This window comes from Ruditapes philippinarum, unplaced genomic scaffold (assembly GCF_026571515.1).
Source record: "Ruditapes philippinarum isolate M1 unplaced genomic scaffold, ASM2657151v2 ctg1548_1_1_1_1, whole genome shotgun sequence".
Taxonomy (NCBI): Eukaryota; Metazoa; Mollusca; class Bivalvia; order Venerida; family Veneridae; genus Ruditapes; species Ruditapes philippinarum.
The window spans coordinates 1-271,243 of NW_026859508.1; the positions used below are offsets into that span (position 1 = coordinate 1).

At 32.6% G+C, this 271,243-nt stretch overlaps 10 protein-coding genes and 2 long non-coding RNA genes across 17 annotated transcripts; 9 read left to right on the forward strand and 3 right to left on the reverse strand.

The window, feature by feature from the left end:
- Positions 1-6,275: 6,275 nt before the first annotated feature.
- Positions 6,276-48,899, reverse strand: LOC132756742 (trifunctional purine biosynthetic protein adenosine-3-like). The gene is made up of 22 exons (XM_060747874.1): positions 47,724-48,899; positions 35,749-35,893; positions 34,639-34,761; positions 32,752-32,899; positions 32,078-32,189; positions 30,971-31,039; positions 27,729-27,854; positions 26,774-26,861; positions 26,155-26,240; positions 25,325-25,493; positions 22,769-22,985; positions 21,386-21,490; positions 21,086-21,200; positions 19,557-19,755; positions 18,202-18,450; positions 15,959-16,161; positions 14,866-15,019; positions 14,479-14,589; positions 13,172-13,308; positions 12,524-12,641; positions 8,138-8,277; positions 6,276-6,957 (listed from the first exon to the last, which is right to left on the reverse strand). The coding sequence occupies exons 2-22, from the start codon at positions 35,891-35,893 to the stop codon at positions 6,772-6,774; spliced, it is 3,000 nt and encodes a 999-aa protein (XP_060603857.1). The 5' UTR covers positions 47,724-48,899; the 3' UTR covers positions 6,276-6,771.
- LOC132756740 (uncharacterized) lies at positions 42,696-48,905 on the forward strand. Its single transcript, XM_060747872.1, has 5 exons — positions 42,696-42,934; positions 43,923-44,068; positions 45,079-45,186; positions 46,093-46,196; positions 47,226-48,905. The coding sequence occupies exons 1-5, from the start codon at positions 42,791-42,793 to the stop codon at positions 47,396-47,398; spliced, it is 675 nt and encodes a 224-aa protein (XP_060603855.1). The 5' UTR covers positions 42,696-42,790; the 3' UTR covers positions 47,399-48,905.
- A 16,336-nt stretch (positions 48,906-65,241) lies between these two features.
- LOC132756745 (plasminogen-like) lies at positions 65,242-70,494 on the forward strand. Its single transcript, XM_060747882.1, has 8 exons — positions 65,242-65,250; positions 66,136-66,544; positions 67,798-68,004; positions 68,202-68,280; positions 68,769-68,944; positions 69,384-69,647; positions 70,221-70,352; positions 70,484-70,494. Exons 1-8 carry the CDS (start codon positions 65,242-65,244, stop codon positions 70,492-70,494), a joined length of 1,287 nt encoding a protein of 428 aa, XP_060603865.1.
- A 2,450-nt stretch (positions 70,495-72,944) lies between these two features.
- On the forward strand, positions 72,945-75,039 carry LOC132756746 (complement component C9-like). The gene is made up of 4 exons (XM_060747883.1): positions 72,945-72,981; positions 73,200-73,382; positions 74,186-74,358; positions 74,899-75,039. Exons 1-4 carry the CDS (start codon positions 72,945-72,947, stop codon positions 75,037-75,039), a joined length of 534 nt encoding a protein of 177 aa, XP_060603866.1.
- Positions 75,040-75,478: 439 nt separating this feature from the next.
- LOC132756750 (uncharacterized) lies at positions 75,479-77,726 on the forward strand. Its single transcript, XR_009629370.1, has 3 exons — positions 75,479-75,611; positions 76,232-76,378; positions 77,598-77,726. It is a non-coding gene; the product is annotated as an uncharacterized LOC132756750 (long non-coding RNA).
- Positions 77,727-78,403: 677 nt separating this feature from the next.
- On the forward strand, positions 78,404-85,662 carry LOC132756751 (G-protein coupled receptor GRL101-like). Its single transcript, XM_060747888.1, has 8 exons — positions 78,404-78,515; positions 78,708-79,274; positions 79,962-81,009; positions 81,702-82,231; positions 82,662-82,789; positions 83,397-83,445; positions 83,906-84,135; positions 84,982-85,662. Exons 1-8 carry the CDS (start codon positions 78,455-78,457, stop codon positions 85,105-85,107), a joined length of 2,739 nt encoding a protein of 912 aa, XP_060603871.1. The 5' UTR covers positions 78,404-78,454; the 3' UTR covers positions 85,108-85,662.
- A 729-nt stretch (positions 85,663-86,391) lies between these two features.
- LOC132756747 (potassium voltage-gated channel protein Shaw-like) lies at positions 86,392-92,868 on the forward strand. Its single transcript, XM_060747884.1, has 4 exons — positions 86,392-86,681; positions 86,998-87,172; positions 91,512-91,629; positions 92,855-92,868. The coding sequence occupies exons 1-4, from the start codon at positions 86,392-86,394 to the stop codon at positions 92,866-92,868; spliced, it is 597 nt and encodes a 198-aa protein (XP_060603867.1).
- A 4,602-nt stretch (positions 92,869-97,470) lies between these two features.
- Positions 97,471-104,266, forward strand: LOC132756752 (potassium voltage-gated channel subfamily F member 1-like). The gene is given in 5 exon segments (XM_060747889.1): positions 97,471-98,161; positions 99,829-100,003; positions 101,525-101,668; positions 103,137-103,652; positions 103,654-104,266. Coding segments are annotated over 5 exon segments (1,698 nt in total). The 5' UTR covers positions 97,471-97,874; the 3' UTR covers positions 104,230-104,266.
- Positions 104,267-116,459: 12,193 nt separating this feature from the next.
- LOC132756748 (DNA fragmentation factor subunit beta-like) lies at positions 116,460-125,150 on the reverse strand. The gene is made up of 5 exons (XM_060747885.1): positions 125,144-125,150; positions 121,862-122,056; positions 121,118-121,197; positions 119,911-120,185; positions 116,460-118,292 (listed from the first exon to the last, which is right to left on the reverse strand). The coding sequence occupies exons 1-5, from the start codon at positions 125,148-125,150 to the stop codon at positions 118,097-118,099; spliced, it is 753 nt and encodes a 250-aa protein (XP_060603868.1). The 3' UTR covers positions 116,460-118,096.
- A 17,563-nt stretch (positions 125,151-142,713) lies between these two features.
- On the forward strand, positions 142,714-194,512 carry LOC132756743 (centrosomal protein of 104 kDa-like). 6 transcript variants are annotated; one of them, XM_060747875.1, is made up of 29 exons: positions 142,714-142,832; positions 145,369-145,398; positions 152,595-152,707; positions 154,627-154,718; positions 155,691-155,772; positions 156,191-156,398; positions 156,818-156,876; positions 157,459-157,568; positions 158,303-158,358; positions 158,916-159,071; positions 159,881-159,908; positions 160,570-160,678; positions 162,367-162,438; positions 168,193-168,282; positions 169,682-169,823; positions 170,119-170,283; positions 171,028-171,089; positions 171,820-171,892; positions 172,481-172,546; positions 172,803-172,930; positions 174,234-174,328; positions 179,818-179,957; positions 180,928-181,023; positions 187,259-187,306; positions 187,654-187,730; positions 188,756-188,864; positions 191,305-191,443; positions 191,617-191,757; positions 192,384-194,512. In XM_060747875.1, exons 3-29 carry the CDS (start codon positions 152,595-152,597, stop codon positions 192,449-192,451), a joined length of 2,724 nt encoding a protein of 907 aa, XP_060603858.1. In that variant the 5' UTR covers positions 142,714-142,832; positions 145,369-145,398; the 3' UTR covers positions 192,452-194,512. The 6 variants fall into 6 exon arrangements, with proteins under 6 accessions (XP_060603858.1, XP_060603859.1, XP_060603863.1 ...); XM_060747876.1 differs by having other exon boundaries at positions 168,196-168,282; XM_060747880.1 differs by lacking the exon at positions 168,193-168,282.
- Positions 194,513-208,013: 13,501 nt separating this feature from the next.
- LOC132756749 (uncharacterized) lies at positions 208,014-245,161 on the reverse strand. The gene is made up of 4 exons (XM_060747887.1): positions 244,751-245,161; positions 242,890-243,229; positions 242,417-242,461; positions 208,014-210,871 (listed from the first exon to the last, which is right to left on the reverse strand). The coding sequence occupies exons 1-4, from the start codon at positions 245,159-245,161 to the stop codon at positions 208,254-208,256; spliced, it is 3,414 nt and encodes a 1,137-aa protein (XP_060603870.1). The 3' UTR covers positions 208,014-208,253.
- LOC132756744 (uncharacterized) lies at positions 234,586-238,308 on the forward strand. Its single transcript, XR_009629369.1, has 3 exons — positions 234,586-235,176; positions 235,575-235,848; positions 236,994-238,308. It is a non-coding gene; the product is annotated as an uncharacterized LOC132756744 (long non-coding RNA).
- Positions 245,162-271,243: the final 26,082 nt, after the last annotated feature.

Genomic DNA, 271,243 nt, shown 5'->3' on the forward strand with positions numbered 1-271,243 from the left:
TGAGGATGAAGTCTGTATTTGAAAATATCGACCACAAAACATAATAAAATAAGTTTGTTTATATCACAGTAATGTGTTAAGTTTCCATGCTTAGTAAGGAAATTATGTTTATACAACCGTGTCATATTATTACGATGTGGGATTTTTAAAGTAAATCCTATAAGGAATGAAGAAGTTGGAGTGAAAAAAATACCAGTTTCTCGAAAAAAATCTAAGTTCAAGGGGGACATAATTCTGGAAATAGTCTTGCTAGAGTATTTAACCTTCTCAAAAATGTCGAGTGATAATAAGAAACATATATATGAAGTTTGAAGTAGATACATTAGGAAATAAAGAAGTTATTTAAAAAGACAACATTTTTCCCCTAAAAAATCTAAGTTCAAGGGAGGTAATATTAATATTTTTTTGTGCTAGAGTTATAAACCTTGTCACATATGATGTGGTTGATGACCAGGAACTTATATTTAAAGTTTGAAGTAAACACCTTAAGAAATAAAGAACATATAGTGAAAAAGCTGAAAAATTTAAATCAGAAATCTTGAAATTCAGGCTATTTGTTGCCATAGCAACCAGAATTTTCAACATAGGAAGAAAATAAAAAGATGTGCATAATCTCCAGACTGCCATCTACCCATATTTCAAGTTTCATAAAAATATTTTCAGTACTTTTTTAGTTATCACTGGATCCAGTTTATGTGTTAAATTTGCCATATTTTCAGACTATTTGTTGCCATAGCAACCAGAATTTTCAACATAGGAAGAAAAAAAAAAGACGTGCATAATCTCCATACTGCCATCTATCCATATATCAAGTTTCATAAAAATATTTTCAGTACTTTTTGCGTTATCGCGGGATCCAGTTTTGTGGACGGACGGACTGACGGACTGACAGACAGACAGACAGACGGACAGACAGACAGACGGACAGACGGACGGAGGGTAAACCTAAAGTCCCCTCCGGTTAAACCGGTAGGGGACTAATAAACCAGTATTGTTGTTACAGTAACCCAAATTATTTTACTAACCAGTATTGTTTTAATAAACCAGTATTGTTATTTACAGTAACCAGTATTGTTTAAATAAACCAGTATTGTTGTTACAGTAACCAGTTTTATTTTAGTAACCAGTATTGTTTAAATAAACCAGTATTGTTATTACAGTAACCAGTTTTATTTTAGTAACCAGTATTGTTTAAATAAACCAGTATTGTTGTTACAGTAACCAGGTTTATTTTAGTAACCAGTATTGTTTAAATAAACCAGTATTGTTGTTACAGTAACCAGGTTTATTTTAGTAACCAGTATTGTTTAAATAAACCAGTATTGTTGTTACAGTAACCAGTATTGTTTAAATAAACCAGTATTGTTATTACAGTAACCAGTATTATAATAGTAACAAGTTGTATCACTTTGTTAACCAGTTTTGTTATTGTAGTATTTATTGTTACTATTACAGTAACCAGTATTGTTATTACAGTCACCAGTATTGTTACAACAGTCAGTATTATAATCAAAGTAACCAGTGTTGTTATTAAAGCCACCAATGGCAAAGACCAATTACTTGTTGTTGTTGTTTTTCTTAACATAATTATAAAGATTCATTATGGAAAGGCAAAGAGAAGTTTTCAAACATATAGAATGTATCTGCTTTTTATTTCATACAAAAATATAACTTATCAATAATATAATGAAACTAAACTAAATTTACTTATTTATCTTTAACAAAACTCTTAGAATAAAAGTAAACAACCAGAAAAGAAAGAGACAACAATATTGTTTAATTATCAACATTTAAACAAATTCATTTGGAAATATGTCAATTTCAATCTTAGAATGGTCGAAATTTGTTTCATCCATCCTTGTAACAAAAAAATATTGGTGGAAGTGTAAATCTGAAATAATATCTTTTCCTTAGCACACTCACAGCTTAAAGGCAATTGTTCCAAAACAATAAAAAATGTTTATACAGTTTATATTCACCCTTAACATTCTTTCTTTGCTACATGGAATTATCCTTCTTCTAATATGGAAAATATTATTTACATTTTGGAATATTTTCAAAAGGTTTATTTTTGATAACGTTATTCATAACTTCAATTTGGAAATTATCAAATAAATTATATTTTGGAATTATCAAGCCATATCAGAACTTGATTTCAAAATATCTAAATATAAATTTAGAAATGTCTGGGAAAATTTAAGTAAAAATAAGTTAACATTTTCTCATAATTACTTTCAATTTTAAAATTTACTTCACATGAATGATAAATAACTCACTAGGCCCTGTGAAATGTGTGTAATTATCTGTCTGAATGTATCTGTAACTTTCAATCTATAAAAAGAGTGGGGCAGTCTTTTTATATATTTAGGTAGATTTATTTTTTACCCTAAACATTTTCAAATATCATGTGTTAGACAATCACCATTATAACGACCAGTTTATTGAAATATATAGTCAATTAAAGTGAATTTGACAATGAAAAAAATGGGCATAATGTCACTTTAAAATTGAGCAGAAAATAAAATAGTTTCAGTGCTGAATTCACAGCTACAATGCATGTAAGCTGACTGGGTATTTTACCGACTGACAATATAGGCATATAATTAACATGAGTAGCATTCAGAGAATCAGATCTGTTTAATATAGAAATATTTTGACTATCTATATGATATGAATCATCCAAAATAAACAATGCAAAAAATAACAATGTACATGTAGCACTTACTAACCAACTTGAAAGAAAATATTTGTTCACATAATTAATCTATGGCACAATGTAACTACAGTTCGAATTGAATTATTGTAGTTTATGGCCACATGGTAAACATTTGAAGAAAAAAGAAACAATCATGTTTCAAGTGCATAAATGAGATCAGCTAATTATCAAATCATGATTATTGCAAACAAAAAGAAAAGAAAATCTAATTACATTATGGCAAAATATTGATAAACAAATGTTGGTTTTTATATATGAAATAGTGAGTATTAAATCACAAGAAGCATTTTATTGTTTTCATAACTGATAAATGACTTTGGACTACTTTTTTCTAAATAAAGGGAATAAAGTGACTAAGATGAAAGAAAGGCGGATTTTTTTTTATTAATCTACGACATTAAAAATACATCTATGTTAAAGGGCAGTTTAACCCTAGTCAACATAATCGGTTATGTAACTTTGATAATGAACAGTGTGTATTAAGGAAAACAATTCCAAGTATAAATGACTTGACCAAACATGAGACTTTGTAAAACAATGTTTGTTTTTTGAGACAGCTCCTCTTTGTACACCTTCCATACAAAATCACTATAACTGTACACTAATTGCCAAAATTCAAAAAGATAGCTCAGCTTTATGGCTAATATGTATCTTTTTGAAAACTGTAACAAGACACACACCAAATTAAAAGCTTTGAAAGAAAAAATAGAATTTTTGAGGCCAAAGGGTCTTTAATTTTTTTCAATTATACTTATCACCACAGGTCAAACATGGGAACAAAAATTAAAACTAGAAATGTGTCATCATGCCACGGATGCCCCCGCATGCAGCCAAAATTTCAAATGTTATAATATCTAGTTCCAAATTTGTTTGCACAAATTATTTTTTTCATTCTATGTTCAAAGCCCTTAAAACTTTTAACACAAACCATTTTTATACAATGTTCAAGGCACTGAAATTATTCAGTCTTAACCTTTTGAAAATAGCATATTGCATATTTGTAGCCAAAATAAAGTATGAGTGCTGAAACTGAAAGTTCCCAATTTTTCCAACATTCAGGAAAGATACCTTTGTCCAAAGTCATTGAACCACGACCAAATTCCAACTTAAACTGCTTATTCCTAAGATGTATCTATATTATTTTCAAAGTGAAAGGGACATAACTCTGCCAAAAAAATCATCGAACCATGACCAAATTCCAACTTGACCTGCCCATTCCTTTGACATATCCATATGTCAAATTTGAGTTGAATATGTAACACTGTTGGGTTGATAATGAACAGAAACTGTAAATTTCATATCATTTTCAAAGTGAAAGGGGCATTACTCTGCCAAAAATCATTGAACCATGACCAAATTTAAACTTGACCTGCGCATTCCTTTGACGTATCCATATGTCAAGTTTGAGTTGAATGTGTTGTACCATTGGGGAGTTAATTAACGGAAACTTAAAATTTCATATTATTTTCAAAGTAAAAGGGGCATAACTCTGCCAAAATCATCGAACCATGACCAAATTTGAACTTGACCTGTATTTTCTCATGACATATCCATATGTCAAGTTTGAGTTGAATGTTTTGTACCGTTGGGGAGATAATGAACGGAAACTGAAAATTTCATATTATTTTCAAAGTAAAAGGGGCATAACTCTGCCAAATATCATCGAACCATGACCAAATTCGACCTTGACCTGTATTTTTTCATGACATATCCATATGTCAAGTTTGAGTTGAATGTGTTGTACCATTGGGGAGTTAATGAACGGAAACTGAAAATTTCATATTATTTTCAAAGTAAAAGGGGCATAACTCTGCCAAAAATCATCGAACCATGACCAAATTCGACCTTGACCTGTATTTTCACATGACATAACCATATGTCAAGTTTGAGTTGATTGTGTTGTACCATTGGGGAGATAATGAACGGAAACTGAAAATTTCATATTATTTTCAAAGTGAAAGGGGCATAACTCTGCCAAAAATCATTGAACCATGACCAAATTAAAACTTGACCTGCGCATTCCTTTGACGTATCCATATGTTAAGTTTGAGTTGTATGTGTTGTACCATTAGGGAGTTAATGAACGGAAACTGAAAATTTCATATTATTTTCAAAGTAAAAGGGACATAACTCTGCCAAAAATCATCGAACCATGACCAAATTTGAACTTGACCTGTATTTTCTCATGACATATCCATATGTCAAGTTTGAGTTGAATGTGTTGTACCGTTGGGGAGATAATGAACGGAAACTGAAAATTTCATATTATTTTCAAAATAAAAGGGGCATAACTCTGCCAAAAATCATCGAACCATGACCAATTTCGAACTTGACCTGTATTTTCTCATGACATAACTATATGTCAAATTTGAGTTCAATATGTGCAACGGTTATTAAGATAATGAACAGAAACTGATGATGACGGAAGGACGGAATGACAGAATTACGGAATGACGGAACAGGGTAACACTATATGCCCTTGCCATTATATGGCGGGGGCATAAAAATAAAATGAACACATGTAAAATAACAACCTCTGGGTAATCTCATTAATAAACATACAAAAAAAACCCTAAAGTTTAATATAATAAACTACCACTATTATTACAAACGAGTATTATTAAAACTATAACTATTATTACAAATGAGTATTCTTTTAACAACAACAAAAAATCTTGTACAAAAATAGTCATGGTGATTTGTAAATGTTGAGATCATTAAACAATATATTCATGAACACAATCTGGATTTTAAAGTCAAGTAAAACAGATTAAATTTCATAAAGGTTCATATTATGCTTGCCTCCACACGAGTTACATAAGTCTTCATTAAAACAAATAAAAGACTACTACTCCTTTCGTTTAATTTCTTTTTTATAAAGTTCCATAAAAAATGTACAAATTTCAACAATAAAAGGTGAAACATAACATGCAGAATATGACAGAATTTACTATATTTTTGTGACAGAATTTACTATATTTATCATTAATTTCTAATCTTGTTACTTACAAAGTGAAACCTCCACATATTTAGAAAAGACAGATGATTTCAAATAAAACGGAGAGTCTTCCAGACTTAAATGGCTCCATAAGTACACATGAAAGATGTTTACCAGTCCTTTTAGGGCAATTCCTAAGTTGCCTTTTTTTCGGGAGTGGGGGGTGGTGCCTGCATCTGAGTAGAACCACCGACGTTTCGTAAGCTAGCTTGATAGCTTCTTCACATGAATGAATTAAAAGTCCTTGTCAGGATTTGAACCTACAGCGGAGAGGGGCAAGTGGCTTGAAGTTTTAAGTTGAAACAGGTGTAAAGTTTTATTTGAGTCAATGTAGTTTAATTCTTAGAATATAGGAAAGTTTTCACATAATGATGATGTAAGTTATCTGGATAGCTTTCTCAAATGAAAGAAGCAAAAGTCCCTGGCAGGTTTTGAACACACAGCCCTGACAGTCAATTGGTTAGAAGTCTATGATTTTATCCACTTGGCAGCCCCAAAACTGCCTACAAAATTGCACAAATCTGGGTCAAAACTGCTTTAAGGCACTCTTTCTATATGTGACAGCAGTATCAAAAGACATTTTAATGTTGAAAAAAAAATCTGCATGAAATATTTCAGTTTCAAAAAAACATGTATATTACGCAATGTATATATATAAGTGACATCAAAATGAAATATTTTCATTTTAAACCAAACACATTATTTACAGAAATAATCATTTGATGCTATGAATAAAGTTATTGCAAATCATATGAAATATACATTATGTAAACACAACCATTTAGCACCAAACCAACAAGTCAATTTTGTCATATTTAAACTACATTTAGCAATAGGTCTACAACTTTGTTAGTCCATACAGAATTAATTAAAAAAATTCATTTAAAATTTTAAAATTATTCTCAGCACAACAAATGGAAACTGTTGGCTAACTTTTAACTAAAGCATATCTTATTTTCAAAACTCTTTAAGAGAAACTAAGATAACAAAAAAAGCATCAATGATATAATAAAATTAGCACATTTTTCACACAGTACTGTCACATGCTAACATACAATCAATAGCACCATTCAATACGGCCATCAGGTTTGAGTTTAACTTGCTCACTGGCCACCATTTCCAGTGCTTTAGGGTAGGCTTTGTGCTCCTTCAGCTTGATACGCTCACTCAATGTGTCCTCCGTGTCGTCATGGTAAACCGGCACAGACTCCTGGACCAGGATCGCACCTGCATCAACTTCTTCCTGGTAACAAAGATTAAATAATGAAAAACACAATTTAATTTATAACAAAACTGGTTAATATACAAAATTTGAGCCACGTCATGACAAAGCCAACATAGTGCGTTTGCGACCAGCATGGATCCAGACCAGCCCGCGCATCCGCACAGTCTGACCAGGATCCATGATGTTCGCTATCAGTTTCTCTACTTGTAATAGGGTTGGTAAGGGAACAGCATGGATCCTGATCAGACTGTGCGGATGCACAAGCTGGTCTGGATCCATGCTGGTCGCAAACGCACTATGTTGGTTTTGCCATGACGCTGCTCAAATAATGAAAATCACATTTCAATTTATTACAAAACTGGTTAATACAAATATAGAATGTTATATTTAATTATATACATCTCTATCTTGGTAACAAGAAAAGGCAATGTTTAGGGCTGTTTTAAATAAATAAGCAAAATGCCAGTGTAAAGGCCATTTTTTTTCCAGGATAGTATCATAAAAAAACAAATATATACTAGACATTTTAAAGACTTTACACAAATTTACCTTAACATATCTTTGCTGCTTATCTATAATTTCAAGAGTGTAGCATTTTCTATATAGGTGATCTTGAATTTTGATACTTTTTTGTTGGGTTTTATGTCACACCAACACAGTTTAGATCCAGCTTTACTGGTTGTGGAAGATATCAGGTGCCTTTCCGTACATTTTTTCAGGCACTAACAGGCACCAGAGTAGAACCAATGGCATAAATTTTGATACTGAAATTTCTTCTACTAACATACTAACAATGGACAAAAAACTTTTACCAGAATTAAGAATATTGTGAGTTTTCCTAGCTAATTAGGTTCTGCAAACAAAATTTTTAAAGTCACCACTTCGAAAATAAATGCAAGAAGTTGACTAATCTATTTTGAGTGGCAGTGAACTGTGAAGTTTTTATGGTAAATTTTGTTTACACCAAGGAAATAGTTAGGCAAAAAAAACAACCCCACATTTGCACAGTTCCAGGAAACACCCATTTTAGACTTACTTGAATTAAATTGCTTTGAAGTGACACTGACAATGTAAAAGGTTTTAAGGCAAATTCTCAGAAAGAAGACATCCTAAATTCAAATGAGAGCAAATATATTTTACCAAATTAGCAGCAGTGTAACATGAAAGAAATACTTGGTTAATTTAAAGGTACACTTACAGCTACAAAGTGAACAGAGCAGCCAGAGATTCGAACTCCAGACTTCAACACTTGCCAATGAGCATCATGGCCTTTAAAGGACGGCAGCAAAGATGGGTGTACATTCAGCATCTTACCTGACCATTTCTTCACAAAACCACCTGTAAATATAATGTGTATAAATGTGATAAAAATTTATTTACCCTGGGAAATATTCCTTCAAAGTCCCCAGAATGTGAACAAGTTTTTTTTTCATTATCATTGAATATCATTATATCATAATCTGAATAAATACGATAAACTGTAATAAGTTAATAAGCATGGGAAATATTCCTTCAATGTCCCCAGAATGTGAACTTGTGAAAAAAAAAAAAATATATGTATATAAAGTAGGAGTAGATCATTACGTCACTTTAGTACAGTAAGGGGTTAACTCTTTATGTAATATTTATAAGAGTTAACCCATTACTGCACTAAGGTGATGATTAAATTGCTGGAATATCAGAACAAAACAAGAGTAATATCACAATTCTTATCATCACCAAAGAATAATTCCAAACTTAAAGGCTCATAAGGCCTAAAACTGTTTTGGTTTTTTTTAATTTATTATTTTTGGTGTCCTGTTTCAGTTTCAAAAATGTTATACATTGGCTGTTTTGTTTGGCCATCTTTTGCATTTTAGCAATACACACATTTATAGTGATTTAGTAGTTTTGTTGGGAAGTAAAAATACCTCTTGGTTTACAATTTGCTACCTTTATCAAAAAATTCTTTCATATTTATTCAGTTCCTATTTCTTCATGTGATAGGCATCTTACATGTTCTAAATCCATTACTACAACATTAACAAAACAAACTTGTTTGCCATTTATACAGAAAGAACAATTTAATATAAATTTCAAATTTCGGTGGGATAATGTACCTTTAAAATAGTGTTTTTCCCAGGCCTACATTTTACAGCCAAATAAAGGCTGTTTCCCCTAGCCCAAACATAAATATATTTTCCCCTGAAATGCCATGCCCACATTGTACACAAGAACCACAACCTAAAAGCAGCTGGCTTCTGCTAGTTGATAAATTTTATTGATTTAATTAAACAGACAGAAAGCTGTCCCTATAGATAGCCTCTGCTATGTACCATGCATGTTACATTGAATTTAAATTGAAAATTTTATCAAATCAGTAGGTAAATTCCACGCTCTGTTGTTGAAATTTCATTTCAGGTTTTCCCCCTTTTCTGATTTATGTGCTTTATTTTTCCCCTATCAGACAGCCACAGGTTGTTTCGAGAATGGAAAAAAAGAATCACTGACAAAAGTTTATTATACAAATTCTGTGTGGTAATGGTATGCAAATAACGGCATGAAATTGTCTGTACATAATAGCTGCAACAGAACATGTGTTTTAGTTTTATTACATGATGTAAACAAGTCTGGCCATGTTACAACACTCTATAAAAAGGAACTGTCTGACTTCATGAATACTAAAATCACCACTGATATAAAGCAGAGTTACATCACATATATCGGAAGAAATTTATTACGTGATCTCATGAATATTCATAGAAAATAAAAAACTGAAACACTTATCTGCTGAAACCATGAAACCAGTGAGAAAAAAATGTTATTGGGAGTATTAAAGGAACTCAACTGAGGTCCAAAAGCCTAGAAACAAAATTTTGAATTTCTTTTACAGTTCAGCTGGGGAACTTAAAACAGAAAGGTATGCAAAAAGATATAAAAGAAAATATACAAAGAAATATATTGAAAATCAGATTTTTGTGATATTCTTAGCCCGATTTAAGTAAAAAGAGCTACAACGCTTTTCACACATAAATTTCTTTTTCTGGAAAATGGAGGGAGCTAATGATCTGAAATTGTCTACATAAGTGTTTGGTCTAAACCTACATCAAATGGAACATTAATCTCGAACTAGAAATGTGTCCATAGGACACGGGTGCCCCCACCGCGCCACTGTTCTGTCAATCTTTTTACTAAGTCAAGGGAAATAACTCTACAAATACTGGATAAATCCACAAGTGAAACCCCAGGTGCAAATCTAAATATGCTGAGCAACCTACCCATAAGGTTTAAAGACTATGTCAAATCCTTTTTGAGTAACTTGCAACACAAGTTGAAAATTGCAAAAATTTTCTAAGTGAAGGGCAATAACTCTAAAAATACTAAATAAATCCAGACGAAAATACCTGGTGCATAACTGCACATGCTGATCAATATTCATGTAAAGTTACATGACTCTAGATAGGTCAAATACTTTTTGAGTTACGTGCGACACATGTTGAAAATTGCAAAATTTTACTAAGTCAAGGGTAATAACTCTGAAATACTAAAAATATCCACACGAAAATACCCAGGTGCACAACTACACATGCTGATCAACATTCCTGTAAAGTTACATGACTCTAGGTCAAATTTTTTTTTGAGTTACATGGGACACAAGTTGAAAATTGCAAAATTTTACTAAGTCAAGGGCAATAACTCTGAAAATACTAAAAATATCCAGACGAAAATACCCAGGTGCACAACAACACATGCTGATCAACATTCCTATAAAGTTTCATGACTCTAGGTCAAATACTTTTTGGGTTACATGCGACATAAGTTGAAAATTGCAAAATTTTACTAAGTCAAGGGCAATAACTCTGAAAATACTAAAAATATCCAGACGAAAATACCCAGGTGCACAACTTCACATGCTGATCAACATTCCTGTAAAGTTTCATGACTCTAGATAGGTCAAATACTTTTTGAGTTACATGCGACACAAGTTGAAAATTGCAAAATTTTACTAAGTCAAGGGCAATAACTCTGAAAATACTAAAAATATCCCAACAAAAATACCCAGGTGCACAACTACACATGCTGATCAACATTCCTGTAAAGTTTCATGACTCTAGGTCAAATACTTTTTGAGTTACATGCGACACAAGTTGAAAATTGCAAATTTTTACTTAGTCAAGGGCAATAACTCTGAAAATACTAAAAATATCCAGACAAAAATACCCAGGTGCACAACTACACATGCTGATCAACATTCCTGTAAAGTTTCATGACTCTAGGTCAAATACTTTTTGAGTTACTTGCGACACAAAAGTGAACAGACAGACGGACGGAAGGACGGACGGAAGGACGGACAAGGGTAAATCTAAATGCCCGCCACTAACGTGGGGGCACAAAAATATTTCCAGTCAAACCTCAGTGGAGTCCCTTTAAGATTCCATAGCAACATTTTATCTTCCAGAAAATCCAGTGTCTTAAGAAATCTTCCGACCTTTTAAATATGGTTGACATACACAAAGCAATGGGTTATTAACAATTAACACAGAAAACATAAATTTTAAAGTTTTTCTCCAATTACCCTCTGTATACTAGTGGGGACAATAGCTACATGTACACTCGACACTGTTACCGCCTACATTTTATAATATTGATTCTAAAATCCCACAAAATGATACTGGACAGTTCCTCATTCAATGCTAAGACCATTAATTAAATTAAAGATATACTATGCTCATCCTTGAGTAAAATATTTTAATCGCAGAAATTTATATGAAATTCTTACTGAATATGTCTATTTCGAATAAAAGAATGAATAAACTATGCATTGGAAAATGCATTCCCTATTATGGGTCAAGTAAAGTTTGTCTATTCTTAAAAAAACTGCCAGTTTTTTTAAATGACACTATATATTCAAATTGTGACCACTTATTCTCTGTAGAGTTTTAAACATAACATATCTACTTTCTGTTAAGTCAAAACATTTTTACTTTTTATTTACAAAAAGACTGTGTAGCAATTATCAATATTTTCTAATATCAAATTTGAGCATAGTATATCTTCAAACAGGAGGTCAGTTAAATCACAACATCAAAGATCAATGGAATATTTGTACATACATGTACTATAACTATTGCAGGATATCTGTCAAAAACGTCTCAGAATTTATAACAAGAGTTTTGATGATAGAATCTGTAACACCTAATTACCAGACTTTTGATGACAGAATATCTTCTAATATTTAATTACCAAAGAGTATTTATGAGAAAATGTGTCAAAATTTCTAATTACCAAAGAGTATTTATGAGAAAATGTGTCAAAATATCTATTTACCAAGAGTATTTATGAGAGAATGTTTCTAATTAAAAACATCTATAATTACCAAAGAGCAATATGAGAAAATATTTCTAAACATGTACATGAAATTCTAAAGATCTAATTACCAAAGTATAATATCTATGAGAGAATATTTCTAAATATCTGTTCACCAAAGTTTATTTGTGAGAAAATATTTTTCCACATCTTCCGTAATTACCAGAGTATTTATGAGAGGATATTTCTAAACATCTAAAAACCAAAAAATGAAGAGTATTTTTAAACATATAATTACCTGAGAGTATTCGCATGAAGCCAGCTAGACAAATTATCTCTACTCCAGCAGCTATCAGACTATGATGTAAAGCTTCATCAAAATCTTCTCTACTTCCATAATTCTTATGACTTATCACCTGTTATAATGTGAACATAGATTATAGCATTTATTTTGTGAATTGTTAATGTGGTTGGATGGGGGTGGGCAAGAATGATCGAGTGGTTTGGATCAGTGGCTTCAAACCACTTTTCCATCACTGCTGTGGTTTCAAATCCTGGCTAGGAGTTTGAATTTTTTCATATGAGGAAGCTATTCAGCTAGCTTATAGATAAGCTGGTAGTTCTACTCAGAAGCTATGGGTCATATTCTTAACTTGTAACTGAAGTTCAGTAAGCATGTTGACTACCTTGTTTAAAGGCATAAAAGACTGCAAAGTAACAACACAGTTTTTAACTTATTTTAACTTATTAAAAGAGGTAAAATAATAAGATAATTTTTGACAATAATTTCCAATTTCCTTTTCAACAACTGCTATAATTTTATTCTAAAGAATACATAACTGGAATAAAGGACAGCATATGCATGCATATTTGACAACTTTCTCTGAAAAGAACAATCTTAATTGCACACAGTTAGATCTATTCAGACATGTCATCATTTACAAACCTTTGTAGCAATGCCAGCTTTTTCTGCTCTGTTCAGACCTTGAGCATCTGGTTTGTTAGAGATAACAAGAACTATTTCTGCTGCACTGAAGTTAGAGGGATCCCGAGTGAAGTCAATCAATGCCTGCAGATTAGTACCTACAAAACAGAGAGCCCTGATGTTTATTCAAAACACAATAAATCCTTGATAATGGTAATAGCAACTGGGAAGAAACTGCCATAAGACATGTTATTCTTTGTTTTGTTTGGTTTTTACTGTGCACCAAAACAATTTAGGTCAAATGGCGTCGAAACAGGAGAGTTGATTTTGGCTAACTTAGGGTGTTATATCAACACCAGTGGTTAAAACCATCAAACATGCTTGAGTTATGAGATGCAATAGACGCCAATTATTCAAACCCATTTAGTGGCCTTTTACAATCAAGCAGAGATAAATGATGGCTGCAATTCTGATGCCTCAACCCTTAAAGACAACACCTCAGCCACAAGGGGGATATATGCTTTAAGAGTAAAACTGCCAATAAAAACACTTGCTTTACAAAGCAGTCACTGAAAATACTTCCCTCATGAAAACTGTACACAATCCTTGCAACTATTAAATTATCAGTGAAATAAATGTTTGTCTTGCAAAGACTGCCAGCCAGTCACAATAAATTAATCATGCACCTGAAATGTCTCAATTAAGTTGAATTCAGAGGTGATAAAACCAGTATACAAGACGAATAGAGGCAGTAAGTTAAAGTACATGCTATATTAGTAAACTAACATTATATTTAAAGACTACCTATCAATTCAAATAAATTTTTTTCGAAGTGGACAGTTTCCCTTAAAGCCATATATAATTGGTATACAGACTACATCCTAAATGTCATTTCACAAACTTGGATTTTTATGAATGCCAGAGCTTCATGCCTTGGATAGCTACTTCTTTTTTTGATCTCAAAGACATGTGTTAAGATGAAAGCAAAAACCTTTATTAGTTCATGATATGATGTTTGTACAAGAAGCAGCTGAAGGGAAAACTTTATTCTCTGGGTGAGAAGAGTAGCGCAACCAAATAGGGAAAGGGGGCAATCTAACTGTAAACATAACAAAAGAGAGCAATAGAATTCATTCTGTAACAATAGAGTAAGGGACCATTGGCCCTCTATAAAAAAAACAACAGAAATTAACAAAAGAAATGGCTCCATATAACATTTCTTACCAGGCATTTGTGACAATATTTTTAGAATAGCCACTATTCTTAGAATAAATGTAGTTAATCTTAAATAAAGAGATCAAATTAAAGGAGATTGTTTAACTACATACCAGATCCAGAGATAAGCACACCAACTCTTTTCTTCCTGCTCACACCAGGCACATGTCTCCAGCACTGTATTAGAGCCGTCTGTAACTTCTCTATGATCACTCTACGCTCTCCTATACATGACATTGTACAGAGAGGATAAATTTAATACTAAATATATTGAACAAGTTGAATAAAATCTTATTATGCGAGCCTCTGGAAATAAATAAAACTTTAAACTGTAATAAAATTATCCAACATACTACGCTAAAGATTTTGCATAACAATAACAAATTAACCAAAAAAAAATTTTTAAACAAAAAGCAGACAAGACAAAAATATGACTTTAAAAATGAAGGTGCTGCAAGAAAAAGTAAGGATGGAAAAATTTTTAGTATAAACTGGCAAACCTGTTTGTTTCTCTACAGAGCCAATCACTGCAGCTGTTTCACCACCGGTAGAGAGCTGTTCTACAATCTGATTGGCTAGTGAATGGTCGACTATAAGTACTGCACCAATACCACAGTTAAATGTCTTTGCCATCTCAGATTCTGGTATATTTCCCTGTAACAATCATATATATAAAACTTTTATACACAACCATACATACATACATGTATAGTATGGACATATACATGTAAACGTCTGAAATCACAATCATGGATAGACAAATATTTGAAAAATACAGATTTATTTTCTTTACCTATTCCTCTAGCATTCAATTTGTTTTGGCCAATCAGTGTGGCTGTTCTTAATCCTCCAAATCACACATAGCCTATTTAAACTTAACAAATTCACACATATTTTTACTAAAAACATTTACCGCTCTGTTACAAGTACTGTTACTAATTTTTCAGTAGTAATTCAACAAAGAAACTTTACGATAAATTATTGACCTATCAAAATAATATATTTGACCACTTAAAGCGACTCCGCTGAGGTTTAAAAGCCTAAGAACATAAAATTTGAATTTTCGTACATAAATGAGCTGGGACACTTTAAACTGAAATATATGCAAAGATGGTCAAGAAATATACTTTGAAATAAATTGAAAATCGTATTTTTATGCTTTTCTTAGCTCGATTTGTGTGAAAATAGTTGGGACACCTATCATTTTTGGTCATATTTTTACAATTTGAGTTTCATATTTTTACAATTTGAATAACTATTCTGGAAAAACAAAGTGCGCAAATGATCTGAAAATTTGCACAAAGATTTGTGGTCTAAACCTACATCAAATGTTACATTTATCTGGAAAAATATTTCAAGTTCCACCATTTCAAAAAACCTCAGTGGAGTCCCTTTAAACTGTAATATGGACAAGCAATACAGTATTCTGATTAAAAAATGAAGTTTAAAAACCAAATTAACTTTAAATGATCCTAAATATGTATATGATAGTCGAGCTTCAATCTCTATCAAAGTTGAAGGATTTGCTTTCCTAAGTCATTAAATAAATGGGTAAATTTGTGTATAAAATTAATTTCTCCTTCCACAACTTACCTTTTCTGCCAGCCAGCCAAAGACTGGGGGCATGCTCCATTTACTGGCATCCAACCTGACCCTGTGACCGTCTGGGAGGATTCTTGGAATATTCTCCACTAACCCTCCTCCAGTAATGTGAGCGAAAGCTTTCACGTCCCCGGTCTTCATCAATGGGAGAACACCATCAACATAAATTCTGGTTGGGGTTAAAAGGTCATCTCCTGCAATAATATATATTGTTATGATTATACCTACTCGAAAAAGATACATTTTAATACTTATTATCCTGCTGGCAGCAATTGAATCTACACTTTTATCAGTGCAGACCAAGACCAGCCAGCAAAGATGTGCCATCTGATCATGGTTTGCACTGTTTGCTATTCTATCAGCTCTCATTTTGAAATTTTTCCTGCTTACAATAAATGAACCGTGTCACGACAAAACCAACATAATGGGTTTGTGACCAGCATGGATCCAGACCAGCCTGCGCATCTGCGCAGATCCTGATCAGACTGTGCAGATGCGCAGGCTGGTCTTCATTCATGCTGGTCGCAAACCAATTATGTTGGTTTTGTCGTGACGCGGCTCAAATGGTTTTGGCCAGATCAAAAGACAAGCAAGTTCATTTCAGATATATAGCATGGTAAGGGTCACTATAAAAGCTATAAAGATCATAACTGGCCAATACCTTCAGTAGAGACCATTGACCAGCGTGTACTAAGGTGCCATATAACCTTACAAGATGTTGCTTGTAGCTAATTTTAGTTCTCTTATAATAAAAATTTCTTGACCTAAAAATGCAAAGTTTCATACAGGACCTAAACCTAGTATATTATACAAGTAGGAAGGTGGGAGGACTCAATACATAAGAACATGCTGGTTTATGACAGATACACTGTTTAACAGGTATTAAACTAAACAAAATTTTTAATTATGGTAGAAACTGAAATAATGGATTATGATGCTCTTTTTCATTTAAGCTGAAAAAAGAATACATTACTTAAATACTCATAATTATAATTGAATCAAAAACATAACAAATAGGCGTGTCACATTTATAATGTACCAAAAATGCTAAGAGTCTAAACAACAACGTAATAACCGTGTTAAATGTTTAACTAACCCTACTAATACAAGAACCGGTTGAACCGGGTGATGCTCCCCGAGAAGGTTCTGGACACAGGAAAGTATAAAAAAAATGAACAACGGGCAATAACTCCAAAATTAGACCAGGCTTTGTTTAGGTTCTTTAAGCATTGCAGTTCTATCCAATTATATCTAGCTACCTACAAAGTTTCATGTTGATATCTCTAATAGTTTTAAAGTAATGTCCAGGACAAAAGTCAAAAAGTAAAAATAAACAAAGGGCAATTACTTCAAAATAAGGCAAGGCAGAGTAATGATCCTTAAGCACTGCACTTCCACCACATGAGACCTATCTATCTACAAAGTTTCATGTTGATATCTCTTATAATTTAGAGTAATGTCCCAGACAAAGTTGAAAAGTGTCAAATGAACAAAGGGCAATAACTCCAAAAGTAGGCAAGACAGTGTTACAGTTCTTGTGCACTGCAAACTTACTCAATGAGATCTATCTACTACAAAGTTTCATGTTGATATCTCTTATACATTAAAGAGTTATGTCCCGGACAAAGTTCAAAGTGTAAAAATAAACAAAGGGGAATAATTCAAAAATTAGGCAAGGCAGAGTTACGGTTCTTGTGCACTGCACACCTACTCAATAAGATCTATCTACCTACAAAGTTTCATGTTGATACCTCTTGTTGTTTCAAAGTTATGTCCCGGACAAGAAAAGGGGACGGACGGAAAGACGGACGGACGGACGGACAAGGCGGCGACTATATGCTCTCCAGAAATTTTTTCGGGGAGCATAAAAATCCTTAGATTTCCAACATTAACTTTGTTTCTTTATGACAAGATATGCCATTTTGTTCGTATTTTGTTGTACTCAAAATGATTACAATACATAAACTATTTTCCAATAGGGTCATACTGTATTTGATCAGATTGGAAAAAATACATTGTTTGGTACAACCAAAATACAAACAAAAAACTAAGATAATATTAAGAACCAATTAAATAAAAATTCGCCCCATTTGTCAAATACTAACTTCGACAACCGGTAATGAAATTTTCTAACTGGATTTTAGCTAAAAACCGACCATGCCCCTTTAAACGGATAAAAATGACATCTCTAATAACTAACTTTAGCAGTATTTACAAATTTTAAAGTAACTCACCTAGACTGTTTCCAGTTTTGAATGGCGAAGGTTTATCATATCTCAGCTCCAACTTCTCTACAAGTTTTCTAACTAAACTAAACCCGTTACTATGGAGACCACTGGATCCCAGTCCAATCACGGCATCACCTTCACGTATGTTCTGAACACGGGGAAGTATCTTGTTACGCTCTACGGCACCGACAGCAAACCCGGCTATATCATAGTCACCTTGCTGGTACATACCAGGCATCTCAGCTGTTTCTCCACCTGAATAATAGGTTGTGTTTGTTTGTTTGGTTTTATGGTGCACAAGCACAATATAGTTTATATGATACCAGAACAGGAATTTCAAGTACGATTTTCGCTAACCTCGGATGTTACAAACTTTAAAGCAACACCAGGAGTCAAAACCAACTCACATGCTGGAGCTTACAGATGCAGAGACTTCATTTATTTTAACCCATTTGAGCCGCGCCACGACAAAACCAACGTAATGCGTTTGCAACCAGCATGGATCCTGACCAGCCTGTACATCTGCGCAGTCTGATCAGAATCAATGCTGTTCGCTATCAGTTTCTCTACTTGTAATAATGTTTGTAAGCAAACAGCATGGATCCTGATCAGACTGATCATTACCTTTGTTCTGTCATGACGCGGCTCATTTAGTCTCCTCTTACGATCACTCAGGGATAAATGGGGGCTGCAAATCTTTTGCTTCAACCATTACAGGCAATCCCTCAGCCACACGGGTTTAGTTTATAAGTAAAATGATGCATAAAATTATAGAAAAATGATGCATAAAGTTATGAATGCTTGTTTGTTATTGAGGATTTAAGCGCTTATTTAAAAACATGTTTTAGTCATATCTCAGCAGGTGATTCACCTAACAAACTTTCCTGGATTGTAACACACAATTTCCAGTTTCTCCACAAGTGACAGACTACCAATCCTACATGGTGTCTGAATCAATTTTGAGACACAAATGACCTTTAGACTTGATTTCTACACTGAAAATTGTATAACATACTTCTACTAAATGTATGAAATTTCAAAGTTTAATATGTTTTCTATACAGTTTCTGGTAAATAACAAAGTATGTTTATGATAATATTCTATTGATTAAAAATGTCTTTGAAAAGTAAAATAATGCATGAAATGTCTTTGAAAAGTAAAAGAATGCATAACATTATGTCAATTTGTTTTGTTTTTCTGGATTTTAGCACCTATTTTAACAAATGTTTTTAGTCATAGCTTTTCAGTGGGTCCACCTAACCGGATTAAATTATGAATAGCCAAGTACGTGTTTCCTCAAATAACTTGCACCAAATACAGAGGACACATATATGAGACAGAAGAGAAATGAGTACACATACCGACAAGAGCACATCCAGCCTGTTTACATCCCTCTGTGATACCTTCTATAACATCCCTTGCCACATTTACCTTCAACCGCCCTGTGGCGTAATAATCCAGGAAATAGAGAGGTTCTGCTCCGTGGGCAAGTATGTCATTAACACACATAGCTACCAGGTCAATTCCAATAGATTTATGATGCTCAATGGCCTGAGCAATCTAAAATATAACAGAAATGTTTACTGTTTAAACACGTTTCATCATTTATACAAAGAAAAATTCAGATTCCTTATTCCCCTTATTCTCTACCTTTCCTCTTATTTGTAAAAGGGGTTTTAATAACTGACTACAAAAAGTTAGGGAGGACTACATGGCCCAGTGGTTAATTAGTAGCTTGCTGAACTCAAACCACTAACCATTGTGGGTTCGAATCCTGCTATGGACTTTATGGATTCGTTCATGTGAGAAAGCTATCCAGCTGGCTGACGGAAAGTCAGTGGTTCTACTTAGATAATCTGCCAGTGACATAATGCAAGGAGAGGCAGCTGGGGTCTTCCTCCACCACATAAGCTGGAAAGTTGCCATATGAGTTATATATAAACTTAAAGCCATATGTTAATGGACTTTGAAAATATTTGTCGAAAAAGGGGTATAATTCTGTCAAAATGCTTGATAGAGTTACCTGCTCCTGTCTACAGGTTGGGGTCATGATGGTGAACACATGTGCAAAGTTTCAAAGCCATATGTCAATGGACTTTGAAAATATTTGAGGTATTACAAAAACTTTAACATAAGTGGTTACGCCAACGCCAACACAGACGCTCGGGTGACTACAATAGCTCTACTTATTCTTATCTAATAGTCAAGCTAAAATATATGAAGAATAAGCAGCCTGTTCAAACTTTATGGCTGTGCCAGGAGACCTGGCTCTATCCTAGTTGTACAGCTCTGTTGCTGTAATATTTCTAGCATTGAGAGGATTTAATGCTATTTTTAGTAACATGATAGAAAAGCAGGCAGTAAAACACACATTTTTCATGCCTCTTCTTGTCGCAAAGATATCTTAATATGAAAGCTTCTTCAAATTACTTAACATATTGGTTTATTTTGGTCCAGGGGAGATAAATTGAGAATCTTTTCAAGTCATTTTGCCAGTTCCACATTTATTAATTTAAATGCTCTCTAAGGCAACAAAATGGAATCTGCACATTGAATGGGGACTTCTGGCGCATTTTAGGTGCACATTTTAAAATACAAGTCTTCTACATATTTCACAAATTTCAAACTTAATATATGAAAGCCATGGGTTTTAAATTCAGGTTGATGTCTTAAGAAAACAGTTTCTGATGTTTTTTCACATACTCAATTTAAAAATTTCATTTTTCTACAATTTCCAAGAATTTCCCTGATTTAATAGGGGAAAAAACACCACAGGCCAAGGTGTCTGAGGCACCTTTTCCCTATCACCCCCCCCCCCCCAACCCTATCGGAGCTGTGCTTGCAACTTCTCATATCAAGTTTTACCTAAAACTTAACATCTGATACTTGCCTTAAGTTTGGTTCCCACACCATCTGTGCCAGACACCAGTATAGGATCTTGAAAGCCTGCAGCCTTGAGGTCAAACAGGGCACCAAATGATCCAAGGGCTGCCATACAACCAGATCTAAATATTTATAATACATGTATTTCATATCATGTGGATTGATAGCAATGATCAAAAGAATTAAGGATTCACCATCTTTTCTTTACATTTGGCTATCTTATAATTTTGATTTCATTCTATAACCTTTTTTTTATGTACACAAACAATTATTTGTTTGTTTTTAAGCTGATTTTAACAATATATACCTTGTAGATGAGGCAGCTAGAGGTTTTATAGCTTGTACAAGATTGTTACCAGCAGCAATGTCTACACCTGCATCCTTATAACTTAATGGCGGTGTATGTAATGACCTGAAAATATTACAAATTTTACATCAATTACAGTATACATATCTCAAGGTCACATTTACAAATCTCAAGGTCATATTTCTAAAAGTTCATCATAATTATTTTGGGAGCCACTCATCCTACAAAAATGACTGCTAAATTCCATTAGTCCTGCATGTTACGCTACTCTTTCTGCATTTCATGCCCGATTTTAAGTTTAACTGTGCCCACTTAAATTTATAACTTAGCCAATATTTTGGGGTATGTATAAAACTTACACTGTATAAATCATTGATGGGAGTATTAATTAGATGCACCAGTCAGAAGTTTATTTAGTATGTGTTTTATACATAACCTAAAATACCGGCTTGATTTCTGTTATCCTTCATAAAATGTTAACATATCAAATATGTTAATACCATAGCATCATAGTTTTGCCACTTTCAGCAGATTATACTGGTATATACAAGCAGACAGCTGGAATTTTCAATCTTTCTTACAAATAATTATATAATAATAATAATTCACAGACAGACATAAAGGTTTATTATCTATATAATGTAAGGGTGTTTTATCACGACCTGGTAGCCAGGTAAAAATCCCATGTTGAACATGTTATTGTCTACGTGGACCCTTGTTCTTTCAAGCATATTGAATATGGACAGCTTAAGGCATGGGAAACAGAAAAATTGGAAATAAGTATATCATAAATACTTTTGTGATTGAGCTACATTTCACACAGACTCTAAAATAACAAGTTTTAAGCATACAGTATATGGCAGAAGATGACCTAGTGCACAATTCTAACATCAAAAGAACCTGGTTAACCTCTGAGTGCTCGCCTGACTGTTATAATACTGACAAAACAAACATCAATGCTTTAAAGATACATTATGCTCAAATTTAATATTTGAAAATATTGAAAATTACTTTACTGTCTATTTGTAAATAATTTATAAAATCAACATATATCGACTTCACACACAGAGTACATTGAATGTATGTTACGGTTTGAAGTCGACACACTATAGGAGGCCACAATATGAATATATAGTGTTGTTAAACTCACATTTTTTGAAAGAAAGGACAAACTTAACTTGACCAATAATAGGGACTGCAGCTTCCAATACATAGTATATACATCCTTTAACTCAAATTAGACATATTCAGTAACAAGTTTATAGACTTCCATAAATTTCTGTGAGAAAATTTATTTTACTCAAAGATGGGCAAAGTATATCTTTAAACAGAGCTCACATCAATGACCAGAGGGTAGTCAAAATACTAAAAGCAGCATCTCACCTACTAACAACCCTAAATCCTATATCTTTCCTATGATACACTCCATCAAACTTGATCATTTCAGCTCCTTTCTGTGCCACTGATGCCGCTGTTTCAAAGTTCGACTCCATCGCCATCAGGGCAAGTACACGACCCCCACTCGTTACCAGCAAATCATCTTTCATACTAGTACCAGCATGGAATACAGTTATACCAAGATTTTCTGCTTCTTCTATTCCTGGAATAGGTAGTAAAAGGCAGAAAAATTAAAAATTAAACTCTGAATAGGACCTTTAGACCTCTTTTTTTCCCCATTTCTTTATCACACTTATGTTACTTATTCAATTTAATGAGCTGTGATGTTACAAACAACAAACAAATATTCAAGATAACTTTACCTATTCTTAAAAGGTTAAAATTACATCAAATTAATTTTACAAACTTTAGCATGCTTTCTATAACATGCCTTCTATAACACATTTATACAGTTACAAATATATATATATAGGTACTTACAATTCTAATTTGTTTGTTTTAGTCTAGACCAGATAATCATCTCAAGCAATTTCTGGCCCTTTCAAAGTTTGAATAATGATAGCATGCTGCACCAGTTTTAAGCAAATCCAATCTAACAACTGTACCATTGACCACACTCTATCCTGAATATCTAATTGAGTTTTGTACATTGATATCGAAATCCTATATATTACTTCAACTTCCTGGTAGTTTTTGGTGGTTCCTAGGTCACACAAACACTGAAAAGGTCATATGAATACTTTCCAGCTTTACAGGTGGAAGAAGACCTCAGGTGCCCTTCCTGGCATTATTTCAGGCATGAACAGGCACCTTAGTAGAACCACCAATTTTCCGTAGGCTTGCTAGATAGCTTCCTCACATGAAAGAATCTTAAATCGCGGACAGGTTTTAAACACACAGCACTGGGGGAAGGGGGCAGGGGGGCTACTGGTTGAAGCCAACAACTTAAAAACTTGGCCATGTATGCGCTGTTTACTAACCGCTATTGGTGTCATTCGAGTAAACATGGTTTTCCTTTACATTAACAATGAAAACTTTCAAATTCTATGCAAAAAAATCTATTAATATATAAATTTAGCCAGTATGAGTAAAGGAAACTAGAAATGTGTCATCATGCCACGGATGCCCCCGCATGCAGCCAAAATTTCAGATGGTGCATTAATTTTTTTTTTTTCATTTTAAGTTCAAAGCCCTTAAAACTTTTCAATGTTAACACAAACCATTTCCATACAACGTTCAAGGCACTGAAATTATTCAGTCTTAACCTTTAGAAAAAGCATATTGCATATTTGTAGCCAAAATAATGGCTAAAAGAATGAGTGCTGAAACTGAAAGTTCAAAATTTTTCCAACATTCAGGAAAGATAAGTTTGTCTAAAATCATTGAACCATGACCAAATTCAAACTTAAACTGCTTATTCCTAAGATGTATCTATATTATTTTCAAAGTGAAAGGGACATAACTCTGCCAAAAATCCATCAAACCATGACCAAATTCCAACTTGACCTGCCCATTCCTTTGACATATCCATATGTCAAATTAAAATTTAATATGTAACACTGTTAGGTAGATAATGAACAGAAACTGTAAATTTCATATTATTTTCAAAGTGAAAGGGGCATTACTCTGCCAAAAATCATTGAACCATGACCAAATTTGAACTTGACCTGGGCATTCCATTGACGCATCCATATGTCACGTTTGAGTTAAATGTGTTGTACCTTGAGGGAGATAATGAACGGAAACTGAAAATTTCATATTATTTTCAAAGTAAAAGGGGCATAACTCTGCCAAAAATCATCGAACCACGACCAAATTTGAACTTGACCTGCGCATTCCTTTGACGCATCAATATGTCACGTTTGAGTTGAATGTGTTGTACCTTGAGGGAGATAATGAACGGAAACTGAAAATTTAATATTATTTTCAAAGTGAAAGGGGCATAACTCTGCCAAAAATCATCAACCATGACCAAATTTGAACTTGACCTGTATTTTCTCATGACATATCCATATGTCAAGTTTGAGTTGATTGTGTTGTACCGTTGGGGAGATAATGAACGGAAACTGAAAATTTCATATTATTTTCAAAGTAAAAGGGGCATAACTCTGCCAAAAATCATCGAACCATAACCAAATTCGAACTTGACCTGTATTTTCTCATAACATATCCATATGTCAAGTTTGAGTTGAATGTGTCCAAACCGTTCTTGAGATAATGAACGGAAACTGAAATTTCATATAATTTTCAAAGTAAAAGGAGCATAACTCTGCCAAAAATCATCGAACCATGACCAAATTCGAACTTGACCTGTATTTTCTCATGACATATCCATATGTCAAATTTGAGTTGAATGTGCCCAACCTTTCTTAAGATAATGAACGGAAAACTGATGATGACGGAATGACAGAATGACGGAAGGACGGAAGGATGGAAGGACGGAAGGACGGAATGACGGAACAGGGTAACACTATATGCCCCGGCCATTACATGGCGGGGGCATAAAAAAGTTTGTCTAAAATTCTTGTTCAGACATCTTACCTGTGATAGTACATCCCTTCTTATATGAACCTGGGTACCCACCACTGACCAGTACGACACCCAGTACTTTCTTACTGAGATCATACTCGGGTACATTATCACTGAGGGTACCTTTAACACAGGCCTCACATGTTGTATACAAGTCTGTCTTCATCAATGGAAGAATGGACTGAAAGATATTCAGAATTGTTAATGGATACTTTTCAAAGTTCACAAATTGATATCTTAAACAGATAATCTTGAAAATTAAGAGAATTTCTGAGTGTGTGTGTGTTTTTTGGGGTTTTTTTTGGAAGTAGGCGGACAAATAGTAAACATCGTATTTTATTATTTCAATCATTCAATTATGTTAGCTCACTACTTTTTTATCTTAGGGGAGACATACAACTATATTAAACCTAACATGTATATAGCCCGTATTAGCCGGATTTCACATGGCATCATCAATTCTGATCCGCTAACATTACCAAATGGCCCTTATCCACATAACAAGTTATGGGTTTTAGATGGTAGATGTCTCAGTTTGTTCCGTATAATAAAAAATATATATCATATCCCACCAATGAATATTACGTCCCATAATGAGTTATAGAACAAAATGTTAACGCTTGATGAGATAATGTTAGTCATGTCAGGCTAACATCTGGGTTAACAACACTTGTCTCGGGTGAACATTTCGCCCTTTCACCCTCATAAGTGGGATGATATTAATATAGATCTAATATCAAATCATTTGCTTTACATTTCTGGGCTGACAGAACCACGCCATGAAGTCTATGTACAGTGAAATAACCCCTTATCACTCTTCCATAAACTAAAATAGTATTAACCTGTGTCTCTGGATCTCCAAACCTACAATTGTACTCTAGAACTTTTGGACCATCGTCTGTCATCATCAGTCCAGCATACAACACACCTGTAACATGAAAATACATGTATTAAACCCTTAAGGTTGCTAAAATTTTGTCTCCGTTATAAAATAATAGTGTATAATAAGCTTATAAACACACTTCTGAATCTGTTTCTGGGACCAACCAGTACTAAGCAACCAGTTTTATGGTTACTTGACCAAAGATACAACAGCATGCCTGCAACATGGCTGGAACACATACAACCAGAAATCTGTAAGTTACTAGAGTCGCGACTTGCCCTCCTTTGTGAGAATTTGGAATATTCCTGTATAAAGCGACATATCTCTGTAAAACCGTAAGAGTTATGAAAATTGTACCTGTCATGTTAGATAATTAGAGAACAAGTGTGTAAAGGTCCGTACCATTCTCTTCAGGTTTTTGGAGATACCAATTTTACTTTCATGCAAAAAGATTTAAACAAAGTGTGATGCTGACATAAATGTGTGTACAATAGCTCTAGATATTCTTTTAATAATCAAGATAGAAAGTGTCATGGTTACTTTTCAGCAGGTGACAAGGTGTCAAACAAAACACCTACCAACATATGGTATACCCTCTTCTCTAAGACCATCAATAGTTTTCTGCATAATATCTTCCCTTATTCTCTTCAAGTCTGAGAATCCAACCTGTAAAATCCAACAAATTTGTTTATTCACCCTGACACCACAATATTTATATAATGGACTAGTCCTCCTTTTGAATTTGGAACTGTTCATTATAAGCTGAAGTGGATACATCTACAGACAAAACTTAGCAGCCAAATGTATAAATCATATTAAGACTTCTGGCATAGACATACCATTATCCTTGCTTAAAATCTGTGCAAGCAGGTTAACATTAACCAAGAACATGCATATCACAAGCATATGCTGCCAGTTTTGAATCTCTGGATACTATGTTATCAACATTCATTGTATTGCATGCCATACAATCAGCATATTACATGCCATATAATCAGTGTATTGCATGCCAAATAATGAATGTATAGCATTTTATATAAATAGCATCTTGCATGCCATATAATCAGCATCTTGCATGCCATATAATCAGCATATTGCATGCCATATAATCAGTGTATTGCATGCAATCAGCATATTGCATGTCATATAATGAGTGTATTGCATGCCATACAATCAGAGTCATTCATGTCATATAATCAGTGTATAGCATGTCATATAATCATTGTATAGCATGCCATATAATCAGCATATTGTGAATGATTGGCACAGTTAGTTCATTATCAAAAGATAACAGTTAATTGACAAAGCAATAGACATGTAAAGCATGATAAGAAACTAATTTACATGTTGCAACCACAAAGTAATGGAATTACTAAATAAGTCATAACTCTATTTCATTAGAACAAGGATAATATATATGTAGCCCTTATGCATATATGTAGCATAAGAACCCTTCAGTACAATATTTTGTTCTGTAATACTGATACTACTTTTAAGTTTGTTGTTGTGTATATTTTTTTGTGTATGAGTTACCTTTGGATAAGGGCATACAGCCCCCATTCCACCTGTGTTTGGCCCCTCATCTCTGTCTAGGAGACGTTTGTGGTCCTGTGCTGCTGGCATCAAAGACACTGTTGTGCCATCACTAAATGCCAGAATCTGTTATGAACAATAAAATGAGCTGCGCTATGACAAAACCAACATAGTGAGTTTGTGACCAGCATGAATCCAGACCAGCCTGAACATCCGAGCAGTCTGATCAGGATCCATGCTGTTCGCTATCAGTTTCTCTACTTGTTATAGAGTATGTAAGCGAACAGCATGGATCCTGATCAGACTGCGCGGCTGGTCTGGATCCATGCTGGTCGCAAACCCATTATGTTGGTTTTGTCATGGCGCGGCTCAAATATAGAAGTAAAAAGCATTATCGGCCAAGATCATGCTGGAATTCTTAGAACAAACTTTCATTTCTAGAACTTTACATTCATTTATATATACATGTATTTTGGGGATATGATATATCAAGATGAAATGCTGTTGTCAGCCAAGAATACAGAGCTAGAACAAACTATAAGTATGGACCAGCTGACTTAACTATACAGGGGACAAAGATTGTATTCTTTCTGATCCGAAATTTTAATGGCTGTACTATACTTTCAATTCTGATATTGTAAAGGACAAAATATTTATAAAAACTGCTCAAGTCAAGTATATATTTTATGATGCAGACATAACTAAGATCACATATAAATAAAGAGCTAATAACATGGAAATAAACTTTACAGAATGTAAAGAACTGTCGGAGGACAGTAACGCTCGACCATTCGAAAATTTGTCACAAGGGTGTTTCATTGAGTATAATAATGCTTACCTATATGAATACATAAAATTGTCCGAAAAGGTACAAACCCTTCAAGTTTCAATACATTCCCTTCAGTAGTTATGGAGATACAAGCTTACACACAAAAACTTAACCAAGAATTTATGAATCGAAAAAGGGGCATAATTATGCGAAAAAGTAAATCAGAGTTATGGGACTTGTGCCAATCATCTTAGATAATCACAGAGAGCAAGTGTGTGAAGTTTCAATCCATTCCTTTCAGTATTTATGGAGATACCAGCTTACATACAAAAACTTAACCAGTGTCTATTCTAGGACGCGCGATTGCGCGATTCACGCTAATATTTCAAAGATTGCGCACAATTCAAAATCATGTGAGTGAAAATCGCGCATCTAAAAAAAGTTAATAAAATCGTAAAAAATTCTGGAAATAAAGTGATCCCTAGCAAGCATAATTCCATTTCGCATTTTATTTGGTTGTTTTGTTTACATTTACACCGGAAACTGAAGGGAGGTAACTGTAAGCTAATTATAATAATTTAGTACTGTATGGTACTGGTTACGTGAGTTGACGGAAATTAACGGAATGTTTTGTACCTACCGGAACTAGTGTGCTAGGTCTGACAGTTGGGCGCCATTTTAGTGTAGTAAATAATCAAGAAATCCTAGCTTGGCTACGATCTAGACGTAAAAGATAGGTCGATTGTTTGTATTGTCAATCCCTTGATAATCAATCGCGACAGTTCTATAATAATTTGTTTTCGTTCATAAATAAAGGGAGGTCAACTTCAGCTGCCTTAAATGAATATTTTCGTTTTAAATATTTCATCGGTTGAACGCCTCAGTGTAAACTTAATGCAGACGATTTAACAGTAGCAGTTTATATTGGCACCCCTTGATTTTGAAAATCGCCCCCTTTTTTGAAATAGAGGGGGGAAAATCACCCCTATTTTTGAATTCCTAGAATAGACACTGCTTAACCAAGAATTTCTAAGTCGAAAAAAGGGGCATAATTATGAAAAAAAGCAAATCAGAGTTATGGGATTTGTGCCAATCATCTTAGATAATCACAGAGAACAAGTGTGTGAAGTTTCAATCCATTCCCTTCAGTAGTTATGGAGATACCAGCTTACATACAAAAACTTAACCACAGGGACGCCGACGCCGACAAATGGGTGACTGCATTAGCTCGATTATTCTTAAAAATAAAATAATGTGTTAAATGAATTTATTCTCCATCTGGGCCAAGTATCATCAAACTAACTTTTGAGTAAAAGGCAGGATCCATATTTTTTCTGACTGACATAATGACAATCCATATTTTTTCTGACTGACATAATGACAATCCATATTTTTTCTGACTGACATAATGACGATCCATATTTTTTCTGACTGACATAATGACGATCCATATTTTTTCTGACTGACATAATAACGATCCATATTTTTTCTAACTGACTTAATGACAGGCAGTGATGAGCACAATCTCTATTCTTAAAGTTCTTCTATTCACATACCAAGAATCATCAGCCTAGCTTTATGTTTGTACTTTGTAAGTTAGGATCCAATTTCTTTGGACACACAGGATGACAGACAAATAGACCGGTGAAAAACTTTAAATGATATGCATAATCTTCATATGGACTTCTATACACAATATCATCATATGAGCCGCATCATGACAAAACCAACATAATGGGTTTGCGACCAGCATGGATCCAGACCAGCCTGCGCATCTGCGCAGTCTGATCAGGATCCATGCTGTTCGCTTACAAACCCTATAACAAGTAAAGAAACTGATAGTGAACAGTATGGATCCTGATCATAATGAGCGGATGCGCAGGCTGGTCTGGATCCATGCTGGTGGCAAACCCATTATGTTGGTTTTGTCATGACGCGGCTCAATTATGGTCTTCTATACACAAACTAAGTATCATCAATCTAGCACATTTTGAGTTTTAACTGACTTCAAATTTCTTCAGACAGATGCAATAAGAGACAGTTGGATGGAAATACCTGAAATATCTTCCTGTAAAACCTATAGGGGAATAATTACCATATTCAGACATAATTTTAACACAAACATAATAACCAGAGAACAGACAACGACTGTCTATATAGGCTTTCTGTCACCAACTCCATGTAACAGTACCAGACACCTATCATTTAAGTACTGTGAATTCACTTTATTTTGTGGGCATTAAATCTTATGGTTTTGACAGTAAGAACATTTTCATGGGTTCTTAAATTCACAGACAGTTTTGTTGTTTCTTTTTCTCAAAACGTAAAACATAAATAACAGGATGCAAAATAATCTTACAGCAGTTGAAATCAAATTTTGTTGGATCTTAAACTTTTGGATTGACCCTTCCACTAAAACCATGAATATTTAATCTAATTCCCGCAAAACATAATGATTTTGCAGTATACTTACAGAGACTTCTTCACCTTGTAACAACTCCTCAACAACAACTGTGTCACCGGCTCCACCAAATTTCTTCTCCTAAAATAACAAAAAAGTTTTCTTTATACTTCTGCTTTATTGTACTGAAATTAGTTACAGGAAAGGTAGGGAGTGAAATACAAGGGGCATAGTTTAATACAAATGGCAACAGCAGTGTCTTTTTATAAATTAGTCATATCTGTGAAAAATGATTAGTAGAGTCCTTCAAAATATTCAACATGGACCTGTACACTTTTTACTAGCCTCAGACTCTATTCGGGAAAAGCATTTTTGAACTGTTCGTTGGATACACCGTTTATACACTGGTAAAAGAGTGCTTCTGACTGCACTACGGGCGACCAGAAGGCAAGATTTTAGGTATGAATTTAACCAAATTTTAAAAGAGAGAGACCGAACTCTAGGCGGGCTGCAGCAAAACCTCAATCTAACGGTTAAAACTGAGTTGTTGCCACTAATTCAAATATGCCCCTTTGGATACAGATCTAAAAACATAGTTTTATCTTTTCAGATAGCTATCAGATTGGGTGATCATGTAAAATTTGTATACGGTTGAATGAGTCACTTTGTTAGATGTGTTTATGAAATTGTTATACTTTTCAATAATTTCAATTGTTTGAATAATAAACCTATACCATGTTCCAGGCAAATATTTGCCAATTGCAATGAGATATACCTTTCCATTGTACCTGTAAACACTTTTCCCCTGTTATGCTTGCAGATATGTTTCTATGTGGCAATATTTTGATGAAATTTCAAGGAAATAAGAAGGGCATATGAAGCCATACCATTTCTAAGAATGTTGAGGGATAAAAAAAAACAAAAAGTTTTCATAAAGTGAAACCAGAATGTTTCAAGGAAAAACGTAGGACAAACGGAAGCAAAATGTTTCCGGAGGAGAAGGAGTGGGTATTACATCAGCATTAAACAATATCTTATTTAAGCGACTTACTATCCCACAAAAATCACGAATTGCTTTTTGATTAACGGTATCTGACTAAAATGTTTTAATAAGTAAACAGGAAGAAAACACATTGATTGAAAATTATCACTCCTTCAGGGTTAATAACGCTAATGTACCTGTAAACATTCTCTAACAGCTTGGCATGCCTCTTTCTTATTGGTTGCAATGACAACGCCCTTCCCACCAGCCAACCCGGATGCTTTCACAACCAAAGCCGGAAAGTCTGCGCTGTAATATCAAATATATTGTACCATAATTATATACAAACATAACTAAAGTAACTAATATGAGAGGAACACAACAAGTTTAAACAATTTAACTATTTCATGAAAAGCCTACTAGTGTCAGGTATGCAAACATCTTACCAAGTCTTTTTATAAGTTACACATTATTGGATTGACAAGCAATTAAAGACACACATCTATAATAAGTCTTTGCCATATTATTTCAATTGCTTCAATAAGAAAAGTTCTGCCATTCTATTTCTCATAAACTCACTTCAATATATTCTACCTAACAATTTATTTAAATGTTGCATCAAGTTGGATAAACAGGCGCATGCTGACCAACAACAGGTCAAAGATATAGACCAAGATCTGCCAACATATCTGTGCTGTATTTTACATGGTCTGCACTTTACACTATTCAGCCAGTACATATTTAGAATTTTTCTCTTGAATGATGAATATTTTCATCCAAACTGAAAGACTGACAAGTCCATTAAAGATATTTATCGTGGTAAGGGGTAAGACATCTTTCAAACATAACCCCCCACCCAGCCCATAAATACCTCTCTATATAGTTTATAGCATCTTCTGTATTTGTGAAACAGGAAAATCTAGCTGTAGGGATATTGTGCCTTTTCATGAAGTTCTTTGAAAACTCTTTACTTGACTCTATCTGAGATGCTTTTTGGCTTGGTCCAAAACACATTATACCTTGAGAAAAGATAAGGAATACAGTTTGTTTAAAGGTATCAAATAATATCAAAATATTGAAGTCCTTCCAGTTGAGCCGTCATCGATAGAGACAATATCAATGTATCCTTGATAATTTTCTGTTGATCAATAATCAATATGCATTTGAAAATCAAAAATTTTGATTAATTATTTAAATGTCCATAAATTATAAAAATTCACCCAAAACATATACAAAAGCAGGTGGCCATGTCAAGGACTAAGCTGTTGGTACAAAATGGACACACTTCATTGCAGTGGTGATAAAAAATGCTCATAAAAAAAACATGCAAAGGACATTTATAAACAGGACACAACATATTTGTATGACCAGAACATGTATTTTACTAAAAACTTTAAACAGGTATGAATGTGAATTTTATACAAGAAATTAGGAATATTCATCAATATACTGATGTATCACCGATATTGGTCATCCGATATTGATGTATTGGCAATATGCTTTGCACTGAATCAATGACAGCTCTACCATATAGAGTAATAAATAAGTACACGTTGCTTACTAGTTATACAACAGTAAAGGCATTAAACAACATATTTCATAAAAGAAACTAATGTACATAGCTAACTATAATGACCAATTGACACATGTTTATATACAACCACATGGGAAGAAAATTTGAGCCGCACTGTTCACTTACAAACCCTATTACAAGTAGAGAAACTGATAGCGAACAGCATGGATCCTGATCAGACTGTGGGGATGCGCTGGCCGGTCTGGATTCATGCTCAGTCACAAACACACTATGTTGGTTTTGTTATGGCGCTGCATTTATTTCGTATGATCAAAAACAATGTTGCTGATGTAACAGCGATGTTACTATGTTTAGATCTTGTGCCTAATTTATACACGAGATTATTATAATGTAATATTCGGTGTACAAGTATTTTGATCTATAATTTGTTTTTGAACCTCATGATTTTCATAAAGACAGATCACACAATGTACATCACACATAAAACTCCCTCATGTAAAACACAAGTTTCAAATCTAAAATATTCTTATAATACCATTATATTGTAAAAGTACTACACTCAGATTACAAATAAAATAATAATTCCATGAGCTGATATTCATGCAAATTTCATGCAAAGAATTAATCGGAATACTTCCATCTATTACTAAATCACACCATCTAAGATTGTTAGTACAAACAACGCCAAAAAAATCATTGAAAATGTTATTCTCTGATTGTATCATTCTTTAAAACTTGGTGGCATTAATGATAATCTTCTCTTGAAATTGGTGAAGATTATAGAGCTAAGGTGACATTTTCAACCTACTCATCTATTATCTCATGCCCTGCTAACATATAAAGGGAAAAAACATGTTCCTAAAGACACTTCCTTGTCTCTGACAAAATGGACTATATAATGTTTTTTTTTCTTCTGGCCTAACAAAATATGGAAACCCTTTGCAGTACATATTATGAAATATATAATAATTATATATTCAACAGTATTAACATACACATATCTCGACAGGTACTCTAAATTCTTTCATGTGAGGAAGCTAGACAGCTAGCTTACGGAAAATCGGTGGTTCTACTCGGGTGCCTGAAATAATGCACGGAAGGGCACCCGAGATAATCCTCCACCAGTAAAGCTTGAACACCGCCAAATGATCTATACTGTGTCGGTGTGACATAAAACCCAATCAAACAAACAAACATTCTATATGACTGTATAATATACTATACCTTCATCAGTAAGATGATCAGAGATCCCAGCAGCTAGCGGGTCCTCCGGGCCAACAACTACCATAGATACTTCATTGTCTTTACACCACTTACTTACTTCATCAAAGTCCTTCACATTTATCTCTGCCAGAAAATAATAGTTGTTTAATTATACATAAACGTTATAATGAAAATAACTTAAAGAGATAAATGGCTGGCTTTTTTTTTTCCAGGACTTTGGGAACATGACACATACCCATGGAATTGGGAATTTTTCAGTGGTGTTTTGTTAAAAATTAGGGAAAAAATACACAACTGAAATTTTGCAATGATTAAATGAATGCAAAGAATCACTGTTTAGGATGGCATCTTCAAATATTTAAGTACTATAACAGTGAAGAGGCCCTAATTAGAAAAAAATATAGAATTTGTTGTTCAATATTTTTAATTTTTTAACTTTCAATTAGGACATTTTTCCTGTGAATTGGGAAAATAATATACTAATATACTATTTTAAATGGGAATATATGACTGAATAATTTCATATTTTGTGCTACTTTTCTTCCGATACCAAGCATCTAAAATGCAATAAAACCATTATTAAAGCATTACAAAATTTATGTTTCAACGTTCTTGAGAAAAATTTATTTGTTTCTGAGACATAATGTGCCTTTAAGATACATTTAATTTTCTGTTTTAAATTCATTACATCTACAAGGCAATATGTGAGTAACCAGAAAATTCACAAACTGTTGACAACAACAGTTAACAACTGTCCATCCTAGCTGTGATTCTGTAGAATGTGATAATTATACTGTACTTATATTATACTATTAATCGGCAAAGTGGGGGTCTACAGTGTTCAATAAAACAGGACATTTACAGAGGTCGGGCAGTGTGCTCAACTTATTAAATACTGGACACAGTAAAGGAAGACAAAACTATGTAAAAAGTAGGACAGCTCTCCATAATTATATAACTTTGTATAGTCAAGGTAATTATAGCTCTGAAATTATTATGGAAAAAAAAACTATCACTAGTAATTATATTTTTACATATTTCTATAATTATAACAAAAGCTATAAATATATTGCATAATTGCAAACAAAAACTAAGTGATTAAATACTCACCAACATTATCAATTTTTCCACATTTTGCGGTTCCAGCATTTCCTGGGGCAACATAAACTGCCTTGACCTCTGATGACTGTGCAAGTTTCCATGATAGCGCATGTTCACGGCCACCTCCACCCACCACAAGAACTTTTAAAGACATCTTATGAAAAAACAAAACAAATTTAATTGTAACAAGTGCAGTTTAGTTTTTTAGTCATAGCCGAGTATGATGATATATGCAAGATAAGTTTGATATTGTCACATTAAAGATCCTGTTACACAAATTTTTTATGGTTTTATATCATAAATTTAATTGTCAAATGAAGATTAATCAATATTGTAAGTTCCAAAAACAATTATTTGTAAAGTTATTACCGCATTTACATTTTATGTTAATAAAGGGAGGTAATTAGAAAAAATTTCTATAAAGTCTAAGTCAAATTTTTCAATAAGAAATAAATGCATTTATTTCAATGATTACATATTATGTGGACACATATTTGCAGTACATATTTTACATATTCTTCAATGTTTGAAAATTGTTTTAGAAGCATAATTATATACATATATAAAATTTCACTTAGTGTGGTAACCTTAATTACAGCACATACAAGATCTTTAAGTACAGTACCAGTATATGATATTACTTAAACATTGCTAGCTAATTATATTCGTAAAGAAACCCTCCCTTTATATATGCACACATATTTGAAGTACATTACAACACTGTTCATTAATTCAATGAGGAAAAAATATTTAAGTGCCCAAGCAGTACAAGTGGTAGAGTTTGAGAGCTTTATCCTGCTACTGTCTTTAGTATATTATCAATTAAATAAAGCCTGGTCGGATAAATTTATCTATCTCCAGTCGATCCAGTAGAACAGATCCTCAGGCCTAAACCAGGAGTATAATTATATAAGCTGGGCCATGACAAAACCAACGTAATGCGTTTGCCATCAGCATGGATCAAGACAAGCCTGCGCATCCACGCAGTCTGATCAGGATCCATGCTGTTCGCCATCAGTTTCTCTACTTTTAATAGGATTTTAAAGCGAACAGCATAGATCCTGATCAGATTGCGCGGATGCACAGGCTGGTCTGGATCCATGCTGGTTGCAAACGCATTACGTTGGTTTTGTCATGATGCGCCTCAACTATATAATTTTCATTCCATTTTCTTTAGTTTATTTTATTTAAGACTTTTCCCCTGAAAATTATACATCAGGGTCTAATCCGGGAGATTGCAATCTCCGGGATTTTTTATCCTGAAAATTATGCATCAGGGTCTAATCCCGGAGACTGCAATCTCCTGGAATTATAAGACCCATATGTTTATCACTGTTTATATTTTATACAGTAATTTTTCTATTACAGAGCTCCAAATAATTTATTTGGCCAAGGGAATTTTGCCCCTTAAAATTAAGAGTGAGGAATAAAATGCACTTTCTGAAAAATGTTATGTGTAAAATCAGAGACACAGATGTTATCAGTGGTAAAATTAATATAAAGAATTTTTCGTTTTGTCTAATAAATCACATTGCCTTCATATAATAGCATACGTAACCTCAGCTTAATTTGAGTATACGTCGAGTTCAGATCTTTGGCCGAAATATATATCAAATATAGATGTGTACTATAACCAGGGATTTAGGAAATATCTAAGCAATTAAATGTCATTTATTTGTACTATATTGTCTTCAGTAGTTATGAAAATAACATCATTGAAGTACATGTATATGTATTGGATGTAAGGAGAAATTGCATGTGTACACTGTTTTAAGTAGTTCAAAAGTTTTTACTATTAGAAAAACAAAACATAGCCAGGTGTCTCTATTATAGTCAAGATGGACTTTATTTCCTTATTAAATATGCTTTTTTTCTTTGTTACTTTTTTTCTTTTCATCTTAACATGAGATATGATCAAGGAAAATATGCTTAAATATGATCTGTATGACGATAATGCCAACAGAACAGCTTGAATGATTTAATGTAACAATAACTTAATGTATTTACATGTAAAATGTAGTATCTTGCGGTCATTTAGGTCCCTTAAAAATATTTCTTTAAAGCATATTACAGTACGCTCACCGCGGGTTTTGCTTTTTCCGCGATACCACCGCGGACGATTTTTTTTTATCGCGGACAAACGCGGGGGTTCGTCCGCGATGAGAAGCCTAATTTCCCCGCGATCCCCGGTGTTCAGTTGTTTCCACCGCGGACAAAATTCTGACGACCGTTCTTCATTTATCGATAAAATCAGTCACCCGTTTCCCGCGGTGGAACGCCATGGTCAGTTGGTCAGTATAAATTAACCTCCAAAAATAATAGACGTTTTATTATTTTTAACGTCATCTTTTTTACACAATGACTTGAAAAATTGACCACAATTGTCGCCTTAAATGTTATTATACGTTAAATTATTTGAACGGAATTTGAAATAAAAATAATTACAGCTGTACCTGTTTTTGTTGTTGTTTTTGATATTTTTGTTATAAACGTCCACAAAACTATTTGTCCACATACCAATATTTTTACAACTGAAATCGTCATTTATAACTGTCATCTTTACTTGTTCATTCCTTGTGGTTCTATAAGTATTATTGCTGTTAAACTATATGGGAGCCATAATTATGAAACTTAGTAAAAAAAGGACATTTGTGCTGTTTTCTCAATGATGACTGACGCTACAGTACATGTCCTGTAAGAGGTCGATGAGTGTGAATACAAGTTTAACAAAATTCTGCAAAAAATATCTATAAAAAAATAAAAAAGAACAAGCAAACAAACTACTAAAACAAAAATGAAAATAAACTTCAACAGTTGATACAAACTTCAAAACATACACACCTGTAATTAGATAAATCAAGAATATCATTTAATGTATATTTTGGTGAAATAAACGCTTTCTTTTAATGTTCCAAATAAAATATAAGACTTTATGATCAACATGCAAATAAACAGAAACAGTAGAACGCATCTAACAATTGAAAGAGACGTCCTGGAATATTGCCTGAATAAAATTGTTGAGGGTCACGTTTTCAAAGTTTTTAAATAAGAAACAAAAGCTGGCATATAAATTGTTGTAGTATCTTTTTCATAAATGTCATATGCCGAATTTTTCATTATTTGACTTCAAGTTTCTCACTACCATGAAGTTGCGACGACAATGATTTATCTTGATGTCGAAGACATATTATACATTACCCAACATGAACAAGAAAAACACTGCATTTGTACATGTACTTTTATTACAACAAAAAAGAAAGAAAACAAACACATTTTACATATAGTTACATGTATATGTACAGTACATGTTACAGTACATGTACGTACATACATGTATACTGATGTTTAAATACAGTAATTAATTTTTAAAATTTAAGGTTTCCACCGCGTTGACCGGTGTTTGACCGCCGCGTTCCTCCGCAATTTACCACTGCGTTCCGCGGGGGAAACGGTTTCAGCCACCGATTAATGTCCGCGGTGGTGAAAATTTTCCGTCCGCGGGGTCACGCGGACAATATCTGAGCAAATTTTCGTCCGCGGTAAACCTCATCCGCGGGGTCACGCGGGTTTTGAAAAAGCCGCGCTGAGCGTACTGTATGTCAATGAAGAAAATAATTATTGCTTCAACAGTTTTTTTGCTCAGCTCTACTCTTTCAATTTTCAATTGGAATATTTAAGTTATTTCATAACAAAGTTAAATGCCTCCAACATATATATAGCAATTTGGTATAAACAAACTCACCGTAACTTGTCATCTAAAGTCAGTGAAAATAAAAGACTGGGACATGATGTGTATTATAATTATGGCTATACATCGCTCCCTTTGTATATTTATCTATGTTTTATATGTATAGATGATACTACGTATAATAAAGAATATGTGTCATTGTTTTCAAAAGTATGCAATATATTTCTATACTCAATTAAATAAGACAGTAAAAATAAATTCCTTTAGTGATATAGTTTGTAAATATTCTCTTTTACGGTCAAATGAACAAAAGTTGTGTATAGTTTGTGACCATAGACGTGTTCAATGGTTCGCTCATAGGGCCAAAACTATTCTACACAATTTGAAATGAGTATAAGATGAATGAATGTTACTAACATATAAATAATAAACTGACTTAAAACTACAAGGTAAAATATAAAAATGAATTTCATATGGTCACATCGCTTCCATTGTGCAACATACGCCAAGTTGCAGGCAAGACATAATTTTGCATATAAATGTAAAACAAATGAAATAAATGTTCAGTTTTCATTAATTTTTTGCAGGAAATGTGAGTGTAATAAATTGGACATTTTCTTATCATTAATTTGGTTTTTACGAGGTTTATAACCATTATAACATTGATTATTCAAAGCATAACTCTATCTTAAATAAAAGAGAAATTTCCAATCATATTTTTGCATTGTGTATATCCCTCCGAGGCTCTGTAGAAAAGCTGAACATTTTGTTTTCTAAGTTTAAAAAGTATCATCCTTAATAGAATCGCAAAGGAATCTTAAGATATTCAAACCATAACTCCTTAATAACTTTCGTTATTCGGATTCAGACTGAAACAATGATATAATCATCTCCAAAATGTTTTAGATACCCAAGTATTATAATTCAGTTGATTATATGTGCTTACTCCCTCTCTCATAACCTTTGATTGTATACATATTATCAAAATAGGTAACACAAATTCGAATTAAGTAATATCCTAAGCATACCTATAGAATCAAATCAATTAGTAGCTACGAAATTCAATATGTTGACATATTCACGCCGAAATTATTGATTTCATTTTTGAAATTTTTTTTTTTCGAAACTGTTCTTTTTATATGCCTGTGCGTATTGTCATATCGGTAGGTATACCACTGAATAAATCAGACTGACTGGGATTCTTCTTATAAAACTATATCAAAATAATGTCTGTCTAAACAAACCTAGTATTAGGTCAACTCCTATGATGATTACCTGCCACATTAATTTCATCAATAATTTCAGAACACCATCCTTTGTAAATATTCTTAGTATACTTGTATATATCTCACTTCCTCCTACTTTCATTTTCAACACACAATGACGTTGTTGACAGCAGTTTTTTTTAAGTTTTCCATTCAATAAAGGTTAAATATATTGTATTTTTAACAGATTAATTTGAAAACATCTCCTTTTGAAATATCAAACAATAAAACGCACAAGTTTTAACATTCAAGCATACCGAAACTGACAGTGACAGTGAAGCAAGAATTCTGAAACTGGTGCTTATTTTGGATTTTCTTTAAGTATTTTTAGCTGTTACACACCCTATCTGGAGCTCTGGACCCAGTCACTCATTAATATAAACTTTAATAGCGAGCTCAACGAGGTGCTGGCCCGAAGGGCCTGCTTGCAAAGCGAGCTTTACGGTTACGAGAGTACTTGCTAAATAGTGATGGTTTGAAAACTTTCGTAGGATATACTGAAATGACACATCGCAACGTTTGGAATTACAAGATAACAACAAAAAAAGAGGAATTCTGATTGAAAACGAATGCGTAGACTCAGGTGTCCTCCTGCGCACTTTCAAAGGAACCATAATAGGACAGGGAACCAGAATAAATGGAAACAGCGTATGAAATACCGAATGACAGTTTTAAAATAGAAAATGTAAAATAAAAACTATTATTTTATACAATTTCACGGCTTGCTTTGAGGCTTTGCCTGTTTCATAGCGAGCTCGACGAGCTGGCCCAAAGGGCCTGCTCGCAAAGCGAGCTTTACGGTAACGCGAGTACCTGCTAAGTGATGGTTTTGAAAACTTTCGTCTAAAGTAACGAATTTGACACATCGCAACCTTTCGACTTGAAAGATAACGATAAAAACTGAGGAATTCTGACTGAAAACGGATGTGTAGACTGGTCACCCGCGCACGTCTATGGGAACCATAATTGGACAGGGAACCAGAATAACGGAAGCTGTGTATAAAAAATGAAAATCGAAGACGCCATTTTGTTTGAAAATCTGATAAATAAAAACAATTTTTTGTCAAATTTTGTTGTGAAAACTATCTAGAATGAAAGAAAATGGTCTAACTAAGAAAATGGATCCGAACACCAATATCTTTTATTCAGTCATTAACGCTGTACAGACGTTTAAAGTATTGTTTACGTGACGTCACAATGTAGCGCCAAACAGCACGTGAAAAACAAACAAATCAAGTACGCTATTTTAATGTCGCAAACGTTTTAAGTTTTACATTTATTTCACTTGTAATAATCTTTATTTCGCTTGAAAAATTATAGAGTGAAATAAAATAAACAAAGTTTTATACTCGTTATTCACTGGAACATAGTTATAGTACATCCCAGTTACTCATTTCACGACAGGGGCGGAGCCATATTTAACACAGTACGTGTGACTTCACACGCACTCGTTACTGCATTTGAAATAAAAATGAGCGATTATTTCATACTATTTCACGTAAAAAGTACATCAAGCTCGCTTTGAGGCTTTGCCTTTTTCATATTATTAGTTACAAAAACAGAATGAGCCTGCAGGTTTAGGCCTTCACTGGGCGTTTGCTGATCTTAAATTCAACTCTTAAATCCCAATATGGAATTGAGTGGATACAAATGACTGGTGTAACAGTATTATGCTGTATAAAACAGTTTCACAGGCGGAAGTGATCTGTGCTGCACGTGAAACATAAAATGTTGAATTATTTCAACAACCAATATCTTATTTACTTCAGCTTTAAATTAATCATAACAGAAGGGCAATTAAAAAAACAAATTTCCTTAAAATAGTTCGCGAAGACTCTTAAAATCATGTCATACCTTTAACAATTACCTGCCTTGTTTTTTTACAATGCACAATTCACGTGCAGCAAACACCGTAATATTTACACTACGTGAGTTTGGTTCTTTGTAAATCTCACAACGTGCTTATTTAACGCACCAATTTCATATTTTTGGCCAATCAAAACGTTTAATTCTGTCTGACGTCATCTAACAACAAAGAAGCGTCAAAATGGCGGCTAATTGTTTTTCTTGAGCAGGTGTTTGCAATTAGAAAAGAAACATGCCGAAAAAGAAAGGAAAGGGGAAAAAGGGCAAGAAAGGGAAGAAGAAATCGGGGAAGAAGTCATCAGCAGATTCTACACCAGGTCCAGTGGATCCCATGGCTCCGTCATATGTTCCTCCACCTCCCAAACCGGGAGAACAAGTGCGTTGTAAAACTTGTTGTTTATTGTTCTTTCATCATTCAATTTATCATTATTTCCTTTGAGCTGTCGTCTAAAATTGGCATCAATATATTGTTGTGCCCCCATCCCTATATATAGCAGATTTCATATCATAAGGTCACTCCTAATACATTTATACATTATATACATTAAAGTACATATAAAGATGATTGGTGTAGTAGGATATACTGACATATATTTAATTAACAAAATAATAATGAAAAGCAACTATGTATGTGGTGAATATTATTTTAAAATAGATGCGTAAAAAAGTGTAACAACAGAAATCATTTGTTCAAACTGCGCCTAGTGCAAGCCTTTTTACTTGGAGCTAGAAATTTTACACTCATTGCTTATAAATCTGTTAATGGCAGGTTCTAGGATCTGATGCGAGAGTATGTCAGATGCATGCACTCAGTCAAACTGAAATATATTCTGTATTAAAATATATCACCAGCTTTTTTCATTGTAATACAAAAAATTAGATGTTTAGAGTATGCTCTGCAAATAACATGGTCCAGGTCAAAGTTGACATATTAAAATCATAGGTGTATATATATCTTAAGAAGAATTAGTAGGACTATTCTCATTTCCATACAGGGTGTCTAAGCATCTGAGGGGTGCAAAGGGTGTTGAACCCTTCCAAATTATATGACAAGAAATTTGGACTGTTTAATCAAGTACTTTCCAAAAATGGTCCATTAGTTTTTATATTTTGCATACATGATTTTTATAGCATAAAAAATATTTTTGGTTTTGCTTTGAAAAAATGATAACATAAACTTAAAATGTCAATTCAAAATAAAAAATTTTGCAATGGATAAATGTTTTTTCAGTACATTTGTCACTACAAGCAAGTTTAAAAATACTCAAATAATTTTTTGACTTAAAAGTTTTGTTAATTTTTCAGTTCATCAAGTTAACATGATAACAATTTGCTAGATATTTGACTGATTGTTTGTCTTTCAGTTAGTCAAACTCCTGACTTCACATCCGGTTGATGAGAAAGAAATACATGGTGTGAAAGTATCAACAAGAATATTGGACAATTTGACACCCCAGGAAATCCGAGATCTGAGAGTTGTATTTGAGCTGTTTGATATTAATAATGATGGGTATGTGTCATTCAAATCAATGAGTTCAATTTCATTTCGGTTTGATGTATAACCAAATACATGGATACATTGGTTATAATGTTACGGAAGGCATCATGATTCTATGTCTGCAGGCTTTTCATTTTTATCTGAGGCAACAGATGCTCCAAGGAAAACAACCCATTTTGCCAATGGTCAATGGTGATACATTTAATTTAATACATGTATGCAGAATGAAAATACAATTGATTTTAGCAGCATTTGATCTGATGGTTTGGATCGCCAATTTGTTAATAATGAAAACCCTGTGTCTGTTATTTTATTGTGGATATTTAACACATGTTCTTGTGGAAGAATGTTGGTGAGAGTCACAGGCAATTACTCTATTATTACTACATGGCAAGTTACAAGTATAGTAGTAAGTAAAGGGAAGTAACACAATAGCCAGAATAATGTTTAACTGAATGTCATCTTTTCTTGATTGTGATTTACGGTTTATATTCTGTACATACTACATGTATATTATAAATAATGTAGTATATATTGTACTTATAATGTAGTATTGTAAAAAATATAAACCATGGGTAACACTATATATGTAATGTAATATGACCAGACTATGTATGAAATATAAATTGTGGGTCACCGAAGATGATCAAGTATATTTCCATATTTAAGTACATTTGAAATATTACTTTTATCAATTTGTCGGGTGGAATAATTGCATCATTTGTTTCATAGCAAATATCTTTAAAAATTGAAGAGTCATAAAATTCTAAACTATATTTATTACTATACATTAAAGTGTCCTTAATAAAGTGGCATATGAACTGCAATGAAGTTGATATACTAATGAAGTTGATATACTAAACTTTTTTATTCTTTTATTGTAACACATTACAACTGGGTTTTTTTTAAAGAAAAAGTACAATAATGTCCATAGACTTTTGTATATTTTATATTACCTTCATTATTATATTATCATAAATGAACTCAAAGTGCATTAATCTTATTCTTTTACTACTTGCCAGATTTTTGGCTCCGCCAGAATTAAGACGTGCAATGAAATCTCTCGGATTTAAGGTGTCCAGAGAAGAGGCCAAACAGCTAGCTACTGATGGCAGTCTGAAAGGTGTTGGGTAAGTTCTGCTTTACAGGGCTGTATATTGGTCTATATGTTTGTGTAGGTCAATTTCCATGGGGTTTAGGAGCATGTACCCCAAGAATTTGTTTTTGCCCTTGATTGTAAGTGATAGTTATAAGTAGTATGCCACCGCTGTTTAATACCTATATAATGATATTCCGCCGGCTATTATATAAAACTATCATTTAATCATTTTTCATTTTAAGATATGTTTTGAATTAACTTTCAAGTGCCAGTTCTCTGGTATAATATATTCAAAGAATCTAAAGCTTTATTCTCTTATGTTACTAAATTAAGTATGTGTATGACAATCCCAAAAACCTGTAATAAATATGATTGTCATTGCTAGTGTCTGGTTGCCAACAGTAGTATGTTACGTTAGTTTATTTAGTTTAAATTTGAAGAAGAATCATTGTAAGAAAAAACTTTAACTGGACATGTATTTCGTTTTCATGAATTTTACTTATATCAATCACTCATGGCACTTCCGGACTTCATGAATTTTTAGTCTAATAAAATCCAGTCATGTCAACAGTATATTAGTATCAGAGGTACTTGACATACTAATTCTTTATATATTCTGGCTCTGAGTCTGAAAATAATAAAGTTTTGCAAAAGGTGATGACACATCCCCAAAAAAACATCACTCAAGTAAATCAAATTTTAAAAAAGAAACCAGCAAACTTGAAATATTTTTTGTGAAGTCTTTATATCAGTGTTTCAGAAATGACAGTATGAAAAAACTGTATTAATGACAGTTTCTTTATTTTAAGTTTTTCATTAAGTCAACAATGACTTTAATGTTTTAAAAAATATTGAATAGTATTACTGAGATAGTTTGGAACAATAATTTAAGGCAATGGTTTTCAATTATACACTGTTTTGGATGCTTTTATTTCAGAATGTTAGATTTCAATGAATATTTAGAGACTGTGATAGACAGACAAGGTGATTCACGAGACATGTATGATGAAATATTAAAGGGATTCTCAATGTTTGATCATAGTATGTAAACAGTAACATATCTATTTCATTATTTAAATATCATGTGTTATTTTACCCATTCCATTTTAAATATCTTTAATGGGCTGGTCCATTTTTCAATCTGGACACAACCATTCATCATTTTTAGGGGAAATTTCAAAATATGTACTAACTGAATAGCAGACTGGGAAGTCTATGATCGAGTAGGCCACTGGTCACATGTGTAGAATCCAGCAAGCTGAGGGTTAATTATGTTGTAACATTTAATGATAAAGAGGTCTGAATATAATTGACATAATGATACTAGTATTATCATTCGGCTAAGTGGTTAAAATAAAAAAATCAACTAACCATTAATGCTGTGGGTTGATATCTCATGGGGATTCCTTCAGCTATCAAGCTAACTGATGAAGGTAGGTTGCCCCTCATACCAAAAGAAATACATGGATACATGGCAAGCCAATAAAAATCAAACTTAAAAGTATGTATGTGATGTCACTTAGAATCATAGCCCCCCCCCCCCACACACACACACACACCTTCCCTCCAAAAAAAATGAATACATAAAAAATAAAAATAATATAAATGCATGATAGACTTAGTTGTTAACATTAAGCTTTAGATGGCAAAAAATGCTACATGATCTTGGTCTGCATTGTTTGCTAGAACTGAGTCACCACATATTTTGAAGCTTTCCTTGGAAAATTTTTTTACTGGTTTTTGTCCAGATTTAAAGGTGGATTCAGCAGTTATTATGCCTATAGATACCCACGAGTTTGCGGACAGATTAAGAGCAAGTTATAAATGTAAAAACTCAATAATTAGTAAGCTTAAAATGTGGCTCATGCCTATTGAATGCTAACTAGTTATAAATGTAAAGATGGATTTGGCTATAAAATCATTTAAAAAAAACAAAATAATGTTGAATATTTGAAGTGCATCATTTTGCCATGCATACTTGAATTAACACTGGAATATATAAATAAAAAATAAAAACATGTCCATGTATTCTAAAACTTGATATACTGGAGTTTTTATTTTTCTTTTTAGCAAAGAAAGGGTCCATAACATTGGGGGATTTACAGAAGTCATGTGAAGAAGCCGGGATACGATTTACAGAACGAGAGCTGGAGGAAATGATGGAGGAGGCCGATATAAACGGAGATGGACACGTTGACCAATCTGAATTCATTCGAATAATGTTACAAACTAATCTGTTTTAGACAAAAAAAAAACAAGCATAGAAAGGAGTATTATGAAAAAGTGATAATTTCTGGCTTAATGTGTGATAGATAAAGATTTTTTATTCCTTTTATAATAGAATATATTTTAATGTAAAATTAAAAAATTAAATCAATTTGTTTAGTCAGGAAAGGGAAAAAGATATCAATGTATGTACAATGAGTAGAAAAATTATATGTTATGATAAAATAATGTACATTTGTATTGTTTATTTAAATTCATGTATGTTTTCTTTGGTAAAATCTATTGAATTGATAAAATGTCACTTAATTTCAAATTGGTAAGAAGAAAATAAGTTTCACTTACATTTTGTTTTAATTATCCTTGAAAAAATGTAAAAAGCAGAATTTCAATGAAATGTTGTTTGGTATTAGAACTTTTGTTGACAATGTTGGCATATTGTTATAAGATAAAGTGTTGAATATTTGGTATTTTGAAGATTTCATATTGATGAAAGAAAAGCAGAATGTTTGCCAAACTGCGTAAATGTTATATATAGATAATAAATATACACATGTATATATAATCTAGTTTAAAAGGACAAGAGATTTTACGTACAATAATAGGCTTTTATGAAATATTTTTTATTAATTTTATGGTAATTAAATTGAAAAGTGATTAATCATTACCTTGCATAATGTTAATTTCTGAAACAAATGTAATAAAAGTCTTTTTTTATCCTGTCAGTAACTTAAAGTCTTCTATGAAAGTTTTGTATTAAGTTTGTTGTAATGTTGAAATTGACATTGCAAAGACTTTGCAAAACAGTTTGGATTCCAGGGTCAAACTGCACATCTATGGTATCTGACTAAACTTTATACTGTTTACTATCTTCAAAAGCTCTGAAAGTTACGACAGACTGTTTCTATAAGATAGACAAGTCAGTGTTAAAAATACCCTAGTTTAGTCATAGATTATTTGAGCTGCGTCATGACAAAACCAACATAATGGGTTTGCGACCAGCATGGATCCATCCCAGCCTGCGCATCCGCGCAGTCTGATCAGGATCCATGCTGTTCGCTATCAGTTTCTCTACTTTTTAGAGTTTGAAAGCGAACAGCATGGATCCTGATCAGACTGCTTGGATGCGCAGGCTGGTCTGGATGTATGCTGGTCGCAAACCCATTATGTTGGTTTTGTCATGACCAGCTCATTTATTAACTGCATTAACTTGTACATGTTGTAAAGTGCCTTACTGTACAAAAATGAACATTTTATTTACAATTTTATAAGTAAGTACTTAATCAGTTAATGTTTGGGTTAATGTTTGAAAGCTGTGTTTGTTTTATGTTATAAGCTGCAATCTAAAAACTATTGTTCTTGTAGATATGTTTGTTACATTTTTTACCTATATCACTGTAATAAGACCCTTTATTTTGATATTGAAATGTTGTTTAATTTAGTTGTTTCTTTTTTTATCAGTTATAGTTTCTAGGATTTTTACTCTGTTCATATATGTCTACTGAGAAATAAATGTATAAAAGGATATTCACACCGATTTTGTATTCTTTGAAACTTTCTTGAAAGTTGGTGTTGGTAGTTTTCACTCCTGGTCACGACAGTAAGCCACATTGAATTCATCAGAGTTTAGTTCTGCCAAAGCATTGTTCCTGGGCAGACTGTCAAGCAGTTTACCAGTACTACTTGCCTTCACTTTCACAAGGAACATGTATCTTCTGTTCATACCATAGCAGAGGTACATGGATTTTCATGACCAATCACCACAAAAGTGACCTGCACTGTCCGGAAATCGAACCCGGAGCGCCCGATTCAAAGTCCAACGCTCTATCTATTGCGCTAACCGGATGGACAATAACATACTTTGTCCCAGCTTCATCGATGTATTGGAATGATTTTATTCTGCCGAACATTTTACATGATACGTGGCTTCCTTATGAAATCGCAAATTTGTAACTTCGTTTGAGAATGAATAAAATTCTCAAACACGTATATAAAGAACGCTAAAGCCATCGTCATGGAGCACTAGTGATCGGTCTTCGCATTAAATACAAATACAAAACAACCAATTATGTGAAAGCTTAAGATTACCCAATCATGCAGTCATTAAATTTCCCTACGGTATAAGAACTTAAACAATAGTGTCTGTAATATTGAAGCATCGTACTTAAGCAAGATCGTTTGTAAATCTACTAAAGTAAAACAGTCCGAGGTCAAATTCTTAGAAAACCGAGAAACCAGGTTATTATAGATTGGTATACTTGAGTATTTGGTATTGGTAGTTTACCCTCCTAATCAAGATAGTAACACACATTAATTGAATTTACCAGACTGATTGCAGTCAGTACATCCACAGAATCTTTCCTGGCCAGGCTGTCAAGCAGTGCTAGTTGTCATCACTTTAGCAAGACAATATTACTTTAGTACATGCCAGAGCAGAGGAACAGTGCAAAGGACCGTAGAAAAGAATTTCATGATCAATCACAACAAAAAATGTATCCAGAATCGAAGCCAGGTTGCCCGACTTACAGTCCAACGCTCTAACTATTGAGCTGGCCGCACGATTAGACTGGTACGAGGGTTGTCCAAAAAATTCGTGCACTGCAGTTATTGTCGTGTGAGTTATTGATAGAAAAACATTAATTATATATCACTTGAAGGGGAGATATATCTTAAATAAGAAAACAAAAGAAAAAAACATGTAACCGACATGTCCTGGAAACGAATCGTCATACAGTTACCTTGGTAACGTAATACCGGCGCACGACAAAAATTGGGTTAGTTCATTGCTTTGATACATCACGGTATTCTTTAAACACTACATATTAACGTTAAAATTCAGGGAAAAGTGTGTGTGCGTATTCCTAAAGTTTCTAGAAAATATGGAGTCATTTGCTTTATTGTAACAGTCGTAAACAGACATTTCTGTGTGGTCGTCAATACTGTAATTACGTGAAAAAGTCAGTCGCTAAACGTCCGAAATACGGACGATCATTAAATTTGGTGCAGATATTGGTAAAACACCAATATATACCTACAAAGAACTTAAAAGGGCAAGCAGGACAAGTTCAGTGTCACGAAGGCTGATTTTTAAATGGCACAAACGGTCTTTGGAAGAGAAAGAGAGTCGGTAGACGATGACAACCGGTCAGGAAGACGTCCGTCCGTAATGCCGGCGCATGTGACGAGGGTTATCCAACATATTCCTGCACTGGTGGAATACGCTATATGTACGTTGCATAAAAACAATAAAAACTACACAATACTTTGCATCAATCATTCCTCTATTGACAGTAAAACAAATTATAACATAAATAGCAAATACCACTTTACAAGCAACAAACAATTTATACAATTACAGTAATGAACTAACCCAATTTTTTGTCGTGCGCCGGTATTACGTTACTAAGGTAACTCAATGACCATTCTTTTATACGACACGCCGGTTACTCGACTTTTTCTTTTGTTTTCTTATTTGAGACAGATTCCTCTTTCAAGTGATATATAATTTGTTTGTTTTTATTAATAAATCTCTCGACAATAACTGCAGTGCACGATTTTTTTGGACAACCCTCGTATATTAGGGCAACAGTTACTATTTGTATGGTTCCATCCACCATTTCAGACACAATCACCACGGACCCCATTCACGTCACAAGTCTTGTGAGAAGCAAGTTCGGACAGGACCAAACTGTGTTATAACAGGATTGGCTAGTGTATCATAAATTGCTATTATGTACCAATATATGAAAATTAACTACTAAGTTCAACCATGGCATTTGTGTTTCATGTACCTACATGTATATGACTCTTGTACCATTTGCCCTGTCACAACACACTTAACAGTTGAACACTTTTTTTTATCTTTTTTCATGATTGAAATGATTTTTTGTAAAGTGTAATTTTCTATTCCCTCAGTCTATGCGAACAATATGGGATAAACGTACATACACTTAAAATTTACTGTCAATCCGACAGCATGCAGCGGTCCAATAAAAATACTTGCGAGCCATATATTTAATCATAATATCATAGTCATAATGCTTTCTTTTAGAAATTTTCATCTAAATTTCATATAGATAGTAAAATCTTGAGTCTAAAAATCGGGAGTAAGTAGATCTCCTCAATTGACTAAAGTCATTGCTCTGTCCATTTTTCACTAAGTACGTAGATGTTAACCTTTTGATTGAAAAAAGTGTGATTGCGAATCAAATTCAAGAATGATATGATATGAGCCGCGTCACGACAAAACCAACATAATGCGTTTGCGACCAGCATGGATCCAGACCAGCCTGCGCATCCGCGCAGTCTGATCAGGATCCATGCTGTTCGCTTATACCAACCCAATACAAGTAGAGAAATTGATAGCGAATAGGCTGGTCTGGATCCATGCTAGTCGCAAACGCACTATGTTGGTTTTGTCGCGACGCGGCTCATATTCTATTAATTAGCTGAGGCGTAAAAACTACAAAGAAGTGCCAAGAGACACCACATGTGCCTAATTAATGTATATGTATATAAAGTAAGAGTAAAGGCACTTCTCAAATACCGATGCAAATCGGCTTCATAACATCTTTATGATAGTTGTTTCGCAGTTTTCAGTGAGTACTCGTTAAAATTTTTAAAAAAGTATTAGTGTTTTTTAAAAATACATGAAATTAAAAAAAATAAAATATTTCATTTTTTTTTTTTTTTTTGGTAATGTAATAACAATTTTATAAACACGTCGCAAAAGCTTTACGTATTAATAAACTGCATTTTTAACATTTTATCATCGCAAAAGTATGTTGTTTGTTATCATTATTTTAAATTGTGTTTCAAGATCTAATTAAAAAATGCTCAAAAATGGAATATTTGTATGTGCTTGTATATTCTTGATAAAAAAAATGTACATGTATATAAACGTCATTTTTTCTGAACAAGACAAAATGTTGGAAGGTTAGAAGAGCGATTGTTTTGAATGAACTGATCATATATATATTCCAGACAGGAATTCTTGTAAGGATGGCGAGCTCGCTTGCGATGTCCATGATACTATTGGCTGTTGTCGCAGAAAACGCAATGGGTTTGAACATATTTTTTGATATAATATAAAGTCATTTAGTTTATTATTCATAATTTCCAGATTAAAGATTTATCAAATTCATAAGTATACATTTTTTAAGCAAATATTATGTCTTTAATCATCTCATAACTTGCTACATTTATAGAGGCTGTATTTTCGTAATTCATGAGAAATAATTATGAAATGAAATAATTGTGATCGTCACAATGTCTAATGTAAATGACTAAAATATTGTTAATTTTTATTTTCATCGCAATTCATACACACTTGACAAGTTATATCGAAATTTAAAGCTAGTTATTCAAGAGGTATTAAGAAATTTAGATATGTTCTGTTCTGTTCCTAATGACAAACATAAGCCGGTGCTAGGGGGCATGCGAGATCCTACACAATACATTATCTTTCATGCACAGACTTAATAAAATCGAGTCTGCAATTTTCATGTAATGTTGTTGATTTCATTGTATCCGAGGAGTCACATCTTTCCCAGATTTTTTATACTTTAAGATATTATACTGTACCATGACTTTTGTTTCGCTGATTAGATCAATATATCACCCGTTCTTATAGAAATTCAAGACACCGAAGTTTTCTCGGCACCATTTGTCTTACCCATGTCAAACGAGGGATGTGCTGACGACGAAACACAATCATGGGAAACCGGATATATAAATCTTACAACATCTTCCCCCTTTAGCGAAACATTTTATTTACAATATTGTTCTGAACATAGTCGAGGGCACAGTAATCGGTCAACGGAAGAAACAAATATCTTAGGACCATTCAGCCAATATACGCTTCAGCTCAATTTTTGTTACAAATCAGATGGGATTTTTCAAGGAATAAATACAACTTGGCCGCATGGATCATATGGTGTTTTGGGGACTGACAAAGGATGTCCGACAGGTAAATTTAAATTCTCAATATATTTCTTTTTTAATTTGCTAAACATTCATTTTTGAAATATACGCTTTATTTTATAATAAACATTTTGTTTTACTAGATTTATTTAAAAGGTATGTTTTTATTTCATAAGTAGTAATCATAATGAATTTTATTCCCGATTTCAAATACAATCAAGTAATTTTATTGGGTCAGCCGAAACTATATGCCCCTTACCTTTGTTAAATTTATTTTAATTTCGTAACAGCTCACATGCGGATGCCTTTTACAAATCTCACTACATATAAAACACGTATATTACTTTTCACACAAATACAGGTTTTGATGGTATCGAAATGAAATTGTGTTTACCACCTCTTTTACACTTCAACGCTGATGGATATCTACCTTACTTCAAAATAGAAGAAGATAAAACATTTTCAGGCCTGTATTCCTTCTTTTTAACATTTATACTCTTATTAAATCAATTCCGTTATAAGTGTTGGAATTTAAATTCTAAGTATAACTGTACACTTAAAGGTTTATTTAAGAAATAGATCTTGATTTTGAGTGATCAAATGTGTCGGGTTTGCAAATACGGTGGGAGGAAATAAGAACGTGTGAAATATAACACGCTTCCGGCCTTCTTCAAAAAGTCTCCTATAGTGTTAGAATTTATGATAGGAATACATGATAATAATATAAACCAGATAAATAACTATTATCTTATGTAATTGTTATGACATTAACGCGCGTGCTTGTGAACTACCCTTTTTCCTAAGGAAACCGACTTACAAGGCCATTTTTTAAAAAAAATATCTCATATGAATTTGAGCTAATTTTGTCCGTAATTCGTTACCATTACTTTTTATAGCATTACATATGATATATTGCCGGCGAATACAGGAGGAGATGTTGCCTAGCAAAACAACCTATGATCACGTGCCTCAGCCATTTCTTGTTTTACAAGTCAGTTCCCTTACTATATAGTATATTGCTAAAATTAACCAAGAGACTGATATATAAAATAATGATATGATAAATTAGATTTTTCAGCGATGTTTTTTCCTGTTCTTATATACGCTTATTCTATTGTTATTTCATGGACTTTCAGTCTTTATTTCATCGCATTAGATTAGTATGCAAAAATGTTTTTTTAAAAAAAACTATTCATACATCATTGCAATGCATTTTCAGATTTTAGATCGTATTATGTGGTACTATGCCAATTTATTTTAGACCATTTTTGGTCAAGAGAATGCCTTTTCTTTTCAATATTTATTATGTTTTAGATTTATACATATATTTCCGACTTGAAAACGTATTTTCTTTTGTTATTCTTACTACGTTTAGGATCCCGATCATTCGGAATGCCCGCACATAAATGGGTTTGACGTGACAAGGGAATCATTTCCAATAGAAATACACGGAACTATTACAAACTTGAACACATCATTTATGTTCAACTACTGCCGCTTTACACCGATAAACAAAAGTATATCGAACATTAATAGTAAGTGTATTGTAAATGTGTCATACATTTTTGAAAATTAAATTGACTAAAACTACTTGCCTGTCACCACTGTAGGTTCAAGCCGCAAAGCTTCTTCGGATTCTTTCACGCGAGAAAGTTATCCAACTAGCTTACGGGACGTCTTTGGTTCCATCAAGGTGCCCGTTTGTCCCTGAAATAATGCAGTTTGACACCAGAGGTCTTCCTCCACCAGTAGAGCCGGCAACTGGCCATATGACTATACTGTGCTGCCTGACCCTCCCCCAACACACACATTTTATCAATTATTTTGTTACTACGTGAGTTACTAAATGTCTTTAAAAGTGTTACATTGTTTCTACTGAGCATTTAATACTGTTTATTAAGCGAGTGGGATTTTTGCATATTTGTAATCTCAGAGAAAGATATAGACCCTATTATACTTATTAGTCTGAGATTTTCATATTGACACTTTGATCTCATTGCTCTGGAGGGATCTGTCGTCTTCAAGATTATTAAATAATAACATTCCTAACATTGTGCACAATGATACTCCTGTTTTGCAAAAACATTTTAATACAAGTTTCATCATTCATTGTTAATCAAAAATGTTAAGTTCCAAATTCATTATTTTTTCAGCTTCTGTCAATTTCCCGTGCGAAGGGCATTCTTTTGTGGACATCAACATGCATAGACCAACATGTGCTCAATATTTATCACGTGAGTAGCTTTATCTAAAAATAGATATCCACTTTATACGATGTTCAGTTGGACATTCGTGATTTTTTTTTATTTCGACCTTATCCGCAATGGCCGCAATGCACTATGGTACGATGGTGAATACGCCATGATACGATGATACGATTGTCCAAATGGAATACCATAACTTTATTACTGTTAGAAACAATTATAAAAATTAAACTGACTTCATTTTGTTCCAATGATGCATATGATTTTATTCATTTATTTTTCTTTATTTTATTGTATAAAAATATGGTTCAAGCTTTTTAATAAATAAAGATAACTTTTAGTAAAATTTTATTTTAATGTATCTGGAAATGGTATTTTATAAACGTTAAAAAGATGGACGTAATAAGAAACAAAGAGAGACCATTGTATATGTAAATATTTCAGATATATGCTGTTGAATGCGATATCTTATAAAAACAAAGAAAAAAGTGTTACATCATTTTCTCTAACCAACTTTGTTATTTATTTTTATATTCATCAAATGCGTTTGATTTGTTTTCCTTCTTGCATTTTAGGTTATTATTTAATATCTTCATTTAAAAGATTCATTTTCTAATATAATATCGAATACATGTAATCAAAATTTAGCCATTTTTTGAAGATTGTCTTTGAATGTATTGTGTTTTCTCCCACTTTCTAGATTCCTCATTGAGAACTTGTCACTATCGGGAATCCTGGTTATTGCTAGATGCACGAGAAAGTTTACTGGTCTCAGCTTTACTATTTCAAACATACATTCGCACGGGTGAATCTGAACCTTACCAAGGTAGATCTTTAAATATCATAAACTTATCTTCCTAAATCTGTTTCATCCACCAAGAACACAAGCGCATCTAAAGTAAGGCCATCAATAACACTTGCGTATATAAACTAAGCCCACCGATTTTACTAGTGCATGACACTGCATGTAAATACAGCTCAACCATATAACTAGCGAATGTAAAGTATACCCACTCATAAAGCTAGCCAATATAAAATTAGCCATGAAAAATTTCTGGTTTTCAGTAAAAAAGAAAGATTGTAATATTGTAAATTCGTTATAAAGATTGCTGACATGTTTTATGGCCACATTGCCAGTCAAAAATCGTAATAAATATTTCAGATCAGAGGTCCAACAAACGTTTTGACCAAGTTTGTCATTTATTGTGTACATTGCATTTAAATCTACTGTGCCCATTTCATATATAGTTTGCGTATGCTGTGTATAAAGTAAACCATACGTACATTCTTCTTCACTGAGTTTGTAATTTCAATAAGCTATGGTTAAAAAGGTATACACACTACTTAAATACTCATTAGTTTGCTTTTGATAAGTTTAATAATAATCTTATGGTTATAAAATTTCTTTTGCTTATTATTATGATTATCGATAAATGTCTCATCAATTTGAATATTGCTGTAAGGAAAAGACCAAAATTTATCACTGAATTTTCTTTAAAAGAGGCAAATGTGTCCAGAATTCTTGTTGGCCATACGAAGTGGAGCTTTCTGAACAATGGCGCCTATAAATGCAGACACACGACCATAAAGTCAGTGACGGAAGTACTCTGGTTTGTTTCCATAGCAAACACTATGTTCACATGTGCAAGGTATAGAGCTTTGTCAATCATTACTTTAGCTGGGATTTATAATATGTGTCTCGAAGTTTGATTGGCTTCCATGTCTACAAAATCACCCTGTATATTCTTTAAAAATGTTTTTCCTCTTACAGAAACCTGATTTCTATTCATCGTAAATATCTGTTTGTATAGCGAATCTGGAGAACAACTTTGGTCAATCAATTGGCAATATCATTTGTCAATTTCATAACTGATGCTAAAAATATTTTAATTAAAATTTTCTTATCCGAAACGCAGTCTGAGGGTTCTAAGTATATGTTAGTGTTCATCCCTGCTGTTCTACAGAAATAAGAAACTTTGACTGGAGCGATAGCGACTGGAAAATGTTTCTTATTTCTCATATTTCTGTAGAACAGTTTCGGACGAATATTAACATACTTAGTATTAAGCTTTATTTGGCCTCATTATTATTCACTTTATTACGTCAGTATGCGGTTCTATGAAGTACTCATAGAAGTCGACTATGAACGGTATTCGATATAGTATCAGCTTTTGTTCTTCTATGAAGAACACAATTTTTAAGAAATACAACGTTTTCATTGGATGACAAATAAAGTTTGACACTAAAAACATTTTCATATAATTTTCTTCTGAAAGTTATAAAGCAGTATATATGTTGTAACAAACGTGATAATCACTGTTTCTGGTTTGGAACACAACAAAGGACATGTTCATTGATGTAGCGCTGAAAAGACAGTTAAACGTCTGAAAATAAAATCTCATTCTAGATCCTAATATCAAAAATGATATAAAGTTTCATTTTATTTATTTATTATAACGATATTAGATCTATTTCTTATCATAAAAAGTGAAATGTTTCATTTTTCTTTTTCATATCGTTTCATGTTTGAGTTCACTATTGGTATTTTTTGATAGTTGGTTACTATAGTATGTCTAGATCTACTTGATTTCTAAAGATTATTTGATATATTTCTAGGCCTGTATTCGGCAGATATATGACGTTAGTAATGACGTCATCGGAACGGATTCATGACGTTGGTGTACTGAAAGATACTTTAATTTCGATTTTAACGAACAAAATTAATAAAGGTATATTCATTTACACATTCTAACCGTTATTTTGTTGCAAGTGACCGGCGAATTATGAAAACGCCTACATTGAAAAAAGGATTTTATATCCTGTAAAAAAATCTTGTAAAAAGAACATATCTTTTTTTCTTGTTTCTTCTTTTACGTGGATACTCAATGGTATAACTTTACATTAAAATCGTAATTAATTTATCCTAAAAACTACAAAAAACTTCTTATGCAAGCTATATAGCTAATTGTCTATCATCATTTAATTATTTCAATGACAACAAAAACTCATTGGTAACTTCCATCACCAGTCGTGGTGTATAAATGTATTAGATTTCAAGTTTCCAAGAGAAACGAAAACTAAAGCCAACCAGAGTTCTTGTTAATAAGTAATAGAAAGATCATCAAAACACGAGGCTATCTGATTTGTACGAGGGGGGCTAGCCCCCCCCCCCCTTCCCGAGTATTTATCAGATTGCCGAGTGTTTTGATGTTCTTTCTCTTTTGTATCATAGTCAACCATGAAAACAACACCCCTGTTTTCGCAATATGAAACCCCGGAAAAAAGTAACCAATGAACGAACATCTGAATATATTTCTGTCGCTTTCCCCCTTTCTCTGTCGTCACAAAAAGTAAACCCCAGCAAAAATGAACCAATCAATGGGCATGCTCTGGAGTGCTGGTAACTAATACCTGCACTCCACTTAACGCACTGTGCATGTATATGTATACGATTTAACTAGGACATATTTTCAACAGAAAGGACCCCAAACTATGATACAAAAAGTGTTGATTAATTTGTTGTTAATTAAATAAAGACGCCCCTCTGCTGTGGAACCCTTAGTTACAGAACTAATGCAAACATGTTTCTGGAATGATTAGATTATTTTTAGCTGAATTTGGTTATTTTAACATATGAAATATATAAAAGAAAACTTTTTTTTGCGCAATTTCTTCAATATTTTTCGAGGGGATTCAACTCAACTTCCACATACCCATTATTATCAAGTGGCCATAGGCATGTCAACCTCATATTAAGGAGTTTGTTGTGTTTCCCACATGAAAATGTTGAGATAAAAAGACTTAATACATGTATGTTCAGCTTTTCCTATATTCCTCATTTGATGTACAAATGCTTTAGGACCATGTTTTTTTTAATAATAAGTTATCAATATTGGTGAAAGTCTAAATTTGTGACAATGTCCTTGTCACTTGTAATTAAAAAAAACAAAACCAAAAAAAAAAACCAACACAAAAACATGGGATTTAATTTTAAATATATTCATGTAAGAAAAAAGCATCGATGTTGCATTTACAGGTATTACTGGCAAGGCATGTCGTCAAGAACTCGGAATGCAAAATTATGACATTGAAAATAGTCAACTTTCTGCCTCTTCTTGGATCAATGGCTCATTGCCTACAGAAGCCCGACCCTATCACTCGGGATGGTGTGCTGGATCTGATGATCAGGACCCATACATTGAGGTTTGTCAAAGCATTGTTTAAAATGGCTTTTGAAATTGAGACTTTTTAGCATTAATTTACCTTTTGTAAAGACGTACCTAAGATAATTAGATACTGATGGTTTTTTAAATGTATTGGCAATATCCAAGTTATAAGTTATTGTTATCCGTGCAGATCTCGAGTATTCATCTGTTAAAACTTTGCCCTGTGTATGGCCAATGCGATTAGGCTTTGCCGCCAGCATGAAGCCGGACTCATTGTTACTGTTGACTGACCAACTTCAAACTTTCATGTAGACAACATCTAAATTAGACAAGTCTTTTTAACAAATTCTTCAGGTTAAAGCTGCCTACAGATGAAACAAAAATTATTATAAGAGAAAATATATACTAAGATTTTAAGAATAATATTAAAAAAAGATTCAAATGATAGTAATATGTGTGATGTACGACTGACTTTGCAGGATTTATTACCATATTTCTACTACACGAATAACGCAGTAAGGTTTTTGTGTGTTTTTGACTTCTTTTTGGTAATTTACGTGGATTGTTAGTGCCGTTTGCAAGGTATCATTTACTTACTTTGATTCACAATATTTTACATGAAAATTAGCATGAATCTGGATGTATGCTGCTTTAAAGATTAAAATATCTATTAACTAAGTAATAGTAAAAACTGCTGAAACAAATATTTCCTACTACAGAAGTAATAATGTCTCATTTTTTCGATACATATGTACTAAACATTGTATGTTACATTGTACTTTACGTACATTATATAAATATCACTTACTAAGTTTGTGAGTAACAGTAAATTTTACGAGAGATGATCTTTTTGCTCTTACTCACAAACCTATGTGTTATTTATTTTATAACCCCAAACTAATACTTTTTTGGGACACTGTTTCGATAGGTTTTTTATTTTTTCAGATTTTTACGGTCACCGTGAAAAAATAGCCACATTGTACGCTTGAATTAACAGTAAGAATAACTTCTATATATTGAAAATTAACATTACAAAAATAGTAAGGGGTAAGGTTTAGGGTTTCACATATACATGTACTTGTAAATCAAATATTATTTCAGGTTGACTTACTTGATATAATGATTATTGATGGGGTTACAGTCTACAATTGGTACGAGGAATCGGACGAGATTCAAAACCACACATTTATCAGAACAACGCATGTTCGCGGTATTAGTGGTCTATATTTAGAATATGGCAGAAGTCTAGAATCCATGGAAAGATACAATAGATATGTAAGTTGTTTTTTTCATTAATAATTAATTACATAACGGATACGAAAGAATTGTATATTATTGACTTTGTTGTGTTTCTCATATATGAAATATACAGATTATATTACGAAGGAATTGTTGGTAATGAATTGCAAGTAAATTTATCATCAAACATTTTTGTGTGTAAATCTGAAGAATTTCATAACGTTAATTTGACCTGTACACTATACTTGTTGTCAGTTTATGTATAATATTTATTGATTTTCGTTTAACATTAAATTAAATAATTTTGCAATATGATAAATTCGTTATTAACGTTGTATCGAGGATTTTTGACAATATATGGCCGTGTATTTCCGCTAGCTTTCCCTATAATCCTTGCCTAGCGACTTGGGTTATATAGACCGTCCATACTGGCCCATATAATAAACAAGTTTGCGACTACATGACTAAGTGACAAATATAGCGTCTTTATTAATTTTTTTAATGTATAACTAACTACATAACAGATATATTAACTACATAACAGATATATTTGTTAGTAAGCAAGAAGGTCAAGTACTATATTCATTTTTTGCCTTCAATTCGGAATTTATGGTTTTTATGTGTAGCAGATGCTGACACTAAGATTAAGATCTATTTTGTGCATTTTTAATAACATTCTTTTCCCTTTCAAGAAATATATACATGTAATAGTCAAATAAATACCCTATTATATTTCTGCTGACGTTTTTTTAATGTTAGTTTATCTTTGTTTGTACATGTAATTGAGCAGCAAAGTATATTCATAAACATAGCACTATAAGAAGATTTATCTTAATTATAGAATAAAACTGGACCAATACTGAGAATATTACCATGCCGCGTGACACAATGAAGTGACACAATCTTTCATTAAACCATTTTTTTCTAGGAGTTCCGACATGACAGCTCGCTTCCAGCATATGAGCCACAAACCTTCATTTTGAATGATCCGATTGAAGCTCGATATCTACGAATTTACCCGAAACCCCCAATAGGAAGTGACGTCACATGTCTAAGGTTTGAATTACTAGGATGCCGTAACCGAAGTAAGTATCAGTTCGAGTGCAATCAAGTTGTCATACTTATTAATATATAATTTGAAAGAGTGTTATTGTTCTTATAGTTAGAGTTAATGAACGTTCAGAAGGTAAAGACGTATCATTTAGCATTGCCCATGAAGCTGTATTCATTTGTTCACGTGTCATTCATATATTTGACATGTAAAAATACTTTTTATATAATTCATAATATATAAAATTATACAAAACATATTTTTATCCGTTAAATATATTAACCAAAAGTTAAATAACATTAAAAAATTATAAATAATTCTCATAATATTTTAAGACTACATTTTGATTGATAAAGCTACTCACAGCATGGGAAGGGATATTTTTTAATTCGAAACGTTGCAACCAAAAGTTGTCTCCCCTTCACGTGGTCATCTTTATGAACTTAAGGTATTCTTTCAGAATATGCATGCATTTCTTGACGATAAATATTCTTAAAAATATCGCGGGCATTAATTTAACATAAAATATTCCTTAAAACATTGTGGTCATTTTTATTAATATAAGATATCCTTCAGATGTTGTTGGCACTTTATCTACACAGTCGAAAGTAGATATGAACCTTGATGTCAAGTTTGATGTGGCGTCGTTTGACGTAAGAGTTGCCGGACCTTTGGCAAGCATAGGCTATCCCCACACGTACCCCTATAATGTGTTCTATATTTGGAATATAACGTTTCAGAACAGCGTGCCTTTATTACAATTTACAGATATATCCCTACGAACATATGAGGTAATGGATGTAATGTAAAAGCCTACATCCGTCACTTACTCTTGAAAATTCTAAATAACATATCTTTGAATATTTTACTTGGAAAACATTTGATGTTTATCCTAGGTAATTCTTACCATACTATTACACGTATAGATGGACAATAAGGCTTTTTTTAAACATTTCATTTTTTTCTAGAAGTTTTGGATATTTGACAAATTGAATATATTTAAACAATTACTTACGAAATCTATGAACTTATGTATATAGTTATGTACTTTGATGCAGCTCTTGTGTCCTTCAGGAAACGAATGATTTACCTAACATGGAATGTAGAGACACCATCATCGTAACTGGCTTTGAAATCGAAAACCCATTCGTCTTTTACAAACGATACTTTGCGGATTATTCTAAGCTGTACTTCCCTTACCAGTATGGGTCAAGGCAACGCGAATTTCTAACCAGTGATTTCAACGGAAAAATGCCCGCTTATTTTTCAATGCGTTCAAGAGGTGAACCCTTGTATCTAGCTCTCTTGTCGTGTTCTGCTCCGTTTATTAAACAACCAGGAAGAGGATTCCGAGTTCATGTTATTGAATCAGGTCTGATTTTTTGTTAGTTTTATGAATATTTATTTCCTAAGTACTCAAATTGACAGTTTATTTTGAGTGCAATATAGACAAGTGGTATAATAAATCAATGAAATCTTTTCTACACGCATTGACGTTGACTTTGAAGTAAAATCAGTAAATTTTTTTAAAATGACTGTATGCTCATTTATTGTTTTGTTGTTAAGATAGATAGACTATTTTAATAAAGTTTGACCAATAATTGAAAAATATAAAAAAATGCCTAAAATATGAAAAGACTGCCTCCACTCCTTTTATAATAAATCATGTGTTGTCGATACATTATGAAGGAAATTTAAAGAATTTCCGGGTGACACGTGGATTATTAAATAGTCATTAGTTGTTGAGTATGAAATTGGAAATAAATATGGCAAAATGTAAACTTATTTTGAATTTTTCCTGCATTCTCAGCATCTACACTTGGACGGGCATAATGTCACTTTACAGACGCTCTTGGGATAACTTCTTTGTTGATTAGATACGGTCATTGCCAAAGTAATTCACTATAAATGGAATACCTCGCCTACTTATAATAAATATTTTAATTGTCTTTTATCTGTCCCATACTATATTGTATAGTACATTAACATTGAATTAATTACGGTTTGTACGACAAATGTTTTCTTTGTGACTCGATCTTGTGCTTAATACTGCGTATACAGATAAAAAAAAAATCCTTAATCTTTCTTTTTAACTTCAAAATAGCCACCCTGAATGTTTGATAGTTTCAACATATATACAAAACCAAAATAAAGTGCACGTTATTTTCAGAATTTCCAAACTGTTTTTCAATCGACACGGCAGCAACATCTAGTTATTGTTATGAACAAGTCATGCTTATAATAACACCAACATTTCTTGGAAGAGATGACGTCGACTTTCAGAAAATCAAATATACCATTGCTCCTTCTGACACCGCTCTTCTGGTGACTTTTGAGATGGTAGACTTTGATATCAGCTGTTATTCAGGTATGACTTCTAAGTGTTTCACAGTCCTTGTGAAGCTAAAATGAGCCGCGTCATGACAAAACCAACATAATGGGTTTGCGACCAGCATGGATCCAGACCAGCTTCCGTGCAGTCTGATCAGGATACATGCTGTTCTCTACTTGTTATAGGGTTTGTAAGCGAACAGCTTGGATCCTGATCAGACTGCGCGGATGCGCAGGCTGGTCTGGATCCATGCTACTCGCAAACTCATTATGTTGGTTTTGTCGTGACGCGGGTCAAATGTAAATTACCTCATACACACACTAATATACCTTAAAGGAAGTTTGTGAGTTTTAAAGTAGTAATAAATTCCTTACAATGTACTCGTATCTTAATGATCCGCTTTATGGTCTATTTGCAACTGAGATGTGGTGTTGTTACTTAGAATTATAACATATTATTGAATAAAGGGGACCCTTAAATTGTGGAGAACATCTGTTGTCTTGATGCCCTGTCTTTATTTCGAGACTTTTGAGACTTACATATATGTATTATACAGTTTATATTGTTCTTTTGCTTTCGAAAATAAGAAACGCTCTGTGAAAATAATATATAAAGTTGATTTATTGATTAATGAAATCAAAAATTTTACACGTATTTGTTAAACCATCTATACATGTAGATCTACAATGTATTATAAAATTATTGTTGTTTTTGTTCCTTCTTTCTCTAGGATCTTCTTTTTCCATTGCAAGTTTTGCGGAACCTCAACGCTACTGTAATCTTAATGTTACACACGGGAAGCTTTTTTACTTTGCACAGGGTCTATCCATTATTTATTCAAAATATATCCTCCCTACATCTGAAAAGCAAACCTTTCCTGAAGGTTTTCACATTAAATACAACACAATCTCGAGAAATAAGACATTTCCATACGTCATAGAATCACAGGATGGAAAAGGTAAACTATTTTGTATACTTGAAACTAGTCAAAAAAGAGATACGTATGATTCTTTATCCATATATGATAAGTTATTCCTATTTGATCTCATTTTGTGCAGTCTCGTTTTTTCTTCTTAAACATACACTGAACTTATACAAGCGGCAAAGGCGAATCAGCGGAGAAAAAGGTAAAATGACCAGTTTCAGTAAGGATATCATGTTCTTATTATTTTGATATTATCACAGTTCAATTAAAATTTAATAAGTGTCAATATGTAATTCATTATGTACATCTTTTCAAGGGCAAATTAAAACTAAAAAGTCTGATTTTACCATTTTAAACAATGTTTTGATAAAACTCAATGTATGTGTTAGAAGAAGTACATCATCCCAAATGATAAGGTCGGACTTCTGTCCGCAATGAGCCATTAATCTCCAAGAGAAGACAGAAAGTTGACTATTTTGAATGTCATTTTGCATTCCGAGTTCTTGACGACATGCCTTTCCAGCGATACCTGTAAATGCACCATCAATTGTTTAAAAATTCAAATTGAAATCCAGTGGTAGATCTTCAGTGGTATTATATAAAAATGACAAATGACAATAAAGTTGCACAAACTAGGCTCTGCATCAAAATAAGAATAATAAAATCCGGAAGAATTGCTCCAGAGCACTTAAACATCCGATGAGAAATGTGATAGAAGTTGTATACAGAAGTTTTTTTATATTGTATAAAAAGATAGGTATTTGTGAGTTAAACTGAAGCACTTGTGAAATGTAGAAAGAAATGTTATATTTATACTTTTACATATTTCCTTTGTTAAAATAACAGAAACAAAATAAGTAAAAAATAAACAATTCAGAAAACTCAGACAATATTGGCTTGTACTCTTGATGACAATAGTTCTGCGAGAGATTGTCTGACATCATTTTTCAAATAGAGGAGGAGTCTCGCAAATTAGGACGTCCTCCAGACGACATCAGCCAATGTGACAGATTGTCTGACATAATTTTTGAAATAGAGGAGGAGTCTCGCAAAATAGGACGTCCTCAAGACGACATCTGTCAATATGACAGATTGTCTGACATATTTTTTGAAATAGAGGAGGAGTCTCGCAAAATAGGTCGCCCTCCAGACAACATCAGCCAATGTGCCAGATTGACTGACATATATTTTGAAATAGAGAACGATTCTCTCAAAATAGGACGTCCTTCAGGCAACATCAGCCCATGTGACAGATTGTCTGAAATCATTTTTGAAATAGAGGAGGAGTCTCGTAAAATAGGACGTCCTCCAAACGACATCAGCCAATGTAATGAGTAGATTTTTTTTTCGCTGATTAATAATACTAATCATAATAATATGAAACTGCTTTGCGTTTTATTTATTAAATAAGATAAGCTAGTGTAGTATTACTTTGACTAATATATGTTTATCGTTCTTAATGTTTTAGATGAAATTAACACTTTTACATTAAATTAATACTTAACTTTTCTTTAATAAATAAATCGTCAGTTTTTCTTTTCTCTACAAAAGTTGAAACCTGATATATTTAATCAAGAAAACGGCACAATTGGTGACTGAATTAATCAGTGTGTTTTTGTTGTCATTATATGATGATACCCAATTAGCTAGCTTTAATAGTTTTTTATATCCACATTTTGTAATTTTCATGATAAAATAATCACGGTTTTGATGTAACATTATACCAGTATATACAACAACTCTTGGTCATGTGAAGGAAGAAAGAGGACAAAAAGATGTTAATTAAAATGATTGTTTAAAAAAAATTATTTTACCGGACATAAACCCTTTTATATGATAAATTCTTTTCACTGTGGGCGTTTGGATAAAACGTCGGTTCTTTAATAATCCGAAAAATCAGTTTGTTGTTCAAAAACGGTTAAAGTTGGGGCAATAATGTTATTGTCAACGTCTAGTGATACCATTTAGCTGCAATTTGATATATAAGTGGCGGCGTGGCGAAGTGGTTAACATGTCAGACTAGTAATTACTGACCGTGTGGGTTCAAACCCTGTCAGGGGCAAGCCGTTGTTTCCTTGAGCAAGAAACTTTACATTCATTGCTAAGTACTGGTTGGTTCCAGGAACGGATTCGAGAGTGTTTCAATAAGCTTATAGCTTCCAACACAATCGAACTAAAATAAATTTGTATAAACTAATTTGATATATAACTTTATATGATTTACATAAGAATGACTGCAATTTTGACTTATACTGGACAAGTGACATTCGGCCGATTTGGCGTGTTCAACCCCTTGTCTATATCTTATGTATACAGTACAGTATTTTTTTCTAGAATTTACATTTAACACCATAGTGCCGAGTCCCTGTGGGTTTAACAATGCAGTGCCTTAACGACAAACTCATAATAGAACTGCATTTATCTTTATCAGTATCGGCGAAAATAAAACGATATTGGTATTTGTCTAAAATGGAGCAATGAACTTAAATTTACAACATCAGTTTACTTGTATTAGTTTATAAGATACATTTTTTCACGATAATTGGTTAATTTGTTTGTCTAAATTTTACCTGTTTACAGTATGCAACGATGAAATCAACAAGTGCCTTTCGTTTCAAAGGATTTACAAAAAGTCTTGGATGGATGCCGCTGAGATATGCAGAAGTCAAGGAACCTCTCTCGTCACCATAAAGTCTGTGAAAGAGTTTAACTTTTTGCATCATCTTCTTCTTGCCCTGTTTAGAAAGAGGGTATACTTTGAAGGCCACAAAAGTTTGCTTTATATAGGTATTTAAATGACAAAATTTTAACTGATAGTTTCAGAAATATGAAACATAATCTTTCATAGATTTAAGTAAAACTATCATGTTTATCATGTTGACATTTTTCCGCGTTTAACCTGTGATGTTTTTTTGAATTTGTAATCAACACTGATTGTTCATATTGCAAATGTCTTAAAACATTCTTTCTTAAACTTTATCCAGGTTTGAGCCGGTACATTGACACATCTGGAATAAGCCATGAGCACTGGATTGATGGAACTCCCTTGACATTTACTGCTTGGTTTGTAAAACTAAACCTAGAAGGCTCGAAATAATTTCATTGGCATCTCATATATTTGTACAGAGTTATCTTTGAGCCTTTAAAATTTTTATTCATGTATGATTATAACTGTCATAATGACTGTCATAATTTTAAAATGTTAGATTTTCTCTCTCTCTTGCAAGTTTAAGTAAATTTTATTCTTTACCCAATATGTATTACCGAAGGATTTTTATATCAATGCGAATACTTATAGCCACACGGGCGGACAAAATGAATGGCACAACTTGAGAAACAACATTAAGAATTACTCTGAGCAAGCAAGTCTCTGGAAGACATGATCCATTACTTATAAAAAAATCTTACTCGTGCTCATACAGCAAATCGAACAGTAATTTTGAATTTAATGTAATTGAAAAGATGACAAATAAACTAACTACTTTAAACTAACCATTTTGCACATCATTTTTAATTATATAAATACGTGAACACTTTTGAATCCATTGAAGGAATTCAAATCAACCTTCTGAAACCATGATTAAACAGTGCACAAAAATGGTACTACCTGTCAATGAGCAAAATAAAACAAACATTTGGGAGACAACTACCTGCACAGAAAAATCTGGAGCCTATATGGAGTTAGTGTGTGAGCAGAAAACTAAGCAATATACACAAAACAATACGGGTAAGAAATCTAATTTAATAGCTGGTTGATTCAGACGGTAAATTAGGACTGAATGTGAATGAAATAAACTTTTCACCGCAATCGTCAGCAGTGGAATTATATGTTTATTATTCAGAAACTATGAAAGAGATAATGAGAATGCGTTTAAATATTTGTTTGTTTTATAGATTTTAAAAAGCATAAAATCGGCTATTTTCCCCTATTTTGCCCATGTTATAACGGGACCAAAGCCATGTGTTAACATAGTCACGCGCGCTTTTTATAGCCCGGTTTTACTTATGCGCAATACATACAGGGTTCAGTAAACAAACATAAAAAATTGACGAGGCCTCAAGCAGACTCGTTTTGATGAGCATTTTAATGATTCAAAATTTACTTTTATGCAATATCTGAATGATTTGTAAATGCTTATAAACAGAACTGTTAATCTGGTTTGCAGAATTTGATACAGGCTGTTACAGTGGAACGGCATCAAAATACAAAGGAAATCAATCAATATCAAGAAGTGGATTGAGGTGTCAAAGATGGGATAGCCAAATTCCTAACGAACATGAGTTCCTAAACCGTAGGAAATTTCCTGACAAAAGGATTTCTGACGCCGCAAACTATTGTCGTTCGCCAGATAAAGACGTGAAGCCGTGGTGTTTTGTAAACGATTCTATGATAGCGTGGGATTATTGTCCTTTGGAGCGATGCCAGACTGGTTTGTACAGAAAGAAAAGTTGCAATGTTCCATTAAAAGGTCTTGAATACAAAAACAAGCAGATTTCAAAATGTATAGGTGGCACGATAGCTCAGTTGGTTAGACCACTGATTATCACTCCACTCCTGAGTTCCCTGGTTCGATCCTTGATTATACCCTTGGGATTTTCCAGAGACACTTTCAGTGTTTCCCACCTACCAAGAGGTGTACTGGTAGGATATTCAGATTATCCTCGCATGTATCAGTGCTATACACTGGGCATGTAAAGGAACCTTCCTTAATGTATACAATTTATACCTGCTTAGAGTAATCGTAATCAATTCTAAAGCAGTATGATGGAGATGTGTGCTAAAACGTCTGGGGGCAGTTTGTTTTGTTGTATTGTTGTTTTGTTGTATTTAACTCTTATAGACAGAGTACGTCTGTTATTACCTATTTGTTTCAATTCATACACACAAGAAATATCATGTTTGTTGTACGAAAATATACTTTTGCATCATCTTGATAAACAAAGATTGAATATAAATGATTCACTGCATATTCTTGTTTTATTCTCTCTTGCTACATTTACAGAAAGTACTGATTTAGCCAAGGATGATACGACATTGTTCAAGTGTTCTAGTGGTGAATGGATGTCATTTAAAGTTCGATGTAACGGTGCTCCCGAATGTCTCGATGTCTCGGATGAAGACAATTGCACAACACGTACGTTCCTTGCGTATTTTTGGTCTTCTTTCAATGCTATTGAAAGTGAAGGGTGGTGTATTGTGTCAACTATTGCAATAATATGTACTATATATCTTTTATACTTGATATACATGATAACTTACTTTCAGTACGTCTATGATCTAAGAAGCACATTGAAATCATATGAAATACCATTTTCATAATTACATTTTACAAGATTTAGGCTTGAAAGTTCTTTCCCTTTTTCACTTAATTAAAAATATGAATACATGTGTACAATTATGCTATCCTTTAAACGGATATTTTTCAAAACATCAAATGCATGCGTAGCCTTATAATACTAGTTATATTGTTTGTATCAATTTCACAAAGCTCTCTTACCTCAGCATGTTTAACATCTTTTTCTTTTCCTTTTTGTTTCTTCCTCCTTTTACTGTAAAAAAAAATTGGGTATACCCAGCAAGGGAGAAACCACGCATTGAGCCTTAGAAAATGTTCATTCTATAAAAAACTTTTAAAGTCATTACTTTAAATAACATAAAAGGGCGTCCTCTCACCGCTGTGGGCTCAAATCACGACAAGATCTTTGGATTCTTTAATGTCAGGAAGTAACGAGCTAGTTTACGGAACGTCGGTTGTTCTACATAGGTGCCCTTTCATGCCTGAAATAATGCACGAAAGGGTACCTGAGGTCTTCGTCCACCTGTAATGCTGGAACGTCTCAAAATGAACTATACCACGGCGGTGCGACGTAAAACCCAATCAAATAAAAAATCAAATCAAAGAACACAAAAATAAAGAACGAATATTGCATGTGTTTTTTCAGCTGTAAGTACATGCGAAGATGACTTTTTCACCTGTCAGGATGGTCGGTGCATACATATAAGTTTCCTCTGCGATTTTGTCCAAGATTGCTACGATGGCTCAGATGAGTTTTGTGGTAAGAACAAATAATGACATTATTATTATGTTTTGCCTATTGTTGCAAAATAGAGATATACTTAATCTGAAAATGATATGTTCAGTGCTTTGCCGTAATATATATATGTGACATTTTTAAAACATAACTTTCAGTACATGGCCATGAAATTCGAAATTTGATTGATCATTGCACCCCCGTATTTTTTAAATTAGAAGGTATTTTGAAATCAGAGAATCCGTATATTGATGCAAAGCACATTGTTAAGAACTGTTTCTTTTAAGCATAAATTTAGATTTATTGCCCTTAATAGTTTTCATACTTTATTTTTTATTCTGGAAATAAGGCTATCGCCTCAGTCAGTACGTCATCTATCGGTGAATATCACATCATATTGAATGACCATACATCGTCGACTTTGAATCACTCGCGCGTATAAAATATTTTGCCTTTTGTTTTTTACGACATTAAAATATTATTAGTTTACTGTTAAACGTTACACCTGCAATGATGAATTACTTTCGTTTGCGCTACGTTTGCTTAGTCATTGGTCTGGCGTCATCTTGTTTAAGTGTGTCTTTTTCCAACGATTCTTTAATGATCAAAGCCATTTTTATATAAAAAAACAGATATTATTGACCAGTAAGCCATCGAATATGACGTGATATTTACCGGCAGAAAATCAGATGTCATCTGCCTGTGAATATCACTTTATATTCAATGGCTCACTAGTCAATAATTGAATAGTAATTGCTTTAGTCATTGGCTCCAGAGATGCGTCATCAGTCCATACCTTATATGGAATGGACGAATTTAAGCAAACCGAGTGTTCAAGTTTCACCTTTTAATTATTATTTTCAATATTTCCCATTTCCTTCCAAATTTTTCAAATTATTTATTGTTATGTATAATTTCTTGCTACAGCATAACTCAAATAAGTCAGAAAGTATCATCTCGTAACATCATATGTGGATAAATAATGTTAGAGTTATATGTGGATAAATAATGTTAGAGTTATTAATATTTTATTGCTTTTATATTTTTATCCTGAGAACAACTGTTTTATTCGTGTTAAATACAGATTTACTAAATACATAGTGCTTAATTCAAATTCAATTTGTTCTTCATCACACAATATTACTTCCCAGTTTAAGTCATTCCATGCTTTTATAAAACTTTTTTACGTGTATCAATGCAAAGCAGCAAGTGGGACTAGTTGTATTTTAACCAAAACATTAGTTGTTTCAAGGAGGACAATCTACTTTCTTTACATATTCAATAGTTTTGCATGTTGTCTTATCAGATATTAGGTTTTGAAAAATTACATGACTATTATAATAACATCGAATACACCGAAGATCATGTTATATTGTATAATTCAAAATAATTAATAGTACTGAGAATCATGTCGGATCAAATGTTAACATAACTTTTCTTCTACAGAACATCCAAATTGCGATTATGAAACCGAGTTCACTTGTAACAACGGTCAATGTGTACCGATTCATCAAAGGTGTGATTCTTACAAACAATGCCTGGATTCAAGCGACGAAGCGTTTTGTGGTATTATTTTTATACTTTTATAATGATAAACATATACGAGAGACACCATATATTTGACAGAAGATACATGTATGTATAACCGACGATTCCATTATTATCAATCCGACAAACATTATCAAATATCAGTTATGAATGCTTTATTTTGTACATTTATGCTTATCAGATGTTTGTTAGTTCTTATAGACATTTTGTTCAAGTTATTAATGCTGACCATTATTTTGTCCATGCTATAAAAATATTAAAATAATCTTCAGAAAATTCTTCAAAATAAGGAAGCCCTCAATTAGTTCTTATTAAGCGTTTAAGGTTACAGTCAGTTTTGCCACTTGAAAAAATGTTAATTGATTGATTTATTAAATGAACATTTCTATGCTTTCATGCAGATTTTTGCAACAATGATGTGGCGTTCCAGTGTGGAGATACGTCGTGTTTATCTGAACGACTGGTTTGTGACGGACATGTGGATTGTGTGGACGGTGCAGATGAAAGAAATTGCAGTCAAATCTATAAAACGTGTGATGATATATGGAGAGATGGTTTAACGAAGGATGGAATTTATACTATAGGTTGGTTCTTGGTTTAAACATTATAACAGTTTAGGTAAGACATTGCCTTATGGATGAGGTGTTGCCCAAACGTTGAGCGTCTCAGAATTGCAGCCATCGTTTAACGTTGCGTGATCGCATGAGGGGACTAAATGGGTTCGATTTTTTTGTCTATGCATCTTTTAGCACCAGCAGGTGAGATGGTTTTGCCTCTTGGTATTGCTTAAAGTTTGTAACACCAGATATCAGACAGAATCATGTTTCCTGTTTACCTAAATTGCGTTGGTGCTCGTCAAAAATACCATAAACATAAAAGGTTAATCAAAGTTAACTTTTACAACGCTAAATACAATGTACCTTAAATGGACTTGTCTTTTTAAACATAGACGAATCATTTTACAGCTTCTAGTGGTACGGTATAAAAGCATACAAGTGTACAAAATTGAATTGTATATATATTTATATATATGACATTTCTTGTTATAAAAAGTTAGTCATATACTCTGTGTTATTAAGTTAGTCTACTCAGGCGGAACAATGAAAGGTTACGTATCTGTGACGTACCCGAGCACTTGTTTAGGAATTTCACAATAGTAATGGTCTCAATTCTTGTTGCAGCTTTCTTTTAATTGCCAATGTATATTTCCAAAATATATGAAGAAAAAAAAAGTTTTTTTCAAGCGCATATAATTTTTTTTGCTTCACATATTATTGTATAAATATAACCTTTTTTTTAGTATAATTTGTTTTTTGTTTTTGTTTTTTTTTTTCGTTTATTTTATTTATAATATTTACTTTATCCACGCATTTATATCTTGTTTCAGGCGAAGGATTTAAAGTACGTTGTACCTTCAACAGAACAACTGGTTTTATAACTATGAAATTTCTCACCAGTGACTGGAGGAGGTACAGCAATACAAACACATTCTCGGTTGATCCGCCAAGTAATTCTGTGATCAACGATGCTACCCAACACGGTTATATCTGCTCGCAAAAGGTAAATACCTTAATTTCTTCGTATGTTAATATACATACAGAATTTATTTAAGTTCGATTTTATAGGAAGCTGTTAGTGAAAAAGGAGTGTAAATTTTCTTGCTCAAGGAGTGTAAAGTTTCTTGTTTAGCTTTCCCCTGACAGGGTTTGAATCCATGCGGCAAGCGAGCGATCCTTAGAATTCTAAGCCGATCCGTTAACCATTTGACCATATATCCGCCACTTTTATTTATTGATTGACATCTTAAATTCTAATTTCTTTATTGGTTATTTAATACCTAGCAATTACAGTATATCGTTTGTTATATAACACAGTTATAACAGCGCTTTTGATTGGATAACCGTGAACTATATCATAATGTTTATCTTTATCTATGTTCCTTTATCTATGAAACAGAAAATTGTCTTATTAAATTCTCTGATGTGTTATATAATAGAAATATTGTTGAAGACAATAGCATTGATAATAAATAGAATTTATGTGTTTACCAATGTGTATATTATGAGTGATTTAATAAGCATTTTACCTTTTTTATTTAAGTACTTTGAACGTTTTAAAAGGGGAAAGGAACGAGTTATGGCATTTGACAATGAGTTTTCGAATGAAACAATTACTTCAAGTGGAGAGAGAATAAGATATCTAAACATCTTTAGACGGCAAGAGTTGTTTTGTATTATTTAAATTTACCCCCCATCCTCCCCAACCCTCTAGTTCTCTTCGCCAACACCCCTTTTCGTTTGTAGGCCTATTAATTAACCCTTTCTTTAATTTCATTGTCGGTTTCTATTATGTATTATCATAATAGTGTCCTGTTCGTATTTGGGAACTGCTGGACCCTGTCTTGCTAGGTCGTTTGGGGGTTGCGGTCATTGCACGCCGCCCTTCCTTGTTGATCTTCTTTATTTGTACAATTGAAGCATGTTTTTATTTTCTAAAACAATGAATTATATACATATAATTAAAAATGTTTTGCAACAATTGTGATGGGTTATAAACCCTTTCAAGACACCAAGTTTTATCAAATAAATACATTAAAAGGGCTAATACCTATCATATTGTTTATTGACGAAATCGTAAATTTAAAAATTGTAGACAAAAGCCTTCTTCCCCTCTATATTCTAGGGCTAATTCGGGTAATTTAGTGTTTAGGTACGATGCATCGGCAGGATCGTTAGGCCTTATCACAGTCGGTGTACCAGAATCGTTTAACGAAGAACATAGATTAGTTATAGATGGTGCTGAATGTATCAAAGGTAAGAGTAGTAGCAATGATATTGATGGTAGTATACATGTATGTATACTTGTATCTAACGTGTCTCAGTATCTTCTTATTATGTGATGTAAGATGAAACACAACAACCATTTTTGTATTACTTACTCGCTTTAGCTGGTACTGATACTTACTGGGAAAATACTTCAATAAGCATAAGGTTGTTTCCAGTTTATTTCTTTTTTCGGTTGATTGTAGATGTCATGTATAATGTGATGTTGTCTATGACGAATAAATTATGTTTAAACCAAAGACAAAATGTTGTATGCAAGTTCGCAAAATAAAAGAAATGCTTCATTAAGATTCAAACCTTATATTATCAACTTGAAGCTAAGTCATATCTCCATATCCCAGAGGCTAGTGAGGCAAGTGTTACACACAAACCATGTATACCGTTTTGCCATACTTCAAAATCCGTATGATTTACTTTAGAATTCGATATTTACCGACAAGAGGTCATTGAATATTCAAATGCCCCACGTCAATATTGCCAAACAATATAATCTTATGATTTTAAAGTCAAAACAATATGTTTGTATAGGAAGTTGCATTTAACATATAGTAACAAAACGTAAAACATATGCAAATGATTCTCTTTTTTAGCTTTAAAGAATTGGGACAAAACAGTGTTCTGCCAAAAGGGAATTAAATCGAAATTGCAGAAAAAGTGGTGTTTAGAAACATCAAACAATTATTTATATGACCATTATATACAGAATTCATGCCTTTATCTTCATAATACCGGTTGCGGTAAGAATTTTCATTATAATATTTATATGTAAAATTCATTTAAACTGAAGAAAATTATTTTTTTTTAAATTTATCAGAAGAATAGTCATTATTTCCTGAGTTAGCTGATTTCAAACAACATATGAATAGTATAAGGTATGCTAACAAATGTATAAAATGTGAAAACAAAGATCAACGAGAAGGGCGGCACTAACTAAAGGAACCCTCGATAAATTAACAGCACTTGGGACTACCGCAAGGTGCCCAACAGAGCACCAAGAAAACACTGGAGAGGGAATTTAAGACTTTTGCTATAAAACTTAAATATTACTCAATTATAATGTTTTGTTTATTTCAAATATAGAGGATATTTGTTTGTAATGCATGTAAAATTGAAATATAATTTCACTGAGTGAACACCAGATGCAATATTTTCACGAGTGGCGTAGCCACGAGTGAAAATATAATAGCTGGTGTTCACGAATGAAATATATTTCAATCTTATATGTAAAACAAATAAATTTTCTTTTTATTTTATGCTTTTAAGTGATTTTAAGTATTTTTTTACTGATTTTGCCGCGAAACGTCGCGCATTCTCCTTTGTGACGTCATTATATCATGACGTCACATCATAAGTTTTGAAATATAGTTCTGTTAAATTTCTCTAATTTTGTTAGATTTTTAACATGATGTATGATGACATAGACTTTCTTTTCCTAAATAAGCATATTTACGTATGACGGCATTCATTTCTGCCTGTTATTCCATTTGGTTATGATTTTCTTTTCATCCGCATTCAGATAATTATAGTCCGGCTACAGTGAAAATTATATTTTATAAATTTCACTAGTGGTTTATCAGAATATAATCATCTGATATATTGTAATACAACACTGGAAAGCATGAAATAAAGCATGATAAACAAGTATACAAAAAAAAACCGTGAAATTCCTTTAAACATGCAACTTGTTTATGTAACAGTTCAGTAGTTTTGCATTTTGAGACTGCGGGTGTCAACCTCTAGTACTATGGGCCGTTTTTGAACAATTTCATTTTCAGTGTTTTGGTAAACTGCATCCAACCAACTGATAAAAAAATCTGTACAAAATAACACTTTGCTTACTTGTTTGTGGATACGTGTGCGTGTGCATTCGCTTGTGTTTGTGCTGTTGTTTAAATATGTGTAGAGGGCGCGAACACATTCATATTCAGTGTAGTTTAATATATACTTTATTTCTAGAAAGAAACCCATGGACCGAAAACATATTTTGTCAGCAGGGAAGACCTTGTGATAAAAGACTTCACTGTATCTATGATAAGGATGATAATGGACAATTATTAGGCTGTAGATCGTATGACCATTTGCAAAACTGTGGTAACGTCTCAAATAATACGATTTATCTTTAAATTAATAGTCTACCTATTACATTTTGTATATAATTTTAACAAATAAAGCTTTAATTGAAATGGTATTAAACGAAACATGCAATGTTCTTATAAAAAGCATACAAAATATTTGATTAAACAGCTTTAATTATCATAGCATTTCTCCCAGTATTCTAACGTAAAAATTTATAACTGTATATTGTCAAGCTATGAACGAAAAGCTGGGCTTTAATTATTATCTTGACTTTAAGAAGCAAACATTTTAATTCATACTAATGTAAAAATATATTCAACACAAATATCACTATTTTTCATACACTAGGTATTAAAAGCGGGATAAATAAACAAATTTGCTACTTTGCTTATGATTCTCATTGAATTGACGGTATGTACCATTGGTCTCAGGCCTTGAACTTCAAGTCCAACTTATTGCAAATGACCATTACAGCATACTTGTTTAGTTTCAGTGTCCGCTATGTCCTGAACGCATGGTGATTACATCATATCACACTACGTTATGAGCGATATATGCCTAGTTTAACTGAATTAGATAGTTGTATAATCTATATTTTTATATTCGACGACGTCTACCATTTAAGGTCTTATAATGTTATTAAATTGTGTAATGACATCAGAAAGTAACTTTTCCTTACAGAAGACATTGCGTGCCCTGTTCATCATTTCAAATGTCCAAAAAGCTATTGTATACCCATGAAGTATGTATGCAATGGTAAGAGCGACTGTCCGGATGGTCAAGACGAACATTTTTGTGGTAAATATAAACATCAATAAAACTATGGTCTGTATTTAGAATTGCTGACGTACAAGCAGAAATATGTTGAAAAATTGAAGTATATACTTTCAGATTGAATATGTTTCTTGTACTTGTTTCATTTGTACTGCAGATCCCTTTCATTTCATTTTCTTTACACTGCTTTTCAATGTTACATTTTGTATTTTGTAGATTGTATTAACCCGGACAAAAGTGAAGTAACGATATTGTTCCCTGGACCAAATATTATATCTAAACAAAGATCAAAGGTGTTGCAAGAGGTGGCATCTAAGCTTAGAGGCACGTTGTTCACTAGAAGTTCCTCTACAAAAATATTGAAAATGATGAAAACTGAGGACTCAGGGGTTTATCCTTTCCATTTTGTTGGCGCTAATGCTTTATCCAAAAGTGAGCACACGGACAAACTAGAGACGGGCCATCTTATCAACTATACTGATGAGTTTGACATTAGAAAACGGAAAATGGAAATATTGTTTGACAATAAGGATGAAAGGTCAAGCAAGGGACTTATATGGCTAACAGATAGTCTATATGTTACTGAGGCCGAACGAGACATATTTCATAACAATCTTGGTACAAATGCTTCAAGATCGATTAAAAAATATAGAGTTATAATTAACGCACGTCCATATAAAGAGATAGATATTCCACGTCAATCGCCTGTTACAGAAATTATGCTAAGGGACAAGGATATTCTAGGAACATTGGGTTCCAGATTGTTTCCTTCCATATGCAAAGGTAAACATCTCAGTAAATACATCTCCCTTCCCTTCATATACTATTGTATTTAAAACATATGATAATATGTTAACCTGGTAATACAACAAATAAACCGTGCTTTGATCTTCAACAATCCATTCTAAGAGCAAGCTTGTAAGACACAAAACTGCCTGTAAAGGTTATTTGTTTTTATTTTCATCAGGAAATTGGTTAAATACACAAAAGGCAGTGCTTTGACTTGCATTATGAATTATATTCCAGTGCTTTTAAGTTTATTGCAAATAATTTCAGTCAATTTTGCACTTTAAATTATAAATATTTGATAGTCATATGTCATTAACTTGTTTTTGTCGTTTAAACTACAGCGAGATCATTTAGCGTTTCCGATATGTGCATGTTGATGTATCTACAAAATCATGTTGGTTGGTACGACTCATGTATGACGGTCTTAGCACAACTCATAACAGTGTGCTTTGCAATCAGATAAACTTGTTATCCTTTTGAAAACAAACAAAAGACAATGTGAATTTGTTAAATGCTTGACAATTTTACATGACAATATTTTTGCAATACTTTATTATAAGGCATACTGTGCAAAGAGTTCACAATTTGAATAACATGATCATAATGAAATTAGTGACTATATAACATTTAGGGTATGACATTCCGATTTCTTTTATTATTATCTATTTGATTAATATCTAGGTAATCCAGTGGAATGTGAAGGAAGATATCGTTGTAGATTAAGTCTGGTTTGCATTCCTTTGTCACAGCTATGTGATAAGATAAAACATTGTCCATTCGGTGATGACGAAGAGATGTGTGACTTCGTTTGTCCTCGGCAATGTGTGTGCCAGCCGTTAATTGTCAACTGTTCAAACTTGCTTGACCGAAATGATACAATTAATATATCATCATCGACGCGAGTGTTAGACGTAAGCAATAGTGAAGAACTTGGTAGAGCTATTGTCTCAGATGAAGGAAGTTCACACCATGTACCCTTACTGATAAAGTTAAATGTATCAAATTGCGGAATTCAACATCTGTCAAAATATTCTTTCACTTTTCTAAGAAACTTGTTAACATTAGATATCAGTTTCAATAAGTTGAATGTTTTAGTTAGAGACACTTTTGTATTTCTAAAGCATCTTCAAGTTTTGAAAATGAATGGAAATGTGTTACTGTCTGCAATAGAGCCTGGGACATTCAATGGCATTTCAAATATTTCAATAGCAGTCAATGAAGCTAAAATCAAAGTTATAAACAAACACACTTTCGATGGCATAAACATAAATCATTTAGATTTATCCAATAATAACATTGAATCTATAGAAGACGATGCATTCGAAGGACTTAGTTGTAGATCAATTGATATAAGAAATAATCCAATAAAGGTGTTTGGTAAGAATATATTCTATGGGATAGAAGGGCTGACAAATTTGATAACACCACAGTACAAGTTTTGTTGTCTCAAACCAGTTTATCTTCTAGAAGATAGCTGTTTTCCTTATAAGGATGAATTCTCCTCGTGTCAGCATCTGATGAGGAACTCGACCCTTCAAACATTGTTATGGGTGATTGGACTTCTCGCACTGTTAGGGAATATTTTGTCCATTTGTTATAGACTTTATTTTGACAGCCAAAGACTTAAACTTGGTTACGGTGTATTCGTTACGAATTTGGCATTGGCAGATCTTTTAATGGGAATATACATGCTAATAATTGCTATCGCAGATCAAATTTACATGGACAGGTATTTATATATATTTTTTTGTTTTATTCACTTTTATTTGAAACAATTATTTACTAGGATCTATTTCTCATTAACCAAATGTCTTGTTTCTCACCGAAGATTACAACATGTCGTTACTAAGTTAAGACCGCAGCAGTTACATGTTTCCGGAAATTTGACTCAGCCAAACCAAAAGACACATTTTTTTTGTGAAAAGGAATGTATATTTTTGTAATAAAAAGTAACTGAAATGCCAAAAAAGAATGTTAAAGGTAAAGAATATTAATCATAACATAATGATTTTTCATTGTATCATACTTAATCAAATTAAAAGACTAGTCAGGCTAGGCTAAGATCAATGATTGCTATATTAGAAAATAAGTTTGATTTCCTGTAAAATGTACCGGGAAGAACTGAATATAAGAAGATCTACCATTGGCCATTTTGAATTACAAACTGGAATCTGGGAATCGCATTGACTATTATAAAAAAGAAAACAATGTTAAGGATGGTTCTTGCCATTTTAAAATTAAACTTAAAGGATAGTTCTTAAATAAAATCAAAACGATAATTCTTGCCATATGTTCTTGTCATTTGCATCGAAGACCTGTATATGCAAATTAACCAGTTTTACTTTTGCCGAGTATTATGTTTAAAGAGGCTTCTTGTTTTTCATAATTAGCAAACATATAAAGTTTTCTTTATCATTCCAGATATATTGAAGCGGACGAATATTGGCGTAACAGCGTGTGGTGTAAAATTGCCGGGTTTCTGTCGACAACATCATCAGAGGCTAGCGTCCTTCTCATTTGTCTTATCACACTAGACCGATTACTTGTGATCAAATTTCCATTCGGACAGTTACGATTTAAACCCAAATCGGCTTTATATGCTGTAATGGTTTCTTGGATAGTCTCAATAATAGTTGCGATAGTCCCTATATTGCATACTGATTATTTCAAAGGTCGCTTCTATAGTACCTCCGGCGTTTGTCTTGCTTTACCTTTGACGAATGACAGACCTCCAGGGTGGCTTTACTCCATGTTCATTTTTGTCGGGTTTAATATGGTAACCTTTACACTGATTGCCGCTGGACAGGTACTTATTTACTTTGAAGTGAAGCAGCAATCCAAGAGGCGATTGAAAATGCGTACATCACGTGCTAATGATCTGAAAATTGCAAGGAATCTCCTACTTATAGTTACAACTGATTTTATCTGCTGGTTCCCAATTGGTGTGATGGGTAAGTTGGTTCCTTTTATGTTACAATGCTTTAAATGGTGAGAATTTAATAGCGCTTCAGTCGGTGTAACGGGCATGGGAATTGTTGCATGAACCATAACTGATTCCATTAACTTAAGTGTTGAGGGTTGATTACCGCAAAACCAGTGCAATATATAGGGCATGACAGTTTATGCAATTCTTTGATCTTTCGTGTCATGCATTTTTATTTAGATAAGTGATCTAATTTTGACGTGAAGAATAACAATTACATGTATCAATTTTCATACAAGTCCCCACTTTTGTACCTATTTCGCAACATAACTTATTGACAAAAGAAATATATCTTTGTTTTAAAAACAACAAAGAAATACATGATCCTTTTTCTAATTGAAAATCTTTTTGTATTGACTAGCATTCGTTTTCTATTTTATACCTCTTTCTATTTACAGGAGTCCTTGCTACGATGGGTCACGTGATTCCTGGGGATATGTATGCCTGGACCGCTGTTCTGATTTTACCAGTAAACTCCGCTCTTAATCCATTCATGTATACGTTCTCTGCAATCTTTGGAAAGAAGGTATAAATTTGAGAGTTGAAATATTTTAAATTGACTCTTGTTAATCATTGTTTTGAAAATAAAGATTTCTCGTCTTACATTTTATACATAAATATTCACGAAGAGCTCTTTTTAATGTTGTGATGGAAGAATTATCAAATAAAAAATCTGTTAGAAACAACGGCAGAATAAATGACAGTTATCAAGGTATTCTATTTCAATAAATACCGTACAATTATTAATAGTATTGGTTAACAAAAACTTGTTTAAGCTTATCTAAACAATGATTAAGCAGTAAACTTAATGCATATGTGACAAACTGAACATACCAACATAAGAAGTAAGAAGTATAGCGTGGTCTATCTATCTTTTGTTACAGGCATCTCCGTCGTGAAGATGTACATATAATTTTTGTGCCAATTAAATGTTAAAAAGGATAACGCAAACATATTATTGTTCTGTATTCCATATCTGAAACTTTTGAGCATACTTATTATTCATTTCTTTTGCCATTTCATATGGCGAAAACATTGCAAAATTTGCAATTATAAACAGCGCCAACATATAAAGTGAACATGGCAAATGTGTTAACTAAATAAATGATGATTTTTGTGTTCGTGTTTTTTAGAAATTCCTTCCGAACATTGACGAACAGACAAGGAAAGAGTTATTAAAAGGTTTGAATACAAACACTTCTAAGCTATTTTTAGTAAAGAAAATTTATATTTGTGTCAAAACGTTGTTTTTTTTTTTCATCCAAAAGAGTCGAAGCTTTTTAGACATGGTCAACAGCACAAAGTAACAATTTGTACTTCTATGATTTATATGAGTGCTTCTATTTGAATAGTCAAATGTTTTTTATTGGCAAAAGGAAAGTTCTCGCAAGTTATAACGTCATTATTTCAGGGAAAATGCGAAATGGATCTCGTATTGTCGTACCTTCGCGCCCATATGAGGATAGCATTATAATTGCCCGGTACAAGACATCATTTTTGATCCACAAAATATTCATGATTCAATATTTCTTCGTGTTATTTCAAAGAAATTCAAGTCAAGATGCAAAAGAACCTTAAGTTAACGTCGTTCTTCATTAATATTTGTCAACTAACAAATACGCTGGCAATTATTTTCTTTCAGATGTTGGGCCTGCTGTACTGAACATTCTGCCATATTATTCCGGGAAACAAAGTGACGGTGCAGTGATAACGCTACGGGAATTATTGGATACTCAACATCTTACATTTCTTGATTGTGCTTTTATTGTACGCCATCTTTCCAACTATCTTACCATTCTTCATGGAGACGGTCTCGTGCTACAGCCAATCAATGAAGACAATATTTTGGTCCATGTGAATAATTTCAAGCAGGTAGTTTCATATAAAAATCTCAATTGCTATAATACCTGTAAAAAAGAAGAAAATAAACACAAAAAATTCTTTGTTCCGGAATTATCGCTTCAATAATTTGCCAATTTTTATTCTTCTAAAGTTATTCTTATTTACGTTTTCTGGTTATTAATTGTCCAATTTGGTAGTTGCATACAAATAACTTGAACATATTTATTGTCTTTTCGTTGGCTTCTTACGTCATTGATTACATAACGAAATAACAATTGCAGTATTTAGGCGTGCAGCAACAATGACTAGTGTATGCTTTCAGTATCTTCACTAACATACAGCCTATCTGGACCAGTATAACTTCTGCACACCCATACAGTCTGACCATTTGCACACACATACATTCTACCTGGACCAGTATAACTTCTGCACACCCATACATTATGTCCATCTGCACACCAATACAGTCTGACTGGACTAGTGTAACGTTTACAAACATATACAGTCTGATATGGCCTGTATAAAGTCTACACATACCCGGACTAGTCGCAAGTCTACACACCCGTCTCACCGTCGCTCCTCAATTTTTTTACTTTGATATCACTACTACTTGTATTAAACAACATATATTTCCTAATTTAACAACGACAAGTCTACTGCACATACAAATTCTGCAATGAATAGATGACGAATCAGATGAAGATTCGAGAAAGATTATCTTGAATTTATTTATTTATTTATTTATTCATCATTTTTATTTATTTATTAATTAATTTATTTTTCCCTTTATTCGTTTTTTTTACTTTATTTATTTATTTTCTTTATTCTTTCTTTACTTTATTTATTTATTTATTAATTCATTTATTTATTTGCCAGATTCGGAAACACGTGCAGGTGTCTGTAACGCCAGTTTTGTCATCAAAGAAGGTTGACCAAGAAGAAGATGTGTATAAACTGGGACTAATAACGCAGAAATTGTTGCAGAATGTCGGGAAATGCTGAGATATCCTATATTTATATCAAAACAATGAGATATCAAATGTTTGTTATGTTGCACAAAAGTGCGTGTAATTGGTTACATTGGTTTTGAATTCAAACTCATTTCGAAGACGATGATCCATCAACAAACTTTTTATATTTTTTAATTTTTAAGCATTAGTTCTAGATAAATGTTTTCCGAGAAATGGACACTACTCGGAATAGAATATGGTCAGTGTTTTCATAAACCAATCGGTCGCAGATGCATTGATTAAAACATTAAAAACTTTAATTTTTGTTTTATTGATCGTAAATGTGTTGTATCGATGTGTTGCTTTGAAAAAAAAATACTTGCACTGTTAAAGTTTTTTTATACTTTTCTTCGTCAACTTTTTTAAAAGGCAGATCCAAAATATTTAGGATAGTAGATTTGGCGTTTAAAATAAAACTATTCGACAAAGGCAAATGTGAAAAAAAATATTTGAGCACTGTCTTGCAATTTGTTGTTTTAATGACATAATATGTCAACGTCATATATGACGTCAAAGTCATACCGGAAGATTAAAATTGTAATTTTGTTAAAGCTGTTGTGGTTCTAAGCATTAAGTTGTGTTTTTTTTGTAAATTGTGTTTGGAATGATATTACATTAATTGAGCGTTTGATTAATGATATAGTTTATTAAATGAGTCGTGTGTAATAGTATCATTTATATATATTGTAGCGAAAATATGTTCTAAAGAATCTATGACGTATTGTATTGTAGCTTCACTAGTTATTGTAACCATTTCTGTAAAATAAACAGTGAGTCTTATTCTCAAATGAGTTCAGTATTTCGTCTATGCCGCCATCCATATTTCAAGACTATTTTTTCTCCTTCTAGCTGTATACCGCCATCAATTATATTATGAAAATTGAATTCTCCATTCATCTGATCTTGATTTAAGAGATGATATCAAACTCAATTATTAAATTTTTATATCAATTAGTATTGCATTGTACATGCAATTATTTGCCGGTAGTCATAGACTATTAGTACACGGATAAACACAAGACATAGCAGCAAGTTCAGTTCCTCCCATGGGATATATTATAATGATTCAGAACATTAATATTCCATTGATATTTTATTGCCTCCAGTGGCAAACAAAAGCATCGGCATTTAAGCCACAATTAGGCCCTTTAAATATGTACGTATCCAAATAAATAAATCATAATAAAATCCGTAAGCTTTTAAGCAATAGATGGAGTCGATAAATGGAAGAGATTATACTCTTCTCCATATCTAATTGTATTAATACGGAATTAAGATGGATAGAGTAAAGTTGAATGTGTCCGGGACGTATTTCGAATTTGATAAAAAATTATTAAAGGAAGGAAAAAGTCCAAAGTTAACTAGAATATGTAGCGAGTCACGAAAGGAGGGTATACCGATGGAAGCAACAGTGGACTGCTCGCCATTTGTATTTGGTTCGATCCTGGCATACCTTCAAATGGGAGAGCTTCATATTCCGCCGGGAGTTTGTCCCGGTGCATTTCGCCGGGAAATGGAATTCTGGGAGTTGGATTATGACTGTCTCCATTCATGCTGCGTGTTCAGGTAATTTTATAACGAAAAGTATGGATATAAAATCATACATTACACAGCACGTATTCTACTCATAGTCTCCTAAATTATGTACGAAAGACATTCTAAGTATTTTTAATTTAAAGAGAATAAACACGGTGCCAGTGTATAACATTAGAAATAAATGTATAACTGATGTTTTACAATGTAACTAAATTTCTCCAGTAAATCTTCAGTACAACAACAATACATTATCAAAGTAAAAATAATTAATAGTATTAATTATTGATATCTACTATTTAAACAATTAAATACTTTTAATATTCTTTGCAAAAATATACATGTCTAGATATCAATCATTCCTGGACGAAGAAAAGACGAGAGAGGAATTTTTTCGTAAAGCTCATCCTGCGAAAACAATGGTGGCACCAATATCCACGCTTCCTGTTTCCGGTTATGCGTCAAGATGTAAATCAAAACTATGGGGAATCATTGACAACAACGAGAACTCTATACCAGCAAAGGTTGTTTTTATATACTACTTACTTTTTATTTATTTTTGTTATTTTGTAAGTACGTGCCAACAATTGTATTCCATTTTGCTGATGTAGGGCTTTCACCTTGTTAGACAATTTAAAAAAAAACTCCGCATGCATGTATACATTATTGGATAGATCCCCATGACTCGGGCTCAATGTAAAAACAATTATATGCAAAGATGGTCCCGGTTATTCTATTTGTTTTATTTTCAAAACATAACTGTCAAATGACATCACACTAGCACGTGGAGAAGCTTGACACAAGCAATGGTCAGTATGAAATAGAGATAACGAAACTCAGAATTACCAATTTAGACGTATACTTTTATGCAAGAATTAAGTTAATGCACCTTTCTTCTTGCATTACCATCTGTACAAGCCCTCGGCCGTATTTAATCCTTCGCCTTTTGTCCTCGTGTTTCTGCAGAGGTTCATGCACGAAAAAGGTACACTAATTCATTTGAGACGTCTTCGGTACATATGCCCATGAAAACTCGCATTTGACTGTTATAGCAAAGTTGTGGTTTGGAAAATGTTGTAGATAACATCGCGACAAAAACATTATCACGCCCGGCAAACTGTCGCTCCACTTCAAAAGTGTGGTGTACGGTAAAACGAGCGAACGGCATTTCCAAGATAGAGCGGAAGACCGATTAAAACGGATAATTGTAAGTGTTGTTTAATTTTATGTCTTGTTATTCATTTAAATTGTATTTTTTCGAAAAACGGAAACTGTAGTTCCGTGTAAGATTGATTTAGGCTTTCAATGATCTAAGCTGTTACAAATAGCCCCGGAGAACATTTCTCCCTGACGAAGAGAACGACGATTTGTAGAATATTGAACTTCCCAACCATTAAAATGCCATACCCTTCGGATTTCTTTAAAAAGTGTATTACGAATATATCAACCCGTAATAAGAACTTGTCCTTCGTGCATTATAAATTACTCCTGAATGATTTCTTAAATTTGTAAATCGATATTTTTCGAAAGTAGTGGAGCCAAAGGGCAAGAGATGGAGCGAAAGGTTCGATGTTGAGCGCAAGGCGATATCAATTTGGCATATTGGGAGGAGGTGGTCATGAATTTTTATATATAAAAGCTTTAGAAGTTAAAATCGACATTTTGTTAGTTTATTCAGAGTATCTGTGAACAAAACGAACGTAATAAAAAAGCAGTTCTCAGTCGGTGTACGGACTAAAATAATTAATAATTGAAAGGCCTAGTTATAGTAGAAATAAATTATTATCTTATCATATTTCTCCGGCTTCACATTTTAGTATGTCTATTTTAACTTTGAAAGATTTTATTTATAGAAATTCGTAGACTATGCTCTTTACACCAACTTAATGTCGCCTTGCGCCCAACAACCGACCTTTCGCTCCATCTCTTGCCCTTTGGCTCCACTACTTTCGAAAACTTTTAAAAAGCCACCAAGAGTAGTTTATTTTGCACGAAAGACTAGCTCTTGTTACGAGTTTATATTTTTGTAAAACACTTTTTCAAAAAATCCCAAGTGTAGAGCGTTTTCATGGTTTGAATTTGACATTTAACAAATCGTCGTTCTCTTCGTCAAGGGGAACAGTTCTCTCAGGCTTGATATAACTTTGTTTTTGTAACAGCTTAGATCATTGGAAGCCTAAATCAATCATACACGGAACTACATTTTCCGTTTTTCGAAAAAATGCAACTTAAATGAATTACAAGACAAAAACATAAACAACATTGACAATTATCCGTTTAAATCGGCCTCCATAAAAAATTCATAATTAATTTCGTTTAAATGGAATAAAGTTGTAAATGTGTCATAAACCAACCACTTCCCATTATCTATTTGTTTTATTTTTCTCCTTTTTGATTTTTTTTCCTTTATCTTATTTGAAGTGATTTAATATTGTAGTGAACATTAAGAAAGTACTACAAGAAAATTTGAACATTGTTGAAGGACAATAATGTTTTTGTTTAATTATTTTTTTTTAAATAAAAAATGTTTTTGTGTTGGTTTTTAAAAATTTTTAACCCTTTTTAAAGTCAAAGCATGTAAGTCTGTATGGGGTAACCCCGAAAATTTAAAGCAAATTAGTCAGACTTTTTCTCCCCTTTTTGACAGAAGGTTTAAAAAATTAAACCTACCCCTTCCCCCTTTTTACAAATTTTTTACTAAAAGAATTAACAGTTTAAATTTTTACAGTACGTAAGTGCTGTGTTGTGTTGGGAAAATGTTTATGGGTTTTTAAAAATGCATGGAAAAGTTAGCACAATTTAAATGTAGGGGAAAATTCAGTGCTATTAAAATTCCCATGTAAAATTCAGTGTGCGTCATATTCCTAAAAAAATTCGTTTTGTTTTTTTTGTTTTTTGTTTAAAAATTTCCCCAGTACATTCTGTAATTTAATATAACTTTTTTTTATATTAAAAATTCAGTATTTTGCAAATCAATCCATCTCTGAATATCTAATCTGAAAAAGTTTTAAAAATGTAGTTACTATCCTATATTTTCCAAAAATATTGACCTGGCACTTCATTTAAATTTTCCCAAAAATCAGGGGGTAAAATAAATTGCCCTTTCTAAATTGAAATTTGTTAAAAAATTTTTGTGTTTGAAAAAATTTGGTTAAAATTCTAAGTAAAATTGGGGGTTTTATTTTTTTTTCTATTCTGTTTTTAGCTTTACTTCATAAAAATCCGACGTTGGGGGTTGTATCAAAATTTGTTTTTGCCTAAATACCCAATTTAAAGCGTTGTTTTGTGTTGTTTTTGGGAATCAACCCGGTGTTAAAGGGGTAAAAAATTCCCTTTTTGTTTTGTTTTTTTTTAGCTTTTACCTGAGCTTGCTTAGAGAGAGCTTTTAGGATCGTTGAACGTCCGTCGTCCGTCGTCTGTAGTAGTCCATATTTGTTCGTTAACACTCTAAATAGTGGTCATATTTTGCCTCAATCATCATGAAACTTTGTCAGGATGCTTGTCAAGGTAATTGCTCGGATGAATTCGAACATGGGTTACCTCAGATGAACAACAAGGTCATAGGAGCTAAAAATAGAAATATCTTGTTAACACTCTAGTGGCTTCTGTATTGATTCAATTATCCTGGAAATTGCTCTGAAAGTTTGTTTTGATAATTGCTTGTTCTAGTTTGAAAATGCATCACATAGGATCAAAAACTAGTTCACAAAACCAAATATAAAAAAAAACATTGTGAACACACTAGTCCTCAAATTTTTGACTCAATTGCCATCAAATTTATTCAGAATGCGTGTCAAAATAATTGCTTAGATGACTTAAAACATGGGTCATTTCAATGAAAAACTAGGTCACAGGAGCTAAAAATAGAAAAAAAATCTTGTTAACTCTCTAGTGGCTACTGTTGTTATCCAAATATTCTGTAAATACGTCTACAAGTTTGTTTTTATGATTTCTAGATCAAGTTCGAATATGGGTTACCTAGGGTCAAAAACTAGGTCACACCGCCCAAATATGGAAAAAACATTGTTAACACTCTAATAGTCACATTTTTGACTCAGTTGTCATCAAACTTATTCAGGACGATTGTCAAGTTAATTGCTCAGATAACTTAGAACATGGGTCATTTTAAATGAAAAACTAGGTCACAGGAACTAATTTTTTTAACTTGCTCTGGTGGCTACTAGCTGTTGTTATCCAAATATCCTGAAAAATGGTGGCAAGTTTGTTTTGATGACTTTTAGGTCAAGTTCAAATATGGGTTACCTGGGGTTAAAAACTAGGTCACACTGACCAAATGTGGAAAAACATTGTTAACACTCAAGTGGTCACATTTTATTACTCAATTGTCATTAAACTTCGTCAGGATGCTTGTCTAAGTAATTGCACGGATGAGTTCAATGGGTTGGTGAGCGATATAGGGCCATTTTGCCCTGTTGTTTTTTATTTCCTCTATAAGTTCGATTCACTGATCCGATGGTAGCACTGCTTGTATACCAATTTCAGTTGGACTTTCCTCAAAATAATCAACAATTTGTTTAACTTCCATGAACAGCGATATTTTGAAATTTCGTCTCAAGCATATCTGATCGCATGGTTAAAAAAGCTTTCTAAGGAAATCCGAAGCACAATGAAGGCGAAACAAATACGGTGGCAATCAGATCTACATACAAGAAATACCTTAATTGAATAAATGACGTTTAAAAAATATAAATAAGTTTTTTGTTGTTGTTGTTGTTTTTGTTGTTTTTTTAAACTGGTGTCATGCTTTTTTCAATCAACATGTGCACACACAAATTGTTGTTGTTGATGTTGTTTGTTTTTAAATTTAAAAGCATCTTTTTATTGTCTCGACTTACTGAACAGGTGCGGGACATTATTGGCCAACCAATCTGTACGGAAAAAGGATCGTGGTTAATAGCTGCTGGTGATTGGGACTTTGACTACTTTGATTATGACAACTATGATTGGGATAAGCCTAAGGGTAATCTAGCCTTCAACGAGAGCAATACAAAGAAAAACGAAAATTTTAAATTGTGTGGGGAAAAATTTTACAAAGAGGAGAAGAAAAACAAAATAAAAACCCATTCACTTTCCCGAATTCTCTTTAAACCAATTTTTCAATATTTTGGACATTGCGAAAAAGTTGTTTTCGGTGTTTTGTTGGTTTTTGTTTTGGTTTTTTTTGTTAAAAAATTTTTAGAGCCTGGCTTTAAATTTTCACCTACTTTTATTTATAATCGTGTCTGTTGAAAGAAAATATCTATACGAACCATCGCCCTCGGTGATTTTATTGAATTTTGCACAGGTGTTTCGAGCTTTAAGGCTCTTTCGTGTAGTGAAAAATGTCCGTGCTAGCAAAGTGCTCGATTCTCTTTAAAAAGTGCGTCAAAAAATGACGCTTTTGATCATTTATTTTTTTGGGGTTTTTCTTTGTTTTTTTTGGGGGTTTAAGTGTTGTAAAAGTTGGGTTGGGGTTGTTTGGGTGGGTTGGTGTTGTGGATTGGAAATGCTATTTTCGCTGTGTGAAATTTGGGGGTTTTTTATCCTCTCATTACTTTTGCCGATGTTTGTCAACAATTTCTTAACTCTGTATCAATACTCGTGTGTCAACGAGTCAATAGAGAGAAAAAGGGACATGAAAGAAAGAAAAAGCAAAACGGAAGAATGGAAATGCAGTGAAATTGTTGATCTTGACGACCTTAAAACGTCTAACTATTCAGAAACTGACCTACCGCCCTCTTACAGATCACCGCGAAATAATTCGCTTGCGGACGTAAAAAAGTAATGGTTTAATGTAAAATTTGTAGAATTATTTTCGCTGAATTTTCTTAATTTGAGGCGTATTGTGGTAGTTATTATTTATAACCTCAGACTTAATACGGATTGAACGTAGTTCTATCACGTGGTTTTAAATGTAAGCGAACGCGATAAAATACTCTGATGAGAACTTGTTAAAGGGTGATTACGAAATGCCATTATCCCTTCATATTATTTTATATCAATATTCAAATTAGATGATGAAATATAGTTTTTACAAAAAAACTTAGTCCTTTTGTTTTATTTACCCTGCGAAAGAGTGTCAACTTTGTTCTGCAAGACTAGTATATAAGTTTGTTAGTAACAGTAAAAAATATCATCACGAGGAAAATACTTTTTACCCGAGGCGTTGAGATACTGTTTCTTTATGTTTTTTATTTATTTTTCAGATTTATTACTGTAAAAAAGTACTGTACTAATGTAACTTAAACTTTATTTAACTTGAATGTTAACTTGAATAACTCCCATTGGCCTATGGGAATATGGGGTTGTAACATAAAACATATGCAACCGTTCTGACATTTTTATACAACTTATAAACAGTAGAACAAGTAAAATGGTTTCCTGCGGTGAATATTTTAATGATATAAAGATATTTCATTTAACTATTTTCAGCATTATTGGGAAATAAACGTTTGTATCAGAGGAATATAGTTGACAATTGAATAAACGATCAATATAGAAGAAGGTCTTTGGAAACTGGTGACCGTTGAAGACCTGAGAAGATCGAACATAAAACGATTATTTCTTTTTAAGAAAATGATTAAATAGGTCTACCATTTTATGAATAATTCCAAGCAAACAATAAATAAAGTAAACACACAAGTTTACACAGAAAATATCTCTATTTATTATGGCAGATGCCATTACGAATATTTTAGTTTTGTAGATTTTCAGTATAAACAATTTATTGTTTGTAAAATTTTAGATAGATATTAAAGAAACATTGATAACTTTCAAACACATCATTCAAGTTTTTCCAACTTAAACGGTAAAGTAATTATAGAAAATTAGAAAAATCACGTAATAGTTTTTTGTTCTTAATTAGGTGTAATGCGAACTAATTCCCTTCAGGTAAATCCGTAACGTACCGGCAAACGGTATTTAGCTAGGTTTTCGAAAAGGTCAATTAACCAATCATGTACGGTTTACAGATCACATGCTCCTCCATGTACCGAAAACAGGTCACATGCTCCTCCATGCCTCAAAAGTTAAACACGTACCAATACCCTGCGGTCTCCAGACCGCATGGAATTTTTGTTTTTCACATTGTCTTATTGTCAACGAAGGAATTGTAACATAGAATATATCTTGAACATATAACGCAAAGAAGAGTAACATAAATTGGAAAAAATATTATTCTGCTAATTTTAAAAATGTTGTTACCATTTAACATGTCGCCCATTAGGATATTTTCTAACAAATTTTTATTATATAGGTATTTTAGAATTATCTTTTTTCTGTCAAAATTAAAAAAAAATGTAAACTACAGATGCAGATATATTTAACTTTATATTCCTTAATCAGAATTCGGAACAAAGTATAGACCTTTTTAAATTGTGAAATATTACTGGGTGTTGAAATTTGAAATTGACTGAAATTATAGTTTACGATCAGAGAAATATATTAATGGTTATGTAGCTTTCCAATTCAACAAAATAAAAGCTTTCTTGAAAACAAATATGATTCCTTTTTATTCAGCGCAATTAAAAATAGTAATAAAAATGTGTATTTGTTTAACATTGTATAACATTTAAAGTTTGTATTAAATCTACATGATCTGTTGGTTTGGTGTATTTGTTCACTCTAATACTCTTTAAGTGTCCCGACCAATAAATCATTTTGAAATAACTATATAATTAGTGTATGCTTTGAACGATTAAAGGCCTATTAAGACTCAGAAATGCTTCTCAAAAACTTTTTATTTTCGGCAACTAAAGTTACCTATTTGCCATACAATTGAACTATCTTTTGCTTTTATTTGTATGTAAGTCAAACTACCACTTTGTTTACATTTTGCTACCTTAACGAAACATAACTTCACATTCAGCGCTACTTTCCTCAACTGTTCAGCATCTAACATGTTCTAAATCCATTATTAAAACAATACTTAACAAACGTTTGATATTTCTAAAGAATTAACTAAATATTGATTTTAATACAATTCACAATGGTATCATAATGTTAGGCTTTGTGTTAATATTGACACATTTTTAATGGACGATGTAACGTAATTGTCATATTAAATGTTTACCCACGCGGGGCTTGAACTCAATATTATAGAACAAATGTTTGGTTTTGTAAGAACGATATTGTTGTAATTTTTGTTTCATTTCATTTACGATATGAGAAGTGATCGATTGATTTGTGATGTTTTGATGAACCGGTTGTACCGTGATTTCTAGTAATCAAGACAGCTAAACGTCTATGGTGAGGTATTTAGAAGTCAATTGTTGCGATAGTAAACAAGTCCCTTTAAAATGATTTATTTCATGCTTTCCAGTGTTTTATTGTAATATATCAGATGATAATATTCTGATAAACCACTAGTGAAATTTATAAAATATAATTTTCACTGTAGCCGGACTATATCCGAATGCGGATGAAAAGAAAATCATAACTAAATAGAATAACAGTCAGAAATAAATGCCGTCATACGTAAATTGTGCTTCTTTAGGAAAAGAACGTCGATGTTACCATACATCATGTTAAAAATGTAACAAAATTAGAGAAATTTAACAGAACTATATTTCAAAATTGATGATGTGACGTCATGATGTGATGACGTCACAAAGGAGAATGCGCGACGTTACGCGGCAAAATCAGTAAAAAATACTTAAAATCACTTAAAAAGCATGAAATAAAAAGAAAATTTATTTGTTTTACATATAAGATAGAAATATATTTCATTCGTGAACACCAGCTATTATATTTTCACTCGTGGCTACGCCACTCGTGAAAATATTGCATCTGGTGTTCACTTAGTGAAATTATATTTCAATCTTACATGCAAAACAAACAAATATCCTCTATATACTTTCTTTGTAGTAAACTTACAATTTTACTTTTATCACATACTCGTGCCGCATTAGCAACACCGTAAAAATGTATACAAATGTGTTGTTTTTTCTCTCTCCCTTATTTCCACTGTGTTACTAAATTATATAAGACGGACTAAAAAGTCATGTAATATTGAATACTTGACCATCACCTTTAAATTGAAGATTTTTACAGAATATGTTCATGTCTGCCATTAAAAAATTAGCACACAATCTTTCTAAAATCTACAAAGCGGTTAAAAATGATAGTCCCCCCTTCAGACAAAGCCTTTGAGGTCATTCTAACATTATAGGGACCGACAAATTAAGCCTAGTAAGTTGATAACATTTCGGTTCTTGAATGCATGAAAATAATATAAAACTATTCATTATATAACATTAACCATTTCCCTCATATAGACGTGTTTTGACGGCTTTTAGTCCTCCCCCTTTTTTGAGGCCTCAAACAGTGAAAAAATGCCCTATTTAGGTCCGAAACACTGTTTTTTGTTTGAGAAATGTTGATGAAAAAAGTGACCACTTTTTCGGCTCCGCCCACCATCAAAATGGTACATCAGGGTGTTGCCAGAAGGGAATGTACCCCCTTCTGTTTGTGGGGTTTGAAGGCGGGGGGGGGGGGTGATAGTCCCCCTCATCGCCAAGAAAATTTTGGACATGTGCCTGGCTAAAAATGGCCTGAGGTCAATCTTAGGGTAACTAGTAACCGACACTGAAAAGCCTTTTACTCTATCTCAATTCATTGAGAAATTGCAGCACTTTGAAATCAGTTTTGATGGGAAAAAACAATGCAAAAATAGTGTTTTTGGCAATTTTTAAAAGTCCCCCGTTGCCATGGTAACAGGAAATTTAAGATTGAGCATGTTGTTACAGAGTTAATTTACGATTGAACATACTGTTACAGGGGCTATGGTCCAGTCAACATTTGTGCTAAGTTTCATCAGTATTGAAGCATTTTTCATAGTTTCATAGCAGTTTGAACTTGTAACAGGAGGGTTTTTAATGAAAACGGCCATTTTTCACAATATGCTCATGGGGTAAAATGTTAAGAAAAACATTTCATGTAAAACATTTAAACATTAAAAAAATACTTTCAGCACACACCAAGTTGATCTGTCATGACGAAAAATCTTCATAAAATCTAAAAATGCGTTAAAAATGTTAATTTCCACCCCAGACAATGACTTTAGTTTTGATGAACCGCTGATGACTTTTTGAAAATTTATATAATTTTAAAAGTCCCATTGTTTCTTACATACGTAAATAAGTAAAGAAGAAAGTGATTTATGCATAATATTGAATGATATTTAGTCTTGTTTTCTTGTAAGTCGGATCTGTTCCTTTACTGTTTCACAGATATGATATAAAGTGATACATGATATGATATGATGTGACATGATCTGCTATATGATGCGATGTGATATGATGTAATATATAAAATGATGTGATATGATTTATGATATGATATATAATATATGATATGATATGATATGATATGTTATGATGATAATTTTTGATCACGTGTTTTAGAAATTTTAAAACTCGCGTGCTTAATACGTCGCACTTTCAGATCAAATCGAATCTGTGATAATTTGTACTTATTTGTTCCTGATTTCTTTGTTTAGTATGGCTTTCCTTTTCATATGAATATGTTCTTGAAAACTTTATAAATCACGGTGACCTTCTGAATTTTCAAAATAGTAACGTGTTTATTATGTTTCTTTTCCATAGACATGATGTCATACAATGTATATTAATTAATATGGATATAATATTTGCTTGTCGTAATGTACGGAATCGATACATTTTTCCATTTAAAATATTTTCCTTTTTTTACATTTTAATTGGTTTATAAATTGAATAATGCGTGGCGATTATCGATCATACCTTGGTCACAGATATACAATTACAGATTATTTAATTGAAATATTGAAGTCTATAATAAAACATTGTCATGTTCCTTTTGAATTCCATTTCAATAGAGTAATCTTTCATGTCATCCATATCAAAGGATTCTGTTACGGTTCTAGATTCAGACAAATACATCGTATGCAATATTAGTTCAAGTGGATTTATATAATTTAGAACTTGATCGGCGGTGTTTTGCTGGTGAGGCAGAATTAATGTTAACGGATCTAAAGTTATCACGGGCTTTGTTAGTAATGGGTGTAACAAATACAAAAGTTTGAAAGGAAATTAAACAAAAGCAGATTTCAATAGAAACGAGATCTTTCAAATGGGACTTAATTTCATTTCTAGGATATAGATAAATATGGCGAGTAAAATGTGTTTTGTTTTGTTTGTAAATTATAAATGAAATGGGTTAAAATAAAGAAGAAAAACTTCCTTAAAAATGACTAGGGTAAAAATAAATGTTTCTGGGACACATTTTGAATTTGACCGGAATATTGTGAATGAGAAAACATGCCGGCGACTGAGAAAGTTATGTGACCAATGTCCCGTCGACAAACCAGTAGAATTAACAGTTGATCGGTCGGCAATTGCATTCGGTGCCATACTTTCGTACTATCAGACTGGCGAATTGCATATTCCGCCGGGAATATGTCCCGGTGCTTTTCGTCGGGAGATGGAATTTTGGGATCTGGACTCTGATGCACTGCACGAGTGTTGCTTGTACAGGTATAACACCACGTTACGTTTATACAGATTTTATTTTAGTTCGATTGTATAGGAAGCTAGAAGCTTATGGACACACTTTCGAATCTGTTCCTGGAACCAACCAGTACTGAGCAATAAGTGTAAAGTTTCTTGCTCAAGGAAACAACCCTGCACTTGTCCCTGACGGGTTTGAACCCATGCGCCTAGCGACCATTAGATTATTAGTCCGACGCGTTAACCTATCGGCCATGACGCTACTCTTACGCCTCTTTTTTATACTCGTATGTTCAAGTTGATATTTTAACCATTGAATTTTAATTTAAACAAAATTTTAACATTTTTTTTAAATTTAAAACACAACTGTGAGTTTAATAATATCAATATACTGTACAAGACCATCAAAATGTTTTCTTTTTTTTTCATTTGTTTAACAATACCGTTCATTTAAATACTAAACTGCATTTGTTTCATTTTTTCACAATTTCGAATTTTTCAATTTCGTTTAGAATCTAGAAAAAGTAAATTATATAAAAACTCAAATTATTGAATTATTTTATAATAAAATGACACAAATATAAAGTAAGTAAGTAATCTATTTATTTATTCATTAAGGTGACCTGTGTAAACATATCTTACAAATCAAATTATGTACGGTAAAATTTAATCATTTTTACAAGGCCCATTTGTTATATTCATACACACCTCTACTGTGCAGATCTCTTTTTCCGTGGTCAGGAAGCCGATTAATTATAGTTTTAAACATTCAGTGTACACGTTTGTAAACTAAAAAAAATAACTATCACGATAGAAAATAGTACTTAATTGTTTTTCATATTAAAAATGAAGAGAAAATGACTGTGTAACACATTTTAATATTTTATAAGAGGAACAGATAATAATTCACGAAAGTTCAACTAAAGTATGAAATAATAAGAAAAGATTGTTCACGCTTTTGTCTTTCTTTGAGTTTAGGATAGTATTTATTAGTAAGCATTTACAAAATTAACTTGGTCAAGAACGGCGCAGCCATTCGACCAATTTAATTAACTTAAAGTAAATCCGTACTAATAGACACACACTAATGAAGTATTTCACATCATTTTTTTTGTATAAAACTGTCGACTGTTTACTAGACTGATTAAAATTAGCCGTTTAACAAAGCAAATGTGTTAAGAATTATTTCTAAGACAGTGGATCATGTTGAGTGCATTGAAAAACACAGGTATTCAACATACATATCTAAATTTTGTTACGGGAGGGCTTTTATCCGCCTTGTTAAAATTTCAAGGGAGGACTTTTGTCCACCCAGTCATTTTCATAGGAGGGCTTTTGTCCGCCCTGTCATTTTCACGAGAGGGCTTTTGTCCGCCTCGTCATTTTTTGAACAGGGGGACTTTTTGTCGGGGGGGGGGGGTGAGCTTTATCCGTTTCCCAATCTAACGTGGCAACCGCAAGTTGTTGCTACGATTGACATCAGGAATTTGAAACTGAAATAGACCGTTTTCGCTGGCCACATAAAACATTTGGCCATGTATAACTTATATGTTACATTGATTTATGTATTTTTATACTTTTTTTTATACTTTTGAAAAATAAAAAATAAATATATATTTTGTATCATAATTTGACGATTTATATCCAATATAAATCTGATAAACAGCAAAAAAATGTTGAATGGAATATTTTAGATATCAAGCATTCCTTGACGACGAGGAAACCCGCCGGCGATTCTTGAACAAGGCTCTTCAACCGACGCCGGCGACATCGCCTGTAATCCAGTCAGCGGTAATCGGTAGCTTAATGACGTACAGATCAAAATTGTGGAAAGTAATAGATAATAACGAAAATTCTATAGCTGCGAAGGTAAACAAATTTTACCAGATTAAATCAGTTTCCAGATAACCAATTTAATTTCATTAGATTTCACATTTAAAGGCAATGTTAAATCTGCAAAATTTGTTTTTTTATTTTTAAGCAAAGAATATTTAAAAATGAATAATGGTTTAAAGAATCATAGATGTTCGTTACCTGATGAAATTGGTGATCAATGTGAAATAATTTAACATAAAGGTAGCAAAATGTAAACAAACTAGTATTTTGACTTCATACAATATACTCATTCACTGTAACTTATTGCCAAGAAACAACAGATTAAAAAGATGTAAGTAATTGACCAGTGAGTTTTTTGATATTATAAAAGTGCACCAACGCTTTTAAAAAAATAAAAGTTAAAGCTTTTCTGAGACTAATGGACCTTTAAATAAATATCATTGCAATAAACTTTACGGGAGTTATCTCCATAAGACTTTAATTACACGAGTGATACAAAATATATGTCTATAAAATCACACGTGAGGTATTGTTTTGATTGTTTATTAAAGGGTCTCCACTGAGGTTTTTGACATGACAGGACTGGGATAATTTTTCCATTTGATGTAGATCTTAATGAATTACATGTGTGCAAAAGATTGGGGCCGTTTCATCAACGTGTCGTAGCACGTTGATAAAACGTCCCCACAATGTTTTCCCACAATAATTATACTTATTGTGAGAAAATTGCCAAAACTTAAAAGCGTTGCAACGTTTTTCACTCATATTGGGCTAAGGATAGCATAAAAAGGCGGATTTTCAATTTATTTCTGAGAATATTTCTTACTTATCTTTTGCATATCTTTCTGTTTTAAAAGTGAACCATTTGATCTATGTAAGAAATTAAAATTTCATGTTGTGAGAATTTTAGACCTCAGTGGAGTTCCTTTAATTTCCTGTTAATAATCCGGTTGTTTCATCTCGGCTCAATTCAACCATCGCTGCCATAATCTCCATTGCATGGAGTAATATTCACATTATCACGTTCCGCATCACAGTATTACAAATACAGAAATTGAATGTAAACTTTCTTTTTATATAATTAATTAAAATGGCAAAACTTTTATGTCCCGGTTAATTAAAGGCCCATTATAACTCAGAAATGCTTTTATTTTGATTTTTCAAAAGTTTTTAATTTTGGTATCCAAAAAGTAACTCATTGGCAAATTACTGGAACTATCTTTTTCATCTGTTGCTTTAGTTACAGGTAATTTGTATGAAAGTCAAAATATTACTTTGTTTGCATTTTGCTAATTTTATAACAAATTATTTCACATTTATTGCTACTTTTTCAGGTAGTATATCTCTAAAACCATGTTTTTAAACATTATGAAGTTTATGTTTTTAACTTAGTCCTTTCAAAAGAAGTAAACATTCATTTGTTTCTTAGGCATAATGTGCCTTTAAGCTTCGTCAGTTTTATAAATTTGATGAGTCTTATCAGTGGGCGGTACTTATATATATATATTTCTTTCTTGTAAAGTATCCATTTAATTTGAAGTTGTTTTTGTCCAGGTTTATTTTGTGCTTGTATTTGGGATGGTGTTGCTGTCAATTCTCGTACTGGCTTTCAGTACGGTTCCATCTTTGAGACGTGGGGTCTCCAAATGTGAGCTTCTGGAGTACATAGAAAACGCCAAACGTGAATACTATGACAAGGTACGTGCTGTAAAAACCAAAATTAATTAAATTATAGATCTGTCGGGATAAAACAAGGAGAAATATTAACGGTTTATTCTTTCATGTTAATTAAGTGTAGAATCTTCTAACATTCCCGAAGGTGTCGTGCTCTTATTCAAGTGTGGAAATTCACTGCCTCGATAATGAGAAGTTTACGCATCAAAGATATAATGAAGTATAGCTTTCTTTTTGCGTGTAATAAATGTAAGGACTACTAGTATAAACAATGTGTCATTCTTTTGACACGTTAGATGGCATTGAAGAATGATAGATAATTTAATCAATAGAGTATATTGATGTTTCCTGTCAATCCAAAGAATTCTTTGTCACATATTCCTGATTTAATGTCCCTAAAGATAATAAATGAATTATTACTGACAACAAAGTTTATACAAATCAATTTGAAATTTTATTTTGAATGGTGTAAAGCTATAAGAATATTTATATCTCAGAAATGTATTCCTTATGTAAGTTGGGTTTAGATGATTGGTTTTTACGCCAAGATTTTAACAAATCATTGTTTATAATATCTTGGCGGTTTTCTCAATTTGCCAATAATTACCAATTTCTCTGCAAGTGGTCGACCGACTAGCAACTATTATAACCCCACATGATTCGTGAACTAATGGTGCCTGGTAAATGACCTTAAGACTCAATGTCCGGTTGAAACGGAAATGTTCTGCCTTATCTGAGGATCGGACCAACGGCCCTTGCATTACAAATCAAATACTCTTCCGACTGATCTAAGTGGGCGGTTTCCTTTATACATGTATCAGAATTATAATAGGCTGTTTTTATATAGATAAGGACAAATAAATTGGATATATATAAATTTCCGGATCAATCGTGTAGACACTTTTTTTCAGGAATTATCTATTTACCATTTGTGTCCTTGTTTATCTGGAAACAGCTATTAAGGATAATGTCTATATGTGAACACTGCTGTAACCTACAATTTTTGCGCATCGTATCTTGCTACTAAAATGTTTATCATTCACGGAAATATGTGGAATTCAAATGTAACTTTGATAAAACTAGATTTCGGACGCGGCAAGATTTTAGACAGTCTATATACATGTACCTTGTATATTAGTATACCAATTCACGGAAGAAAGTAGTGATATACATGTACTATTCTTATTAGATATTTCATAATTAGATTTTCATTCAAATAGGGTGTAGAAGGTGTGGACAAGTTCACGATATAGGTCTTAATCACATACATTTGTATATATATGAAACACTATTTTATTATCATCAACTGTTGTTAATATGATTATTACGAACATTTACTATCTTAGTTTGTAGAATGAATTTGTTTGGCAAAATCCGTATTTAAAACATACTGTGTCTCCTTTATAGCTGGTGGATAGGTGTCCAAAGTTACAATCGACTGATGTATAAACATTGGAACTTAATTGTAAAGTACATTTTCTTCATTAAACAGGTGAATGAAAAATTAGGATACCCCGACTGTTCATCGTCAACTGGAGCCTGGCCATCAGGGAGCAGTTGGTATGATGATGAGATAGACTTTTCCCAATATGATTGGGACTATTACGAATATCTATGGCAGCAGTACGAGGATTACTATGCTGATAATAACGAGACAACAACCATGGCGTCTTCAACATCATCAACCACAGCGTCTTCTATACATTCAAAGCGAGAGACAAAGCCCCCTAAGAAGCCTCAATCCGTTCTTAGAACAATCAATATCCCTGACCTTTCTGTACCGAAATTTCCTTTCTTAGTGCTCGAAGTTATCATTAATACGTTCTTTACAATCGATCTTGCCCTGCGTCTGGTATCGTGCCCATCTTTGAAACGCTACTTAACCTCTATTATCAATGTGTTGGACGCGTTTGCTCTTATTGTCGTGCTACGTACATTTGTTAATCGTCTCTATCGAGAAAGAGTATCGTTATACGGAATCCATTTGGCTAAATCTGCTTGATTTTGCCCAAGTATTCCGAGCACTGCGTCTCTTCAGAGTCGTGAAAAATGTTCGGGCAAGCAAGGTCCTGGCATACTCTTTGACCCAAGATTTGCGAGACATGACATTGTTGGTCATGTTGCTATTTGTCGGAATATCAACGTTCTCTTGTCTCATATACTTTGCAGAATCGCGTGCGACTATTCCATCAATTCCAAGCGCTTGGTATTGGGCAATCGTCACAATGACCACGGTCGGTTACGGTGACATCTCGCCCCTGACGGGATTTGGGCGCGTGATCGCGTCTGTCTGCGCAATATGCGGCGTTCTACTCTTAGCGATTACTCTCCCAATGTTTGTCAACAACTTTCTCACCCTGTACCAGTACTCTTGTGTCAATGACTCAATTGAGAAGAGGAAAAAGTTGAAAAATGAGCAAGTAGATAAAGGCAAAGCGCCTGTAGATGACGACGTTGTCGTCCATGACTTGGACGCAGACAGTCCTCCCCCCGCGTACGAAGCTCCGTTAGAACGTGCAAACAATCCTGATAATGTAAAGAAAGAAAATACTGTATTTCTTGTTAAAGAAGCTGTTGTCACATAGATTTAAACTACATGTAGTTTTTATTTGTTTGGGTCGAAAATTTCTAATATTGTTTCATTCTTTATAGATATACATGCTTACAGTAAGCTCCATGATTATTTACATCTGTGTTTAGCGTCGAAATAATGAGTTACAAACCCTAATTTAGAATAATTTGGTTTTCTTCAGGCCGTTAACATATAATTTCACCGTGGCCGAGTGGTTTGCACGCTCGCCTATGAAACGAGATGTCTCGAGTTCAAATCCCAGTAGAGGCAACTCATTTTTTTAAAGTCAAATAAACATTGAATTGACTATAAGTGTTGCAATTAGTCTTATAGCCAATTTACTACAGTTAAACACTGGAAAGCATTGGTGGCACTATACAAAAACAAATTGGTTTATAATCTCACAACCTTCACCTTTATGACATTCTGAGACCCAAACAAATTCAGCGCCTTCTGTGCTTTGTTTGTTCTACTACGTTACGGATCCGCAGGCTGGTCTGGATCCATGCTGAATGACGGAACAAATAGAGGACGTCAGCATGACAAAGATGTTTAGCTCTCGTTACGTATATCCTATTTTTATTAGTAAATTCTTTTGGAATTAATGATTAACAAAAGTCTGCTGAGAAACCTAAACTGGGATCAATGTCTGAGTGAGTTCAATTACAAGTGTAATTATGTTTTGTTTGTATTTACTATTTTTATATAAAATGAATATCCATCTTGTTGCTTTTTCATTAAATGTTCATTATTTTTAAAGCAGTTTATGCAAATTTTAAAGAAATTTTTGAAAATGTTTTTTAAAGTTAAATATAATTGTAAAGTGAACAAAGATATTAATTTAAACATTGCAAACGTCGCTTACAGGCGACGTAAATTGCCGAAAAGGGGTTAAAATATGGAAAAATAACCCTTAGTATTAGTTTTGCGTTAGTAACGCAATAGAAATATGGTGATGAGTACAGCAAAATCATTCATAAATCGAATAGAACACATTTTACTTTTCTGAAAAAGTTAGCAAATTATTTTTAATTATATTAATGTTTTTGTTGAATTGTTTCGGCTCATTTGGAGGCGGTACAAGTCAACCCGGTCCTAAGTCAACCCGGCCTCAGGTGAATCCGGCCCCAAATTAGTCAATTCAATCTGATATCTGATCAACCCGGCCCTATTTTTATTATTATATATTTGCCACGAATTTTTCTTCATTAACTTACCGACATATTTATTATAGCCTAATTATGTTTTCAATAACTTTATTATATGGTTCATAATCTTCATTTGGTAAAGTTTTATTTTTTTGTAAATGTGAAACATTTTTTGAAAATCTTTTTTAATGTGTGTAATATAATTATATATCATTTAAAGACAAAAGGGGAAATGAAAGAAGCAAAATATCGTCTAAAACATAATTTAATTTAATAAAAAATTCTCTGAAAATCAATTTCGGGGCCAGATTGACCGATTTTGGGACCGGGTTAACCTATTTTGGGAACGGATTAACCGGTTTTGGGGCCGCATTGACCAAATAAGAATAATGATGTGGGCCGGATTGACTAATTTTAAGGCCGGGTTGACTAATTTTGGGGCCGGGTTGACTTGAGGCCGGGTTTACTTGGGGCCAGGTTGACTGTAATTCATTTAGAGGTATGCCGCTTTAAATGCAAAATCACTTGTAACCATTTTTTAAAACATCCGGAAGAATGCAAAACATAGAAGGGTAAACGAGTTGTGTTATTTGTCTAGTTCTAGTTGTGGCTATATAATGTCAGATTAACGCAGTAATTGTATCTCATCGCAAAAATAATCGCAAATGTATAACCTTGTCCAAACTCCGAGAGAACTTGCACTAATCTCACTACACAAATGTAGCTGATTGGGCTTTACTAGTCCAACAAGGTGTCCGCTATTCTGCTGAATAAAATTCAAAGTTGATCTTATTTAACGCATTGCTTACACGTTTATTTCATGCAATTCGGTTTGAAGTTGGATCGATGTTGTCAGAAATTACTTTAAAATATTTGTAATATTGGGATTGGCTTGTTATTTGAAATACTAATTTGTATGATTAACGTTTTGTTTCATGACTTCATTCAAGTAATGACATTGTTTACATTTAATTTTGTATTTTATGCACAGTTATATTTTCTGCAATAAATAATTTTATAAGTATTGATACACTGGCTCTGAATAACGTTTTTCAAGTGTTCTACAATAAGTCTATACTAGATAGATAGTACCACGTACAGAATCCCAAAATTATTTTCATCTTTCCATGTCAGATGTACTGCGCAATAGACTTGTTCCGGAATTAAGAATATTTTGTTGTTTTTCCGCATCTAATCCAGGGGAATAAATACTTCTACAGTTACAGCTTCGAAAATAAGCGCAATAATTTACTTAAGCCTGCGTCACATTACAAACGGTAACCGTTCGAGATGGAGGGTGAATAAACAGTAAAGGCAATATCATTATTGATTGTCATTGTGAACCTGATAGCATATATGAGCCGCGTCATGACAAAATCAACATAGTGCGTTTGCGTCCAGCATGGATCCAGACCAGCCTGCGCATCCGCGCAGTCTGATCAGGATCCATGCTGTCCGCTATCAGTTTCTCTACTTGTAATAGAGTTGGTAAGCGAACAGCATGGATCCTGATCAGACTGCGCGGATGCGCAGGCTGGTCTGGATCCATGCTGGTCGCAAATGCAATATGTTGGTTTTGTCGTGACGCGGCTCATTTCATTGTTTTCTCGGCTCGAAAGGTGTTTAGTCAGACTGACATTAAGTTTATATAACAACTTTCCTGCTTAACCGGTTGATAAAGAACTCTGGATCCCCTCCATGCATTATTTCCGGTACGTAAAGGGCACGCCTTCTTCGCATTAAATGGTTCAATGTGTTTGTCGAGACTCGAACACAAAGTGGTGATGGCCAAGTTTTCAAATTCACCGACTAAACTTTGTCATGAAAGCACCAATAACCCCTCCATGCATTATTTCGGGCACGTAAACGGCACCCCTTCTTCACATTAAATGGTTCAATGTCTTTATCGGGATTCGAACCCAAAGTTGTGATGGCCAAGTTTTCAAATTCACCAACTTAACTTTGTCACGGAGGCATCACTAACCTGTTTCAGCACGAATTATAACTCTTCTTTTACAAATGATTATTATATTTCCCTTTAATATCTAAAATGGGTAAACATAAATTCTTTTCGGAAACAACAACACTCATTATTCCTATTAATGTTTATTATATAAAAAGATATAAAATCAGTGTATAATAGCACATTTTGTTTAACAAACATGTAAATCAAATTAATAAAGAGTACAAAAGACCGATTTGAACACATGATAGTATAATAATGCAGTTATGTATCATAGTAATAAATTGAAACAATTCATTTGAACAGGTATACAATCAATGCCAAGCACATATGAGGCGTGTCACGTCAAAACCAACATAGTGGGTTTGCGACCAGCATGGATCCATGCTGTTCGCTGTCAGTTTCGGTACTTGTAATAGGGTTTGTAAGCGAACAGCATGGATCCTGATCAGACTGTGCAGGCTGGTCTGGATCCATGCTGGTCGCAAACCCACTATGTTGGTTTTGTCCTGACATGGCTCATATGTACATTTCTTCTTCATATAAAATCACATTTCTGTAGAAAGTAAAAATATGTTTTGTAATGTTGAAATAATGGATAACATCATAATAACCTGAAAAAAGTGCTGAATGTGAAAATAAATATGATAAATATAGCAAAATATAAACAAAAAGATTGGATTGTGAGATTTAATGGTATCCCTTGCAATAAGCTTGTTGAGAACTTGCAGTAACACTGAAAAAACCTCGCATCTCTTATATACAAGTGGTTTTGTTGTTAAAGCATACAGAAAGTGTTGTGATAGTTTAGTAGCATCTATATAATCACAGTGTTTGAACTCGCAATATTACAATTCTCAATATACCATTTTTGCTCCATAAGTCTGAAATTTCCATTTTCAATAGCTGATCTGACATGTATTTGTAATGCTCTTTTAATCTATGTTTCTTCATTCAAGGCAGATGTAAAATTCAATATCTGCCAATATAAATTAATTGGGGCAGTCACGGCACAAAAATCAATAATGAATGGCAGAAACAACTGAATATATTATTTGACAGCACATTAAAAACAGTAATAATGCCCTTGTCACCCATAAATGCCACCAACATTACTGTATCAGTCAAGCTTTAAGTTGAGAGTACATTGTAATGCTACAAAACCTTAGGGAAATTTTCCCAATCGAGATAATGCATTCAGTAATAGGCAAACATTTATGCAAGATATTCTAATAAATTTGTGTCCTTTTATCCTCACTGACAAAGGAAATATTAAAATAATGCACAAATATACGCTAAAATCATAGAGCAAAAAATCAAATTCAATAAAACTATTACATTAAATGTATATTGTGCTCATCCTTTTTTCTTCAACTTTTTTTATGGGAAATATTTCTTTAAAAAAGGAATTAAAATACTAGTATTTTTGTAAGTTTAAAAAATGGACATTAATATGAAAAAAGTTTTCTTGAAATTCACACCAATTTTTTTGAATGTGTCCTATTATAATATACAAGTAAAAATAAGTTTGAAAGTGATCTTTAAGAAATTACATTCCAGAGGATGGTCAACCTATCTGAATAAGCATCTTCGTAACATGGATGAAAATATTTCACATGATAAATCATAGTGATAAAGAAGCTCTTTAAATTATACTTATTCAAGACAATACAAGTTTCTACACATAAAGATGGACGGAAGTTAACAGTTATTGTAACAAGTCAGTTTTAACATGATCATCACAAAATACAGCACTTTTCATAAAAGGCTAATTGACAGAAACATTTCACAGACATTAAATATCAAAAGATTTGTTAAAAATAGGGGAAAATATCACTGAGAAATATCAACAGAAACAGACCTAAAGTTAATTTTTGAAGGAGGTTTGATTTAATTTTTATATCTCTATATGTCACACAGAGTATGAAAAATGAGCAGCCAGGACTCAAACCCAGTATCCTCTTTCCTGAAGCTAAACCCACTGAGTCTGGTACATCCAGTCACTTACAGTGAACAATGGTATATACAATACAGTAATATAATGTTAGCAAAGTAGTATGCCCTGCTTCAACTCTGTGGAATATACTCAAAACTCTAAAATTTTATGAATTAAATTTTTTTTTTATATTTTGGACAATAAATGTTTGCAATTTATCTAAATAAAATGAATATTTAGCAGAAATTTAAACAGAAATTCATGACTTTTTAACGTCACCAATTACTCAGACATGTTGCTATTGCAAAATAATTTCATTTTACAGTAAACTCTATTATTCATTAACAGATAATTGAATAAATGGATCAATATTTTGAAATTAATAAACTTCTATATTCTTAGAAAAAAATATCAACAACTGCTATAAATAAATATATAAATATATATAACAATGTTCATATATTTAATAACATATTTCAAAACAGTAAGTTACATATATAACAAAGTTTCAAGTGATATAAACTGAAAATGGTCAGAAAATACAAACACTATATTTGTAAGACCTGGAAAATTCAAGTAGTTAAAATAAAGAACACATGATATGATGTACATGTGTATGTAACATTTACAGTTGCTCCAGATCTTTGACAAAATTAAAAACATGGACTTGCTTATGAAGTGTAGGGAAAATATATTTTTAGCACCAGTAACCTTGACCCAATTAAAATGAAACATGACCTAAAAGTGTAGAAACTCATGAAAAACTAACACTATGATAAATTAAGATAACCCTAGCATCTCAGGTTATATAATATGTTATAATCATATATATCACCTTATAGTCATTTATATTATTACTCATAAAGATTCCCCCTGACAGGTTATATGGCCATATAAAAATAATAATAATGTTTTTTTTGTATAATTATATAACCAGAGTCCCAAGGCAAGGGTTATATTGCCAACAACCATTTTCATATGGCCATAGAACCTGTCAGGAATTTTATGATGAATTTATAAAACAGCAAACTTGATTTCTTAATAAATTTACAGCAGCCAAGTATAATATTATTAAACTATATAAATGTCACAATTATCCAATGAAAAGCAACATAACAAATGTGCAGTATTATAAATGGCCATATAATCCGACAAAAAACCAGCTATAACTCATAATGTACAGGTGTTAAGAGAAATGGCTAAATATTTTTTAACAACCTCTTCAGAGCAACCAATTTTCAGAGACAAATAAGTAGTTGCTAAGAGGAGTTGCTCTATGGAGTTTAAATTCTTTTGTGAAATTTCCTTTTGGGAAGTGTTGTAAAGAGGTCATTGCCCCACAGAGGGCTTCAATGTAAAAGTATGATGGATTGGCAAAATGAAGAAGAGACAAACTAACAACTGTATGCTTCATGTAAAAATTACACAGCACATAAAAAAGACCCTATATTAAATAGAAAGTAAAAGAGACATGGCTCTGCCTGGAATGTTTGAAAATATAAATACAAAATATGGTCATGAAATATATATATAGAGAGAGAGACAATTTTATAAATGCACTGTTTTAAAGTGATATGTAACCGGAAATTCAATACATAAAAAAGCTTCAAAAAATAAACTTTTAACAAATGTATAACAAGCACTCTCAAAAAAAAAATATCTTTCTTTAACAACACTCAAAATATTTGTAATCAGTAATTTATCAAAGAAGTAATTAAATATAACAAAATAAATTAGCTTCAAAAGTAAGCTCAACAGATTAACTAATATGCATCACAATTATTTCTTATTGTGTTTCTTTCATGTGAATTTACCAGATTTTCCCAAATTCAAATTACATGGAATTATGTATCCCATTGACCTTTTCGAAAACCTAGCTAAACACCATTCTCTGGTATGTTACTGATTAAGCTCTGGGGAATTACACCAAATGAAATACATAACACAGTTACATGATATTTCTATTTTTCTATCATTATTTTACTGTTAAAGGTGAAAAAAGTTGATGAGTTTGAAAAATATCAATGTTTCTTTTAATATATATCTTTTGCAAATTTTTCAAAAAATAAATTGTTTATTATGAAAATCAATTAAATTAAAACAGTCATAGTGGCATCTTTCATAATAAATAAAGATATTTTCTGCCTGAACTTGTGTATTTAGTTCATTACTTGTATGAAATTATTCATACAATGATATTTAATTATTTTCTTACAAAGAAATAACTGCTTAATTTCAGTTCAATTTAAAAAAATGACAAAAACATAGAGTTCACTTTTACACTCCATTAGGGTGAATTCCCCAGAGCTATGTACAGAAAGTACCGGAAAACAGTGTTTAGCTAGGTTTTTGAATTTGTGAATTCAGCAATATGAGTTAAATTTACGCTCACAATTTGTTGAATTTTGTTGTTCTTGCCACATGTTGTATAATAGGAAGGCATAAGTCTAATTAATACATCATTGCATCAAAGTAATCAAACATTTCTGTATATTCATAAACAAGAGGGCCATGATGGCCCTGAGGTCGCTCACCTGTATATAGGCCCCCCCACCCGGGCCAATTTTTACCCAAGGGCTTTTATTTGTTTATTTGAACAGACTTGGTAGACACCCATAAGAAGATGTTACATGCTAAACATCTAAGTTCTAGCTCATTGGGTTTTTTAAAAGAAGATTTTTAAAGTTTTTACTATACACATATAGTTAAAAACAATGACACCCCTGGGGCAGGGCCAGTTTTTGACCCCCGGGCCTTTATTTGAACAAACTTTGTTAGATATTTACTTAAAGATGTTTTCATGCTTAATATCTAAACTCTAGCTATTTGGGTTTTTTTACAAAGAAGATTTTTAAGTTTTTGCTATACACAGATAAGGAAAATCAATGACCCCCGGGCAGGGCCAGTTTTGACCCCAGGACTTTTATTTGATCATACTTGGTAGACACCCATTAGAACATGTTTTCATGCTAAATATCTTAGCTCTAGCTTATTGAGTTCTTTAAAAGAAGATTTTTTAAGTTTTTACTATATGCATATAGGGAAAATCAATGACCCCCTGGGGCGGGGCCAATTTTGACCCCAGGGCTTTTATTTGAACAAACTTGGTAGACACTCATTAGAAGATGTTTCATGCTAAATATCTTAGCTCTAGCTCTTTGGGTTCTTTCAAAGAAGATTTTTAAGTTTTTGCTTTACACAGATAAGAAAAATCAATGACCCCCCGGGCGGGGCCAGTTTTGACCCCCAGGACTTTTATTTGAACATACTTGGTAGACACCCATTAGAACACCCTTTGTTTCATGCTAAATATCTTAGCTCTAGCTTTATTGAGTTCTTTTAAAAGAAGATTTTTTAAGTTTTTACTATATGCATATAGGGAAAATTCAATGACCCCCTGGGGCGGGGCCAATTTTGACCCCAGGGCTTTTATTTGAACAAACTGGTAGACACTCATTAGAAGATGTTTCATGCTAAATATCTTAGCTCTAGCTCTTTGGGTTCTTTAAAAGAAGATTTTTTAATTTTTACTATATGCATTATAGGGAAAAATCTATGACCCCCTGGGGCGGGGTCAATTTTGACCCCAGGGCTTTTATTTGAACAAACTTGGTAGACATTCACTAGAAGATGTTTCATGCAAAATATCTAAGCTCTAGCTCTTATGGTTCTTTAAAAGAAGATTTTTTAAGTTTTTACTATATGCATATAGGGAAAATCAATGACCCCCCGGAGCGGGGCCCATTTTGACCCCTGGGTTTTAATTTGAACAAACTTGGTAGACACTCACTAGAAGATGTTTCATGCTTAATATCTTACCTCTAGCTCTTTGGGTTCTTTAAAAGAAGATTTTTAAGTTTTTACTATATGCATATAGGGAAAATCAATGGCCCCCTGGGGCGGGGCCAATTTTGACCCCAGGGCTTTTATTTTAACAAACTTGGTAGACATTCACTAGAAAATATTTCATGCTTAATATCTTAGCTATAGCTCTTACGGTTCTTTTAAAGAAGATTTTTTAAGTTTTTACTATATGCATATAGGGAAAATCAATGACCCCCCGGGGCGGGGCCAATTTTCACCCCAGGGCTTTTATTTGAACGAATTTGGTAGACACTCACTAGAAGATGTTTCATGCCAAATATCTAAGCTCTAGCTCTTAGGGTTGTTTAAAAGAAGATATTTAAAGATTTTTCTTTCGGTTGCCATGGCAACCAGAGTTCTGCATGGAATTAAGTTCTTTGAACAATTTTTAAAGGTGACCACCAAAGGAACATTCCTGTGAAGTTTGGATGAAATTGGCTCAGTGGTTTATGAGGAGATGTCATTTAAAGCAAAAGTTTACGGACGGACGCCGGACGGACGCCGGACGAAAAGCGATTACAAAAGCTCACCCTGTCACTTTGTGACAGGTGAGCTAAAAAACCAAAAACATTGCGTATTATGGACATAAAAAATTTATACAATAATAACATAAATATAAACAAGATTGCATTTGTAAACAAGAGGGCCATGATGGCCCTGTGTCTCTCACCAGAAACAACTGTTTTTCAGTGTTATTTTTCAAAGAACTTGCTGAAAGACCAGTCCAGCTCAACTTTTACTTGCCCTTCTAATTTAAATTATTGAAATATTTTGCCCTAATATTTTGGAGGCTTTGTTAGAAATATCTATGTTGCAAGTGTGTTCCCATGAGACTATGTAGAATAAAATAATGCAGAATAAACAGGTCTAGGATTTCATGATATTTACGGACAGTCTGTAAATTTTTGGACGAGCCATAATTTTACAGATTTTTGCATCTGTAAATTTACAGACATTAAGTAAGAAAAAAGAAGAAGCTGCATTAAAATTCAAAACCACAGGTTAAAATTAATAAGGTTACATACTATATGATTAAATGTAACAGTATGGTGAGATTCATGCGTCACGGAAAACACACAGCTATAATATTACCGCATCAAATGCAAAAGTACTGTGTCAAAAACGCAGAAAACGCTCTCTAGAGAAAACACTGCATGAAGTGATGTAATTAAGTGAATATGAATGAAACCAAATAAAGCTTGATACTAAGTTCTTATATATCTTGTATAATGTGCTTAAGTTATTTCATAAGAGGTCATGACCTCAATAATTTCATCAGCAAACAGCAGGTCATTCACATGTATGAAAGAAATTCCAGCAAGAGTTGTTTCCCTTTCATTAAACTATAATTTGAAGAAATGCCATGGTCTGGGGTATCTTAGCTTTAGCAATCCCTAAAAGGGGCCAATCAAATAAATATGAGCAATTTTTATAAGAGATACTATAAGAATGCTAATAACAAAGTTTGGTGATCATCCATCAATAAGTTTTCTGTAGAAAAAAGCTGTCTAAAGGTTTATATCATTTTTAGCTCCCTTGACCCCTAAAAGGGGGCCTATCAAATTAATATGAGCAAATTTGATAAAAGACTACCTAAGAATGCTACAGACAAAGTTTGGTGATCATCCATCAATTGGTTCTGTAGAAGATGTCTAAATGATTTTCTATTTTTAGGTCTAGAGACCCCTAAAAGGAACCAATCAAATTAATATGAGCAAATTTGATAAAAGACTACCCAAGAATGCTACAGACAAAGTTTGGTGATCATCCATCATATAGTTCTTTAGATATAGATGTTTAAAGTAATTTCTAATTTTAGCTTTAGCAAAAAGGGCCAATCAAATTGATATGAGCAAACTTGATAAAAGACTACCCAAAAATGATACAGACAAAGTTTGGTGATCATCCATCCATTAGTTCTGTAGAAGAAGATGTCTAAAGGTTTTTTTCTATTTTTAGCCCTAGAGACCCCTAAAAGGGGCCATTCAAATTAATATGAGCAAACTTGATAAAAGACTATCCAAGAACGCTACAGACAAAGTTTCGTGAACATCCATCAATTAGTTCTGTAGAAAAATATGTCTAAAGGTTTTTTTCTATTTTTAGCCATAGAGACCCCTAAAAGGGCCAATCAAATCAATATGAGCAAACTTGATAAAAGACTATCCAAGAATGCTACTGTTATACAGACAAAGTTTGGTGATCATCCATCTATTAGTTCTGTATAAGAAGATGTTTAATGGTTTTTCTATTTTTAGCTCTGTTGACCCCTAAAAGGGGCCAATTGAAATGGCATGAGCAAATTCAAGTGTGACTGTCACAAGGATGCTACAGACCAAATTTGAAGTAAATCTGTCCAGCGGTTTCAGAGAAGAAGATGATTGTTGACGCATGACGACGGACGCCGGAGTATCCCCCTTTGATACTAATAGCTCACCCTGAGCCTTCGGCTATGGTGAGCTAAAAATGCCATGCCACTGCATAAATACAACACTAAATAGTAATGTAGGAACACAATAGTACCTTCAGACAATAAGATTTTTAATGTTTTACTTTAAAACATAGTGACTGAAAATCAATGATCCCCAGGGGCGGGGCCAATTTTGACCCCAGGGCTTTAATTTGAATAATCTTACTAGAGGTTCACTACACAATATTTAATGCAAAATGTCTAACCTCTAGCCTTTGTCAATTAGAGAAGATGTTTTTTTAAAGTTTTTACTATATACATGTAAGGAAAACCTATGACCCCCGGGGCGGGGCTAGTTTTGACACTAGATGCAAAATACCCCAGGGCTTTAAATTTGAATAACCTTACTAGAGGTTCACTACACAATATTTAATGCAAAATGTCTTAACTCTAGCCTTTGTCAATTAGAGAAGATGATTTTTTAAAGTTTTTACTATATACATGTACATGTAAGGAAAACCTATGACCCCCGGGGCGGGGCTAGTTTTGACACTAGAGGCAAAATTTGAACATTTGGTAGAGTACCTATAGATGATATCATATACCAAATATCAAAGCTCTAAGCCTTGTACCTTTAGACAATAACATTTTTTTATTTTTTACTATATGTACTTATTGAAAATCAATGAACCCCGGGGCGGGGCCAATTTTGACCCCAGGGCTTTAATTTGTGCAATCTTCCTAAAGGTTCACTACACAATCTTTCATGCAAAATATCTAACATCTAGCCTTTGTGAATTTAGAGAAGATGATTTTTTATGACATCGCTTTAATCAAGATATTATTCAAGTTTTCTTAGATCTTTTTATTATCGTTTCGGATCTTTCATTGAGCATGTGATTTGTTTCCAACATGTAAAATCGGTAAAGCTATGTTCATGTCGCTAACATAATGGGTTTTTTTTATTTGTTGTATTAAAACGGCCCCATTTCTCTCTTTTTTGTTTGATGTTTGACTAAAGGGTTTGCAAAGGAATTCTGCATAGGCTTAAAAATTCCCCCCCACTCGTTTAGCTGTTACGTCTAAACAAGTAGGTAATATAGAATTTTCACACACGATATTGCGTTCACCAAAAATATTATTTCAAACATCAGATCTAAACTGAAAATATCAAAACGTGCTCATTTTACAAAAAGACGTTTCTTAAGCCAGTTTGAATAATGTTCAATAAGCTGTTCAGCCATGTTCAGATTTCTTTTCAAATAGTCCATATCCCTAGTGTACTGATTCACAAGACTTTGCTGGTTTTTACTATATACATATAAGGAAAACCTATGACCCCCGGGGTGGGGCTGATTTTGACACTTGAGGCAAAATTTGAACAACTTTGGTAGAATACCTATAGATAATAACACATACCAAATATCAAACCTCTAAGCCTAGTACCTTCAGACAAGAGGGTATTTTAATTTTTACTATATGTACATACAGTGAAAATCAATGACCCCTGGGGCCGGGCCGATTTGGACCCCAGGGCTATAATTTGAACAATCTTGGTAGAGGTCTACCAGACAATGCCTTATGCAAAATATCTAAGCTCTAGGCCTTTTGGGTCTTTACAAGAAGATTTTTTAAGTTTATTCTTATAATTCCTTTTGGTTGCCATGGCAACCAGATTTCTGCATGGAATGAAATTCTTTGAACAACTTTGGAAGCCCTTCATCCAAGGATCAATCCTGCCAAGTTTGGTTGAAATTGGACTAGTGGTTTTTCACAAGAAGATTTTTTAAGTTCACTATATAATCTATAGAACACACAAACACACAGGTGAATCGCTACATGCCACCGCATCGCAGATGCTGCGGTGGCATAAAAACCTTCTTAAATATGAAAATGATATACAAAAAGAATAACATTATGATGGCCGAACAGAAAGCCTTTGTGAGAAAGACAAATTAAATAGCAAGTAGAAATTACATCCTGTGACAACTATAATTCCTTTTTCTGTTATTAAACTTTAAGATTGAAATTTTCTTTGAAAGTGACGGCCATTAAAGTGGATTAGACAACAATGGTTAAATTTACCATATTTTAAGTACTGATAAAAACAATAGTGTCAATGTATTGTGAATCCCTGTCTACAATACAGGCTGTGTGTTCACTAAGAAAAAGATCAGGATAAAAAGATCCTGATTGTATTTTCATTGTTATATAAAACTCTCAAATTGATTTTATCTTGCTAGAATTGAATGGAACATAAAAATTATTCAAAATGTAAACAAAATGCAAAGAAGCAAACCTATTTTGAGATAAAAATCAATGAATAACAGAACAAATACAAAAATAATTGGATCAATTTTAGGATCAAGATAAATATTTTAATTTACGACGATACAATGGAGAATACATGTATTTGAGTTTTGGTTTAATCTTAGTAAACACAGGGCCAGGTGATTTATACTCTTAAGTCATCTATCTCTTTTAAATAAATAATAATCTATACCGCAGAATAGGGCAGTATAGAACATGAAATACTATTATCCATGCCCAAACCGATCATCAGCTAATGAGGAAATCTTGTACACTGCAAGTCTGAGTTCTCGCAGCCTTTTTATGGCAGCCAATTTGCACGAGCTTCAGGTTATTCTTCGTAAACAATAATTTATACACGTACTCCCAGTTGATCTGCTCGTGTTTCTTTCTGGTCTTTGCTGCCTCGATTAATGTCGGTAAAATTTCTCTAGATTTCTCTATACTGAAATTAAGATCAAAATATCAAAACAGTTTTTAGTTAAACAATCTCACATGATTTTGTAAAGAAAGCATATCAAAACCATATATTTTAGTTGGAATAAATTAAGAATTTAAGTCACACATAAAAAGTCAAAGACATATGTCAAATTTTCTAGCTTTGGTTTGAACATATTTATTTTTTTACTAAGTTACAACCCCATACAACATACTGGAAATTAATACAATATCATAATAAACTGGATTGCACTAAAAGCTTATTGCAATGCTCTCTTTCTAGCTTTACCTAAGGTGCACTTTCTTACATTATTTAAGACACAAGCTGGCACCTAGGTAGAACCACCAACCTTCTGTTTGCTATGCTAGCTGGATAATTTATTTCTCACAAGAATACTATTCAAGTTCTTGTTGAGATTTGAACCCACAGAGGTAATGGGCTAGTGATCTGAAGTCAGTTACCTTAACCATTCAGCCATGGTCATGAATGAAAGTACTGGCTAGTGGCTAACATAACAAGGTCATGGTGAACCAACATTGATATGAAATCCATTGCGTTTGAGCATACTATATAGAACAAGGCAATGTCACAACCAAATATTTTAGTTCAGATTTTAAAGGTTCTTTAATGTGAGGCTATTTAAAAGCAAGTGATCACCAAAGTTGGGCAAACTTTTACCCAATGCTGTTAATTAAACAAACTTATTGATGTCATTAATGGGGGTATTATTTTAAGATGAACAACCATGAACATTTAAAATTTCAGCCGTGTCACAACAAAACCAACATAGTGGGTTTGCGACCAGCATGGATCCAGACCATCCGCGCAGTCTGGTCAGGATCCATGCTGTTCGCAGTCAGTTTCTCCACTTGTAATAGAGTTGGTAAGCGAACAGCATGGATCCTGATCAGACTGCGCGGATGGTCTGGATCCATGCTGGTCACAAACCCACTATGTTGGTTTTGTCAAGACGTGGCTCATTAATGATGGTTGAGCTTATAAGTGCACCTTTATTGATTTGCATAAGCTTACTTCCTAAGACAAGAGTAGCACATAGCTAGTTTAGTAACATTCCTATCATGAAAATGAAAAATGACTCTTATTTCACTTTAAATGGTCTTTATTTTGGGTATGTGATAAATAGAATATTAAATTCGTGTAAGTTCATTACTGAATTTATTGCACTCGTTGAATAAAATAATATTATGCTCGCCAGAGGCTCGCACAATATAATTTTATTCAACTCGTGCAATAAATTCAGTATTAAACTTACACTCATTCAATATCCTCTATGTATTTACAGTCACACCAACACCATGAGAAGTTGAGAACTTTCCATCTCCAATGGTTAAGAAAGAAGACTCAATGTGACCCTTGACATCATTCCTCGTATCTCAGCAAACAACCTGACAGAATGGCAATCCGTAAACTAGCGGAAAAACTTTCTTACAAGAAAGAATTCATTACCAATATTAGTAGAATTTAAACTAACAATCATAACAAGCAATGATCAGAAGACAATAAGTAATATTCACCACTCAGCCACAAAATCTCCTAGTGATGGTAAAAACTTTACCTCTGGGAAGTTAAAAATCAAAATACATTAGCAGATATATCTACTTACACATGATCTAAATTCCACAACCCAAACAGTTGCCGATAACCTCTCGAAGCATAAGGATTTATTGTATGAAAACTATCACATCTCTCGCTATCAAATGGTCCTTCACACTGAAACCAGCCTTTCTTGTCACACAGACGGTCATTAGGTTTGGCGGTACGATCAAAATATGCTCCATGGAAATCGTTCTTCTTCAAAGTTGCATTAAGCTGGTCTACTAAATCAGACAGTGTCTCCTTAGCACCAACATCATTATCTTTTTCTATCTGTTCCTTAGCCTTAAATATCATATATACTTCAAGTTTATATTTTGTTACTGAGATACTGAAAACAATACATTATTCATCGTTCATTATGATAAAAAATATCTCAAGAAATGGAGAAGAGTGTCCCGTGAAGTAGATTTTACTTTAAATCTCAATCTAGTATACTGATATAATATATAAATTGTTCCAGAATACTGATTTTTCTCTGTATATAAAGTTAATTTGATAGTATATATTTAAAGTTAATTATATTGTATATATTAAATTTAATTCGATATTTTCTTTATAAAGTACATGTAAAATAATAATAGGACAATAAAGTATTAAAACTGAATAGAATAACATTGTATGTCCAAAAAAGAAAAATAAATAAAGAAATTTTTAAAGAAATGAATCTCAATGATTTTGCAATTTTCAAAATTATCTCGATTACGGTATAACCGAGAAGCAAAGTCTTAATCTTAAAATGGCAATAAAATAGAACAACTAACCTCTTAGTCAAGTTATTTTTTAAACATTATTAAATATGTTCAAACAATCTCTTTACCATTGCTAACCATGGTAAAGTAACTATAACTCTCAATTCGGTAAACAAGTTAAAAAATTTAACAATATAAGTATTTTCCCCTAAAATGCTAAGTGCACTTTTTTCGCAATTAACATGATTTAAAAACAGCTAACTTATATCAGCTAGTTGATAAATTTAACTGAATGAAAGACAGAAAACTGTCCCTGCTATGAACCATGCATGTTAAACTGAACTGAAATTGAAAATTTGATACAATGTGTGGGTAAATTCCATTCTCAGTTTTTAGAATATGATTTCTGGGTTTTCCCTTTTTCTAATTTTTTGTGCTATATTTTCCTACTTCAGAACGCCACAGGTTGTTTTGAAAATTCCAAAAAGGATGACTGTAAATATGAAAAGAGCAATGTTTTTTTACCGAGTTAAAGTAACTCCTGATTCTGGTCTGAGCATTGTGTCTCATCACCTCCTGTTTTGTTTTATACTTCTTGTTTAAACCTGAAAGTTTAAAGTATTTTGTTAACTAAAATTTCCAACTATAAGAATATTGAGTAACTTTTTGTTTTGATTAATTTAATTAGAGAAGAGATACAACATTTTTTCATTCATAAGAAAACTAAAGCATCTGAAAGAACTTTTTTTGTTTGGTGCTGTTTTATGTTGTATCAACACAGTAGAGGTCATATGGCAACTTTCTAGCTTTATAAGTGGAGAAAGACCCATGGTACATCTGCATCTCTGTGTATTATTTCAAACCGAAAAGGGCATCTGAGTAGAACCACCAATGTTTCGTAAGCTAGATGGATAGCTTCCTCAATGAATGCTTCCAAGTCCCTGGTGGGATTCAAAACTCACTGCATTGAGATTCAAGTTGTTGGAAGTCATTGATATTAACCACTTGGTTGTTTATGCCCAAACAAGAGTAAAGATATAAAACTGTACATATCTTTAAACCTAGGTTCTATGAATTAATTCTTCACATCAGTTCATTTGGAAGAATAAGTGGCTATTTATAGGATTGAGAAACTTTGTACTGTGACTAACATCCCGAAAATAATATAACTCACACTCAATTGGAAAAAGTTGCCCAATTTAAACATTTTCATGATGATGATAAATAAACATTAAATATGTCATGCATGTAAGAAACATCAATTTCTACCTTCAAACCAATCTTCATTCTCGTATCTATATTCCGAGTCTGGGTCGGTCTCTAACAACTCCAGGTACTGTGATATGATATGAACTTTCTCCGGCGAACCTTCGTCAGTCAGCATGTCTCGTATCTGATCAGCTATCTGGTTCTTCTTAGTTACATTATACAGTTTACTTAGTGCATTGTGAATCAAGGCTCCGGCTGTAATGGGTTAAATGCATGCCTTAGAATGATTACCTCAATTAAATACTTTATTTCCTGCCATTATCAACAAAGTGATATATTCATGACCATGATCAACATGCTATTATCTCTTATTACTGTTTCACACAGCAGATAAATACCAGCCATTTTATTTTACAGAAAAGACACAACTAGTGTCATTAACTTCTTCACAGGTAAATAACCCCACCTGAGCAAAAAATTGTTTTTATCGTAAAAATACATTAACATAAGAATTATTATAATGCATCATTGTTTGGTGCTTTCACAGGTTTATCTTTTGTTGTACTAAAACAAAACTTAGCATGTGCCCGAAATCTGCAGGAGCCACATTATTGTTACCAGAACCACATGACACACTTGAGACATTACATTAACCTTTTTAGCTTACCTTACTGTTAAATGTTAGTGTATGCCTTACTAAATTTGAACACCATATTCCATATATTTAAGCAATAGCATAAGTTGTGTAAGATAACTTCAATCATACCACAGGAACTTGAAATTCTATCAAATAACCAATATTAATTATAATATCCAAATATACCCCCTATATACTATAACAAGAGCTGTCGGTAGGACAGCATGCTCGACTATTCTAAGTGCTTGATAGTAAAAGAGCTTTGATACTGTTAAATTTTTTAAGTTCACAAAAGGGCTAAATTTTTTTTTATAAATTCATGTTATAGGCCTTAGAGAGGGTCTAATTATACAGTATTGGCTTGACTATTCGGAAGGAAATGTCACTTAGGGTGTTTTATTGAGTATAATAATATTAATTACCTATGAATACATAAATTTGACAGAAAAGGTACAAAGGCTTGTTATTAAGATGTTTTATCAAGTAAATCACTGCTTTATTATCATGAATGCATAAAATTGTCCCAAAAAAGGCACAAACCCTTCAGTAGTTGTTGATATAACAGCTTACAAGCAAAACTTTACCAAGAATTTCTAAGTTGAAAGAAGGGGAGAAAAATCCGCCTAAATGCAAGATAGAATTATGGATCTTTGTCAGTGACCTACAATTATGACCCTAAATCATATGTGAAGTTTTAAATAAATATCTTTAAAAGTTATTGAGATATGTAAAACTTGCATGTAAACATTAACCAAGAGACTAAGTAGAAAAGGGGATATGAATCAGCCTTAATGCAAGATAGAGTTATGGAACTTGGTCAATGACATACAATTATGACCTTCCAATTATGAACCTAAGTGCATGTGTAAAGTTTCAAGTAAATATCTTTGAAAACCTTTAACCAAATTTCTAAGTTTCAAAGGGGCAAATAATTCTGCAAATATTGCAGGCAGAGTAATGCAATTTTGCAAACTGATGAACATTGTTACTATAAAAAAGTATTTTAAATTTCAATTGAATATCTCAAGCAATAATTGAGATATTTGACTTTACAAAAAAACTTTAACCAAAATTCTAAGTTCCAAAGGGGCATAATTTTGTCAATATTGTAGACAGAGTTATCCAACTTGTCAATCTGATGTACCTTGTTACTATAAATAAGTATTGTAAGTTTCAATTGAATATCTCAAGCAATAATAGAGATATTTGACTTTACAAAAAACTTTAACCAAAATTTCTAAGTTAAAAAGGGGCATAATTCTGTCAATATTGTAGGCAGAGTTATCCAACTTGTCAATCTGATGTACCTTGTTACTATAAATAAGTATTGTAAGTTTAAATTGAATATCTCAAGCAATAATTGAGATATTTGACTTTACAAAAAACTTTAACCAAAATTTTCTAAGTTAAAAAGGGGCATAATTCTGTCAATATTGTAGGCAGAGTTATCCAACTTGTCAATCTTATGTACCTTGTTACTATAAATAAGTATTGTAAGTTTCAATTGAATATCTCAAGTAATAATTGAGATATTTGACTTTACAAAAAACTTTAACCAACGCAGACGCCGACGCGGACGCTGACGCCGACGCCGGGGCGACTACAATAGCTCTCATATTCTTCGAATAGTCGAGCTAAAAAAACACAAGGAATGAAACGCCTTTTCCCCACCCGAACATAATTTACGCCGAACAAATCAACAAAACAACGGATCAAATTATTCTATCTGGCCATTTCGATAAACAATACATTAATGCATCAAATACCACCGATAACTTTTTAAAATCGCGTAGCTGTGTAGGAATGATTCAACATTTTCTGATTATTTCCTGCGATCTGAGTTTGTCGCCGACTCCATTCTGTGACCTCACTGGATTTTGAATCGAGGAGAATAATATTTATTAAAATTATTTTTAATAAGGCTAAAAAAATAACAGGTATGTATAAAACTTTTATACAAATTATTCTATGTAAATAGATTTAAACATCTACATGTAAAACTTTTTTAACAAATTACTTTTATAAATACATTTGAAAGGGAAACCCCAAACAAGAACGGTAAATCTTTGAAATAGTACTTTCGTTTTTAAAAAAAAATTGAGTACTCTATTTGATATGGCCCATCAAATAAATTCAGCCCTGTCGTAAGAAATAAATCAGTCATTTGTTCTAGTTTGACAGTATTTTACTTGCAAACTTGTTATTTTTGGAACTTGTTAAAAATAATATTAATAAATATTATTCTCCTCGAATCAACATCCAGTGACGTCACGAAATGGAGTCGGCGACAAACTCAGATCGTGGGAAATAATCAGAAAATGTTGAATTATTCATATATAGCTACGAAATTAAAAAAGTTATCGGTGGTATTTGATGCATTTATGTATTGTTTATCGAAATGGCCAGATAGATTATTTTGATCCGTTGTTTTGTTCGGCGTAAATTATGTTCGGGTGGGGAAAAGGCGTTTCATTCCTTGTGTTTTTTTATAATATATAGGGGGTATATTTTGCATATTATCGTTAATAGTGATAGAATTTCAAGTTCCTGTGATCATATCCTATTTGTAACAGGTTTTGTTCATGCACAAATCATTTTGTTCATGATTTGTTTTGTCTTTTCTTGTAAATTTGTCTTGTTATATGTTTTACGTATTTGGTCTTGTATTGTCTTTCCAAAGTGTTCTAAGATATCAGTATTTTTACCTCCCATTCTCTCTTTCTACACCGCACAGTTTGAGCTGGTACATTCTTAAAGGATGCTTATCTATCCAATGTGCGTCAATCTTTGTACCCCTGTCATTCCTTTATTTATTGCGAATTTAACAGATGTTCTATAGTTTTTTATGATTGTTTAATATTGATTTGCTACTTTGCCATTGCCTGAGTCGTGGTAAGCCCTTGCCTCCCCAATCATGTAATGCAGTATCTTTCAAGTTTGTGGTTCTGAAATTTGGCTTGAATTAAGGGCGGGCGCCGAGTTTAATTAAGAATTCCGAGCCCCGCTATCAGCGTGTATTTGTCGCGCGACCTGCCAAGCGAAGTCGATATATTACACGTTGAAATTAGGTCGCGGGCACAAATGTTAATTGTGGGTGGCTAATTAGGTGTTTTCGCTACGGGGCGCGCCTTTTTTTCTTATCTCTCCTCGCCATGGGGCAAAGTTTTTTTTCTACTTCGCGCCTGCGCCCTCACTTAATTGCGTGTTTTGGCCGACCTGTGTTTTAATTTGTTATGTTTTTCGATTTTCGTTTTGCGGGGTCGGCGGTTATTTAACTTATGGCCCAATCTCGCAAATATTTTAACTGTATTTTGAATTATAGAATCTTACTGTTATACTTTATGTCTGCTATATCATCGATAAAAATCTTTAAATTAAAGGCTGGTCATAAATAAACTAAATTCCACTCTCATTTTCAAAGGGCTTTTAATGTCTTCCTCGGCTTCTCAATCCTTTTTAAAGTTCCCTAAAAGTTTTTGCTGTCACACACCTTCTCTCCCTATCGCATCTTGCACTTGTTGACGATTCAATTGATTAATGACGAACTTGTTAGATTCTTGGTAATGTGTTCCTAAGATTTTATTTTGTAACCAAGCATGAAATTTCCCCCGATTTTTTCCGATACATAATTCCCCCGAAAGGTTTGCTTATTTTCTTTTCATGCTTAATTTTAGACCAAATACTTACAATTAGCATCGAATTTTTATGGGTCCTTTTGAGCAGTATTAAACATAAAAAACGATTTTTTTGGCGTGATATATTAGGAAAGTAATGTGTCAGTTATTACTTGCCCTGCTTGTGTAATCGTTCCCCGATTGAAGCAGTACTGTGTGAGGTGATGACGTAAGATTAAGTGTCCCAGTTCTGTCCCGATTGATTGTTCGGATAATTGTAGTGAAGTTTAGATTGGAGGATGAGGGGTGCCTGTGTAGATTTTAACTTACTGAATTCTATCTAATCATTGTGTTCGTCAAGGGCAGTATACTTGTACTATAATTCCGTGTGGAACAAATTTATTAATAAAAGAAAATAGCTAATTTGTAAGTTAGTTATTGTTCTTATTGAATCATGTTAAAATTATTTTTTTTAGCTGGGTTACTATACGAGGGTCACGCGACTAGTCTATGTGTTTTAAAATGTTCGCGATAAGGAAAACTTTCATTGTTACTTTTCGATGTTCAATGTTATGATATTTGTGTGTATTTGGACTTAACTACTTATGTTCAGTGTAAAGCTGTGCATCTAACGTTGTTTAGCCGATGTAATAGAATGTTCGTCAGAATATTGTGTTAGGCTTTTAAAATTTTGATGCCCCCGACACTTTTATGTCTTTTATAAAAGCACAATTGCTCGGGATTGTTTATAATAATTTTTGATGAAAGGTTTTTATTGTTTTGAAAATTCACATGGTAGTTTCGCTCTGATTTTGGTGAAACTGCAGATTTTTGTGCGAAACTGGTCTAGTGGAGTTTGGATATGATGTATGCATTAAATTATTTTCTTTTTTTCTATTTTTATAAGTATTTCCATAATACAGAGCTTTTCCAAATGTTTTGTTTTTATTTTTTAGTAATGATTACTAAAATGCTTGTTATGATCTTTCATTAAGGTCAGGTGGGTGTAGAAATGTGGGGTTATTCAGTTCGACTTAAAGAATATGTTTATGGTTTGATTAGTGTTAACTTCATTGGGTAAACATTTGAACTTTCTTTTTTTCTATATTTTTACTGTTGATAGAATCGTTTTTACATGATATTTTCACGGATGCTGTTATAATATTAATGGTTAAAATATGGAAAATGTTATTTTATTTTGTTGAAATTCTTTTTTATTTAATTATATATATTGAGCCATGTAAGTTTCATTATTTTTGAATTAACAAGGTAATTTTGTAAGGGAATCCCTTTTTTCCATTTCCTCTCCTGCGAGCATTGTATGCCATCTTTAATGACAAGTCCAGCGCTGTTTTACGTATTTTTGGATGGACTCTGTGCTATAATATGTCACTCAGCTCGTTTTTAATGAGAAGAAATTATAAATGGCAAAATGTATTTCATCTTACAATGTATTCACGTATGACTGACACAGTATTGCAATACAACAATTTGTTGCAGAAAAAGAAAGAAAAAAAAAGAACATAATTAATACATGTTTTTTTTTTTAAGTGGTCAATACATGACATTATTCGCTACTTAAATATTGTAATAAACTCAGCAACAAGTGTTGATCGCTCATCTGCAATGGGCATGACTATCGAACACATCTAGTTAGTGGATCCCGAAAGATAAAACACAGAAAGGCACCTTAATAGCAAAGTAATGGAAACAAAAATGCATACTTGATTATTTTTCTTGGTCAACTAGATTCTATCCAATGAGGGAACATAACTAAGTTGAAAAGGGGGCATAACTCCTAAAAGTTTGCTTTTAGGATAATGCTTGTCTTGATCATCTTTCTTGACAGATATGCAAGGTTTCAAGTTTTATATATTGAAACTTTTAGATTTTTGAATCATGAACTTAATAAGCAATTTTAATAAATTGTTGTTAAAAAGGGCCATCTGACTAATATAGCTTTTGTACCCTTTGGTATGCATCTTTAATGATAAAGCACAGTATTCAAAGTTTTCAATGCTGATTATGAATACTTCAGATTTTCACAATCCACATAACACGGTCAGCCGATTATTGCTCACTTTTTTTTCGAACGAGAGCTAGAATTGGTGCCAGTAAACTCATGCATTTTAAAATTTCTTTTGATGCTTTTTGGCTGCTATCATGCACATTCAACATGTATTTGACTTGCTTGGGGTGAACCAATATGTTCTGTTCTGGCTTTGGATTAGGAAAAGACCAGGCATCAGTCTTCAAAGTGTTGTTAAATTTTCTTTGCTATATCATTTAATTATGGATTCTTTTCTCTTAAGTTATGACCACTTCTTCTAGTATAAGTAAACAATCACCTCATCGACTGAAGATCTTTACAACTTTGGCCGCCGCTTCCATTGCGGTGAGAGTATGTTTATCCATATTTAATAAGAGTTTTTGTGTTACTGGTAACATTTGTATTATTCAAAGTGATATGTTTAACGCTGTATAATATTAATGTAGTATGTTCCTTGATGAATACTTGACCAAAAGATTTCAAGACAACTAGCGACAGAATTTGGGAAGCAATGTAATAGGTTAGTTTACTGTGGATTATCAGTTTTGTTGACAATGTGTTGATTACATGAACTACCACAGCAGTTTTTTATGGTTTGTCATTTTCTTTTGCAATTTAGTTAGGTAAATTTTGTTAGTCACTCAACATATCTTCAAATCCTGTCGTAGTGTATGGACCGTGAGTGCTCCGGGTTCAGTTCGAGGATGGAGGTATTTTGATTGCCTTTGTCTGTTTATGCTGTCCCGCTGTTTTGTCGAATTCCTAACCTGACAACAGTTGGATATGGGGAATCTATGTCCTATGCGACATTGCTAGTTATTTCGAGAAATTCTTTAATATAAATTAAATGCAAGTCACGTATTAAGCCCGTTACCAGAACCAGCTTGGGCACGTGGTTCCATCGGTTTACTCGGTTATACACGGGTTGACTGGTCGGTATTGAGCTCCATCGTGCCTTGGGGTAGTTGAGTCAGTTAGCTCGAATGTAGCAGCGAGTATGTACAAAAAAAGCGGATTTTCTCGGTCAAGCAAGGGTTGAACCTTTTGCATATGACATCGTTGTTGTACGGTTCAGTACCGGTCTGTACGGTTATGGTTTGATTTAAGACAATTTTACTCGATTTATCGACTTTATGGGTTAACATAGGCCCGCACTTTTTTGTTCGATGTTATATGATCAATTATCACACTTCGTGTGATGTTTTGTATTTAAATTGCTTTAATGGTTGTTATGGAGGGTGTTGGTGTTTATCTCAGGCTAGGTGAAATTTTTCTGTGTAACTTTATCTCAGTTTAAGTTTTTATGTTCATTTTTCTCTTTCTGCTGTTACAGAATTCGATAGGTTGATAGTGTTGGGCTAATGTGGTTATAAGTATAGCAGAATAATGGTTTATTATGTTAGGTGTTATCAGGACGTAGTTATCGGATGTGGACTGATTACTGTGAAACATTACTTAAACTTACTTATAATCATTTGTTTTTAACATAAGTTCTTTTTTCATGTTAGCAGTTTTGCTTTTGAAATTCGTTTTAGATTAACATCAATAATCAAATAATAAAATAATGCCTGAATTAATAAATTAAAATATGTAAATTAGTTCAAAGATCTCAATGCAGTCTTTACTACTACAGATGTGTGTTAGGGAATGGTTTACGGTTGTTTTTATTTTTATATTTACTTATAACTATGAAGAATCAGTTGTATAGAAATTGATGTTAATGTTTTTTACATGTTTACTTGATTCAAAGAGATTTTATATTTATGCGAAACTAGTTCTATGTGCAAAAGGTTAAATGATTAATTTTAGGGCCTTGCTTTCATTGTTGGTGGGTTAGAGGAATGGATAAGTATATAAATAAATTTGTGTATAGATTGAACACGTAATCTTTACTTTGCTTCAAGTTTATCATCTTTAATTGCCCGTTCTTATAACTGGATGGTAAAATGAGAATGTGTATTTGCTTATCGTAATTATTGGGATTTTTGTTCTCAGGGTGTCGCGCCAACTCCGAGCTCCTACCTCAGGCTGGTTTCAATGGTCGTATTACAAATGTAACAAGCCGCTCTTGGCGCGTATGTTTTTGTTTTAACTCTTTTGTTGGAATGCTTGAAACAGATATTGTATTACACGTACATATTTCCGCTTCGTTCCCCGTATATTTGCTTGAACTATTTTGTAAACCAAAGTTTTAGCGACTTGCAACTCGAAGCGAGGCAGATTTTTATTGAAAATTGTGTGGATACGACGCAGTTCAATATTTGATTATCGTTTTTTCTTCCAATCTTTATATGATTTGTTTCCAGGATTCACTAATTCCGAATTAATTTTTTGCATTCATTTATAAATTTTTTATTAAAGAATGTTTTTTTTCTAAATAATGATTTTACTAATGATCGACGCAGTGAAAATAATTCGATACGAGCAGTTGTATTTTTTGCAGTTCTTTTAACGGGATAGTTTGGCATATTTTCTATTTTATGGAATATCACTTGCGCTAGATTAAACAGTCATTTTTCGGATGTTGACGCATGTTCTGTTTTATATTTGAATCATGTCATATCATTACATTTAATTTGAAAGTTTACATTTGCGGGAAGTACTTTTCAGTTAAACTGAACATGTTGCCTTTATTGATCATAATATCTGAAATATTTTTTATTTTTCCTGTATGTTTCATATTATCCCAATTTTTTTGCATAAAAAATGTAGAGAAATCTATTAACTTAAATTTTTTGGTAGTACGCTTAAGTTAACTGTGTCTGCATGTTTTGGTTGATTGGACTGCTTTTTTGTGGTTCTTTTCAAATTTTCACATTAACACATTAGCTTTTATTAGGGCGAGGACCTAGGTGCGCTCTGTGCATTATTTCAGCAACATGTTGTACCTGCAGAGCCCGACATTTGAACTAGCTTGAATAGGTTTTCCACAAAGAATAAAAAGTCCCTGGTGGTTTTTCGAATTCATAGCGTTTCGTTCAAGTGATTGATTTCGAATCAGTAAAAACCTGTTCTGATTCTGTTTTTTAACAAAATTGTGTTACGTCAGCGGTCAGTAAGCAGCTTTTTTATTACTTCTGAGTGAAAGTTTTAGATATTAATTTTGTAATTATAAAGAGATAAATTTTAAATTCTTATTTCGGTTTAATAGCAGAGATTTAATGTAAACAGGGGGTTATCCTCGTGAGTTTTCTGAAACTTTTGTTTTTAGTTTTTAGGCAATTTCCATTATATAATCACACTTTAGTATGAAGGTATGTTAAGATGTATGTCTTACGTCTGTGAAAATTCGATACGTATCAGACATTTTCTGTTCAATATTGTGAAAACCTTTAATAATTCTCAATATGTTGAGATTCATGTCTGCCTATATGTATCAATTTTATCGTGCTAGCGTAAATCCCTTAACGGACACTTTTTACAATATTTGTAGTTGTTATATTGTAACGTCGATTTTGAAAGTTGCTTGATGGAGAATGATACTCAGTGCAAGCTATAAAAGGGACATTTTTTAAAATTTTTCCGTAATTTCCTCATCGGCGATTAAAGAACGCAGGGGGTAAGTTCCGCGGGCTGACTAAATGACTAAACGGAACATAACCTATTGCAAATATTTGTGCTTACATTTTTATATTATTTTAAAAATTTTTTGTTCAGTTTCAATATAGTCATCTGTCCTCGTGATATTAGAATGAATACATACAATTGGCACGTAAAAGACAAGTAATACGGAATTGACGGAAATTATTGCTCTTACAGTAACAGGTATGCATGCATTTGCGCATTCCCGATAGCGAGGACTTTCAATTTGTATTTTGTGTTTCTTCTTTTTTTTAAGAAAATGTAATTCTGTCTTACAGGGTCCTGGACGGTTACCTGGAATATTGAATTTTGTATCAAATGTAATCTCCTTTCGTACGTGAACAAGTTTTTAGATGCTAAAAGGCAACAGCTAGCACACGTTGTTTAGGGGTAGATCACGTGTTTCAAGTATATTGCATTTGATACGCGTTTCGGGAATTTGTAGATGATTATGTTAGTTACTAATGCGACGAAATGCAGCCTTCATTAGAATTGTTTTACATTTCATTTTTATGCCAATGAGTGACCTCTACTTTTGCTTAGTTGTAAACGAATGTTTTGTAGGACGTTTTGGCATACCTAGACATATTTAAAATGTTTACAATAATCAGCCTGCAATTGAAAAATACACTGCGTCGTATATTTTTATTTTCGTGCGTCGTTCATTTCGTATCTTTTTCTGGAAAAATCTCTTTTAAATGAGTTTGAAATGCATGGATTGTTTTGACACGTTTATGGTTGAGCTTGAAACGAGTATTATTGATTTAAGGGAAACATAGATAAGCTATTGAACTTGCGTGTGATCACATTTTCATAATTTGCTCGCGCGAGTTGCAGTTCGCTATAACTTTTGTTTACAAATATTGTGAGGCACTTACCGAACGAAGGGAATGTGTAGCCGTGTGTATATATATCTTGTTTTACAGTTTATTTTTTTCATTTCAACGAGTTTAAACCCAAATATTTTTCGCCCAGATGGCGGCGTTTTGTTTATTTTGTTAGGTCAGCCGTTTTGATTCCCAGCCATGGACACTGTGGGCCGCTTTGTCGTCCGCCTAATCCAATTCCTTGTCAGAATTAGTCGTCCTGTTCAGTTAACGTTTGCTGTTATATACTACTTAATAATATTCGTAATTTTTGATGTGTTGCCGTTCCGTAAGGTCCCGTTTTCTCGGTACGGGGGGGGGGGGTGGGGGGAGGATGGGGGCCGGTTTGGCATGGGAAGCGCCCATGGCGTATTCTTCGACTTAAAAGTGTAGTCTTTTGTTATTCACATATTTTAATTGTTTTCATATTGATTTTATGAATTAAGGTATTTGATCTTTTCTATTTTCTGAAAGAAGGTATGAATTTACACTTCATTCCTTCCGCGAATTGAATGCTCCTTCTAGAACGCGTTAGTAATAAAGGTCAAAATTACGTGTTTTGGAGCAACGCGATCACTGACCCTAAACCTGTTACCCGCATATCGTATTCAGATTAAATTTGTTTTCGGTTTTGTTTAAACTTGCTGAAAAGCCATGTAGAATTGATTATATTAAATGTCAAGTGTCATTAGATTGTCCTCGATGTATTGATATAAAGTAGGCCACACCTTATTGAATAATTTACTTATCATTTCATTTCTCTTATCCCCGGCGAGTTTTACTTTTACAATTGATTGACTGATTATGTTCTTTTCCCCCGCGATAAAATTTTAAATTTTATTTTTTTTTACGATACTGTTGTTATGTGCAATTGTTTTCTGGCAATTCGAAGGCCATCAAAAATATTTGTTATCAGTTGATTTTATTTTCTTTTGGTAAAAGTATGTCAAGGTTAATTGATTTTTAGAGTGTTATACCATTTTCTTGACTTACTGAAGTGTTACGATGTTTTGGCTTTATAATATTTCGGACTAATTCCGATCATATTGCGCTGGGTGTTAAGGGATTATTAGATTCTATTTACTATGGTCCATTTACTACCTTTTTATGACATTCCATGATTTGTATTGTGACAAACTTTCTTTTTATTGGATATCAGTGTTAACGTGTTTTAGATCTAATGATATTATTTGGATCCATCGTCCGTGTGTATACTTTTAATCAGTTCTATTCATACTGGCTTTTGTGTACATTTCCAAATTATTAAGCAATATGATTAACCACTTATCTGTTATATCGAATGGCTCTTGACGTGGATATATTTAAATATTGCCGACCCCCGACAAAATGGTGTATTTCGTGGGAATTTACGAATTCTTTCCAGGATTTTGGAGCTGATATATCGTGGGAGAGGAAATCAGGGGATGTAAAAGCCGTTCAACAGCAAGGGTGGGGATGCTTCGATGGTATTTGATTAATAATTCTTTTAACAATAGCAAGTTTTACGCGGTGCATTCTGTTTGCAAAAGCGAATGCAAAAGTTATTTTTTAAATGAATATGAAATAAATAGAGTGTCATTTCAAACGTTACAAAGGAGGTGTGACTTTAGTTTGTAAGATTATTGTAGATGCAATGTTATTTATTAGTCTTGACCCTTACTTGATTAATTATTTTAGAATGACTTGTTTTTCCTCACTTTTTTTCACCATTCCTTTAATTCCGTCCCTCTTCATTGCTTGTTCTTCACTGCTGAAACGGGTGATTAGTCTTTGTCACTAGTAGAAAAGGGCACATACTAGATATTTGAGCAGTCCGACAAGAATGCGCATTACTTAACGAAATCGGCAATAGTATACCAGAAGTCCCGTTAAAGTCTGATTCAGGTAGTCTGGTGGTGCTTTATTATTTTGCATTTTGGTGATTACAATTAACCTTGATCTTAATGGGCTTTCTTTCATGATGCAATATGGTTTTTAAATATATAGATAACGTTTTTACAGAAGGTCCGCTGCTAAAAAGAATTGAAAATGTTGGATATGTTCAGTTTAATTAGTCCTATTTTCATGACGACAGCTTAGTTTCAAACTTTTGATGTAAATATTATGCCTAAAATAGGCTAAAGGATAAAACTTGGAAATATAAGCATTTTGTTTTTCAGTTTCATTTAGATTCAATACAGTAAGTACGTTTATGATTCAAATGTATGCATTTTTGTATCAGTTTCGTTTAGGTTTATACAGTAAGTACGTCTATGGTTCAAATGAATGCATTTTGTATCAATTTCGTTTAAGTTAATATAGTAAGTACATCTATGATTCAAATGAAATGCATTTTTGTATCAGTTTTCGTTTAGGTTTGTTTTAACAGAATTTATTTTAGTTCGATTGTGTAGGAAGCTATTAGCTTATAACACACTTTCGAATCCGTTCCTGGAACCAACCAGTACTGAGCAATGATTGTGTAAAGTTTCTTGCTCAAGGAAACAACGACTTGCCCCTGTCAGGGTTTGAACCATGCCGGACTTGCAATCATAAGATTACTAGTCCGAAGCGTTTACCACTCGGCCATGCCCGCCACGTTTAGGATTATAACAGTAAGTACGTCTATGATTCAATTGAATGCATTTCTGTATCAGTTTTCGTTTAGGTTTAACAGTAGATAGTTTATGAATTCAAATGTATTGCATTTTGTATCAGTTTTCGTTTAGGTTATACAGTAAGTACGTTTATGATTCAATGTATGCATTGTTGTATCAGTTTCGTTTAGGTCAATACAGTATGTACGTTTATGATTCAAATGTATGCATTTTGTATCAGTTTCGTTAGGTTTAATACCAGTATAGAACGTTTATGATTTAAATGTTTGCATTTTGTTTCAGTTTCGTATAGGTTAATACAGTTAGTGTCTATAATTCATCATTATGCATGCATATGTATGTTATGGTTGTCTTCTAATATCACTAAGTTTCAAAATATAGTTTTTAACCCCTTTAGATTGTAAAATGGTTGCCACATGAATATAGAGGTCAACTATTAGCGTGAATCATTTGTGAGAATCATCAAATACATAGATAAATTTGCCAAAGGAAGAAAAAAATATATATGGACAAGATGTTGATCCATTTTCCATTCTATTATATAATATACTAAATTATACTATAGAGAGACTGAATTTTGATTTAATTGTCGACACAATCTGACGTCACAATCGCAAAAAATACATATGTACTTTGTATGTTATTTCGGCGCTCTCAACTGTGTAGCGTGTCTATAATAGTTGTGGCTAAATACGTTGGTCTTGCCTTTGTCACGTCGGTCGATGAGGTAGACTTTGAGAGTAAAAAAGTAAATAAAAAGACGGTAGGCTGTCACATTTTGATTTTGCGTTGGACCCCGATATTTAAGGTTTCCAGTTTTTTTATATAGTCCATTTAATGTTTTTCATGAACACAAAATAACTGTTCCTTCTTTTATTTACATTCCTCTTTTCTAAAAAAACAACAACAAAATTAACGGAATCCCTAAAGAACGCCCAAAACGACAAATTTGAAAATGATGCAGGCTCGGTTTGATTGAGCCTGTTTGTGGACGGTACTGGAAAATGCACGATACCGTCCGCGCCCCTAGTACCGGCTTAAGCAGCATTCAACATTTAAACATGAAATGGTGAAATTTGTAGAAATCCGCAGATGTGTTCATACAGCGGTTATCATGGCCCGGACATATCTTTGTGGTGCATCCAGCGCTTCTATAATGACATTCTTTCTATAGTCCGAACTTTATTCATGCTTATCACTTGCATTTGTCCTTCATTAAATACTAATTCAAATATCTTTTTTATAGGACTTATGGGAATGGTGCAACAGTTTAGTAAAGATTTTCCAAAGTTGGTAAGAAATATATGATTTACTTTTTTGGTTTAGTGTATGTTGCCATTAACTTCCTAAAGCCAAGTGTAATTAGAAACAATAGCAATAACATGATTGATTCAGTAATTTTATTTTCTTCTCATACAAATGCATTAGATTATAAGTTGAATATTGTCCAGTGCAAGTCGGTAATTCAAACACTGTCTTAGATTTTCCTTATATAAACAAAGTAGGTTGTGAGCAATCGACGTTCTTTTATTCCTTCCATGTGCATATCTATAATGCCCACATTCTCTGTCAAAATCTTTGGTGAAGGCGTATTTTGAGACAATGTTGCCCTTGTTAGTTAAATACAATGAAGAAATAGATATTGTCTTTGAGTTCGTTGTGGTATAAAATTAACAGTACATGTTTTGTCAGTCAGAATAATATATACCGTGGTACATGTATATAACGCCACAACACTTTTAGAATTAAAATTTTCTCCCTAAATATTAGTTAATTAAAACTGAAATTACGCCGAATTTACGATTTTTCATCACAGGCTAACATTAAGACACAATATTATTATAGCATTACAAGTGTAAGTACTGACGGCTGTTAGATTCGTTCGTTCAAGTTAATCGTTCATTATTTTCACTTTTTTAGAGAGCTTCTAAATCAGTCAATATAAAAATGAGAAAATAAGAATCCCTAAAAAAAGCCCAAGAAAGCAAAATTGAAAATGTTGCATGCTCGGGTTTGATTGAGCATTTTCATAGACGGTACTGTCAAGTGCAAACTACCGTCCACGTCCCCCTAGGACCGGCTTGAGCAGAATTCAACATTTGAACATGAAATTGTAAAATTTTGAATTTAGAAAACGTCTGCAGATGTGTTCATACGGCGGTTATCATGGAACCTGAAGTGCCATTCCATGAAAAGCGGCGTATGGTCCCCAAGTAATAGAAAGCGTGTGCCTTTAAACGAAAAAAGCAATGGGCTGAACTAAACAAAATGGAATTTTGAAAGGGGATCAAAGATTATGAATCCTGCATTTCAAAGATAAGGCATCAAAAGACAAATTAAAAAGCAAGAACATATCCTACGGATGACTCAACATTATTCAAGTAGGAATATTGGAACCACCCAATTAGAAAAATGCGAAAAGTAAAAACTTAAAAGTACCACAAACACAACTATGTCGTGCTGATCGGATTATAAATCTGATTGAATGGTACGGAGGCGACTTTTTTAAGTCCCCGTTAGTGTCGTAATAGAGAAGTAAACCCTGTCTGCTACGTACACTATTTATTATTTTTTGAAGTGCCAATTAGCATTTCATAATAGTTCATTAAATAATATTGATAGTGTATGTAGGGGAATCCATATTTTGGAAAATAAGCTTGAATATGGTTCAGTTTGTACAAAGAAATAATCATGATGCCATCTATTCTGAACTTATATCAGACATAAAGCTATATATGAAATAAGTATATATTATTGAGCGCTTTAATCTAGAAAAACGCGAAGTGAACTCAAATTCTAACACCAACATGTACGCAGTCGGTAAGGCGACTTTTTTTTATAAATACATGTACTTGATTGATATGGAAAAATACATGTATATAAACATTATAACATTATATCAATTGAACACTTCAGTAATCATGTACAGTTGAGTTCACACTAAACTTCCCACCCTTGTGCACTTCTAGTGCACTAGAGCTGAACTAGAAGTGCACACCGTGTGCACTTCTAGTGCACTAGACCATACGACCAGGCTGGCCAGGGAAGGTGACACCTAAATGGTTTATTGGATAATTGCATATCAAGTGACAGGGCATCCATTGTTAAGCTGCTGTAAAAAAAAAAAATTTGGGAATATATGGCCTATTCATGAATATAAATAAGTAAATTTTTAAAAATCAGCAGTTTTAACATTTAAGGTGATATCATGTTAAAGCTTAAAATTATTTTTTTTAATTGATTGTAATCATATTTTTCTTAACCAGTATTTAACTGTAGGTGTAAAATAATACCCCTTAAAATTAAATTTATAGAATTAATAAAGTTAAATTTAAATATGCTCCATAATGGACAATTAAATAAATGTTTTAATGGCCATGTATTTCAATTTTTCTAGTGTACAAATTGGAAAATCAATGCGATAATTCTGGCCCAAATAATTTAGTTTGTAACAACGTAAACTTTTTTTCCATAAGCTCAAATAAATCAAGGAAAAGTTTTATATTTAAGCTTAAGTGTTATTTTATAATATATAACTTAAGACAGTTTCCTTGTGTACAATATTCAAAGAGAATATTAATACATTGATGCTAAAACAATCAATATACTGTGAAAATTTAGTATTCAACTGTGTAATGCTTGCATATGTTTTAAAAGATATAAATAATTAAAATATTATCCATAAAATAAATAAATTTGATAACTTTATTCATGATTTCAATATTAAAAATAATATGTATAAAAGGAATACTTATATTGAAGAGGAAAATCACAAGTCATGCTGTGTATTGGTATTTTCTGAGAGGAACTAACAGTTTTCATTATACCACTCTCCTGCTGATAAGAGGGCCTCAGGGTAAATGACAGTCGAAAGATTAACAGTCGATTTTGCAGATTATAAGTTTGCATTGAAATTCCCTGGTTTTCTCAAAATGCATGTTAGACATAAGCCTTGATTTTAAAACAATCCATACACTGTGATAGTATTTTTTTCAACCTTGAAATGTTTGCATACTTTTTAAAGATATAAACAATTAAAAGTTTTCCATGAAATAATTAAATTGATAACTTTATTCAAGATTTCTGTATTAAAAAAATTTAATGTATAAAGGAATGCTTTTATACAAGAAAAAAGTCTCAAGTCATGCTGTGTATTGGTATTTTTCTGAGAGCGACTGTTTTCATTATACTGGTCTCCTGCGGTCGTCTCCTGCTGACAACAGGGCCTCAGGGTAAATAACAAAAATGCAGATGTATGCAATAGTTATTTAAAATTTCCTGTTTTTTTCTTCCAAAATACATCTAAGACATAGATAAATGACTATAATTTTTGTTATAATAACCATAAGTGTGAAAAATAATCTTAATGGCATAAACGTGTGTTAGATGTTATTGTCATTATTGTCTTTGAAGTGGAATTTTCTAATCTTGTCATAAAAAACTGGTTTAAAATCAATATCAGTGTTAACCATTCTAGAAAGACCTCATATCAATATTTATTGCAATTCTACAAATAATAAATCTGCAGCATCTTTTAGTTTTTGAACTGGAAAATGTTAATTTTTTCTATTATAGATTTGACAAATTTGCCTAAGTGTCAGTTTTAACACATTTATAGAAGATAATATATTTTAAAGAAAATATTTAAATACATGATTATAAAACTTTTGCAACTCCCTTTTCACATTAATGCAGATCTGTTTTTTTTTTTTTTTTTTTTTTTTTTTTTTTAATAAAATATCACACATGGGCAGAAAACAGTTCCAGAAGATTAAAGTGTCAAAAGTCATGCTGTGTATTGGTGTTTTAATATAGTACCCTGCTGATAAGAGAGCCCCTCAGGGTAAATAACAAAAGGCAGATGAATAAATATAATTATTTTTGCATTTTATAATAAACTTTTTTCAGAATAATATATATTTTTTATATAAATCTTAGGTAAATCTCAGTTTCAGAAGGTAAGAGAGATTATAAATGAAATAAAAGTGACAAAATCTAGGCCAATTATAAACATATTAATTCTTTAATGTATTAAAGCTATTTATGCTTGAAATCATTACCTTTAACTTAAGCAACCATAAGTTAAAATCAAAAATAACTTATTGGTATAATTTGCTCCCCCCACCAAAAAAAAAAACAACAAAAAAAGAACAAAACAAAAATGACTGAATTTTGTTTAATTAGCATTTCAATGTTTCATATTTCATTATCAGATTATAATAAAATAGAATCAAATTAAATATCAATTAATTTTGTTTATTTGCGCACTTATCAACATTAAAGTATAATAGGAGGATATTTTTTGTTTGGTCGTATTGGAATTTTTCACGAAATGATAAATGCACTGATTTTCGAGCCCCCGGTACGCGATGTTGAAATATGGTGGCATTTTTATCGATGTTGAGTGAAAATATTATACCCTATTTACGAAACGAAAATAACCTTTTTATTTATTTCATTATCAACGAAAATTGGTAACGTCCTTGCTTTGCTACAACTGCTTGTACAGCGCGCTAGTAATTTATTACGTAACACGCGGGTTTGCGCCTCATTGTGGCGTTGTAAAATCTCTTTTAACGTTGATACAGCGTTATTGTTAAAGTATTGATTTTCGATTTTATTTTCTTTAGTTTAGACCCTTTTCTATGTTGCTAGTAGTTTTTCAAACAATCAGAAAAGTTGCTGTGTGTATTTAGTCAGATTTTTCAAAACCAAAGGCGCCGAAGAAGTCCCCTATAAATATTGGTTTTGACTCCGCACTTTCATATTTATATTTCATATTTATTTTAAATTGAATATATTTGAACTGATATAGACCGATTTTATGTGTAATTAATATTATTTATATGTATATTTTTACATTAGTTTTAGTCTAAGTATTTAATGATTTGAAATTATTGTTCTATATTTTTCGCCTATTTTACAAAATACCAATTTTCAATTCAGTTTTTTGAAAACTATTTAAGTATCTATTTTATCTGTTTTTTTGTAAATCAATTGCTATTCTTTGAATAAAAGGTATGCTTATACATTTTAGGTCTGTGCAACTACAAAGTGCCTTATTGAAGTGCTGTAGTGCACTATGTGCACTTGAAGTGCACTGTGTGCCTCTAGTGCATTTGTGCACTTTGTGTAACCTTTAGTGTGAACTCAACTGTAATAGCGAGCTCGACGAGCTGGCCCGAAGGGCCTGCTCGCAAAGCGAGCTTTACGGTAACGCGAGTACCTGCTAAGTGATGGTTTTGAAAACTTTCGTCCGAAGTACCGAATTGGACACATCGCAACTTTTCGAATTTAAAGATAAAGATAAAAACTGAGGAATTCTGACTGAAAACGGATGTGTAGACTGGTCACCCGCGCATGTCTATGGGAACAATAATTGGACAGGGAACCAGAATAACGGAAGCTGTGTATAAAATATCGAATGACAGTTTTAAAGCGGAAAACAGTTAGTTCTGTCCCACATTTTAAGAAAATTATTTCTGCTAGAATTAAGGATCAGTTTATTCAAGATTGGCAATCTTCTATTCATGAATCCAGTAAATGTCTGAATTATAGAATTTTTAAAACTCAATTTGGTTTTGAAAAATACTTTAACATTTTACCATCGGATTTAGCAATAGCGTTTTTCAAATTTAGATGTATGAACCACAAAATGCCAATTGAAACAGGTAGATTTTTTAATTTGGATAGAAGTCTAAGAGTGTGCTGTTTATGTTCTGATAATTTGTTAGGTGATGAATTTCATTATTTATTTCACTGTTCCTATTTTCAACACCTGAGAAAGACATATTTAGACAATTCATTTTTTCATAGACCTAACATTATTAATTTTTCAAATTTAATGAATAGTGAAAGCAAAAATGTTTTATTCAATCTAGCAATATTCTGTAAGAAAATAATCTTTGTGCTTAATAATACATATTGATATTTTTTTTTTCATTTTGATCTCATTCTCCGATTCTAAATTGTTAAGTATAAATATGTTATATTTTTATTCTATTTTTTATTCTATTTTGTTCTCTTTTTTTATGTACATAATTATGTTTATAACATTGCCATTTCAATTATGTATCACTTTACTTTGTTTTGTCTTAATTTGGTCAAAATTTAAAACTTTGATCTTGTATAAAATAAACTCAATAAGTTCTTACGTAAAATAAACTGTTCACTAGAAAATGTAATAAGATCTGAATGCAAGAAGTATTGTGAAACAGAACTAAAATATCTGAAAAATTTAACTAGTATGGAACGGAGAATTATTTTTAAAAAATTACATCATTTGTTTCTAACATTATATGTGCAAACAGACTTTTTCTTATTCTGTATTTGATTTCGTGCAACAATGTTAAATTTGTTTTATCAGTTTTTAGGTTACTGCAGTAAACTGATAATCAATGCCTTTAATTTTATATGACCATCTACATGATATCAGTTTGTTTTTACACATCGTTACATAAAACATTTCTTACAGTAGTAGTAGTGTTTGATATGAATCACGAGACAGTATGGAAATTTGGTAGCTGTTTTAGGCTTCTGAAGTAACGGTTAGTTAAAAATAAAGTTCTCGATTTTTCTCGCGAGACGGGCACTACAAAAATGTACACAAACTTTCTGGTTGTCAAGATAATCAATTCCAAATGAATGAAATGAAATAGTCGTATCTTTTGACAAATTGTTTAAAGGTATAAGAACTTGATACATTTAACTTAGTGTAAACTTGCCTATTATTATTTATTATATTGAGTAACTGACTTCCAGACAAAATGTAGAAATAGATTTTTCGCTTTTCATGCTTATGGTTTACCCCACCCACCTATCAGTCACTGAATATAAACTCAAAATAATACACACACATGTCTAAACGAGAGAAAAATGTGCAGCTTGACCGGACTCTAACTGCAATCTACCGACAGCTATCAGGCCGCTTTCACATCATCTCCCCAAAATAATGAACAGTTTTGAATCTAGCTTTAGGTCTTCAGCGTACCCGTTTATATACTGTGACATGAAGTGAAAGCTGAAGACAACCCCGTAGGGAAAGTCCACCAATAATCGTGCCTGGAATCTGACACGCTTGTATTCATTCATCGAACATGCCTTAAAGTAAAGTGAAGCATTACATGTACCTTGATAAAACTATTTATAATTTATTGATAAGCCAAGGATGGACAAATAAAATTTTTAGTACAAACATAAACTACCTAAAAGTTTCTAAGGTGAAAAATTCAGCTTTTGGACGCCATATTGCCAAAATGTTTGATCATGTGATTACGAGATTGACCTTTACAAAACAAATTGTGCTTCCAACATTTTTATAAATTACTTTTTTTAAAGATATTGAAAAAGGTGATTTACTGACTTGTATTCAATTTAAGTACTAAAAAAATAATGAAAATAATTAAAAACATTATCTTGCATTATAGATATCGAAATCATGTCAACAAAGATGTTCTAAATATAGTACACGACTCTACTCTAATAGGTTCTGGCGAATGACGTCATACAAGGTCTCGCCGTGCACCTAGCTAAATTATTTCAGTCATGGCATTATCGCAAAATGCACAAGCATTAATTGAGGCAAGGGTATTTGCAAGTGATAAATTAGGTTAAATCAACTTATGTTATTCTGTTTAGGTTTCGTAATGGGTCTTATCCAAAACATAAATGCCGCATCAGATGAAAAACAAAAAAAAAGCGGCTTATAAAGTTTTGGAAAGCAAGAACTATTTTGAATCATGACATATACCCCCACCATATTGAAATTTGTCCCGAATTTCACAGAGTTACAGAGCAATGTGAATTAAACTCTGAGCGCTGTACTGTCATGGCCCCAACGTGGTTGTCAAATGTCACAGGGTGGGAAAAAATGTGCACCCTTTGAGACGTTGAACCCGGGACATTTAGAATACCGTACCACAGCTCTACCGACTGAGTTATACGGATAATTCCACCTTTTCCCCCCAAATAGTGTACAGTTCTGAACCATTACATACAGAATCACCTTGTATATTGAAACACAATCCATCATAATTTATGAGTTCAGAGACCCAGTGTTACTTACACATAATTATGTCTCAATTAATATGTCAATTTGTTGTATTTCAACCTCTAGATGTTTATTTATATCCAAATCACTATTCTAAGCCACAGGAAGTCATAAAGCCAGGTTTTAAAAAGGCGGGTTTTATGTACCAACATTTTCATGTTTGAAATGAACATTACTTTAAGCCACAAGCTCAGGTAACAAAAATTAAAAAAAAATATTATCCATTCTGAATAGCAGACCCTGACTTCAGCTATCGTAAACAGTCTTTCAGGTGCGATTTAGAGAAATGCACTTTTTTTTTAACAGTCAATGGAATATTTAGAAATTACTCATGGTAGTTCTATTTATAAATCTCCCTTTTCTGGTAAACTGCTCGTTAAGATGTGGATAGTTGGCAAATCAAGCCACTAATTAAACTTAAGTCAATTAAAAGAAGACACATACAAAATGTTGTAACATTAGTATGATTCTTGCAGCTTTAGCCATTAGTATAAGTATTACTGTTGGAGTGTAGTTCATTGACTTCATTACTGTAATTAAAAAAACTACTGTGTATAATTATATAATCGGACAAATTAATAGGTGGTTACAGCACTTAAACAAGTCAAACAAAAAGGCAAACCAAACCCTTGGTTTTCTACATTATGATATAAAAGTAATCTCAGAGGCATAATGGAAGGCCATGGTGCATAAAACCCTTGTTTAACCACAACTAAAAGATGCGTCCCCGTCCTCCATTAGTCAAACCCAAATTGATCATGCAGATAGAATCTTCCCAATTTCATAGAAAAGTTCTGAATATTGGGTCAAATTTGACTTTGGACACACATCTGACATTGACCTGATCTTCATTATAATAATTGCAGGCTGACTCTATGGTATACATAGACTCTTTGATGTACAAAATCACCAACGATAAAGGCATTATCCCATCATGACATTTGATCAAACAATGAAACTCCTGATCCTAAGAATTTGATTATAAATCAAGTTCGCATATATTATAAAAAATATAAGTATGTCAGAGAAATTTTAGCCACGATCACCAGTCCATAAAGAACTATCATGTGCCGTAAATATTTTCTTTTAGTAATCAAATTCTTTGTAAAATGCTCAATGTCTATCAAACCATATATATAAAATGATAACTGCATTATTTTGCTTTCTTCCAGAGTCCAGAAGAGAAGATTATAGCAGTGACAGTAAGTACATATCATTTTTGTTAGTATGTATATGGTTTACATTTGTATGGGAGAATTTTCACTAGTCGCTCGTAATTACTAGTAGAATTTAAGAGAATTCTATACAGGACGAGTAGAAAAATGTTGCCTGCACATTTGATTTTAGAAGCTACTTGGCCTGCAGGACAAGTGACTCTGAAAATAATTTACAATGCTTGCTAGTATGGCTTACATTTGTAAGGCAGAGTTTTCACTCTTATTTACTATTCAAAATTGTCCTTGAAGGAAACGTTGTCATTGACAACAGTTTCAAGAACACTGAATATGAGGAGTAGTTTTATTTTCATGTTTACCTCCTGTAATCCACATTCATTATTTTAACTCTCGGAGTGAAATAATATTTAACTACTTAGAAATGATATTGGCTTATAATCAAAATACTGATCTTTTGTACTCCGGTCTATCTATATATGTTTATTATCTGCTGCTCTAGGGTCTCCTTACCTATTCTCTTTTTCAACTGCCATCTGCCAATCATAGACTTTTGATTTGTGTGTCTACTTTTACAAAGTCTTTTTTAAAAAATGTATTATAAAATTATAAAAGAAGAAATTTCTACCTACTAACATACCCTTTTCTTATAATCTTTTTTGAAATGGAGAACATAAACAGAAGAACTTATTCCAGCTTAAGCTTGATTAGTATGAAAGAGTGTTGATTATTTAAACAATTTACTAGAAGGTTGTCTGTCAGAGTTCTTGCCCTTTAAAGATTTTTATCCAGACTACTTCTCATATACCAGTATTAAATGCAATTTGAATGGAATTTCTCCAGATTGATTGGCAGCTCCAGTACTTGTGCATATCATACAGGTTTTTTGGTTGAATGATTTTTATGCTCCCCGAAAAATTTTGGGGGGGAGCATATAGTCGCCGCCTTGTCTGTCCGTCCTTCCGTCCGTCTGTCCGCTTTTCTTGTCTGGGACATAACTTTGAAACAACAAGAGGTATCAACATGAAACTTTGTAGGTAGATAGATCTCATTGAGTATGTGTGCAGTGCACAAGAACAATAACTGTGCCTTGCCTAATTTTTGAATTATTCCCCTTTGTTTATTTTACACTTTAAACTTTGTCAGGGACATAACTCTAAAACTATAAGAGGTATCAACATGAAACTTTGTAGGTAGATAGATCTCATTAAGTAGGTGTGCAGTGCACAAGAACCGTAACTCTGCCTTGCCTATTTTTTGAATTATCCCCCTTTGTTTATTTTACACTTTGTAGGTAGATAGGTCTCATTGGGTAGAAGTGCAGTGCTAAAGAATCATAACTCTGCCTTGCCTTATTTTGAAGTTATTGCCCTTTGCTTACTTTTACTTTTTGACTTTTGTCCGGTACATAACTCTTAAACTATTAGAGATATCAACATGAAACTTTGTAAGTAGATAATTATCATTGGATAGAACTGCAATGCTTAAAGAACCTAAAAAAAGCCTTGTCTAATTTTGGAGTTATTGCTCTTTGTTCATTTTTACACTTTGAATTTTACCCGGGACATAAATCTGAAACTATAAGAGATATCATCAGGAAAGTTCATAGATAGATAGATCTCATTGAATAGAAGTGAGTGCAAAAAAACATTACTCCGCCCTGCCTAATTTTGGAGTTTTGCCCTTTGTTCACTTTTTTTATACTTTCCTGTGTCCAAAACCTTCTCGGGGAGCATCACCTGGTTCAACCAGTTCTTGTTAGCTTAGTTATGGCCCTTGAAAAAAAAGTGTTTTATGATTTTTGTGTTGCCTGCCATACAGTAGCTGATACATGCTTCTTGGTAAAGTTATTGATGATAAGCATAACACATTGATTACTATTATGAATGGTAATGCACCGTGAAGCTATAAAGTAAAAGTTAGTTTGTAATGTACCCAGGGGAAAAAGATAGGAAAACTTCACATTTGCTGAGTTCCTGATAACATCTATTACTGATCATAAACAATGATGGTGCATGGGCATTTTAACAAATCCATTTGGAATACTTACAAACTGTAAGTTGTAAGTATAACTGTCAACGAAACAGCAAAGGTATGTTTTGCATATTCTGATAACAGAGTCAGTGTCCACATTTAAATAAAAAAACATTTTTTAACTTAAAGGGACACTGAGGTTTAAAAGCCTAAAAACATAACATTTGAATTTCTTACATAAATGAGCTGGGCCACTTAAAACGGACAGATATGCATAGATAGTAAAGAAATATACTTTGAAATAAATTAAAAATCGTATGTATACTATATGCTTTTCTTAGCCCGATTTGAGTGAAAAGTGTTTTTTTAGCTCACCTGTCACAAAGTGACAGGGTGAGCTTTTGTGATCGCTTTTCGTCCGGCGTCCGTCCGTCCGTCCGTAAACTTTTGCTTTAAATGACATCTCCTCATAAACCACTGAGCCAATTTCATCCAAACTTCACAGGAATGTTCCTTTGGTGGTCACCTTTAAAAATTGTTCAAAGAATTTAATTCCATGCAGAACTCTGGTTGCCATGGCAACCGAAAGAAAAATCTTTAAATATCTTCTTTTAAACAACCCTAAGAGCTAGCGCTTAGATATTTGGCATGAAACATCTTCTAGTGAGTGTCTACCAAGTGTGTTCAAATAAAAGCCCTGGGGTCAAAATTGGCCCCGCCCCAGGGGGTCATTGATTTTCCCTATATGCATATAGTAAAAACTTAAAAAATCTTCTTTTAAAGAACCCAAAGAGCTAGAGCTAAGATATTTGGCATGAAACATCTTCTAGTGAGTGTCTACCAAGTTTGTTCAAATAAAAGCCCTGGGGTCAAAATTGGTCACGCCCCAGGGGGTCATAGATTTTCCCTATATGCATATAGTAAAAACTTAAAAAATCTTCTTTTAAAGAACATAAAGAGCTAGAGCTAAGATATTTGGCATTAAACATCTTCTAGTGAGTGTCTACCGAGTTTGTTCAAATAAAAGCCCTGGGGTCAAAATTGGCCCCGCCCCAGGGGGTCATTGATTTTTCCTATATGCATATAGTAAAAACTTAAAAAAATCTTCTCTTAAAGAACCCAAAGAGCTAGAGCTAAGATATTTGGCATTAAACATCTTCTAGTGAGTGTCTACCAAGTTTGTTCAAATAAAAGCCCTGGGGTCAAAATTGGCCCTGCCCCAGGGGGTCATTGATTTTCCCTATATGCATATAGTAAAAACTTTAAAAAAAACTTCTTTTAAAGAACCCAAAGAGCTAGAGCTAAGATATTTAGCATGAAGCATGTTCTAATGGGTGTCTACCAAATTTGTTCAAATAAAAGCCCTGGGGTCAAAATTGGCCCCGCCCCGGGGGTCATTGATTTTCCTTATATGTGTATGGCAAAAACTTAAAAATCTTTTTTGAAAAAACCCATATAGCTAGAGTTTAGATATTAAGCATGAAACATCTTCTAATCAGTGTCTACAAAGTTTGTTCAAATAAAAGCCCCGGGGTCAAAATTGGCCCTGCCCCGGGGGTCATAAAATGATTTTCCTTTTTTGTGTATAGCAAAAACTTAAAAATCTTCTTTGAAAAAACCCATATAGCTAGAGTTTAGATATTAAGCATGAAACATCTTTTAGTAAATTTCTACAAAGTTTGTTCAAATAAAAGCCCGGGGGTCAAAACTGGCCCTGCCCCAGGGGTGTCATTGTTTTTAACTATATGTGTATAGTAAAAACTTAAAAAATCTTCTTTTAAAAAACCCAATGAGCTAGAACTTAGATGTTTAGCATGAAACATCTTCTTATGGGTGTCTACCAAGTCTGTTCAAATAAACAAATAAAAGCCCTTGGGTAAAAATTGGCCCGGGGGGGGGGGGGGGCTATATACAGGTGAGCGACCTCAGGGCCATTATGACGTGGCCCTCTTGTTTACAATTTGAATAATTATTCTTGAAAAACAAAGAGCGCAAATGATCGGAAATTTTGCAGAAAGATTAGTGGTCTAAACCTACATCAAATTGTACATTGATCTGGAAAACATATGTTCAGTCCCATCATGTCAAAAATTAAAAAAAACTCAGTGGAGTCCCTTAAAAATTTTGAAAAGAAATACTAGTTAAAGTATTTTTTTTTTAATATGAAGTGTGATTTATAAGATCAATTTTCATTATTGGCCTCTCAACTCATGTAGTGGTAAACTTCGAACTTGAAACATGAGCATGGCCGACTTTAAGTTTTCATACATTATATAAATATACCCATGTTAAGTAGAAAAATTAATCAATTTATCATAATTTATTGCTGACATTAATTATTGATATATAGCAGTATATTGATTGGTTTTTAATTCCAATTAGATTAAAGCACCTTGATAACAGTTCATCACACTATAACCTAAACACCGTAACAATGTGTGGGAAAATATTCTCAGGCTTTTAAAATAACTTTAGCATAATACTTTTACCTTTGATTTTTGGACAAACTAATATTCTGTTTTTTTTGTGTGTTTTTTTATTTATTTTTTTTGTGAATGTTAATATGTGTCTCCAGTCATTTAAATGTCAAAGTCAGATTCTTTGAATTGTGGCTGACTTTATATCAGATATTGTGTCATATTTCCAATAGAACTGTGTGTTTTTATCCAAATTTTTCTAAAGAAAAATTCTTGTTTAGATAGTGGTGCTTATGATTGAAAGCAGATATTTTTTTTCTTCCATAGCAGGGTAAAGGAGGGAAAGGGGGGGGGGCATTTACAGGCTGCTGCATATTCCCCACAAAAACTTCTTTCAATCATGCATGATTCTTTAAATCAAGTTTTTCTTTTCTCGCCCACACCCCTTTATGCAAAAATATTCATGTGTTGTTTGGGAAGGATCTACCTGTGATAAAAAAGTCTGCAAAGGTTGTTATTATAATTAAGCTGTTTACATTTTCTCACTTTCAACCACCTAACATATTTAAATTCCCTACATTAAAATTTGAATATTAATCACTTTTAACCGAGTGAAAATAAAATTCTCAATCCTATGCGTATAGGGTATGTTCCTTAAACAATACCCAGAAAATCATAAATGCATGTTAAATCATATTAAAATGTGTATTAAATTTTCCTGAGTACTTTACTGTACAATTGTATCACTTTATTTGCCACCAGTGTCTTTAAAAGTTGATCAAACATGCAATTTCAAGATCAGGAAGTCACATTTTATGAAGTAGAAAGTTTAATCATCAAATATTATTGTTAAATCAATATAATAGAAGGAAAACAGAACTAAAAGCTTGCTCTGTTGAATTTGTAAAGTAGTTGTTTTTTTTAAAGAAAGTTTAAGGTTTAGTATATTTATGAAATTTGGAAGGTCACAGTTTTCTTCTGGGAAAAAGGTAATTTATGATTTAATTACATGCTATTTTTAGTTTTGAAGTATTAAATTTATCATGTCTTCAACATTGTTAATAGTTGATATTAAGATAAGAAAAAAATAATACTAAAAAAAAATAACAAAAAAATGAAACAATAAAAGTGTTAATTGTGCAGTGGTTACAAACCAAAAACACTGTCAAACAGCAAATAATTATGTAGTTTGAGCACTCTGAAATAATAACCCTGCTTAATTTGTAGTGTAAACAACTTTAACCTGCACTGTAAGGGCTAAAAATGAGGCCACTTCTTCCAGGAAACTCACTAAAAGTATGCAGTGTTCCCTTAAAAATCAATTATACATCAAGTTTTTTGCTTCCCTCTTTTTTCAAAAATAATATTGTGTTAAAATACTTATATTCTTCCAAAAATTAAAGGGTATTGTAGGGTTCCTTAAGTCCAAAACTTGTGAGCAAAATACCTGGTGTACCTTAATTGTCAATACACACAGTCATGTAGGCTTGATAAACAATTCCTATTCAAAGAATGGCATGAAGACAACAAAATTTCACAATTTTCTTCTGTTGTTGTTTTCTAATATATTATATATATTTTTTTTATTTCACATGTTAAAAAAAGAATATTCCATGAGTAGATTTTCATGCATGCTTCTTTTGATAAAAAATTCTGTTAATAAAGGCTTTGTCAAAAATACAAACTGATCTATGGTCCTTTTCATTGTACAAGTTGAGAAGTGGTGAATTATTAATGAGGGCCTAATGTCATTTTAGCAATGGAGTCATACACCGGTAAAATATATTACTATAAAGGTGTCTGTGCATACAAGACTAGACTTTTGTATGTTATGAGGCAGTAGTTATGGACAGAAATTATTTTCTGTTTCCACTTCATAATAATGACAGATTTTTCAGAAAGTCTACGAGAACGAAATTGGTACGGAAATTTATATGAAATTACTGGATTATAAGTTTGTGCTTGGTAATTTTGTGTGTAAAATATGTTTCAAGTTTAGGATTAGCATACTATTAATCAAAAATATTATATGACTGGTTTTATTTTGACAACAATTTATTTCTAATATGGCTAATGCTGTGGAGGATAAGGTTATAAAATCATATATTCTGTAAATTAAGATATAGAGGATATTCAAGTTTTTCTATAAATACATGATTTATTTTCATCGAGTGGTATGAAAATAAATATTTCATGAGTGGCGTTAGCCATGAGTGAAATATGGTAATTTTCATGCCACAAGATGAAAATAAATCATGTATTTATAAAAGATAGTAACTTGAATTTTCTGTTTATTATATACATTTTTCTCCTTTTTGACATTAAAATTTGAAAGACTTTCCCTGAAATTTTGTGTATTGGCAGAATTTAAAAGAAAGTAGTTCGGCAACAAACCAGTGAAAATACGGAAAATATGTTTCACTGCAGTGAAAAATAAATTTTTTACAGTGAAAATACTGCAAATGAAAATACACATTTTATTTCATCAATATTTCTCAATATTTCATTTATAAGTATAAAATAAATAAATTTATGGATAGCTAAAAGGCTTATGATTCTTATATTTAAGTTTTATAGGCTTAAAAAGAAAATTTTTAATGAGTTATGGCGAAAGGATGGTTTGAGATTCTACTTCACATTGTCTTGGATTTTGTTTTGAAACAGGCGGAGACTATATTTTGATAACAATAAAGCCTTGAGAAAACAGGCTTAGAAAATTTAGTATTACACCTTTCCTACTCATATCATATATTATTTGACATACAGGAGGTGAAATTCAGGAGCATGTTTGGAAATACATGTATTGCTAACATTTTGTTTCTTTATATATTTCAGATGCCACATAAAATTCCTTTTAAAGTGATCCATGCTTCAGGTCAGGACGAGAATTTTAGGGCAGCTGAACTTAATCACCATAATCCACTGACCAAAGGATGGCAGTCTGCAAAGTATGTACATATTCTAGTAATAGTAAGTTAGTAATAGAAAGAGTATCAAAACATAATTTAAGTTAATAAATTAGTTGTTAATCGTGGTTCAGATTAACAGAATGTTTTGACTTTTTTCCCATTTTAACAGTATAGTGACAGCTTAGATGTTTCCGTAAGTACACTATAGGACTAAGTCACAGCTCAGTTTTTACCACAAGCCTTGTTATGAGGGAAAATTGAAAAAAGACATGTAGTTTTCCTTAAAGCTTAAAATCTATAAATATCCATGAAAGAATTAAAGAGAGATTATAAAATAAATTTGTTCTCTTTAATTAATAAAAACTTTGGCTGAGTGGTTAAGGCCACAGTGACTTGAACATTTGGTATGTCATTTCTAATGGTTCAAAGCCTTTCATGGACATTAAAAAAAGATTTATTGAAAATTAATGAAGAAGCTGTCAAGCTTGCTTATAGAAAGCTATTGGTACTACTTTCATGACCTTGAATATAATGAACAAATGGTCCCCTTAGGTCTTCTGATCAAGTAAAGTTTTAAAGTTGCCAATTATAATCTAACATTGTTGAACTGTTACTGAAAATCACCCAAGGAATGAGGTAACAAATTTTAAACTAAGCACTAATGGTAAATGTCTGCCACATTGTGTAGGCATGACAGTACACAATTAGAGTTATATACATAATGATGTTACCTAGGTATAATAAATTATTTTGCATTTAAAGTTTTTGCAGCAGCAGTATATGTATTACAATATTTTATTTTTTTTAAAATTTTTTAAGCAAGTTTTTTTTATTAAGGATTTGACCTAACCATTCTTGTGGGTTAAAACCAAGAGATAACCTACTTACCTATTTTTTAGGCTATAAGCCCTTCATAATCAGATGTAAAGCCATTAGCTAATATATTCAAACCATAAGGAGGTCTATCTATCTTAATGTTCCCACTCCTCAGCTCAAAAGTACATTAAAATTCTTATTCTTATTCTAGATTTACTGGTTCACTTTCAGCAAAAGATATAATTAATCTTAAATAGAATAATTATATCAATTTCTATATCAATTTAAAAAAAAATAGAATTTTTCAATATAATTAGGGACATTTTGCATTATAAATGATAATGAATGTTTATTGAATTTCCAATTTGATTTGAAATGCTAAATTTAGTTCCATTAGACGAATGAATTAGACAAGTCATTTACAAATCAATAGTTTGACATCAGCTTGTATATATACCTATATATCTATGTTATGTCCTAACAATACTTTCGAGGCATTTGCCCCATTGAATAGAAAGTAAACAGCCATATTAATAATGAATGCCAGACTCATTATCATATCTACATATCTGATAGATCAAAAGTACACTTATATTTAGAATGATATATTACATTGTTTAGTCAAGCAGTGCATTTAACTAATGGAATAGTACAAGATGGAATTGCATAAAATTATAATTTTTTTCTCTTCACCCAATAAACGTTGTTTTCCTTTAATTTTATGCTTGAGTCATCAAGGCCATTTTGTGACTGTTAATTAGTTATGCTTTTTTAGAGGGCATTTTATAAGAAACTTAAATAAACTCATAGAAAGCATTTTATGAGAGGCTTTTATAATCTCATAGGTTAAAGAGCATTTTATAAGAGGCCTTCATAATGTTATAGATAGGGCACTTTATAAGAGGTTGAAATACACTCATAGAAACCAGCATTTTATGATTGATTTACAAAATCTCAGGAAGATCAGTTTATAAGAGGCAAGCATAATCTCATAGATTGAACATTTTGTTGAGACTTACATATAAGACACTTACATTCAAACACTAAATACCTGTTCACCAAATCATCACAACTAAACACTTTTTTAAGGCATTTATTTCTATGAAAATGTGTCTCCTAACAGATGTGATATTTGTTTTCAGATATTGTTTATATCCACAAGATCTTGTTATACAACTAGAGAAGAGAGCAAGACTCAGGAAAATACAGGTTCTCTCACATCAGTATGACATAGGTATGTATGCAGTATCATTTCCTATTAGCTCTCCTATAATAATTTGCAGCCCCTAACAGGAGAAAAGTTAATTTTTTATTTAGATGTAAGTAAATAGTGCATTTTACAGCCAATTTAGGGCGAATTTGGCCTGATTCCCCTCTCAGAAAAGTAAATATTTTTTCCCTTCCTTCTGTAAAATTTTCCCTCCAAAAATAATTTGTTTTCTTTTTGAAATCCACTTATCATGAGTGATTCAGAGCAAGGCATCGTAGTTAAAAAAGATAATAATGCTATTGCATTCCCCTTGCTTCCCTCCGCCACACATTTTTCCCCTCTCTATGAGCCTTCCCACAATATCCAGTAAGGTAAAACAAGTCACCTGTAAATTCTCATAAAGTACAATAACTCTTACAGCATATAAGCTGTTTAGCTGTCCTGAAACATTTCTTCAGCAGCTTTTACTTACAATATTAGTTAAAACATTCAGATTTTTTACTGGTCCATTTTGGTCATATTCCAAATATCTAAAAGTTTTGTTTCTTTCTTTAAGTTGAAAAGGAAAATTCATAATTCAAGGAACAAAAAATAAAATTTATAAGTAAAATTATTGTCATTAATTGATAACATTTAAATGCACTGTGTCATAAAAAATTGAAACCTTGCATTCTAGATTGTAATATGTGCCGCGTCATGACAAAACCAACATAATGGGTTTCTGACCAGCATAGGTCCAGACCAGCCTGCGCAGCAGCGCATTCTGATCAGGATCTATGCTGTTTGCTATTAGTTTCTCTACTTTTTATAGAGTTTGTAAGCGAACTGCATGGATCCTGATCAGATTGCGCGGATGCGCAGGCTGGTCTTGATTCATGCTGGTCGCAAACGCACTTTGTTGGTTTTGTCATGGAGAGGCTCATATTATGTTTAATATGAGGTACAATATTTTCCATGTTTAAGTTGTTGTATATTGTTGTATATTGTATATTTCAGCTACAAGGATAGAGATATTTGTTGGTGATGTTCCTGAAGATTTACCATGTGTTCTTGACAATGCTAGATATACCAGACTAGGGTAAGGACAATAAAGTCTTCGGCAAGAAAGAAAAAATCTTGTTAATTATTTGGCATATTTGATTTGCAAAGAACATAATGATTAGCAATTTGTTCTTGATTTCTGATGACTATTATGCAATTAAAATACCTTTATTTACCTGAAGAAGTCTTGAATGGTTTGCAGGTTATTTTTTATAATATTGGTATCTAAGGTAGAGGTATTTATAAACCTGATGAGCTCAGTACATGTATCTCTTAGATTTTGGCCGTAAGATTTAATTTGGTTTGAATAAATGACAACGTACTTTAGGGCTTGACAAATCCACTCATTCACTGATTAATCTGTCGGAATAGTAGAAATATTATCATTTAAAATTTAGTAATACACTCATATTGTATTGCTCTGCTCCTATGATTTCTGTTTTCTTTTTTGTCAGCTACGTGTCACTGTCAGACAATGAGAAGACGGGTTTCAAGGCTCGGGAGCTCAAGTCCGTACACGTGGATGCCGTAGGACTGTTTTTAAAGTTGAATATACATAAAAATCATATCAACAAACATAACTTGTATAATCAAGTGGGTGTTGTGGCTATCAATGTGATTGGAGAAGAGATAAGAAAAGGGCAAGAACTTGTGGATGATTTGGTATATAGTTTGTTATAGTTTCAACTTTACATATATTTTAAAGGCACATTATGCTTCAGAAACGAATTATTTTATCATTCTTAAGAAAGGGCATTTATAATGTTTAAATAATGGTTTTTAAAGCATGTTAGAGGCTTATTACCTGAAGAAAGTAACCCTGAATGTGAAATTATTTGTCATAAAATTAGTAAAATGAAAAGTAAGTTGTATTTTGTCTTCTATACAAAATACTAAAACATTGTGACTGTCTTAATCCCCCTAAAGCAAGAGAAGCAAAATATGACTATGGTAATTGGCCAATATGTAACGTTTTTGAAACTATAATCTTTACACAAATATAAAAGCTGTTGACAAATTCAAATGAAAGCATTTCCGAGGCATATAATCTGTGAAATTATTGAATTATTTTCTTTGTTTAGGACATTTATGAACAGAAACAGAAGTTGTTTGGAGATGTGGGTACAGATGGATTGGGCAGGTGAGTTGAAATTATGTTAATCATTTTTAAATCACATTAATTACGTTGCATTAAAGATATATGAAACAAAGTCAAGAATTTTTTAACTTTTATGATGTTAATGGAAGCTAGATGGTTGCAATTTTCAGTCGAAATTTCTTTCATGTCATAAGTTACAACCATTGTTCTATAAAGTTAGTGCAATTGGTTGGTAATACACATGACTGTTTTTATCTTGTAATAAATGCCCCCTCATGGTTCTCTCCAAAACAATTCTAGAATGTTTTAACAGCTTGTAAATTGTGCATAGAAATTAAAAATTTAAAATAAACATTGAAACACGTGAATTTCTACTGCATTTATGTTACTGAATTATTATTAATATTCCAAAGGCTTTGTTCATTATGCTTACATTTGTATTTATTTTCAATCAGTTATCTGAAAACGTTTTATTTATCCTTTACAAGGGTTTTTTTCAACATGTTTGAATAACAGATGTGGTGAATACAGAGAAATACTATAATGTATCATCAGTCATCAAGACATTTCTTTACTGAAAATGGTGTTTGTATTATATTAATGATGGTTTGCTTTAAATTTCAGGCCAGATTATATTTCACCATTAGATGATCTAGCATTTGATATGTACCAGGACCCTGAGATTGGTCAAATCATCAGAAAACTTGATAAGAAAAAACAAGAGGCTGTGTTACGTAAGTTGTCTGAGATTAATCTGTAACAAGTGAACTTGCACGTAAATCTGCATATATCTTAAGTAATAAAATGTGATATTAGCAATTTCTGATGTATATTAATAGTAAAACAAGTGGCTGTGATATGTTCATTCCTAAATGTTCCTTAAAAAGGGGAGGACCATAGATAATGTTGGTGTAACATTTGGTCCAACACTTTTGCATGTACATAATATTTATGCTTAAGATAATGATGTTAGATTGTGTAATTTTATCATGTACAAAATATACCATAAAATATTATAAAATTAAAGATAACAACTAGCCTTTATTAACCTATAAGGTATCTGCTGTATCATAGGTTGGTAATCCATGTATTTGTTAACACCTAGCTCGCTTATAGCAACTTATTCTCTACGCTTGCAGACAGTGCAGACCAAGATCAGGCGGCACATTTGATTGGTCTGATCATGGTCTGCACTGTTAACTATTTCATCACTACCTATTTTGAACATGGCCCTAAAAATTATGATTGGTTTTGTCCAGATTGAAAAATGTGCAAGTCCATTTTAACATATTTAACAATTGGTTAGGGTTAATAGAATGATGTATAAGTTTGTTATTCACTGACCAGATCAAATGATTCTGACTTTGCTGTTAGAAGAAAACATACTTTTACTTTTCCCCAGCATTTTCATTAGCAGGTATCAAAAGGATATAAAATGACTACAATTTTATATTTGTTCCAATTACAGAGGAAAGATATGAATATGCTAAAAAATTGAAAGCTACCATAGTGGAACTTCAAAAGGTATAGTTTATGTTTTAACTTATATATACATATTCTTAGTATGATTTTAAGATACTTATTTTAGCTCCATTTTTTTGAAAGTTTATAGCTCCTCCTATCCACTCGTGAGTTAAACTTATGGAACTAACCAATGCTATTGAAAAAATGTTTTCATGATTGTCATCAATAGTAGTGCCAGAAACTATGATCCTTTGATTGTTGACAACTTGACCACTAAGTCAACAATGTCTCTTTATTTAGGTGAGGAAACAATAATTTTTACATTTTTTTCTGTATTACATTTATATATATTGACAACGTTATGTTTTATTTTGACGCCATAAGGCTGTAGTTAGGATAGGGTAGGGTAGGTGAACATCTTCATTGAATTCTAATTCTTCCCTTAACAATAATTAGGCAGCTGAAGAAATTTACATTTACATATATAAAAAAAATATAGAAACAAGGTTGACAGAATTACAAAAATAAATTTTATATCATGTTATTCTGATTTTATACTGGTAGTGATGCTAGTAATTATGAAACATTGTTATATGAATGGTATAATAATTATACAGGCAGGTGAGAAGCTAGGGAAATATGAGGTAGAGAAAAGACAAGCTGTAGAAAATGAGGACTATGACAAGGCTAAACTGAAGAAAGTTCAGATGGATGAATATAGGCTACAAGTATATACAGATCTCAAAATAAATGATTTACTTGAAGCTACTGGGGTGAGTATTGTTAATTTCATAGGAATATATCTTCTTTACTTCAAGTGGTAATAACTTGTTCTTTTCATGATATCTGATTATTAAACTACAGCAATTGAATTTCTAAATCAATCAATCAATCAATCAATGCTCCCATGTACTTGCTGTGGATTGAAATAATGGTCAGAAATGCATTTAAGGTCCTCAACCAGTTGACAAGTCACGATATCCAAGGCAGAGTGGTTTAGATTGACAATTTCATATCGCTCACTCCTTGATTTAAAGGTCATATGGCGTTTTTGTAACTTCACTATTTTAAGAAAAACCTCAGGTCTTCCTAGTGTATTATTTCAGACACAAAAAGGCATATTAGTAGAACCGTCAATGTTCAGAAAGCTAGCTGGATAGCTTCCTCACATGAAAAAATCCAAAGACTTTGGTGGATCCAAACCCACAGCAGTGAGCGGCAAGTGATTTGAAGTCAAAGACCTTAACTACTTGGACAGGGACACCCCTAATTCTAATTTTTTATTTATAAGTTTAAATACATTATACATCTTGTAAATATGAAAAAAAAGAAAAACAATTATTAATTAGAAATGTTTGAGATTTCTTTTACATTGAAGAATATTACAGTAAACACCCTTTATAACGTTATAGCTTATGCTATTGCAGCAGCCTGACTGTTGTTGTCAAATATATTGTCTCTTGGATACAATGATATTAACTGGACATAACAATATAAATTGGGCAGTTCACTGAATATCATTATAAGCTTGTACTGTACTTTATAACAATATGTTGTAAGTTGCTTTATCACTTTTTTTCAGTCGAGACACCCTAAGAAAATAACACTTGGTAAGTGAATAAAATTGTTGTAGAAATAGTATTCTAGTTTACATTAATGATTATGTTACAATAATTATCTAATTTAGCTTTCATACAATAAGACATCTGTTTGCAATTTATTTCTTTTGGCAAATTGACATATTTTCATAATGTGCTTTTTGTCCAGAGATAGTACTATAATTGTATGTTTAATAACATTTTTATCCTGAAATTTTCATATGATTAATCAGCATTTTATGAAGTTACATGAAGAAATATAAATTACTACCAGTACAGAGTCAAAGAACATATTTTGTCTTACCAACTTGCAATAGTATTACAACCTAACAATCCTGCAATTATTTTATAAATGTTTTTATTTTTCACATATATTCTTCTTTTGCATACTATATGATTATGGACATATTTGTAAAGTTTATATGACAATCAATGCCCTTTTTAAAACAAAATGAAAATACTTTGAAGGTTTATTGCTGTGTCCGAGCAGTGTAACAGCATAATGTGTAAAGAGTTGTGTGAAAAAAAACAATTTGTTAGTTTTTATGACTACTGATTTTTTGGTTGGGAAACTACCCGCCTATATGACTGAAATACGTTAAATACAAAAAGGCGTTAAAAGAATGAAACAAACAAACAATTTTATTTTTATTTTATTTTTTTGCTTCCTCAGAACCTACAAGGGGACCTACCCCACCACGATTACTTGAGCTACCTCAAAGGAGTCCCAGTCCACCACCCAGGACCCCTTACGATGAACGTGTTATTCCAGCAATGAAAAGGTATCTTTCTAAATTAGACAGCAAACAATAGAGTTTAGCATCTTGTCAGAGGGTGTGTTAAGATTGTTCAGATTGTTTCAAAGCATAAATCATGTTTTGTGTTACCATTTGAAATCTTTATTTTAATTCTTGAAAAAAGTAGTTTTTATTTCTTATCTACAGAAGAGTTGAGTTATTATTTAATTTATGCTGTGTTTTGAAAGTTTATACTTTGAGTGTTATGTAATTTAAGTTTTAGTGCATTAGAAAGTCGCTGCATTGCAAATTTTGAGAATATAACTTTATATTATACATATACGAGTATAGTTGGTAACAATAGGCATGAAAGTTTTTGAAGAAGACTTAATGTAACTTATTGATTAAGAAAAACTTAGACAGGGAATCAGCAATTTAGTGAGTTATTGCCTGTTAATGTAATGGCTACTCTCAGATATTTCAACATAAAGTGACATTATGCAAATGAAAGTGTAAATGGCCAATGAACAGGTAAAAATCCAAACTAAACATGTTGCCATAATTGTGTTCAATTTTATATTTTACTACGAAAAAAAATATCAATAATCCATTTGACCAATGGAAGAATTCTATAATTAGAGTTCAGAATGTATCAATAATCTCAATTCTTAAAAAGAGTGAGGTGGTCTTTATATAACTTGGGTCATTTATATAATGTATCATAAACAATTTTTCTCAAGTAGGTTATCCACTATTGTTCAATCACCATTATAATAGTCAATCTTTTCAAATATATTACTAATTCAACTCAACTTGTCAGGGAAAAAATGAGCATAATAATGTCACTTTAACACTTATGAAGCTTAATTTTTATAATGGACTTTCTTTGCTTTGAATTTGGAACAGTCAATTATTATGATAGGGATTTCAACTTAAAAAAAAAAGAAAGGAAAATGTAACAAATAATAGGATAAAGGTATAGTCACACTAGCTCATCTTAATCTATACAGGTGGACAAACCTGCTTATTATGCTGTAATTGCTTAAAGATTTAACCCCTTAACCTGCTGATGATTTACCCTTTTTTAAATTTGGAACAGTCCATTTGAAGTTTTAGGGATTTTCAGTATCAAAATACAAAAATTAAGCTATCAAAAGTATAGAGCCAGACAAGGCCACACTGCATAGAAGTGCAGAATGGTCTGACAATATTGGTAGAGGTGGCTAGTCATTTCCATTTCCAGTGGGATTAGAATTAATTAAAATTTTGTGATTGAAAAAAAAATGGGAATTTGGTGATTGAAAAAGAAATCTTCAAAAACTTTCAAGTATTATAACTGCCTTGGAATGATAGTGCAAAATTTTGTATGATGCAAAAGAATGTAGAATGCTAACATAATGAAAAAAAAAGAGGGAAAGCATGGCCTGTAGAATTAACACAAAGAGCTTCCGATGGAATGATATTTTCAGAGCAGTAATTTGCAGACTTTATATGTACAGTAGATATGTTATATTTATCTTAGGCTACCTTTTTGCCAACATGGCTTTAATATAAGATGTGTAACTGTTAGAGTAAAAAATAGACACTCGTCCATCATTTTAACTTTCTGCTGGAAAAAAATGTACATGTATTTGTAGTTTCAGATTTTTATTTGTTTTAGGGATTTGAAATTTGTTAGAAGTTGTAATATTGTTCTGTTGCTTGACTGTATATTGCTGTTACTCTTATGTTAGCCATAGAGCCCAGTCACCATCAAGTCCAAGAGTTAGAACACCATATGATGAACGACCTTTACCTATACATAAGTGAGTAATCACAGTAATGATTGGTGTGCATGTGTGTTATTGCTATTTATAGCCTGTGATTGGTTGGGCTATTTATAGACTGTCTATAATTGGTTGGGCTATTTATAGCCTGTCTGTGATTGGTTGGGCTATTTATAGACTGTCTGTGATTGGTTGGGCTATTTATAGACAATCTATAATTGGTTGGGCTATTTATAGCTATTTATAGCCTGGATGTGATTGGCTAATTGATATAATACATTGTGTAATGAAGAACTGAGAGTCACTGTGTTTGATGTTTTTTCTCTCTCACAAATATTAACCATGAAATGTAACAAATCACCTGTATACTAACAATATCTGGAAAGGGCTGTCAGTGAAACTACAATGTTAGTGTTGAAGCAAACTTTCCTATTGACTTATCTATGTAACAGTTATAACAGCAATTATAGCACAAAAGTAATAATAAATACTAAGTCTGAGATTAATCAAAACAGAAAAATCTTAATAATTATTTGAAATATCTAGAAATATAAGTTAATATTAATGATGATAATAAATAAGAAAAACATTCATATATTTTATATATGATTCAAAAAATGCAGAAACCATTTCACAGAATTATTATTTTTTAAATTTTGTATTGATATTTTAAGGAGAAGTTCTGTTATTATATTGTTTATTCATTAAATTCATTCAGTTACAACTTAAATACTATAAAAACTTGAAATGTTTGATTAAAAAAAGTTACCTCTATGACAGCCCTGCTTTTTTTCTACTTACATTATCACATGTATTTTGTATATCTTGGAGATTCAGTGCTGTTCTGAACCAATTTTTCCGAGGAATTTCAATTTTCCGAGGAATTCCATTTTCCAAGGAATTTCCATTTTCTGAGGAATTTCCATTTTTCTCACTGTTAATCACTTACACCACAGGAGTTTGAAATTCTAACAGGGATCTTTCAAATAATACATAACAAAAAAAATGGAAATGGTGCTTATTTTTTATTTATTTTTTTGCTGTATTTTTATAGAATTTCAAACTTTTGTTTTTACTTACATTAAATGTTTGTTATGTAACTGTTTATAATCTTTGTTGATTTTTATTAATGTTTATTATATACATTCATTTTTGTTGCACCTGTAAATATTTTGCAACATTATAACTGCATGTACATGTATCACGTACACAAATACGACCTTACTGTAAAGAAAATCTGTATAGTATACAAGTATAATCCGGTAAGACATGGCTGAAGTAATGTCAATATGTTGGTTTATAAAAATATTTGAGCCGCGTCATGACAAAACCAACATAGTACGTTTGCGACCAGCATGGATCCAGACCAGCCTGCGCTTCCACACAGTCTGATCAGGATCCATGCTGTTTGCTATCAGTTTCTCTACTTGTAATAGAGTTGGTAAGCGAACAGCATGGATCCTGATCAGACTGCACGGATGCGCAGGCTGGTCTGGATCCATGCTGGTAGCAAACCCATTATGTTGGTTTTGCCGTGACGTGGCTCAAATTTTATTTCTTCTTCCATATTTACAAACAATATTACAATATATAAATTGCATTCAGGATTGAGTAGAAAGCTTAAAGCTTATATGAAACTCTCTCAAATGTCAATATGTTATGGTTGAATATAATGTATAGTTTAAATTATAATTATATGTTACTTAAGGTTCATTATAAGAATATCTTGCTCTTTAACTTGTACTTGGCTTTCATGAATTTTCCTAGAGTAATTCACAGCCGTTGTTTAAGTAAAATATACATGTAGATACTAATAAGAAATTTAAGCATTCTCATTTGATGAAAAAAGTTGGGTAAAGACTTACATAACACTCCTTATTGTGTGATCCAGGCCAAGCCAAGTTTTCTAAGATTTAAGGATCAGGATCAAATTTTAAAATCAAATTATTCTCCATTGTTCATCCTCTTTGAATTAATATTTAATATTAACTTGATAGAATTGGACTTAAAATAGCACGTTTTTTTGAAATTTTGAAATTTATTGTTATTGAACAAGTTATGGGCACTTTACTGTTTATCCAAATATTGATCCTGATCCTGAAATTGATCCTTATTTCGATTTGATTATTTTTTTATTTGTTTTGTTATTTGGTGATATCTGATCCGAAATAGGTTCGTTTCTGTGCAAATCAACAAATTTTTACATTTTGTTTATGTACCATTTAATTCCAGGAAATTAAAATCAATTTTAGGTTTATAAAACATTGAAAATAAAATCAGGATCACTTGATCCTGATTCTGATGTTTTGTTAGTGAACACTGAGGGCCTTATCAGGGTAAAATCAAATCAAATTAAATACAAATTTATGCTGAAAATTCAATAATGTTTTATTTTTTATATAATTATACATGTAGTATTTATTTAAATATGTATTTTGCATCATATACTTTTCATGCTAGATAAACTTTAAAAAATGTAGTTTTGTATTTGATTATAACCATCATTTTCTGTTTGTTTTGAGATATTGTCATTGAGTTAATGTTAAAATTTGATATTTGAACATGTCTATATCATTCTCTCATGGATATTTATCAATAAGTTAACCTAAATTAAAAATCAAATTCAATGTAAAAAAGTCAAAGATTTTTATATTTTCACAATGGATTAGAACTCATGTTTTATTTAAATGTATGCAAAGTCTAAAAGATTCTTGATAATTTAATTGATTGTTGTAACTTTTGCAAAGAAAATCTTGTTTTCAGATTTAATTTTGTCCAGCTAGTCAAATATTACACAGTATTTTCATTGCTTTGCCATTAATTTCACAGTTTCATTTTTAATGCATTTCAATCATGTACATGACTTTCCACTCACTGTTTTTGTACATGTCAAATGTTGACTTAAAACACATTATAGACATGTATACTGACCATTTTAAAGGGACTCCACTGAGTTTTTTTTGACATAACTGGACTGGAAATATTTCTTTCGAGATTCTATTTGATTTTGGACAAGATCAAAAACTTGTGTGAAAAATATCAGATCATTCGGTCCAGTATAATTATTCTTATTGTGAAAAATTGTCCAAAACGTTGCAAAACTTTTTACTCAAATAGGGTTAAGATAAATGCAAAAATATGAATTTTGATTTATTTCTGAGAATATTTCCTATATTATTATCTTTTGCATATTTTTTTGTTTTAAATGCCCTAGCTAATTTTCATAAGAAATTCATATTTTATGTTTTTTGACCTCTGAGTGGAGTTCCTTTAATAGACTTGTTTAAATATAAACCAGTGACTGATCATTTTTAGCTCGACTATTCGAAGAATATGAGAGCTATTGTAGTCGCCCCGGCGTCGGTGTCGGCGTCAGCGTCCGCGTCGGCGTCTGCGTTGGTTAAAGTTTTTTGTAAAGTCAAATATCTCAATTATTACTTGAGATATTCAATTCAAACTTACAATACTTATTTATAGTAACAAGGTACATCAGATTGACAAGTTGGATAACTCTGCCTACAATATTGACAGAATTATGCCCCTTTTTAACTTAGAAATTTTGGTTAAAGTTTTTTGTAAAGTCAAATATCTCAATTATTGCTTGAGATATTCAATTGAAACTTACAATACTTATTTATAGTAACAAGGTACATCAGATTGACAAGTTGGATAACTCTGCCTACAATATTGACAGAATTATGCCCCTTTGGAACTTAGAAATTTTGGTTAAAGTTTTTTGTAAAGTCAAATATCTCAATTATTGCTTGAGATATTCAATTGAAACTTACAATACTTTATTTATAGTAACAAGGTACATCAGATTGACAAGTTGGATAACTCTGTCTACAATATTGACAGAATTATGCCCCTTTTTAACTTAGAAATTTTGGTTAAAGTTTTTTTATAAAGTCAAATATCTCAATTATTGCTTGAGATATTCAATTGAAACTTACAATACTTATTTATAGTAACAAGGTACATCAGATTGACAAGTTGGATAACTCTGCCTACAATATTGACAGAATTATGCCCCTTTGGAACTTAGAAATTTTGGTTAAAGTTTTTTTATAAAGTCAAATATCTCAATTATTGCTTGAGATATTCAATTGAAATTTAAAATACTTTTTTATAGTAACAATGTACATCAGTTTGCAAAATTGCATAATTATTTGCCCCTTTGAAAGTTAGAAATTTTGGTTAAAGGTTAAAGGTCTTCAAAGATATTTACTTGAAACTTTACACATGCACTTAGGGTCATAATTGGAGGGTCATAATTGTATGTCACTGACCAAGTTCCATAACTCTATCTTGCATTAAGGCTGATTCATATTCCCTTTTCTACTTAGTCTCTTGGTTAATGTTTACATGCAAGTTTTACATATCTCAATAACTATTAAAGATATTTATTTAAAACTTCACATATGCATTTAGGGTCATAATTGTAGGTCACTGACAAAGATCCATAATTCTATCTTGCATTTAGGCTAATTTTTCTCCCCTTTTTCAACTTAGAAATTCATGGTAAAGTTTTGCTTGTAAGCTGTTATCGTCAATAACTACTGAAGGGTTTGTGCCTTTATGGGACAATTTTTATGCATTCATAATAATAAAGCAGTGATTTACTTGATAAAACATCTTAATAACAAGCCTTTGTACCTTTTCTGTCAAATTTATGTATTCATAGGTTATTAGTATTATTATACTCAATAAAACACCCTTGTGACATTACCTTCCGAATAGTCAAGCCAATACTGTATAATTGGCCTATAACATGAATTTATAAAAAAAAAATTGGCCCTTTAGTGAACTTAAAAAATTTAACATTATGAAGGCTCTTTAAATTTACTATCAAGCACTTAGAATAGTCGAGCATGCTGTCCTACTGACAGCTCTTGTTTTAGTTTAATGTCTGTAATATTAGGAAAATGCTATTATGGCTCAATTAATATTAGGAAGTTTTAAACTTGAGTATTTAAAAATACCTAGGAGCTATCAACACAACATTTGGTTATAGTTTTATGATTTTTCACTGAAGTTATTTACTTGAAATTTCACACATGTTCTTTGTTCATACATGTAATTGTAAGTCAATGACCAAGACCCATAACTCTAACATTATAGCTTCTTTTGGCTTTTAAGTGTGAACATAAAAATTTTCAGTCTTTCTCTGGTATTACTATCAAGCACTGAGAATAGTTGAGTAAACGGTTTATCTGAGCAGCTGTGTTAAGAATATAGATTTATGTATGAATACGTATAACTTTTCATAGCACATATCATATTTATGTATCTGAATGAGAAATCAGTGTGTGAATCTCTCAAGTATTAAGTATTGTCCAAGTGCATACCACATATAATTAGTAATAAAGAAGTCTAAAATGACTGTTATATGGCCAGATATGAATATTTGTTTCAACCATTTTTATGTGGCCATATAACCTGTCAATAATCTTTTGTTTGATTATATTGCAAACAACCATTTATATATGGCCATATAACCTGCCAAGAATCTTAGTTACAAATATATTGCAACCATATATATATATATATACAGCAATATATCCTGTCAAGAACCGTTGTTATGAATTTATCATGAAAAACTGTCAATGCCTTATCCACTGTGCAACTTATGCAAATATATCACCATCCACTTTAAACTTGAAAGAAACACATACTGATGCTTTTCACCATGTTGACCATTATCAACCATAAAGCGGCTTTCTAATTCATACTATCATATCTATGTATGTTTGTATATATCATCCATATATCTCATATCATTATCTTCACAAGCAGTAAAGAAGGTGCACCGAATGACAGTAATCTCAACTTATCCCCGAAAACCCCATACGACGAGCGACCCCTTCCTGTTGCAAGAGCAAAGTAAGTCGCTCCCATTACCTGTGTGTTTTTGATATTCCCCGTTTTGTTTTTTTAAACCCCCCAATCCTTGTTGAAGAAGACAAATATTTAAATTCTGTCATTGTTTTACGATATATTTATGTGTGATTTGTGAATGAAGTAACTCCTTGTGTTTGTCAAATTGTTTATTCAGTTATCTGTTAACAAAATGTGATACAATATTTTTCTTCTTTTTTTTTCTTAAAAAAATTAACATCAAATATTTCCCTTTCATACAACATTACATAAACATACAAGTATTTTTTTAGTTTTAAATTTGGAACTTTCAGTATAATTTGCCAACCAAATCGACTTATTTGTCTTCTTCACTTTTCAGTTATTTTGATGTGATTTTGAGTTAAATTAATGAAACTGCTGGTTTATTTGATGTAACTTTGAGTTTGTTTTGCAACATTGAGTTCCTTTCTAAAATTTGGTTTATTTAATGTAACTTTGAGTTCCTTACATGTGAATTAAAGTTATATGCATGTAACATTTGGTTTATTTGTTGTAGCATTGAGTTAATTAGATCCAATATTTGGTTAATTTGATATAAATTTGAGTTAAATTGAATAAAGCACATATTATTTACCCATCATTAAATCACCAACAGATGTCATTTTCACCATTATAATAAGTGGAAAATTAAATATTATTTCTAGATAGCTATGCATGCAATTTTATGAGCATCGTTATTATATTTACTTTAACATTTGCTTAAATTATCATAGACTGCATGCCTTTTTTAAACAAGATTATTTCAAGCATTTGCATGATATCATAGAACTAGCATGTTGCTTTCTTACTCCAGCTTTTTGTGTATTTTATTTTCTTTGCGTCCATTAAACATTGCTTATTTTAAATAATTTTACTAGTATCCTTTACATGTTGTTTTTGCATTTATGTACCTGTTCACAAAATTCCTGTTTAACATGCATTTCCTATTTATTATGTCTTACACAAAATGAGTATTATATAAATTTTATTACTATATCAATCAAGACTTACATGGGAGACAAATTTCAAAATTAAAAAGTAACTGTAATCAAGTATTTTATTGCTTAGGATTTCTTTTCTAGCTTGGAAAAAAATGATTCGATGATAAATTCATCTCTGGAAAAATTGATTAAATAAATTGTATTGTTCAAGAAAAAAGTACCCCATAGCAAATATTAACCTTTCTGTAAATTTTCCTTATTCCTTTGGTATTAATTATACACAATGGTTGAACATGTTTTGCTAAAAAAAATTTAACCAGAAATGACAGAAAATGTGCTCAATAATTATATTGAGTTTTTCTCATAAAAAAAGATTAACTGCATCTCCACTTTAAGGTGTAACATTACTTCAATTAAGGTATATTTCTATGTTATTATTTTAGACCATCAGTTGTACCGGACGAGGATCCGGTAGAGCCACCACCGGACTCAGCTGGTGGGGGTATAACCGGTGAACCGGAACCACTGTCGGAGAAGGATATGAGAGAAGCGTCTGCTGCTGTTGACGTCTTTGGAGAACCTCTGGTCTGTATTTCTCTATTCATCATACTCATTGTTAGGTTTGAGCCTCTAAATTCGATGGTTGCAGCAGATAAAAGCTTTTAAAGAAGATACAGTTTTACCAAAAGATATCTGTGTGTATTCAATTGTTTGATATTAAACTTTATTAAGGGGTAGCCTGCTGATAGGAACTGATTTTACCCATGTGACCTGTGCAGAAGAAGATTAGCCGACACATCTTTGCTATATGATCATGATCTGCACTGTTTGAGTTAACTTTATTGTTTTATGCCTTAAATAATGTTCTGTTAATCTACAGGTATCCAAAGCTTATTCAAAGACCTGGTCGTACAGAGAAGATGCATTACTGGCTGTATATAAACAGATGCAAGAGTTATCGACGGGAAATAAAGACGATGCTCGTACCATGCTTAGAGCCTCTCTATTCCTTATCAAGAAAGCAATAACTGACAAAGTCTATGCTGTAAGTGATTAATGTTTATGATCATTAATGTAGTTAATTATTAATAGAGCTGTCATCGATAGAAATTATATTGATGTATCATTGATATTTTTCTGTCAATCAATAATCGATACACATTTGAAATAATCAATTATTTTGATAAAGTTTTTAAATCAGTTTTCTTCATGCGATTTTGTTATAACAAATTATATTTTGTCATAATATCTTGTTATTTAACCTTTCTTCAATTTGATTCGGTGTCATATAGCTTCAGATAATAAATTAAGCTTGTTCTCCTAGTTGAACAGTGGCCATGGTTGTACTGGGTGCCTGCTTGTACTAGAAATAATACTCAGAGTAGCACTCCACCAGAATAGCTGGAAAGTTGTAGCATGACGTTTACAGATTCTGTGTGACTTCAAACCAAATGAGAAGCTGTGGCCTTAAGTGGTTAAGGTGTGTGCCTCTCAACCCAGGGTTCATAGGTTCGGGCCCTAATTGACCATGCTTCTTCATATGACACCAATACTGGTTGGTTCCAGGAAGCGGACTTAAAAGTCATTAATATAAGTTGCAAGATTTTGTTTCGCAATCTAGCACATGTAGCATAGATAATAAATGTGTTTAAAGTAATCAAACCAAAGGAAGAAAATGCAAATGAGAATATAAAATACATATGTTACATTTTAGCATTGTAATACATATGTCTTGTGAAAAAATCATGTACAGAAAGTGTTATTAAATCTGATGTGTTTATGATTACAGGTGTTCAAAGCTGGTTTAATGCTGCTGAAAATGATACTCACTGAATTTATAAACAAACACAAGTAAGTGATGTCATTATTATACACTGGAGTATAAACTGTAATGAATGTAATGTACTGTCATATATCCGCACTATATTAATGTGAATAGTAAATTTTAAATCTCTTTATCATATGATATTGTTAGTGTTCACAAGATTAAGTCCTCATTCAACTAAAAATAGACTCATTTCTTTTTAGTCATTTCTGTGTTTAGATATTGCTTAGCAAATTTAGTTCTTTTATTTTAGAAATTTTGCAATATTGAAATATCACTTTGTCATCTGAGTCACCTTGACCTTCAAGGTCAGAGAAAGTGATACAGAATCATTATAAATAAAGTATTTCGTATTAAGTTTACTATAACTTAGCTTTTCATTTTCATGTAGCTTTTCATTGAGACTACAAAGTACCAAATATAAACTTATACAAGAAACAATTTTGAGCTGGCTGCTGTGTACTGAAGAACTTGTTTTATTTGTATCAGATTAATTTTTGCTAATATTTTAGAATCAATTTCTTCACTAATTCATAGTTATTGTGAGTCCAAAATTGAGAATATCTTAATTTATTCAGCAACACTTTGAATTTTGGTTATAATGATGATGACCTAAAATAATGAATTATTATAATCTAATAAGGAAAAATATATTGTTTGGGGAAAAAGAACATGAAATTTGAACATTTTGAATTAAAAGCATTCCACGTTTTGATGTACATTATTGTTATGAATTCAAATATTTTTGAATTTTAGACTTGTTAAAGCTGACACTATGACCACAGTTGAGAGAACTCTTCCAAGTTTACTACATAAAAGTGGAGATACTGTGAGTATTTTGATTAACAACATTTTGTCCTTTATAGATATGTGTGTATTTCAGACTAAACTTGATGCCAGGTGTTGTGAATTTGTGTTTAAATTAAGGATTAGAATGTAAGTTTTAGAGAGGCATGTGTGGCTTTGTAATGTTAAGTTGATAAAAAAATTTGATTTGTTTTCCACTGTTTTGAATTATTTATATGTGAAGAAGTTGTCATAGACTTGTAGTAAAACATCTGTAAAAAAATCTTCAGAAATACAATTGTGATACATTTGTGGTATTTAACTGTAATATGAAAAATGTTCAACAAATTTTTGCAGTTTGATAAGTATGTAAAATGAAAAAAATAAAATGTTGACTACTCATTATTGTTATAAAGCAATATGATTATATTATATTATGTTATCATCTTTATATACATTGTTATCACTCTCTCCCTGTGTCTTGACCGTTCTTTGTGTGGGATGATCATTTGTGAAAATTCACTGCTTAAAGTATAGACATGTTAATCCTCAATGTCTAGGCTTGCAAACATTATGCACAGCTTTTTTGTCAGTGTTTATATTTACTGAAGGCAAATTTTTCCCTTTGTAGGCTGTGAGAAATAGAGATGATGCAAAAAACTTTATTTATGAAATGGCGGAGTTTCCTACAGTGAAGGTAATTTCTTCAGTTTTTATTTACAATGGGACAGTAAATTAAACACATTTAAAGATTTTATATTTGATTCTTTCAGTACTGGATTCAATTGTCATGTTGACAAAAAATAAACTTTCCTTCACAATCCGATAGTGAATTTAGTATATTAAATGTTTTTTAAATTTCTTTCTAACTGATTGATATGTAACCAAATTTAAAAAAAATCTTTGTGTTTTTTTTGGTCCTAATTGCAAAACAAACATCTATTTCATTTAAGCCTACAATGGTAGTTCCTCATGAGTGTGTGAAGGCATGGAAAGGTAACCCTGCACCTAGACTGGCTCAAAGTAGAGCCGAGATAGTGGAGGCACTGTATGAACAACTTGGCATTAAAGACTCAAGAAGGTTATTATTATGGTGGCTGTTTTGTGCCATTCATGTTTTTGCCCTGTGACCCCGTCAAGCGAAAAGTCGAGAATAAACAAGTTAAAATGGCAGGGTCGCGGAGCGAAAACAAGCTAATTAGCGGTTTAATAAAAAAGTTTGCCCCACAGGGTTCATTATATCATTGCCGGAACTGTTTGCATGCAAGCTGGGATAGTGACTTCCCTGTGCAAAAAGGCCGTCAAATCTGTGCACAGGTGGCGGCATGGCTGACTGGTCCCCACCTCAGACTAGTAATTTAACAATCGCTAGGTGCAAAGGTTCAAACGCAATCACGGGCAAGTCATTGTTTCCTTGAATAAGAAACTTTACACTTGTTGCTCAGTACTGGTTGGCTCCAGGAACAAATTCGAAAGTACGTTTTATAAGCTTATAGCTTCCTACACAATCAAACTAAAGTAAATTCTTGATGAAGGTCTTGAAAGCTCGAAACCATTAGATCCTTGAATAAACCATTTACAATCCATCCTGATGTTTGACATGTGTTCTCTCCTCTTGATTTACTTGATAAAGTAAATTCTGTATAAAACAAATCTGTGCAGGGTGAACAGGCCATATGATTTCAGCTATTTTAATAACTTAGATTACAATAGGCATTTCCAAATACAAAACAGGATACCAGTTTGCCTGCTTATCTCAGTAGAGTTAACATCACATTAGTAATCCAGTGGTCCCAGGTTCAATCCTTGGATGAGGCAATGTTCATCCTTGACAACTGATCGCAGCAGGTGTCCTTTGCCAAGTGGTTAAGATCGTTGACTTCAAACCACATGCCCCTCACTGCTGTGGGTTCGAATCCCGACTTTGGATTCTTTCATGTAAGGAAGCTATCCAGCTAGCTTACAGAACGTCAGTGGTTCTACTCAGGTGCCAGTTTGTGCCTGAAATAATTCACAGAAGGGCACCTGAGGTCTTCCTCCACCAGTAAAACTTGAACGTCGCTAATGTCACCTATACAGTGTCGGTGTGATGTATATCCCAATTAAACAAACAAACAAACTAATCTCAGACATTGATTCTTACTGTCATTTGTCATTCACAGCAGATTTAGAAATTATGTGTGATAATTAGTCTGTTGCAGATAATGGTAATTACCAGAAAGATATCTAGGAAAGCCATTAGGGTGGACAAACTGCCAAGATATGACCAAAAGTCTGTTGAAATTGGTATTAAAACAAATCAAACAAAAAAAAACAACCTAATAACGGTCACAGTGTTGATGTGACTTAAATATTACAATCAAATTAACCTGTTATTATTTCAGTGGTCTGACGACGGACAACATAATGAATTTCTGTGTGGTTGCGTTACAGCATACGTCTGCAGATGTAAGACTTGTGGCTGAGAGAATAGTTAAAGGTAGATTTTAGTTATTTTTTATCAAAAGGTACATAAATAAATATATAAATGATGCATGCATCTAGGCCATATTAATTAATTAAAAAGATTCAAAAAAGAAATTTTCAAACATAGATTTTATATAGTAATTAAATAGTTGGTCCTGGATATTTTTATCACAATAGAATTTGTATCATTGGCAATCCCTGGTTAAATTGATGGAAAAAGATGAACAAAAATGTAACAGAGATCAATGCACACACATTTTTAACATGTGTTTATTTATAGTTCCAATTTAAAACCTCTGTAGAAAACTAGACGAAGTATAGAAATAACTTGCAGTTCAAACAAATGAAAATTATACATGAATTATATTTTTTTATATTGATTTATTTAAAGCATAAATTACATTTTTATATTGATTTATTTATAGCATTTTACAATGAAATAGGTCAACCAATTACATTTTTTTGTATAGATTTATTTATAGCGTAAATTACATTTTTATGCCCCCGGGCATATAGTAATTGAACTGTCCGTCCGCACTACCGAATAGGAATAGGGGGCCATCTAACTGTAAACAGAACAAAAGAGAACAATAGAATTCATTCCGTAACAATAGAGTAAGGGGCCATTGGCCCTCTATTAAACAATAGAAAACAAAAGAAACGGCCCCTTATTCCATTTCGGCCGTCCGTCCGTCTGTCCGTACGAGGTTAACCTAGAACGGCAAGTTGGATTTTTCTTAAGTTCTACCTTTACGTATGGCTTCTAAGTTTACACACTTACAAATCAATACAAAATACAAAGAACATGATCTGGGCAAGTTTCATAACTCTGGCTTTCATATTTACCAAGTTATTGCCATTTTCAGCACTTAGAAAATGAATAGTGGTTAACCTAAAACGGCAAGTTGGAAATATCTTAAGTTCTATCTATACTAATGGCTTTATAATTTCCTCACTTCTTATCAATACAAAGCACATGATATTGCCAATTTATATAACTGTGTCATCCATATTTCCCAATTATTTCCCTTTTTTCACTTTGAAAATAGGGCCTTGTCTGGTTAACCTATTTTGGCAAGTTGGATTTATCTTAAATTTCTCCTAATTGCTTAAAATTTTTACTGATATCTTTCATATTTAGTAGGTGGATACCTTTGATGGTCCTCTAATTATACCCCCACCACAAAATGTGGGGGGGGCTATAATGGATTCGCTTTGTCGCGTCGGTCAGTCCGTCCGTCGGTCGGTTGGTCCGTCTCCATTTTCGTGTCCGCTCTATAACTCCTATACCAATTGAAGGATTTTCTTCAAACTTGGCTCAAATGTTCACCTCAACAAGGGGATGTGCAGATCCCATATTGCCCATGTGTCAGTTCAAGGTCAAGGTCACAATTGAAGGTCAAATATCAAATACTATCAAATATTACACAGTATGTCATGTCCGCTCTGTAAGTCCTACACTACTTGAAAGATTTTCTTCAAACTTGGCTCAAATGTTCACCTCAACCAGGGGATGTGCAGAACCCATGTCGCCCATGTGTCAGCTCAAGGTCAAGGTCACAATTGAAGGTCAAATATCAAACAATTAAATATTACACAGTATGTCGTGTCCGCTCTGTAAGTCCTACACTACTTGAAAGATTTTCTTCAAACTTGGCTCAAATGTTCACCTCAACAAGGGGATGTGCAGAACCCATGTTGCCCATGTGCCAGCTCAAGGTCAAGGTCAGAATTGAAGGTCAAATATCAAATACTATCAAATATTACACAGTATGTCGTGTCCGCTCTGTAAGTCCTACACTAATTGAAAGATTTTCTTCAAACTTTGCTCAAATATTCACCTCAACAAGGGGATGTGCAGAATCCATGTTGCCCATGTGTCAGCTCAAGGTCAAGGTCACAATTGAAGGTCAAATATCAAACAATCTAGTATTACACAGTATGTCATGTCCGCTCTGTAAGTCCTACACTAATTGAAAGATTTTCTTCAATCTTGGCTCAAATGTTCATCTCAACCAGGGGATGTGCAGAACTTATGTCACTCTTTTGCTGGCTTAAGGTCAAGGTCACACTTTAAGGTCAAAAATTGACTTAGAAAATATTCTTAAATTTTAACATTTATTTGAATATTTCTAAATCTAGAAAAGGTATTTGCTTGAAACTTAAAATATTTTTGAAGGGTCACAATTCCGATATGCTGTTCGTCAAGTTTCATAACTCTGTATTGCATTTTACCAAAGTTATGCCCCTTTTAAGTCTTCAAATTTACATACAATCAAATATTAGACAATATGTTGTGTCCGCTCTATAAATCCTATACTAATGGAAGAAATTCTTCAACTGTTACTCAAATTTCACCTCAACAAGGTTATGTGCAGAATCCATGTTACCTTTGTGCCGGCTAAAGGTCAAAGTCACACTTGAAAGTCAAAAATTGACTTAGAAAATGTTCTTAAATTTTAACATGTACTTGAATAATTCTGAAACTAGCGCAGGCATTTGCTTGTAACTTAAAAGATATATGAGGTGTGGCAAATAAGATACGCAGGTCAAGTTTCATTACTCTGTATTGCATTTTGACAAAGTTATGCCCCTTTTAAGTCTTCAAATTTACATACAACCAATACTAGACAATATATTGTGTCTACTCTATAAATTCTATACTAATGGAAGGATTTTCTTCAAACTTTACTCAAATGTTCAACCAAACTGGGTAATGTGCAAAACCCATCTTACCCTTGTGCCAGATTAAGGTCAAGGCCACACTTAAAGGTCAAAAATTGACTTATAAATAAAATGTTTAATACATTGGGAAAATGAAAGGTTATTTGTACCTGTTTCGAACATGATTTGATAATATATATTTATACTATTACCTGAACAATTAGTCTTTTTTTCACCAGAGATAATTTCTTTTTATGTATTTGTGCCACATAAGTTATTTCCTTAACCACCTTTCCAAGTGGTCTTCTGTCAAGGACATTGGTGGGGGTATGAATCGCATTCAGCGATAGTTCTAGTTTTTTTTTTGGAGTAAGTGGTCTCTAGGGTCAAGGTCACTGGTTTAAAAAATAAATATAAACCTTTTTGCTCATACAGCCTTTATTTTTAGCTCACCTGTCACAAAGTGACAGGGTGAGCTTTTGTGATCGCTTTTCGTCCGTCCGTCGTCCGTCCGTCCGTCGTCCATCCGTAAACTTTTACTTTAAATGACATCTCCTCATAAACCACTAAGCCAATTTCATCCAAACTTCACAGGAATGTTCCTTTGGTGGTCACCTTTAAAAATTGTTCAAAGAATTTAATTCCATGCAGAACTCTGGTTGCCATGGCAACCGAAAGAAAAAACTTTAAATATCTTCTTTTAAAAAACCATAAGAGCTAGAGCTTAGATATTTGGCATGAAACATCTTCTAGTGAGTGTCTACCAAGTTTGTTCAATTAAAAGCCCTGGGGTCAAAATTGGCCCCACCCCGGGGGGTCATTGATTTTCCCTATATGCATATAGTAAAAACTTAAAAAATCTTCTTTTAAAGAACCCAAAGAGCTAGAGCTAAGATATTTAGCATGAAACATGTTCTAATGGGTGTCTACCAAGTTTGTTCAAATAAAAGCCCTGGGGTCAAAATTGGCCCCGCCCAGGGGGGTCATTGATTTTCCCTATATGCATATAGTAAAAACTTTAAATATCTTCTTTTAAAGAACTCAAAGAGCTATGGCTAAGATATTGAGCATCAAACATGTTCTAATAGGTGTCTACCAAGTTTGTTCAAATAAAAGCCCTGGGGTCAAAATTGGCCCTGCCCCGGGGGGTCATTGATTTTCCCTATATGCATATAGTAAAAACTTAAAAAATCTTCTTTTAAAGAACCAAAAGAGTTAGAGCTAAGATATTTAGCATGAAACATGTTCTAATAAGTGTCTACCAAGATTGTTCAAATAAAAGCCCTGGGGTCAAAATTGGCCCCGCCCCGGGGGTCATTGATTTTCCTTATATGTGTATAGCAAAAACTTAAAAAATCTTCTTTGAAAAAAACCCAAATAGCTAGAGTTAAGATATTAAGCATGAAACATCTTTTAGTGAGTGTCTACAAAGTTTGTTCAAATAAAAGCCCTGGGGTCAAAATTGGCCCCGACCCGGGGGTCATTGATTTTCTTTATATGTGTATAGCAAAAACTTAAAATCTTCTTTGAAAAAACCCAAATAGCTAGAGTTTAGATATTAAGCATGAAACATCTTCTCGTAAGTGTCTACAAAGTTTGTTCAAATAAAAGCCCTGGGGTAAAAACTGGCCCTGCCCCAGGGGTGTCATTGTTTTTAACTATATGCATATAGTAAAAACTTAAAAAAAAAATCTTCTTTTAAAAAGCCCAATGAGCTAGAGCTTAGATGTTTATAATGAAACATCTTCTTATGGGTGTCTACCAAGTTTGTGCAAATACAAGCCCTTGGGTTAAATTGGTCCTGCAACGTTTGGGGGGGGGGCCTATATACAGGTGAGCGACCTCAGGGCCATCATGGCCCTCTTGTTTAGTTGATGTCTTAGTTTAATACAAACACCTCCTTCTTTGGGTGTAGTATGGGGTCATTTGGGTCAAGGTCAATGTTACCAATGTCAAGGTCACCAATGTTAAAAATAGATTTTTACATTTTTACAGGTGTATTGACCTTATTCTATAGACAGATGTTATTTATTATTGATAGAAACATAAACTTTGATGGAGTAAGTGGTCTGTTGTGTCAAGGTCACCAGTGCTAAAAATAGATTTTTACACATTTGCTCATACAGCCTTTATTAAGTGACAGCTATATTTTATATTTGGTAGGAAGATAACTTGCATGGTATTCATCCTTTTGATTGGGGTAGGGATCAGTGGGTCAAGGTCACTTGTGCTTAAAATAGATTTTTACACTTTTGCCCATACAGCTTTTATTAATGGACAGTTGTATTTCATATTTGGTAGGAAGATAACTTGCATGGTATTCTTCCTTTGGATGGAGTAAGGGGTCAGTTGGGTCAAGGTCACAAGTGCTAAAAATAGATTTTTACACTTTTGCCTATACAGCCTTTATTTATTGACAGATGTATTTCATATTTGGTAGGAAGATAACTTACATGGTATTCTTCTTTTGGATAGAGTTAGGGGTCAGTTTGGTCAAGGTCACCAGTGCTCAAAATAGATTTTTACACTTTTGCCCATACAGCCTTTATTTAATGACAGATGTATTTCATATTTGGTAGGAAGGTAACTTGCATGAAGTTGAATATTTTTCAACTTCACAAGTCAGAGCAATGACTTGGCAACTTATATTTTTCACAATTACAAAATGCCATGACTTTGTCAAGCTATAAAACGTGTTTACAATTTTTTGGCGTTTTTTCTGTCCATAACTGTGTGAATGGGTAAACATTTTTTGAAGTATTGCTACTGACAAGAATCTGAGCGGGGGCATTTATGTTTAACAAACACGTTCTTGTTTTAATATTGATTTATTTATAGCATTATACAAGGAAGCAGGTCAACCGGTGAAGGATTATCTCCCTGTAGATGACGAGAAAACACGCAAGAATACAATGTGGAGATTGTTATTTGAATATTTTGACCAGATTGATGGAAAACCAAGCAAATCTGATATTAAGGTAATTATGCTAAGGAAATATTTACAAAAACATTTTCTTGCTTAACTTATAAGTCAGCATTGGGACTTTTCAAGTTATGTAGGTATACCGATGATTAATTGCATTAAATCAGATATCTGAGCAAGATTGGGATGGGTTTGGATTCTGTGTGGAACCCACTCAGTTTCTTTAGGCCAGCTGTATACCTAGTATAAGAATTCAATATCCTTTCTAGTTAATGAAGTTTCTCTTTTCAAGTGAAATAAATAAAAGTCCTGAAAAGTAAGTATTTTCAGATTTCTCGGTTTATTTTAACTTAACCTTAAGTCTTATGGTGACTACTGAATCTACTTCTGTGACCAATGCAGACCAAATCAGGTGACATGTCCTTACCATCTGAACATGGTCTGCACTGTTTGCTGTTCAGGGAGTATTTATTTGCAATTTTCCCAAAAAAATGATCAGTTTTGTCCACAACTAAAATTAATAGAAAAGTCCATTTTAAATATTTTAGCTTAAAAATGAGTTGAGTCTTTGGACTGTTTTGAGTGGCAGCTTATTATGATATTATGTTTCAATAGTAATTTTGTTTATTATATTCAGCAGAGTTTTCTTCCAGGATTTTTGAAACATGACTCATACACATGGAGTTGGGAAGTTTAGTGATGTTTTGTTAAATATTGGGAAAAAATTCATGACTTAAATTTTGCAGTGATTAAATAAATGCAAAGAATCACTGTCTAGAATGGCATCTTCAAACAGTTAAGCACCATAACAGTGAAAAAGCCCTTATTTGCAAACATTTAGAATTTGCTATTCAGTATTTCTAATTTGTAACTTTCAATTGGGAATTTTTTCCTGTCGATTGGGCAAATGATATACTATCTATTTTCAATTGGGAATATGCCCGAATATGGGCAATAAAATGAGCCAAAAAAATGGTCCCAGTATTATAATGTTTTATTTTATATTGTAATATTTTATATTATAGAGACAAAAGGCAGAGGAAGAGAGTAAGAAACAACAAGAGATAGAAGGTTTACAACGACAATTACAACAACTTAAAGATATGGCTTCAGGAAAAGCAGTATGTAACATTATACAGTTATATACTTATGTTATTAGTTATAAAGATTCCTGACTGGTTATATCGTCCTATATAATTGATTGTTTGCAGATGTAACCGAGCCACAAGGGGAAGGTTATACGAGGGAACTGTCGAAAGTTTTGTCCAATGGTCTATAAAAAATGAACAAAATGCAAATTTCAAATTATTTCTTTTTATTTCCTTCAAAATAATCTCCATTGTGAGAAATGCATAACTTCAACCTTTTAAGCCAATTCCGAAAAGCATTTTCATAGTCTTTTTTAGGGATACGTTTTAGACACTGATAAACAGCGGAAGCTACTGCATTAAGACTGCCATATTTCCTTCCAGACAGCATCCTTTTCAATTTTGGAAACAGGAAAAAGTCTGCAGGAGCCAGGTCTGGTGAATAGGGTGGATGGGGAAGAACTGTCACTTTTTTGGTTTTCAAAAAATCCTTTACAACACTAGATGTATGCGCTGGGGCATTGTCGTGTAATAAGTGAACACCTCTTAATCCTGTCCTTGGTCGATGTTTTTCAAAGTACTTATTTAACTTTTTCAGAATTTTTCGTTTGTATAATGTTCCTGTTACTGTGCGCCCCTTAGGTACAGAGACTTGAATAATAGGACCATTGATGTCGAAAAATACAGCCAACATTACTTTCTTAACACTAATCGTTCTTTTAGCAATTACTGGTCTACGAGCGTGTCGTGTGGCCCATATCTTATTATCTATTTTCCTGTGTGGTTCAAAAAAATGAACCCACGTTTCGTCACCAGTAACTATGTTCACAAAACGCTTTCGCTCAAATTTAGGGTATAACTAAAATAGTTTTTTAGCCATCTTAACACGTTGTGTCAATTGGTCCTTGGTAAGAATATGGGGTATCTATCGAGCAACTTTGCGTGAAAGTCCAAGGTTCTTCTTTAAAATCCTACGAGCAGATGCTTCTGAAATACCAGTCATCTGAGCTATCTCGGGAGACGTATATCTGGCATCTGACTTCAAAATATTACTAATCTTCGAGATGTTTTTCGGGGTCACTGCTGTGCGTCTCCTGCCAGATCTAGATGCATCTTGAATAGAGTCAAATCCACTATTAAATTTCGCAATCCAGTTTCTAACCAGCCTATACGATACTTCATTATCCCCATAAACTTGGCATATTTCATTAAAGATAGATTTTGGTTCAATTTTAAGTTCATTGCGAGCTTTGATATAGGTGCGAATTTCATCACTTTTCAACGAACGTTTACCAACCATTTTAAACACTAGTATGAATGACTACTCATTTAAGATCCCAATTTTATGTAAGTTATTCTTGTCGCACATCAATGATTTTGATATCATTGTGTAGATAAAGAACTAAACCGTGTAAAGATAAATACTGCACGATTATTCCATGAGTGTTCGGCTTTTTATTGTCTAATGGACAAAACTTTTGACAGTTCCCTCGTATTGCGAACAATTGTTTATATATGGCCATATAACCTGTAGGGAATTTTCATTATGATTTTATAATACAGCAAACTTTCTTCTTTACTTTGTTCTTTACAGACAATATGCAATTGTTTTGACATAATGAAAGCAGCCATGTATATAAGACTATATGAACGTCGTGATTATTCAATGAAAAATGACATTACAAACGTGCAGTATTATAATGTGCTTTATATAGAGTTTATCAGACTTACAAAAAGTAACATATCATTCCAGGTTAGGAAAAGCTTATTTTTATGCCCCCACAGAGTGGGAGCATATAGCGTTGCACTTGTCCGTCCGAGTGTCAGTCCGTCCGTCAGTCCGTCCGTACGTCCCGAAATCTTGTGAACGCAACTCCTCTTAAACCGGATGGCAGATTTTGCTTAAACTTACAGGGATGAACAACCTTAATGTGTAGATGGTAGTAAAGGAAGGAATTTTCGCTGCGACCAAATTTAACAGAATTATGGCCCTTTGTTGATTTTTTCACTATATACTATGTAGAAATTTTGTGAACGCAACTCCTCTTAAACCGCATGGCAGATTTTGCTTAAACTTACAGGGATGAACAACCTTAAGGTGAAGATGGTAGTAAAGGAAGGAATTTTCGCTGCGACCAAATTTAACAGAATTATGGCCCTTTGTTGATTTTTTCACTATATACTATGTAGAAATTTTGTGAACGCAACTCCTCTTAAACCGCATGGCAGATTTTGCTTAAACTTACAGGGATGAACAACCTTAAGGTGAAGATGGTAGTAAAGGAAGGAATTTTCGCTGCGACCGAACTTTACAGAATTATTGCCCTTTGTTGATTTTTTCACTATATACTATATAGAAATTTTGTGAATGCAACTCCTCTTAAACCGGATGGCAGATTTTGCTTAAACTTCCAAGGATGAACAACCTTTATGTGTAGATGGCAGTAAAGGAAGGAATTTTCGCTGCAACCAAATTTAACAGAATTATGGCCCTTTGTTGTTTTTTTCATTATATACTATGTAGAAATTTTGTGAACGCAACTCCTCTTAAACCGGATGGCAGATTTTGCTTAAACTTCCAGGGATTAACAACCTTAATGTGTAGATGGTAGTAAAGGTAGGAATTTTTGCTGCGACCAAATTTATCAGAATTATGGCCCTTTGTTGATTTTTAGTTTTCAACTTGTGGCACATGTAGTCCAAAAAAAATTTGACCTAGAGTCATAAGATTGACAGAACAGTGGTGTGTGGGGGCATCCGTGTCCTATGGACACATTTCTAGTTTGTTATAGAAACATATGTGTATAATCATTATTTTGTATACCACTGGCTAGAATAATTTATATCTCTATCTTTTGAAAGAATATTACATCACGCATGCTAAAACAAACGGGTATGTATGTCTTTAACGGCCTACACATCTTTTTGTGGACTAGTGTCGCAAATGCAAATCAGCGAATCAGAACTGCACCTTTATAAATGGTTTACAATCTTAAATAATGCAGATTATTCTTAGTGTTAGTTTAAACATATTTTTTTAAGCTCGATTGCAAAACAAGTTCTTGCAACTTATATAAATCACTTTGGAGTCTGCATCCTAGAACCAACCAGGACTGGTGTCATATGAAGAAACATGGTCCTGACCCAAGTATGGCTCAAACCAATGATCCCTGGGTTGTTAGGTAGACATCTTAACCACTAGGCCACCACCCCCTTTCTTAGTGTTGTGTTTGGTTATAAGTCAATAATATTAAAATGTGTAAAGCTATAAATTATGTAATGAAATATTTTCAAAAAATTATTAGCAGTAAAATTATGTTGCCTCTATAATCTTACAGTGGATTCTTGAAAGAGATTTTTGGTTATACAAATATAGCATAATTGTGTGCTAATAGCATTAAACTATATACATGTCCATGAAGAAAGGTCACCAATAGTTTGCAAAATATGTAAAAACTTTTTATGCAAGCATAAAAATGCCTCCCCCGAAAGGGTGGAATATTATAATTGCACCGTCTGTCTGTGTGTCTTCACTTGTACAACATTAGTGTCCAGACTGTAACTTTTTATTAGCTCACCTGAGCACAAAGTGCTCAAGAGTGAGCTTTTGTCATCACTCTGCGTCCGTCGTGCGTCCGTGAGTCCTTCAAAAAATGGCATCAAACTTTTCAAATAACATCTCCTCCTAGACCACATGGCCAATTGCAATCAAACTTTACAGAAATGATCCTTAGGTGGACCCCTTTCAAAACTGTTCAAAAATTTAAATTCCTTAAAAAACTCTGGTTGCCATGGCAACCAATAGGAAAAACTTAAAAAATCTTCTTTTAAAAAATCCTAAGAGCTAGAGTTTAGATATTTTGCATGAAACATCTTCTAATGAGTGTCTATCAAGTTTGTTCAAATCAAAGCCCTGGGGTCAAAATTGGCCCCGCCCCAGGGGGTCATTGATTTTCCCTATATGCATATAGTAAAAACTTAAAAAATCTTCTTTTAAAGAACCCAAAGAGCTAGAGCTAAGATATTAAGCATGAAACATCTTCTAATGAGTGTCTACCAAGTTTGTTCAAATAAAAGCCCTAAGGTCAAAATTGGCCCCGCCCCAGGGGGTCATTGATTTTCCCTATATGCATATAGTAAAAACTTAAAAAATCTTCTTTGAAAAACCCAAATAGCTGGAGTTTAGATATTAAGCATGAAACATCTTCTAGTGAGTGTCTACAAAGTTTGTTCAAATAAAAGCCCTGGGGTCAAAATTGGCCCCGCCCCGGGGGTCATTGATTTTCCTTATGTGACAGTGTATAGCAAAAACTTAAAAATCTTCTTTGAAAAAACCCAGATAGCTAGAGTTTAGAAAAAGCATGAAACATCTTCTAGTGAGTGTCTACCAAGTTTGTTCAAATAAAAGCCCTAGGGTCAAAATTGGCCCCGCCCCAGGGGGTCATTGATTTTCCCTTTATGCATAATTATAGTAAAAACTTAAAAAATCTTCTTTTAAAGAACCCAAAGAGCTAGAGCTAAAATATATAGCATGAAACATCTTCTTATGAGTGTCTACCAAGTTTGTTCAAATCAAAGCCCTGGGGTCAAAATTGGCCCCGCCCCAGGGGGTCATTGATTTTCCCTATATGCATAAAGTAAAAACTTAAAAAATCTTCTTTTAAAGAACCCAAAGAGCTAGAGCTAAAATATATAGCATGAAACATCTTCTAATGAGTGTCTACCAAGTTTGTTCAAATCAAAGCCCTGGGGTCAAAATTGGCCCCAACCCCAGGGGGTCATTGATTTTCCCTATATGCATATAGTAAAAACTTAAAAAATCTTCTTTTAAAGAACTCAAAGAGCTAGAGCTAAGATATTTAGCATGAAGCATGTTCTAATGGGTGTCTACCAAGTTTGTTCAAATAAAAGCCCTGGGGTCAAAATTGGCCCCGCCCCGGGGGTCATTGATTTTCCTTATATGTGTATAGTAAAAACTTAAAAAATCTTCTTTTTAAAAACCCAATGAGCTTGAGCTTAGATGTTTAGCATGAAACATATTCTTATTGGTGTCTACCAAGTTTGTTCAAATAAAAGCCCCTGGATTAAAAATGGCCCTGACAAGGGGGGGGGAGGGGGGGGGGGGAGTTGATAGATCATTGTTTTTCATTATGTGTAGTAAAAACTTAACATTGTGAAACATCTTCTAAACGGTGTCTTCTAAGTTTGTTCAAATAAAAGCCCTGGGGTTTAAACTGGCCCCGCTCTGGGTGCCTTTATACAGATGAGCGACCTCAGGGCCATCATGGCCCTCTTGTTTAGTTCAATACAGTAAACTTCACTTATAGCGAACACGGTTATAGCGAACTTCCGGTTATAAGGAACAATTTATTTTGGCCCAAATTTTGCCCTTCTTTATCTAATATAGAAATATACGGTTATAGCGAACATGGTTATAAGGAATTATCGCTTATAAGGAACTCATTTCTTAGTCCCAATTTAGTTAAAAGTACAGAAAATTACACTTTAATAACGAACTCCAAAATATCGGCTATCCGTAGATAGATCCCGCATTTTCAACTTTCGTTTTGTTTTCATTGGCACTGGCCGAATGTACCGTTTATTGTTGTATGTACTTCAAGACATCATATTAAAATGAATTTGTATAGCAGTACGTAATAGCATAATCTATTGAAAACTACAAAGTAGGCTTGATTTAAATGAAAAGAAATCTAATCTATATTTTTCATTAGTAAAAGTTACCCTTAAAATATAATAGAAGATATTCAATATGAAAGGAAGAAAATCGAAAATCTTGTTTATTCTTAATCATGGAAAGAAAACGAAAAGTACTGAGTATCTGATATTTTATGAGAAATTGAGAAAGGGAGTAAAATTAAAACTGAAATAGCAAAGGATTTTCAAATTCCAAAAAGTAGGCTCTCGGGTATTGTGTTTAAAATAGAAATAAATGACTAATTTTTCTTTATCAAATGCTTTCCAAAATGGCGGACATTGGTAAACAATCAGTTGGTTATATGTAAATCTGTTCGCTGTAAAACTCCTGATACAAGGAACTAATTCGCTATATGCTTACAAGGAACTCGGGATATAAGGAACAGATTTTGAATGTCCCGATGAGTTCGTTATAAGTGGAGTTTACTGTACATAAATTTAGTATATAATCTACACTCTTTGATTTAAACAATTAATATGTCCCATTATTGGCATGCCTTTCTCTTACAGTATACATCTATATGTCTGATTTTGTAATTTTGTCATATTGCAGCCTGTTGATGAAAATGTACTAAAAGCTGACGCTAAAAAAGGTCTTAAGGTATGAGTAGTTATACCTTTGTATTTAAAAAAAAGACTTGTTTTGATAAAAAAAGAACAAAAGGAATTCAACTTTTAACTTTTAGATCATTGATATAATGATAAGAATTAATCTTGATTAAATTTAAGTAAGTTTTCAAAAGTATGTAATATGTAGGTGTTAACTTTAATTTGGAACATAAGCATTTTTTTCCACATTTATTTTATACGTAGCTTCTGATAATAAAATTACATATGCCTATTGTTTAAAAATGGTTACTTTGTATAGAGGAAGAAATAGTGTATGTTTATTTGTTCAAAATTGTATGACAAATTAATGAATTAGTGTTAATATGATAATTTTTACAGAAAGGAGGGAAAGCAGCTCCTAAGACAAAACCTAAGCCCGACCCTGATGATGATACATCAGTTTATAACATGGACAAGTATGTAGCTTTTTTAAATATATGTGATTTCTCTTAATCTTCTGATCACCTGTTACTGTCACATGCTACTAGACTTATAGCAGCATGCCTTCAGATTGATGCTAATTTTTATGAAAATTTTGAAAATGTATTTAAAAATGTATTTGAAAGTAAAATATTGTGTAGTGAACTAAGAAAGTTATCTAAACATACATTGCAAATGACACTTACAATCCATGTAAATTAGCCAGAAAAGGTCAAAATATACTAAAAATACCCTTACTGTGTAGTCTCGCAGTAGATATATGGTGATAAATACTGTAAAATCATTCATTATTGGCACATAACTTGTAAATTATTACTTGAATATTGAATCTTAGTCTAAGAAAAGCTAGACATGTTAACCACTCAGCCATGCCACCAAAGTCTTGATATATGGCCATAGAAAATTAATCTTTAGACTCTCATCCAGGTTTCAAGAAATAATTCGGGCGGATGGGTGGAATTTATAATTTATAATTTATTTTATCCATCACTTTTAAGACCTGAAAAAACAGAAATGTATGAATAAACAAAAGTGTTTAAATCTGCAATGGCAAAATTTTTCAAATATATTGATGAACGTCGCATCATTTCCACCCAGATTTTGATCAAAACTAAACCCAAACCAATCACAAACAGTTTTCTTGTTTACTGCATCATATATTTCACATATGACGAACATTTTGACAATTTTACTGATCGAAAACGAACGTATTTAAAATCTTGATCACTAGACGCTGTAAACCTCAGTCTGATTTTTATGCGTTCGTCCCGCGAATATTCGACCACGATTTTCGGACGAATTTTCGTCCACAGACATCTGCGAAATGAACAATTTTTTTTTATGAAAATAAATTATTTTGGAGGGGAAAGATTTTGATACGGGCGGGCGAGGATGAGAGTCTAAAAATTAATTTTCTGTGGCCTAAACAAACATTAATGATTGGGAAAAAAAACATACACACACAAAATAGGGATGATTGCATGAACTGTTTATATTTCAGTATATGTATATTTTGTGGAGAGAAGAATTCTAGTTTCACAGAGGAAGGTTTAGATCTGCATTACTGGAAAAATTGTCCAATGTTGAAACGTTGTGCCAATTGCAAACAGGTATTTAATAGTTTTCCATTACTATGTAATTATATTACCAATTCAAAACCGGAAATATATGTTTTGTTAACAGTTCAAGTATTTTCAATGTTTAAAAAGTATCCTAGTTTCTTATGGCATTGTACAAATGTTATTAGAAAATATTGTGTATCACCAATATAAGTGTATTTGTGGCTGTCAGAAGCGTAAATTTTTTCAATCAGAAAACCAATTTTTTTTGTGTCGCCTTAAAAAGGCGACATATAGGGTTTACTTTTGTCAGTGGTGTTGGCTTCAGCGGTGTAGGCCTCCCCTTTTGCTTGTCTGGAGCATAAGTCAGTCATTATAAGTTGGATTGACTTCAAACTTGGTATGCATGCTTCTTATAATGACTCGAAGTGCAATGCTTAAGAACCGGTACTCTGCACTTCTTAATTTTTGAGTTATTGCCCTTAATTAATTTTCATTAGGGATGGCAACGAATACCAAAATCAATACTCGAGTACTCGGTCATTTTTCCGATCGAGTACTCGGTTACTCGGATGATTTCCAATGATATTTAAAGTTTTATCACACAATATCAGCACCGTCTGCATGCTACTTTCGTTTTCAATTTTAATTCATAGAATTCGTAACTATAAATAGGACTGCAAGAAATACATATATAAATATAAATATAAGAAATGTCAATGACAGCATTTATTATATACATTGTACCCTAGAATACAGGAGGAACTTGAAGCGGATAGAAAAGTCCGTATTATGTTAGTGACAAATACGGTACCATATATGGAAGTGCCGGACTATTTTTGACGTTGGTTCCTATCTTAGCTGTGTATAAACGTAGCATTTGGAAACGGAAACCAAAATTATAAAAGGCAAAAACTCGGTCATAGATTGATTTCTTGACAGCTACATTTAATTTTCTGAAATTTCTTGTAGAAGTGTAGTATAATGAAAATCATTTATAATTCAAACGAAAAGGTATATAATAAAAGGACAATTATGTTGTAGTAGCTTTCTGAACCTATGCATTTTTCTACTCGCAATGTAGGAAAATCGATATTTCGCTCGACCTTCGGTCTCGCGAGATATCAATTTTTTCCACCGCTGCTCGTGGCAAAATACAAAGCTTCAACATAATATTCCGTATATATTTACGTTTTTATAATAAACAAGTTTCGGCTACAAACTGTCTAATATTTAAAGGTTATTAAATATCATAAGAGGCCGAATGACGTAAACGACACAGGACTGTGTTCAATCCCATACGCGTGACAAACTGCTTATCGCCTCGTAAAATTTAAGATCTCATTTCCACACCTCTGAAAGGATGTTTTGATTGCATTTAACAAGTATTTATTCAGATACGTGTACATTTCCGAATTTCTGAACTTATCGTTCTAAATCGCATAAAAAAAGTAGAAAATAAATATTTTTTCCGAGTAATCGAATATCAATTTTGTTAACCGATATTCGGACGTTCGATCGAGTACTCGGTTAACCGGTTACTTGTTGCCATCCCTAATTTTCATACTTTATTTTTGTCCGGGCCATTTCTCCTAAAGTATAAAAGCTATGGACTTGAAACTTCATAGGATGATAGATCTCATTAAAAAGAAGTGCAGTGTACAAGAACCGGTACTCTGCATTAAAAAAATTTCTTATTTTTTGAGTTATTGCCCTTTGTTAATTTTCATACTTTATTTTTGTCCGGGCCATTTCTCCTAAAGTATAAAAGTTATGGACATGAAACTTCATAGGATGATAGATCTCAGTAAGAAGAAGTGCAATGCACAAGAACCAGTACTCTGCATTTCATATTTTTTGAGTTATTGCCCTTTGTTAATTTTCATACTTTATTTTTGTCCAGGTCATTTCCCCTAAAGTATAAAAGCTATGGTCTTTGAACTTCATAGGATGATAGATCTCATTAAGAATAAGTGCAGTGTTCAAAAACCGGTACTTTGCACTTCTTAATTTTTGAGTTATTGCCCTTTGTTAATTTTCATATTTCATTTTTGTCCTGGCCATTTCTCCTAAACTATATTGTTCACAAGGCGACACATCCGGCTACTCGCGGAGTTCTAGTAACTATTAAGGGTATGGTTCAGAACTTTTAATTAAGTATATTTATTGTGTCCTTATTTTGTTGAATGTAAATGCGTTTTTACTTTATATACTATTTTATATATGACTAATAGTTAGGCTGAGTAGAGAGAGAGAGAGAGCTCGAAAGGTTTTGCTATGGATGAGTAGTATAAATATGTTTCTTCAAGTACATTTTGAAATGAGTGCAACTTATATTGACCCTTAAACCAGCTGAATTTGTGTAATGGATTTGACCAGCTTTTGAATTTGGAACAGTCCATTCCATTTTTAAGGGATTTCAGTATTAAAATACAAAAAGTGGGCTACCAACATTTTTTTTCTCAATTTTTGACATAATAACTAATTTCAGGTTGTGGAAATTGCCAGCTACACCGATCATTTGCTGACAGAATGTGAGGCAAAATCTAACTACGCCAAGTGTAACCGATGTACTGAAGCCATAACTAAACCTGAACACGAGCAGCATGTGGCCGAGAAAGCTTGTAACGGTACGAGCAATCTATTTTTCTCGTAATGTGATTGATTAAAGGCCTCAGAAATGCAATTATTGTATATAGTAGAAATAAAAAAAAAAATTCTTTTAAAAAACCCTAAGAGCTAGAGCTGAGATATTTAGCATCAAACATCTTCTAATGGGTATCTATGTTTTGTTATTTTACAGCTGCAAAATCAGGGATGAACCATTGTCCATTATGTCATCAAAACCACATTTCAGGGGAGGATGGCTGGAAGAACCATCTTATGGCTAAAGATGGCTGTAAGCAAAATCCTAGACGTCTGTTGGCACTAAATAAACCACAAGGTAATTTTACTTTCAGATTTCTTCTAATGCAGAAAAAGGATATATATAGCTTTAGCCGATGCAAACATAAAGTGACGGTATCCTCATGTTTTTGGTGGCAATGGGAGTAAAGTTAGAGATATACATGTATTACAAAACATTGACTTCTTTAATCATGTTTGACCAAAAATGGATAATAAGAAATGTTTAGAATAAAATATAAAAAGACTTCCAACTCTTTTTATCAGCTGAGTATAACAGATGCAGCCAACATGTCCAAAGCCTATTTGCAGAAATTTCCTGTATGTCATGTTGGTTAATGAATATTCATTAAAAGTAGAATATATGTTTTGAAGCAAATATGGTAAAATGTAAACTTATTTTGACTCTTACTTGTGCTGTGAACAGGATGCATGATGCCACTTTTATATATGTAGGGTGGGATGAACATATTTTTAACTCCTATTTTAAAAAATCTCATACCTGTACTTACCTTAAAAAAGTATGAAATTTGATTTTATGACTAAAATGGCTAATGGGTGCTAGATGGAAGTAATGATAAGTGCAACCTTCCAGGATTATGTATGTATGGCAAATGATCTTTATTTAAATTAGACATGAAGTATCATTATTTTATTTTTTTTCAGGGAAAGCTGGTGGAGCCACAACAAGGGGGAAGCCTGCACCGAAGGGATTAAAGAAGACACCAAGATAAAGGCACACACACATATGATGCTTGTGATGTCAAACAATAAATATTTCAATACACATGCCAGCCATTTATTAGAGTTTACATGTATTCTCTAGTAGAAAAATATTAGCAGTGATATAGTCATTTAAGTGCTAAAATAATGAGTTTTTGTCCTGCAAAATAGTTCAACAGTTATATATCTTAAAGTCATGGACCACACATAGATTTTTCAATGTCTGATTGGATATTTAATTTATGATAAGATTTAAAACAGACCAATGATATAGGTTGTTTTAGATTAAGGTTTTTACGTTAGTCTCATCTTAAAATCTAATACTGGTATATCAGTATGTTATTGGTTGATTCCTATTTGAAAAGTTTAATTAGACCAATAACAAAGCTTCGCTTATTAAGTTATTTGTTTATAGGATATATATCATTTACTATAACACAACTTGTGATTGGCCACAATCTCCAAGATGATAGAAACATTTTCAATTATACTGTCTGATACTTCCTTGGTCACTGTTACTGGAATTTTGATTGAAATTAACCAATCACAATACTGCTTTTTGTGAATGGTTCCCTAAAATCTTTGGAGAAGATATTCTTCCCAATTTATATTTTTAATAACTGTTACTACCCACTTTGTTATCAAACTTTGATGACTTTATGTTCTGAGCGACCATCACACTTATTATATTTCAGGAATTGTTGTCAATTTCATTTGGTTTTAATAAATGTAACAAAACCGAAGGTGTACATTTCATACACTAGATTAAGATTTTTGTGTTCAGTGTTCAAATAATGTTTTGTTTTCAGCAACATTGTGTTAATGTCCAAGTGTTCTTATGTCAGATAGGGCTTTATCTACTATATTATCATCAATTGCTTTAGACTTTGTATCGAACCCGAGCATGTATGTTGATAAAAAGAAATTGTTATTCCTTTAAAAAAAATAAAAACAATTAAAAAAATTGTTAATTTAACATCCCATTATCAAAATTGCAATGTTTGTTTAGGCAGCCACTATCCATTTTAGATTCTCAAATTATCAGGCTTACAATTTGGTCATGTTAACTAAAAGTACATTTTCTTGCTTTGAAAAATTGTACATTTTGATAAGTTTTAATTATTTGTTTATTTATTTTTTTTGAGAGTTCGATTTGTCTTATAATAAATACATGTAGATGAATTGTATGAAACTGCTTACCAGTGACATATTACATTGTTAATTATTCTCTATTTTTATACACCCGTTTGAAAAACGGGACGTATTATGGGAACGCCCCTGGCGGGCGGTCGGGCGGGCGGCGTCCAATTTTGTCCGGAGCATATCTCCTACATGTATGGAGGGATTTTAATGAAACTTCATAGGAATGTTCACCACTATGAGGAGCAGTGTCGCGCACATGAACCAGGTCTCTAGGTCAAAGGTCAAGGTCACACTTAGAGGTCATTGAAAAATGCTTGTCCGGAGCAAAACTTCCACATGTATAGAGGGATTTCAATATAACTTGGCACAAATGTTCACCATTGTGAGGGGGAGTGTCGCGTGCAAGATTCAGGTCCTTGCGGCCAAGGTCAAGGTCACACATAGAGGTCAAAGTTCAGATAAAAATATGAAGATGTGTATATGGACCATTTAGTCATCATTTATTGAGGGATTGTAACACAAATGGTCATTATCAAGACTATGGCTGTGATACATATTATTTAGGTCAATATATACAAGGTCAAGGTCACTAAAGATGATGAAATATCCAGATTTTGTAAATAGAATTTAATCAAAGGGCAACAACAAAGTTATTACTTTGTTCATAAATGACTTACACAATTACTCCCCTTGATCTACTTTCACTTTCAATTCTAAAAATAGAATTTAATCAAAGGGCATAAAATAATCCTCTTTCTTGGACTTGAGTATGTTCTAAAGAATGTAACATTTATTAACACATGTTTCATTCATTGGTCAAGATTCTTAACTGTGATAACTATGGTGTTCTGTAGACTTGGTATTTGTTCATAAAGATCATACAGTAATTACCTTATCAAATGTAAATACTTTCTAATAGAAATTTAATTACGAGGGTTGTCCCAAAAGTCCGTGACAAATTTTATAGCCGGTTCAATTTTAACGCCAATAGAAAAAAATGCACACATATAACCGTTAAGTTTATTATTTAACATTACAACAAATAATTTACAAAAAATTTACCCTAGTTACTTAGAAATTTTCAGTATTAACGACAGTTGCCGACGCACGTCAAATAATTTACATTTTGTTATGAATATGCTGAAATTAATTACGTATATTTCAAATATCTGATGATGTGTCTGCACAATGTCACGTTGACTTCCTCTGCTGCTATGTTTAAATCATCTCTGAAAATTTTAGTTAAATAACTTAAAAAAAGAAAAAGATACGAATAAATAAAAATATCTATAGGAAAGTTAAAGTGACGACGTTCGAAGAATTTGCGGCGCAGTGAACATGTCACTCAGGTTTCATGACTATTTAACGATTAACGATTTTCAACAAATATACCAAATATAACAGTTTAGCAACATATTCTGAGCATTTGTGTACGAAAGGCATGATCGGAACCAGAGTTTTGCGCTACCATAAGCGAAAATAAGGAAAACACGGATAGGAAGACCGATCTTCGTCGCCTATTTCCTACAACTAAAACAGGAGTAACGAGACCGGAAGTTCGCATATAGCAAAAATTAATGTATGCCATCCAAACATTCAACAGACATTAACAACCACATGATTTAAATCAGAAATTGACGATTTATGGGTACCATTATTGCGTTGAAAGCCATTGAGAGTACATGTTTTTGAGAAAGGCGCCTTATATTGATTTAACGCCGTCTTTGACGTTGGACGTGCGCCGCGATTCAGTTAGTTGCCATGGTGTTTATGGCTTATTTTTGTTGTTTGTTGATATTTATCTATGGAAATTTGTGAAAATGTTTAAATTAAATGGGTTTATAATATATTAAAATATCAAATTCGTACCTGTTTTATTTAGCTTTTAATCAATCTTGTCACAGAATATTGGGACAACCCTCGTATATTTTAATTTTCAAGTAAATATCAGTTCAGCTCATTCAAAGATTAAGAATTGTAATGAAATGTATTTCCCTAGAATAAAATCTTAAATCAGAATTTTTTAGTTATTAAATTACAATTACATGTACTTTTTATCTTCCCTACTGATTTGTTTTAAGGTTCATTTAACAACACAGTGCCAAGGATAAAAACTTGCTTGCTAGATAACACTTATCCATAATGCCCCTATCTCCATCTAAAGCTTTCGTAAACGGGCGTATTTTGTGACTATGGCACCCTTGTTTGTTTGGTTATTACAAAAACCGAAGAAAATTTGCACAAAAGTCTGTGATAATGAATGTTGTGAGTGAAAATCTTGAATTTTATTCTTTCGTATATCAATTTTTCATACATATCAATACATATGCACATATCTTAGTCTATTTGTGTAGTTTGTATGCTAATATATGTGTATTCGAAAGAATTGTATGTTATCAATAATCAAGCTGATTACTGTGTAAAAAAATTTCAATGGACTTACCAGTGAGATATCAACATCTATTTGTACAAATATATTATGTGTCAAATGTATGTTGCTATTTTGTATCACATTGGTTGCTGTAAAAGCACACATTTTTGTCAAAGGTTTAAATTTTGCTATTTTTTTTGCAAATAATTTCAGATTTTCACAATAAAAAAAAACTTTTGCAAAATATCTACAATATAAATTTAATCAAACTTATTGTAATAATTGTAGAATGTTTAATTTTGCCAATTTGTCCGAAATATTGATTTCACGAAATTTTGGTCTTACGAAAATCTATGTTTTTACAATAGGCTATATGATAAATATTGTGTTAATTAAAAGTTATGTGTTTAATGAAAAATAGAGGGAAATAGCTTTGATAGATTGAACATAACTTTATAGTAAGAAGACTATTTGATTAAAGCAGTACCATGTTATAATTTGAATGAAGCTTAATACACTTTATGTTACTTTGATAAAAAACAAAAAACATGTTTTAAAAAAGAAATGACAGACTTTTTGAAGAGTTGATATTAATAATTTTAGTATTTTTCACGGACAAACCTCATTTTCATAGAAAAATCAGGTCTAATGACATAAATGATCCCAATTGGACTCTTGTCCTTCGGTTTAAAATGCAGGCAACTAAAATATAAAATAAAATACAAGGTCACTATGACTTCCTTTTAACATAAAATGTTAACAGTTCTTCCTTGCCATTTCTTATTTTTTGTTAAATTTTGTGTATGTTATTTGTGATATATTATTTATTGGACTATTTATTTTATTACAATAGAGAACATATTATTATAATTATTATCATTATTTAAACTAGAGGACCACAATATTAGAATGATAATGAAGAATAATAACTTAATGTAACAGATGGGGCCCTATTTTTATTGAATTTACAGTGCATCTTAAAATGATTTTGATAAAGGAGAGATTTTTGGGAGTCCATGGGCTGAGTGGTTAAGTTGAAATAATTTGACTTCAAACCACTTGCCACTCATCACTGTAGACTCGAATCCTGACACAGACTATGGATTCTTCCATGTGAAGAAGCTGTTCAGTTAGCTTACAGAACATCAATATTTGGTGGTTCTACTTACAATAGGTACTTGAATGCACAAAAGGGAACCTGAGGTCTTCCTCTACCAATAAAGCTGTTAAATTGGTCACTTTAGTTTCTGAAAAGTACTTGTTATCTTAACTATGAACATGCTGAATTTCTGTAATGTAAGTGTTTGCTATGCCATTCTTTTTGAATCAGTTTAATATCATTCAAAGTTAAAGCGATTTTAGGAATTAGAATACAAAAATTGAGCAACAAGTATATAGAGCTTGGTCAGACTACAGGAAAGTGTTGACTGTTGACAAATGCTAGTTTCAGTTCCAGCAGATTGAATACTGTTTTATCAACATTTCTGGATGCATGGAATTTTTTTATTATTTTGAAATCTGATTCATGTTCAACAACTTTGAGGGTACTCAATGTTTTATGATATTATTCAACTAAAGGCACAATATGACTCAGAAATAAATTTTTACTTGTTTAGAAATGGCTAATATGAAATTTATAATGGATAGATAACTGTTTTAGAGCATGTTAGATGCTTTTTACTGAAGAAAATTAGCGCTAGATGTGAAATAATTTGTCATAAATGTAGCAAAATGTAAACAAAAAAGTAGTATTTTGACTTTCATACAAAAACTAAATCACTACAACTTTACTAATTACCAAAAAACCAACAGAAGATATAGAATATTCAGGTAATTGGCCAGTAAGTTACTTTTCAGAAATAATGATACATGTAGTATAATCATAAACAAAAGCTTCTGAGAAATGAAATTAAAAGCATTCCTGAGGCATAATGGGCCTTTAAATGTTAAAATTTGTTAAGAGAAATTTGTTTTTGTTTTGTAGTTATTGTTAATGATATAACAAATGAGAAATAAAAAAAAATGATCAAAATTGTATATGATTCCTATATTTTTCAAAAACAAGTGTATATGAATAATTTGAATATGTACTACTTTATCATAATAGCAAAAATGTTAAATATTTGTTATATTCTAGTGAAGTTATTAAATTATATAGGTTATACTATATTTTAAAGCAATTAGCTCACAGATGTTTACTTCTTGAAAATTATACCATAGTTCTAAAATATCTCACACATTATATTTATTAATGATGTTTTTTAAGAGATAAAATTTTAAAATATGAGGCCAATTTTTTTTTTGACTGGCTGTATAAATACACATTTGCACTATTGTAGCTAACTTAAAATTGAAGTCACCTAGAATGATAGTGACACCATTCTTTCTGGAAGCCTGTAATCATTTTACAACGTTTCCTAGAGGTAAAGTGACCTATCTAGTTGAAAATATGATGTGTATTAGACCATCTTTTTTAAATAAATAGTCAAAATCAAGAGGTATTCTTGTAAAATATTTTGATATATCTATATGAGCAAGCTGCTTTAATCAGGTATTATTATCCTTATAGAATATTGTTTTATCATACATCACACTGTAGAGAAACATTGCTTGTAAATATTTGATCATATAGACTGTCCCAATGGGGCATTATTTTAATAAATTTACAACATAAAAAACTGTTAATTTGTATATTTATCGCCCAAAATATTATATTTAGAGTATCAGTGTGAATGAAGAGCAATTAAAGGTTTTTTATTGCATTCAAAGTAAATATTAACAGAAAGACTCTTTGTAACAACAGCATAGATGGTAGAGTTGAAATGTATTTGTTTGAACTCTTTCTAAAAGTGTTCAAAAGAGATCATCGTCGCTCGTCGCAGATTCTGAACTGTACTGACGAAGTTAAATAATTTAATCTGGCACTTCTTGCATCATTATTGTAGAAGAAAATGGTAAAGCCACGAGTGAACTTTTGGTGTTCACGAGGTGAAATATATTTCGGTCATGCACTAAACTAAAAAAATGTTCTTTTTATTATCTGCAAAGAAACGATTAAACAGACGTTCTAACCTAATGCTAAATTAAAAGCACGCAAAATAATAATACGATGTGACGTCATTTACGACGTCACGTCATTAAGTTGGTTTCCAGTACTGTGCACGATGGTATTTCACTGAAACAACGTAAGGGGCTTAAATTCAAAACAGTGAAATTATCAAAGTGGTAATTTCAATGTTTCAAACAGTGAAAATATCAGTCTTATATTTCACTGATATATTAATATCAACCACCGAAAAGCATGAAATAACTTTTTATCCCCCCCCCCCCGAAGGGTGGAATATTAAAATCGAAATCGAACGTCTGTCCGTCCGGCAGTCCGTCCCGCTTTATAAACATAGACAGTGGTTGTCGTGTCCGCTCTGAAACTTCAGTATGCATGAAAGGATTTTATTTTTTCTTTCATATATGAAATAATCATCTATATAGATGTATGGTGTGTCGTGAACAAGACTCTGGTTTTTACCACTAAGGTCACTGTGGATGTTCAAACTGTCATTTTTATGTTATATGAATATAGAAGGTGGTGGTCCTGTCTGGTCTGAAACTACAGTATGCGTGAAATGATTATAAGTTTTCTTTTAAACATTAAATAACCATAGATGTATGGTGTGTCGCAAACAAGACTAGGGTTTCTACGACTAAAGTCAAGGTCACTCTGGGGGTTCAAACTTTGTCATTTTAGATTTTTATGTTATATAAATATAGAAGGTGTTGACGAGGTTTAGCAGGTTGAGTGGGGAACACAAACGGTAAATATAAGTTTAGTTTTGAACAGTTAGAAGATGTTATCAACGTAGTAGAAGAACGGAATATATATTATAGGAAAAGCAGACACAAATACTGCAGGCTGGGACACAGTCAGGTATTGTCAGCAATCCAGTTGCAAGTGATAAAGATGATGAAGCGAATATCACCAGAGCTTAGAATAAGGCACTTAAATGGAAGAAAGAGAAACAAGGCGGCACATTTCCCGCTTATATTTACTATATCGATAATTTAATAATAATATAGATCTATATTTTCGGAGGAAAACTTCGATCACTTACATATGTGCTAATGAATCAGCGAGTAAAATGTTTTTTAGATAATCAGGGTGTTGTTGCAATAGTCACTTAAGGTTCCATGAACAAAGAATTACAAAGGATTTCATTCGATATTTTTCAATTATGTCTATGTAACTCTCTTTTTTAAATAGACTGGATACCTCGTTCCCTTAATAAATAAGTAGATTATCTGTCAAAATAATAATGATGATTGGGCTATATAAATAAAAAGTTTTAGTTTAAACAATATTTATTTATAAACCACACATTTACATAATAAATTACATAAAATAAAATTTACGGATTGAGTAGGAAGCTTGAAAAGCTTTTTTGAAAACTCTCTCCGTAATCAGTATTTAACAAATTTCAAAAAATGGTAACAAAATATAAATATCTAAACTAAACTATACATATCATATCGACTTGTTCTTGCTTTCTTACTATACATACTATGTTTATGTCAAGTATTCATGAACTAATTTTAAGATACATTGCTGTTAGATTAGAGGTATAAGCACGAGTATGAATTCATTTTTAAAGGGATATATTGCTTAGTTTAGTGATTGGTTAATTAAACTAATATGTTGAGAAATTTAATTATTAAAACATGTACATTGGAGGAGAAAGTAATAATAGAAGAGAAGAAGAGATAAGGAACAAGAGAAAGAAAGTCACTTTACTACTATGGAGTTGGAGGACCTTTTTTCTTTTCAAACGAATATTATTATGTATCAAATCTTTTTGTTTTTTGTATGTATTTATGTATATGTGATATAATTGTTTCGTTTTGAGCACCGGTAAGTGAATTATCGCCGTATAGTAAATTATTCAATGTAACAGTTGTGATTTGACTTAAATTGTTTATAAGGATAGTGCGGTCATCTTGATACATGGGGCAGCGGAGGAAATAGTGTTCTGTATTTTCTATTTCACCACATATACAAAAAGGGCTATCTATTATGTTTTTTGAAAACAGATGTTCTTTCAGAGAGCTGCAATGTGTTCTTAATCGTGTATGTAAAAAGTTTTGCTTTGATTGAAAAATGATTTGGTAGAATGAGTATAGACTGGTTCGCTTCAGATCATAATTATAAGTCGTCGAGATTTTAACTTTAACTTTATTCAAGTTTTGGCATCCTAGTTCTATAGATGTAGATGCTTTTACAGTTAGTTGGACTGAAGAATTTGGATTGTTTGTTCCTTCTTTTTAATCTTGTTCACGGGGGGGGGGGGGGGGGGGGGGGGGGGGGGGGGTGAATAAAATATGATCTGAGATCGTGCGGAGGATATCTTCATTGTACATGTTATATGAAAATCACCACCGTTTTGGCTGTTATTCTACGAAAATGATCATTTATTAATATAATTAAAGAATGTTTTATGTTATCTACAGAGTCTAAATATTTTATAAAATGTAAGAATAGTTATGGTGATTTTGGAAAATATCGATTTAAATTTCGGAGAGTTAAATTTCAGGGGGAGTAAATCTCATTGAATTAGAAATTTAGTTAGATTGAGTAATTTCCCTTGTTTGTAACGTGCTATATTCATTTAGTTTACCGTGCATATTTCATATTTCCTCTCGATTAATATATGCTATAAATAACTTACTAGAGTAGCATTATATATTATGCTCGCTGGAGCGGAATTTTCTTTGACCCTGTTAAATATTATATTTGCTCACTGGAACAATTTTCTTTAATATTTTGCTCACTGGAGCTGTAAGAAAAAAAGCTCACTGTAGTTTATTTAACAGTATTTTGTTCACGTGCATTGACGTTGTGTTAAAATCGATCTGCTTTTTGGAGCTGTATTTTATTGAAATATTCAGTTTAATATTTACATATTTTTGAAGGAGTTCTAGGTAATTTAACATATTTTACACTGTTTATACAAGTATTATATTAAATCATATTGAAGACGTTTGCATCCATGTTTTTATCGTATGAATAAGATCTATTATAATGTTTGGATTTTCATTCGATACATAATATTTGTAAACTAGAAATTGATTGTATACGATAGAACACGAAGTTTCCTTAATGCATTATACAGTTTTGTTAGGAAACAGATGTACATTATTACTCGCAAATGAAAGTTTTATTTTGTTATTTGATCTTTGACCCCTATCTGTGACCTTGACCGTTGCCACATACACCTGGCTTTTGGCGCGAAACTCGGCCTTACTATTGAGAATATTTGTGTCCGAGTCATTAAAATCACATCATGCATATAAAAATTATGCTCCGGAGTTAAACCAAAGTATGACCTTGACCTTTGAGTGCGAAACACCACCTTATCATGATGAACATTCGTACCAAATTATTTTGTATTCCTTCAACCTAGACGGACTGAATCACGGACGCAAATACACCAAACTGTACAGCAAAAGTGACGACGCAAGCGGGTTCGACAAAAACAAAATGAACAATCATGACCCAGTTTCATTGAGTGTGTACATGGAAGATAAAGAAAAAGTGCAACCTCCCTCATGCCCCTGGTACATAGCCAAACCTTATCTTTTCAAAGTGCTGACCAGGCAATTAACTCTGGCAAATTTTAAAGCACACTACTGTTATTAAATAAATAATTGTATCAATAAATCATGCCCTGGTAAAGGGTACTACAAATCAAACATGCAATTTAAGGTTAACCTCGTACAAAGGAACCTACCAACAGAAAGATGAATGGACGAACAGTTCATTACGAAACACCCAGGGACATAAATGTATGGATAATAGTCACATGCATTGGTATAAAATACAAATAACATTATTGCCACATTGAGTAATTGATTTATTATATAGATAATATCTTAAGACAATCACTATACAATGATACTAAAGCAAATGTTTGTGGTACATTATAATTATGACGATGATGATAATAAAATACAGCAGATATTTGATATTTTTTGTCGAGGAAAAGATCAACAAAAGTTTTATATTTAATTTCCAACCTGAGTCAACGACTCTAGAGGAAATTACCCTCGCTCAGCAAACAATGCAAATGTTAACTGCTTTGTATTGTACATATATTTACTACTGTGAACAATACAAATTAGCTTTTTGTACAATACTATCCAAGAATCATTCTTGTTTCCAGTCTCATCTAAAACTTCCTAGTGGTTTGGCAAACGTTGCTTTAATTCAATGTGATGGTCCAGGTTGACAGGTGTGGAGGTTGTTCTTTTTATTATGAAGATAAAACAACTTATTAATATGGTCCTCTCAATGTTTGTTCTTATTAAGCTCAATAATAATCTGCCCATGCTTTAGGGTCAAAGTCAAGATAGGGTGTTCTATCTAACTTTGACTCATTTTTTTGTTATGTGGTAAAATTAACTAGCTTATATATAACAAAAAAGAGGCACACAAAATGATCATTCATTATAGTTTCGTTAAATGTGTCAATTGGGTTATGAAAACATATTGTAGAGGATGAAAGTTTAAAATCGGACGATCATAGGCACGTTTGCAATCTAGTCATGGTTTCCTGTATTTTATTTTAAACTGTTTACTTTCTATTGATAAGTTAAATGCATTTTACAATTAAACGTTTCAGGAAAGAAAAACATCATATAAATAACTATACATTGCATATGGTCATTATAGAAGCCATTCTTTTTATTATTCACACACACTTTCATGGTAAAAACTGTAAAGTTAATAACATTGACAAAAACAAATATTAAAATAAATCATGTACACAAATATAAAACTGATATAAATCATGTACACAACAAGAGAGCCATGATGGCCCTGAGGTCGCTCACCTGTATATAGGCCTCCCCCCTCCCCCTGGCAGGGCCAATTTTAACCCAAGGGCTTTTATTTGAACAAACTTGGTAGACACCCATAAGAAGATGTTTCATGCTAAACATCTAAGCTCTAGCTCATTGGGGTTTTTCAAAGAAGATTTTTTAAGTTTTTACTATACACATATAGTTAAAAAATTACACCCCTGGGGCGGAGCCAGTTTTGACCCCAGGGCTTTTATTTGAACAAACTTAGTAGACACTTACTAGAAGATGTTTCATGCTTAATATCTAAACACTAGCTATTCAGGTTTTTTTCACAGAAGATTTTTAAAGTTTTTGCTATACACATACATGTGTAAGGAAAATCAATTTTGACCGCAGGGCTTTTATTTGAACAAACTTTGTAGACACCTATTAGAACATGTTTCATGCTAAATATCTTAGCTCTAGCTCTTTGAGTTCTTTAAAAGAAGATTTTTTCAGTTTTTACTATATGCATATAGGGAAAATCAATGACCCCCTTGGGCGGGGCCAATTTTGACCCTATGGCTTTTATTTGAATAAACTTGGTAGACACTCACTAGAAAATGTTCATGCCAAATATCTAAGCTCTAGCTCTAAGAGTTTTTTAAAAGAAGATATTTAAAGTTTTTTCTTTTGGTTGCCATGGCAACCAGAGTTCTGCATGGAATTAAATTCTTCGAACAGTTTTTAAAGGTGACCACCAAAGGAACATTCCTGTGAAGTTTGGATGAAATTGGCTTAGTGGTTTATGAGGAGATGTCATTTAAAGTAACAGTTTACGGACGGACGACGGACGGACGACGGACGGACGCCGGACGAAAAGCGATCACAAAAGTTCACTGTGTCACTTTGTGACAGGTGAGCTAATAAAAAGGTTTATAGTAAATATTTTAGAACACACTTATCTAATAGTAAGTTATGTACACAAATACGAATCCTATATAAAATCTAGCACACAAATACAAATCTTCTAGAAAATCATGTACATAAAACAAATATTATATAATGTAGTAAATCATGTACACAAATACAAATCTTATAGTAAGTTATGTACACAAATACAAATCATACATACAATCAAGCACACAAATACAAATATTCTAGTTTATCATGTACACAAAACAAATATTATATAATGTAGTTAATAATGTACACTAATAGAAATCTTGTAGACATTATGTACACAAATTCAAGTCTTACATTAAACTATGCCCACAAATTCAAAACTTGTAATAAATCATGTACTAAATTCAGATCTTATACAGTATTAAACGTTAAACATTTCAATGACATTATGTTAGTAAGAAATCATGTTTTTCAAATTCATTTTTCATTTCCATTTATTTTAGTTTTTGTTAAGATTTATGCAGAAGACTAAATCCATGCTTATTAATTTAAGGCCACCTAAAATGCCTCCTGAGATTTTTTTAAATGTACGTTTTGTTTAGAAGATAATGTTGTTCAAAGAGCAACAACAAATAAAATTGCAAACAATAAATAACTCTATTCTTGTGAGATAAAAATGTGATTTCATAGTGAAATGTTTTAGCGCTAGTCTATATACACGTTTTCATATATTATAGCAATTTATTAGAAGACAAAGGCATGTGCAATCACATGAGCATAACTTTTTGATAGGCCTAGTAGACACTTAAGACTACAACCCTCGGTCCTGCAGCAACATTAAAATGAAAAAAATATTTAAAGCAGCTCATACAAAACATATAACAGTACTTTTGTAATTTCTAATAGGAATATAATTTGATAAGCTGTCATTTAGTTCACGTCATAAATCTATATAATAAACTTCAACACATGGATGAAAATAAATCTGATATTTAACACTTTGTCTACTTTGAAACAAAGCTGTGTCATTAAAAAAAACATATATGTTTATATATAATCATGACACTGAAATATTTTACTTTTACAATTGAAAAGGACTAACAATAATTGCCCCAATGAAAAGATAATGCAAAAATTATCATTTATCTCATATTATTATATTGTTATTATTATAGTGTTATACTCCATCTGGACATTCGTGTTAATAAAATTGTTTAAAGTGTCATCGTGTTACCGGAGCGTAAGAAGCGCCGAACGGACAATGACTGGAGTCACTTAACTTACTAAAATGAACAATTATCAGTTAGAAAATATATTGCGAGGATATCCAGTGACAGTGTGTGCGGCTGATAAAATTCGCAAACAAAAGGGAAGATTCGTTATTTCCAATACGGATACGGGCAATGGCCCGGGAAAACATTGGGTGGCTTTTTATTTTTTCCACGAAAGGCCTTACGAAATTTTTCGACTCGATGGGAAATTGCCCGCAAAGCTATCATGTTGGATTGAGAAGATACTAAACAAGAAAATACCTTATGAATAATGGGCAGCTACAACAGTCTTCGTCTACGTGTGTGGACTTTATTTGCGCGTACTACGTCATCAAAACGATATAGAGGAAAATCAATGAGAAACATTGCCAGAAAAATTATTCCACAACGAAAAAAGCTCAATGATTACCTTATAGTGTCTAAAGTGATGAAACTGGAAGAAATCCAATAACAAAAGCTACTAGACAAAATGCATCATTACTCTTAACACCATAATTACTGTATCAGAATGTTGTATGTTAATAAAATAAAAATTGAATTGTTTTGTTTTTTTATTTTTCGCATGGTAATACATGTATATCCAAATAAAATATATGAATACATATATTGCCTTGTTATTTATGATGTATTGTCACTGTAATTGACCACCTTCAATGTCTATCTTTGTGGTGTCCATGTAAATATCCCGTTCTGATAAGCACTTCCAATCTTTATCTATAGGGTGTGTTGGTTCATCCAGTTTCTGTTCCATTGGATGTCTTTTGAAAGGTTTACATACATCGACGTATTATTTTATATATTCTCCTGAGTGAGGATTGTTCTCCATTAAGATCGGTTGAACTGCTTGATACCCATAGGTCACTTACTCATAATATACACTTTCTCAAATGGTCAAATAATCCTTCTGTCTGATTGGTTACATTTAGTCCGTAAGAAAAGAGAAACTGCTGTTAAATTTGACAATGTCATTTCTAAATTTAGATCAGCGCATGCCGTATGATGTATCGCACTGGTGACTTCGGTCATTTGGTGATTGGAAGTCATAGAGTAAACATCATTAACGCAGTAAGTTGAGTTTATATTTCGAGTACAGTATTTTCAATGAAAAATGGATTATTAGAAAAAGAGCGATTGTGCACTAGTGATTTTTATTTCGATTTTAGTCCGTATTTATAAAGAGCGCCTTAAAAACATTTCGTACGATACCAAACATGACCAGGTTATATTGACTAATAAAGGCGTAAATCCACATTTTACGCTTGAGTGATTTTATTTCATTTATCGGGCCCTATCCGAGTCAGCGATACAAAATTATACCATTTTCTGAATCTAGTGAGTAATACCTTTCGTTCGATACAGGTATTAATAAGATCGGTCCGTTGGTTGGGGAGAAAAAATGAATTTCACGCACGAGTGACTTGACATCCGGTTTGATCGCGTGACTCGTCAAGACCTTCAATTTGATACCAAACACGACTATGTTTCGTTCATAAACGAAAAAGTTATGCGCGTTTTTCCGCATGAGTGATTTTGTCTGCCATATTCAAACTCTCCTATCTCGAAAACGGTAAGAGATAGATCCATCAATATCTTATTGCAATGAACTCATTTAGTTAATATTTTAAGTTTACCTATTAACTAATCATCTCGTGATTGTTTCGAGTCTCGGGTTTGGAAGATTTTAGTTAATTTCAAACATTATATATTTTGTATCCTCAAACAATGAATTGACTTCATTACACTATTTGCCTTCAGTTTTTGTACACATACGAAACTAATCCATATTGTCATCAATCCTATCTGATACGTTAGGGTTTTTTTCAGACCCACTTTGCAGTTTATGATTTTGGTTATACCTTAAATACAGGAAATCACACATGAATGTCAGTTCTTAGCTTGATTAGTCTTTTGTAAATATGCCCATTTGTTGGAAGATAAAATGCACATACTGCTGAAAATACAAAACAACAAACTTTGTACATAACAATCATACAAGAACCAAGTGAAAACTATTTATTTAGAGTTTTCATACTTATTATCAGGTCACTCACATATATTTAGAAAACTGTCAGAAATTATAATTCACAGGAACCTATGAAATATTTACAGAAGAAATTTCCTCAGTTTCCATTTACATTCCCTTTTTGAAATTGTTAAATTCGTCTTACAAGGGTTATGTACAGCGTAGTATTGATTAAATGTTCGACACATAATAATGATGTCTATTTCACCTGTCACTTGTCTCTTTATATAAATTGTTATCCAAGTTCATTTAAGGTTACTCAGTACCTTTTACTTCAAGTTTGTTGTTGTTTTGAACTCAAACCAGTAATCTCCAGACTTCATGGTGCCATCATAGGTGACCACAAAATCGTCTGAGTGTTTTATAAATGTTTTAAACTTTTTAAATTCTCTGTCAGGTTTTATATCACAACACCTCAGAGAGACTGCCAATGTATTTGAAAGTTTGTTTATAACAGTAATGAGATCATGTAACACTGAACAAGACATTGCTACACGCGTAAAGTAAATACTTTTATTACTGATCATTTCAGGTGACAGTTTTAATGATCTTTCACCTAGATTGATCATAGACAACCAAACATCTTTCAAATGATGCAACAATGGTAATGTTTGCAACATTGTGTCTATGTCACTGGAAGATTCTAGATACCTACACTTAAATGTTTGTAGTTTACTGGCTTCTGGTAGTTGACTGAGATAAGATGACACAACACCAGGTTTATATAATTCACCTACACAACATTCTTCCAATAACGATACATCAATGTTTAATTGTGACACAGGTATCTTGGACAATCTTAAATTACTTAGTTGTGAATGTTGAGAAAGGTCAAGGTTGAATCCCGTACATGAAGTATTCTTGTGATCACTACAGTATAAACTGTACAATATTATGTCTTTCATTGATTTTTTACTAGTGAGGATATTAAACAATGTCTCCATTACCTGGTGTGTCATAGTGAAATATTCTATATTTAAACACTCCAGGTGTTGTAATGTTACCAGTCGTCCATTTATCTCTGCAGATAGCCGGCGACGTTTTCCTACACATTGATGATTTTCCAATTTACTTGATATCACAGTTAAACATTTTAAAGGGTTCAAAAACAAGCTCATTATTTCCATTCCTACTATTTCACCACAATAGCATAATTTCTCTATATGTGGAAGATCAGAGAGTGTAAACAATTTGATAATTTCTTGTAGACTACAAATACCTTTATTTTCTATCATTATTGATTTTATGTTTTCTTTATTTTGTTGACACAGCTGTTGTAATTGTTTGAGGTAGTTTTCTTGTTGACAGTTTTCATTAATGACGAAATCTTGTAAACACAATTTGAGGTCTTTGTTTTCCTTTCTTTCTTTTGCACAAGAAATGTACATGTCTTGTATGTCTTGTAATCGCATAATGTACATGCGATCATATCTTGTCAAAGTTCTGTATTTGATTGTTATTTCATCATTGTTTATCACAGGCATTAAATCACTTGATATTGCAGACATTAATTTAGGGTTCATGTTACTGATGAAGACAAACACTTTTGACTTGTCTAGAATATTTTGTAGACAGTGGCACTCTTCATATAGGATTTTCTGGACTTCACTTGAATTTTGAAAACTTATAAATATTGCTGAAAAGTATTCTTGTACTGTTTTATGTAAAAATGAGATTTTAAAACGTTCGTTTATTAATGTTTTCACTTTACTTTCTGATAATAATCCTGATAGACAGCTTGATTTCAAATCTTCTTGGTTAAGATATCTTTCAGCAATTTTTTCATCAAAAACTAATGCATGCTCCTTTGTCTTACTGAACAATGTATAAAAAGCTAGTTTCCCAATGGTCAACAAAAACGTGTAGTACCTACAGAAATGGTTATTTTTTCTGAAACATTCAGGGACGTAACTCGGGGGTGTTTTACACGATGAATGAAACTTTCCATGTAACTTTTCTGTTCTATATAGGAGGAGCTGAATAATGTCTGTATATAATTCTACTGCTGAATTTCCTATTGGAATTTTTTCAACCCATAAACATATAAGATAAAGTAATAGAAGAGGGGTAGATTCCATATATTCAAGGTCATGGTCACTGATTGCTTCTTCAAATCTACACACTTCATTCTTCAGTTCATTATCGTTTAATTTCTTATTCAACGTTTTCATTGCTTTACACTTAAACTGCCTAGCATTGTCTTTATTTAGTTTAGCTAGCTCTATTGTTCCGCCTATTTGATTCAAGTTTGACATTCCAAGCTTCCATGGCCGAGTCGTTGTTAAGATTACACACTTTTCACGTGCATATCGATGTGGAATAGTTTTAGGAAGTCTTGAACAATCGTTGTCAGGATGAGTCCATTCATCTAGTCCATCTAATATAACAAGACATTTTTCATCTCGTAGAATGTCCTTTAAAAGACCTTCTGGTATTGAAGATGAGCAAGGGAGATTTTGTATGAGTTGTTCTTCAATCATGTCGTCAACATCACATACTTTAGCTGAATCTCTCAATAGCACTAGAAATAAACACTCAAAGCCAGATAACGCCTTCAACTCTTCTTCTTTAAAATGCTTATAATTGTCATCATTTTGATGAGCTTGACACCACGTCAAGGCGAGATATTTTGAAAATGCTGTTTTCCCAAATCCAGCGTCCGCTGATAAGTATATTTCCTTTTGAACGGTCCTACACGATGAAAACAGGTCCTGTAACGACTTGACTCTAGTTGTTTCTTTTCTTCCACCAGCCTGATAAGTTTGTATGTCAATTTCTGGCATAATGTAGAACCCGGCTAGAGGGGTAGGGACAGCATCTGTGAGTGGTGAAAGAGGAACTGTACTCTGATAGGTTTTGTACCATGTTATAAGTTCATCCTTCAGTTCTGAAATAGAAAAAAAATCACAACTTATTCATTTAGATAGAGTCATGACGCTCAAATTCTACATACTGCAGTACATTAAAACGGAAACAAAATAATGAAGAAAGTTCTTTCTGAAATAATTGTATTTACAACAGTAAGATAAATAAAACACTCCGTAGAAAAACAAATTCAATGATGAAACTGCATGTGTTCGTCTGCAAACTTTTGAATTTACAGTAGCAGACGAACACATCTTTCATTTAATAACTCATACTGAGTACAACATACTTTTAGAATACCTCTTTGTTGTAGTATCTCTCTTGGTTTATTTTATCAATTCAATCTGAATCTTACAAATTCATGAAAATATAAATAGATCTAAGTTTTTTGGGCAGCCAGCTGCTGTCAATGCTACTCAGTTCAGTTAATATGAAAATGCAAGGAGCACTGGCTGAATTGTAATAAACATCAATCTAAAAATAGACTTTCATCTGACAAAAGTGAAGAGACAAGAAATATTTTTTGAAAAGATGCACTGCCGTGTAAAAAAATAAGATGTTTCAAAGTCGCTTTTAGATTTGATACTGCACTGTGTACATGTTTACATAATTACAGAATTGAATAATTTTACCCCTCACTGGGCGTAGTGGGGAGGGGCATTAAGTTTTGCTCATATCTGTCGGTCCGTTACTGTATATTTATTATATTTATTTGAAGTGTTTTTGCCCTTAATTTAGTTTAAATGTTTGCGTTACTTAAAACTTTTTGACCTACTGTAGTAGAGTCATGAAACTTTACAGAAACAAAAGCGGATGCAAAAAAGCCTCACGGTAGGGGGGGGGGGGGGGGGGTGCAATTTTGACAAAAATAGAGAATATAACATAATTGAAGTTAAGGGTGTTTTTTAAGCTTGGACCAGCATCGGAAATCTCCCGGAATCACAGTCGCTAGTCACATAATAAAATATTTTTAATAATCGACCTATATACATGTATATTAAGATTAAAGTATATAGCCCATATAGAACATATAAAAAGTTTGTTTCAAGCACCTGTGCGCGGAATATATATAAAGTTTTTCACAGTCTATATTCTACATGCAGTAATACAAAATATTATAACATATATGTGCATCGCCAATATTATAATTAATATAAGTTCTGATTTGAGTATCATTATTCTCTTGATATTTTATTTCCTACATAAATAGTTTTCATACTTGTAATTGCCGGCGCTTGTAAACAATAGTTTGTTTCATTTTCAAAAACCGTAGCACAAGTTATTCATTCCAAGTGTTTTCAAAACAGCTACCATTGTTATTACAATTGATGACCTTTCTTTAATAAACCATTTTAATACATAGAGCAACCTCAGAGAAGTTTACAATTTCAAGCAATTCAAGTTTCAAGTTTATAGTAATTCTAGGCCATCGGCCCAAATACACAATATAATAACAGAAAGATACATGTACATCTGATTGAGTCACAAGTTATGAAATACAAAATAGTAGCATATTCCATAATTTTTAACATTGTACAACAAGGTAGAGAATATACATATTACCACAACCCTTAATGTAAAACACGCAGTATCAAGTTCCGAAAATGAAAAAATAAAAATAAAAAAAATACAAAAGCTAGTCCTTTTAATGCATGAAAAAAAGAGAAAGAAAAGCAGACTTTTGTTTTAAGACACTATACAATAGACATTCATGAAGTATTCTAAAAAAAAAATATTTGAAACTAATCAATTCTTATCAGTCATAAGTTTGGTTACATACAATGCTAAACTTTTTAATGTAGGACGATATTCGGTTTTCATTAAGTATGAGAAATTAACTGGTTCTAGTCTTCCCTTATACCAATTAAACAGATATTGTTGTCTTTTACTATCAAACTTCGGACAAATAAAAAAGGCATGATATTCATTTTGAATAACTAAACGATTACTATTGATAAAACAGTATGGACATATTCTATCTGATCTCTCAATACCATAATGGCGCCCAATTTCTATGTTTAACCTATGATTTGAACATCTGAAACGCGCAAGTGATTTCCTAAAAGGAAATGGCAGTTCCATAGTTAAATATTGTTCAACCTTCAATAAAGATTTAAATGTAGTATATGTATCACATCTAGTAGAGGAATGGATGTCGTCAGACCAATTTTGTTCCAAACAGTCAGCAATACGTTGTTTAAAAGAAAATATAAACCTATTAAAATCTCCCATATCTTGGTTTATCCAAACATAACCATAACCGTATTTGTATAAAAGTTCGCGTACATGTGTAACCCAGTTTTTTCTCCCTATATTATCTTGCAACTTTAACATATAGTAACAGCTTCTTGGATAACGCGTCACTGGCATCTGTAAAAGTTTACACCAATATTTGATGCATTTAATGTAGTAACTTGAGCATAACGGAAGGCGACCACATTCACCTAATGCCATACTATTATTTACGGAATCGTTTACACCTAAAAAGTATCTACAACATTCAATTTGCACTTTTTCTATTTCGGGTGAATACGAATGACCCCAAATTTCTGTTCCGTATGTCAATATCGGAACTATCATGGAATCGAACAACTTAAAGATATCTTGATGTGAGAATTGACCAAATGAAATTTGATAACGTCTGATTGCAAATATGGCTTTTCTAGCCTGTGCAGCTAGCCTACATTTTGCGGTAGTCCAAATTAATTTTGGGGTAAATAAAAGACCCATGTACTTATATATCGAAGTTACGTTTACTTTAGAGCCATTGAATGTCCATTTTTCAGAATGACGTAGAGGACCGCCGTTACGAAATACCATTATTTCCGTTTTACTAATATTTACCGTCATTCCGGAACGGTTACAAAATTCGGATACGGCGTTTAGCTGTAATTGGAGGTTATGTACGGTATCCGCCCCACACGCAACGTCGTCTGCAAAAAGTAGACATGAAATATCTGGTATATCACTCGTGATAAATATACCGTTACACGTTGCTCTCAAGTGAGTGATTAAGTCATTAATGTATAAGTTGAAAATACTGGGCGAATTCACGTCTCCTTGTCTCGTGCCGATGTTACACCCATTTCTATATACATGTATTACAAAGACGCCGCCACATATCAAAAACTTACCAACTTATATCAAGCGACGTTACCACATATCTTACTAGTTTACAGCCCCATATATAAAATGACAGTATTTATCTTAACCACATAACAATAATAACAATAACTGAAAACCACAGACCATTTATCAAAAGCACAGTACCATATATCAAAACCACAGTACCATATATCAAAACCACAGCACCATCTATCAAAGTGTCGCTTGGTTAGAAAAATGTGCAGCCTTACCGGGACTCGAACCCGGTACCCTCGGAAAATAGTTGAATTGTCCCGGACGTGAATTTCTACTTACGAAACCATTCGATACTAAACAATAGCAGATGATAACAGGCGCAACGGAAAGAAACGACAATTTACGCATGCGCGGGCATTAAGTATTATTTTGCCACGCCTGATTTACAAACAGCACACGCCAACATGAACACTTAACGTAACAAATAAATCGACTCACAAGCTTTCAAAACAGCTATAAAAATCATATTACATCGCACCAACTATTAATTCCACCGCACCATGAATCAAAATGCAATTGCAATTTATCAAACTACAGCACCATATTTATCAGTGCCACAACACCATTTATTGAAACTACATAACCATGTTTCAAAAGGAAATCACTACAAGCATGTTTAGAAGTATGTTTATATAGATGACAGGTATGGATTTTTTATTGCCAGTTGTTTGAAGATAATATGAAAAATATAATATGAGATATATATACTGTATGGTGTGAACATAATCAAATCACTTTAGAAAATAGTTAATTTATTTAAAGGCACATTATGCCTCAGAAATCAAAATTTCTTTAATTCTTTAGTAATGTCAAACATGTGTTTATTAATGTTCTGATAATAGGCTAACAGTATGTAACATGTTTGTCTATGAAAGAAATGGCGCTGATCATGTAGTAAAAGAAGCAAAATGTAAACAATGCAGTATTTTGAATTCAATACAAATTCTTATTTACTATAATTGTACCACCTGCCAACATAAAAATCAGCAAAAGATTTATGCATATGGCAAATGAGTACTTTTTGGAAAATTGTAAAAAGATGCAAAAAAAAAAGAAAAAAAAAGATGATAGCCTTTCTGAGGCATAATGGGCCTTTAATCCAACAAAAGATGGCGATGCGGTGGGTGTGGTCTTTGTACCTTGTCATGGTAGGTAACTCTTCCATGTTTCATGTCGATACTTTAAAATATATGAATTATAGGCAACATTAAAGCCTCTGCATGACGACAACGACGACGACGTCGAAACGATCACAATAATTCGAATAATCCTTCGATCAGACGAACATCCCTAAATAAAAAGGACATAGCTAAAGCCACATTTGCCATAGCTTTCATAGAAGCGGTTGATTCATCGCAACGGCGGTGGAGAATTCGTCGCAGAAGCGGTGGATAAATTATGGCCGTTTGCTGTTGACTGAATTTTACTTGATGTTTAATGTTTTACTTGAAACCCCTTTTGAGACTGGAGACCATATATGCACTATTTCAACTTAAAACACGCACACGCGGCATTTTTTTTGTAACTTATGCAAACACACATATATATTACGAAAGATATAAACTAAGTCTAAATTTGAAGCTTAAGCTTCATTGGCATTCATATCAAATATCATTGATTTTTGTTTGTTTACGAAGGCTATTTAAAAGGTGGCAATTGCACTTCTTTTTGTTCCCATGGCACAAATAACTCTTGGTTAGGAGATCTTTTCTCCTTCCCTGGAAATACTTTCTCGTTTCAATGAGATATTGCTTAATTGCCTAAAGACATATAAAGAAGAAAACGTAATGGTGGCTCAGATATAACATTTCCAATTTTTATCTTTCTCTTAAGACAAAGATAATATCTCCTGGTGGGAACAAATAATATATCGTGTTGACGAGACACATGTCGAGGAAACGATAATGAGATAAATCTTGTTTCTGCAATATATACACATAGGTGCAAAATGTCACCTATGTACCATCATAGATTACACAAATTAAAATGTTAAGCATTTATAACAACAACGCAAACATGTAAATTTATGAACATTAATAACTTGACATGTCTGGAAACAATTTAACTGTGCTCACTTTATGTCAAGGGGGCATTTTTGTAAACGATAACAAATTTGCTCAACCGCCTAGCGCACAACCCTTTACTGATTCGTGATACTTTTGCGCACTGCGGTGTCGCTTGGGACAACACGACAAAGGCACCAGTTAACCCATATTCGAACTTGACCTAGGAATTATGAATTGAAAACAAATTTGCACACCAATTTTCAGGATATTTAGATGATATTTGGATGAACATAGTAGCCACTAGGATGTTTACAATATTTTTTCTATTTTAAGCTTCTGTGACAAGTTTTCCATTCGAAATGACCCATGTTTGAACTCATTTGAGCAATTACCTAGCATTCTGACTAAGTTTGATGATGATATAGGCAAAAGGCGTTTCCATATTTTGGAGGTATGACCTAGTTTTTGATCAAAGGTGACTTATATTCCTACTTGACCTAGAAATAATCAAAACAATTATTCAGATTATTTTCGAGGATATTTGGATCAATACAGTAGCCACTAAAGTGTTAACAATATTTTTCTCTTTTAAGCTCCAGTGACCTAGTTTTTTTCATCCGAAATGACGGATATTCAAACTCCTCCTGAAAATTTCATAGACAAGCATTCTGACAAAGGTTCATGATAATTGAGGCAAAAATGTGACCCCTAATCGAACAAATTTGGACTGACGACGATGGACAAAGGACTTTCAACAATCCTAAAAAATCACTCTCAGCTAGCTCAGGTAGGTAAAAAACTATATAAATTACATGTATATAAATGTCCGATTATCCAATGAAAAACGACGTTACAAACGTCAGTATTATAACAAAATTTAATTTCTAAATTGCATGTTATGGTAAATGCATTTACTCGTATGATTGATTTATGAGTACATAATACACTGTATACGAGAGAAATATATAATGAATGACAGATGCCATAAACTAGATCAATGATTAATGCTGTATTTTTTTTTTTGGCAAAAAAATGTAAATTTTACTCTAATAAGGAAATTTCTTCGAAATGCAGGATTCTGAAGCATTCAATTTGCATAAATAAGCTAATAATGTATGTAGAAATGTAAAATGTAGGTTTTAGATTTAACGTTTTTTGAATTTGGAAAACGTAATACATGTACCTGTATAATAATTCTCGAAGAAAAACACAAATTGTTTTGAATTAAGTCTTGTTTGTCCTTTCTTATAGACAGGTTGATCTTAAAAATTCTATTTTTATCACGTTTTGAAAAAATCTGAAAACCTAACAGCAAAGATTATACATTCATACAAGCTTTTAATGCTTAACGTATGCACTTTATGCTATTCTGAGTAATTTCTTTCTGGATGACGTGTCACTTTTTGTAAAAAAATATTTGGCAATATATTTTTAATTATATCATATATTATTCTCAGTTGGATTAAAGACATGTGAACATATAAAGGATCCATGTTGTTTGCAGGCTTACAACTTCAACAAGAAATCCGAATCAATTGATCGCGTTCTCAAGCCTTTCATCTAATATTCATTTTCCACTTAATCAAAATGTTTTGCATGAACGATGCACCCTGGTACATATCATAATATCATATCATAAAATGAATCACAGAACCAGATTCGAGGAAACTGAATCAGAGACCGTCAAGTGCGTATGCATTATTGTGCCAAGGTAAAATATATATACATACACATGTATATCATAGTCGTACACTAAGAGTATCAAATGTCATTGTTTCATGTGTATATCTGAATAAACATAAAAATAAGGAGAAGAAAAATGTAAAGTAATTTCGATTTAGTTCTTGTAAAGAAATCGGGCTCCAACTACTCGTACTTTATTTGTTAGCATTTCATCTTTCTTTGTGTTTTGATAATACCGGAATTCGGGTGATTCGTATCCGTTCATCTGCTTGTGTTCCTGTATTTTTATATTTATTGTAAAGTTTTGTATGTGAAATTGATTTATGACCATAGAAGACCTCAACTATGACCAATTGACATACATTTGCCATTTTTACAAACGTTGATCTTGATTCAAATGTAAAGTAATCTGTGAGAGTTTTGATGAACCTGAACATGACCAAATAACCTGCGTTTTAATTTGTCAAGCCATGCCCTTTTTATTTGAACGTGGTATCGAACTTTGACTACGACCGAGACCAAGTGACCTACATATTTTAAGCTATGGCTGTCAAATTTGGACAACAGAAACAACATTTTGTTGGAAATTAAGCTTTGACTTTGGATGACACTTAGCTAACCCATTGACCAATTACATTTTTCAGTTACGGAATTCAAAATAGTAATAGTTATCAGGCCAGTGATACATGGCCATCACCGCCTCTTTTAGACGTGTTAACAAATTGCTAACTCATACTTATGCGTTTTGTATACCATTCGTTTAATATACAGTTTTTGAAAAGAAAAATACAGCTTTGTCATAACCCTTTCAACGACGATGTTTCTTTTTACTTTCTTATCAATGTTGCAAAGACCCATTAAAGAGATGAACTTCAACATCAATCGGAATTGTTGGCAGAAAATTGAATATGTTCACTGTAGATCATGTCTGAGAAAAATGTTTGCGTATCTAAATATGCGAACTTTTAATTACTGCTGTTGCCGGTTACTTAGTAGTCCCAGCGGAATTTTTCTTATCTTGGAGAAGTCATGACAAACCAAAACGATTTTGAAATCCTTTTGAACGCTTTTAATGAGCGTCTACATAATTCAGACTATTGCAGACGCATGCTTAGTAACACTTCCGGTGAAAGAATGATGTACAAAATCAGAAAATAAACCTGCATTTCATTGATAAGAATTATAGTAACGACTATTAATATAAAAAGTTATTCAAACATATCCTTTTTGATAAATTAGCACATTAAAAATAACGTAAAAACAACAACTGTGATTAGAGATTAACAAAAATGGCGGACGGGATTTTCCAAACGCCGACGCATGCGCAGAGGTCCGATGTTTTTCGGAATAGGCCGAGCGTGGATTTAACTCAATACAGGATTGGAGCAGTACCTCTAGACGCTTGCAGAAATCATGATCACAAAATAGACAAATATCTTTTTTTCGCCTATTTTTACATTTTTCATTCATAATCATACATTAATAGGCGTGAAAAGATGAATTAGACCTATTTCAGTTCATTCCGTAGGGTAAAAAGGCAAGATTTTAGCATTTTATGATTCAAGCGCCTTGCCCGGTATGTACTGGAATACGGTATTTAGTGTGATGCTCTAATCCTTTTTTTGGCTTGCAGCCACGGCTGCAAGCCATTTCATTTGGAAAACCTGTTCCGGTTAGGTGGTTTTCTGCTTACATTTATAAGTGCATGATTGAACGGGAAACCAGCTGAAATCGTGCCAATCGCAACTTTTCGGCCTTTTCCGTCACTCTTCGGATTAATGATAATAGCCGATGTACTTCCGATTGCAATCGTGACAATTCGGGCGATTCCGTCATACTGCGGAATCAGACAAAGTAATATTACGGAAATCTAAGCTATTTTAGTTACTTCGGTAATCCCAGTTTGTTTATATAAATAGGATTCGTATTTTTACTTGATTTATTGATTTAAACCGTAATAAATTATAAACGAAATTGTTCCGTTTCAGTTCTTTTTCAAGACGCAAAAGTTAGTTTCTTTTATAATTGTTTTTTGTCTGTATTAGTATTTAGGATGTTGACTGTAGTAGTATTCCGTCTTCAAAGGGTGGTCCAAATCACACAGTGCATGATCGAGTTATATTTAGATCTACTGAACTTGGTGAGGTAATCTAAAAATAGCCCATGCATATCATTAACCTTACCACGTGATGATTTATAGATAGCGCATCGTATCTGGGAACATGCTTATTAATTAAATGAAATGTGCACACTTGTTTCCTTTCAGTATGATAGATCTTCACGTTAGTATTTTTACGATTGATTATTTTCTTTATTAGTTTTATACAATAGAGAATAGATTTCAAATCGTTTTGACAAAAATATTCGTTTTTACAAAAATAAAAACAAATAAATATGTTGGGATGAAGGCACAACTGTGCAAGCCTTTCCTTTTAAAAGGAAACTTTATTTTAGTCTCACTCGCCGAGCGTTTCCGGTGATAGGTTGAACACCACCAATTTATACGTTTTGTTTATTCAAAAAAGATCTGGTTTACAAGTACATTAAATATGTTATGCTAAAATCATAATTCATAAGAGCTTTCCGCGCCATAGGTAGCACCTAATTTCATATTAATAAGTATAGGTAAGTGTTTAGGCAGGCGACCAATTATCTTTGGTAATGCATATTATTAAACATTAACCTATTTAATGATCAACATTATTTTTTCACAAAAACAAGGCATTTCTCTAAATCACTGATAGCTCCGCCCTTTCGCTCTACAAGATGTCTACACCTTGTAAAGTTTCTAACATTTCACCTTTCAACATATAATCAGGCACATTTTTACTGAAATGTCACAGAATTTATACCTTTATCTACAGTAATTACATGTAGAAAAAAAATAGAGTTAAAGAAATGTGTACATCCTTTTAAAATAAATGGAAAATGTGAGAAGAATACATTAGAAATTATTAATTATTTATAAAACAGTTTGCAGGTGGAGGGGGTCAGTTTACAATGAGTTTTCCAACCAAAAATGTAATCATTGTATTCCTAATATCAATGCAGTTATTCCTATCAAGTGAAAGAAAATAATTATTTGGTTACTTTTTCTAGAAAATATAAAGTTAAAACAGTCAGCAATTTATAACAGATATTTTTCTTAGAGTTAAAAGGATATAAAAAAGTTACTATGTAATCATTTGTATGTGCGTGCCCTGTACATGTATTATCTATGTAATAAATCATTTGATTGTATCCTCACATTTAGAAAGCCTTATTATTTCTCCGTTGGAATTGTTTTGCTAACACTTATATTTTCCAATTCAGAGTGCAAATCACACCTCTAACTCCTCCCTAATACGAGTGCATTATTGAAATTTGTTAGACTGCGGTTAGACGACAGATTAAGTAAATTTTATTTAGTTAGTACACATTAACAAAAGTTAGACTTAGCAGAAATTTGAAAAATACTACAATGTGATTGGACAAAAAATAATGTTGATCATTAATAACATTTTGTTGCCTTTTGAGAAAGTGATTATCATGATATGATTTAGAGGTCATGTGGATGATTATTCCTGTCACTTCATTCATCAGCGGATATTCACATATACCTTTTACCAATGCTCAATTTTGAGATCCGTTTTGGAGCACATTCCCGTGATAAAAAAGTATTAATTTGGTTAAAATACATGTTTAATTTATAAAACTTGATGAGTGACCTCAGATTATTTATAGTGACACAGTATATTGTGTGACTTTTCAGTAATTGAATGCTATACTTAGCGCATGACATGTTAAAATTTTGTATAGCCTTCAGAACGAGATCGAACAAGACTTGTCACTATTTAATGACAATTATACACCAGAACGGGACATGGCATTTTGTAAATAAAATGTAAAACCCAATGACTGAGTATATTAAATTATGTATGGGTAAGAGTTTGTATTAAGACGACCGTAGGGGTCCTATCAAACTCTTTCCCATATAACTGCAAATTGGCACTAACAACTGGATATCAGATAAAAATAGAGGAATTGTCACCTCTTTAATTAAGCATGACATTGTTTTTCCCCAGCAGTCACGTACAACCACACTTCCTTAGGTCTACAGGTGGATTCGGTCCAATGACTTTATCTGGCATGTAAAACAATTTGGCAAAACACAAGAGTTTTCGAGCAAAATCAGCAACGGCTATTGTTAATGTAATTCATTCATGTCATATGAAACAAAAAAACGTTCTGCTTAATTTTTCTTGAAAAATATAAACAGTCAGTAATTTATAACAGACATGTTTTTAGAGTTAAAAGGATATCAAAACAAAATAACTGGCTAAATAAATAGTAACTTTCAGCACTGCTCTTTACATGAAAAAGGCGACTGCTCTGATTACTGCCGAGTATGAGCCAAGTTACAGTTGTCATTAAATAACATATAAAATCCTGAAGAAATTCTGCAGAAAGTTGTTTCATATTGAAACAGATAGCACTGTCAAATGCATTAATAAGTGTGCAGAGTTTGGTCGGAAGGTGATAATCGGCGTGCAAATGAATAATTTAATGGCCTCAAATTATTTAAATAAAATGCTACTCTTTCATCTATTTAGATCTCTCAAGTGTATTAAAGACATTTATACAAGTCATTGACTGGCCAGAAAGTGATAACTGGTCTGTGAAGTTGGCAGCCTAGCAGACAGGGCAGCGTTAAGAAAACTTAGAATATTACAAACATGAAAACAGTCAAATATGCATATAGTAAATGATGCATTTGTAGGACTTCCTTAGATCATTCCACGCTTCGGAATTTGTGAAGTTGGCTGCCTTACAGCCTAGAAACCTCAAGTAAACTAAGAATATTACAAAATTAACATGACAACGGTCAGACATTCATCAGTAGCACCTTCTTTATACTTTTTAGAACTTCTATCGTGATCTGAATTTTTAACATGTTGACCTTTAAAGTTTTTAACCTGACGCTTCGAAAGTTGTGAAATGGCGGTCTTGCAGCCAAGCAGCCTTAAGGAAAAAGAAATATTACAAACATGACTGCGGTCGGAAATGCATCAGTTGCACTCCTTTAGATCATTCGATGCCTTTATTCAACATCGTGATCTTGTTTTAAACGTTTTTCTTCTGACGCTACGAAATTTGCGAATGTGGCAGCCTACCAGTATTTCGTATACCAGCAATATTAAAACATGAAAATGATCGGTAATGCATCAGTAGCCCTTCTTTAGATAATTCAACGCCATTTTATGAATATCGTAATATTGTTTTCTTAACATGTTGAACCTTAAGGTTTTTTTTATCTGACGCTTCGAAAGAGCAAGGTTCACTAAGCACCAAAAATGGCCCCATCTAAGATATTGATAAAAACCTCAAGGTGTATAGTACAATGTGTTACATTTTCAAAATCGACATTTATTAGGCATTTCCGGTTACTATGACGACATAATGACGTCATAATTAGAGCACCTGCTTGATTCAATTAAATCACAAATTTGACGACAATTTTCATACAAGACTAATAAATTTGTGTGTTTGACAGAATTAACTAATAAAGATAGCAATATATTTCTTATTTATTGTAAACAAAATTATAGTTTAGTTGATATTAGACTATTGTGTTACAAAACTAATATAAAAGATAAATGGAGCTCATTTCGGATACTCCAAATTCGGATATTTAGAAACAAGAACTGTCGGAGGACAGTAACGCTCGACTATTCAAAAATTTGTCACAAGGGTGTTTCATTGAGTATAATAATGCTTACCTATATGAATACATAAAATTGTCCGAAAAGATACAAACCCTTCAAGTTTCAATACATTCCCTTCAGTAGTTATGGAGATACAAGCTAACACACAAAAACTTAACCAAGAATTTATGAATTGAAAAAGGGGCATAATTATGCAAAAAAAGTAAATCAGAGTTATGGGACTTGTGCCAATCATCTTAGATAATTACAGACAACAAGAGTGTGAAGTTTCAATCCATTCCCTTCAGTAGTTATGGAGATACCAGCTTACACAAGAATTTCTAAGTCGAAAAAGGGGCATAATTATGAAAAAAAGCAAATCAGAGTTATGGGACTTGTGCCAATCATCTTAGATAATCACAGAGAACAAGTGTGTGAAGTTTCAATCCATTCCCTTCAGTAGTTATGGAGATACCAGCTTACACGCAAAAATTTAACCAAGAATTTCTAAGTCGAATAAGGGGCATAATTATGTAAAAAAGCAAATCAGAGTTATGGGACTTGTGCCAATCATCTTAGATAATCACAGAGAACAAGTGTGTAAAGTTTCAATCCATTCCCTTCAGTAGTTATGGAGATACCAGCTTACACGCAACAACTTAACCAAGAATTTCTAAGTCGAATAAGGGGCATAATTATGAAAAAAGCAAATCAGAGTTATTGGACTTGTGCCAATCATCTTAGATAATCACAGAGAACAAGTGTGTAAAGTTTCAATTCATTCCCGTCAGTAGTTATGGAGATACCAGCTTACATACAAAAACTTAACCAAGAATTTCTAAGTCGAAAAAGGGGCATAATTATGAAAAAAAGCAAATCAGAGTTATGGGACTTGTGCCAATCATCTTAGATAATCACAGAGAACAAGTGTGTGAAGTTTCAATCCATTCCCTTCAGTAGTTATGGAGATACCAGCTTACATTACAAAACTTAACCTAGAATTTCTTAGTCGAAAAAGGGGCATAATTATAAAATAAAGCAAATCAGAGTTATGGGACTTGTGCCAATCATCTTAGATAATCACAGAGAACAAGTGTGTGAAGTTTCAATCCATTCCCTTCAGTAGTTATGGAGATACCAGCTTACATACAAAAACTTAACCACAGGGACGCCGACGCCGACAAATGGGTGACTGCATTAGCTCGATTATTCTGCGAATAGTCGAGCTAATAAAAATGTGCATGCATATTATTTTTCGCCTAACTAAATGTATTTATTTTTACTTTTATAAATACTGAAAGTTTGTTCATTTTTTAATAATAAATGTCTAATTTGCTTGTTATATTCATCTACTTCTTATATTACGCTTAAAATAAGGGTGTACAGAATCTTAGTCAGTCTTTAGACAAGGACGTTGAACATAATAATAATTATAATAATAATAATAATAATAATAATAATAATGATTATTAATGATTAATGATTATTATATTATATTATAATAACACAAAACAGATAGGTATTTCTGTCTAACCTAACTAAACTTACACTGAGTAACTATATACATGTTAGCAAATAGTATGTAAATACTAGGAGTTGTTGACTTATTCCAATGTATAGTGTAAAAGTCTGCCTAAATTAAGTAAATTTATAGATATAAAAGTACGTTAGAATTTTTTTGTCAAGTAAAAATAATGTTTGACTGTATGCTCTTTTGGAGTATACGTAATATTTGATACTGAACTTCAAATTCGATACTATTTTCTTTTATGAATTATGATACAGCCAAATCCAGAAAACGATTTGTGTTATTTATAATTATGGAAATCAGACTTTTATTACAATTGTAATGTAATGATCCATGACGATATGAGAACTGAGAAAAAACAAGAGCTGTCACAGAACGTGACAAATGCCCCAGAATGATTCTAGTTCTAAACCAACTATTACATGTTAAGTGTGGTGGTAAAAATTGACAAAGTTTGAACCTCAGCAGTGAACTATAAGTTATACAAAGAAACCTAGGCCTTGTTCACAACACATTATCCATCAATGGTGACTTTATATTTTTAAATAAAAATTGAAACTTTCATGTATATGGAAGTTACAGAGCGGACACAACAACCACCATTTATATGTATATAACATAAATATTGAAAAAGTTTAAACCCCAGCAGTGACCTTAAACTAAGGCGTAGGAACACGGATGTTAAGGGCAACACATGATACATTTATGATAATTTCATATGTGAAATAAAAAATATAATCCTTTCATGCATATTATTTTCAGAGCAGACACGACCATCTCTGCCTATATGTATATTAATATCAAAATTAACAAAGTTTGAACCCCACAATTACCTGGACCTAAGTCATAGAAACCAGTCTTGTTCGCGACACACCATACATCTATGGTTATTTCATATATATGAAAGAAAAATTAAAATCCTTTCATGCATACTGAATCAGAGCGGACATGACAACCACTGTCTATGTGTATAAAGCCTGAATGACTGACGGAATGACAGACTGACAGACGGACGGTTCGATTTTAATATGCCATCCTTCGAGGGCATAAAACATTTATTTACATGTATTCATAATTTATGTGACATAAAACAACTCTAAGTAAGATTTGGTTTATATCATTCCAATATGCCCTTACATCTACATAATGAGTGTAAATTAAACACTTAACATAAGGAAGCCTACAATCAAAAATTTAATTTAGCATTGTCTCTATTACTGTTACTTTTAACGATTCTCTTTCACACTGTATTGAATGGCTATCAATTTCAAAATACAGCTACATGATCAGCAATATTATCAACCCAATTTCTCACTCCTGACTGAGTCTCACAACTCCTCATGGTGTCCATATGCGAGGTACCATGTAACGGTGGAGACATCGGAACACATTCAAACTACGTGTGCACCAGCCATAAGTAAGGCAGTAATACACATCAATGCTGTCATTCGTGTAGATAATCCAATTCATGTAGTTATGGCTGCTTATATGTATGCTCTGCAATTTCGTGCACAAAATAAAAGGATCCTTTTGAATTGTGAAAAAGGACAAGTCAAGACTTTTTCTGTCTATTTATTCTTGGAAACAGCTAGAGCTTAATACCATGCTTTTTTCTCATCCTGGGATAGTGTACTGAACACATTTCGTCCGTTGACTCCTAACATAGTTCCTGCTTTGGCAATTTCTTGTGAATATTTTTTAATGTGAATAATACTAAATTAATAAGATTTAAAAATTCGTGTTGAATTTTTAAGCAATTAAATGTCTAACAAATCTTTAATACCTTAATAACTGAAATAGCACTGACTTAAAATGCTAAAAATCTTAAGGAATTAATACATTAATGAAATAACATATTATTTACTGAAAAAGCACTACCTATTTTATTAATTATTAAAACGAAAAAAAAAAAAAAAAAGAGAAAAAAAAGAGTTCATGATCAAGGTTTCGAAGTCAGTTCTCCTGGGTGAGAGGCTCCCATGCTACCACTGAGCTAGTGCCACATTCCGACATGTTATGACATCATTTAACAAGTAGTTTTACATATACATCAATGCAGTCGATGTGGAATTATAAAGTTTAAATACTCTACATATAGTACTGTATCTTTAAATTGTTTTGATACTTGCAATAATTTTACATTGTATTTTCACAAAGTAAATTGAACTCTTCTTATCTACCTTTTAAAAAGACATAAAAACCTCTTAATCACTGTGTTTAAACGACCACAGTTGTTTTTTGTTGTTGTTGTTGTTTTTTTGTGAGGGCGAAAGAACCGGACCCAGATCAAGTATTCAGAAATAAAATAGCTTGAACAGCATAACTTCTTTCAATGAATCAATAAAATTACATAACAACACCTTGCTTATTCTAAGAATGAAATATTTAAGGCATAAGTAGAATTTCAGCATTTATTTATAAGCGTTTACATATAATTTTGTTTAACCTGCCAGTTTTGTTTACAACCGTTACAGTGGAAACCATCGAACTCGTACCAAAACATAATCGTTCTTATTTTAGTGAAAGTGCCTTAAATTTACTAGAAATGATTTTCCTGCAAACATTTATTAAAATATATGTTATGAATCATATTTCAACAACTTAGAATAAAAATTAATAATGTTGAGTTCAATATACATGTTCTATGAAGTGTGTGAAGTTTCAATCCATTCCCTTCAGTAGTTATGGAGATACCAGCTTACATACAAAAACTTAACCACAGGGACGCCGACGCCGACAAATGGGTGACTGCATTAGCTCGATTATTCTGCGAATAGTCGAGCTAATAAAAATGTGCATGCATATTATTTTTCGCCTAACTAAATGTATTTATTTTTACTTTTATAAATACTGAAAGTTTGTTCATTTTTTAATAATAAATGTCTAATTTGCTTGTTATATTCATCTACTTCTTATATTACGCTTAAAATAAGGGTGTACAGAATCTTAGTCAGTCTTTAGACAAGGACGTTGAACATAATAATAATTATAATAATAATAATAATAATAATAATAATAATGATTATTAATGATTAATGATTATTATATTATATTATAATAACACAAAACAGATAGGTATTTCTGTCTAACCTAACTAAACTTACACTGAGTAACTATATACATGTTAGCAAATAGTATTTAAATACTAGGAGTTGTTGACTTATTCCAATGTATAGTGTAAAAGTCTGCCTAAATTAAGTAAATTTATATAGATATAAAAGTACGTTAGAATTTTTTTGTCAAGTAAAAATAATGTTTGACTGTATGCTCTTTTGGAGTATACGTAATATTTGATACTGAACTTCAAAATTCGATACTATTTTTTTTATGAATTATGATACAGCCAAATCCAGAAAACGATTTGTGTTATTTATAATTATGGAAATCAGACTTTTATTACAATTGTAATGTAATGATCCATGACGATATGAGAACTGAGAAAAAACAAGAGCTGTCACAGAACGTGACAAATGCCCCAGAATGATTCTAGTTCTAAACCAACTATTACATGTTAAGTGTGGTGGTAAAAATTGACAAAGTTTGAACCTCAGCAGTGAACTATAAGTTATACAAAGAAACCTAGGCCTTGTTCACAACACATTATCCATCAATGGTGACTTTATATTTTTAAATAAAAATTGAAACTTTCATGTATATGGAAGTTACAGAGCGGACACAACAACCACCATTTATATGTATATAACATAAATATTGAAAAAGTTTAAACCCCAGCAGTGACCTTAAACTAAGGCGTAGGAACACGGATGTTAAGGGCAACACATGATACATTTATGATAATTTCATATGTGAAATAAAAAATATAATCCTTTCATGCATATTATTTTCAGAGCAGACACGACCATCTCTGCCTATATGTATATTAATATCAAAATTAACAAAGTTTGAACCCCACAATTACCTGGACCTAAGTCATAGAAACCAGTCTTGTTCGCGACACACCATACATCTATGGTTATTTCATATATTATGAAAGAAAAATTAAAATCCTTTCATGCATACTGAATCAGAGCGGACATGACAACCACTGTCTATGTGTATAAAGCCTGAATGACTGACGGAATGACAGACTGACAGACGGACGGTTCGATTTTAATATGCCATCCTTCGAGGGCATAAAACATTTATTTACATGTATTCATAATTTATGTAACATAAAACAACTCTAAGTAAGATTTGGTTTATATCATTCCAATATGCCCTTACATCTACATAATGGGTGTAAATTAAACACTTAACATAAGGAAGCCTACAATCAAAAATTTAATTTAGCATTGTCTCTATTACTGTTACTTTTAACGATTCTCTTTCACACTGTATTGAATGGCTATCAATTTCAAAATACAGCTACATGATCAGCAATATTATCAACCCAATTTCTCACTCCTGACTGAGTCTCACAACTCCTCATGGTGTCCATATGCGAGGTACCATGTAACGGTGGAGACATCGGAACACATTCAAACTACGTGTGCACCAGCCATAAGTAAGGCAGTAATACACATCAATGCTGTCATTCGTGTAGATAATCCAATTCATGTAGTTATGGCTGCTTATATGTATGCTCTGCAATTTCGTGCACAAAATAAAAGGATCCTTTTGAATTGTGAAAAAGGACAAGTCAAGACTTTTTCTGTCTATTTATTCTTGGAAACAGCTAGAGCTTAATACCATGCTTTTTTCTCATCCTGGGATAGTGTACTGAACACATTTCGTCCGTTGACTCCTAACATAGTTCCTGCTTTGGCAATTTCTTGTGAATATTTTTTAATGTGAATAATACTAAATTAATAAGATTTAAAAATTCGTGTTGAATTTTTAAGCAATTAAATGTCTAACAAATCTTTAATACCTTAATAACTATGAAATAGCACTGACTTAAAATGCTAAAAATCTGAAGGAATTAATACATTAATGAAATAACATATTATTTACTGAAAAAGCACTACCTATTTTATTAATTATTAAAACGAAAAAAAAAAAAAAAGAGAAAAAAAAAGAGTTCATGATCAAGGTTTCGAAGTCAGTTCTCCTGGGTGAGAGGCTCCCATGCTACCACTGAGCTAGTGCCACATTCCGACATGTTATGACATCATTTAACAAGTAGTTTTACATATACATCAATGCAGTCGATGTGGAATTATAAAGTTTAAATACTCTACATATAGTACTGTATCTTTAAATTGTTTTGATACTTGCAATAATTTTATTTTCACAAAGTAAATTGAATTCTTCTTATCTACCTTTTAAAAAGACATAAAAACCTCTTAATCACTGTGTTTAAACGACCACAGTTGTTTTTTGTTGTTGTTGTTGTTGTTTTTTGTGAGGGCGAAATAACCGGACCCAGATCAAGTATTCAGAAATAAAATAGCTTGAACAGCATAACTTCTTTCAATGAATCAATAAAATTACATAACAACACCTTGCTTATTCTAAGAATGAAATATTTAAGGCATAAGTAGAATTTCAGCATTTATTTATAAGCGTTTACATATAGGCCTAATTTTGTTTAACCTGCCAGTTTTGTTTACAACCGTTACAGTGGAAACCATCGAACTCGTACCAAAACATAATCGTTCTTATTTTAGTGAAAGTGCCTTAAATTTACTAGAAATGATTTTCCTGCAAACATTTATTAAAATATATGTTATGAATCATATTTCAACAACTTAGAATAAAAATTAATAATGTTGAGTTCAATATACATGTTCTATGATATTTGCATTAACTGAAATTAATGCCAGAAAATGACGTTTAGATATTAGATAAAAATCTTATTTTGGAATAGAGCACAGGCAAGCCCCAACTTTATATTGATATAGTTGAAGCCTTTGATACATTACAACACAATACTGTAATGATTTTGTTGGGGCTGGACTGTGCTGATACTTTAATTTTCGTTTAAAACAGCAAAAATACGTGAATTTTCCTAATTTTGCTGGAAATAGGGGTATTTCCATAGAACATAAATCATACTAAATGTAAACATATGTCTATAAATTCATATTTTTTTAACAGTTTAAGGATTGAACTTATAAATAAAACCAAAAACAAGAACTTTTCATCAAATTATTTTTTGCCAAAATCTTGGGCAAAAATCCATGGTTAGTGAACCTAGCTCTTTGTCAAGTTGGCAGCCTAGTAGCATTAAGAAAAGGGAAGAATAGTTCAAACTCGATGATAATATAAAATCTGAAATAAAAATTTATCAGTCCAATATCAAAACAATTACTCAATATCATGAAGTAAGATTTCAAAATGAAAAGCATATGAAAGATATACGACACATCACATAAGAGGACCAAGAGGTCATTTTATTGACATAAACTCTAGTTTTTTTTATAGAAGATGTATGAGGGGATTATCTAGATGTACATATACACTAGTTGTTATGGAACATATATGAGGAATCACCTTAAATGTATAAACACTCTTATAGAACATGTATTAGGGGATTAGGTTTGATCGCTCTGAAAAAGAAATATTCTCCTAGATTAATTATGTAATTAAAGTTATGAACAACTCGTACATCATCCTGAATGAATCATTCATACATATTATTGAACAAAAAAGAGCATGATCCTCTGGTCATCTAACGTGATCCCCTAAATAAGTTCAATGTGAACTAAAATATATGAACTGGAACTCCGCCAGCCGGATGTGTTGCCTTATGAACAGTATAGTTGTCGGCATTTTCCTCTTAAATATAGGTTTAATAACTAACACCGCTAAAGGGCAGAGTACCAGTTCTACGTCTCTACTTCTTCGTAATGAAACCTATCATCCTACGAAGTTTCTAGTCCAGCTTTTAAATGTCATGTGAAATTTCTCTAACAAAAATAAAGTATGAAATTAACAAAGGGTAATAACTTAAAAAGTAAGAAGTGCAGAGTACCGGTTCTTGTGCAATGTACGTTATATTAATAATATCTATCATCCTTTGAAGTTTCAAGTCCATGGCTTTTAAAGTTAAGTAGAAATAGCCCGGGCAAAATAAAAGTATGACAATTAACAAAAGGGCAATAACTTTAAAATCAAAGAAGTGCAGAGTACCGGTTCTTGTGCACTGCACTTTGGGTAATTGAAAGAAGCATGCATACCAAGGTTTGAGTCAATCCAATTTATAGTGACTGAGTTATGCTCTGACAAGCCTAAGGGGACGAAGAATACAACGACGCCGCCGACAAAAATAATACCTACATGTCGCATTTTTAAGGCGACACAACAACCTTGCGATCCCTACAGAGTCTTCCATGAACCCCTCTTTCATAATTCGTAAATGAATAGAGCATGTGCATCTATCTACCCCCGGGTTATCGTGCCTGATTCCCTTATACATGCTATTTAAGCTTTGTGTGTGTGTACATTTAGATGATCCGCTAGAAGCTTACGTGATTTATTTTTCCATGTTTGAACAGAACTAAAGAATTATATATGTACATTTAAACCTAGTCGTCAGTTATGTGATTCCCTCATAACACTAGAGTATATAAAAAATTGCATGATTATTCTGTCATATTAAGTGATTCCTTCATACGTGTCCCATAATAAATAAAGTTTTTGAACATCTGGAAGATTCCCTGGTCATCTGTACACAAATAAAAAGAGTAAATGTATATCTATATGATCCCCTGGTCATCTAACATGATGGCCTGATGCATGTTAATAAAAAAGAAGTATTTACATTAAGAGGACTCCTAGTCCGCTTACGTGATTCTCTTATACAAGTTCAACAATAAATATAATAATTATATGTATATCAACTTTATCACATGGCCGTGTTTTGTAATCCCCTTTTGCATGTACCATAATGAAAAAAAATATATATATTCATCTTCTACATGCCCAATAAGAACTATAGTCTGTCCCATCAAATTTGAACATTCCATTTTTTATTTAATATAATAGTAAAATCATTTAAATTAATGTCATGTTAACCTTGACGTCAATATCTCTAGGCATGTTTTTCATTTTTTTCATAAAGTCAGTAATATAGTCAAAATGTTAAAATTATATTTTTTCACGTTGACTTACGTTGTAACCTGACGTGACATCCATTTCAAAATGGCGGCGCCCATATAGGGTTCGTCTCACAATTAGCGTGAAATGTACTCGGTAATTTAAAAAAAATATGTTATTATTTACTTCCTGATCAATAGTTAAATGTTCTCATTAAATTGAAAAATGACAACAAAGTTGGTGTCAAAAAGGCAATTTTACTAGCAAACCATTATTTAAAATAATCAAAATCATTTGAAGTGAAAATATCAGTAAGCTTTATAAATTCTTACACACAAAGATTTAATTAATTACCATGATATACTGTCGTAATTTATATTTTTAAGAGAAAAAAGAACAATGAAGTGATTTGATTAGATAGCTTTTCAATCAAGCGCGTATCTTGAATACCGCAACGCGTCGTAGGGGAGCGGGAACACTAGCTAGGAGACTATAAAAATGGTTCTTTGCTATTTAATGTTTAATTTACATAATTCTGTAGTTGTCTGAATTCTGTTCATAAGTGTGTACTGAAACGTACCCGGGGTCTGCTAGCCCGGACACACTTCAATATCGACACGTGGGTTCTTCTCAAACACACGTAAATGGATAAGGGAAATTAGGGACACAAGGACTAAAAGATACGGACGCCTGAAATAAGATTAACACAACAATTTATTAAATATACATTTCACAAACAATAAAATTCGTATATAGTATATTCTGTGGATGGCTCTGGCTTGGGCTCCTCGTCTTAGGTCAGGAATATTCTTCTGTTACGTCTAGAATAATGTATAATATAAGATGTAATGTAAGGCTTGACAAATACGGTGTCACGTCTTGCCTGTGGTCTGGAACAAATTCTATGGTAGGAATTACCATGAAATGCTATAAGGTTGATGGGGTATCTAAAAAAAATGGTAACTACAAAATACAAGTGGTGTTCTACCCTGGTATATATGGGTATCACTATAAAATATGGGATTATGGCTATGGAAAAACTTGGTCTTTAGTCAGGATCTATCATAAATGGAGAATAATGCCAAACTGCCAAAACTAGATGATAAAATATAAAGCTTCTATATAAACTATTACTGGCATAAAAGTATTAATATACCTTTCTGGTGTCTGGAGATACATCCATATTCAATATAAGTATAGATGTGGTTGGTGGCTATCTACCAAGGTACTGACAATTTTGGCAGATTCGGGCTGCTATTTATAGGTCTCGGACGCTGGGTGGCTAGTTGGCTAGGGTGCCTAGCTTGGCAGTATCGTCATCGTCTCCGATGACGTCACTGCCTGGCTCGCGCGGGCAGAAATTTAGCCAGTGCCAGCTGCCATGTTTAAATTGGCAGCGTGTGGCTAATTGATCATTAAAACGAGCTACAACGTAGAAAATAAGTTATTTTAAGTAATATAACCATCGTAAATATTAAAAGGATGAAGTTATCTGTACATGCAGTGTATGTTTTGAGGATTAAAAGTTGATGTCATGAAATACAGTTAATTACTTTAGTACTTGAGTAGTTTCCGGATACGGGTTTATTTTTGGACGTAAAATGATGGGCTGGATCGTTACATTGCACCCCGCTCACATGGATTCAGCCCCCTGAATAGTAGGACGGTAAGTATATTTACAGTCGGAAGGTTTTATCATTTTACCTAAAATAATGTCATTGGTAACACGACATAATGAAATAATTATATTATCGGGTAATTATCATTTGATAATTGGTTGTAATTTACACTAATTTGACAGAGGAGTTAAATTAGTCTAACTTTATTATTGTCAAACTTAGTATGTAACAGTTTAAGTCATAGACACATCATATTAATGCATATATTAATTATTATACATGCATAGTAATAATTAAAATTTGCTAAATATTTGCAAATTTTCCATGTAGGAACATTCATGTATGTATTGTCGGAATTGACAAAGTAATTTATGGATGTTGTATATTACAACTTCAATTATATGGCATAAACAAATTAATCATATAAAGGGTCATGTATACAGGTTTCATTCACGCGGCACAGTCAAACATTAAAATATCGCATTCAGATATAGAGCTCTATTATTACATTCATAATTAAGTACATGTATTTTATATTTACAGTGAATAGAGAGCTTGGTGTATTGGTTAGTTGGTCACCTGGAGAAGCGGTTATTACCAACTGCTCATCTAAACAGAAGTATACTTCATTACATCCTCAGCCTAAAATACACTCCTTACAGTGGGACACTGCACAATCATGGCTGGTATATTTAATAATATTCATAATAAATTAACACTTGGCTAATTTAAGCACATAGGCCGGCAAGTCATATAGACAATATATCATCATAGTAATTAAATATCATAACATATATGGCCAATATTTGGTACCCCCCAAGGTATACCAATAATAAAACTTCACTCTTTGATTTCAAAGGTGGCATCACTTCTTTATAAGTGGAATGCAAAACATTGCACTGTTTTGGTTAATCATTTAAAATTTCAATGTCATCACTCTAAATGGTAATTAGCTGTCCATTAAATAACTTTTAGGTCATAATGTTTCAGGCTAATTTGATGGTAATGGTATTATGTCTCTTATTCTATTTGATTTCTTCATTTAGAGTAACGTTCTCCAGGTTCAAGTTTTGTTATTCTCCAGGTTTGTCATATTACGGGAAAAAGGACCACTCTGATGTGCAAGCAGAGGAACGATGGTGTCCACCTGAAGTCAATATTTTTGAACAACAGGGAGCGGGTTAAAGTGTCCACCAGATGAACAGACAGTTGAGTAAACAGCTGTTCAAATGGGAGCAGGAAGGGGGTCCACCTGAAACTCATCAATGTAAAGGGTTGATTTGTAACAAGGAGCGGTGTATTTGGAATTCCATGTCTTCATTTTTGTTGATAGTCATCAGCTGGATTGGTAAGAATAGGTATACATAATTTATTTAAATATCACTTTCATTTAGGATCATATATTATAGAATAACAACAACAACTAGTTGGTTTAAACTTCCTCTTATTATTAGTTTCTATTAATTGACTCTAATGATTTGCAAATAGTATCAAGTTTAAGGTCTTTTCTTTCCTGTTCTGGGTCAGTGACTGATGCAACTAATTTATTTCTTTGTTTATCTGCTGTACGGAAAGCCTCTAATCTAATAGCTGCTTGTTCGGCTTCTAATAGGGTTTTTGGTGATATTTCCTTTAGTCTTAATCTAATCTCTGAGTCTGTAATGGCATCAATAAAATGATCTAAGGCTATTGCCTCAATTACTTCTTTAGAAGCACTGGCATAAGTGTTTCTGGTCAGTCTGTATATATCTTGTGACAATTGAGAAATTGTCTCCCATTTTTGTTTTACTCTGGTTTTAAGTTTGGCTTTAAAAATGTCTGTTCTATTGGCTGGACCATAACTATGGTTAAGTAGGTCAACTAGCAGTTTATAGTCACAATGGTCTCTAGTATCGATTTCAGTCAACATAGATCGGACATCACCCTTTAAACAACTAGCTAGGCATAATCCTTTGGATCTAATGTTCCAATTATTTAAATCACTACAAATTTGGAAAGATATTAAAAATTCATTCAAGTCGTCGGTACCATCAAAAGTTGGGGGTTTCACTTTGATAGTGTTTGTATTTGACATTCTATATGAAGAGGTCTGGTCATCATAAGATAAATTACTACTAGGTATGTCAGTAGAATTTGAATTTCTATTTTCAAATATATCTTGTCTTCTTTCTAGGTTTTTAAGTCTCTGGTCTACAGCTTCTCCCATTGAAGTGAGAGCATTTTTCATTTGTGTAGCAATCTCAAGCATTTTAGCTTCAGATTGGCTAATATTGTCTTGTGCCAAAGAGGCTGGTCTTGAATAGTCTGAGTCTTGAGATAAAGAATCATCTCTATCTGTATTTGTATGGTCTACATGGACATCAATGTCCATATCAATTTGATTTTGTGCCATCTGGTAACGAATAGCAATATCAAGGTTGGTAATAATTATTCTATGTACTATTTATAATAAAAATAATAAAACTAGGTATAATGTATAATGTCTATTCCTTTCTGCTTTCAGGTTGGCCAGACAAGAATGCAGTCAGCAATGGGCATTCAAATAAGGCTATAATCATGCATCCAACCAACAAGTAAACTTGTTTGATTGAATGGTCAGCACCTTGGAAGATCAAAAATCTGGATCAGCAAATGAAATGAACTTTGATACATAAATAATAAAATGTTCTGTCTCTTGGTCTCCTGGTTATTTCCCTGTAATGGTAAAGCAGACAACTGATTAATGGTTGATGATGGATCAATCTGGAAAATTATATAAATCTCATAAAATCATTGGAATCCCACTTCTGACACCAGTTGAAACGTACCCGGGGTCTGCTAGCCCGGACACACTTCAATATCGACACGTGGGTTCTTCTCAAACACACGTAAATGGATAAAGGAAATTAGGGACACAAGGACTAAAAGATACGGACGCCTGAAATAAGATTAACACAACAATTTATTAAATATACATTTCACAAACAATAAAATTCGTATATAGTATATTCTGTGGATGGCTCTGGCTTGGGCTCCTCGTCTTAGGTCAAGAATATTCTTCTGTTACGTCTAGAATAATGTATAATATAAGATGTAATGTAAGGCTTGACAAATACGGTGTCACGTCTTGCCTGTGGTCTGGTACAAATTCTATGGTAGGAATTACCATGAAATGCTATAAGGTTAATGGGGTATCTAAAATGGTAACTACAATATACAGTGGTGTTCTACCCTGGTATATGGGTATCACTATAAAATATGGGATTATGGCTATGGAAACTTGGTCTTTAGTCAGGATCTATCATAAATGGAGAATAATGCCAAACTGCCAAACTAGATGATAAAATATAAAGCTTCTATATAAACTATTACTGGCATGAAGTATTATATACCTTTCTGGTGTCTGGAGATACATCCATATTCAATATAGTATAGATGTGGTCTGGTGGCTATCTACCAAGGTACTGACAATTTTGGCAGATTCGGGCTGCTATTTATAGTCTCGGACGCTGGGTGGCTAGCTTGGCTAGGGTGCCTAGCTTGGCAGTATCGTCATCGTCTCCGATGACGTCACTGCCTGGCTCGCGCGGGCAGAAATTTAGCCAGTGCCAGTTGCCATGTTTAAATTGGCAGCGTGTAGCTAATTGATCATTAAAACGGCTACAACGTAGAAAATAAGTTATTTTAAGTAATATAACCATCGTAAATATTAAAAGGATGAAGTTATCTGTACATGCAGTGTATGTTTTGAGGATTAAAAGTTGATGTCATGAAATACAGTTAATTACTTTAGTACTTGAGTAGTTTCCGGATACGGGTTTATTTTCGGACGTAAAATGATGGGCTGGATCGTTACAGTACCACGTCTATTCGAAAGTAAATAAATTGACCTGGTTCGACGGGATACAAAAATATGTTACCCTTCTTATTTCGTGTGCGATGTTCGTGCGCTAACGAGAGAACACAGACTCGCGTTCAAGGAAAATGTACATTATAAGAATATAATATATATTGCTTTCTAGTTTAAGCAATCACTTTAAGTTCGTAAATACAGATTTAACCTTCCGTCTCACAATTCAACAAAATGTCCAGAAATACCGGCAGTGATTTCAAATTATTAAGAGTAAGTTTGAGTTGGCGACAATACGTGTTTTTTTTGTAGACTCTAAGTGTTACATACAATAATTTTGTTAATATGAAGGGTAGATCGAGTCAAAGAGAAACAGCGAGTGACGTTCTCAATAGTTTTAGCCTTCCTAAAATTTGAAAATATTCAGTGAAAAAAAAAAAACAATAGATCTAGCATATTTTTCGCGGGAGAAAAAATACCGCGTATTGTATATTTTGTAGCTAAAAGAGTAGGATTTTCAGAAGTCTTGAACAACGAGGTAATATGTAGGGAAATTATTTCTGAGAAATATATAAAATAGTTTAAAAATATAAAATCAAAACGAATGTTATATGTAATTAATGGAAGAAGTATTGCACTGTTGTAGATTCATGTCATTAAGTTTGTTTAAAATTATTTTTAAATAGTATCAAAAGTTTTATATTATTAATATGAATTGAAGGTGTAATTTTTACAGTTAAGTTGCAAAATCTGGGTATACAAAAATTATTTTAAATGCCATCAAGGCAAGTTTATCTCAACGCTTAAAATTATCTGTTTGAGGTTACATATGCCTAACCGCCCTCTGTCAATGCCGCAACTGGAATCATCCATATAAAGCGCGAGGCATTTTTGTTACGTCATATATTTCGTAAATTGTTGTTGACGTAATAAAGTTTTTTTGTCAGGAAACCATAAACATTGTGATGTTGACAACTAAAATTGATGGGCCGTTCTTGAATTATGGATTTGGAACATGCTGAATTATGATGTGTTTCATTTACATATTTCATTTGCTAACCCAGATAAATCCACAATTGAACAATGTTTTAATAATGAAACGGATTATCTGTTTAAAAAATCTGGATCATCAAAAGTGTAGATGTCATGTCATTCAGGATTTTTGAAGCAAAAAAAGTGGGATCTACGGAACTGGATAGAAACTGGCAATGAAGGAATCTTCAAAATGCGAATTTGTAGTGACGTTTATAAAGTTCATATAGTAGGGATTTTATTCATCTTAAAAGTAAGTGCAATTTCTAGATCTTCTCTATGTGACTCGGTGTTCTTGTTGCTTATTTTTGATTTTTTAAAGTTTTCCATCATGCATTGCATCTTAACTGTTACATCTTGTAGATCCAACTTTGTAAAATAATCGTGAAACGACCCCGAGAACCTCATGTATATTTTTAGAAGGATTTAGCTCAATACAGGATTGGAGCAGAACCTCTAGACGCTTGCAGAAATCATGATCACAAAATAGACAAATATCGTTTTTATCGCCGAATTTTACATTTTTCCTTGATTATCGTACTTGATTCGGTGTGAAAAGATGATTTAGACCTGTTTAAGTTCATTCCGTTGGGTACAAAGACAAGATTTTAGCATTTTATCATTCAAGCGCCTTGTCCGGTATATACCGGAGTACGGTATTTAGTGTGGTGCTCCAATCCTTTTTTTAGTCACAGCCATTTTAGAAACATGGCACGTGCTTTTCCCGTTCATCTTCAAATGAAGAGTACTTCGGCAATGGCTACGGAAATTAAACAACAGAGATTTACCATAGAGAAATCAAAATTTGCTTTCACAAGAAAAGTAGACACTTTAGCGTAAAATCCTGAAAAATCTCGAGGGTGACTTTTTTTTAGTTTACAAAAATGTTTTATTATTAATTCAACGTCGTTGTGTTAATTCATACCAGGCAAAAGTTCATTTCCACTTTTAATGGGACAGACTATAGAGTATGCTTATAAAGATGAATACTTGAACATTATTTATAATCACTTAATATATGTTCTAGAAGAACGAGAGAAAATGTATATAAAGATGATAAAACTGTCAGCTTTCAAGATCCCCTAATAGCATAAATTTTCGTGGGTCACTAATTTCTGTGGTTTTCGTAGATAGATGTACATATTTTACGCGCTCGCCTCATACAAGTTCCATAGGACATATGTTTATCTAGACACCCTGTCATTAAACTTGACCCCAATAAATCTCTTCCGTGACAAAACTAATTTATATGTATATCTAATTGATCCCTTGATCGTCTTACGTAATCGAATAATACATGTGCAACAATAAACAGAGTATATGTCATTAGCATGATCCTCGTTTAGTCTTATGTGATCACCTTATACATGTTCGATAATAAACAGAGTATAGTTACATCTAAATGACTCCCGGTAATCTTATGCGATCCCTCATACATGATCCATGACCAATAGAGTATAATTATGTACATCTCAATAATCCCCTGGTCCCCTTACATGATCCCGTTATACATATCCCATAACAAATTGATTATAATTATGTTCATCAACATGAACCCCTGGTTGATTTGCGGGTATATATACATTTAGATAATATCCTGGTCATCTCCCATGATACCCTCATACCTTTTTCATAATGAATAGAGTATATGTACATATATGTCATACCCTAATGTATATTCCATAAGAACAAGAGTGTGTTAATTTACATAAAACCTTTGTCATTATTTAGGATCGCACACATATTTTATAATATGAAAAAGGCAAAGCCTCAAAGCGAGCTCGATGTACTTTTAGCATGAAATAACATGAAATAATCGCTCATTTTTATTTCAAATGCAGTGACGAGTGCGTGTGACGTTACACGTACTGTGTTAAATATGGCTCCGCCCCTGTCGTTAAATGAATAACGAGTTTTGAAAACGTTGATAAAACTTTGTTTATTATATTTCACTCTAGATCTAGAATTTTTCAAGCGAAATAAAGATTGTTAAAAGTGAAATAAATGTAAAATATGATAAACAAGATCAACAAGGAAAGGCGGCGTTCAATGAACTTAAAACGTTTGCGACATTAAAATAGCGTACTTGATTTGTTTGTTTTGCACGTGCTGTTTGGCGCTACATTGTGACGTCATGTAAACAATACTTTAAACGTCTGTACAGCGTTAACGACTGAATAAAAGATATTGGTGTTCGGACTCATTTTCTTAGTTAGACCATTTTCTTTCATTCTAGATATTTTTCACAACAAAATTCGACAAAAAAATTGTTTTAATTTATCAGATTTTTCAAACAAAATGGCGCCTTCAATTTTCATTTCCGTTCGATATTTTATCGGCAGCTTCCGTTATTCTGGTTCCCTGTCCAATTATGGTTCCCATAGACGTGCGCGGGTGACCAGTCTACACATCCGTTTTCAGTCAGAATTCCTCAGTTTTTATCGTTATCTTTAAATTCGAAAAGTTGCGATGTGTCCAATTCGGTACTTCGGACGAAAGTTTTCAAAACCATTAGCAGGTACTCGCGTTACCGTAAGGCTCGCTTTGCGAGCAGGCCCTTCGGGCCAGCTCGTCGAGCTCGCTATAAGAATTACAGTACATGTACATTAAGATAATGTAGATGATCCGATTGTCAGCTTACATGATCCCCTCATATTAATTCTATCAAAACAAGAGCACATGATTTTAATTATGATCTTTTGGCATTTTAAGTAATAACTAGAGTTTTAAAGGCGACACTTACTACGACGTCGGCTTCGACTGTTGTGACTACGAATAACATTTCAACTACTACGGCAAAAATGACAACGATAACGACTTCGACTTACGATAACTAATATAACTACAACAACTCCGGCATAACGACAAAGTGAACTTGAACTTTGACCTACTGACCTATAAAACATTAACTGTGTACATTGTCAACTTATAAGTACGTACAAGTTACAACTAAACGTAAGCTATATACGTCGTTAGATGTATACGGTATCGTCTGGTATGTTTGATTCTTACAATTATGTACTAATTGCGAAAAGGGATTAAAACTAAAGTGACAATAAACTTACTTTGTTTACTTTCTTCATATTTTGATTCTGCCTCTGCTTTGTCATCTACATTAAAACATTCAAATAAATTGAACTAATCTTTTGCAAACATGTATCACAAATAAATGAAAGGACTGTTGTCTGCATTTAATTAAATCCGATTTCGTCAGATTGAATTATAAAATTAAAAATAATGTGACAGATTATATGAACACTAAATTATAATCATAAAAAGAAGTAAATATTGTTCTATAAAATTCATTATAAATATCACGACTCTAACATGCATTTGAAGTATTAGCTTGAAAACTCCATAACTTTTCACTTTTCGAGAAGATTGAGATAATACAATCATTGGTTTTATAATAATTTAAAAAAAAAATCCATTATTTATCGCTGTATTTTAAGCTTTTTCATGATATGATTATTTTCAGGTTTTAAATTGCACGTACAAAATATCAAACATTTTGAAATCAACTCAAATTGAGATTTACCTTTTCTAGTTTCTTCCTTTAACTTTAATTCTTGTATTTGTAGAGCATGGTCATGTATTTGTTTATCATGTTCACACGTTTTCTTGTTTAATTCACCAATACTCTGTGTTTGCTTTCTCGTGATTTGATCTTGCAATTTCAGAGTACATTTTATTTTCTCGTCCTCCATTTTCAACAGTTTTAATTCAGCCTCTACACCCGTTTCTAACTTATGCCAACTGTCTATGGCTTTCTGAATCCTTTTCTCCGCCTGTGGATCAAGTGGTTTCACTTTAAAGTCATCAATCATCATTTGAAGGTCTGGTATGGGAGACACCGCCGTATTTAGCCTCAAAAGAACCTGGAAAAAGACACGCTTAACACCATTAATTTCGTCCAGAGTTCATGTAATATTAGATACCAAAACATAAACTTACATATTGAAAAATAAATAGCAAATGTATGTTCTTACACATCTGTTATTATTATATTCACAACTTTTTAATACTTCCAGATACACAGTAAGAAAAGTTCAATTAGAGAATAATATCGATACTTAGAATTAGACACAACTGTGCAGCCTTTCCATGGAAAAGATACAGTAATATGTTTTGTAGGTGTGCAATACGATTAAGCAATGAAAACGACAAGAACATTAACTATTGACCCGGAACCTATAGTATGTTTCTACTAGTTCCTTATCAGGAAGAATAGCAGAACGTTATCTAATGGTTCAATGTGAATGCTAAAGCTTATGTCACATAACTGCTCCGAAGCGCCGATTGTGGGGTACTGAATATCAGGATTTAATTCCGGAAATTAAATACGTCTGTTGAGCAGGGCATCGGCCTCTTAAATAGCGTTTTTTTCGGTGAGGTGCCAGCCAGTCTCCTTTTCTGCTATTTTTTCCGGCTATCGACCGACTTTGTAGGCATCGCTGAAGTTTGAGATTTTTTCTGACCCTTTCTACGCCAAAGGTTTTTGTTTTTTTTGTTTGTTTCTATTTTGGCAACAATATGCCGGCATATCAAAGTTTTATCACCGACTGTTCGGTGACTCAAGTGTTGCCCAAACGCCGATCAAATGAAATAGCCGTCGCCGGATTACGCCTTGATGTGACCGATAGTCAAACACCCCCCCCCCCCCACACAGACACATAAACACAAACACGTCGTTTAGTGGCAATTTCCCACCGATGACAAAAACATTTTGGTGTCTCCCATTTTTTTACACTCCCTTAATGAATGTCCAGGTGAAAACTATCGTAAATGCAATCGTTGTAAAAATGTAAAAATAATTGATCTTAGTTCCACAATTAAAGATTAATATGATATTATAAAAAAGTGTATATGTGTGGAGTGCTATACTAGTAAACATGGTTTACAGTAAGTTATTTGTAACATAAAAGGTCAGTCTAACCTGTTCGATCTCCGTCCACTTTATTGTGAAAATATACAGCGTTATTCCACTTGTTGAAGATATATGACTGAGCTAAAGAACGAGTGAAAAATTAATGTTTAAGGCTACTGCATCATAGGCTTATACATTTAACATAAATGTTGAAACCCATTCGTCGCAATATAAGATATAATAGATTTATCATGAATTTTCTTACCTTAAATCATTAACTAACAATATTAGAAATTATGTATAGATATGGATTTCGTAAAATAGATAAACTTCAATAATTTAAAAGCTATGTCAACAAAACCCTTAAAATACCTAATATGTGTGTATCACAAACACGTTAACAATATACGAAGTCATCTGAATTGTACGAGGGGTCGTGGTTCCCGAGTATAAATCAGATTGCTGAGTGTTTTCATGTTCTTTCTCTCTCTTTTGTATCATACTATAGTAGGCAAAAATAAAAACTCTTTACCTCATTTCTATATATTTTCAGACGAGATATATCAGCCTCAAGTGAGGCATCACCTTGGGCAGGAATTGAGTTCCATTGAAAGTGCTTGTTCAGACCGAATGACTTGATGTTTCTGAGGAGACATATGATTAATGTGATGTCTAGGTCTGTTGTAGTTGGACCGATGCCAAGTGATGGAAACAGTAGATCATATTGTACCTGTGTAATTATTCCGCGCGTTCTTAGTTTGTTTATTGTTGACCTTTCCTGTTGTAAAAATGCGCTAAGAGATACATTTTTAAGTTTCGTATCTAAAATATTTCTTAGTATTCGTAGTCCACCGTCTATAATCAGCATTTGAAGACGCAACAGACGGCAACGATTCTGCTGCGTCATTGAAGACGTTGCTTGACCTTTACTGGCGGTTGCCATTTTTCGTTTCTTATCCAATCATCAATTCTGTAATAACATAAACAAACCAGGAAACATAGAATCAACACGATTTGTGATTTTGTCACTTTGCATGAGGAATACATCAACCAGCGTTAAACCAGCGTTTAACTGTAAATAAGTACTAATAGTTCTTTCTCAGATGGAAAAGACAAACAAAGGCAACACTAATAAAAAATGTTTTGATACATTCCGTTCTTATGTTTCTTTTAATATAATCGTATAATTACATCTCGATGGACATTCCAATTGTGATACTAGTTTCTATTGTAATTGCAAAGAAAACAGCGGCGGTAATATATTCCGCTTAATGAGAGCGTAAGTGATTAATTTAGCCTTGTTTAAACTGAAAAATGTCGGTCCGAGCGGTGTTGATCGGCCTTTGTTGTCATTTTCTATACATCAAAACTCCTAAACCTGGTGTAAGATAGCCGATAAATAACGTTCAGACAGATATTATTATGGAATGCATTCAGAATGTGTGAATGGGCAAAAGTAAGATTTCGAACGTTCCGTTCTTTATTCATTTTAAAAAGGAAATGGTCATTCGTGGGGAGCTTTGGTAAAAAATAACGAACTGGCGAATTTTGCACGAAATGAAATGCAAACATGTTCAACAATAAATTGAACTCTTCGTAAATCTATCTAAAATTTATTATTTATAAACATAAACGTCGGCCATTTTTTTATGAATTGTTATGTCAATTTCCATGGTGCTAGCTAACATTATAAATTTAACGCTTAGTAACCAACCGTTAATTTAGTTTGTACCTGGAATATTCTCAAATACCTTCTACGATTGCACCACAAATGTCTCATACATATGTAAATACGGTGTCACGTTATTACAGGCTGCAAAATACGATTAAATACTTAATGATTATCGACGACAGTAATCATACTGACATGTTTCAAACGCTATAATATGCTAAATGTCATCCTAACATTGAAATGTATATGTTTTATTATGTTTATTTTGCTTACACCCGTAATTTTAAAACAACATGCTTATCATCCGGTCAGATGTATGTTTCTAATTTAATTTGCAAATTGATGGGTAAGTTGTGAATACCTTCTGGCACAGCAACATAAAGCAACACAATAAAACTCCGTTGAAAGTACAAATGTATTTATATAATGTGTTTGTAGCTTGTAGACTTATTGAAAATATTTATATAACTCACGTTGTATCTAATAAGCATAAAACAGCCTTAACATTATCCATACAAATTTTAAAACGAACACACACAATCTAAAACTGTTTATTACGGTGTCCTTATCGTGCCATTTAGAATGTCGTCCGTCGCATCTAAGGGTAGACACACGACAATGCGAAGTGACATCGCGACAATGCGAAGCGACGCTCGACAACGCGAAGCGATATGCGACAATGCGAAGCGACGCTCGACAGTGTCAAACGATATGTCGCACTGTCGCCTAGAAATGTCGCGGTAAAAAAGGGCGACATTTAAGAAATGTCGCTTCGCGTTGTCGAGTGTCGCTTCGCATTGTCGAGCGTCGCTTCGCGTTGTCGCGATGTCACTTCGCGTTGTCGCGATGTCACTTCGCGTTGTCGCATTGTCACTTCGCATTGTCGAGTGTCGAGGTTGGTAGAAGTGCATACCACGACACTCGACAATGCGAAACGACAACGCGACAATGCGATACGACGCTCGACAATGCGAAGTGACACTCGACATCGCGAAGCGACATTTTTAAAATGTCGAGTAAATGTCGCGTTATTTTTATGATTTTTTACACCGCGACGCTCAACATTGCGAAGCGACACTCGACAATGCGAAGCGACACTCGACAACGCGAAGCGATACTCGACAACGCGAAGCGACACTCGACAATGCGAAGCGACATTTGGAATAATATCGTATCGCATTGTCGTGCGTCTACCGGTGCTTGGTCAGAATTTACTAACTCACCGACAAACGGTGCGATCATGGAAGGGGTCGCACTAAACTGCTGACGAATTAGCTGACGATATAGAATATATAGGAAACTGCTGACCAGTTAAACAAAGAAGGATTATCGAAAACTGCTGACCAGTTAGATAAAGAAGGGAAAACAATGAAGGTGTCAAATTGCCGTTGGTGATATTACAGGCGAGGTCGAGAAATACTTGATAAAATGTTTTTTCAAGATGTCAATATTACAAATGATACATATTAATTATAAAAAATTCAATTGATATATACTGTATATTTCTCAATTTATTTTGATATAATATTTTATTTAAGTACCTTAATGAATTTTCTTCTATGTGTTATATATTGGTTAAAATTTTAAAAATGTAGTCAAAATATGATGTACGAAAAATCATAATTTGTTTCAAGTATGTATAAAACTATGCATCATAGGTTAAAATATATACATGTACATATACGTAATGTATATTTTAACAAAATATAATTATTATGTCGTATTTAGTGCAAATATGAAATAAAATGATTTCTGTTTCCTTATTTGTTGTTCGTATAATTGTATAAGTAATATTGAACAAAAATTAATAATGTGCTAATTGTTATAGTTAATAAGCTTTTATTACATTATAAACAACATGTTTCCACAGATATCCATTAAACTGATAATTTATGAGATCGATATGCCCCAAGGTCATATTAAAATCGATTTCACACGCGACGTGTCATTCTTGATTTATCTATGACAAAATACAATAAACAGTCAAAAATATGTTATTAAAATGCTGACCATATTGTAGAATCTGCTGAAAAGTTAGATATATAGAGAAAAATATATTTAAATGCTACGAAATTGTTACTCATTATGCAATTTTAATATATTTTATAAAACAATGTCGACATTTAATTAAGTAAAAACACTGCTGACCAATTTAATTTTAATTCAAATTGATTTAAGCCGTAAAACTCTCTTATTCTATATGGTCAGCAAATTTAACGCTCTTTACATTCAGGCGAGAAAATGCTGACCAGTTAAACATATAGTAGAATCTGCTGACCAGTTAGATATATAGGGAAACTGCTGACCAGTTAGATATATAGAGAAAAATATATTTTGCCGTGAAATTGTAATTCATTTTATAATGTATGCAAATTCAATATATTTTATAAAATTATGTCGACATTTAATTAAGTAAAAACACTGCTGACCAATTTAATATTATTTCAAATTGATTTAAGCCGTAAAAGTCTTCTTATTCTATATGGTCAGCAAATTTAACGCTCTTTACATTCAGGCGAGAAAATGCTGACCAGTTAAACATATAGTAGAATCTGCTGACCAGTTAGATATATAGGGAAACTGCTGACCAGTTAGAAATATAGAAAAATATATATTTTGCCGTGAAATTGTTACTCATTTTATAATGTATGCAAATTCAATATATTTTATAAAATTATGTCGACATTTAATTAAGTAAAAACACTGCTGACCAATTTAATGTTATTTCAAATTGATTTAAGCCGTAAAACTCTTCTTATTCTATATGGTCAGCAAATTTAACGCTCTTTCACATTCAGGCGAGAAAATGCTGACCAGTTAAACATATAGTAGAATCTGCTGACCAGTTAGATATATAGGGAAACTGCTGACCAGTTAGATATATAGAGAAAAATATATATTGCCGTGAAATTGTTACTCATTTTATAATGTATGCAAATTCAATATACTTTATAAAATTATGTCGACATTTAATTAAGTAAAAACACTGCTGACCAATTTAATGTTATTTCAAATTGATTTAAGCCGTAAAACTCTTCTTATTCTATATGGTTAGCAAATTTAACGCTCTTTACATTCAGGCGAGAAAATGCTGACCAGTTAAACATATACACATGTAGTAGAATCTGCTGACCAGTTAGATATATAGGGAAACTGCTGACCAGTTAGAAATATAGAAAAAAATATATTTTGTCGTGAAATTTTAATTCATTTTATAATGTACGAAATTCAATATATTGTATAAAATTTTGTCGACATTTAATTAAGTTAAAACACTGCTGACTTATTTAATATTAATTCAAATTGCAATTATTGCTTTTGAAAATACATTTTTTTTCCGTTACAAGATTTTTCTATTGAAATATCACTAACAAGAGATTTTGATAAAACTCATAACATCATAATTCTTTATAAAACATTAATTCAAATTTTTGCATATCTTTAGAGGTATTAAAAGCTGTTTAATATATCCTTTTAAAATCACGGATTTATATTACATGTAGTAATGTAAAAGTAAAAGAACAAAAGTAATTTCCCATCTTTTTATTACCCCCTACGGCGTGTTTATATAACTTCACACCTTCAATGTTTCCCTTCTTTGTGTAACTGGTCAGCATTTTCCGATAATCCTTCTTTATTTAACTGATCAGCAGTTTCCTATATATCTATATCGTCAGCTAATTCGTCAGCAGTTTAGTGCGACCCCTTCCATGATCGCACCGTTTGTCGGTGAGTTAGTAAATTCTGACCAAGCACCGGTAGACGCACGACAATGCGATACGATATTATTCCAAATGTCGCTTCGCATTGTCGAGTGTCGCTTCGCGTTGTCGAGTATCGCTTCGCGTTGTCGAGTGTCGCTTCGCATTGTCGAGTGTCGCTTCGCAATGTTGAGCGTCGCGGTGTAAAAATCATAAAAATAACGCGACATTTACTCGACATTTTAAAAATGTCGCTTCGCGATGTCGAGTGTCACTTCGCATTGTCGAGCGTCGTATCGCATTGTCGCGTTGTCGTTTCGCATTGTCGAGTGTCGTGGTATGCACTTCTACCAACCTCGACACTCGACAATGCGAAGTGACAATGCGACAACGCGAAGTGACATCGCGACAACGCGAAGTGACATCGCGACAACGCGAAGCGACGCTCGACAATGCGAAGCGACACTCGACAACGCGAAGCGACATTTCTTAAATGTCGCCCTTTTTTACCGCGACATTTCTAGGCGACAGTGCGACATATCGTTTGACACTGTCGAGCGTCGCTTCGCATTGTCGCATATCGCTTCGCGTTGTCGAGCGTCGCTTCGCATTGTCGCGATGTCACTTCGCATTGTCGTGTGTCTACCCTTAGACGCGACGGACGACATTCTAAATGGCACGATAAGGACACCGTAGTTTATTGATATTATTACACATCACGGTTTGACAAAATCTTTCAGTAACCCATAGTACTTGCTAATTTTCTGTGTGTTTATTTCAGAACGTTTCTCAGCATATTAAAAGTTTCTCAGCATGTTTTAAGTATATTTCAAATAATATCTGGAAATCACACTAATAAAGGATCCCTTCCAGTTTCAGAATTATACGATCTTAATTATTCGACATATATCAATCTTACGGGGCAAAAGGTGCATATGCATTTAATTACAGGTCACAGTGTCATAAGTTCAATCTCTTGATTTGTCCTTTAATTTCAAAATCGCTCAATGCAGATTTCTTGTCAAACTCGGCCTATAATACTTTAAATTAAAAGAAACTATTCATCTGTTTTCTGTGGCAAAAAAAATAAATATTTTATCTACAATGCTATGCACTTTGTTTTAATGCAAAACTCCTTTTCATAATAACAACAGTATTGTACAAAAATATTGATTTTGAAGAAAATGCATCAATTTACTATTATTGAATATTCAACATTATCAGTAAATTATTCATGTGTCATGATCGTGATGGAGAGGTGCATTTACGCTACAAGTACAGTAGACAGTTTGGGTCAAAGACAGTCATTGCGTTATTTACACCAGGTCAAAAGAAAAATAATTAATACATGAAAAACGATTATGAAACAGTTAGATTAAAGTATTTGACAATAGTGTTTATGACTGGTATCATTGTAAAACGCCGTAATATTTACAAAAGTCCCTTTGCACCGTATAAACAATATACTGCATGTTATTCATTACATGTACACCAAACAATATCGCAAAACAACGAACCTACCTGAGTAGATTGCATTCTAATAGTTAAAATAATCTACACGCAAAACAACGATCCTACATAAGTAGTTGGCATTCTAATAGTTAAAATATCCTACACGAGCGGTCGGTACTCTTAAAAATGATAAGATTCATTAAATGTTAAGAAAGAAAAATATAATATCTTTTGAAAGTTTCGTAAGTTTCAAGATTCAAGAATCATTTATCTTATTGTTACATAGATACGAGTATATGTTATAAAATATTTATGTAATTGTCCTGTAATGAATTACTGAAAATGCGTTAATTGAGGCAATATCTCGTTTTGCTATCATAATTTAAGCCAGTTTGGCAGTTTCTTGACCCTAGTTTATACCATACAGCCTATCCCTATACTAGCATTTTTTCTTTCGACGATAATTTTCACAAGCATATTTGTTTTGATATAATTGAATAGTCACATTTAAAAAACAACAGCTTTTATTTTGATTTTGTTGATAACAATATCAATATTTCTATTCATTTATATCGTTTTTTATTTCAAAGTAACAAAATATGTGGGCATTATGATTTATACCTTTTATACACAAAAAAGTTCAACAAGGTATTATACTTTCGACACAATTATTGACGCGTTTCAAACGGCAAAAATAAAACGTAGCGTTATTGGTACAAATTTGTTAATTTTGTGACCCCCAATCATCGGGGGGTCACTCCTGAACCTAGAGACATTATTTGCATATTTTTTTAGATGTTTTGGTGGCTGTAAAAATATCCCATTATATTTAATTATTGATATATATTCCATCCTTGAAGATCGTCCAGCACGACAGTATTGCTGTGAGCGCATATGTTTGGTACTTTAAAGTCTCTCTAATTTGTTTTCTTGTCGGGTGGTTCCAATATACCTCACTTAAATAATGTTGAATCACCCTTAGTATAATTGCCTGTTTTCTAACTTTGTCTTTTGACAGCTTATCTATGTTATGCAGCTTTCATAACCTTACATACCCCTTCAAAATTCAATTTTATTCAGTTCCGCCCATTGTTTTCTCTTTAAGGGCAAACACGGCGTATAGTCGATGTATAGAAAATCTTTTTCTTTTTCGTTAAACATATTTTTGTACTTTTTAATACGTTTAAATCATAAAAGAGAAAACTGTTTAAAGCGGACGTTTTATTTCCACCCTTTCTATTGAAATATACACGGGTGCACACCATGCCATAAAAATATAAAGGCCTTTCAACATTTTTGTCATTTGAAAAAAAAATCTTTGGATATCATTTTTCATTCGTACATTTATCATGTTTTTGTTTTACTACCACAGAATTAGAAATACACTGAGCGTCAAGAAAATAATCATGGCTGAATTCCGATTGAAAGTTGTACAGAGCAGACATGTAGAGTTTCAAACAGTCTGTAGAATGTTTATTATTATTAATATGTACAGAACTAAGCAAAATATCATTTAAATTTTGCAAAATCATATACAGAACTATAAATTTGAATTATATAAAGACGTATTCAAGCACCTAGAGACGTGTGTTTTAATTTTGTTTTTGTTTGTTTGTTGTTAGTTTTTTGTTGATGTTTTTCTTCTTTTTTATTTAAGGGGGGGGGGGTCACTTTAAACAAAGAAGAAAAATAACCAGTGTACACATTTTGTTGAAACCTGAACATGTTGCCCATAAATATCACACATACAGATAAGTCAGAAACTTTAAAACTTACACTGCGAAACAGTGAACAACTCTCATTGGTTCTAGCATAAGATGGGCACATTTTTCATTTGAATCACTGAAAGTCTGTGCGGTAATTATTATCATTATTATTTGGTTGCGTATTCCCCGCCATTTTATCTGTTATTTGGATTTTATATATTATTATATATTGTATTATACGATCACATCGCATAGATAGAATATTCTCCCATTTGTAAGGAATGGGAATTATCTCCAATTATCAGAAATGGGACCTTTACTTCATTTTCAGAGTGGGAGATTTCACCCATGTGTACATTTTCCCGCAACGAAAATGGGGGGATTTTTAAACATCTTTTTTTTTATTTACACAATAAAGTTTTTTAAGACAACGATAATAATTTTCTTATATAAAAGTGAATTATTTTTTTTCTAAATCGCCCATTATTTGTATCTTCCATTTTTATAGAATGGGGGTAAAACCCCATATGGGATAGCAAAACCCCAATAGGAGAAAGATAAAACCCCATGGGGGCCTCAACTTTAATTGTCTCCCCAGCACTCATTGTTAGGGGTATGTGAAATTTAAAGTGTTTGTTATTTGTTGCCGAGCGTGTCAAGCTGAGCCTCGGATAATTGTGTCATTTATTTTCTCTTGTTGAGGATTTAATAATTATTAGGTTCTGGTGTTTTTGCAGTTGATGATATATCTTAAGGCAAGCTTTTAACTTGGTATGGTGAAAAACCTATGTCTTATGATAATTGTAACAGTAGGGATGCAATTTACAGTGGTAAGGATGGGTTCTTTATTCTTCTTCAATATCAAAAAGAAGAACCCCCTTGGGTCATTTATATACAGGTTTTTGTTATATGTATATAGTAAAATCTTTTTTAAAAACCTTCTTGTCTGAAGGTTTAAGGCTTAGAGTTTAGATACTGAGTGTATAATATCATCAGTAGATCCTCTACCAAAGTTGTTCAAATGTTGGCACTAGTGAATTGGCACCAGATGTCATAGGTTTTCATTATATGTATATACAGAAAAAACTTAAAAATCTTCTCCTTTGAACAAACAATGCCAGATGTAGATATTTGGCATGAAACCTTCACTTGTGCAGTATACCTGGACCTAGATTGTTCAAATTATACCCCTAGGGTCTACATTGGGTCTGCAAGGGGGTCATAGGTTTTCCTTATATGTATATACTAAAACTATTGTGTGTATTTTATCCAGTGTGTGTGCGTGCGTGCGTGCGTGCGTGTGTGTGTGTGTGCGTGTACGTGTGCGTGTGTATGTGTGTGTGTTCGGCATGTAACTTTTAGTCTTGCTGGATGATTCAATTCCACATTTTTATAGACTTTTAAAGTAATAGAAAATAACACTAAAGACTGCATTTTACTATTTCAATGTTGTATACTGTAGATAATAAACAGGTGTTTCGCAAACTGATTTCTGTGTTGCTCTTCAGTTTTGCAAACCATATTGTCTAGCATCTTAATTGCCTTGCAAAATACAGCCCTAGTCTGTAGAAACGAAACCTCTTCCCTGTCCCATTAATAACTTGATCAAAAATAAGCCAATGTCTGTCTTACTTGTTACGGACATTGACCGTAGCCAGAATATGACCTCTATTGATATTGAGGTCAGTAGATTAAAATCAACATGATCTTGATAACACAAATATAGACCTTATTGTCACACAATGTATACCTCAGTGCTTGCAGTGCTTTGATCTAGAATATTATCTTGAGCACTTTATCAAACTGCACTAGATTAAATATCTTTTAACGTTTTGTGTTTTTTATTGATAAAATATCTATCATAAAAAAACAAAACAAAACAAAACACAAACACACAATTGTATATATTCAATGACATATGAAAAGTCCCTTGAAATGTGCTTTTTAACACATTCCCGCCTTTTAGGAAAACATAGCATTCGCATAAAAGTTATACCATTACATGCCGAATTCATTTTGGTAAATCGTATAATTTAGAGTATATAAGATCGTGCGTGTGATTATCACGCCACTGCTGCAAACCGTGTGATTAAAACGCGGCGTGGTAATCAAACAAATTGTACAAATAGTAGTATTCAGAAAAAAGTTTACCATTAAACCCAGAACTATGTTTAAGAAGAAAAAGATTTATCATTCGGATAAAACTGATTAAATATAAAGTCGTGCATGTGATTATCACGGCACTGCTCATAACCGTGTCTTTATAACGCTACACGCGTGGTTTCGCGTAATTTCCACACGGTATTTCCAGAACAGAACCTCTTTATAAATTGTTAAAACTATTAAACACAGGTAAAGTTCAAATTGTCATAGTTGTTTTCATTTTCATGGTTAACGTTGCTTAAGTAATCAGTAGCCCCGTGACCCTTAATATCTATTACTTCGGTATTTATCGGTAATGTTCAATTTATAAAAAAGGGGGTAGTGCTTTATTTTATCAACATTTTTTATATTGAATGTTACATTTTTATCAATTACTGTTCAATCACTATAATAAACTCCAAATTCATCCAAATTTTAACCAAAGCTTGGCTTCCAGATTTTTTATGATTTATCTGTCTAAGCGAGGTTGCAAAATTTAATGAATTTAATCTGGCATAGCTGCTACAAACCTTCAATTTTAACATCATGTTTAAAAAGCGCAAAGATATGATGATAGAAAATGTAAGATTTCATGATTTACACTGATCTGGAGGAATCAATAGATTGTAAGCATTTTTGGTACATATGTGTCACATCATAAAATACAAAGCAAATTAGAATTTGTCTTCAGAACCATAAATTTTAACCGTGTTATGCGTCTTTTAATCATCAGATTTTTGTAAAAAAAAATAGTTTCTAGACAATAACTCATGAAGGAGTCAACATTTGGAAATAGTTTTTATGCTCATATGTAACGTTATAGAATACAGATCATCTTTGAAGTTAGGTTCAGATTACCAAATAATTACAGAGTTATGCCCTTTAAATCATCGGATCTTTGGAAAATAGGTTTCAAGATAATAAGGTTTGAAGGAGATGACCTTTTGTACACATATGTAATGCAGGTCATGTTTAAAAGTGGGTTCAGACTACTTTATATTCACAGAGTTGTGCCCCCGTTAATCTTCAGATTTTGAACATGAAAAAAGTTTTTTTCAGATGATATATATAACTTCTGAAGGAGTCAATGGTTGCTAAATGTTTTAATACACAGAATACAGTTTGAATTTGGGTTCAGACCAATAAAGTTGTATATAGATACGTCCCCTTTTCAACTTCATTTTTGCACAAAAAAAATTTTAAGATAATATTTCGTAAAGGAGTGAAATCATTGAAGTTAATTTTGGTATTTTTTTAAACAACTTTAAATACAGGTAACGATCAAATATGGATTATCCATATTTGGCCACTGACATTTTACATAGTAACTGTTATATCCCATTTTCAACTTCAATTTAATAAAAAAATATGTTGCTTCCACTTGATTTATCTTCATATAGTCAATGGATTAACATTATTTTTGGTACACAGATGTAACATGTGTAAATACAAATGGGGTTGAAATTATGGTTCAGACCACTGAATATTTTCCATAGTTTTTGCTCCTTTTCATCTTTAATTTTGCAAAGAATAAGTTTGCACATGAGTTTTTTAGGAGTGACTTGATTGAAAATAGTTTTCAGAACAACGCCTAAACAATTGAAATACAAGTCGAATTATAATTTGCATTCAGACCACTAACTATTTTCATAGATGCATATTATTATCTGTAAGATATCAAAGAGATGGTTTTCAAATGATAACCTTAAGGAGTCAAAGGATTGTAATCATTGTCCAGTTATGCAACAACATTAAATTCAAGTTAAGTTAAAATTTAGGCACATACCACTAAATGTTTAGATAGTTTTGGCTCATTTTCATTTACCAAGTTCAAACTTGTTTTAAATGATTTAGGATCTTTTTTGATACAATTGTATATAAAGGAAAGTCAATCGCCCCCTCAAGAGAAGCAAATGTTAACTTAAATGCTATAATTTAAACAATTTGTAAAGTTTCATTAGATGATGCTACACATAAAATATCTAAGCTGTAGGTGTTTCACTTTCAGACAATATGTTTTTTTAATGTTTAATTTTTAAAAACTGTTTTAGCCCTTCTAATCCATTTTAATGGAGCAGACGCATTGCAACACTTTTAGAGATTCTGGCCGGAAACATCATAAGAAACAAGTAATCACATTTGACAAAGTGGTTTCTGAGTAGATGTCGTTGACGACAGACACACATATGTACTGGCGGACAATAGACGCCGGACAAATGGTGATCACAAAAGCTCAGGTGAGCTACAAATAATAAATAAATTAACAAGATAAATATTGTTTCAACATCAAATAAATAACATGCCCATAACGAAAGATTCTCTACTTCTTCGGGGCTTTTATTACCCTGTGACTGATTTATTGATTTAAATAATCTTACAACTTTATATTTTATTTGATAAATGGTTTTACCGTGTATGTTTAAGTGGTTACGCACTTATATATTCCTATTTGTATGAGATTTCAAGGCGCAAGTTTTTCATTTATCTTGAAAAGCAGTAAAACAACTTTACTTCTTATATTTATTTAGATTACTCCGTTTACAGGAATGCGTGGACAACGGAGAGCAGCCTTATCAACAAAATCCCAATAAAAGCTTCATGCTGCCTGGAAAACGTTGGAATCAACAAACTTCCGGTTCAGGTGACAATGGACAACAACCGAAGTCGCAAAACCCAACCGTGAAAAAAAACTAAGAAAAGATTTAAATTGGCCTCAGCGGATACTTTATCTATCATCAATATTTGTAATTTTGTTAATGATATGATAGATGAAATGTTAACCACTTTTGATAAACAACTTTTGACCATGCGGTGTATGTCTTAAGGAAACGTTTCCGTTATACACATTTTACATATCACTATGGGCTCTAAAGATTCTAGCAAAAATGAGTCAATTTAAATGAAGGCTCGATTTTCAGAAGAATCCCCCTACGAAGATCCGTGAATTACTGGTATTTTTCAAATAATGAATAAAAATCAAATTACGCGAATAAGAATCATTATAATGTCTTCTCAATTTCTGCTGTAAAGTAGTGTCACTGGTTAAGTATTTTTCAGGCAACTTGATGATCCTTCTAGACATGTCGTCAAACTTTACCATAGAAGTAATCTTTTACTAATATTTCAGTTTAGCACCACTTAAAGTACTCTTAGATCATTCAAATGGTTTAAAAACATGGTTAACAAAAACGATAGTTTACTAGTATTTATTTACAAATGTATCCGGAAAATTTGATTATTGAGATGTTTTGGTAACCAATTGGTTTCATGGGTCTTGGTCGCCAGTCCTGAATTTTCTTCAAACACTATTACTTGAAATTTGGGGTGCTCATCTTGCAAACAAAAGGGTTGTCTTACATTCTGAAATAATGCCGTGGTACATAATGAAATAATCAAGCAGTCTTGAAAAGATGTACAAATAATCTTATTATTAGGGCAATTAGTCCTCCCTTGTATGAACTTAATATCTATTATCGGCGAGGTCATCAGACCTCTACACAGTGTTGAGAATGATTGCTGGCGGCATTCATTTTTGTGTATCAAAATAGGCCTTGAATCATTAGAACCAGTCTACAAAAATTGTTATGCGCATGCTCCGCCTCAAACAACGACTTAAACGAAAAGTAAACATCGAAGTGAACAAATTTGTACAAAGAAAAATCAGAACATATCATTTACGTTACATAACACTGTGAGCAATGGTTCATTGGGTTTTAATCCTTTAAACTGTATAAATCGATTTCTTTTCTGAATAGGGTTTTACTATTTTATATTCCAAAAAATAGTAACAATGAACATTCAGCTACAATATCACCACAAACTATTATATGACAGAGTGAAACCGTGTACCTAAGTCTTGCTGCGCCTTTAACTTTTTAATCTTTATGACTAAATTACGCAACGGAGATTTATTTGTGGTCGCAAATGGCAGAAATTTTGCTCAAGTTTGATTTTCTTGAAATATTGTCGTTGGAGGCATGCAGCTTTATATATCGTATGCTATAAGCATTTTATGGGACTTACACTTGTTTATTAACATATAGTATGCCTGTTTTGGAAAATCTCTGTTACAGAGGAAATGTTTCCATATACTAACCAAAACATTAATCGAAAATTTGATTCTTGAATTTTGCAAGAAACTTTTATTTAGATACTACTTTTAATATACATGTTTATAATTTATTTTAAATTTAGATTGACAGCATTTCATAAATTATTTTCTTCGTAGAAAATATATCCCTGATTTCCCAAGGAAATGTCCATTTCTCCGGCATATATACTTTCAAAACATTGTAAATTAAAGTGTGAAACAAACTTTCATTATGATACTATATTCAATATAATTATATAATAAATTCTTTTGTAATTCATTAACATTTATTGTGCCTTTTATGCAAAAAAAAAAAAAAAAAAAAAAAAAAAAAGAATATTTCGAATTAAACTAATCTTCCACAACTGCAAAAGACCTATCGCATGCTTCTTCTTAAAGAGGCAAAATTGTTTGTGCTGAACACATGCCGGACAAGCAAAATAATCTCGTTCCAGATAGAGAATTTATGTTTGAATGCCCATTACGCAGACACTTTAGCTAATAAAGTACCGTGTACTTGCATACTGTTCAGGCGTATGGTAAGTTCGTTTGTAGAGGGCTCTCTAGCCAAGAGCACAAAACTTGCAAATCAACTCAAGGGAGTTAACAATATTCACCTGTATCAGACAAAAGGCCACGGATTACAAAAACTGTTGTATTTATCGATTTTGATTTAACCTTCCCCATTCGATCATATTTATAGCATCATATTGGTCGACGCTGTTTACACTAGCCTTTTAAAAACTTTTACGTGTAGGCGAAATGTTTACTTATGTTATTTCTAACCACATTATATCCTCATTTCGTTGAAATCTTAAGCTACAGAACACCAAAACAAAGGGTTTATGTGCAGTAAGGGCAATTTTAATTAATGAGGCTAGATTTTCCAGACACTTCTAAAAAAAAAATCTTGGTCAGATCCTTAGGAAATGCTTTACCAAACTTAGACCCAAAACAGTTTAAGAACATTTACAGACAATATGAATTAGCCTGACCAACTCATGTACAGATTTTTTCGAACCGATTTTCTCCAATTCTCATGATTTTTTTCTGATTTATGTTTCCGAGGAATCACATATTCACAATATATTTTTTTACAGGTAAGCGAATTGGGCAGATGTTGCTCATATATTCCTGTTCTTAGAAAAACGGACGACTGTTCTTTGTTGATTGCAACGCAATTACTTGCGCACATCATTCTTGAAATATCATACGGCCTTATATATATTATCGAACTATGTTAATGACTTTCCTTACAATGGAGCAGATGAAATTTTATAAACAAATGGGTACAGAATGTGGATTCACAATATGCTTAAAAGCTTGTATTGACTGAATAGAGAAAATCAAAATCCATAAAGAAAGCCCAACACGGCAAAATTGAAAGTGTTACAGGCTCGGTTGATTGAGCCTGTTCATTGACGGTACTGTCAAGTGCAAACTACCGTCCACGCCCCCCCCCTAGCACCGGTTTAAGCAGAATTCAACATTTAACATTAACTGGTACAAGTTTGAATTTCGAAACATCCACAGATGTGTTCATACATTATGTATAACGGTTATCATGGAACCTCCAATGTGACATGTAAGTGCCATTCCACGAAAAGCGGCATATGGTCCCCGTGTGCCCTAAACGAGAAAACAATGAGTGGAACAATGAGAACGCAAAAACTGATTTTTTTCTTCTGGGTACTTAAACATATCTCGATATTTTGATTGAGGTTTTATTTACCGATGTCACATATTATTTTGTGCACGTGTATCTTTTTGCTCCAGTGGTAATGTTAATGCAATAAGTTATTTCTTAGCTTGGATCGTTTAATCCTAAATGATGGTACATACTGTATTAGAATATCACCTAGAACATATACACAGACCACTTATATTTTAACAATTTTCTTAATGTGACATGCAAGTTTTTTTAAGAATGCGTAAAATGGCCGGAAGGAATAATCAGCTGTGCACTGAATACGTTTAGAAAAGCCGACAAATGCTTACTTTACGAATGCCTGTTGATACGTTTGTAATAGTAGTATTCGTTTAATACAGTGATTGATCATGTCGTATTGAGCCCGGAATCCGTTATTATGTGTCTAATTAATAAATAAGTGCGATTATGTTTTTGAAGTCAGATCTATGTCAACACAGCACTATCCGAATCATCTCATATCTTGATTAAACGGTATAATAACTTTTAATAAGCAAATGACCAATGTTAAAAGCATACATTGAGCATAAACATAGAATATAGGACATAAAAGACATTAGACACGATACCAGATTTAATCTTATCTTATTTGTATAAGGAGATCGATGTAAGAAAATATTGTATTTCCATTTGAAGAAAATGTAAATAAAAAAGTTTTGCAATGAAGCAATAAATTCAAATAGGTCCTTAAGTGTTAAAGTTATTTATATAGAGGATATTTGTTTGTTTTGCATGTAAGATTGAAATATAATTTCACTGAGTGAACACCAGATGCAATATTTTCACGAGTGGCGTAGCCACGAGTGAAAATATAATAGCTGGTGTTCACGAATGAAATATATTTCAATCTTATATGTAAAACAAATAAATTTTCTTTTTATTTCATGCGTTTTAAGTGATTTTAAGTAATTCTTACTTATTTTACCGCGTAACGTCGCGCATTCTCCTTTGTGACGTCATCACATCATGACGTCACATCATCTATTTTGAAATATAGTTCTGTTAAATTTCTCTAATTTTGTAACATTTTTAACATGATGTATGGTGACATCGGCTTTCTTTTCCTAAAGAAGCAAAGTTTACGCATGACGGCATTTATTTCTGCCTGTTATTCCATTTAGTGATGATTTTCTTTTCATCCGCATTCAGATATAGTCCGGCTACAGTGGAAATTATATTTTATAAATTTCACTAGTGGTTTATCAGAATATAATCATCTGATATATTACAATAAAACACTGGAAAGCATGAAATAAATGAATATTTTGTAGTATTTTACTGAGATCTCGCTTATTAAATCATGTCAATCTGCAATAATCATGTACTTATTTTTTCTTCCTAAATTTGCAACAGAACAAATTTACCTAACGTGACACTGTGACTGACTAAGGCAGCATGGTGGTTAAGTGAAACACTTTGCCCGCTTGTTTTCATGTCCAAATGGTTATTGTAAGAATTCAAAAAATATTTCATGCTAAGTCAACGCGAATTCTTTAAGTAGTCCTTGACCATTAATACTATGTTATAAGCTGAACGGTAAAAAATTTGTAGAAACTTCTAAGATGGCGGACTGTCAAAGAAGGAATTGAAGGTGTCTAATTTTAACTGGCTATAATACTAAAGCTAAATGTGCATGTAGAACTTGTTTGGCCGCGGTACATATTGAAGCGTTCTATTGCCATAAACTTTTGATTTATCTTACGCTAAACATTGTCAATTTGTTGAATTGAACATTGAATCGAGGATCTCGCATTGTTGTAGTTTAAGATAAGTTTTATTAAATGGGTTCATGATTTCAGTGCAATTTGCCGTATGAAGACATTTTTCACTCATTCTTTACATTGGCAAAAGTTGTTTATGTGTTTAAAATGTTCATAAATATATTTTATATTTTGGTTTATATGTTCATCATTCGGTTAAATGTTTTTACCTGTGGCTTTTACAGTAACTGACTTTATATCAAACTTTAAGACAAGACTTTGATACAATATTCCCCTTATATCAGTTATTTTCTTTTTCTTTTTAATTATTTTTGACCTTTTACAAAATTGTAACAGTGAACCGCCGTGGAGTGAAGAACGAAACTTTTACAAGATACTGGATTTACTTTTTCAAATCTTCAACACAGCGTTGTAGACCGCATGAACAGTTTCGCACACAGCAGTGTAGAAACGGTATTGTCTGAACGGTTTGCACACATCTGTACGGTTTAGATCCAAATCAAAATCTACACGCTCAGTTTCTTACTTAATTTACTGTCCATTAAAGGATATATTGAAAAGGTTTGTTCTTCACTCCACGGCGGTTCACTGTGACAATTTTGTGAATTTATTAAAAGTTCATAATACAAAATTATAAAAAAGAAAAAAGTTGAGATAAGGGAAATATGATCCAAAAGCTTTAAAGTTTAGTATAGTACCAGTTATTTTATAAGCCACAGAAAAGAACATTTTACCGAATTACGAACATGTATTCCAAAATATAAATATATTTATGGACGTATTAATCTCTTGACTCTCGAGAGATGTTTGCATGAAGTAGTCAATATATCAGCATTTTATTTCACTACTGTATTATAACGTTTCATTAATCCTTTTTAATTGATGCAAGAGAAGTGAATGTCTTTCATAGCTTAAAAGACAGCTTCACAGAACTTCTTTAGATATGCCATTTACCCATTTAAAATGAAGCACTATAATCCTCTATTTTCTTAAGACAACATTTCCATTTCTGTTTAGAACAGCTGATAATTGTTATGATACCAAAAAATATAGAAAACGTATTATTACTTTTATCATTATTGTTATATGCTAGTTGTGATGCACATGACCTATAAATACTCAACATAATTATGTATCTAATTATCCCAATAGACGAAAAGTACATATTTTAAATGATTATAAGAAGATTATTTTATTTTGAATATATCTTCAGATGCTTTAAAGCATCTGAAGATATATTCAAAATAAAATAATCTTCTATATATAATATATTGTATGAACAATTATTGGCATTCACACTCGCTTGTTTCATAATTTTCCGATAGTTCCTAATCATTTTTTTTCGCGTCTTTGCTCCTGAAGAATTATACCAGAGAAATGAATTGCATCTTTATTATTCAAATATCGGAAGCAAAACATCTTGGATTATCAAAATGCTTAAACATTTGTTCACTGTTTATCTGTTAAAGGTTACTGTTATGGTGCACATAACCCGATTTAACTTGGATTTACAAATAGTGAATATGCCAGAAAGTTTGAGGTTATTATACATTTTGAGTGAAAAACTGTTTTCATGTGGACGGCCACACATCTATTAAACCTATAGTGGACGGGACGCTAGCAACCTCTTTATTTCACACTCTAAATGTTTCTATCAGTTTGACTACGATTCCAATAGGTACTTTATAAAAATCTGTTGGACTCGCGTGAACAAAAAGGCTAGATGACACACTATACGTCTGAAATAGATAATAAATTATTTGCAAGAAACTGATTGTATAATTTTTGGATCCACCCCGTACAAAAATAAGGTTTGTTTATGTGTCAAAACCGGTCAAAAAGTCCGTTTCCACACCGCTGTGATCTATATCGCAGAATTGGCATTTGAAAAATACATGTTTTAGCATGTATTGACATATTTATATACAAACAACAACTTCAACCAACGTACTAAATGAGTTAAAAATGCCAAGTCACAACAAAAATGTACCGAAAACATGAGCCTTTAAAAGAGATTCGAACAAAAAGCAATGCGCAATCTTTGATTCAATTTTCAATTTCATCATTTCGCAATGTTAAGTGTAAGATACCTTTCATCATAATGATTGTTACAATGCAATTCTGCTATAAAGTATCGAGGCTCAACTCGTTTTTCATACTCTTATTGCTATAAAACCAGACATGTTTAAGTGAGACACCTATTTTTATTACTTTGACAGTCTACACATTTATGACTATACAGTTTACAACACAGTGATTAAGGTTTCTGAGTCTAAGGAGTGTCATTTTCATTGCAGAATTTTCTATTTTCACCTAATTAAACAATTTGGTTACATCAATATGTTTCTTTAAGTCGAGAGTATATTCGGAATTCATGTTTGTCGTTTATTTTGTTTACTGCTTCATAAAAGTCAATATTAAAACATATATTGACTTGTTCATTGATTTACGAGCTACACAACCAGCTGAACCACTTGAGGGCCATGAATTATGATGAAATGTTTGCGGGGTCAATTTTCAAGGCTGCCAAAGTACCAATGAATTCAATCTTCAATGTGGTCAAAAGTTAATGCTACACTGTCATGTAAGATACAGGCAATTTATTAGTCAAATAATAAATTGTTCGCCAGGGCTTCTTCTCACATTCGCTCACAACCCACTTATGTTCGAACAAATATTGAAAATGTGTACGTGCTAGGGATCAGAGCGTATCGATTACTTTGACCGCATCAAATGTTTATTTAAACTCAATATTTCATAAAAAACAATGCATACCTGCAAAGTTTACTGAAAATAGAATCAGAATTTTTTATGCTGATTTTACGTTGCAAAACACCTATATAAACTACTCATGTCAATGTCAACGTTTTTTCTTTTTATTTGTTTTGTATTTTACACCGTTAAAACTGTACATAACTGTAGTTAATCGACAGATTATATCTTTAAACCACGCTTGCTTGAAACACGTATAGCGGGAAATCTGTCGGTATTTAACAAAAGATCGTGATAAATGAAAGACGGTTACACTGTTTTACTTTCTGCAAATGTTCTATTTAATTAGCCGTTAATATACACTTAACTTGGGGAAGATATGAAGGTAAAATATCCAATAACTAAAATATTTTTGTATAGGTTAATACACATGCAAATCGATAATAATTATGTTGGGCGTTCGTTGCCAAAATTTTAGACATTTAAAATGTATCAATTGCAAATGATATAATTTTTAATCCAAACTGCAGTTAACTGAAGGTTCCCGCTTTTTAAATTAGTTTGCATATAGATCCATACAACTGACCTAACATGAGAAAATACAAGAAATTACAAGTATTTATCTTCCGTTGCATTTATTACATAAGCAAATTTGCTCATTTATAGATAACAATCTGTACCTGAGACAAGACAAATGTATCTAAAATTGAAATGTACAAATAAAGTTTAAGAAAACGTTTTTTGTTGTAGAACTACAGGAATACATTTTACAGTAACAAGTGTGATAAGAAAAAAGTAGATTCACAAATTTAAACGATTTTAAGTCATGCATAACGCCCTGCCCCTATATGATTGAGTACTTACGTACTTCTGTTACGGAAATGTACGGACAGGTATAAAACTCGGGCCCTGTCACATATAGAGGCTATTCTTTGCTAAAAATCCAGCCTTTGAAACTTGACAATGCATACTTCGGTTCTACTAAACAGATTAGTAAAAATCTAATTGTCGATCCGAGAATTACATAGTGCACTGGTATTAAGCATTTTGATTATCTCGATTTGATAAAATGGAAGCTGTAAACATGCAACTTAGATAAATTGCAAACTGTATTTATAAATGTATAACTTCAAATTTGCGACATGTAGAAATGTAAACGATAGAACGTACACAATACGTTTAATGCTGTACATCATGACGTTGACAATGTAACTGCATCAACTTGACACACTCAGTTTTACAACACCACACGTTCCTTTTACATTCTAACGCGATTAACATTTGTAAACGATTTTGCAACTTCCATATATGGTATTATTACGGAAATAGACGAAAATTAATAGGTGGGGCCAATTTCACGAAAGCAGAATATAAAGAGAGGTAACTCTTGCTGGTACAAAAATATTTCAAATTATATAGAAACTGTTACATCAATCTTGACTTTGAACATCCTCTGATTTTGTTAAAACGTATTCTAGTACAGGATATTCAAGTAATGCAAAATTGGTTAAGATATAATGTAAAAATGTAACAACGTATATACTGATAATGAGCATAATAATATGCAAAAACTAAAGTTGGTGAAAATGTTTCCCATATATAATGATACACACCACTATTCATTGATATCAATGATAGGGTTTTGTGAGCCACGGCAATACTCTTAAGCATATCTTTTTTTTACCTTCAGCAAATAGTACTAGAATGCGATACATTGAAGGCACTTTTGGCAACACGAATAAAGCTAGAGAACTGAACAATAAGCCTGTGCCTTCTTTCTTTAAAGGACTATGTTGGCTTGTAGAAAAACTCATATTTTTGACCAAGTGTATAACCACGAAACAATGCAAAGTTTACTATCGATAATTCCATTGTATAACCAAACCTTGTGAATTTGTCCCATTTTAATGTTGAAATAAATATTCAGTGTATCCTGGCAACTCTGTTTACCTCCCAATACCTCCATTGGGAGGCATTTTGAGTCATAGGATGTGATTTAGCCTTTTATTGTTAAATATATGTAAGCTGGCGAAGGTTAAGGTCTGTTTATGCATTGTGCTGAATCAATAGCACCTCTAAAATATGTGTATATTTGCTGTCATTAGCTGTTACCTAGATTTGCTGTCTAGATTTGCTGTCTATATGATCAAAAACAGAGAACTACTTTTATGTACATGAAATACTACACAGAATATTTATTAAGTTTTGTAAGTGATGGCTTTCTAAGAGATAAAATAAACAAGGTATACATAAATTGATAATCAACATACATACATTTGGACTCATTTAAATTTTACTTATTGAAAACAAAATGGGAAAAATGGGAAAATATATGGTAAAAATAAAACGTTATGTACGAAAGGGTACATACAACTTTGGTCATAATTTTACTATTGTTAAAAGTTTTTTTTCTTGTCAAGTCATACGCTAGAATTAAGGTTACTAATATAATAGTACTACAAGGAAAGACAACAGCCAGAATTTGGTCTGTATTAGTAATTAGTCGTATCAAAATCTCTATCAGATGATGACTTGAAAATTTGAAAGTGGTAAGGTAGCAGCTTAACTGTAAATGTTACTCATTCCTATGCAAATTGGAATACCATCAGTAAAATTTATTTGTCGTTGAATATAGTCTTTCCAATAGTTTTCACTTCCTTGACAGTATGTAACCAGTTGTTTTTTGGGTTTTTTTAAGTTTCTTTTTTCCAGGAAATGTGGTGCCTACAACGTTTTAAAACTTATATGCCTATATTCCTTTAAAGTCCGCTGATGTTGATTGTAGGCAATCATGCAAGTGAATTATGTTTAGTAACTAAATACCTAATTCTTGTCGCCGACGGTAAATACCGAAAATGAGCGGAAAATACGTTTATTTACGATGATTTAGTGGGCGGGAAAATGGGCGGAGCTTATTTTATCTCCTATTGAAAAACGTGTAAAGCTGGATTATGCTGATCTGAATCATGATGGTTCGACAATGTAAAGCTAAGAATGTAACTTCTGTTTTGAGTATTCGAACACTTGGTATTGCTACTATCAGTTAATGTTTTGTCGTTTAACAAAATGTATTTTGTTGAAATGCATGTTTACAATATTAAATCGGCAAACTCAATCCAAGTATGCAACATTGGAGTTTACATACAAAGAAATACAATTGTATTTTTTCCATTAACAAACTGTTCAACTCAGATCAACAAGGCTGGATTTTTGGCAACGAATAGCCTCCATAGTCACATATTTCTCAATAAAACTGATATATAACACGACGCACTGTGCTTAACATATTTCTTGTTGCATTTGTTCCAACAGTTAAGTCACTAGATACATCACTTGAAATTGCTGAATTTACCACTTATTTGATACAGAGTGATTATTATGATAAAGAATACATAAACATAAGGAAATCTCTAGTTACCTCGAATCCACCGGTCCGCTGTCTATATTTAAATGAGTAAAGATATTTCAAGTTGAATTTAAGTGTAATTTGAGTGATTAAAATGTAAAGACTTCTTATCATTTTCTGTAAATTTCTGTAAATTTATTTTATGTGCTGAAATCATATCATAGGACAACGGGTGGAGTCCAAGAGATATTCCGGGCTGTCGTCATTTAAACATAAAAAGATTTTTGTCGGGTAAAAGGGTCCGAGAATATTATGTGACCTAAATATTCACTACCATCAGTGAATTCTTAACTAACTGTATGCAAAGTTATTACAAGCATCTATACGATTTAGTGCTTTTGTATGCGTCTTCCGCGTACAGTCTCGCGGGTGTATTAATATGTTAACCGTTATCAAGTTTGCACATAAACATGTAAGGACATGTAGAAATTTTAGTTGCAAAAAAGCTTCTGCACAAGTAGAATAAACGTTATTTTCTACATGAACGTTTGTAATAACTGTAACGAAATGTCGATATATTAAGCAAAATACAATATCAAAATGGTAACATCATAATTTCGATCCCCGGGAGATGCTTTGGTAGTTTAGCGCGGAGGAAGGTTGTCTAGTGCTGGTGTAACTCTCCAGGAACGATGGTTAGGAAACTACCCGCCTATATGACTGAAATACTGTTGAATAAGGCGTAAAATGAATTAAACAAACAAACAAAAAACAAACATCATAATTGAAAGATATAATTCATTTAGCACATTGACTGCATATCAAGAGAGACATATTATAAACATGATTGATAATAAGGGGACAGGGTGACATATTCGAATGATGGTCCGTTTCAATCTTCCCGTTTCAAATCTATTTATAACACAAACATGGTGGTTTGAAGGTAGCAAAACGTTTGTATTTCTCTGTCATTGCAATTCTGTCTTGTTTGTGTGCAGGAAATGAGCAATATTTAGGTAGTCGAAACTAGAAATTTTGGTAGATTTTGTATGTATTTGTGACTCTCCGAATAGAGTTGATCAAGCATTGACAGTAAGCGCCAAAAAAGTAAGAAACTTTAAATAAATTTGGTGAAAAATCTAAACGTATGGCAGACAGTTAATTGGACAATTGGGTCAAAAACCAACACAAAGTTAAGTATCAAAACATGTATCGCTTTATTCAGCTTCCCCAGTTGAAACATAAAGGAAATGATATAAACGTACAAAACAGACGTCTACGTTAATAGACAGTTAATTGGACATTTTAAAAGAATGCTATGATTGCACTATGTGTAAGTGATATTTTTAAAGTAGAACCAAACATTTTGGTAGCTTTTTTATGTATTTGTGACTCTCTAAATTGAGTTGATCAAGCATTGACAGTTAGCGTCAAAACAATAAGAAATTTGAAATAAATTATGTGAAAAATCTTAACGTATTATAGACAGTTAAATGGTCGTGTTTTAAAAATAAATACCATTGACTGCACTATGTATTAGTTATATTTTGAAAGGGATCGGACAAACTGTAGAGTGGCCTGTGCCCTTCGCTTAAGCCGGTGCTATGGAGCGTGGATGGTTTGCACTTGACAGTACCGTCCATAAAAAAGCTCAATGCAACTTTTTCCACTCCGTTCATGATGTTCTTTAGAGATTCCTATTTTCTCTATTTCATGAAGATGGCACACATCAATATACATTATGTATGTTTATAAAATCGGTTGGTCTTACAGTCGATATATTGAGATTAATCAACGTGGAAGTGACCTAGAACATTGACCTTTATATCGCTAAAATTGGCCCGCCTACATAGCCACTTAGAAAATGACTGTAAAAGTTATATTTGTTTTTGGTAAGAAAGACTTACATCTATGTCGAAGTTATTGCGTATAACTGTTTTCAGAAACATCAAAGTTCCTCTAATCACATTTTATCACTTTGAAAGTTTAAGTTTACTGTAGGAAATGTACCTAATATATGTTAAAGTCCTTTTTTCTGAATATTAAACATAAATTAAAATCTAATAAAATACACATAACTAGAATAGTTTATAAAATGAAATTTAATGTATCCGGTCGGTGTTTATCTTGTCGCACTGGGTAGTATACCCATTCTGACGTAAACCATAGTCCTCATTGGTTAATATATTGCTTATCAATGATAAATATACATATTGCATACTCAATTAAGATTTGAGTGAACGAAACGGGGATTTTGTAGATAAGTTTCAAGACTTTAAATAGTAATGTATTTTGATACAGGAAAATAATATTTATATCACACAGTATTTCGGATAAAGAAGACAACAGTATTAAAGAAGCATGTTTCCATATTCATGAAAATTTTCATGAAAATTTACTACAAAACGTATTCACAAATTTAAGATATGGTCAAATGAACTAAAAAGTCTTTTAAACATTGCAGACAGTACTGAAATTCTACGAAACATAGGTTATAATATTTAACAAAGGCCTTAAATTTAATAACTGCGTTAGTCCACGCATTAGAAATAAAGCACTATGTAAAAATATTATTATAACAGGAATATTAATCTTACACTTGTATACTAATTTTAAAGTGATAACAGAGCCTTTATTGAAATAGATTTCATTACGTAAACAGCAACGTCCTAAACAATGGAAACAAAATCAATAAAGATATATGATACATCCATATAAAGGTTCGATTTAAATGGGTTTTAATGTCTTGGCCAGCAGCATTCACAATATTGATTC

Bases quoted from the DNA above. Each gene is read 5' to 3' on its own strand.
- LOC132756746 (XM_060747883.1), top strand. From the start codon at position 72,945: ATGAATGCTTTATTTTGTACATTTATGCTTATCAGAT. The intron at 72,982-73,199 runs GTTTGTTAGTTC...GCTTTCATGCAG, and splicing joins TACATTTATGCTTATCAGAT to ATTTTTGCAACAATGATGTG. The intron at 73,383-74,185 runs GTTGGTTCTTGG...ATCTTGTTTCAG, and splicing joins GGATGGAATTTATACTATAG to GCGAAGGATTTAAAGTACGT.
- LOC132756743 (XM_060747875.1), top strand. From the start codon at position 152,595: ATGCCACATAAAATTCCTTTTAAAGTGATCCATGCTTCAGGTCAGGAC. The intron at 157,569-158,302 runs GTAAGTTGTCTG...TTCCAATTACAG, and splicing joins AAAACAAGAGGCTGTGTTAC to AGGAAAGATATGAATATGCT. The intron at 169,824-170,118 runs GTCTGTATTTCT...GTTAATCTACAG, and splicing joins ACGTCTTTGGAGAACCTCTG to GTATCCAAAGCTTATTCAAA.
- LOC132756747 (XM_060747884.1), top strand. From the start codon at position 86,392: ATGGATAGAGTAAAGTTGAATGTGTCCGGGACGTATTTCGAATTTGAT. The intron at 86,682-86,997 runs GTAATTTTATAA...ATACATGTCTAG, and splicing joins CATTCATGCTGCGTGTTCAG to ATATCAATCATTCCTGGACG. The intron at 87,173-91,511 runs GTTGTTTTTATA...CTTACTGAACAG, and splicing joins AGAACTCTATACCAGCAAAG to GTGCGGGACATTATTGGCCA.
- LOC132756748 (XM_060747885.1), bottom strand. The intron at 120,186-121,117 runs GTAAAAAAACAT...ATGATATTTAAG, and splicing joins TCAGGAGTTACTTTAACTCG to GCTAAGGAACAGATAGAAAA. The intron at 118,293-119,910 runs GTAAGTAGATAT...TCTTAATTTCAG, and splicing joins TTGTGGAATTTAGATCATGT to TATAGAGAAATCTAGAGAAA.
- LOC132756751 (XM_060747888.1), top strand. From the start codon at position 78,455: ATGAAGTATGTATGCAATGGTAAGAGCGACTGTCCGGATGGTCAAGAC. The intron at 78,516-78,707 runs GTAAATATAAAC...TGTATTTTGTAG, and splicing joins TCAAGACGAACATTTTTGTG to ATTGTATTAACCCGGACAAA. The intron at 82,232-82,661 runs GTAAGTTGGTTC...TTCTATTTACAG, and splicing joins GTTCCCAATTGGTGTGATGG to GAGTCCTTGCTACGATGGGT.
- LOC132756749 (XM_060747887.1), bottom strand. From the start codon at position 245,161: ATGGCAACCGCCAGTAAAGGTCAAGCAACGTCTTCAATGACGCAGCAG. The intron at 243,230-244,750 runs GTAAAGAGTTTT...GTCTTTTTCCAG, and splicing joins TGAAAATATATAGAAATGAG to GTTCTTTTGAGGCTAAATAC. The intron at 210,872-242,416 runs GTAAGTTTATTG...TTTCTATTTCAG, and splicing joins ATATGAAGAAAGTAAACAAA to AACTGAAGGATGAACTTATA.
- LOC132756742 (XM_060747874.1), bottom strand. From the start codon at position 35,893: ATGTCTTTAAAAGTTCTTGTGGTGGGTGGAGGTGGCCGTGAACATGCG. The intron at 26,862-27,728 runs GTAACTCATACA...TGGATTTTACAG, and splicing joins CTGTATGCCCTTATCCAAAG to GTTGGATTCTCAGACTTGAA. The intron at 15,020-15,958 runs GTAAGTTGTGGA...TGATTGTTACAG, and splicing joins TTGGCTGGCTGGCAGAAAAG to GGAAATATACCAGAATCTGA.
- LOC132756740 (XM_060747872.1), top strand. From the start codon at position 42,791: ATGCCGAAAAAGAAAGGAAAGGGGAAAAAGGGCAAGAAAGGGAAGAAG. The intron at 45,187-46,092 runs GTAAGTTCTGCT...CTTTTATTTCAG, and splicing joins GGCAGTCTGAAAGGTGTTGG to AATGTTAGATTTCAATGAAT. The intron at 46,197-47,225 runs GTATGTAAACAG...TTTTCTTTTTAG, and splicing joins ATTCTCAATGTTTGATCATA to CAAAGAAAGGGTCCATAACA.
- LOC132756745 (XM_060747882.1), top strand. The intron at 68,945-69,383 runs GTAAGAAATCTA...TCTGGTTTGCAG, and splicing joins ATATACACAAAACAATACGG to AATTTGATACAGGCTGTTAC. The intron at 69,648-70,220 runs GTTTGTACAGAA...CTACATTTACAG, and splicing joins TTTGGAGCGATGCCAGACTG to AAAGTACTGATTTAGCCAAG.